Source organism: Petromyzon marinus, chromosome 65 (genome assembly GCF_048934315.1).
Source record: "Petromyzon marinus isolate PM22_M1 ecotype Great Lakes invasive population chromosome 65, UKy_Petmar_22M1.pri1.0, whole genome shotgun sequence".
NCBI lineage: Eukaryota > Metazoa > Chordata > Hyperoartia > Petromyzontiformes > Petromyzontidae > Petromyzon > Petromyzon marinus.
The window spans coordinates 6,227,954-6,468,083 of record NC_133731.1 but is presented as its reverse complement, the minus strand read 5'-3'; the positions used below and the strand labels follow the sequence as shown (position 1 = coordinate 6,468,083).

At 54.5% G+C, this 240,130-nt stretch overlaps 2 protein-coding genes across 11 annotated transcripts; both read right to left on the bottom strand.

Moving 5' to 3' along the window:
* Positions 1–19,252: 19,252 nt before the first annotated feature.
* LOC116956407 (SH3 and multiple ankyrin repeat domains protein 2-like) lies at positions 19,253–201,119 on the bottom strand. Of its 9 annotated transcripts, XM_076054306.1 has the most exons (31): positions 201,008–201,119; positions 159,661–159,778; positions 149,441–149,605; positions 119,550–119,806; positions 119,068–119,271; positions 98,592–98,663; positions 95,538–95,646; positions 95,033–95,184; positions 93,931–94,098; positions 93,079–93,195; positions 92,641–92,718; positions 89,056–89,122; positions 64,368–64,656; positions 56,251–56,378; positions 55,009–55,122; positions 54,090–54,165; positions 51,417–51,499; positions 49,632–49,759; positions 47,430–47,565; positions 43,791–43,871; positions 40,500–40,523; positions 34,338–34,465; positions 33,179–33,290; positions 30,642–31,022; positions 27,607–28,173; positions 26,302–27,395; positions 24,756–25,103; positions 23,431–23,610; positions 22,623–22,864; positions 20,835–21,002; positions 19,253–20,603 (listed from the first exon to the last, which is right to left on the bottom strand). In XM_076054306.1, exons 4-31 carry the CDS (start codon positions 119,772–119,774, stop codon positions 20,024–20,026), a joined length of 6,051 nt encoding a protein of 2,016 aa, XP_075910421.1. In that variant the 5' UTR covers positions 119,775–119,806; positions 149,441–149,605; positions 159,661–159,778; positions 201,008–201,119; the 3' UTR covers positions 19,253–20,023. The 9 variants fall into 9 exon arrangements, with proteins under 9 accessions (XP_075910421.1, XP_075910420.1, XP_075910422.1 ...); XM_076054305.1 differs by lacking the exon at positions 149,441–149,605; XM_076054307.1 differs by lacking the exon at positions 149,441–149,605 and having other exon boundaries at positions 49,632–49,756.
* Positions 201,120–211,955: 10,836 nt separating this feature from the next.
* Positions 211,956–224,975, bottom strand: RADX (RPA1 related single stranded DNA binding protein, X-linked). Of its 2 annotated transcripts, none has more exons than XM_076054304.1 (2): positions 224,198–224,975; positions 211,956–222,151 (listed from the first exon to the last, which is right to left on the bottom strand). In XM_076054304.1, exon 2 carries the CDS (start codon positions 221,804–221,806, stop codon positions 219,185–219,187), a length of 2,622 nt encoding a protein of 873 aa, XP_075910419.1. In that variant the 5' UTR covers positions 221,807–222,151; positions 224,198–224,975; the 3' UTR covers positions 211,956–219,184. The 2 variants fall into 2 exon arrangements, with proteins under 2 accessions (XP_075910419.1, XP_075910418.1); XM_076054303.1 differs by having other exon boundaries at positions 211,956–221,971; positions 224,198–224,974.
* Between the last annotated feature and the right edge of the window lie 15,155 nt (positions 224,976–240,130).

Genomic DNA, 240,130 nt, shown 5'->3' with positions numbered 1-240,130 from the left:
CACAGAGATCCACAGACTCGCACAGAGACCCACAGACTCACACCGAGACCGATAGACTCACACAGAGACCCATAGACTCACACAGACCGACAGACACAGAGACCCACAGACTCACACAGAGACCGATAGACTCACACAGAGACCCATAGACTCACACAGAGACCCACAGACTCACACAGAGACCCACATACTCACACAGAGACCCACAGACTCACACAGAGACCCACAGACTCAAACAGAGACCCACAGACTCACCCAGAGACCCACAGACTCACACAGACCCACAGATTCACACAGAGACCCACAGACGCACACCGAGACCCACAGATTCACACAGAGACCCACAGACGCACACCGAGACCCACAGGCTCACACAGAGACCCACAGGCTCACACAAGACCCACAGACTCACACAGAGACCCATAGACTCACACAGAGACCCACAGACTCACACAGAGACTCACAGACTCACACAGAGACCCACAGACTCACAGAGACCCATAGACTCACCCAGAGACCCACAGACTCACACAGAGACCCACAGACTCACACAGAGACCCACAGACTCACACAGACCCATACACTCACACAGAGACCCACAGACTCACACAGAGACCCACAGACTCCCACAGAGACCCACAGACTCGCACAGATACCCATAGACTCACACAGAGACCCACAGACTCAAACAGAGACCCACAGACTCACACAGACCCACAGATTCACACAGAGACCCACAGACGCACACCGAGACCCACAGGCTCACACAGAGACCCACAGGCTCACACAAGACCCACAGACTCACACAGAGACCCATAGACTCACACAGAGACCCACAGACTCACACAGAGACCCACAGACTCACACAGAGACCCACAGACTCACAGAGACCCATAGACTCACACAGACCCATAAACTCACACAGAGACCCACAGACTCACACAGAGACCCACAGACTCACACAGACCCATAAACTCACACAGAGACCCACAGACTCACACAGAGACCCATAGACTCACACAGAGACCCACAGACTCACACAGAGACCCACAGACTCAAACAGAGACCCACAGACTCACACAGAGACCCACAGACTCACACAGAGACCCACAGACTCACAGAGACCCATAGACTCACCCAGAGACCCACAGACTCACACAGAGACCCACAGACTCACACAGAGACCCACAGACTCACACAGACCCATAAACTCACACAGAGACCCACAGACTCACACAGAGACCCACAGACCCCCACAGAGACCCACAGACTCGCACAGATACCCATAGACTCACACAGAGACCCACAGACTCAAACAGAGACCCACAGACTCACACAGACCCACAGATTCACACAGAGACCCACAGACGCACACCGAGACCCACAGGCTCACACAGAGACCCACAGGCTCACACAAGACCCACAGACTCACACAGAGACCCATAGACTCACACAGAGACCCACAGACTCACACAGAGACCCACAGACTCACACAGAGACCCACAGACTCACAGAGACCCATAGACTCACACAGACCCATAAACTTACACAGAGACCCACAGACTCACACAGAGACCCACAGACTCACACAGACCCATAAACTCACACAGAGACCCACAGACTCACACAGAGACCCATAGACTCACACAGAGACCCACAGACTCACACAGAGACCCACAGACTCAAACAGAGACCCACAGACTCACACAGAGACCCATAAACTCACACAGAGAGCCACAGACTCACACAGAGACCCACAGACTCCCACAGAGACCCACAGACTCACACAGAGACCCACAGACTCACACCGAGACCCACAGACTCACAGAGACCCACAGACTCACACAGAGACCCACAGACTCACACAGAGACCGATGAGCGCGGTTGACCATGTACCGTGGTTGCTACATAAGTTCAACCACGCGGTAACATCACAGCACTAACCCCCAACAGTCTGTGAAGGCTTACACGGGATGAGAGGGTATGGGGGATCTTTGTGCATGCCAGGCACATGGCGTGATCGTGGTGGCGGTAGTGATGATGGTGGCGTCACTTTTATAACGTAAACACATGAGATTAATTTGTGCGTGGCTGAACAATGGGGGTGCTTGTTGCGTTGGGTGCATTGCGAAACTTTGTAAAGCCGGGGGAGTGGGGAGCGGCTTTTTGTTTTTTGTTAACTCACGGTTATTCAGCGCCGGCTAACACAAAAAAAGGTTAAATCTGAATATTTTGTCTTAACACGTAGGAACGAAACAGGAGGATTTCTCCACAAATCTGTCTGTCGCCTGATGAAGCTGGTTGTAATTACTCGCGAAACGTCGTACTCAGATTGTAAATGTTGTGGCGTTGCGCTCCAACAGACAACCGGTGTGGCTGTACTAGTACACCACACTATACACTACACTACAATACACTACACTATACACTACACTATACACTAATATACACTACACTATTATACACTACACTATTATACACTACACCATACACTACTATACACTACACTATTATACACTAAACTATACACTACACTATACACTACTATACATTACACTATACACTACTATATACTACACTATACACTACACTATACACTACTATACACTACACTATTCACTATACTACACACTATACTACACACTATACTATACACTATACTATACACTACACTATACACTACACTATACACTACTATACACTATACTACACACTATACTATACACTATACTATACACTACACTATACACTATACTATACACTACACACTACACTATACTATACACTACTATGCACTACACTATACACTATACTACACACTGTACTACTATACACTACACTACACACTACGCTACACACTACACTATACACTACACTATACACTAGTGCTGTAATAATAACGAATTAGCCAGGTTCTGTTTACGTGACAAACCTTACTAGTTGGCCGTGTCGGGTGGTGGCGGGTTTAATGACACATTTACGCGATCTAACCCAAAAAAACCCCTCTATTATGGCTGAATATTTATACTAGAGAAATCCGATGAGCTATAAAGCTCTTTTTTTCACAGACGTCCAAAAAAAATACGCTAAGCGGCCGGCAACAGCCAGCACTATTGCGTGGCGCAAATCGACGAGGGAGTTTACACATTCCTGCGGAGGGAGCTGGTAGGAACGTTGGGTTGCTCGGTCAATGGCCAGGGCCAACGGCGGCACCACCACGTGGTGTATTCCGCACAATATGCCCGACTGTGAGGGCGGGCACAAGCCGGCGTGAGTAGGTTAAACGTTGAGTTTTATAAGGGCACCACGGGGTGACCAGCCCCACCCCACCCTCCCCACCCCTCCCACCCCCCACCAAGTCCCACCCTCCCCACCCAGCCCCTCCCCACCCTCCCCACCCAGCCCCTCCCCTCCCATTTTTGGATGCACGACGGACAGACACAATAATCCCCTGTGGGCTGGTGCAACCAGGAGGTTCCTACCAGTAATACGCGTCTTGAATCGAGCAAGGTGTCTTATCACGAAAACTTCAAATCAAGAAGGTGTCTTATCGTAATAAGAGTTACTACCTTCTGAGGGAAGAGACGAGGATGTTAACTACCTCGCCTGGTATACAGGAAGTCGTGGGTTCGATCCCGACCCTGACACCTGCTGCTGTATATTTGGAGTTTGCGCGTCTCTCATTCCCCGTGGTCGCGTGGATTTTTCTCCGGGTCCTCCGTGTTTTTCCTCCACATTTAGAATCAACATCACTGCTATAAACTTCCACACGATGATGATTATCCACTCGGTTGAGCTGTAATTTGTGGCCGTGTCGCTTCTGAAAAAGGGGCTGCATAGCGCAGTGGAGCCTTAACTGGTAAAATAAAAATAATAGTTTATATTCTTGGTTCTTTCGGTAAAGTCACGTTGAAGGGAAACAATAAAATAAATATAAAACAATAAAATTCTCACGACGTTTCGACTGCAACACAAGCAGTCATCATCAGGTGTGAAAACCAACGGCAAGAAACATTTGAAAGAAGTAGCGGTTTGTATTTATTTATTTTTAAACGTTAGCACCACGGAGAGCGATTTGACAGTTTGTTTAGATGGACGAGTCCATCTATGTTCGGAAAAGAGGAGGGGGGAGACGAAAAATTAATGTATGCTGTCTGAAAGCCACCGTAAGCGTGAACAATCAATTAAGACCCGAAATGGTTTATCAAATCCTTCCAATGATTGCTAAGCCAGAATCCATCTTCTCGGTTGAAATTGTCTCTGTGTTTGTATATGTGGATAGCCTCATGAACGATCTTTAAAGGTGCATTGAAAAATGTTGATCTTACTGATACTCCTACTGTTATGGAGTGACTCAAGCTGCCAGCTATGGGCTGCAAAGTTTGGTTGTACATGTTACGTATATCATTTATTGTTAAATTTGAATCACAGTTCCTATGATCACTGTTACATTTATTTTAAAGCTTTATTTTGGTGATTTCGAAAACGTTTGGTTTAGCCATGTATGTTTGTTGTAGTACAGAGTTAGCCTGACAACTTTAATCTAAATTGTCTCATGGTTGTTATTGTTCGACTTGAATCCTACTGAAATTTTTGCACACAGCGTTGAAATACGGTGCTTTTTTCTGTAAGAATTTGCTGTTTTTTCCCGGATTTTTCTGTTGCGTGTAGTCACTTTAAGATGTTTTCTTGTTCACGTTTTTGTTTGTTGCGGTTGCACCCGAGTGAAGAGCCGCATGGCTCACAGGGCTATACCTAATAAATGAAACTGAAAAACTGAGTTGGAGGCAGTCGCCCTCCAGCTACGATGGAGGGCAGAGGAGCGACGCTCACAACAACGGGCGGAGCGCCGGGCGGATAAAACGCAGCGAGTTGGCACACTGTGGAGAGCACAGCTGGTGCGTGCACGTGCCAGCCATCTCAGTCAACCCGTGGCACCTGGGGGATCTGTCCCGTGACCTCCTGCCAGCATGGAGCCTTCGACACTCAACGTGACCCAGCCTCAACGTGCACCTAGCCTGGCACAAGCGCCGTAGTGATGATATCTGCTTTAAATTTTGATTTAAAGCTTTCGTGAATGCAGTGATTCATATTCTTGGTTCTTTCGGTAAAGTCACGTTGAAGGGAAACAATATATTTTATTATTTTATTGTTTCCCTTCAACGTGACTTTACCGAAAGAACCAAGAATATGATATCCGCTTTGTTGTTGATAGGGCGGTGTCGTGGTTAGCGCATTGCGCTGTGAACCTCAAGTGACGAACATCTGAGTGGGTTACTGGGGGTCTGTCTCTCACGATCGACTCAACCTTAAATGAGTACCTGGTGCGATGTGTCAAATGTCAGCAATGGGCAGACAAAGAGCTTCATAGCTTATCGGATTCCTCCGGCATTAGTCGATATTCCGATTCTGAAAGCAGGTCTGCGGAATCTTCCACGGGCCATTCTTCAAGGTGAGGTCGTCAGAATCAGAATACAAACACGATAGCAGTGCAAAGTACAAGACAGGCAAACACACAGGGGCGGAGCCACAGGGGGGGGCTGGGGGGGGGCTCGGCCCCCCCCCCCCTGAAATTTTGGGAAAGTCGGTAATCGGGATAACCGGATATCCGGCTGCTGCAAAATGCTGCAGGCTGCCACTTTGTGCTGCCCTGCAGGCTGCCACCTTGTGCTGCCCTGCAGGCTGCCACTTTGTGCTGCCCTGCAGGCTGCCACCTTGTGCTGCCCTGCAGGCTGCCACCTTGTGTGCTGCCCTGCAGGCTGCTACCTCGTGCTGCCCTGCAGGCTGCCACCTTGTGTGCTGCCCTGCAGGCTGCCACCTTGTGTGCTGCCCTGCAGGCTGCCACCTTGTGCTGCCCTGCAGGCTGCCACCTTGTGTGCTGCCCTGCAGGCTGCTACCTCGTGCTGCCCTGCAGGCTGCCACCTTGTGTGCTGCCCTGCAGGCTGCCACCTTGTGTGCTGCCCTGCAGGCTGCCACCTTGTGCTGCCCTGCAGGCTGCCACCTTGTGTGCTGCCCTGCAGGCTGCCACCTTGTGCTGCCACCTTGTGTGCTGCCCTGCAGGCTGCCACCTCGTGTGCTGCCTTGCAGGCTGCCACCTTGTGCTCCCTTGCAGGCTGCCACCTTGTGCTGCCCTGCAGGCTGCCACCTTGTGTGCTGCCCTGCAGGCTGCCACCTTGTGTGCTGCCCTGCAGGCTGCCACCTTGTGCTGCCCTGCAGGCTGCCACCTTGTGTGCTGCCCTGCAGGCTGCCACCTTGTGTGCTGCCCTGCAGGCTGCCACCTTGTGTGCTGCCCTGCAGGCTGCCACCTTGTGTGCTGCCCTGCAGGCTGCCACCTTGTGCTGCCCTGCAGGCTGCCACCTTGTGCTGCCCTGCAGGCTGCCACCTTGTGTGCTGCCCTGCAGGCTGCTACCTCGTGCTGCCCTGCAGGCTGCCACCTTGTGTGCTGCCCTGCAGGCTGCCACCTTGTGTGCTGCCCTGCAGGCTGCCACCTTGTGCTGCCCTGCAGGCTGCCACCTTGTGTGCTGCCCTGCAGGCTGCCACCTTGTGCTGCCACCTTGTGTGCTGCCCTGCAGGCTGCCACCTCGTGTGCTGCCTTGCAGGCTGCCACCTTGTGCTCCCTTGCAGGCTGCCACCTTGTGCTGCCCTGCAGGCTGCCACCTTGTGTGCTGCCCTGCAGGCTGCCACCTTGTGTGCTGCCCTGCAGGCTGCCACCTTGTGCTGCCCTGCAGGCTGCTTGAGCGGCGGCCTTTTGAACTTATCGAACTTATTAGCCACATCAGCGGCTCCGACCTATTAATAAACTCCGCGTTCAAATCCAATAAAATTTGTTTTATACATTTGTGGTGCCCATTGGAAAACATAAACACTGGATATCTCAGAATATTGAAGTCAGCCCCCCCAAAGTCAAAATCCTGGCTCCGCCCCTGTATAAAACACATCACCCAAAACGCAAACAAATACAACGCTAACCATCCCCCTCATCCTAGCAGGCAAAGCCCCCACTGAGGTTTTAAACTTATTTTTCAGAAGCCAACCTGGCCACAAAGGAACACTTCGCATGACACGAACGCAGACTTGCACACGACGGTTGGAATAAAAAATAAAAATTTGCAAACCGAAATTTAAATATATTAAGGGTTTTATTTTATTATGATGCTCTAAGCAGGCACACCGAAATCTGAATCAACGGCAATTTAAAACGCAACTGTTTAAACAAAGGGCAATATAATATATATAGCGGCGCTGTGTGTGTGTGGAACTTCCAAAACAAAAAAACGATATCGAGTTATAATTTACAAAGCGTGTGTCAAAATCGACGCAGCAAATCTTTGCACCGACCGCGCTTTTGCAACAAAAAGAGAGAGAGAAATAAATGGGAGTCATAAAAACATGATTTCCACCACCCCCCCCCCCCCCAAGCCGAGAAGCAGAATGCAAACACAACGAGGCCAAAACAGCGACCGCCACCACCGATCACCGTGAATGAAATACTGATCTCGGGATCCACAGAAGACAAGAGAGAGAGAGAGGAAAAACAAGTGTGAAAAAAATATCATTAGCTCAGTGCGGGGCCTTACCTGGTGAAATAAAACAAAATATCTTGACTTAAAGCTTTCGTGACTGCAGGAATTCATATGCTTTGCGTCTTTCGGTAAAGTCACGTCGATAGGTTCAAAGAAAATAACAAAAATAACAAACATTTTCCCAAAAAACTACCGTAGTTTTTTTGTTATTTTCTTTGAACCGATCGACGAGACTTAACCGAAAGACCAAAATAATAATAAAATATATAGTTTATTTAAATTTTGATTTAAAGCTTTCGTGACTGCAGGGATTCATATTCTTGGTTCTTTCGGTAAAGTCACCTGTTGATGATTGCTTGTGTTGCAGTCGAAACGTCGTGAGAATGTTATTGTTTTATATTTTTATTATTTTATTGTTTCCCTTCTACGTGACTTTGCCGAAAGAACCAAGAATATAACGTAATACAGGTTTGGTTTTTTTGGGGTGAGACCGCGTAAATGTAAATGTGTCGTCAAACTCGCCACCACCCAACACAGCCAACTAGTAAGGTTCGTCACGTAAACAAAACGTGGCCAATTCGTCACGAGTACGGCACACACTGGTGTGTGCGCGTGCGTGTTGGAGAGCAAATCCACAACATTTACAAACTTAAAGTACGACGTTTCGCCAGCAATTACAAGCCGGCTTCGTCAGGCGACAGCCAGATTTCGTGTCGGCAGACGGATCTCTAACGACGCGTTTATATCTACGCGATCTAAAACACAGAAAAAAAAACCCACCCCTACATTGTGGATGACATTGATCACGGAAGCCTACTGCGCGTTAAACCGATTATTATAATTAGAACAAAATCTTTAAGACGAAGGTCATACCAGGAGGCCCGCACAGCCAGAAATATTCGCGGTGGCAACGCCGAATTCGCCCGTGAGGGCCACGCCACCACCGCCGATGATGGTGATGTTGTTGATGATTCCCCCACGGCAAGCAAAGGCTCCGTCGGTCGGCTTCAATGCGAAATTATTTTGGCACTGCGGGGGGGGGGGGGTAAGACGGAACGGACAGGAATGGGGGAGCGGGGGACGGTGTGGGAAAACCCGCTGACGATGGTGAAACTCGTGCAGGCTGAGCAGCGTGGACTTAACCGTCTTAAGAGTGGTGGGGCGTATGATGGATTATATTTATACGCGTTCGTGAGAAATATTAAGTTTGTAACTATTAAATAAACGCCGCGATGTGTTCCCGCCCACGTGTTGCTCCGTTTTCTATACAAATATCAAAATATAAATGGCACGGATGATACATTTTTTCTCGTTGTTATTTTCTTATACCTATTTTTTTTCTCATTTTTTTCTTATATATTTGTTTTATTTTTTCTTGCAAGTTATAGTTATGTACAAAAAAATTACTCGTCTTTTAGTTTTGTACACAATCTGTGGAAAACATATACCCATCGTCGTTATTAAAGACACGAAGGCTTTGACATATATACTTTTTGTTCTTTTAGGAAATCCTTCTCGGAGGCGAACTGCGCATCGGTCACGTGACGTCTCAATCGCTCTCTCCTCTCTTCGCGACGTCTTCGCACACGCACGCACACGCACACACGGAGAGAGAACTCCACGTAGCGCCTGTGAGCGCTCGCTCTCTCCGTCAGACACCGCCTTTTTGCGCGTTCAGTTTCGTCGTGACCACCCCAACCCGCGCCTCCGATTAGCACGGTTGGCTACGTACGGCGCGAAAGAAGTTCAACGGGCGCGTGCGCACACGATGCAACGGCACTGCGACGGTTCACGTGGCGAGGAAATTACGGAACCGTGGGTTTTGTCCCGCAGCAATCCCGGGTTTTCTCACCGAGGCGAACGTTGTGCGTTTTTCATTTGACCGGTGAGAGTGAACCGGTCCCACGGTTATTCTATTTATTATGCTCAGGCCAATCGCTTTTCCGCTTTCCCCCGTGCGTTCCACCGAGTTGTTCCGGCGCGAAGCCGCGACCGTTCCCGCCCCGCTTTGCTGGTCGGGAGCTCGCTCGGGAAACTTGCCACGGCGAAGCCGCTCAAGTTTCCCGAAGTAGCTCCCGCGGAATTTGGAGCTGAGAGGCGAGCCGCAGCGGAGAACGCCGAAAACGCAGCGGGCGCAAGTGGGGGGAAAAAGCGCCGGTTGGGACGGGCCCTGGTGCGAGGATTGGAATTTAGGCCCCCATCCTCTCCCCCCCCCCCCCCGGTTCAATTTTGTCCTCCCATTCGCAGGCCCGATTATGTGTGCCCCCCCACAAGTGGCCGGTGGGCCGTATGCGGTTGCGTAGCCTGCACACTTGAAGGGCTAGCCACAACCGCCGGGCTCACGCCAACTCGGGCCATCCTCGCGGGCTTTTGGCTAAGACATCGAACAAAGCCGGCGGTCACCGCGTCGTCGCGCGGCACTTTCGGATGCGCTGCTTCCGCGGCCGTCTGGAACGCTCTTCCCTTCCGATGTTAGGGGACCACTGGGAGCTATGCAGCAGTCTTACATCACCGTCTAGATTGACAAACTCATATCTTTCTAACTGCTTTTGGGGTTTGGCTTGTCGTCCTTCCCGCCCGCCCGCCCACCCGGGCCTCCGATTAGCCACGGTTGGCTACGTACGGTGCGAAAGAAGTTCAACATACACGTGCGTTTAGCGTGAACACGTGACCGAATCCGGGCAGCCCCCGAGCGTCACGGTTCTCTTTCGAGAGAGAGGCGAGGGGGGGCAGGAGGCCTCAACTGGAAGTTTTTTTTAAACCAATTCCTTGTTTCAAAGGGCCTACCCTCCTCGCTCCCTCCCTGCACGGCGCTGTAACAGGATAAAATGAATCCGCGACAGAATGATAAATTATGCTCAATATTTTAGGCCCATGCACGGAGTAATTGGCCGTGGTTTTGGCCATGCAAGGGAAAATGGGACGGGAATCGACGTCATTTTTTACGATCCAATGCTCGATTAAAGGGGCCTCGTTCGAGCACGGATCGAGCATGGATCGAGCATGGATCGAGCATGGATCGAGGATGGATCGAACATGGATCAAGCTGTGATAATGAGAATGCACATTTAAAAAAAAATCATTCTAGTCAATCCTGTAACGTGCTTTCTGGATCTAAAGAGACGATTTGTGGATCGGAAAAAGCCCTCGCATTAAGGTCGCCCCTTCACGCCAATTGGCTTCCTTCCGCATAGACACACCACGTAAGGCCCGAGTGGCAGTGTGATATCTCTTGGTGTGTGTGTGTTGTGGCCTTTTTGTTGTAGTAGTTGTTAATGTTACCAGGTGAGGCCCACACTGAGTGTATAATCGCCCTTTTTTTGTTTAGAAACGATCTGGCCAAACAAATGAGAGCTCAACGAAGCGGCTTACCATCATCGCGTGGGAATTCATCACGGCCGAATACTCCAAAACGTGCCACGTCGGTTCTAAATGTGCCGCAAGACCCCGAGGAAAATCCACGCGACCACGGAGAGAGACGCAAACTCCAAATATACAGCAGCAGGCGTCAGGGTCTGGATCGAACCCACGACATCCTGTATACCAGGCGAGGTAGTTAACATCTCCTAGCCACCGTGATGATGATGAGAGACACAAACTCCAAATATACAGCAGCAGGTGTCAGGATCAGGATCGAACCCACGACCTCCTGGACACCAGGCGAGGTAGTTAACATCTCCCCATGGGGGAAGCGATAGAGACACGAAAACTAAAAATATACAGCAGGCGTCAAGGTCGGCATCGAACCCACGGCCTCCTGTATACCAAGCGAGGTAGTTAACATCTCATAGCCACCGCGGCGCCTTAGTAACCTAGGGGGGAGGCGGCAAGGAGGAGGGGGGCGGCAGTGATCTTGATTGGGCCGCAATGTCAAAGAGGGTGGCTTTAGAATGTTCAGGCATCACGATAGGTGTCACGTGCTCACCGAGGCACCGCCCGGAGGTCCCAAGGCGCCACGGGGTCAACGCATGCGTGGCCCCGCATCTGCGACTGCAGCTGCACACGTCACGGCGCAGAACTACTGCCCTTTACCCACGAGCCAATTACCCGCGGATTTCCCAGAATTCACTTCGGGGAAATCGACGCCACGACTCCCGATTGTCCGTAATGCTTTGAGGCACGAGCGGAGTTGGTGGCAAAAATTCTTCCAAATATCTGCGAAATGTTTTTGGGAGAGGGGGTGTGTGGAGGAAGGGGGAGGGGGCAGCGGCGGGTTTGTGGCCCTTAAATTTGCCACGTTTCGGAAATGCGAGGACGGCGTGGATTACGCGACGTTGGACTGCGATAATCGTACGACCTACGTGACTTTACCGAGAGAACCAATGAGTATGGATTCCTGCAGTCACAAAAGCTTCAAATCAAGATTGAGTGGTGGGAAGTTTAAATGTTACATCCATCTGAGCACCCGGCCGCCACATCATCCCATCGCGCAGGGCAACAGGGACACCTCCCATCAAATGTCGCTCTGTGGCACCGCTGACGTTAACCAATCACCGGGGGGGGGGGGGGGGGGTGAGGCAGGAGGGGCCAGAGTCGGTTTGCCAAGTCGCGGTCACGAACTCCGATTCACGCGTAGGGGAAGGGTCGTCGTTTTGTCGTCCAATTTTTTTTTGTTGGCAAAAATGAAAAAAAAGATTGCGACCCGGCATCTCCCTTAGCGACGAGTGTGGGCAGCCTGCCAAGGCGGACCGCACTTACGTAGAGGTGGCTAGGAGATGTTAACTACCTCGCCTGGTATACAGGAGGTCGTGGGTTCGATCCCGACCCTGACGCCTGCTGAATATTTAGAGTTTGCGTCTCTCTCTCATCATCATCACCATCACGGTGGCTAGGAGATGTTAACTACCTCGCCTGGTGTACAGGAGGTCGTCGCTTCGATCCCGACCCTGACGCCTGCTGAATATTTAGAGTTTACGTCTCTCTCTCTTATCATCACCATCACGGTGGCTAGGAGATGTTAACTACCTCGCCTGGTGTGCAAGAGGTCGTGGGTTCGATCCCGACCCTGACGCCTGCTGCTGCTGCTGCATATTTGGAGTTTGCGGCGTCTCGCTCACCCCGTGGCCACATGGACGTTTCTCCGGGTTCTCCGGTTTTTCCCTCCGCGTTTAGAATCAACGTCGGCACGAGCTTAAGAGCATTTGGGCTGCTCGAATTGCCCACACGACGATTATGACGACGATGATAAGCCACTTACGCTGAGGCTCTCATTTGTGATAGCCAGGTCGCTTCTGAAAAAGAGTTATTACAATAGCTCAGCGTGGGCCTTAACTGGTAAAATAAAATAAAAAGTTCTGTTTTGGTTTGATTACACCGCGATATGCACAGGGGTCAAAGTTCGCATTTGGGCCTCACGCAAAAGGGACTGCCCCCCCCCCACGTGGCATTCTGCAGCCGGGCCTCCAGCCGCAGGCCTTCGAAGGGAGCTCTGGGCGGCCCTGATCGTCGTCTGATTCGATTCGCGATAATTGTATCGTCCCGTTTTTGCAAAATATCGCGATCACCCGTGGGGTTCATTCCGCTTGTTGTTGGCCTCAACCCTTCCTGCTTCCCAACAAAATGTTTCCGAAATAACAGGGCAGGAATTTCATTATTTTTTCGCACAATAACCTTACGATCTGTTCTAGAGCCCCCCCCCGCCCCAAAAAAAAATGAAACCGCGGCAACCCTATCCCCCCTCCCATCACCGTTCAGTCAAGTCCGTAGGACACTTCACGTGAATGCGTTGTAACATTGATTTGAAGCTTTCGTGACTGCGGGAATCCAAACTCTTTGGTTCTTTCGGTAAAGTCCACGTAAGTTAGAAATGAAATCAAATAAAACAAAACACGACGTTTCGATCGCAACACGAGCGGTCGTCATCAGGCACATGAGTCAGCCGCTAAAGGCAAAATGTTTATAAGGTTTTTGAGGATGGGCGTAGCCCGAGTGTATCAACAACACCAGTTTGCCTTCAGAGGCCGACTCCCTTGCCCGATGACGACCGCTTGTGTTGCGATCGGAACGTCGCGATTTGTTTGATTTTGTTTCTAACTTACGTGACTTTACCGAAAGGACCACAGAGTATGGCTTTGTAACATGTTTTTTGCAGAGTAGCTAACGTTTTGCGCCATGCGCGCGCGCGCGCTCGAGATTGAGAGGTCGAATCGGCGGGAAGACGCCCGGCTTGGGCTGTGTGTCCGGAGAGCCGCAGTGGAAATAAAAACGACTCTCGCCTCGGGGTTCACCTCTGCGCGCGAAACGCGCCAAGACGAGACGAAAGCGTGAACACGCAAGTTGCATCTTACGCGGGAAAACTGAAGTCGCCCCATAATCGCCACAGCGTGAGATGCAACATCGCATCGGCGCGAGGAGATTGTGTCGCTGCAACCCCGCGCCAGGAAGGGCATGGAAACGGCATCCTCCTCCACCCCCTCCTCCTCCTCCACCCCCTCCTCCTCTACCTCCTCCACCCCCTCCTCCTCCTCCACCCCCTACTCCTCCTCCACCCCCTACTCCTCCACCCCCTCCACCCCCTCCTCCTCCACCCCCTCCACCCTCCTCCACCCTCCTCCACCCCCTCCTCCTCCACCTCCTCGCTACCCAGTTCTACACATCCTCCTCCTCGTCTTATTAAATCATTTGTTGGGTACCTCCTCCAAGAGGCCTGCTAGTACGGCCCGTAAGGATGATCGCAGCACAACAACTAAACAAAACTCAACAAAACAAAACTCAACAAAACTAAACTCAACAAAACAAAACTAAAACTCAACAAAACTCAACAAAAACAAAACTCAACAAAACTAAAACTCAACAAAAACAAAACTCAACAAAACAAAACTCAACAAAACTAAAACTCAACAAAACTAAACAAGACTCAACAAAACTAAAACTCAACAAAGCTAAAACTCAACAAAACTAAAACTCAACAAAACTCAACAAAACTAAAACTCAACAAAACTCAACAGACACCGCCGCACGCGGCGCACACGACCGCCGGTTTAGTGTCAGCCGCGTGAATCTCGGGGGGTTGTGCGTGCCGAACTGGCTTCACGTGCGTCAAGTCGTCGTGTCAGCACCGCACAAGTATTTCGAGCTTTCCAATGCCACCCCCCGTGGGGGGGGAGGGGGTCCGGGTTCGATCTATCTGCGCTGACGCGGTGTAGAGGGGGTATTTCTTTTTTTTTTGCGGGGGGGGAGGTCAACGTAACGACGAATTCATCGACAGCGAGCAGAGCGTGAACCGAGAAGCGTGAAATCGGCGAGCCTCGGCCTGACCGACCTGGGTGGGGGGTTCAGCCCCCGCCCGTCGAGAGAGAGAGAGAGGAGAGAGAGAGAAAGATAGCGACCCGAATCAAAGCGAGCATCAGGGAAGGGGCCTTTGTCGACAGATTAAGAAGAAAAAGTGGACGACTGCGGCCCGCTTAAATCGGCGGAAGGGTACGACACCTCTTTAAAGTATCGGTTAACAACAATCGCTCGTCGACGAGGTTTGACGAGGTTTGACCCATCCGGCTGGTGGACTCCAACGTACAGGGATGGCATTCTATATCTCTTTGGTGATCTCCACAATGAATTGCCTCTCTCCGCCCCCCCCCCCCCCCAAAAAAAAACACTTTTGTTCCTTTGCATATTCATTGATGTTTTAATTAAACCCTTACTTAATTTTTTCTTAGATAATTAAATGGGGGGAGGGCGGGTGGGGTCACGAGACCTCTGGACCACCCGCCCTGCACAGTTAACCTCGTTGTCAACGACGGCGCTGCGGAGTGCCATACACGCAGAGTTTACGAAGAGGTTTTGAAAGTCATAGTTGTGGAGATGAAGGCTGACAAGGCGATGAGTGAATCCGAACAAACGCTCTCTCTCTCTTAGATTTGTTTAGATTTAATAAACATTTTAACATAAGTATATATTTATTTATTTTTGAAGCACGGACAACGAATGTTTCTGTAGCTTGCCGATCCCGTGCCCCAATACTGGACGCGCGTGAAAAAAACAAAGAGCTTCACAGCTCATTGGATTTCTTCCCGCGGTCTAAATTTGGGATTCTGACTCCGAACTTCTCTACGGCATGGACGTTCTCTTTGCTCTCCGATCGACGATTGACTCTCGAGAGCTTCGTTGTCTCCACAGTGGAGAGATGTTAACCACCTCGCCTGGTACGCAGGAGGTCGTGGGTTCGATCCTGACAACGACGCCTGCCACTGCTGTATATTTGGAGATTGCATTTTCTCTCTCCACGTGGAGAGATGTTAACAACCTCGCCTGGTAAGCAGGAGGCCGTGGGTTCGATCCCGACCCTGACGATGCCTGTTGTATATTTGGAGTTTGCGTGTCTCTCTCATCATCATCAGGGTGGCTATGAGATGTTAACTACCTCGCCTGGTATACAGGCGGTCGTGGGTTCGACCCCGACGCCTGCTGTATATTTGGAGTCTGCGTGTCTCTCTCTCTCTGTCCCCGTGGTCGCGTGGATTTTTCTCCGGGTCCTCCAGATTTTCCCTCCGCATGTAGAATGAACGTCACCACGCGTTTAAGAGTATCTGGCCGCTGTAAATGTCCACGCGATGACGACGAGGCCACTTTGTTGGGCTACCATTTGTGACAGCCGGGTCCGCTTGTGAAATAAAATTGCTGCATAGCTCGGTAGGGCATTACCTCTCAAAATTAAAAAAAAGAAATGTTTATGGTTTTACAGTTAATAAGCACACGCGCGCACATACGTAGCGGGGCACAACCCGCGATCGCAATCGGAAGAGCTGCTTTACGGACAGCAGCAGCAGCAGCGGCAGCAGCGGCAGCGCAACCCGCGAAAAGCCTGCTCAGGACAGACTCGTTATCATTCACATCTGGGCCCACTCACTCGAGTCACCACCGTCCGTAGCAACGTGACTGACCGGGTGGGGGGAGGGGGGGGGGGATGAGGAATAGCGAAGAGTCGGTGAGAACGGGAGAACCTCAACCCGCCGTTTGTGACCAGCGGTTCTTCACCTGGGGTGCGAGGCATGGACACATTTTATCTTTTAAGGTAAATCATGGAAAACACAGAAATTACGCACGGGCAACGCGAGCAGCGACCCACTTTGTTTCATCAAACGATGGAGAACCAAAGGGGGGTCCAAAGGCTGCAGCGAAGGTGAAGAACCGCTGGTCTAGAAGCATCATCCAGCAGTATCCCACTGTCTTGTGTGACGACGACGACGACGATGCTGACGACGATGCATTTATGAACATTTTACCTTTTTTTACGATTGAGAACGAAAATGCGTGCGCCGCAGCAGCAAGGCTGCGGTAAAGGTTAAGAACCGTTGCCTTGTGACGAACGCTGTGTAGGGGCGGTGGTGTATGGTGGTGTGGGGGGGGGGGTGGGTAACGTGATCATGCGCGTTGTTGCGTGTTGCCGTGAGATTAACGATACAAATAATTTGATTTATTTCCGCCCCCCGCCCCCCCCCCCAACTGCCACATCCGTGCCGTGGCGGTGACGTCGTCGCCCAACGCCGTGGCTCCGGTTGCTTTTTCCACTGCCCGTTTTGCCGTGCCGAGCCGGCACCGGATCCGGAACCAAACTGGCGCTACGCGCGCTGGCTTTCCACGCGAGACATCCGCTGGTGTATGTTTGTGTTTTGCCTACCTGCTTGCCTGCTGCCTTGGCCCCATCTTGATCAATCCGACTCGTATAATAACACATTTATTATTGATGAAATTTTAACGCGTTCATATTTAGCAACTTGCTTCACCCGTTTTTCCCTATTTCGCACTGCCACCGTTTTTTTTGTTACTGTATTATTTGCTTACTCTTTGGTTCTTTCGGTAAAGTAACGTAGGTGAAAAAATGAATAAATTTTTTAAATAAAATTTGAAATAAATATTTTACTTTTTATTTTATTTTTCTACCTACGTGACTTTACCGAAAGAACCAAAGAGTATGGATCCTTGCAGTCACGAAAACTTCAAATCTAGAAAGTATTATTTGCTGTTTGTAACGTGCTGACCAGCTGCCCCCCCACCACTATTGGACGTCTTAATGAGCTCATTGGATTCCTCGGGCGAGGCCTAACGCTGGTCGGTAGGGCACAAGGGCACGGCATCACCGCGTCATCCTTACCCGCATCGCGGCTTGTACGGGTCTCTGCGCGAGTCTATGGGTCTCTGCGCGAGTCTATGGGTCTCTGTGTGAGTCGATGGGTCTATGCGCGAGTCTATGGGTCTCTGTGCGAGTCTATGGGTCTCTGTGTGAGTCTGTGGGTCTCTGTGCGAGTCTATGGGTCTCTGTGCGAGTCTATGGGTCTCTGTGTGAGTCGATGGGTCTATGCGCGAGTCTATGGGTCTCTGTGAGGGTCTATGGGTCTCTGTGTGAGTCTGTGGGTCTCTGTGTGAGTCTATGTGTCTCTGTGCGAGTCTATGGGTCTCTGCGCGAGTCTTTGGGTCTCTGTGCGAATCTATGGGTCTCTGTGCGAGTCTATGGGTCTCTGTGCGAGTCTATGGGTCTCTGCGCGAGTCTATGGGTCTCTGTGCGAGTCTACGGGTCTCTGTGTGAGTCTATGAGTCTCTGTGTGAGTCGATGTCTTTACGTTGAACTTCTTTCACACCGTACGTAGCCAACCGCGCTAATCGGAGGTGCGGGGGAAGTCGGTACTCAGCGAGGACAAGGGAGCTCGCCGCCGTCTCCTCCGTGCGTCTCCGCGATTCGTTCATTTGCGCGTCACCGGGCACGGCTCTGCTCCCGCAGTGGAAAAACAAAACCTGGCACCTCCCGAGCCACGCCGGGCTGGCTCGGCGTGGCTCGGCGTGGCAGGATTCGCGTCAGTGGGGAGGTGGGGGGGGGGGGGGGAGAAAAATAACTACGAGTGGAAGAACCGTGAACACATTGTGCCATCCAACGGTGATTCGCCGACACGCCGCGCGGAACCAAACCGGAATAGAAGCGTTACCAAACTGGAACGGAACCAAACCGGAACAGAACCAAACCGGAACGGAACCAAACCGGAACAGAACCAAACCGGAACAGAACCAAACCGGAACAGAACCAAACCGGAACGGAACCAAACCGGAACGGAACCAAACCGGAACGGAACCAAACCGGAACAGAACCAAAACCATACCGGAACGGAAGCAACCCGGTTTGGAACCAAAACCGAACGGGACCGGAATCGAATCGGAACAGAAACGGAACGGGAGCTCCAAAAGAAAAACCAAAAACAGAGAGAGGGGAACGTTCGCGCGTCGCGTGTCAGGGCCCCCCCGCGACAGCCCCCCGCAGCGCGTGTTACATTCAACGACCACGTGACATTCATGTATCTGTGAAGCACAACGATCCGCCGCGCGCCGCTCGCAGCCGTGCCGCCACCGCCGTTCGAGGGGTCTGGCCAAGTCACGGTTTCAAGAAAACCCGAAACAAACCTCAAGTTTGCCGAATGCTTAACACTTCTCTTCGGACCGAAAAATCAGCGGCGGCGGCGGCGGCGCCGGCGGCTTTTATCCTTTCCCGCGATACAAAAATAACCTGCAGGATTAGCGACTCGCCAACGCTTCCCCCCCCACACACCCACCCCTCCCACCCCCCGCCACGTTCCAGAAGTCCGCGCGTGCCGGAAACGCTCCCAGCGACCCCTGAAGCGGAACGTCCCAACGCCGACGCGAGATCGGTCAGCGCCTCGCTCTGCCCAACTCCTACAGGCACCACACGCGCATCCCCGTCCCTCGCCTCCTCCCCTCGCCACCTCCCCCTCCCTCCCTACCGCCCCCTCCTCCCCCCCCCCCCCATCTATGCGGTGCCGCCTCCCATCTCTACGCGATCCGCCAACTCCCGAGCGCCGTGGCCCCGCATCGCGCGTCAAGCGAACGGAAGCCGGGCGGACTCCTCTCGCTCGCTTACCGCTGCTAGAAGACTCGAGGGTGGGGGGGAGGGTGGGGGGGAGGGTGGGGGGTGCGGGGGGCGGGGTTAGCCCTGAGCCTGACCCTAACACTGACACCAAATCTCAGCCTCCCCTGCCATATACAACAACACTCTCCCCCAAGTCGACCCTACATGAGCTCCTCTCATTGTTTCAGGAGTCGCAAGGGGGGGGTGGGGGGGAGAGGGGGTGGAGTCACGAGGGCCACGAGGTTTAGGCCACGACCGGAGGCCAGTTGGGTTGAATCCGAGCGGCCAAATCGTCAGACGTGTGGACTCTGGGGTCAACGCCGCGCCGAACCGCGGTCGCCGGCCGGGAGCGGCATCGCCGACTTCGCGCTTGCGGCGATGCCGCGGGGAAGGGGAGGGACGCGGCGCCTCTCCCCTTGAAGGGCCGTGGCTCTAAATGCACTTGGATTTGATCGTCATCGAAACGAGTGGGGAAGGGGGGAGAGGGGGGAGCTGTAAACAAGAGTGGCGCGCCAGCCTCCCGCGCGGCGCTCTCACGAGCGGCGCGCCGTCGACGCGCCGCGGCCACCCGCTGCAGGAGGGGGGGGGGGGGAAACGTCCGATCTCCGAGAGGCGTCTTGGACCGCTCCCCCCCGCCCGTCCGCCGCCTCGGTCATCTCTCGAGCAGCCGCCGCAGCGCCCGCTCGATGTTCATGCGGTGGCCGACGCGCGTCACGCCCAGCTCCAGCAGGTCGTCCTTGCGTAGCGCCGGCAGGTGCGAGCCGTCGATCTCGTTGTGCAGGAAGCGCTCGCGGTGCTCGCCGAGGTTGAGCGCCTCGAGCCAGTCGGCGACGTCGTGCTTCGACCACAGGTGCAGCGGCTTGCCGGCGAGCGCCGGCCCGCGGGGCGGCGAGCCCGGCGAGGCCGGCGAGGCCGGCGAGGCCGGCGAGCGCGGCCGGGGGGAGCCGGGGCGGCCCTCGCCGCGGACGTCGAGGGGCGACAGCAGCGACGCCGGCCGCTCGTCCGACGGGAAGCCGGCGGGGGACGCGCGCCGGGAGCCGCCCGCCGACGCCGAGGCGCCGGCGCGGTCGTCGCCGGAGGAGAAGAGGCTCGGAGAGCGGCGCAGGAGCGGGCGGTCGGGGCCGTGCGGCGTCGAGGCCCCCGCGGGGCCCGGGCGGCCCTTGAGCGAGGCGTGCACCACCGGGCGGCTGGAGCCGGGCCGCACCGTGAAGGTGACGCCCTCGCCGCCAAACCTGCCGGGGGGAAGAGGGGGGGGAGGGGGGAGGGGTTTGGTCGTCGTCGATGGAAACCGAAGATTCGTCGGTTCATGCTCTCTACTACACCACCTCTGTCACCTCCCCGTGTCCCCCCCCCACCTCGCCCCGTGTCCCCCCCCCACCTCCCCACACCCCCCCCACCTCCCCACACTCCCCCACACCCCCCCACCTCCCCACACCCCACCTCCCCACACCCCCCCCCCTCACCTCCCCGTGTATCCCTGCGTGGGACCGTTGCGCTCCGTCATCTGCTGGAGCCGCGAGCTCAGCTCGTTGATGACGCTGGCGCGAGCGTCCGCGTGGCCGGGCGCCGGCAGCAGCCCCGGGGAGGACATCGCGGGCCCCGCCGTCGCCTCCACGCCCCACAGCCGGCTCCTGCGGCCGCCACCGCCAGCCGCCGGCGCCGGGACGGGGGCGGGCGGGCGGGCGGGCGGGCGGGCGGGTGAGGCACAGGAGGGGGAGGCACAGGAGGGTGAGGCACAGGAGGGGAGGCACAGGAGGCGAGGCACAGGAGGGGAGGCACAGGAGGAGAGGCACAGGAGGGCAGGCGGGGCACAGGAGGGGAGGCACAGGAGGGCGAGGCACAGGAGGGGAGGCACAGGAGGAGAGGCACAGGAGGGGAGGCACAGGAGGGCGAGGCACAGGAGGGGAGGCACAGGAGGAGAGGCACAGGAGGGGAGGCACAGGAGGGCGAGGCACAGGAGGGGGGGCACAGGAGGGGAGGCACAGGAGGGCGAGGCACAGGAGGGGAGGCACAGGAGGGGGGGCACAGGAGGGGGGGCACAGGAGGGCGTTAGGCGACGCGCAACGCTCGACCGCCACCGCACCAAATTCGATGAACTTGGCACCGTTCCGGAGCCGACGATTTGGGTTCCCGGCTGGGGCCATCAACTCGCCACATTCGAGAATCCAGTTTCATTCACAGCCGAAACTGTGGCTCTCTATGCGAGTCTGAGGTTCTCTATGCGAGTCTACGGGTCTCTGTGCGAGTCTATGGAACTCTATGCGTGTCTATGGGCCTCTGAGAGTTTATGGCACTCTGTGTGAGTCCAAGGCTATCCCTGTGAGTCTACGGCTCTCTATGCGAGTCTACGGGTCTCTATGCGAGTCTACAGGTCTCTATGCGAGTCTACGGCGCTCTCTGCGAGTCGATGGGTCTCTGCGTAAGTCGTCGGCGACCCGGCTCAGATCATCCGCTCGCCACACTCGAGAACGCCGTTTGATAATTACGGGCCAACGTTTCGGACCACAGCCCCTTTTCATGGCACGTAGAGAAAAGGCTCACTTACCACAACGTCACCCATCATCTATTTTCTTTCCCTCCCTATTAAACGATACTCGGCGGGCCACGTATGTCTGCAGACACGGCGGCGTTACGGTTTGTTTTTGCTGCTGTACGCTGTGCTTGTGTGCAACTCAGCAGCAGCAGCAGTGTTTAGCTTGTTGTCCTCCCCGGACCTCCAAACAGCACGGTTGGCTACGTCAAAGGATGCGCTTCTGCGGCCGTCTGGAACGCTCTTCCCTTCCGGTACTAGGAAGCCCGCCGGGAGCTGTGGGCGCTTGCGAATCATCGTTCTCGACAACTGCTTCTCTGGCACGTCGTTAGTGGTCCTTCCCCCACGCCTCCGGTTGGCGCGCTCTCGTCTGCCTTCCGACGATCACACTTTGGGATTTTCATCGCCCGCCCAGGCCGCCGCCGCCGCCGCTGCCCCTTTCCCGCACAAGCGATGGCCTCACATCGGCGACGACCGAATCGAGGGAAAAAGCTCCCGGAGAGAAGCTACCCACACCCCCACCCCCCCCCCCCGACCCGCCCCACCCCGGGGCGGCGCGCATGGCGAAACGTTGGACGGCCGCCAGCAGAGCCGGCCGCGATGGCGCGACCAATCAACATGAAAGGGGCGGGTAGAGAGAGAGAGAGAGAAGAGACAGAATTCAAGAACAAAAAGCAACAAAAAAAGCAAGCCGTGGCGATCCGCGGCGGCGGCGACGCACCTGGAGTTCGGAGCGAGCGGTGCGAGCACAGGGTCCCAGGGAGACCTGACGATGCCCGTGAACATGGGCGGAAGAGGTGGCGGAGGTGGCGGTGGAGGAGGAGGAGGAGGTGGCGGCGGCGGCGGCGGCGGCGGCGCTTGCTCCGTCTGCTGCTGCTGCTGGAAAGCCCCGGGGCTGGAGGGAGCGTCGTCCGCGCTCCTCCTGACGCCCACTTCCGCGTAGAGGCCGCCCGATGACGTCGCCTGCGATTGGTCGAAGCCACGCGGCGTGCCGGGTGACGGCCGAGCAGGAGGAGGGAGGGGGGGAGGGGCGTGTTACGACGGGGGTGACCGTCGTCCTCTAAGCGGGCGAGTGGACGAGCGAGCGAGCGGGCGAGCGAGTCATCGAGCGAGTTGGCGAATGAACGAATGAGTGAGCGAAATAGTAAGCAGACGGATGAGCGAGCGAGCGAATCGTTAAGGCGAGGAGTGACCAAAGTGAGTGAGCAAGCGAGGGGGCAAGGAGCGAGCATCTTGAGTGGGGGCGAACAGGCGGATGGGCGAGCAAGTGAGTGCACGAGCAAGGAGCGAGCGAGCGAACGAGCGCGAGCCGCACGGTTAGGTCGTGGCGAGGTCGCGGTGAGATCGCGGCGAGGTCACCGTGAGGGTCGCGGCGAGGTCACGGTGAGATCGCGGCGAGGTCACGTGGGGCCGCGGCAAGGTCACGTGAGGGTCGCGGCGAGGTCACGGTCAGGTCGCGGCGAGGTCAAGCGAGGCGACGGCGAGGGTCGCGGCGAGGCGGCGCCGAGGTCGCGGCGAGGGTCGCTCGCCTTGAGCTTGGGCTTGGGCGGCACGGGCGGCTTGTCCGCCAGGAGGGGCTGAGCGTCGGCGTGCGACGCGCAGCCGTCGGGCCCCTCGGAGACGCCGACGCCCTCCGACGAGACGGTGGAGATGCTCGACACGGTGGACACGGTGCTGGTCGTCTCCAGGTGGTGGTCGCTGCAGCTGCCCTGCGGCAGTCGCGGCGACGGGCAAAGGGGGCGGGGCGGTGGTCACTCGCACGCCCGCCCGCTCGCTCGCCCGCTGTCGCCCACTCGTTCACACACTCGCTCGCTGTCGCCCACTCGCTCGCTGTCGCCCACTCGTTAACACACTCGCTCGCACACTCGTTCACACACTCGCTCGCTATCGCCCACTCGCTCGCTGTCGCCCACTCGTTCACACACTCGCTCGCTGTCGCCCACTCGCTCGCTGTCGCCCACTCGTTCACACACTCGCTCGCACACTCGTTCACACACTCGCTTGCTGTCGCCCACTCGCTCGCTGTCGCCCACTCGTTCACACACTCGCTCGCTGTCGCCCACTCGCTCGCTGTCGCCCACTCGTTCACACACTCGCCTGCCCACTCGCTCACACACTCGCACGCTCGCCGTCGCCCACTCGTTCACACACTCGCTTGCACACTCGTTCACACACTCGCTTGCTGTCGCCCACTCGCTCGCTGTCGCCCACTCGTTCACACACTCGCCTGCCCACTCGCTCACACACTCGCACGCTCGCCGTCGCCCACTCATTGCTGGGCCCGCTCACTCAAAATGCCCGCCTCTGTCTCCCCGACTCGCTCAGCGACTCGCTCACTCACTCCGGTCAGTTGTTGACTCGCTACGCTGCTTCACTCTGTAGCTCGCCCACCTGCCCGCTCGCTTGTTCACTCACTCCGCGAGCCCTTCCTCCACGTAACCAGAAGGGGCTGTACTTGTGCCTTTAAGCACGCAGTGGTATTAGCCAGGGCCGCCAGCGGGAAAAGGGGGAGGTTTCAAACTCGAATCTCTGCAAATGAGCAGCAGCAAAACTATTAAAACAATCTTTGTTTGCTTAACCAGGTAAGACCCACTGAGCTATGTAGCGGCTCATCGTCACGTGGATATTTATAGCAGTAACCAAATGACTCTTGAACGTGCGATGTCGATTCTAATTGCGGAGGGGAGAAAACGGAGGACCCAGAGGAAAATCCACGCGACCACGGGGAGGGAGAGAGACGCGCAAACTTCAAATGTACAACAGGCGTCAGGGGTCGGGATCGAACCCACGACCTCTCGCATACCAGGCGAGGTAGTCAACATCCCACGGCCGCTGCGGCCGGCGAGCGACCCACCTCCACGCCCGAGTCCGTGTTGGCGTCGCCGGTTTCGCCCGCGCTCTGCGGGGCGGCTGCCGCGAGCTCCAGCTCGAGCTCTTTGGCCGCGGCGTCGCACGCCTCCTCCATCTTGTCGCCCCGCCCCTCCGCCATCTTGTCGCCCCGCCCCTCCGCCATCTTGTCGCCCCGCCCCTCCGCCATCTTGTCGCCCCGCCCCTCCTCCATCTTGTCGCCCAGCCACTCCTCCGTCTTGTCGCCCCGCCCCTCCGCCGGCGTGCCGCCGCCGCCGCCGTCCGGCGCCGCCGGCTCGGCCTCGTCGTCCGCCGCGATCGTCGCGTCATCGCCGACGTCGTCACCGGGTTTGTCCTGCGGATGCGAAATCGCACGCGGGAGTTGGCGAGGCCGACGGGCCCGGTGGGTAGCGGCCCGGCGGTCGGTCGGGGGGGGGGGGTGGGGGGGGTGGGGGGGGGCGCTCGCCGCTCGTTGCGGAGGCTCGCGCGGTTCGAGACCCGGCGGCCGCCCCGGTTCACGCCGTCGTTTTTTTGTTGTTGTCGTTTTGCCTCCGATACCCCGACATCGACGCCGCAGGGCTCGGCGAGGGTTGGGCTCAACTGCGCGGTGCGCGCGGGGAAGATCCCCGCGACGTCACTCGCAAGCGCAGCGCCGCCAGCCGCGTGCCGATCGGCGGTCACGGCCGACACTTTCGTCACGTACATGTAAACGTAAACGTACGCATGCGTACGTGTGCGGAACTTCTTTCGCGCCGCACGATCCTGACCGTGCCGTCGCACCGCGTACCGACGTCAGCCGGTAAGCGGCCTCTAACCGCTTAGGTTTCCCAATCGTTGAATAATTGTACAATGTTAACAACTGCGCAGGGTTTAACACGTAGGCTTTCAGTTTAACACGTAGGCTTTCGCGACCAATATTATTCTAATTAGAGAATCCATTGAAATTGAGAGGAACAAGAATAACTTTAATCGCTCTGACAGCTACCGGCTTAGTGCGGCCTGGAAGCGTATTATTAAATAATACACATTACATTTTGATTTAAAGAATTACTAATCTACAACTCATTACTAATCATAACCAATGACTGATTACTAATCGATTATATAATTACAATACCCCCCCCCTCCGCCTCTAATCACTGCACCTGATATGAGTTAAGTGATGACGTCACCCTGCTGCTCTATATAAAACCGGGAGCAAGCGAGGGCTTTACCATTCTGGCGAATTGCCCGATGATGCTGGATGTAATTACGAGCGAAACGTCACGGTACTCAAATTTTAAATTATGTTGATTCACTCTTCAACACACCGGTGGGCTAAAGTAGTGAACTATTTGTCCTTTGCTGTTTGGCCGTGTCGGGTGGTGGAGGGTTACGACACATTTATAAATAACGCGATCTAACCCAAAAACCTTTATTATGAACTACACAGGGTTTGATGAAACAAATAAAGTTGTGCTTTCGTTGCCCCGTGCCATGTCTGCTCTAGACGCACGCTCGCTGCACGTTCTCCCCGCTTAGCAAGAGGACGAGCGAGGCGGGAGGAGACCCACAGCGATCGTGGCCGGCGCCGCCGTGCCGCCCTCGTCCTCGGCCGTCCTCGCCGGCCCCTCCGGCACCAGCGTCTCCGTGCTGCCCTGGTCGTCCTCGGCGACGCCCGCCGCGTCGCCCTCGAAACCGAGCGGGGGCGGCAGGGGGTCGGTGAACACGAAGTCCTCCTCGCCGTCGCTCGGCACGCTCGGCAGGGACTCCAGCGGCGGCCCCGTGGGGCCCGGCGCGGCCCCGCCCGGCGCCCGTGGCTCCTCGTGTCGGGGCGACGCCGCACGGCCGCCGCCGACGGCGGCATCTTCCGGCTCCGCCGCGACGTCGCCCGTCTGGAAGCTCGTCTCGAGTACGGCGTTCTCCCGCTGCTGCTCCTGCTGCTGCTGCTGCGGTGTGAGCTTCTCCTCCTGCGAGGAATCCGAGGTCGTCATGCTCTCCAGCCGCTTGATCTTCTCGCGCACGCTACACTCCTCCGGCAGGGACGCGGCGTCTCCGTCGCCTTCGCCGCCGCCGCCCCGCCCCGCCACCGGCGACACCATGAGCAACCCGGCGACGGGAGGCGGTTCGTCGGCACGGCCGCCCGCCGCCCCGCACGAGCGGGCCTCGATCTCCCGCCGCAGCGTGCCGGGCGTCCCCCAGTTGCCGTCGGGCGCGGCCGACGGCACCCGGGCGTAGCCACCCTTGATGCCCGGCGAGAAGGCCGGCGGGGAGACGAAAGCGGCGTCGGCGCGCCGCGGCGCCGGCGCCGCCGCCGCGGACTCCCGTCCGGGCGTCTCGACAAAGAGCGGCGCCATCGGCGGCCCGGCCGCGACGGCGTCGCCGCCGTCCGGACGCGTCGCCACATCCGGCGCGCTGCCGCCGACGCCGGTCGCGGCGTGCAGCACCATCATCATCGTGGCCATCATGGCGCCCTCGTCGACCGAGCGCGACAGCCGCAGGCCGGCCGACGGCGGCACGAGGTGGCGGTCGTCGCCGCGGGCCTCCGTCGACGGGAAGCTGGCGGACGAGCGGCGTTCCTCCAGGAGGTGCGTGCGGTTCGGCCCAACGGGCGGCGGCTGCGGCGGCGGCGGCGGTGGGGGGCAAACGCCGGCGCCGTCCTGCGAGCCTGCGGGACCGACGCACGCCGCCAACCCCGCCGTCTGCCGTTAGCGTGCGGGCCAAGGACGGCCGGGCGGGCCGGCGGTCCAAGGCTCGTGCAAATTTTGGGGGGGTGGGTTTGGGGGTGGTTTGGGGGGGTTGGGGGGGTGGGTTGGGGGAGGGGGCACCTCGAGAACCCCTGCCCCACGTGGTGGATCCAATCCCAGCCGACCTCTCACCTCTGGCGCCGGCGGGCGAGGGCGGTGGCGGCGGCGGCGCCGGCGAGACGGAGCGCCGGTCGGGGCTGCCCGCGACGCGGCCCTGCTTCACCAGCGTGGCCTTGCGCCGTGCCGGCTTGGTGGGCGCCAGGTCGGCCGCGTTCACCAGCCCCACGTTGGCGTACGGGTTCTCCGGTGGCGCTTTACCCCGCCGACCACGCTGCTGCTGCTGCTGTGGTTGCTGCTGCTGCTGCTGCTGTGGTTGCTGCTGCTGCTGCTGCTCCCGCTGCTGCGTCGCCGGGCACCAGGAGGACGAGGAGGAGGACGAGGAGTTCGAAGAGGAGCCGGACGACGAGGTCGACGAGGCGGAGAAAACGGCGGCGCCGGCGGACGCGCAGGAGGCCGGCGCCGGCGGCGGCGGCGGCGGCGGCGAGGGCAGCAGCGGGCTGGGCGGGCTGGAGATGCCGGTGGGCACGACGGGCCGGTACGGGAGCTCCTGCAGGAGGATCATGGAGCGGGCCTTGGCGCGCCGCTCGCTCGGGGAGAGTGCCGGCGTGCCGAGGCCCGGGCCCTCCGACAGCTCCGACACTGGGGGAGGAGAAGTTGGGGGCGGTGACGGGGGGGGGGGGAGGGGGGGAGGTTGCGGCAGGGCAACAAAGTTTTCAAAGTTTTTTTTATTTGGTAAAAACAAAATTGCCGATTCTGTCCCCGTCGTCTGTGGCGTCAGCGACGTGATCTAGGAGCTAAGAGGTGCCAGGGTGGAGGTGCTGCTGCTGGCCATGACGAGAGACTTGGTGTCGTGTCGCTGTTCCTCCTCCGTTGAAGGAGCGCAGACCGCAGTGGGTTTACTTTTTGGCCCATCGACTAAAATTGCTCCTGCACTGCCCATAGACTTAACATTGCCCGTAGACTTAACATTGCCCATAGACTTAACATTGCCCATAGACTTAACATTGCCCATAGAGTTAACATTGCCCATAGACTTAACATTGCCCGTAGACTTAACATTGCCCATAGACTTAACATTGCCCATAGACTTAACATTGCCCATAGACTTAACATTGCCCATAGACTTAACATTGCCCATAGACTTAACATTGCCCGTAGACTTAACATTGCCCATAGACTTAACATTGCCCATAGACTTAACATTGCCCGTAGACTTAACATTGCCCATAGACTTAACATTGCCCATAGACTTAACATTGCACATAGACTTAACATTGCCCATAGACTTAACATTGCCCGTATAATCGACATTGCCCATAGACTTAACATTGCCCATAGACTGAACATTGCCCATAGACTTAACATTGCCCGTAGACTTAACATTGCCCATAGACTGAACATTGCTCATAGACTGAACATTGCCCATATACTGAACATTGCCCATAGACTGAACATTGCCCATAGACTTAACATTGCCCGTATAATCGACATTGCCCATAGACTTAACATTGCCCATAGACTGAACATTGCTCATAGACTTAACATTGCCCGTAGACTTAACATTGCCCATAGACTTAATATTGCCCATAGACTTACCATTGCCCATATACTGAACATTGCCCATAGCCTGAACATTGCCCATAGACATAACATTGCCCATAGACATAACATTGCCCATAGACTTAACATTGCCCATAGACTTAACATTGCCAATAGACTAACATTGCCAATAGACTTAACATTGCCCATAGACTTAACATGGCCCATAGACTTAACATTGCCAATAGACTAACATTGCCAAAAGACTTAACATTGCCCATAGACTTAACATTGCCCATAGACTACCATTGCCCATAGACTTAACATTGCCCATAGACTTAACATTGCCCATAGACTTAACATTGCCCATAGACTACCATTGCCCATAGACTTAACATTTCCTATTGACCTAACATTGCCCATAGACTTAACATTGCCCATATACTACCATTGCCCATAGACTTAACATTGCCCGTAGACTTAACATTGCCCATAGACTTAACATTGCCCATAGACCTAACATTGCCCATAGACTTAACATTGCCCATAGACTACCATTGCCCATAGACTTAACATTTCCTATTGACCTAACATTGCCCATAGACTTAACATTGCCCATAGACTACCATTGCCCATAGACTTAACATTGCCCGTAGACTTAACATTGCCCATAGACTTAACATTGCCCATAGACCTAACATTGCCCATAGACTTAACATTGCCCATATACTTAACATTGCCCATAGACTTAACATTGCCCATAGACTTAGCATTGCCCATAGACTATTCTCATTCTTGTGTATGGCCCAAGTGTTCAGGGGGATAAATTCCCAATGTCGAGGTCTGCTGCTGCTGCTGCCACGAGACAGAAAGACAGCGAGAGAGAGAGACAGCGAGACAGAGACAGAGAGAGCGAGACAGAGAGACACAGAGAGAGACAGCGAGAGAGACAGACAGAGACAGACAGTGAGAGAGACAGAGACAGAGAGAGACAGAGAGACAGCGAGACACAGAGAGACACAGAGATAGAGAGAGACAGACAGCGAGAGAGAGAGACAGAGAGACAGCGAGAGAGTCAGAGAGGGACAGCGAGAGACAGCGAGACAGAGAGAGACAGAGAGAGACAGAGAAAGACAGAGAGACAGAGAGAGACAGCGAGACAGACAATGAGAGACAGACAGAGACAGAAAGTGAGAGAGACAGAGACAGAGAGAGACAGAGAGACAGCGAGAGACAGAGAAAGACAGAGAGAGACAGCAAGAGAGAGACAGAGAGGGACAGCGAGAGACAGCGAGAGACAGCGAGACAGAGAGAGACAGCGAGACAGAGAGACAGAGAGAGACAGCGAGACAGAGAGAGACAGGGAGACAGAGAGAGACAGCGAGACAGACAGAGAGACAGACAGAGACAGACAGTGAGAGAGACAGAGACAGAGAGAGACAGCGAGACAGAGAGACAAACAGAGAGCGAGAGAGAGACAGAGAGACACAGAGAGACACAGAGAGACAGACAGCGAGAGACAGAGAGAAACGCCTCCCCTCCCCCCCCGCGATTGCCACGGTGCTCACCGGACGACGCGGCGCCAATGCCGCCGCCGCCGCCGCCGCCGCCGCCGCCCAGCCCGTGCAGCTTCGCCTCCGCGTTGGGGTTGAAGCTGGAGCGCACGCTGCCTTCCCCCCACGGCAGCGGCGGCCGGGCCACCACGGCGGCGTGCGCCGGCGGGGGCGGCGGCGGCGGCGGCGGCGTGAACGCCGGCGGGGGAGCGTTGCCCTCCGAGGGCGTGGGGGACGGCGGCTGCGGCGGCGGCGGCGGCGGGGGCGGCGGCACCGGCGAGGTCGGCGGGGCGGGAGGCGCCGCGCCCGGCTCGTCGGACGAGTCCGGCATGGAGACGCTGCGGGTGAAGCGCAGCGCCGGCGGCGCCAGGAGCCCCTTGCGGTCGTCGTAGTGGCCTGGGCGGGACGCGAGACGATCGGCCGACGCCGCAGCTTGGTCGGGCGAGCGGCGAGCGCGGCGGTCGGGGTGAGGGCGGCCGGGGTGAGGGTGGTCGGGGTGAGGGTGGTCGGGGTGAGGGTGGTCGGGGTGAAGGTGGTAGGGGTGAGGATGGTCGGGGTGAGGGCGGTCAGGGTGAGGATGGTCAGGGTGAGGGTGGTCGGGGTGAGGGTGGTCGGGGTGAGGGCGGTAGGGGTGAGGGCGGTCGGGGTGAGGGCGGCCGGGGTGAGGGTGGTAGGGGTGAGGGTGGTCGGGGTGAGGGCGGTAGGGGTGAGGATGGTCGGGGTGAGGGCGGTCAGGGTGAGGATGGTCAGGGTGAGGGTGGTCGGGGTGAGGGTGGTCGGGGTGAGGGCGGTCGGGGTGAGGGTGGTCGGGGTGAGGGCGGTCGGGGTGAGGGCGGTAGGGGTGAGGGTGGTCGGGGTGAGGGCGGTAGGGGTGAGGGCGGTCGGGGTGAGGGCGGTCGGGGTGAGGGCGGTCGGGGTGAGGGCGGTAGGGGTGAGGGTGGTCGGGGTGAGGGCGGTCGGGGTGAGGGTGGTCGGGGTGAGGGCGGTCGGGGTGAGGGCGGTAGGGGTGAGGGTGGTCGGGGTGAGGGCGGTAGGGGTGAGGGCGGTAGGGGTGAGGGCGGTCGGGGTGAGGGCGGTCGGGGTGAGGGCGGCGAGCGGTGAGGGGTGAGTGTGGTAGGGGTGAGGGTGGTCGGGGTGAGGGTGGTCGGGGTGAGGGCGGCCGGGGTGAGTGTGGTGAGCGGTGAGGGTGGTCGGGGTGAGTGCGGTGAGCGGTGAGGGGTGAGTGTGGTAGGGGTGAGGGTGGTCGGGGTGAGTGCGGCGAGCGGTGAGGGGTAAGTGTGGTAGGGGCGAGCGGGCGAGCGCGGCGGTGGGTCAATGAAAGCCGAGCGTGTGACGGGGGTGTTTGGTGAACGTTGCGGGGAGGAGAGAGGTGGTCAGCGTGGCGAGCGAGTGTGGCGAGAGAGCGAGTGAGCGCGGCAAGTGAGTGTGGTGAGCGAGTGTGGTGAGCGTGGCGAGTGAGCGAGTGTGTTGAGCGAGTGTGGTGAGCGAGTGTGGTGAGCGAGTGTGTTGAGCGAGTGTGGTGAGCGAGTGTGGTGAGCGTGGCGAGTGAGCGCGGCGAGTGTTGAGCGAGTGTGGTGAGCATGGCGAGTGAGCGCGGCGAGTGTTGAGCGAGTGTGGTGAGCGTGGCGAGTGAGCGAGTGTGGTGAGCGTGGCGAGTGAGCGAGTGTTGAGCGAGTGTGTTGAGCGAGTGTGGTGAGCGTGGCGAGTGAGCGAGTGTTGAGCGAGTGTGGTGAGCGTGGCGAGTGAGCGAGTGTGGTGAGCGTGGCGAGTGAGCGAGGCGAGTGTGTTGAGCGAGTGTGGTGAGCGTGGCGAGTGAGCGAGTGTTGAGCGAGTGTGGTGAGCGTGGCGAGTGAGCGAGGCGAGTGTGTTGAGCGAGTGTGGTGAGCGTGGCGAGTGAGCGAGTGTTGAGCGAGTGTGGTGAGCGTGGCGAGTGAGCGAGTGTTGAGCGAGTGTGGTGAGCGTGGCGAGTGAGCGAGTGTGGCGAGCGAGTGTGGTGAGCGTGGCGAGTGAGCGAGTGTGGTGAGCGTGGCGAGTGAGCGAGTGTTGAGCGAGTGTGGTGAGCGTGGCGAGTGAGCGAGTGTTGAGCGAGTGTGTTGAGCGTGGCGAGTGAGCGAGTGAGCGTGGCGAGTGAGCGCGGCGAGTGTTGAGCGAGTGTGTTGAGCGAGTGTGGTGAGCGTGGCGAGTGAGCGAGGCGAGTGTGTTGAGCGAGTGTGGTGAGCGTGGCGAGTGAGCGAGTGGCGAGCGAGTGTGGTGAGCGTGGCGAGTGAGCGAGTGTTGAGCGAGTGTGGTGAGCGTGGCGAGTGAGCGAGTGTTGAGCGAGTGTGGTGAGCGTGGCGAGTGAGCGAGTGTTGAGCGAGTGTGTTGAGCGTGGCGAGTGAGCGAGTGAGCGTGGCGAGTGAGCGCGGCGAGTGTTGAGCGAGTGTGTTGAGCGAGTGTGGTGAGCGTGGCGAGTGAGCGAGGCGAGTGTGTTGAGCGAGTGTGGTGAGCGTGGCGAGTGAGCGAGTGGCGAGCGAGTGTGGTGAGCGTGGCGAGTGAGCGAGTGCGGGCCTCACTGCTCGACTGCTGCCGTGAGAGGGGCCCGCGCTGGAGGGGGATCGTCGGCCGCTCCGCCAGCGAGGACGGGGACCGGGGCGCGGCCGCCACCCCCTGCCGCTCAAACAGGGCCTGGCGTGGGACAGAGGCAAAGGTCTCCCGTGTAGCCTCGGAGACAAGACCGTTGTGTCGCCGAGTGCTGTTGGCGTGCGCGGGGTTAAGGCGGGTCAAGGGCGGGTCAAGGGCGGGTCAAGGGCGGGTCAAGGGCGGGTCAAGGGCGGGTCAAGGGCGGGTCAAGGGCGGGTCAAGGCCGGGTCAAGGCCGGGCGCGCCGAGCGACGAGGAGGTCGCGTTAACGTCTCACCGCGATCTCGCTGTGTGTGTGTCTGTGTGTGTCTGTGTGTGTGTCTGTGTGTGTGTGTGTGTCTGTGTGTCTGTGTGTGTGTCTGTGTGTGTGTGTGTATCTGTGTGTGCGTGTGTCTGTGTGTGTGTGTCACTATGTGTGTGTGTGTATCTGTGTGTGTGTATCTGTGTGTGTGTGTGTCTGTGTGTGTGTGTCACTATGTGTGTGTCTGTGTGTGTGTGTATCTGTGTGTGTGTGTGTGTCTGTGTGTGTGTGTCACTATGTGTGTGTGTGTGTGTCTGTGTGTGTGTGTATCTGTGTGTGTGTGTGTCTGTGCGTGTGTGTCACTATGTGTGTGTGTGGGGAGCGGTGGTGTAGCGGTTAGCGAGCTGCTCTACGAACCTAGCGACCCGAGTTCGATTCCCGCTCACGGCCAACACCCAGTGACCGTTATCTGAACCGGTCCTGGGCCTCCCCTAGGTCGACTCAGCCTTAAATGAGTACCCGTGCGGTGTGCAGTAAACATCTCTGCGTGCGTGCGTGTAGGTGTGTGTGTGTGTGTACGTGCGTGTCTATGCATGTGTGCGTGTAGGTGTGTGCGTGCGTGTAGGTGTATGTGCGTGTGTGCGCGTGTCTACGCGTGCGTGTGTGCGCGTGTGTGCGCGTGTCTACGCGTGCGTGTGTGCGTGCGTGTCTACGTGTGCGTGCGTGTCTACGTGTGCGTGCGTGTCTACGTGTGCGTGCGTGTCTACGCGTGCGTGCGTGCGTGCGTGTCTACGCGTGCGTGCGTGTAGGTGCGTGTGCGTGTAGGTGCGTGTGCGTGCGTGCGTGTCTCACGGCGATCTCTGCGTGCGTGATCCGTCTGCTGGTGGGCCGCTGCCTCACGGTGGCGGCACGCGAGTCGGCCTCCGCATTCTCCGAGCCGATCGTCCGGTCCACGGCCGCCAGCATCTCATCCAGCTTCTCTGTGGGCCGGCGGTGGCGGTGGTGGTGGCAATGTTAGTGGGGGTAGTGGTGGTGGTAGTGGCAATGTTAGTGGTGTTGGCAATGTTAGTGGGGGTAGTGGTGGTGGTAGTGGCAATGTTAGTGGTGTTGGCAATGTTAGTGGGGGTAGTGGTGGTAGTGGCAATGTTAGTGGTGGTGGCAATGTTAGTAGGGGTAGTGGTGGTGGTAGTAGCAATGTTAGTGGTGGTGGCAATGTTAGTGGTGGTGGTAGTGGCAATGTTAGTGGTGGTGGCAATGTTAGTGGGGTAGTGGTGGTGGTAGTGGCAATGTTAGTGGTGGTGGCAATGTTAAGGAGGTGGTGGTGGTAGTGGCAATGTTAGTGGTGGTGGCAATGTTAGTGGGGGTAGTGGTGGTGGTAGTGGCAATGTTAGTGGTGGTGGCAAAGTTAGTGGTGGTGGCAATGTTAGTGGTGGTGGCAATGTTAGTGGTGGTAGTGGTGGTAGTGGCAATGTTAGTGGTGGTGGCAATGTTAGTGGGGGTAGTGGTGGTAGTGGAAATGTTAGTGGTGGTAGCAATGTTAAGGAGGTGGTGGTGGTAATGGCAATGTTAGTGGTGGTGGCAATGTTAGTGGGGTAGTGGTGGTAGTGGCAATGTTAGTGGTGGTAGCAATGTTAAGGAGGTGGTGGTGGTAGTGGCAATGTTAGTGGTGGTGGCAATGTTAAGGAGGTGGTGGTGGTAGTGGAAATGTTAGTGGTGGTAGCAATGTTAAGGGAGGTGGTGGTGGTAATGGCAATGTTAGTGGTGGTGGCAATGTTAGTGGGGGTAGTGGTGGTAGTGGCAATGTTAGTGGTGGTAGCAATGTTAAGGAGGTGGTGGTGGTAGTGGCAATGTTAGTGGTGGTGGCAATGTTAGTGGGGGTAGTGGTGGTAGTGGCAATGTTAGTGGTGGAAGCAATGTTAAGGAGGTGGTGGTGGTAGTGGCAATGTTAGTGGTGGTGGCAATGTTAAGGAGGTGGTGGTGGTAGTGGCAATGTTAGTGGTGGTGGCAATGTTAAGGAGGTGGTGGTGGTAGTGGAAATGTTAGTGGTGGTTGTGATGATGATTATGGTGGTGGTGGCAATGTTAGTGTGGGTGGTTGTGATGATGATTATGGTGGTGGTGGCAATGTTAGTGGTGGTGGTTGTGATAATGATTATGATGGTGGTGGCAATGTTAGTGTGGGTGGTTGTGATGATGATTATGGCGGTGGTGGTGGCAATGTTAGTGTGGGTGGTTGTTGTCATGATTATGGTGGTGGTGGTAGCAACCAAGATAATGGAAATGTTAGTGGTGGTGTTAGGTGGCAGCGGAAGAAGAGTTGGTGGTAGTGGTAGTGGTGGGGGGGTAGGTCAGGTGACAGCTGCAGTTTAACAGACGGAATCATTGACAACGGCAAAGATCCCCCGTATAGCCTTCACAGACTGTCGGGGCAAGTGCTGTTAAGCGAGCAGCACCTATTAAAAAAACGGCACACACAGCAAAAATAAAAACCCGTCACTTAGACCCACTTGTCAATCAACTCCCTTTCGGTGACATCGGGGCTATTTGACCATACTTCACCACACTGGTTAGTGCGAGTTGATAAAGGTTCTAGGATCGGGGGGTGGGGGAGGGGGGTCAGGGGTCGGAGGTCGAAGCAGTTCAGTTGCCCTCCTCCACCGATGGGTCGAGCCGTGCACCAAATTACAAACGGTGGTGGTAACCGGCGAAGTGTTAACCGGCGAAGTGTTAACCAGCGAAGTGTTAACCGGCGAAGTGTTAACCGGCGAGGAATCGCCCCCCCCCCCCCCCCCCCCACCACCACCCGAGTGAGTAGCTGGCGTCCGGCTCCAATTTTCCAAAACGGGCTCACATGGGCGGAGGGCGAAACAGACCGAGGAGAGTGTGCCGGTCTCTACGGATGTGAGACAGCGCTCTTGTTAAGGTGCTCTACTTAAGAATTACACATTGTACATTAGGTATTGGGTGTTGGGGAAGGGATGGGAAGGGATGGCAAGGGAGGGTGATGGTAGGGCAAGGGATGGGATTTGAGTGATGGGGTGGAATGGCAATGTAGGGTGATGGTAGGGCAAGGGATGGGATTTGAGTGATGGGGGTGGGATGGAAAGAAAGGGTGATGGTAGGGCAAGGGATGGGATTTGAGTGATGGGGGTGGGATGGCAAGGGAAGGTGATGGTAGGGCAAGGGATGGGATTTGAGTGATGGGGGTGGGATGGCAAGGGAGGGTGATGGTAGGGCAAGGGATGGGATTGAGTGATGGGGGTGGGAGGGCAAGGGAAAGTGATGGTAGGGCAAGGGATGGGATTTGAGTGATGGGGGTGGGATGGCAAGGGAGGGTGATGGTAGGGCAAGGGATGGGATTTGAGTGATGGGGGTGGGATGGCAAGGGAGGGTGATGGTAGGGCAAGGGATGGGATTTGAGTGATGGGGGTGGGATGGCAAGGGAAGGTGATGGTAGGGCAAGGGATGGGATTTGAGTGATGGGGGTGGGATGGCAAGGGAGGGTGATGGTAGGGCAAGGGATTTGAGTGATGGGGGAGGGATGGCAAGGGAGGGTGATGGTAGGGCAAGGGATGGGATTTGAGTGATGGGGGTGGGATGGCAAGGGAGAGTGATGGTAGGGCAAGGGATGGGATTTGAGTGATGGGGGTGGGATGGCAAGGGAGGGTGATGGTAGGGCAAGGGATGGGATTTGAGTGATGGGGGGTGGGATGGCAAGGGAGGGTGATGGTAGGGCAAGGGATGGGATTTGAGTGATGGGGGTGGGATGGCAAGGGAGGGTGATGGTAGGGCAAGGGATGGGATTTGAGTGATGGGGGTGGGATGGCAAGGGAGGGTGATGGTAGGGCAAGGGATGGGATTTGAGTGATGGGGGTGGGATGGCAAGGGAGGGTGATGGTAGGGCAAGGGATGGGATTTGAGTGATGGGGGAGGGATGGCAAGGGAGGGTGATGGTAGGACAAGGGAGGGCTGGCGAGGTGAGGAAAGGGAAGAGGGGAGGGAGGTTGGCGAAGGTTTTAAGGATGCGGACAGGAAGTTTGCTCGTCGTGGGAGTAGCAAACCACGTGGGTCAATCTCCCGAGGGAGCGTGCACCAGCCCACATTACGAAAGCCTCTGACACGTTAAGACGTTTTGGCCGTGTCGGGCGGTGGCGGGTTTTAACGACGCGTGAATATATTCACCCGATCTCACAACAACAACAACCAAATACGTAATATTTAAAAAAATACAAAAAAAAAACACGCTTTTAATGAAATGTACCGTACTCGTAATGACAGAACTCCACGACTCTAGGAAAGTGGCCCCGAAGCTTGGCCATAACGTCAAGGACCGTGACCAATTACAGCCAACGTCAGTTGAGCGTGGACAATTAGCCACGAGCCGAAACATAAACATATAGAAAATAATGTTTAAAAAACATGTTTTTTTTAATGTGTAATGATAGAATATGGTATTGTCATCAGTATGACATAAGTATACCAAGTTTCGATTTAAAGCTTTTCGTGACTGCAATGATTCATCTTCTTTGGTTCTTTCGGTAAAGTCACGTAGAATGAGAATAAAATAATAAATTGATAAAATAAAATAACACAATAAAATTCTCACGACGTTTCGGCCACAACACAAGCGGCCTTCATCAGGTGAAGGGACTTTCACCTGATGAAGGCCGCTTGTGTTGTGGCCGAAACATCGTGAGAATTTTATTGTGTTATTTTATTTTATCACCTGATGAAGGCCGCTTGTGTTGTGGCCGAAACGTCGTGAGAATATTTTTGTGTTATTTTATTTTATCAATTTATTATTTTATTCTCATTCTACGTGGTGACTTTACGAAAGAACCAAAGAAGATATACCAAGTTTGCAGTCGATACCACACTGGGAAGTGTGTTAAAATTGAGTTACAAGATTTGAGGATACAACAACAACGACAACAAAAACAGACAGAGTGAGTTAATAGAAAGCGTGCAATAATAATAATAATAAAACCCCCTCTATTACGGATCGACGGATCTGACCGACCCGTTTGCGCAGACGTGCAAGTGCGGCGACGGGACGGAGGAGCAAAACAAAAGGCACGGGGCTAAAGGTCGGACGGTCTAACACGGAGGAGTCGGAGTAGTCGCGACCAAGATCGTTCATGATCAAGGTTTTGCTGGGGTTAGATCGCGTAGGTATGAATGGTGCGTCGTCGTAACCCTCCACCACCCGACACAGCCAACTAGTAGGGAATTTGTCACGTAAACAAAACGCCAATTAGTTACGGTATAGTGTGTAGTGTAGTGTATGGTGTAGTGTAGTGTTGTAGCGTATAGTGTAGTGTATGGTGTAGTGTAGTGTGTAGTGTATGGTGTAGTGTATAGTGTAGTGTATAGTGTAGTGTATGGTGTAGTGTAGAGTGTAGTGTATAGTGTAGTGTAGTGTATTGTAGTGTAGTGTATGTGTAGCCTAGTGTGTAGTGTAGTGTGTTAGTGTAGTGTATGGTGTAGTGTAGAGTGTAGTGTATGGTGTAGTGTATAGTGTAGTGAATAGTGTAGTGTATGGTGTTAGTGTAGTATGTAGTGTATAGTGTAGTGTATAGTGTAGTGTATGGTGTAGTCCAGTGTGTAGTGTATAGTGTTGTGTATAGTGCAGTGTACAGTGTAGTGTATAGTGTATGGTGTAGTGTATGGTGTAGTGTATAGTGTAGTGTATAGTGTAGTGTATGGTGTAGTGTAGTGTGTAGTGTATAGTGTAGTGTATAGTGTAGTGTATGGTGTAGTCTAGTGTGCAGTGTATAGTGTAGTGTACAGTGTAGTGTATAGTGTAGTGTATGGTGTAGTGTATGGTGTAGTGTATAGTAGTGTGTAGTGTATAGTGTCGTGTATAGTGTAGTGTATAGTAGTGTGTAGTAGTGTAGTGTATAGTGTAGTGTATGGTGTAGTCTAGTGTGTAGTGTATAGTGTAGTGTATAGTGTAGTGTACAGTGTAGTGTACAGTGTAGTGTATAGTGGTCGTGTATAGTGTAGTGTATAGTGTAGTGTATAGTGTAGTGTACAGTGTCGTGTATAGTGTATAGTAGTGTAGTGTATAGTAGTGTGTAGTGTATAGTGTAGTGTATAGTGTAGTGTATAGTAGTGTGTAGTGTATAGTGTAGTGTATAGTGCAGTGTACTACTTCAGCCCACCGGTGTGTTTGGAGAGTAAATCCACAACATTCACAATTTGAGTACGACAATTACAATTCCTTTTCGAGGAAACACACACTAATGAACTGATTACTAATCTATTATATCATTACAATACCCCCCCTCCTCCATCTCTGATGGGTTCAGTGATGACGTTGTCTTGCTCTATTTAACACCGGAAGCAGGTGGCCAGCTTCACTCTTCTGGCAAATCGCCTGATGATGCTGGTTGTGGTAATTAGCAGTGAAACGGCGCGGAACTCGAAGTGTTGTGGATTTACTCTCCAACACACAGCGGTGGGCTGAGGTGGTACACTACACTATACACACTACACTACACACTATACACTACAATACACACTACACTACACACTACACTATACACTACACTATGCACCACACTATACACTACACTATACACTACACTATACACACTACACTACACACTATACACCACACTATACACCACACTATACACCACACTCTACACCACACTCCTCTACACCACACTCTACACTACAATACACACTACACTACACACTACACTATACACTACACTATGCACCACACTATACACTACACTATACACTACACTGCACGCTACACTCTACACTACTATACACTACACTGTACACTACACTATACAACCATACTATACACTGTACTGTAACTAATTGGCGTTTTGTTTACGTGACAAATCCCTTACCAGTTGGCTGTGTCGGGTGGTGGAGGGTTACGACGACACACCATTCATACCTACACGATCGAACCCCACAAAACCTTGATTATGAAACACGGACGGAGCGCTCGGCAGGGGGGGCGGTGGGGAGCGGGCGGGCGGTGTACACTCACCGGGCTCAATCATCCTCCTGTCGGCTGCGGCGTGAAACACACAACAAGGAAACAGAGGTAACGCAGAGCACGGGTGACGAACGGCCGCGGAGACTGTGGGTTTCCGTGGGTCTCTGTGGGGTCTCTGTGGGGTCTCTGTGGGGTCTTTGTGGGGCCTCTGTGAGGTCTTTGTGGGTCTCTGTGGGGTTTTGTGGGTTTATGTGGGTTTATGTGGGTCTCTGTGGGGGTTTTGTGGGCCTCTGTGAGGTTTTGTTGGTTCCTGTGGGTCTCTGTGGGGTTCTGTGGGTCTCTGTGGGGTTTTGTGGGTCTCCGTGGGGGTCTCTGTGGGGTTTTGTGGGTTTCTGTAGGGTTTCGTGGGTTTCTGTAGGGTTTTGTGGGTTTCTCTGGGTCTCTATGGGCCTCGATGGGTCTCTTTGGTTCTCTTCCAATATTCTGAAGCCACTTGGATCTGTGCACTTTTAAATCACCGTCTAGGCTGACAAACTCACTTCTTTAGAACTGCATTGAGTGTTTGGTTTGTCGTCCCTCCACCCCCCCCCCCCACCCCCGGGCACCTTGACGTACGCACTTATGTAAGTAACCATGGCCTCGCAACGAAGATGCACACTGTGCAACAACGCCTGTCGCCTCGCAGGACGTGCATTGAATCAAGTCTAGGAGATCGCTGGGCCCTTCCCGCTGAAATAAATAACACGATGAATAATGAATATACTTTACATTTTACGGACGGGGGGGGGGGGCGGGTCAAGTCTATTATTTTCACACGTTCAAACAAACATGCTTTTGGCGTTCTCCCGGTCTGACACTGGTGGCGAGACTGGGCCCTGAAGGACGCTGTAGCTGTCTCTGTTGTAGGTCGATCAGTGTCAAAGACAATGCCCATAAATTATTATCAGAGCCATGTGTGTTTGAATGTTCACCACAAGTACTGTGTGTGGTTAAAATGGAGTACTTGATTCCTTTGTAAAAAGGTTTTTATTTGGTGTTTATTAATACAAACATACTCTTTGGTTCTTTCGGTAAAGTCACGTAGGTAGAAAAAGTGAAATAAAACTAAAAAACATTTTTTTATTTTATTTTTCTACCCACGTGACTTTACCGAAAGAACCAAGGAGGATGGATTCCTGCAGTCACGGAAGCTTCAAATCTAAAATATTAACACAACTCCTGATTTATTTCCAGAAAGGGGTAAAAATCCCCCATTCTTATTTTTTAAACTTTGATCCTGGCAAAAAGCCTTAGGTGATAAACGTTTTTTTTTTAATTACCACAGCCAATCAGCCCCGCGGCCTTCTGGGAGGGCGCGAATCCAGCGGCGTTAAGTCGGCACAAGCCTGGAGAGAGAGCTGGATGGAGTTCAAAAGAACTCGCGACCAAACACCTCGTTGGGAGAGACCCAACGCAGAAGATCTCCACCACCCCCCCCCCCCCCTCCTGGGGTTTGATCTCCTGTGAAGCTGTTCACGGTCCACCCCCTAAAACCCGCAGCCGCTGCACAAACCATGGCAGCAGCGGCAGCAGATGTGGATGATACCCCCGGTGGATTGCCAGCAAGGGGTGAAACCCCATTCTTATTTTTCATACGTGCCGATGATGATGACGACGACCTTCGGGGCGATGACAAAATGCCCCCCCTCCCCCCGTCTCATCTCGCTTCTCTACCCCCCCACCCCCAGTCTCCAGCGGTCCCTCCCCACGCCTCCCTCGCCCAACCTGCTGCGCCCGATTCGCGCTCTGTCGCTCCCTCCTCCGATCTCGCTACCCTGCGCGCCTGGAGCCAACTCTCCCCACCGCAGCACACAAAGACGACCGTCTTCACTAATTTGACGACCCAACTATTTAAACCATTTTTGTTTTGTTTCGTTCGCCAGGCGAGGCCCCACTGAACTGCTGCAGCAGCGCAGCTCTATTTTCGGAAGCGACCCGGCCTACCGTCGTCACGTGGAATTGCACAGCGGGCAAATCCTCGAAGCGGAGAATAATGCCACGTGACCAACGTTGGGGAGAGAGAGAGAGAGAGACGCGCAAACTCCAAATTTACAGCAGGCATCAGGGTCAGGATCGAACCCACGACCTTCTGCGTTCCGGGCGAGGTGGTTAACATCTCCTAGCCACTGCTCCTCCTTTAAAAACAACCCACATCTCCTGCCTAGCCCATCCCGCTACCGCTACAAGCCACCGTTTAAAAAGTAAAAATTTGTATTTTTTATCATCGCTGAAAAGCGTGGGGCAGGCGTGTCGTGAAGGTGGAAACGAATCCTGACGAACAATCGTGCAGCAACACAAACGTCTCCCCCTACACCCACATCACTCACGCCTGTATATATACAACAACCGCCACTCGCCACAAAGTGGCGGTGACATCACCACGGCGCTTGTGCCAGGCCAGGTGCACGTTGAGGCCACGTGAAGCGTCGAACGCCCGCCGGCAGGAGGTCACGGGGCAGACCCAGCAGGTGCCGTGGGTCGACCGACTGAGATGACCCTACTGGCAGATGCACCACCTGTGCCCCCTACTGTGCCAACGTGTATATCATACACACACACGAACCTTATCACGCACGTAACGACTTGACATCCTCCCGTCCGTGAGCGAACAATTTCCATGCAACATCACCCCTGCATTTCGTGTGTTACACACGTACATGCATGCGTTCCAATGCACGTGGCTTTGGGCATGTGAAACCGCAATCGGTTTACTTGAAGCGTCGTTACAGCCCTAGATGGTAAAAATCACATCAAGGGGCATAAACCGTCGTGCGGAATCTCGGTCACCCCCGCGGCAGCGGCGGCATTTTGGCCGAGCCATTGAACAAATACGGCGGCGGTCACCGCATCGTCGCGCGCCGTCGGCTTGCGCTTCTCTTCAGCGGCCGTCTGGAACGCGCTCTTCCTCGGTCACGGCATCGGGAAGCCGCCGGAGCTGCGCGATTTTAAAAGTCATCCAATTTGAAAAACCGATTTTGTTTTGAAAAAAAAAAACTAAATGCTTCTTGTGCTCAGTTTGTCGTCCTTAACCCCGCACCTCCGATTAGCCGCGGCCGGCTACGTACGGTACGGAAGAAGTTCAACGCGTACGCAACGCAGAACGACGGTGACTCACCGGGAGGCGGCCTGGTGGCGAACCCTAAACGTCAATAGCCAAAAAAAATAATCCTGAACCCCCCCCCCCCAGGACCTGCACCCCCCCGCCCCCCTTGCTCCCCCCCCCCTCTCTCCCAGCATCTCCCCGACGCGTCCCCCACCCCCGCCCCCTTCCCCCCCCCTCCCCCACCCCCGTCGAGGCCTTACCCAGCTCCTCGAGCTCCGCCGTCATAGACTTGGAGCGCATGGAGAGCGCCGTGGTCGGGGCGCGCTTTGGAGGCGTGGGGGCTACGGGGAGCAGCACCGGGGCCGGATGCGGGCAGCGACGGGGGCCCGCGTCCGCGTGTGTCCGTGCGTGCGTGTCCGTGTGTGCGTGTGTGTGTGCGTGTGTGCGTGTGTACGTGTGTGTGTGTGCGTGTGTGTGTGTGTGTGCGCGTCCGCGTGTGAGTGTGTGCGTGTGTGTGTGCGTGTGTGTGTGCGTGTGTGTGTGCGTGTGTCCATGTGTGTGTGTGTGTGTGCGTGCGTGTTTGTGGCGCGTGTAAGGATTGAAAGGCGGTGGGGTGAGAAGCGAAGCATGGATCACGTTTGGTGTCGGGAGGAGGACGGGAGGAGGGGGGGGGGAGGTGGAACGTGGAATCGGGGGGGGGGGTGGGGGGGGGGTGGGGGGGGGGGAGAGGAGGATACGGAGGAGAGAGTTTGCGAAGTGAGAGGCAGGTCGTGATTGACGGTGGAGAGAGGCGAGGAGGAGAGAGTTTGCACGGGGAGAGTGGTAGGGGAGAGGAAACAGAATGGGGGAGGGGGGCGACGTGCGATGGGAGAGCGAGGAGACGGCAGAGCGGCGTGGAGAGACAGCGGGGTGGTGACGGAGCGTGACGGTGGACGTTGGCGCGGCGACGTTAACACGACAGGAGTAGTGCGGGCGGCGGTGGCGGCGGTGGCGGCGGTGGCGGTGGAGGCGGTGGAGGCGGAGGTGGTGGTGGTGGTGATGATCGAGCGGAGGTGATGTGCGAGGGCGGAACGGGAAAGCAAGGAGACAAACAGACAGACAGATGCAGAGAGACAGACAGATGCACTACGTTAGCTTCTTGGGGGGGGAGGGGTGGTGGTCCAGAACAGATGAAGCAAACACAGCAACATATTTTCGCTCGGCGCTCGGCACGGCTCGGCCAACGCTCGGCTGACGAGGGCCGCCGCGGTCCCCGCGCTGTCACGCACTCTCCCATTGTCGCACAAAATAAGCCGCGGCAAAGGCATAGATCCCCCGTGTGGCATTAACAGACGGTCAGGGCAAGTGCTGTTAGCGAGCCGCATTCACTCACTCGCGCTACGGTGGTGAGATGCTGACCACCTCGCCTGGTACGCAGGAGGTCGTGGGTTCGATCCTGACCCTGACGCCTGCTGCTGTATATTTAGAGTTTCGTCTCTCATTATCATCACGGTGGCTATGAGATGTTAACTACCTCGCCTGGTACGCAGGAGGTCGTGGGTTCGATCCCAACCCTGACGCCTGCTGCTGCTGCTGTATATTTGGAGTTTGCGTGTCTCTCTCCCCGTGGTCGTGTAGTTTTGTTTTTTCTCCGGGTCCTCCCCGTTTTTTCCCCTCCACATTTAGTAACATGGCATTGAGGTTATTTGGTGCAATAAATGACCAAATGATGGGGCCACTTTGTTGAGCGGCTATCATGCGTGGTGGCCAGGCCGCTTCTGAAAAACAAGTTAATAACCTCAGTGGGCCTTTGCCTGGTAGGATGGGGATGGTTTAGTTCTATTAGCATGTGTCTGGGCGAATGGTTTTCCCGTCTTGCGGTGGACTTCTCCACAAATCTGGCTGCCGCCTGATGAAGCCGGTTGTAATTACTGGCGAAACGTCGTTACTCAGTTTGTAAATGTCGTGGCTTGGCTCTCCAACACACAACCGGTGTTGCTGTACTCGTGACGAATTGGCCACGTTCTGTTCACGTGACAACCCTTACTAGGTGGCCGTGTCGGGTGGTGGCGGGTTTTAACGACACATTTATTTATTTACGCCATCTAACCCAAAAACCTCTATTATGGATGATTTTGGTCGCGAAATCCTCCTACGTGTTAAACTGGTTCTTACTACTTCCCCCCTTCCTGGATACGCGTGACAAAAAGAGTTTCATAGCTTATCGGATTCCTCCTGTGGTATAAATAAAGATTCTGATTCTGGTGGCATTGGCCAATTCGTTCCAAATCGCAGAGCCCCCTGGTGCACTGGGCACACCCGCACAGGGGCAGCTGCCACTGTGGGGGGCGAGGGGGTCCCCTAGGCTAGCAGCGAGCAGTGGAGATTATTTAGACGAGTATTTAGATGATTATTTAGATGATTATTTAGATGATTATTTACAATATTACCTAGATGATTATTTATATGATTATTCAGATGAGTATTTAGATGATTATGTAGATGATTATTTAGATGATTATTTAGATGATTATTTACAATAATATTTAGATGTTTATTTATATGATTATTTAGATGAGTATTTAGATGATTATTTAGAAGATTATTAAGATGATTATTTAGATGATTATTTATAAGATTATTTAGATGATTATTTAGACGATTATTTGGAAGATTATTTATAAGATTATTTAGATGATCATTTTGAAAATTATTTAGACGATTATTGAGATGCTTATTGAAATTATTATTTAGAAGATTACTTAGATGATTATTTACATTAATATTTAGAAGATTATTTAGATGATTATTTAGAAAAAAAATTAGAAGATTATTTAGATGTTTACTTAAATGATTATTTAGAAGATTACTTGGATGATTATTTAGATTATTATTTTGCTGCTACATATTTCCGCGTGATGACAAGCCACTTTTGTTGAGCTATCGCTTGTGGCCAGGTCGCGTCTGAAAAACAAGTTGAAACCTCCAGTGGACTATTACCTGCTAAGATTTTAAAAAAAATTCAGTTTAATCTGTATATTTTGTTCAGCGATGTGTTTACCTTTCATATACTTTGCGCCGTTAGCGTGTTTTTTGTTATTGTTTGTCGCCGTTGCGACTTTCTGTCCCCCGCGTACCCCTATACTGGGACATCCGTGAGAAACGAGAAGAGCTTTATAGCTCATCGGATTCCTCCTGCAGCATAAATAATCACGAAATAAAAAGAGCCTGTAACACCACGGACGGGCCACGTATCAGTTACGTACAACAATTATGCTAAATATACTAATCACAATTAAGTTTGAAATTTGCCCGTACAATCGGGAGACTTGCTTTACGATCAGGATCTGAGTTAGATGGCGGGGAGTGCCGCGGTGGGGGGGGGGGGGGGGCGTGGGGAGTCAGGCGTGGGGGGGGGGGCCCTTGCGCTACTTGGGGGGCGTTTATTCCTTGTTTTTGTTCGCCGAGCCTGCCCGTGCCTTCTCTTTGCGCCGGCTGGTTTGGCTTCTCGGCTTCCGACTGCTACACACAGCAAGGACGTCTCAAGAATACGCGGGGCTCACCCGGGGTACTCAGCGGGGGCCCCCGCTCAAACGCGATCATCCCCCGCCCCACCCACCGACCCCCCCCCCCCAACCCCCCCCCCAACCCCACCGATCCGCACTCGCGCTCTGTGCGGCTCGTGCTTTCGCAACACGCACGGAGCGGGAAGCGCGGGGGTACAAACCGCCCCTCCCCGCCGCCATCACGCGAGCGTTCGACGCGACGGCGTGCGACTCCAGCGGCCGCGCGAGAAACGAGTCACAAAATTTCGAGCGTTCTAGTGAGGCCCCCCCCCCCCTCCACACCCCACACACACACCGTGAGGGCCCCCCCCCCACCCGGGCCCCCCCCCCCCACCCCGCCGGTGTGGGCCGTACCTTTCCTGCGGGCGGCCTCGGCGTTGTCGGGCCTCCGGTTCACCGTCACCACTTTGAGCACCAGGCTGTTGCCTCCGTGCCGGATCATCTGCACCACGTGGCGGTGGCCGGCCTTCACCACGTTCTCCCCGTTCACCTGGCACGCAGGTGAGGCCGGCGGCACGCAGGTGAGGCCGGCGGTTACGGATTGGGGGGGGGGGGTGACCCTATTACATAGAACAACGAAGACAAAGATCCACCACCACCCCCCCCGCCCGCATAGCCTGTAACAGACTGTTGGGGCAAGTGCTCTGAGAGAGTAGCCGGCAGCTCTGAAGGCCGTCGGCACCGGCGTTGGCCGTGGGCGGGAATCGAACTCGGGTCGCTGGGTTCGTAAGCGCGGCGGCGCTGACCACTGCGCCACCGACCCCCGCAGAAATATGCGCACACACGCACACACACACACACACGCACACACACACGCACACATACGCACACACACACGCACACACACACACACACGCACACACACACACACACGCACACACACACGCACACACACACACACACGCACACACACACGCACACACACACGCACACACGCACACGCACACATGCTCGCACAAACACACACACGCACGCACACACGCACACGCACGCACACACACACACACGCACGCACACGCACACACACGCGCACACGCACACACGCACACACACTCGCACAAACACACACACGCACGCACACACGCTGGCACATACGCACGCATGCACGCACGCACACACGCTCGCACAAACACACGCTTGCACACACACGCATGCACAACAACAGCAACAACTGCCATTCGTCACTAAGTGGCGGTGACGTCACCACGACGCTTGTGCCAGGCCATGTGCACACGCACGCACGCACAAAACTCAAAAGCTCCCCAGCCAGCCGTGACAACCGAAAAGCTCGGTTGGCTACGTACAGTGCGCAAGACGTTCGAGTTAAGTAAGCACTGTTAGCGAGCGCCCATTAAGGCCAACGCGCCACACGCAAGCCAGAGATTTGTGTCTAGGCACCCCCCCCCCCATCGCCCCCCCCCCCCACCGTCGGCCACGAACCACCAAGGCAGTAAAAAATCCCCGCGCGCATTTCGCCGCCGCATTTTCGCGCTTCCGCGCTAAATTAATTGTACAACCAACGGCTCGTGACCGCTGGGAGCTCATCGAGGGCACGCTCGTTAGCGCGACGGTAATTGCTGACGAACCCCCCCCCCACCCCCCGTCCACCGCCACCGCGGTGCGACCAGAAACCCCTACGAGCGAGATAAAAATGCGACAGGAGTCGAGGGCGGACCAAGCGTAACTAACCCACCGCACCAGGTGGCTCATTTGAGGCCGAGTCGACCTAGGGGAGGCCCGGGGGAACTTTTTTCCGGGTCGGCGTTCGTCACCGGTGCTGGTGGCCGCGAGCGTGGGAATCGAACTCGGGTCGACGGGTTCGGAGCGCGCTAACCGGCGCACCACCACTCCCCACAGCACACAAGGACAAAGATCCCCCAGATAGCCTGCAACAGAGTGTCTGGGGCAAGTGCTCTTAGCGCTGCACCACAGCACACACACAAAGACAAAGATGCCCCAGATAGCCTGCAACAGAGTGTCTGGGGCAAGTGCTCTTAGTGCTGCACCAAAGCACACACACAAAGACAAAGATCCCCCGTGTAGCCTGCAAGAGTGTCTGGGGCAAGTGCTCTTAGCGCTGCACCACAGCACACACACACACACAAAGATCCCCCGTGTAGCCTGTAACAGAGTGTCTGGGGCAAGTGCTCTTAGCGCTGCACCACAGCATACACACAAAGACAAAGATCCCCCGTGTAGCCTGTAACAGAGTGTCGGGGCAAGTGCTCTTAGTGCTGCACCAAAGCACACACACAAAGACAAAGATCCCCCAGATAGCCTGCAACAGAGTGTCGGGGCAAGTGCAGCGCCTATGAGAGCCGGCACGGCGCACGAGGGGGGTGGGGTGGGTGGCCAGCGCCGCACTTTTATCTCACCGGTGACCCCTGCCCCAACCCCTCCCTCCCTCCCCGCCACCGGCGTCGCTCAGGATGGCCTACTACGGCCTACGACGGCCCACGACGGCCTACGACAAGACGAGGCCGGAGGACTCCGGGACGACGACCGCGACCCATCTCTCTTCCGCTCTCTCCTCTCTCCTCTCTCCGCATCTCTCACCTCCAGCAGGAAGTCGCCCATCTTGAGTCCGGAGCGGAAGGCGACGCCGTCCTCATCCACCGACTCGAGGTACTGCAGCGCCGGGAAGGCGACGCTCGGCGTGAAGTCCTCGATGGGCACGTCCGCTGCTCCAGGAGGGGGAATGCGTCAAATTAAACCGCCGCTCCCCGCCGTTCAAGGAGGAGCTGTTGCGAGAGCCGAGCCGGGATTTCGGAGGCGGACACGTGGGCTGTACAACTGTTTTTAATTTTTTTTCTATTTGTATAAAGTGCACGGGGGGTGTTGTCGTTGACGAGCACACGTGGAGTTTTACGATCGTCGTTTGCCGTAGGTGTTTAACGCATAGCAGGAGGCTTTCACGAACAATATCATCCATTTCGATTTGAAGCTTTCGTGACTGCAAGGATGCATCTTCTTTGGTTCTTTCGGTAAAGTCACGTAGAATGAGAATAAAATAATAAATTGATAAAATAAAATAACACAATAATATTCTCACGACGTTTCGGCCACAACACAAGCGGCCTTCATCAGGTGAAGGGACGAGACTGTCTGGAGGACAGCGCTGGAGCGAAAAAGCCACGCTCAGATCGCGACCTTTAAGCTGTGTGAGAAGAAACAAAGCGCCTTGACAAAGGAATTAGCATATAATTTAGCATTGAAATAGCTGAGTGATTAGCTTGTGACTGGTCACAGAAATGGCTTTGTCAAGGCGCTTTGTTTCTTCTCACACAGCTTAAAGGTCGCGATCTGAGCGTGGCTTTTTCGCTCCAGCGCTGTCCTCCAGACAGTCTCATCCCTTCAGAATCAGAAAGGGTTTTATTCGCCATGTAAGTTCACACCGACACGGAATTTACTTTGGCAGGATGGTGCATACATTCAACATATAGGAATCTAAAATCTTAAATAAGTTTTAAACAAGTCTTACTATAATAAGGGTTAAAAGTCTAACACCAAGGGGCTGAAGTATATAAAATTAAATAAATATCGAATATAAAATAGCTTTAAGATATAATTTAAAAATAAAAAATACAAATAGGGTAACATAGTTAATATCGGCAAGGTGTCGTTATGTAGATAAAATGTTAAAAACAGTGTTAGCCCTTGGCCTTCACCTGATGAAGGCCCGCTTGTGTTGTGGCCGAAACGTCGTGAGAATATTATTGTGTTAATTTATTTTATCAATTTATTATTTTATTCTCATTCTACGTGACTTTACCAAAAGAACCAAAGAATATCATCCATAACAGGTTTGTTTTCTTGGGTTACATCGCGTAAATATATAAATGTTGTGTCGTTAAACCCGCCACCACCCGACACAGCCAACTAGTAAGGGGTTGTCACGTGAACAGAACGTGGCCAATTCGTTACTAGTACAGCACTAGTGTATAGAGTAGTGTATAGTGTAGTATACTAGTACAGCACTACACCGGTTGTGTGTTTGAGAGCAAAGCCACGACATTTACAATCTGAAGTGCGACGTTTCGCCAGTAATTACAACCGGCTTCATCAGGCGACAATGGGGACGATGGGGACCACGGGGAACGATGGTGACGATGGGGACAATGGGAACGATGGGGACAATGGTGACCACGGGTGACGATGGTGACGACGGTGACGATGGTGACGATGGGGACCATGGTGACGATGGTGACGATGGTGACCACGGGTGACGACGGTGACGACGGTGACGATGGTGACGACGGTGATGACGGTGACGACGGTGACCACGGGTGACGATGGTGACGATGGTGACGACGGTGATGACGGTGACGACGGGGTGTCTACCTTTCGCGCCACGCAGCACGAATCCGAAGCCCTCGCTGTCGCGCTTCTGCAGCACCACGGTGCGCTCTTCGATCACAAACTCGCTGCGCAGACAACGGGGAGGAGGAGGAAGATTTCACAATCGGCCCCCCCATTGCCCCCCCCCGCACCCCACAATCCCACCCCCCCCCGACCCCCACTCCCCCGACACGCGCGTTAAGCCCGTGCCACGCGCCACAGACGCACGAATCTCCGGCTCCGGCCTCAAAACGCCGTTGAGCGTTCCCACGTCCCTGGGGCCGCCAGCGGCGCGTGGCCAAAAAGCTAGGGGGGGGGGGGGAGAAACTCACTTGGACGGCGGAGAAAGCTCGTGCAGCCGCGGTCGGTCGCTCGACACGACGTCCGACGTTTCGGCAGCCGAGCTACAGGTTCCCCCTCCCACACCGTGGTCTCAAACATTGACAAAGGACCCCCGCAACAGCCGCCGACGGACTGTCGGGGGGGCAGGTGCCGTTGGCGAGCAGCGCCCTATGAAGGCCGGCACGGCGCACGAGGTGGTGGTGGTGGGGGGGCGTGGTGGGTGGCCAGCACTGCGCCCGACCGCCTTTGTCTCCCCCAGTGCCGTTGGTTTAACGCATCGCACCAGGCACTCGTTTAAAGGCTGAGTCGACCTAGGGGAGGCGGCGCACGATCGATGCCGATAACCGTCGCCGGCGGGTTCGTAGCGCCGTGCGCCAACCCATCACTGTCCGCTTACCGGCACGCACGCAACAACAACAACCGCCATTCGCCACTAAGTGGCGGTGACGTCACCACGACGCTTGTGCCAGGCCATGTGCGCCTTGAGGCCACGTAAAGTGTCGAACGCCCGCGGGCAGGAGGTCACGGGGCAGACCCAGGTGCCACGGGTCGACTGACTGGTGCACCACCTGTGCCCCCTACTGTGCCAACCTGCTGTGCTTTAGCCACCCGGCGCTCCGCTCGTTGTTGTGAGCGTCGCTCCTCCGCCCTCCGTTGTTGTTGTTGGAGGGCGACTGCCTCCAACTGCCCAGTAGCGTCCTTCACGAGCCTCCTCCACAGAGGCCGATCTTGACACCGCTGGTACCAGTCATCGGCAAGTCCACTCAGCTCCACGTCCTCCTGTACCACATCACTCCATCTCTTCTCTAGCCCGTGCCGCGCCCGTTTAGCCCCCTCGATCCGGCCGAACAAAAGCTGTTTCGGCATGCGGTGGCTGGGCATGCGGGCTACATGACCCAGCCATCGCAGCCTTGCCCGCCGGAGGAGCTCACCGATGGGACCTTGCCCAGATCTTTCAAGGATTTGTGAGCTCCTCACACAATCCAGCCTGGTTAAACCCAGGATGGATCGTAGGCAGGCCAGCCTAAATGTTTCCAACCGGCGAAGATGCTCCATTAAGGGGGTCCACGTTTCGCAAGCGTAGAGAAGGGAGGGAATGACCGTGGCCGAGAAGACTTGAAGCTTAGGGCGGAGCGACAGACCAGGTAGCTTCTACACAGCATTACGCAACCGATGAAAAGATATTGCCACTCGACTGATTCGGAGTGAGACCTCTGCTGTTAAACTGGAGCCGGTCATAAGCACACTGCCCAGGTATGGGAAACTCTCCACTCTCTCTACAACTGCCCCATCACCGATTGGGAGTTGTGGGGGTGGAGTGTCCGATGGTACAAAATACCCAAGCATGTGCTTAGTTTTGGTGGGGCTGATGGTAAGGCCCCATCTCTTAGTGGCACGCTCCAGTCTCAGCAGCAGCGTCTCCAACTCCTCCTCTGAATGAGCAGCTATTACCAAATCATCAGCATACATAACGTGGTTGAGCAATAGGGAGCCATCCCTTGACCGCACCCGGGCATCGATCAGCCTCCCATTATATCTGTACCAAATGGAGATTCCTCCGGTACAGCTATTGAAGGCTTCACGAACTACGTGGTCAAAATAGATGTTAAATAATGTGGGAGCCAGAGGACATCCCTGTCGCACCCCAAGGTGTACAGGGAATGGCCCTGACTTCCGGCCATGTAGTTTTACCCGGGCCCGCTCACCATCATGAAGGTCCTTAATGATCGTGAGCAGAGGGTCAGGGACTCCAAAAGCACGAAGAACAACCCAGAGCCCAGGCCTACGATGGTATCATAGGCCTTGACCAGGTCAATAAAGCAGAGATGTAGGTCTTGTTGTAATTCCCTACACCTCTGCTGTATCAGACGCCCTTTCCTGAAACTTCATTGGGGCTCCGCATGCCTCTCCTCAGCGTGCCTGGCAAGACGGTGTTGAATAATCCTTGCCAGGACCTTTCCAGGCACACTGAGGAGTGAGATGCCCCTGTAGTTGTTACAGTCTGTGCGGTCCCCCTTCTTAAAGAGGGGGACCACGCACACACACACATACACGCGCGGGCACGCACACATACACACATACACGCGCGGGCACGGACACACATACACGCGGGGACACGCACACATACACACGCGGGCACGCACACACATACATACATACATACACGCGCACATACACGCACACATACACGCGCACATACACGCGCGGACACACGCACGCACGCGCACACAAGCACACACACACGCACACACACATACACGCGCGCATTTGCGCTCACATGGACGAACTTGCGCGCCAACGTGCGGATCACTTGCATGGCGGACACAGCCTCACCTGGAGGAGCTGACGCTGTTGTAGGAGCTGACCGTGTAGTGCCTGAAGAGTCTCTTCGACCTGTCCTCCCTTGTTTCTGCAAGGGGGCGAAGCACAAACACGCTGGCACCTGCCACACGAACGTAGAATGTCCGCTTCGCAACAAGGGGGGAGGGGGGGGACTTTAAAAGGACGTGGCGAAGTGCCCGCTGCCTGAAAAATCACCGATGACGTCTCTCTCGCTCTCTCGACGGGCTCAAGCCTCAAGTAAAGCACGTGACTCCCGTGTGGCCACGCCCACTCTGAACCCCTCCGCCCCTCTCCCCTCTGCCGCCGCCCACTCTGAAAACAGACTACTCCTCCTCCCACCTCCCACCTCCTCCCACCTCCTCCCTCCTCCTCCCCTCCCTCCCTCCCTCCGCCCTTCCTCCTCCCTCCTCTCCTCCCTCCCTCCCCTCCCCTCCCTCCCTCCCTCCTCCCACCTCCTCCCTCCCCCCTCCCGGATGGCGACCGCTGAGTGCCCACCTCCTAACTGCGGCCACACCCACCGCGCTTGGCAGCAGCAGCGTGCACGCGGCCCCCGGAGCGCTCGCTGACCCCGAGAGCTCTCGTTCTTGTGCGTCTGCACGTGTGTCTGCGCGCGTGTGTGCGCGCGTGTGTGCACGTGTGTGCGCACGTGCGTGCGCATGCGTGCACGTGCGTGTGTGCGCATGCGTGTGTGCACGTATGTGCGTGTGTGTGTGCGCGCGTGCGCGTGTGTGCACGTGTGTGCGTCCTTGTGGCGTGGTTGCTGGCCACCCTGCGGCCTCGTGCGCCGTGCTGGCCTTCGTAGGTGCTCGCTAACAGCACTTGCCCCTACAGTCTATGAAGGCTATACGGGGGATCTTTATCTTTGTGCACGTGAGCGTCTGCGTGCGTGCGTGCGTGCGTGCGCGCCCACCTGGGGGGGTTTCCGCCGTCCTCATCTGCACCTCCTGCACGCAGTCGGCCGGGAACCAGCCCGTGCGTCCGTGCACACAGCCCTCCCAGTACCCGGCCTCCCCCACGCTCAGCACTGCGCGCAGGAGACGGAGTCGGACGGGGACAAATCCTGAGCGCGCGCCGCTCGGGAGAGCCGGGAGAGCGACGCCGGCGACGGGAACCGCGGCGGGGCGGGCCTGGCGGTCGCAGGGGTTTCACGCTTCCAATTCCGGTGGCCGCCCCCGACCAACGCTGCGGTTGGTGCGAATTCACCGTGACGCTAGCAAGGCGCCCGGACGCGAGAGCCGCGGCGACGCCGTTGGCTAGGGGAGAGGCCCGAAGGGCGTCCCCGGTTATCACGGTCCAAAATTTTCCACAAATGTTCCGCAAAAATTACACCGCAAGCTACTCGAATTGGGATCATACACAAAGACAAAGACCACCCCCCCCCCCCGTGTAGTCTCAGCAGACTGTTGGGGCAAATGCTGTTAGCGAGCAGCACCTATGAAGGCCGGAACGGCACACGAGGGGGGTGGGTGGACCAGCACCACGCCCGGCCGCCTTTGTCTTCCCCAGTGACGATGTTTACTACACACCGCACCGGGTACTACTCATTTGAGGCCGAGCAGACCTAGGGGGAGGCCCAGGACCGGTTCAGATAATCGTCACTGGGTGTTGGTGGGCGCGAGCGGGAATCGAACTCGGGTCGCCGGGTTCGTGGTGCAGCGCTGCGCCACCGCTCCCCCGAATCGGGATCACGCGGAAATCCCCGGCACCGCCCCTTGGAGGACTGACGCCCCCAGGGCGCTCTTGCAAATGAAAAGCGCCGTGGTATCCTGAGCTCCCGTGGCGGGGCCTGCATTTGAATAAACTGCCTCGCAGGGTTGTGAGAATCTGGACGATCGCCGTAAACCGCCGTGCGGACGCGGGCGACGGCAGCGGCACGGTTCGGCTTCCGCGGTGGGAAAACAAAGCTGGCGCGGCCCTCGTGCGGCCCTGGTGCGGCTCCGGTGCGGCCCTGGTCTGGCGCTGGTGCGGCTTGGTTGTACCAGTGGAAAAATCCCTGTCATCCCCGTCACCTTGCTCACCCACCAACCCCCCACCACGCCCAACCACCCACCCACGCACCCACCACGCTCATGCACTCAACACGCTCACCCCACCCACCCACCCACCCCACCCACCCACCCACCAGGCCCGCCCGCTCGCCCGCCCACCGTACCTTGCACCTGCTCTCCAGCGGCGAGCGCGATCTCCCCGTGGGAGTGCGGCTGGTACGACCGCACGGCCACGAAGGTGCGCCCCGGCACGGCGCTGTACAGCCTCCGCTTGGCCGCCGCGGCCGCGGCACTGTGGGGACGCGGGCACCGAGACGGAGACAGAGAAACGGCACCGCGGTGATCCGTGCGGTGTCGGCTGCCGGTGGGGGGGGGAGGGGGGGGGGTGGGGCGGTTTGCCTCGCACGGATTTTCTCTGCAGAATAAACCGCAAAAGGTTGAATCCTTTCTGGCCACAAGACGGATTGCGTGTTAGGATGTTCAAACAACACACAGATAAACCTTTTTTTGGTGTAACACTTAGTAGGCTTTTGCGGGCAATATCATCCATGAGAGGTTTTTTTTTGGGGGGGGGGGGGATAGATCGCCACGTAAATATATAAATGTTGTGTCGTTAAAACCCGCCACCACCCGACACAGCCAGCTAGTAAGGGGTTTGTCACGTAAAGAGCACGTGGCCAATTCGTCACTAGTACAGTGCCACCGGTGTGTGTTGGAGGGCCAAGCCACACACAACTGTGTCAAAACACCAAACAAGGTTTGATTTAAAGCTTTCGTGACTGCAGGGATTCATATTCTTGGTTCTTTAGGTAAAGCCACGTAGAGGTGAAACAATAAAAATATTTGATTGTTTTATATTTTTATTATTTTATTGTTTGCCTCCTACGTGACTTTACCGAAAGAACCAAGAATACACCAAACACGGTTTACGCTTGGTGTTTGGACATCTCAACACACGACTGTGTCATTGCCAGGTAGGGTAAAACCTATTCTTGGATTTTGATACTCGCAACGCGGGTCGCATGATGAGCGGATGGGTCAGTTTCACTCGTAACATCATCGCATTGATCTCCTCGTTTATTTCGGACCGAAACAGGAGGAGGAGGAGGATTTCTCCACACAGCTTTCTGGCTCTCCGCCTGATGATGCTGCTGGCTGCTGTTGTTGTTGTGATTACCGGCGAACAGTTGCGGTACTCGAATTGTAAATGTTGTAGTGGGGTTTACTCTCCAACACACGACCGGCGTGGTGTTGTACTAGTATACTACACTGAACACTTCATTATACACTACACTATACACTACTACAGACTGCACTACTATACACTACACTATAAACTACTATACACTACACTATACACTACACTATACACTACTATAGACTGCACTACTATACACTACACTATACACTACTATAGACTTCACTACTATACTATACACTACTATACACTACACTATACTCTACACTATACACTACACTATCAATGTAAATGTTGTAGTGGGTTTACTCTCCAACACACAACCGGCGTAGTGATGTACTACTATACTACACTGAACACTTCACTATACACTACACTATACACTACTATAGACTGCACTACTATACACTACACTATAAACTACTATACACTACTATACACTACACTATACACTACACTACACACTACTATAGACTGCACTACTATACACTACACTATACACTACTATAGACTACACGACTATACTATACACTACACTATACACTACACTACACTATAAACTACTATACACTACACTATACACTTCACTATACACTACATTATACACTACTATAGACTGCACTACTATACACTATACACTACTATACTATACACTACTATACACTACACTATACTCTACACTATACACTACACTATCAATGTAAATGTTGTAGTGGGTTTACTCTCCAACACACAACCGGCGTAGTGATGTACTACTATACTACACTGAACACTTCACTATACACTACACTATACACTACTATAGACTGCACTACTATACACTACACTATAAACTACTATACACTACTATACACTACACTATACACTACACTACACACTACTATAGACTGCACTACTATACACTACACTATACACTACTATAGACTACACGACTATACTATACACTACACTATACACTACACTACACTATAAACTACTTACACTACACTATACACTTCACTATACACTACATTATACACTACTATAGACTGCACTACTATACACTATACACTACTATACTATACACTACTATACACTACACTATACTCTACACTATACACTACACTATTATTGTAAATGTTGTAGTGGGTTTACTCTCCAACACACGACCGGCGTGGTGATGTACTAGTATACTACACTGAACACTACACTATACACTACACTATACACTACTATAGACTGCACTACTATACACTACACTATACACTACTATACACTACTATAGACTGCACTACTATACACTACACTATACACTACACTATCATTGTAAATGTTGTAGTGGGTTTACTCTCCAACACACAACCGGCGTAGTGATGTACTAGTATGCTACACTGAACACTTCACTATACACTACACTATACACTACTATACACTACACTATACACTACACTATACACTACACTATACTATACACTACACTATACACTATTATAGACTGCACTACTATACACTTCACTATACACTACACTATACACTACTATACACTACACTATACACTATACTATAATTGTGAATGTTGTAGTGGGTTTTACTCTCCAACACACAACCGGTGTGGTGCTGGACCAGGAACGAATTGGCCACGTTCTGTTGACGGGTTTTCACGACACATTTATATTTAAGCGATTACGGCCGTTCCGCTGGTAACTACAACCTGCAGCAGCACCTGGCAGTTGCAGAATTTGCGACAATCGGGAATGTTTATTTAATGCCGGAGGCATCCAATGAGCTACGAAGCCCGTCGAGGAGACGCACAGCACGACGGAGCCGAGACACGTGGCGTGATCATCGGTACCCGACCCCCCGCTGACACGCAGCTGTCATAGATTTGTGGGTCAAGTGCTGTTAGCGAGCAGCACCTATGAAGACCGGCCTGACGCACGTGTGGGTGGGTGGCCAGCACCGCTCCCGGCCGCCTTTGTCTCCCCAGTGGCGATGTTCACACACCGCACCAGGTAGTCGTTTGAGGCTGAGTCGACCTAGGGGCGGCCGTGGACCGGTTCAGATAATCGTCACCGGTGTTGTGCCGTGAGCGGGAATCGAAAGTGGGTCGCCGGGTTTGACAGCGGCGCGTAGCGCTAACCGCTGCACCGCTGCACCGCCGCTCTCCATGCAAAGACTAACACACTCACAAAAGCACACGCACGCGCGCGCGAACACACGCACGCACGCACACACACACGCACGCACACGCACGCACACGCACGCACACACAAGCACACACGCACGCACACGCAGACACACGCAGGCGCACACATGCACACACACACACACGAAGAGACAAACACACACACACACGCACACACACGCACACACACACACACACGCACACAAACGCGCACACACACACGCACGCGCAGCAGCAGCCCTGCGCTGCCAGCCCGTGGTCCCCGGCGACACCGCGCCGTGCCACCGCCGCGCGCTAATTTGTCCGCGTGCTAATGTGCCGATCGCTGGCGGAGGAGAGAGGAGGGGGGTGTCGGCTCTGCCGGGAGCCGCCGTTCGCCCCCCGCCCCCCCCCCCCGCCCGCCCCCCGCCCCACCGGCTCTCCTCCACCGCGCTCGGCGCTCAATTATTTTGTCATCGCCAACCGCCGAGCCCGGCAGACGCCGCCGCCGCCGGCGGTGGCCTCGCTCCCGATCTCCCGGCGCGGCGGTCTGAAGCAAAATCCCAGCTCGGCCGCCTCGGTCGGCGCCAGCGGCGCGCAAAGCGGCGGCGGGCGCCGGTTAGCCGCGTGGCCCGGCGTGCGCGGTTTGGGGGGTGAAGTGCGGGCGACTCTTCCCGCCTCTTCTCGCGGGACGCGTGGAAGATCAGGCCAAAGTACCCTCGAGAAGGGGCCCGGGGGGGGGGGGGGAGGGGCGGGGTGGGGTTCTCCGTAGCTTCTCCGCCCACCCCCCCCACCTTCTGCAAGCGGCGGTAACGAGCAACAGGAGGCGTCTCGAAGCATGACACCGCTGGGGAGAAGTAATAATTATCAGCGGCACGGTACCCACACGCCCTCGCTACCCGGCACGTGCGCGCGCCAGCGTTCGCAGGCGCGCAGCCACCCCCCCCCCCCCCCCTGCTCCCCCCCCCTGCTCCCCCCCCCCTCCCCCCAAATCCCTTGCTTCCACACTCCGCTAATGAATTCCGCGGGAGGACCCTCGAAGAAACGTGACGGACGGAAATGTCGAACGCGGGAGACGGAGGAGCCGCGCGGCGCGCCCGCTGAATGACTTCGGCCCGCGGTGCAGGGTTGGCGGAGGGTCTCCTGGCCAGGTCGTCGTCGTCGTCGTCGTCGTCATCGTCGTCATCGCTACGACGACGACGTGAACCAACCCAAATCGTTTACGTCTGTAAGCGAACAAGCGGAGCGAGCGGTGGGCCAAACAGGACCGCAGGAGCTTGGGCAATTGTTGTCTGCCGACGCTGGCTGCATTTCTTACTTGGGAGCGCCACGGTGGCTGCGAGATGTTAACTCCCTCGCCTGGTGCGCAGGAGGTCGTGGGTTCGATCCCGACCCTGACGCATGCTGCTGCTGCTGTATATTTGGAGTTTGCGTCTCTCATCATCATCATCACGGTGGCTATGAGATGTTAACTACCTCGCCTGGTGTACAGGAGGTCGTGGGTTCGATCCCGACCCTGACGCCTGCTGCTGCTGCTGCTGTATATTTGGAGTTTGCGTCTCTCTCTCTCTCCCCGTGGTCGCGTGGACTTTTCTCCGGGTCCTCCGGTCTTCTTCCCCTCCGCCGCATTTACAAACAACGCAGAGCGTTCACAGAGTGTCCGGCTGCGGTGAATGTCCACGTGACGATGAGCCCGGAGCCGTCATTCGTGGCCAGGTCGCGTCTGAAAACGAGCCGCCGTGTCTCACCACGGCCGCACGACCGCCTCCTCCTGGCGCTCCTCCTCGACACCCCCCCAGCGGGCTGGGGGGGCGTTCCGCAGCACCTGTCGCCGCGGCGATCCGCCAACCCTCGCCGCTGCCTCCGACGGCGCCGGATGGTCGCAGGCAGACGCACGCGGCCACCGGCAACGGCCGTTCCCACGTCCGAGCGAGCCGTCCGAGAATCAACGGCGCTCTCCGTGCCGGCCGCCAGCCAGCCCCCCTCCCCCCCTCAAAACCTCCCCCCGGGCGGACAACTTTGACGAATCGCGAGGACTCCTCCCCCAGAGGGCCATCGGCCGAGAGCCCTGAGGGTCAGTGCCGTTCTCGGCAACCCAACCGCGCAGGCGGGGCCTCGCGAAACGAACCCATGCCCGGCAGCGGCGGGTCCGGCCGCGCGCCCGCCAACGCCCTGGCACGGCGCACACACCCGGGTAGGGGGAGGAGGTGGTGGGGCTGGCGGGCGACCGACGTTCTGAATGATCATTTGAAGCAATTGGCGGGACCCCGGGGGGGGGGGGGGGGGGGGTCCCATCACTGCCCCGGGGTGGGAAAAACCGCGTAGCGACACGAGTCTTGTTGCCTTACCGACAACAACAAAACTCTAGTGGTCGATCGATGTGCCTCGTCGAGAGCTACTCGGGCACACTAAGTTTTCGTGAAAAGTTGAAAAATTACGTGAACACGTTAAATTCACCGCCCTGCGGGGCGGGGCTCGCCTTGGCAAAGAAGCTGAGGATCGACAGCTGACCGGAGGGCGGCGGACGCCCCCCGGGGCTCGCGTTTGTCCGGTGGGGGTGGCGCCCCATCGTGTCGATCGCCGCCTGCTGCTGCTGCTGCTGGTGGCGCTTGTTGTTGGCGCGAGTCTGGGCGGGCGGCGCGTTGCTGTCGGGATCGCGAGTGGGCGGACTGAAAAATAATAATTATTATTATTGACCTGATTTTTGCGGGAACCCGCTGGGGTCCCGCCAAATGATTCATTTCTCCCCAGCAGCGTCACGCTTCGAGACGCCTTCTCGTCGGATCCTACTGGGCCACGAATGCTGTTGTTGTTTATTAATATTATTAATAGAGGTGGGTGTAAAGATAACAGGCGAAGGCGTAGACCCACCTCCCCCCCCGCCCCCCCTGCAGTTGCTTTGCTCGAAGGTGGGAGGGGGGTGGAGAACAAGAGAGCCCCCCTTCTCGAGGGTACTTTGGCCTGATCTTCCACGCGTCCCGCGAGAAGAGGTGGGAAGAGTCGCCCGCACTTCACCCCCCAAACCACGCACGCCGGGCCACGCGGCTAACCGGCGCCCGCCGCCGCTTTGCGCGCCGCTGCCGCCGACCGAGGCGGCCGAGCTGGGATTTTGCTTCAGACCGCCGCGCCGGGAGATCGGGAGCGAGGCCACCGCCGGCGGCGACGTTGCGGCAGCGTTGGGGAGGGGGGGGGGGGGGGGTGGTGTAGCGGCGGTCGGCGCCCCCGAACCTGGCAAAGCCTCAGCTCGATAGCCGGGGGGGGGGGGGGGGGGGTCACGGCGAACATCGGTGTGGCGACGCGATAAGTAATCCCGGCTGGCCCTGCGCCGACAATCGCGGTGAAGTACGGTCAAACAGCAGCGCCCCGGGGGCCCCCAGCGTGACCGGCACGGCATGGGCGGGTTTGGGGGTTGGCCTCGTGGCCGAATCAGAAGGAGGCGGTTCATTATTTCCGTGCAGATTTTCTTTGGGGTCCCCGCGCGATCATCGCCCTGGCGCGGCCGCACGCGATGCCAGCGGCGAAGGCTCCGCGAGGCGACGGGAAGTGAGAATGAGGCCGTGAAAGACTTTCGCGCACCGCCCAGGGCACCACCACAAGAATAACAACAAACAATAACGACCGTTGTTGTTGTTGTTGTTTTAGTTGTCGTCAACTTGTAACGCTACGCCACCGCCGCCAATGCACGGGATTCGCTTCTCGCTCTCGGAGAGACAGAGAGAGAGGACGATGATGATAACGTCGTTCAGAAATTACACCCAACACTTTCACAGCATTGATGGTGACGACAATGATGGTGACGATGATGATGACGTCGACGACGATGATGATGACATCGACGACGACTATGACGACGATTTTCTCGCTATTTCTGGCAACGTTTACCCCGGAATGCATCCGGACCTCACCACCAAATGAACATTGATGATGCCAACGACGACGACGATTTTCTTGCCATCGCTGGGCACGTTTGCCCAGCAAAGCACCGGTCAGGGTCTCGAGGCTCCGCCGGACGCTTTACGCCGACACAAAGACCGCCGGTGCCAATCTCGGCCAAAACGGACACCGCCGGCGACCACGGTCGCTAGTCACCACGTTGGGAAAAAAATTCGCCGCCGGCACTCATCGCCGCGCCCGCACGCCGCTGCCCCCACCGCCCCCCCCCCCCCCCGCCCACCCGCCTCCCTCCCCGAGACACTCCGTAACGAGCGCTCGCTCGGCAATCCGTGCGCACGCTTCCCTCTGTAGACGATCGCCACCACCATGATCACAGCAGCCACCACCACCAGCAGCACACGATCGCCCCCCCGCCGCTGCCACCGCCACCAACCACCATCGCCACCATCATCACCACCGCCACCACCAGCACCACCATCATCACCACCGCCATCACCACCGCCGCCACCACCATCATCATTATCATCATCATTACCACCGCCACCACCACCATCATCATCATTACCACCGCCATCACCACCGCCATCACCACCACGACGATCGCCCCCGACCGCCACCGTCATCAAGACCGCCATCACCACCACCAGCACCACCATCACCACAATCATCACCAACACCATCATCATCATTGCCGCCGCCAACCCGCACAATAATCACTACCACACGATCACCACCACCGTCAAACAACAAGCTCCGCCGTATAAGCCTTAACAGACCTCCGGTGACCACGGTTGGCTACGCACGGTGCTAAAGAAGTCCAACGTACGCACAGGCTGCCGGGCGCAAACGCTGTCAAGCGAGCACCCACGAAGGCTGGCACGGCAACACGAGGCGGAGAGAGGAGGCCGCCACCACACCGGGCCGCCGTTTCCACGCCGCGCCGGGCGCTCGTCCGGCGCCAAGTCGACCGCTTCGGAACGGGCCGTCGCCGACGCCGGCCGCGGAGCGGGGAATCGAACCCGTGCCCCTGCCGGCCGGGCACTCACTTGACGGCGATCGCCTGCACCTGCTGCAGGAGCTGCGGCGGCAGGCTGCGCAGCGACGGCGCGGGCGAGCGTCCCGCCGGCCCGTCGAAGTCGCCGCCGGAGCCGCCGCCGCCGCCGGAGCCGCCGCCGGAGCCGCCGCCGGAGCCGCCGCCGGAGCCCGCGGTGGCGCGGGAGCACGGGTGGAGGCCGCGGTCGCTGTTGGAGCGCGTGAGGCTGCGCGACGCAGCCGACAGGGTGGCCTGGCTGCAGCGCCGGCGGTTCGTGTACGACGGAGTCTCGGTGAACGGCGCTGCCGGGGAGGATCGGGGTTCGTCGGCGGAGGCGGTGGTTGGTGGGAGAGGGAGGAGGAGGAGGCGGTGGTGGTGGGGGGGGGAGCGAGGGGGGAGAGAGAGAGGGGTGGGAGGTGTGCAGGGAGAGGAGCAGAGAGAGAATTTTTTTTTTAAGATGAGACACAGAGGCGCGTGACTCACACGCGCACGCAAAGATAAAGACAAAGATCCCCCGTGCGGCCTTAACAGACTGTTGGGGCAAGTGCTGTTAGCGAGCAGCACCTACGAAGGCCGGCACGGCACACGAGGGGGTGGGTGGCCGGCACCACGCCCGGCCGCCTTTGTCTCCCCAGTGGCGATGTTCACACACCGCACCAGGTACTCATTTGAGGCTGAGTCGACCCAGGGGAGGCCCGGGACCGCGTTCAGATAATCGTCACCGGTGTTGGCCGTGAGCGGGAATCGAACTTGGGTGGCCGCTACACCACTGCACACGCAAACACGCACACGTGAGGACGCTCGCTCTCTCCTCTCGCTCGTTTGCCCGGGCGCTGGAGGCGGGAGGATTTTCATGTGGGCTGCCCACGCACACACACACGCACACACACGCACACACACGCACACACACACACACACGCGTGCAGGCACACACGCACACACACGCACACACACACACACACGCGCAGGCACACACGCACACACGCGCACACACACACACACACACGCGCGCAGGCACGCACACACACACACACACACGCGTGCAGGCACACACACACACACACGCACACACACACGCACACACACACACACGCACACTCACACACACACACGCGTGCAGGCACACGCACACACACGCACACACACACACACACGAGCGCCGCGCTCGCTTGAATAGCGGGAGCGGTGGCGGGCGGGGGGGGGCGACAGGGGAGGGGGCGGCGGGGGGAGGAGTGGGGGGGGGGCGAGCGTGAGTCACTTGCAAGAGGCGGCAGCAGCAGCAGCAGCACCGCTGTGAAACAGCGCTGCTCACCACGGCGGAAGTTTCATTTTTGCAAAATGTTAACTGCCTCGCCTGGTACGCAGGAGGGCGTAGGTTCGATCCCGACCCCGACGCCCGCTGCTGCTGCTGTCTATCTGGAGCTTGAGTCTCTCGGTCTCTGCTTTGCGTGGATTTGTCTCCCCCCCCCCACCCCGACCACCCACTGCCCCCTTCCTTGGCATTCAACTTCGGCGCTCGAGCGGCAAAAACCGCCGCTTCTCCGTCTCGCCGTATGACAAGTGACACGCTGGCCGCCGTTACCGTTCGCACGACGGTTGCCGCCGTTACCGTTCGCGGCACGCCGCTGGCTGCGGTCACCGTTTGCAGCGCGTGCGCAACGCACCAAAAATAAATAACTGCTGGACGGCAGCTGCGAATCATTTCCTCGGCCGTGATTTTATTTCACGGCAATTGGCGCACGACGAGGGCCACGACGACGACAGCGACGAGGAGGAGGAGGAGGTCGACGGAGAAAATGTGGGGCGGTGGTGTGTCAGAAGCGACCGTCGCCGGATGTTATTTTTATCGCGAGGAATAAAACCTCATGCTGCAGCCGATTTAGTCACGTCAACTTGGAACGCTGCGCCACCGTTGGCAACACCGCTGGCAACACCGCCATTACCACCACTGCCACCACCACCGCCACCACCACCGCTACCACCACCGCTGGGAACACCGCTGGCAACACCATTGGCACCACCGCTACCACCACCGCTACCACCACCACCGCTACCACCACCGCTATCCACCACCGCTACCACCACCGCCATTACCACCACCGCTACCACCACCGCTACCACCATCGCTGGCAACACCGCTGGCAACACCATTGGCACCACCGCTACCACCACCGCTACCACCACCACCGCTACCACCACCGCTATCCACCACCGCTACCACCACCGCCATTACCACCACCGCTACCATCACCGCTACCACCACCGCTGGCAACACCGCTACCACCACCGCTACCACCACCGCCATTACCACCACCGCTACCACCACCGCTACCACCACCGCTGGCAACACCGCTACCACCACCGTTGGCACCACCGCCATCACCACCGCTACCACCACCGCCATTACCACCACCGCTACCACCACCGCTGGCAACACCGCTACCACCACCGCTACCACCACCGCTACCACCACCGCTACCACCACCGCTGGCACCACCGCTGCCACCACCGCTACCACCACCGCCATTACCACCACCGCTACCACCACCGCTGGCAACACCGCTACCACCACCACTACCACCACCACTACCACCACCGCTACCACCACCGCTACCACCACCGCTAGCAACACCGCTACCACCACCGTTGGCACCACCGCTACCACCACCGCTACCACCACCGCCATTACCACCACCGCCATTACCACCACCACCACCGCTACCACCACCGCTACCACCACCGCTAGCAACACCGCTACCACCACCGTTGGCACCACCGCTACCACCACCGCTACCACCACCGCCATTACCACCACCGCTACCACCACCGCTACCACCACCACTACCACCACCACTACCACCACCACTACCACCACCGCCATTACCACCACCACCACTACCACCACCGCTGGCAACACCGTTGGCACCACCGCCATTACCACCACCGCTACCACCACCCGCTGGCAACACCGCTACCACCACCACTACCACCACTGCTACCACCACCGCTGGCAACACCGTTGGCAACACCGCTGGCACCACCGTTGGCACCACCGCTGGCAACACCGTTGGCACCACCGCTACAACCACCGCTGGCAACACCGCTGGCAACACCGCCGTTATCACCACCGTTACCACCACCGCTGCCAACACCATTGGCAGCACCGCTATCACCACCGCTACCACCAATTTCTGCCACCACCGCCGCCACCACTGGCACCACCGCTGCCACCAAGCGGGTGTGAGCTGGTGCCACCGATTCCCCAAGCTCTGCGGTCCACTATATATCGGGGCGTCATCGGACAATGAATGAGCGATGCGTAATGGCCGCGGCAGGGCCGTGCATACGAGCAGCATGAAGGTGGCGTGGGGTCGTGGTGACGGACACGCCTGGCCACGCATTGCGCACCAGTGCGTTGCTATTAATAGGCGCTCGCTAACTCGCAGCAATTTTCCCCAACGCGCTGTGAGGCTAAACGGGGAAGGGGGGGGGGTGGGGGTGGTCTTTGTATTTTTCAATTAAATCTTTCGGAGAAAAGGAATTTCAGTTCTGTCCCTCAACACCTCCGACAAAATAATCAAGCAGACGATCTTATGCGTGGTGTGTAAAAAGTTACGCAATGAATCCGACCCATCAGCCACGCGGCCCTCTGGGAGTAACGCAACTTCAGCAGCAATGGTTCAACACACAGGCAAACGAAAGCGGTTGACTTCAGTTAAAATTAATGCACAGAGTTATGGGATTAAATTATAGTCGCGCGGATGCGCCACGTACAGCGGAATTGTTGTTATTCTCTGCCGCCATCTCTATTTTACACAGCGGTTAGCGCCACGCTGCGCTATGAACCTGGCGACCCGGGTTCGATTCCCGCTCACGGCCAACACCAGTGACGATTATACGAACCGGTCCCGGGCCACCCCTAGGTCGACTCAGCCTCGAATGAGTACCTGGTGCAGTGTGTGTAAACGTCGCCACTGGGGAGACAAAGGCGGTCGGGCGTGGTGCTGGCCACCCACCCCCTCGTGTGCCGTTCCGGCCTTCATAGGTGCTCGCTAACGGCACTTGCCCCTACAGTCTGCTGAGGCTATACGGGGGACCTTTGTCTTTGTAGGCGTCTGTGCGAGTGAGTGCATGTGTGTTTGTGAGTCTATCGATGCGAACCTGCAAGCCAAACAAAAATAAACACACGCTCTGGCAGTATGTGCATTGTCTTTGAAACCGGATTGGTCCACGCCGGAGACAGCTTTGTTCAGAGCCTCGTCTCAAACAGCGTGAGACCAAAAGCGCCCTTTGGTCAATGGGACCTCCCCTTGCCAGTATCAAAATGCAGCAAAACCTCGGATTGCGAGTGACTTGGTCTGCGAGTGTTTTGCAAGACGACCAAAAACATTTGTAAATAAATATTAATTTGATAAACGAGCGAGGGCCTCGCAATACGAGCAGTGTACGTGTAGACGCTTTGTACTGCCGAGCGTCACGTGATCACAACTGATATACGAGTGCTTTGATATACGAGTGCTTTGGATTACAAGCACGTTTCCGGAACGAATTATGCTCCTTTGCCAGTATCAAAATACAAGAAGAGGTTTAACCCTTTCTGGCAATACAACAGCTGTGTTCAGATGCTTAAAACACCAAACTGAAACCTTTTTGCAAGGAATCGTGGTTGCTGCGTTAACCACACGCGGTACTTGCGGTGCAAACAAACAAACAAAAATAAACCACATGCTCCGGTGGTGTATGATGCATTGTCTTTAAAAACTGATTGGTCCACAGCAGAGACAGCATTTCTTTACAGCCTCGTCTCAATCAAATTTCCGCTCCGCACCGCCGTTCAGGGCCGAGCTGGACCTGCGAGAGATTTGTTTCGGGTGACCGTGGCCGGCTGTCGGTCGGGGATCGAACTCACGAGGTGGTGACCGTGGGAGAGGGAGTCGCGCGTAGGCGCCGCTCGAGATTTTTCTATTTTATTTTATATTATTTCAGGAACACCCCGCGCTGTCTCGGCTTTAGCAGCGCGCGCGCGAGAGAGAGAGAGAGAAAGAGAGAGAGAGGGGGCGGCGAGCGGATTGAGATTTTTTTGTTGCAGTGGCAACGATTTCGACGCTGAGTGCGCGGCAATGATTTCACAGCCAAGGCCACGCGATGCAAAAGCAAAAAAAAACGCGCACGTACGCACGCTCGCGCACACACGCACACACGCGCACACACGCGCACACACGCACGCACACACACACACACGCGCACACACACACGCACGCGCACACACGCACGCGCACACACGCACGCGCACGCACACACGCGCGGCCGCGAACAAAAAACGCGTGCACAAAGTCACGGAGAGGCACGGCCTACGCACGCCAACGCGCGCGTGCGCACGCGGACCCGCCGCACACGCTCGTGCACAATCTCGAACCGAACGCGCCGCAAATTTTCAAGCGTCGACGCACACTTGCACGGAGTCGCAAGCGAGGGCACGCGGACGCGTGCGTGCGTGCGTGCGTGAACGAGCAAAGGCAATGCACGCGCACGCACACACACACACATGTGCGTGTGTGTGTGTGTGCACCAACGCAAGCGAAGGCATCATCGCACGAACGAGCGAACGCCACACGCACGCGTGAAGGCACGGGCACGCACGCGCCGACACGAACACAAAGGCATGAACAGAAATGCGCGGACGTATTGACGAGACAAAGATCCCCCGTGTAGCCTTTAACAGACTGTAGGGGCAAATGCTGTGAGCGAGTAGCACCTGTGGAGGCCGGAACGGCACACGTGGGGGTGGGTGGCCAGCACCACGCCCGGCCGCCTTTGTCTCCCCAGTGGCTATGTTTACTACACACCGCACCAGGTACTCGTATTGACGCCGAGTCGACCTAGGGGAGGCCCAGGACCGGTTCAGATTATCGTGCACGAACACACACACACACACTCACCATGCACAAATAAACACACTCACGTGCACACACCTGTGAAGGAGCACACACGTATGCACGTACGTGCACGAACACACACACACACACGTGTACGTACACACACACGCACGTGTACGTACACACACACACGCACGCGTATGTATACACACACACATACGTGTACGTGCACGAACACACACACACACACACGCATACGTGATTGAACACACACACGCGTACGTGTACGAACACGCGTACGTGCACGAACACACGTGCACGCACGCACACGCGCGTGCACGAACTCACACACAGGAACACGCCAACAATCGAGCGCGCGGATGCTCACGCACGTACGCACCCACGTGCGGCGGCTGCGGCTGCTGCTGCTGCTGCAGCACGTGGCTGGCGTGAGTCATCGTGACGCACAAAGACAAAGGTACCCCCCCCCCCCCACCCCCAGCGTAGCCTTCACCAGACCGTCGGGGCAAGTGCTGTTCGCGAGGAGCGGCGCCTACGAAGCCCCGAGGCCGAGTCGACCTCGTGGAGGCCCGGGACCGGCTCGGATGGTCGTCACCGGCGCTGGCGGCCGTGAGCGGGAACGGAACTCGGCTTGCGGGGGGGGGGGGATTCGTAGCGTGGCGCGCTAACCGCTGCGCCACCGCTCCCCAGTAGACGTACACACACACACGCGCCCGGTCGCTCGCTCGCGTTGTATCGGCACCGCGTGCCGTTCACGCGCAGACCTTGAGCCAGAGTGAGGTCAGCTCCGAGCCACGTGCATCCTCCTCCACACAAGGTGGAGGATGTAGGAGGAGCAGGAGGGGGGGGGGGGCAGGTGAGAGAAGGTGGGAGGAGGAGGTGGAAGGAGGAGGAGGAGGTGGATGGAGGCGATGGGAGGAGGTGAGAGGAGGAGGAGGAGGACCGCTGGGGGATCCTGGTGAGGGGGGGGTCACCGCCCAGAACAGAACCATGGAACCTCCCAGCGCCCGCCGGTTTGCGACCACGAAAGAGGAGGCATCACTGTCCTCTTTGGCTCTTTCGGGAAAAGTCACGTGGGCAGGAAAATTAATAGATCACGACGTCTCGATGGCAACAACAAGCAATCGTCATCAGGTGGGACAACCGCAGCAGGAAAAAAAATAACTGCTGTGTTGCGATCGAAACGTCCGTGATCTATTAGTTTTCTTCTAGATTTGAAGCTTTCGTGACTGCAACAATAAGGCAAGTCGCCTTATTGTTAAGCAGCCGGGGGTTCGAGTGGAAGGCTGTGGTGGACTGCCAACACATGCAGAGGAAACATCTAAAGTTTGGTGTACCACCACTGAGACTTGTTGTACTATTAAAAGGCAGCTAACGTTTGACTTGATTTATAACATCTTTCCAATGGTTGCTTAATTTGAAACCATCCTCTCGGTTGAAGTTGTGTCTGTGTTTGTATATTTGGATGGCCTCGTGGACAAATCTCTGATAATAACCTCTGTCGTCCCGACAGTTCTGTACCTTTCACCTGAAGACGGCCGCTTGCGTTGTGGCTGAAACGTCGTGAGAATTTTATTGTGTTATTTTATTATTTTATTCTCATTCTACGTGACTTTACCGAAAGAACCAAAGAAGATGAATCCTTGCAGTCACGAAAGCTTCAAATCGAAAAAATAACCGGTAGGTTTGCAGAGTACCTTGGTATCGGAGGAAACAATATCATGATCGCCCACAGCGTTGTAACAGTGATCAGCCACGGCAGAAGAATTCGTTCTGCCGTGTTTCAAATCTGATTTGTGCTCGCGAATGCAAATTCGGTCAGAGATATGTCGCAGAACGAATTCTTCTTTCTCCTCCCTCCCCACCCCCTTAACCTCCGCATGTGTTGGCAGTCCACCACAGCCTTCCACTTTTGACTCAGCTCTCACACCCACTCACCCCTCCTTTCTGACTCCATCCCCCCCCCCCCCCCTTAACCTATATATAAACCCGATCGTCTCAGAGCTATGTACTCAACACAGATCTTCTGCTGTGACTACTCCACCTGAAGACGGAAACTTGTGTTGCCTCCGAAACGTCGTGATTGAATTATTTTCTTTTATTTTGTTTTATTTTATCTACGTGACTTTACCGAATAAAACCAAAGAGTATTATTTTTCTACCTACGTGACTTTACCGAAAGAACCACAGAGTATGGGATTCCTGCAGTCACGAAAGCTTCAAATCAAGGAGGCATCACCATCACCGCCGCCCTCGTCGCAGCAGGGATGACTCACCACTCCGGAGCGAATAATCGTCACGGGGCGCGCGCGCGTTTCAAACCCGTACACCCGGCCTCGCTCGCTCGCTCCGTCGTACGTAAAAACATACCACGCAAAATAAAAAAATCCTCCCAATTATAACGAGCAATAATCAGACTTCATTAGCCCCCACCGCTGACAAACTCCCAATCCACCCTTTCCCTGCCACCTCCCCCTGCCTCTGCCCCGCCTGTGAATGAATCGGCAAGGCCGCCACCGAGAAAGTGAAGGCGCAGCAGTCGCTCCCTCTTGCCGAGTTGGGGAGGGGCTGCACCCGAGGGGGTTGGGTGGGTGGGGGAATAATAACAACAACAACAATTTAAGTGTATAAAGCGACCTTAAGCAATCGTTCTCACTGCGCGCTGCCTGCAATTCCAGAAATGTGGAACGACGTAGCGGCGGCAGCGGCGAGGGTTCCGCCGGATCGCCGCACAGATGACAACAATTATTTTTTGCGAGGAGCAGCCTCTGCCAGCAGAACGCGATGCCATCCGGCGCCTTCTCCAAATATTTCGTGGTACCGCAGGGAATCAGAGGAACTGCGAGGCTCTTTCTGCCCCTCCCCCACACACTCCGAGAAGGATTCTTTTATCTGCACTTCTCCGGGTGAATCGGCTTCCTCCCACGCGCGGATAATGAACACCGCGCTGATTGTCTGAAAACGTCTTCATTTCGCACGTACTTTTTTCCCCAAAAAAATGTTTTTTTCAAAGCCGCACGCGGTCTTGCTTTTTGACGATTGCGTGAAGTTGTGGTTGTTGTTTGTTGTTGTTGTTGATGATGATGACATGCAATGTTGTTAATGAAAAAAAAACAAAATCGACCGCCCGTTGCAATGGCTCGAATAGCGGGTGCGTCGCTGCTGTGGCCGTCATATCGACGAGGATTTCTAAACTGAATAAACCATTTATATATATTTTTTACCAGGTAAGGGCCCTCAATGAGCTATGTAGCTCTTTTGTCAGAAGCGACCTGGCTATCACGAATGAGAGGTCAACAAAGTGGGCTCATCATCATCGCGTGGAAATGTATAGCAGGAGTCAAATGCTCTAAATGCGTGACGTTGATTCTAAATGTTAATGGTAAATCCCGGGGAGGACCCGGAGAATAATCCACGCAACCACGGGAAGGGAGAGAGAGAGACACCAGACTCCAAATATACAGCAGCAGCAGGCGTCAGGGTCGGGATCGCACCCACGACCTCCTGTATACCAGGCGAGGTAGTTAACATCTCCTAGCCACCGTGATGATGATGAGAGACGCACACTCCAAATATACAGCAGCAGCAGCAGGCATCAGGGTCGGGATCGCACCCACGACCTCCTGTATACCAGGCGAGGTAGTTAACATCTCCTAGCCACCGTGATGATGATGAGAGACGCACACACCAAATATATAGCAGGCGTCGTGATGGAACCCACGACCTCCTGCGTACAAGGCGAGGTAGTTAACATCTCCTAGCCACCGCGGCGACCCTTTGACCCCCACATGGGTCTCCTCGCCGACGATTAGTCGGGACTTGCTCGATTAATCGAGTCACCGCACTCACGCGACGCCAAGCGAAACGCCGAGCGAGTGAATGAGCACTGGTAAGAGATAAAACGACGTGCCGCAGCCCGGTAATTAAATGGCATGGGCCCTCTAATTAAACTGCCAGCGGTTGACAGGCCAACGCACCTTTACATTGTATGCCACAGTGCATTATGGATAATAGCGTGCACTGTCGCTGTGGGTTGGTGGGGGGGGGATGGGGGGGTTAGGGGTGAGTGGAGGCGGGGGGGTGATCCAGCACTGCTAAAATCCTGGGTTCAAGCTCTGGGTTTGGGTGTCTCTCTCTCTCTAAGGGGGCTCACAATGGCCGTGTCAGATACACTAACCTAGCACTGCCAAAATCCTGGGCTCAAGCCCTGGGTCTGGGTGTCTCTCTCTCTAAGCGGGCTCACAATGGCCGTGTCAGATACACTAACCCAGCACTGCCAAAATCCTGGGTTCAAGCCCTGGGCCTGGGTGTCTCTCTCTCGGTAAGGGGGCTCACAATGGCCATGTCAAAGACACTAAACCAGCACTGATAAAATCCTGGGTTCAAGCCCTGGGCCTGGGTGTCTCTCTCTCTCTAAGGGGGCTCACAAGGGCTATGTTGGAGACACTAACCCAGCACTGCCAAAATCCTGGGTTCAAGCCCTGGGTCTGGGTGTCTCTCTCTCTCTCTAAGGGGGCTCACAATGGCCGTGTCAATTACACTAACCCAGCACTGCCAAAATCCTGGGTTGAAGCCCTGGGTCTGGGTGTCTCTCTTTCACTAAGGAGGCTCACAATGGCCATGTCAAAGACACTAAACCAGCACTGATAAAATCCTGGGTTCAAGCCCTGGGTCTGGGTGTCTCTCTCGCTAAGGGGGTTCACAATGGCCGTGTCAGATACACTAAACCAGCACTGATAAAACCCTGGGTTCAAGCCCTGTGTCTGGGTGTCTCTCTCTCGCTAAGGGGGCTCACAATGGCCATGTCAAAGACACTAAACCAGCACTGATAAAACCCTGGGTTCAGGCCCTGGGTCTGGGTGTCTCTCTCTCTCTAACGGGGCTCACAATGGCTGTGTCAGAGACACTGAGAACTGCACTGCTGATGTACTGCGTGTGAGCCCTGGGGTTAGATGCATCTCTCAGGGGGTTCAGAGTGGCCGTACAAATCACGAAGTTGTAAGCACAGTATCCATGAGTATTTTCTGCTATTCTTTTTAGGTCAGGTTTAACTTTTTTTCATACTTTAGAATTTTAAAACGATTACGTTTTAAAGGCTTCAGTTGCTCGCGCGCTAAATAATTTTGTAAGCAAGCACGTTTGTAACCTTGATCATTGAAACGACGGTAAGGTGGACGCGTCATCAATTTTGGCGGGGAGGGCTAGTTGTCCGAAACGTCGCCTTTTTTATCATCAACTTTATTCTTCCAAGGCCAGTGTCATTGACGGGCGCATTGAGGTATTTTTTTTGTTTATTTAAGACTCAGCGATGCTCTCGTCAGTAAAGCACATCATCAAAATAATGAAACCAACAACAACACAAATCATTGCTACGAACGTTGTTACGGAGGTGGCCCGGTGGCACGCGGTGATTGGTCCACTTTTGGCGGGAAAAGCTGAGGAGACTGTCGTCTAACGCGAGTGACGTCAAGCTCATGACGTCATATTTGCGGATTGGGTAAAAGCCGTCGAGGCAAATGAAGGTTTTTTTTTTAAATCAAATAAATATAGAATTTGCAAATATATAGTTAGTAACAAAAAAAAGTTATGCTTTCGTGACCAACGTGGCCAGGTTTTTTTGACAACAATAAAAAAAAGACGAGACTCGCGTCTCCCTCACATTTATTTTAAAAAAAAAACAATGAAATAAAAGTTATTTTTGATGAAAAATCAGAATAGGCGTTTATTGACCCTTTCTGGCAATGAAACAGGTGTTGAGCGATGGTCAAACACCAAATCAAGGAATCACGTTTACTGCATTCACCACCTTTGCCAGTATCACAATATAAGAAGAGGTTTAACCCTTGCTGGCAATACAACAGCTGTGTTCAGATGCTTAAAACGCCAAACTGAAACCTTTTTGCAAGGAATCGTGGTGCTGCATTAACCACACACGGCACTTGCGGTGAACATGCAAACACACATGGCTCTGATAATAATAATAATAATCTGTGGGCATTGTCTTTGACGCCGATTGGCCTTACAGCAGAGACAGCAGCAAGCTTCTTTAGGGCCCGGTCTCACCAGCAGTGTCAGACCAGCGAGCAGTACCAGGGCAATGCACTCGGAACATTTATAGCTCGGGGTGAGCAGCTACAACATGGGACCTTTTTCTTTTGCCAGCATCAAAGTATGAAAAAACAAGGAGATGTTTTACGCTTTCTGGCAGTAAAACAGTTGTTATGTTTAAATGTTCAAACACCAAATAGATTAAACCTTCTTTAGGGCCTAGTCTCACCACCAGTGTCAGACCAGAGAACAAAGCCAAAAAGGCGTATGGGGGGGGGGTCAATGCAGACTTTTGACTCCTTGCAAAAGGTTTCTATTTGGTGTGGGAAAATATTAACACAACTCCTGATTTATTGCCAGAAAGGGGTAATAACCCCCCATTCTAAAAAAAAAAAATTTCACCACAGCCAATCAGCCCCGCGGCCTTCTGGGAGGGCGCGAATCCAGCGGCGTTGAGTCGGCACAAGCCTGGAGGGAGAGCTGGATGGAGTTTAAAAGAACTCGCGACCAAACACCTGGCTGGGAGAGACCCAACGCAGAAGATCTCCACCACCCCCCCCCCCCCCTCCTGGGGTTTGATCTCCTGTGAAGCTGTTCACGGTCCACCCCCTAAAACCCGCAGCCGCTGCACTAACCATGGCAGCAGCGGCAGCCGATGCGGACGATACCCCCGGTGGACAAGTGGAAAATTCAGAAGTCTCCGGTAGTCGCGTGTGGAGACTGCGGTGGCCGTCCAGAACGGAGCGCACAACGCGTAGCGCACGCAATGCCCCGATGCACAACCACGAAAGGGGACATCGCAGCGGCGGTGGTGCATCTCACTACGTGGTTGTTACGTGTGGCTTGACCACCAGATTGTGACATTGTTAGTTGTTGTCCTGCATCTACACCAGCAGCCGTACGAAAGGAGGAAAAAGAAGAAGAAGCATCAGCAGCACAAGCAAACTCTGGACCGCTTTCCAGTTTGTAGAGCGGGTAACTTTGGTTTTGCGAGCAACGTGGACAGTTTTCCCTCGGTCAAGTGTCTAATAGCAAGCGGAAATGAGAGCAAACTCTTGACCAGCGGTTGCACTTTAGTTTCAAACGCGTTACACCGCCTGCCCTCCGCTCCTTGCCCTGACCCCAACGTGGCTCTGAGAAAGGAATTGGATGAACGTCGATATCTTAACCCACTTGTCCATTTTGCGAGGTAAATGAGTTCAATGATGACGTCACCCTGCTGCTGTTCTATTTAAGACCGGGAGCAAGTGGAGAGGGCTTTACCAGTCTGGCGAATTGCCCGATGATGCTGGATGTATTTACCAGCGAAACGTCGTACTCAAACTGTAAATGTTGTGGATTCACTCTTCAACACACCGGTGGGCTAAAGTAGTGAATTATTTGTCTTTTGTCAACGCGACACTTTTTTGCCAATTGGCCGTGTCGGGTGGTGGAGGGTTACGACACATTTATAAATAACGCGATCTAACCCAAAAACCTTTATTACGAGGTAAACCTACCTAACCTCTTCTTGGGTCTTTCGGTAAAGTCACGTAGAAGGGAAATAATAAAATCATAAAACATAATAAAATAAAATTCTCACGACGTTTCGGCCACAACACAAGTAGCCTTCCTCAGGTGAAGGAACAGAACTGTCGGGACGACAGCGCTCCAATGAACACCGCTAAGCTTGGCAGCGTCTTTTAAGCTGGGTGGGAGGAGCAGAGCGCCTTGACAAAGGAATTTACATATCAACAGAGGAATTTAGATTAACAGGATGTTAAAGTCAGACTTTAGAATTTGAATTCTAGATTTGAAGCTTTCGTGACTGCAAGGATCCATACTCTTTGGTTCTATTCGGTAAAAGTCACGTAAAAGTATAAAACAACAAAAAAAGAAACCAAAGCGTTTAGAATTTAATTTTATTATGTTTGATTTTTATTATTTTATTATTTCCCTTCTACGTGGTGGTGGTGACTTTACCGAAAGAATCAAGAAGATGAATCCCTGCAGTCACGAAAGCTTTAAATCGAAATCTAACCAACCTCTTACGGTCACCGCAAGCAACAAAAACCAACAAAAAAACATCAAACGGACGCTCAGCACGCGTGAGGCAATCTAATCCGATTTAATCAAGTCGTTTGCAATTTCATTTTCATTGTATTTTTACCCACGTGACTTTTACCGAATGAAACCAAAAGGAATGGATTCCTGCAGTCGTGACAACTTCAAATCTAGAAGTGAGGAAAATCTGTTCCACTGCTTATATCATTAGAGGTTTCCATGTGGATTAAACGTGTCAACATGCATCGTTGGTGATTCTGTATTGGCAGAATCGTACGTGATTATCCGCTAAATGATTCTCACGCACGAGAATAATTTCACACGTTTATAAATCACTTCACGTAACCCCGCAGGGAACCAAAGTACCCTCAGGTCGAGAACCACTGGTGTAGTGTATAGTGTAGTGTGTAGTGTAGTGTATAGTGTAGTGTATAGTGTAGTGTATAGTTTAGTATATAGTTTAGTGTATAGTGTAGTGTGTAGTGTATAGTGTATGGTGTAGTCTAGTGTGTAGTGTATAGTGTCGTGTATAGTGTAGTGTACAGTGTAGTGTATAGTGTTGTGTATAGTGCAGTGTACAGTGTAGTGTATAGTGTGGTGTATAGTGTGGTGTATAGTGTAGTGTGTAGTGTAGTGTATAGTGTAGTGTATTGTGTAGTGTATAGTGTAGTGTATAGTGTAGTGTAGAGTGTAGTGTATAGTGTAGTGTATAGTAGTGTATAGTGTAGTGTATAGTGTAGTGTGTAGTGGATAGTGTAGTGTATAGTAGTGTAGTGTTTAGTGTGATGTATAGTGTAGTGTATAGTGTAGTGTGTAGTGTTTAGTGTGGTGTATAGTGTAGTGTATAGTGTAGTGTATAGTGGTGTAGTGTATAGTAGTGTAGTGTATAGTGTAGTGTATAGTGTAGTGTATAGTGTAGTGTAAAGTGTAGTGTATAGTGTAGTGTATAGTGTAGTGTATAGTGTAGTGTATAGTGTAGTGTAGTGTATAGTGTAGTGTATAGTGTAGTGTATAGTAGTGTATAGTGTAGTGTATAGTGTGGTGTATAGTGTAGTCTATAGTGTAGTGTATAGTGTAGTGTATAGTAGTGTAGTGTATAGTGTAGTGTATAGTGTATAGTGTAGTGTAACTAAGTAGTGGCAGGAGCAGCTGGCGCTGGGGACGGGAAGAGGGCGGGCGGGCGGGCGGGGGAGCGAGGAGGGAGCGCTCTGACACCTTCGCTTGGCACGTGGGGACCACCAGGGTCATGCTTCAAGTAGTGGGATGTCACTGTAGCTACGGTGGACACCACACACACACAACTCCTCTCCCCCCCCCCCACCAACCATCCAAAGACAAATATCCCCCGTACAGCCTCAAGTCTGTTGGGGCAAGTGCTGTTGGCGAGCACCGATGAAAGGCAGGCATGGGCGCACGAAGGGGTGAGGGTTTGCCAGCACCACGCCCGGCCGCCTTTGTCTCCCCCAATTTTCTGAAGGTTACTACTACACACCGCACCAGGCACTCGTCTGAGGCCGAGTCCAGGATCGGTTCATAATATTCGCCACTGTTACGCACGTAAGGATGCATCCTGACGTGCATGCACGCACGCGCACACACACACACACAAACTCACATACATACACATTGCAGTAGCACACATGCCCATGCACAAAAGCAAGCATGTTGCTTATATACGCACACACGTGCGCGGACACGCACGTGCAAAAGCACGCGTGTAAGCATATACGCACAACGAAGACAAAGATCCCCCACGTAGCCTGTAACAGACTGTCGGGGCAAGTGCTGTTAGCGAGCAGCAGCAGCAGCAGCAGCACCCTATGAAGGCCGGCACGGTGGCACACGAGGGGGTGGGTGGCCAGCAACCACGGCCCGGCCGCCTTTGTCTCCCCGGTGACGATGTTTACACACCGCACCAGGCGGCACTCGGTTCAAATAATCGTCACCGGCAGTGGCCGTGAGCGGGGTTCGTGGCGTGGCGCTAACCGCATCACTACCGCCCCCCCCACCCCAAACATACACGCGCACGCACACCTCCATGAGCACGCACACGCACGCACACCTACACATGCACACGCACACACGCACACCTACGCACGCACACCTACGCACGCACACCTACGCACGCACACCTACACACGCACGCACACCTACACACGCACACCTACGCATGCACACACACGCACACCTACGCACGCACACCTACACACGCACACCTACGCACGCACACCTACGCATGCACACACACGCACACCTACACGCACACCTACGTGCGCACACCTACACACGCACACCTACGCACGCACACCTACGCATGCACACACACGCACACCTACACACGCACACCTACGTGCGCACACCTACACACGCACACCTACGCACGCACGCACACCTCCGCGCACACACGCACACTTACGCACGCACACCTATGCGCGCACGCACACCTACGCATGCATACGCACACCTACGCACGCACACGCACGCACACCTACACACGCACGCACACCTACACACGCACTCACACCTACGCGGACACACGCACGCACACCTACGCACGCATGCCTACGCGCGCGCGTGCATCACCACCGGAACACGCTCTTCGAATGCTAATAAACGAGAGGCACCGAGCCGATTGTCACGTGAGTCTCCGGAGACGTGGAACTCAGCTGCGACTCCCTCCTCCCTCCCTCTCTCCCCATCTACTCACCGCTCGCTGCACTGGCGCGCTCGGAGCAGGGCTCGGCAATGGGGGGGGGGGGGGAGGTGGGTGGGGATGTGGAAGGAGGGAGACACGGTGAGGAGATGGAGAGAGAGAGAGAAGGGGCAATTGCAAGAGGACAAGGATGTGGAGTGAGGGAATGCGAGGACAGATTACAGAGAGGGGAGAAAGAGAGAGGGAGGGAGGGAGTGAGTGAGAGGCGGTAAGGAGAGGGAGATGATGCAGAGGGATAGAAGGAAGATGATGATGAGTGCAGCAGCAGCAGCAGGAGGGATCTGGAGAGAGAGAGAGAGATGCAGCGGAGGAGAGAGCGTGAAGGTGGAGTCTAAGGTGTTCGGGAGAGATCGTGACGACGGCGATGACGGCGGTGGTGGTGCATTTGTGAGTGACAGCGAATGAGGTTGAGTGGAGGAGGAGGAGGAGGAGGAAGAGATGGAGAAGAGGTGGGTTGGGGGGGCGCAGTGGACTGAATTCCAGAATAAAATCGCTCGCAGACGACCAAACGAGACGATCGAGCGAGCGACAGAGCGAGCTTCGAAAGCAACCACCCCCCCCCGCCAACCCCTCGCCACCACCACCGCCGCAAACGCGCCGAGCGAGAGCGGGAATCGAACCTGTGCGCTTGGTGGAGCAGGGACATCCCATGGTCGTGATCCCCGACGTAGGTGGCAACCTCACTCCCAGTGCGGCCTTGGCACAGACGCACGCGCACACGCACGTACACATGCGAGCGTGCGTGCACACAGCCCCGTGCCCTCCTCCTCCTCCTCCTCCCCTCCTCCTCCTCGGGCTGCCGCCGCTGCATGCAACGAGTGCACACGCGTGTTGGCCGAATTTTTTTCCACCTCTCCCCCTCTCTCTCTCCCCCCCCCCCCCGGTTCTCGATTTAATTTCTCGAAGCCGACATGTTTACGGCTACTGTCGCCGCGTCCACGGCGACGGCGGCTGCTCGCGAGACACTTGCCCGCCGCTGCTGCTCCCTCGCTGCTCTTCGTCCGAGCGATCGGCGTTGCATTTTAATTTTTAAAAAACATTGCCATCCTCTCCCCCCCCACTCTCTCGCTCTCTCTCTCGCTTGCTCGCTCGCTCCACGAATCTTTCCCTCCAGGAGCGGCCGATTCCCCGGCTCATAGCAGTCACCCGTCGAGCCTACCCATAATCCCTCACTGCTCGGGAGGGGGGCGGTGGTGGGGGCGGGGGGGCCGGTGGCTCACCGTTACGCGGACGGACAAACGGACGGACGAGTCCACGGACACGCGAGCACGTGCGCACGTGTGCACCACCGGTGTCGTGGCGCATACGACGTAAACAAAACCAGCGCGGGCACGCCAAACACGCCCCGCACACGTGCGACCAAGCGGGCGCAAGTGTGTACGCAGCCAGGAAACTGATCAGCTCATATCAGGGGAGGGTGTGGGGGGGGTGTGGTCGGTGGGAGTGGAAAGCGAAACGCTGGGAGATGAAAAGTTGCAAAACTAGCTGTGTGTGCTGGCCTGCAGTGACGCGCCAACTGGGACATTTCTTGCCAGGCAGATTTACTCAGTGGGTGAACACCCCCCCCGAAGCGAGACCCTGCTGAAAATGAATCTCGAGCCTCGGTGAAGGAGCAGCGAGCGAGCGAGCAACCTGCAAGATCTTGGAAATCCGTCCACGAGTGATGGGTTCCGTCCATCTCGAGATTCGTCCGACCATGAAATAAATTCCGCGAGTCGGAGCAGAGGTGCGAAATTTCGAAATGACCCGAAAAACGTTCCGTTTCGGATCGACCCGCAAATGTGGCGTCGCCGGAAGTGACGTCACTCCCTTATGACGTCAGATTCCGCGCTTTTCCCGCCGCGTGGCACTGGCTGACACACCACTTGTGCATACACGAAGAAACGTAAAAAAAAAAATCCTGCGCAACATAAATGATCCGATAATCATTTTACGCCGACACGCTCGTGATTTTCTGCGGCATCGAGCCCCGACCCTACGGCAACAAACAAGAGAGCGTGGCAACGACTTGCGTCGACTTGCCACCGCCACCACCGTGGCGCCTCCTCCTCTACTCTTGGCCGTCCGCCGCATCCTCTCCTTCGCTCCTGCCACCCTTCACCACAGCAGCAGAAGCGCCACTCACACAACATCCCCCTCCTCCTCTCCTACGCCACCGGCCGGCCATGGTCACTGCCGGGTGACATTTCTCTCTGCGGCAGCCCCCCGCCGTCTGGAATGCAGCAATCATTGTTCCACTGTTCGATCCACACCGGCTTTTAAGAGACACTTAAAGGCCCCATTTCTTTCCTAAAGGCCCATATCTTTGCTAAAGGCCCTTCTCTGCCTCAAAGGCCCATCTCTTTCTACAGGCCCATCTCTTTCCTACAGACCCATCTCTTTGCTAAAAGGCCCATCTCTTTGCTAAAAGGCCCATCTCTTTGCTAAAGGCCCTTCTCTGCCCCAAAGGCCCATCTCTTTGCTAAAGGCCCTTCTCTGCCCCAAAGGCCCATCTCTTTGCTAAAAGGCCCATCTCTTTGCTAAAGGCCCTTCTCTGCCCCAAAGGCCCATCTCTTTGCTAAAGGCCCTTCTCTGCCCCAAAGGCCCATCTCTTTGCTAAAAGGCCCATCTCTTTGCTAAAAGGCCCATCTCTTTGCTAAAGGCCCTTCTCTGCCCCAAAGGCCCATCTGTTTGCTAAAGGCCCATCTCTTTGCTAAAGGCCCTTCTCTGCCCCAAAGGCCCATCTCTGCCCTACAGGCCCATCTCTTTGCTAAAGGCCCATCTCTGCCCGAAAGGTTAATCTCTTTGCTAAAGGCCCATCTCTTTGCTAAAGGCCCTTCTCTGCCCCAAAGGCCCATCTCTTTCCTAAAGGCCCCACCTCCATCGCCTGGCTTTTGAGCGACACTGAGCTTGGCTCCGCGCCACAGAATCACGGCCATTTACATCCGTGAAATATCGTGAGTGTTAAAAACTACATTACTATTATTATTACAATAACACTGGGTTAATATTGTATCAGCAGAGGTGGTGCTTGGCATATGTTCAAGGTGATTTTGTTTGACTGGGTGAGAACTCCTCATGGGTCACCAAAATGGCAAAAAGCGAAAACAAATATAAGCAATCAACGACAAAAACGAAACCAACAAACACAAAAAAGGCACAAGCAAACTCTGCAAAAACGATAGCGCCCCAAGCAACGCAAGGCCCCCCCCCCCCCCGCCTTCCTGCGAGGCATCATGAACGAAACATGAAGGAACCAAATTTCGATTTAAAGCTTTCGTGACTGCAAGGATTCATCTTCTTTGGTTCTTTCGGTAAGGTCACGTAGAATGAGAATACAATAATAAATTGATAAAATAAAATAACACAATAATATTCTCACGACGTTTCGGCCACAACACAAGCGGCCTTCATCAGGTGAAGGGACAGTCTCGTCCCTTTTATCAATTTATTATTTTATTCTCATTCTACGTGACTTTACAGAAAGAACCAAAGAAGATGAGTGAACCAAATGCCAGATCTAACTCAGATCCCTATAATTAAAAACAAGTCTCCTAATTCTATTAACACTGTCGAACATAAATGTAATTAGTCAATTAAGTTTCATTATTTTACAAAAAAATATTACGTTGCTTGTCCATGGTATACAGAATCAGGATCTTAATTTGTCCTGGAGGAATCCGATGAGCTATGAAGCTCATTTTCACAGACGTTCAGTAGGGGCGGGTCAGAAAGTTACAACAATAATTCAAAACAATAGCAGTACAAAGTAAATCATGACAAAAAAAATTATATTACCAGGTAAAGCCCCACAGCGCCCACTGGGCTATTAGATTCTTTTTCAGAAGCGACCTGGCTACAAATGATAGCCCAACGAAGTGGCTTATCGCATGGATATTTATAACAGCCATTTGACACGCACAAAGGTAATGTATTCCGAGGGCCCACAGTGAGCCAACACCACCGCTGTGTGCATGAGAACCAGACAAACGAAATCATCCGGTGATGCTGCTGCATTGGCAATGCACGAACGTATGTTGAACTTCGTTCGCACCGTACGTAGCCAACCGTGCTAATCGGAGGTGCGGGGGAATGACAACAAACTACGGGTCTCTGTGTGAGTCTATGGGTCTCTGTGCAAGTCTATGCGTCTCTGTGTGAGTGCATGGGTCTCTGTGTGAGTCTAAGGGTCTCTGTGCGAGTCTATGGGTCTCTGTGTGAGTCTATGGGTCTCTGTGCGAGTCTATGGGTCTCTGTGCGAGTCTATGGGTCTCTGTGTGAGTCTATGGGTCTCTGTGTGAGTCTCTGTGTCTCTGTGTGAGTCTATGGGTCTCTGTGTGAGTCTATGGGTTTCTGTGCGAGTCTATGGGTCTCTCTGTGAGTCTATGAGTCTCTGTGTGAGTCTATGGGTCTCTGTGTGAGTCTATGGGTCTCTGTGTGAGTCTATGGGTCTCTGTGTGAGTCTATGGGTCTCTGTGTGAGTCTATGGGTCTCTGTGTGAGTCTACGTATGTATGTTAAACTTCTTTCACACCGTACGTAGCCAACCGTGCTAATCTGAGGTGCGGGGGGGGGGGGAGGAGGGACGACAAACTAAACGCAAAAATAAGTTATGAAGAAATGAGTTTTGTCAATCTTGAAGATGTTTTAAAAGTGCACAGCTCCCGGTCGCTTCCTCATATCGCACGGAAGAGCAATGGTGCACAAGCACAATAAGCGACAACAACAACTCAACAACTCAACAAAATCGTCGCTAATTACAACACCGCGTGTGTGGCGTTGTCAGCCCCTCTTCTTCACGCCATCAGCGTCACGCCAGAGCTCGGACAATGCAGGGGGATTACGAAGCCCCTCCCCCACCCCCCCCCGGGCAGGCGTGACGTCGCACACTTGCGTACGACGGCACGGTCAATTACCACATCGTGCGAATGACGCGCGGAAATCCACTCAAAGCTGCGGAAAATGTCCTTAAAATTTGGAAACCCCAAGTGTTGGAATCCTAAACCGTCATCCCAAAGACAAAGATCCCACCCCGTGTAGCCTTTATAGACTTTCGGGGCAAGTGCCCGGCACACGAGGGGGTGGGGTGGCCAGCACCACGCCCGGCCGCCTTTGTCGCCCCCAGTGGCGACGTTTACTACACACCGCGCCGGGTACTCATTTTAGGCTGCGTCGACCTAGGGGAGGCCCAGGACCGGTTCAGATAATCGTCACCGATATTGGCCCGTGAGCGGGAATCGAACTCGGGTCGCCGGGTTCGCAGCGCCGACCGCTGCTACACTACCGCTCCCCCACTATACCCATCCCTACCGCGCGCACACACACACACACATATATATGTAGATGTACCCACGAATACAAGCACCCCCCTCCCCACCCCTCCCTGATGGGATTCATTAATAAAATGCTCGTTGCGTTGGATTGGTGCCACAAGCGCAAATTGTTCCCCGTGGACCCGCACGGAGTTGCGGCCGTAGGTGCCGTTCGCGAGCACCACCCCCCCCCTCACCCCACCGCCCACCCTAGTAAAGGTTGGCACGATGTCAAATTCATCGCCGAGACAATGTCCAAAGTCACGATGTTGGCGGATTTCTATTGCTGCGCCCGATGCTCCCCCCTGACTTTGTGACTTTTTCTGTCACGTCGGTTTTTTTTGCTGCCGCCGCCGCCGCTTCCGCTTTGCGGTAACGTCCAGCGGCAAAAAAAACTATGCATATAAAGATTTTGCCGAAAAGCTCTCCAACTTCAATTCGCTCGACACGCGCCCTGCCGTGGGCTCGTCTCAAATCGATAGAATACCATCACCGATATTATTCCGCTTCTTCACCCACGTAAATCCTCGCCGAGCCTCGCGACTCGTATGTGTGCGATCCCAAATTACCGGGAAGCGATTCAGAATCAGAATATTCATTCATGCTGGAGGAATCCCCGATGAGCTAGGAAGGCCTTTTTTTTTCGCAGTAGACACAGATGTTCCAAATTAGACGCGAAGTCTTCCAAAATTTGGCAAATTTTTCATTTTTTTTATTTGTTGGGACCGTAACGCCTGCACGCAGAGGCCCAAGTCTCGTGAAACGACATCACCGGATTCCTCAACGTCCACGGTCGTTACGACTGTGCTCATCCAGGACAGGCCGCGTACAACGTGCATGAACTGCAAACTCGAGCAGGCACGGCCCCCACCGAGTGAGAGCTGGCCCCCACCGAATGGTAGCTCAACGAAGCGGCTTATCATCATCACCACGCGGAAATGTACGGCGGATAAATACCGCAGACACGCCGTGACGTTGATTCTAAATGTGGAGGGAAAAAAAACCGGAGGGCACGGAGAAAAATCCGCAAGACCACGGATAGAGAGACACCGCAAATTCCTAATATATACGGGCATTAGGGTTGGGATCGAACGCACGACCTCCTGCATACCAAGCGATGTAGTTAACATCTCCGAGCCACCGTGATTATGATGATGATGAGACACGCAAACTCCAAAGACAAAGCAGGCGTCACAGGGTGAGGATCGAACCCACGACCCACTGTAAACCAGGCGAGGTAGTTAACATCTTCTAGCCACCGTGATGATGAGAGAGAGAGAGAGAGACACGCAAACTCCCAATATAAATCAGGCGTCACAGGGTCGGGATCGAACCCACGACCCACTGTATACCAGGCGAGGTAGTTAACATCTCATAGCCACCGCGGAGCCCCAAACGACGCGCAACGCCCGAATCCACAAACGGCGAGGGGGACATCGCGCGAGGGTCCGCCGCTCCGCTACTCCCGACGCGCTTCACCCGGGCTCGACCGCCTGAATGTGTCACCGTTGTTGCTCCGCATCCACACCGGCCGTCTCGACGCACACCGCAGCGTTCACCGGGGCGGCCGCCGCATTCGCACCGCGGACCTCCGCGACGCGCCAGCGCCCGGGGCCACGCCTCCTCCTCCTCTCCCGCCCCCCCCCCCACCCCGCCCCCCCCCCCCCCCCGCCCCCCACCGCCGAGAACCGCCAAACTCCCACGACGAGCTCGTTATTTTTTGTTTGTTACATTGTACATTTTTTCCGCTTCGCAACGGCGAATCGCCTCCGTCTAGCAATCTCCAGGGGAATGGGGCAGAGCCAAACGATAATCCCCAGGGGAAATGCATTTTCTGCTGCCGTGAAGCGCGTGTCCATCACGCGGTCCCCCGCTTCTGCTGACCTGGTTCTCTTTCTCGGTCTCACTCTCACGCGCGCCCTCTCCCCCGGTGATTTATCCCTCTCTTTGAAGCGCTACCCCACCTCCACCCACCCGCTCCTCCGTACGTATCTCACGGTGTATCTGGCTGTCCCCCTCCCTACATACATCTACCCCGTGACACACGTGACACACGTGACACACGTGACACACGTGACACACGTGCCTCTCCTCTCGCTTCTGTCACTGCGCACATCTCCACGCCCGCCCGCTCCCTGCTGACCTCCCTCCCCCGCTCCCTCGCCCCACCCCTCCCTCCCTCGCCCCCACCCCTCCCTCCCCCGCTCCCTCGCCCCCTCCCTCCTTTCCTACCTCCCCCCTCCCTCCCCTACTCCCTCCCTCACCCCCTTCCCTACCTCCCCCCTCCCTCCTCCTTCCCTCCCCCCTCCCCTCCTTCTCCCTCCCTCACTCCCTCTCCCTCCCTCACCCCCTCCCTCTCCCTCCCTCACCCCCTCCCTCCCTCTCCCTCCCTCACCCCCTCCCTCCCTCTCCCTCCCTCACCCCCTCGCCCCCTCTCCCTCCCTCACTCCCTCCCACTCCCTCACCCCCTCACCCCCTCCCTCCCTCACCCCCTCCCTCTCCCTCCCTCACCCCCTCCCTCCCTCAGTTGTTGTTTTCCCAAGCGGCCTCTTTCCCTTCCCACAAAACGAGACCTGAGCTCTCGAAGAAGCCGCCGCCACCGCCCGGACGACCCCGCGGCGTGGACATCGCCCCGCCGGAGCCCCTTGACGTTCCGCGTCGGCGCCTCCGCCCCCCCTCCCCCCTACTCACCACTCCCCCCCCCACTCACCCACATCGGTGTCCTTGTGGCTCCTCACCAACTCGGCGAGGTCAAAGTTCCCGGCCACGATCGCCACCTGCGAGACCACGCGCACGACAGGACGACAGAGGCACTGACACACGAGCACGCCTGCGTAGATCCCCCGTGCGGCCTGTAACAGGCTGTCGGGGCGAGCGCTGTCAGCGAGTGGCAGCGCCTACGAAGGCCGGCATCGGCGCACGAGGGGGCGGGCGGCCAGCACCACGCCCGGCCGCCTTTGTCTCACCCCCAGTGGCGATGTTTACTGCACACCGCACCGGGTACTCGTTTGAGGCCGAGTCGACCTAGGGGAGGCCCAAGATCCGGTTAAGATAATCGTCACCGGTGTTGACCGCGAGCGGGAGTCGAACCCGGGTCGCCGGGTTCGTAGCGCAGCGCTGACCGCCATTGCCCCCGTCGAGATGTTAACTACCTCGCCTGCTACGCAGGAGGTTCGTGGGTTCGATCCCGATCCCGACGCCTGACCGCACGTTCTCCCCGTTGGCCGCGTAGATTTTTCCCCGGGTCCTCCGGGTTTTCCCCCTCCGCATTTAGAACGGACGTTGCTTCGTGGAGTGTTCGGCTGCCGGCGATGAATGTCCACGCGGCGATGATGGCGAGCCCGCTACGCCGAGCGATCATTCGTGATGGGAGGGTCGCTTCTGAAGAAGAGCTACACCGCTCAGTGGGGCCTTAACTGGTCAAACAGAAGTAGTCTGTGAGTTCAGTTTCATCTTGATTTGAAGCTTTCGTGATGGCAGGAATCCACACGCTTTGGTTCTTTTGGTAAAGTCACGTGAGGTAGAAAAATAAACTAAATCACGACGTTTCGGGCGCAACACAAGCCGTCCGTCCATCAGGTGGGAAAGGCTGAGTCGACCCAGGGGAGTCCCACACTGGGTCCTCGTTTCAGGCTGAGTGGCCCTAGAGGAGGCCCTCACTGGGTCCTCATTTCAGGCTGAGTCGACCTAAGGGAGTCCCTCACTGGGTCCTCATTTCAGGCTGAGTCGACCTAGGGGAGTCCCTCACTGGGTCCTCGTTTCAGGCTGAGTCGACCTAGGGGAGTCCCTCACTGGGTCCTCGTTTCAGGCTGAGTCGACCTAGGGGAGTCCCTTACAAGGTCCTCATTTCAGGCTGAGTCGCCCTAGGGGAGTCTCTCACTGGGCCCTCATTTCAGGCTGAGTCGACCTAAGGGAGTCTCTCACTGGGTCCTCATTTCAGGCTGAGTCGACCTAGGGGAGTCCCTCACTGGGTCCTCATTTCAGGCTGAGTCGACCTAGGGGAGTCCCTCACTGGGTCCTCGTTTCAGGCTGAGTCGACCTAGGGGAGTCCCTTACTGGGTCCTTATTTCAGGCTGAGTCGACCTAGGGGAGTCCCTCACTGGGCCCTCGTTTGAGGCTGAGTCGACCTAGGGGAGTCCTCATTTCATAGTTCATTGACGCAGGGGAGGCCTCAATTGAGGCCTAATTGAGATCCCTCCACTGGACACTCAGGCCAGGGATCCAACCCAGGTCACTAACCACTGCGGTTCCACCACAACCCCCCCCCATGCATTGATGTCTCGGCAGAGCAAGCAAGCGACACCTTCCGGCTCCGATTGTCGATCCGCTGCCTCGCTCTCGATGAATTATTTAACATCATCCCCCACATCACACGCCCTGGCCCATGCACGCTCGCTCACTTACACACAGCAAGGCCACAAATGAAAACAAGCTGGCGAGCCCAGCCACTTCAGGGAGCCTCTGATATCACTTCACAAATATTGATATGCAGTTAATTCTGGACGGATCTACGTGCGTGCTCAACTTCGTTCACAACGTACATAGCCAAGCAGTTAAGTTTCGTTTTAAAGCTTTCGTGACTGCAGGGATTCATATTCTTTGTTCTTTCGGTAAAGTCACATAGAAGGGAAATAATAAAACAATACAAATGTAACAATACAATTCTCACTACGTTTCGACTGCAACAGAAGCAATCATCATCAGGTGTGAAAACCACAGCAAGAAAATTTCAAGAAAATTTCTTGCTGTGGCAAGAAAATTTCTTGCTGTGGTTTTCACACCTGATGATGATTGCTTGTGTTGCAATCGAAACGTCGTGAGAATTGTTTTTTTATTTCCTTTCTACGTGACTTTACCGAAAGAACCATGCATGCAAAGAGCAGTTCTAAAGAAATGAGCTTGCAATCTAGATTATTTAAAAGTGCATAGGCTCGGTGGGAGGAAGAGCGTTCCAGACGGCCGCGGGAGCGCATCTGAAAGCGCCGTGCGATGCGCGGTGGACCACCGCCTTTGTTCGACGGCTTCGCCAAAAGCCGCCGCTGCTTACGAGGATGACCACCGGAGTTTACGTGAGGAGCGGAGTTCCCGTGATCAAGGTTTGCGGATTAGATCACGCTATGAAAAGCATACAAAACAACAAAACCATTTTAACCATCGGCCTCACCCGTCGAGGCGCCAGCGATCGCAGTCGCCTCCGGCGAGTCAACCGACCGACCGACCACTTTATTTATTTCTTAAATACCTTCTCATTAAATTTTTTGTTTCATGGCTGCGCACAACGACAAAGGCGTTGGACGCTGCAGAACGTTGGGCGACAACAACAACAACAACAACAACCGCACGCGACTATTATTCGCCAGGCCGCATGTACCCGGCGCGTTCTGGTTGATGGGCGGGGGAGGAGGGGGGGTGAGGCAAGACGACCCGGGGCAAACCGATCGACTGCTTTTTGAAAGGCAACGGCCACGTTTGGCTTGGGGGCCTGAGAGATAAAAGTGAAGGACTGTGGGTGGAGAGCATTGGCGTAATGAGGTGGTCCGGTGGTGGGTGGCCGAAGGGTAGGGAGCCCAAAAGCACACTCGGTAGGCCGCCGCCGCCGCCAGAGATCAATTCACCTCGCCGTCAACCAGGCCTCGTCATGCTGGTTTAGAGGCACAGTCGACGCTCGACTTCCAACCCGTCGATTGTACGCTGCCCCCCCCCCTCCGCACCACCCTCCCCCCGCTAACCGCCCGACGCCATCTGCCGAACGCTGCTGGATAAAAACGCTGGGACCGGAAGGCTCCATCCATTAGGCCGCTGGGGCCTAGGTTCGACAATTTCTGTTCCGTCGGCGAGACAAACCCTTGGGCCTAATGATTTGTCAAACGGGCGTAGAGCGAGCGAGCGAGAGAGAGAGCGTCGTGCGTTTACCTGGAAGGCCGTACAGCCAGCGAGCCAGTGAGCGAGAAACCGAGCGGACGAGCGAGACAGACAGAGAGCGAGCGCGGACGAGCGAGACAGAGAGAGAGAGCGAGCGAGCGGACGAGCATGCGTTCACCTGGAAGGCCGTACAGTCAGCGAGCCAGTGAGCGAGAAAGCGAGCGGACGAGCGAGACAGAGCGAGCGCGGACGAGCGAGACAGACAGAGAGCGAGCGGACGAGGGAGACGGCGAGAGAGCGAGCGAGCGGACGATCGAGACGGAGCGAGCGCGGACGATCGAGACGGCGTGCGGACGAGGGAGACAGACAGCGAGAGAGCGGACGAGCGAGACGGAGAGAGAGAGAGGGAGCGAGCGGACGAGCGTGCGTTCACCTGGAAGGCCGTCTGGCTGTTGAAGTTCTTGATTTCCTTGCTTGCACCGCGATAGAGCAACACCCGGGCACAGCTCTCCTGCGCGAGCACGGACACGCGGCGAGTGAGCTGTGGCCATTCGTCGCTTCTGCATTTAGAACCGCCGTGGATTTAGAGCATCTGGCTGCCACGATAAATTCCCACGTGATACGCCACTTCGCTGGCCTATCATTTGGTAACCAGGTTGCTTCTGAAAAAAAGAACCGTATATAACTCAGGAGGCTTTACCTAGTTAAGTAAAAAAATAGTTTAGTTCAGAACCCCGCCGATGGCTGACCTCAGGGCGGCCACGAGATTCATCGTCATCATCGGGCCTTGTGCGCTCAAGTTGGTCTTACCTGGTAAAAAAAACAAACATGTATTATTCTAATAATAATTCGATAAAAAAATTAGTTTCACCTGGTTGTAGAGGGCACAGATGTGCAATGCCGTGTTGCCGGACGCATTCTGCGTGCTCATGTCGGCCCCGTAGAACAAGAGGTGCTCCAGATGTTGCACAAGCCCGTGTCTGCAGGCCTGACGGAGACAAACGGACACCGTTGGGGCGAGAGCGGCTTAGCGAGCTCCTGTTGAGGCAGGCCAACGTCGCCCGGGGGGCAGGGCGGGCGGGCGGGCAGGCGGGCGGGCCCTCACCACGAGCCGGGCCGCTTTCGTCCCCCCCGGTGGCGATGTTTACGCACCGCACCAGGCTTTTGTTTAAGGCTGAGCCGACTTGAGGGTGGGGCCCAGGAACGGTTCAAATAATCGTCACTCGGTGTTGATGGCCGTGAGCGGGACTTTGTGTTACTGAAATGTATTGTTATTTACTCAGGTCGTGAGCGGGACTTTGTGTTACTGAAATGTATTGTTATTTACTCAGGTAAGGCCCACTGAGCTACGGAGCTCTCTTTCCGCAGCGACCTGGCTCTCACGAATGATAGCCTCAACGTGGAAATTCTCAGCAGCCAAATACCCCGAAACGCATTGTGTTTTTGACTGTGGAGTGGAAAAACCTGGAGGACCCGGAGAAAAATCCACGTGACCACAGGGAGAGAAATAGACACGCAAACTCCAAAAAAACGGCAGACGTCGGGGGTGGGGATGGAACCCCACGACCTCCTGTACACCAGGCGAGGTAGTTAACATCTCATGGCCACCGCGGCGCCCATCGTAACGCACGGTGGCGCCAACCGCCGCACCGCCCGCCACGGCCGTGCGGGCCGACCTTGCTTCACCCCCCCCACGCTCCCCCCACGGCCCCCCCCCCCCCACCTGGTGGAGCTCGTTCCAGCCGCTCTCATCGCTGCTGCCCACGGTGGCGTGGTCGTGCAGCAGTGTCTCGCAGCAGCGAGCGTCACCCCCCGCCAGCACCGTGTAGTAGAGCGGCGTGAGTCCGCGCGCGTCCCCGTAGTCCGGCGACGCGCCCAGGTCCAGCAACGTCTGGGGAGGGAAGGGGGTCAAGGGTCAAGAGAGGTCAGCCGGAGGTCAGCGGGTGAATGTGGCCGCACGAGGCGGAGCGGGGAGTGTGTGTGTGTGTGTGCTCGTGAAGGACGCTGCTGCTGCTGCTGGGCAGTTGGGAGGCGGTCGCCCCTCCAGCAACAACGGAGGGCCAGAGGAGCGGCGCTCACAACAACGAGCGGAGCGGAGGGCGGATCAAACGCAGCGAGTTGGCACAGTAGGGGGGGGGCACAGCTGGTGGTGCATGTGCCTCAGTCGGTCGACCCCGTGGCACATGCCGGGTCTGCCCGTGACCTGCTGCCAACGGGCGTTCGAAACTTCGTTCACATAGCCTGGCACAAGCGCCGTGGTGACGTCACCGCCACTTAGTGGCGAATGGCGGTCGCTGTTGTTGCTGTTAAATGGGAGAGCGGTGGTGTAGCGGTTAGCGCGCCGCGCTTACGAACCCAGTGAACCAAGTTCGATTCCCGCTCACGGCCAATATCGGTGACGAATATCTGAACCGGTCCTGGGCCTCCCCTAGGTCGACTCAGCCTCAAATGAGTACCCGGTTCGGTGTGTAAACATTGCCACTGGGGAGACAAAGGCCGCCGGGCGTGGTGCTGGCCACCCACCCCCTCGCTAACAGCACTTGCCCCTACAGTCTGTTATAGGCTACACGGGGGATCTTTGTCTTTGTATGTAAATGGAACTTCTTGTGTGTTTGTGCGAGCGTATTGCATTTGCGCGTGTACATGTGTAGCGTGTGTGTGTGTGTGCGTCTGCGTGCGTGCGTGTGTGCATGTGTACACGTGTGTGCATGTGTACACGTGTGTGCATGTGTACACGTGCGTGCGCGTGTACACGTGTGTGCACGTGTACACGTGTGTGCATGTGTACACGTGTGTGTGCACGTGCGTGCGCCTGCGTGCGTTACCGAGAGCGCTTCGAGGTTGCGGGCGCGCGTTGCCTTGTGCAGCGCCGTGAGTCCGTCGCGCGAGCGGAAGTCCAGGTGGGCGCCGCCGTTCTTCAGCGCCTTGATGAGCTCCGTGGCCCCGTCCACGCTCACCGCCGCCGTCAGAGGTGAATCTAGAGCACGGGGGGGGTGGTGGGGGTTTCTCCACAACTCTGGCTGTTGCCCGATGATGCCGGTTGCGATGCCCGGCGAGTCGCGTGAAATATCGCGGCATTGCTCTCCAACGCACGACCGGCGTGCCGGGCCAGCGACGAATCGGCTACGTTCTGTTTACGCGACGAACCCCTTGGCGATTGGCTGCGTCGGGCGGTGGCGGGTTTAACGACACATTCATTCATTGACGCGATCTGACAGCACAAATCGTGCGGTAGACAACGAACACGGCCGGGGCCAACGTTGAGGCCACGGCACCAAACCGCGCACCGACGTCAGGGGCATTCCCGGCGGCCGTTGGGACGTTCCTCACCTCCCGTGTCGGGGTCGTGGAAGTTGGGGTCGAGGCCTTTGTCCAGGAGCTTGGCGAGCTTCTCCACGGCGCGGTGCGCCACGTAGTCCATGCACCGCTTGAGGTTCGCCTGCACGCACGCGCGGCCGCATCAACACACAGCCCCCACCCCGACGGACGGTGCCAGGTACGCAGGAGGTCGTGGGTTCGATCCCGACCCCGACGCCTGGTGCTGTACAATTGGAGTTTGTGTCTCTCATCATCATCATCATCACGGTGGCTAGGAGATGTTGACTACCTCTCCAGGTACGCAGGAGGTCGTGGGTTCGATCCCGACCCCGACGCCTGGTGCTGTACATTTGGAGTTTGTGTCTCTCATCATCATCACGGTGGCTAGGAGATGTTAACTACCTCGCCTGGTATACAGGAGGTCGTGGGTTCCATCCCGACCCTGACGCCTGGTGCTGTACATTTGGAGTTTGTGTCTCTCATCATCATCACGGTGGCTAGGAGATGTTAACTACCTCGCCTGGTGTACAGGAGGTCGTGGGTTCGATCCCGACACTGACGATGCCCGTTGTATATATTTGGAGTTCACAATTGTATTGCAAATGTTGTGTGGGTTTGCAATTGTAAATGTTGTGGGTTTACTCTCCAACACACCGGTGTGCTGTACTCGTAACGAATTTACACGTTTTGTTCACGTGACAAACCTTTACTGATTGGCTGTGTCGGGTGGTGGCGGGTTTAACGTTCATATTTACGCGATCTAAAAAATAAAACCCCTGTTATGGATAATATTGGTCGCCAAAGCCTCCTACATGTTCAACTAAACGCCATCTTGATTTAAAGCTTTCGTGACTGCAGTAATTCATATTCTTAGCTCTTTCGGTAAAGTCACGTTGAAGGGAAACAATAAAATAATAAAGTATATTGTTTCATATATATATTTTATTATTTTATTGTTTCGCTTCAACGTGACTTTACCGAAAGAGCTAAGAATATAACCGCCATCTGTTCATTCTATCTGTACGGTGGGATAGAGCGTTTCCCCCTCGCACGAGGCTTGGGTTTTCTCCGGGTGCTCCGGTTTCCTCCCGCACGTGAATAATAATAATAATAATCGTAAACACGAGGCGGGATTGCTCCTGCAATAGAAGTAAATTATTATTTGTAATGATTATTTCTCATAATGCCCACCTTCTGCGTGTTGCTCGAAACCCACTGTCATTTGGCAGAATTAACCCCTTCGTTACATACTTGCACATTTTGTGCGTTCTAAAGTTTCACGTGGCAAGTGGCCACCTGATCACCTGGTCGTTCCTCCTTGTCATCGGCTTTCTATTTCGCTCAGATCGTATCTCGCCTTGCGAGTGCAGTTTCATTTTTAGCCACAGCGCTCTGAGATCCATCTGTTGAACACTTAGAAGATTGACAAACTCATTTCTTTAGCGATGCTTTTTTTAGTTTGTTGCACTGTACACCATTGGAAACCTCATTTGCCAGTAACAAAATATGATAATTGGTTTTTTACCCTTTTATCTGGCAACAAAACTGACACCTTTTTTTTACAAGGAGTCATGTTTACATTGACCACAATACCTGCGGTCGGAACGCAAACAAAAAAATAACAACTCTGATAATGTATGTGGCACTGTCCTTGAAATTGATTGGTCCATACCCGAGACAGCTTTCTTTAGAGCCTCGTCTCACATGGTGTTGGACCAGAAGACGCTAAAAGGCGCACAACTCAAAGGCAATGCACCATCAGAGTATGAGAGGACAGTGAATACATTATCAGAGTTGTTGTTTTTTTGTTTGCGTTCCGACCGCAGGTATTGTGGTCAATGTAAACATGACTCCTTGTAAAAAAAGGCGTCAGTTTTGTTGCCAGATAAAAGGGTAAAAAAACAATTATCATATTTTGTTACTGGCAAATGAAGTTTCCAATGGTGTATATGCTTACCCCGAGCTCTCATACTCTGATGGTGCATTACCTTTGAGTTGTGCGCCTTTTGGCGTCTTCTGGTCCAACACCATCTGAGACGAGGCTCTAAAGAAAGCTGTCTCGGGTGTGGACCAATCAATTTCAAGGACAGTGCCACATACATTATCAGAGTTGTTGTTTTTTGTTTGCGTTCCGACCGCAGGTATTGTGGTCAATGTAAACAGGACTCCTTGTAAAAAAAGGTGTCAGTTTTGTTGCCAGATAAAATGGTCAAAAAACAATTATCATTTGTTGCGCTGTCCCCGCAAACACCTCCGATTAGCCACGGTTTTGCCGACGTACGTACGGTGCGACAGAGGTTCAACGACATACGTACTTAAGTGTTCAAGGCGGTTCATAAAATCGAGGTTGTTGTTGTCATTATTATTACAAGTGTTGGCCCCTTCGTGTAAACGCGGTTTGCGTGCGGCGCGCAGAGGCGCCCTGCACGGGGTTTTCCAGTGAACACAAGGGTCTTGTGCGTTGTTATAAAGTTTACGTGCCAGCGACCACCTGATCACCTGATCGTTCCCCCCCCCCCCCCCCTTATTAATCGGCTTTCTGTATCTCCTCGATATTGTCTCCAGTTGGGAGTGCAGCTTTGTAGTTTCACGTCCAGGTGCTTCCATACGAAAAAGCGGTTTATTAAATCGAGGTTATTATTATTATTAACAACAACAACAATAATAACCTCGATTTAATAAACCGCCTTTCGCGCAGAGATGCCCTTCGCGGAGGCGAGAGGCTCCCCCCTGCGTAGATAAAGATTGACTGAATGTATTTAATCACCGTGTGGCCAGAATCGAGAATCTTTATTTAGACTGCAGGAGGAGAAATCCGATGAGCTACGAAGCTCTTTAGAGCACAGATCTCCAGAACAGGCCGAGGTTCTCACAATTAAATTATATATTTTTTTGTCGTAGCTAAAAAAAAATCTATATGAATAATACAATAACAACAATAACAACAACGTACAGCGTGACAGGTAGGGGGCACGGGATCAGCATAGCTTTAGTCAGGGGGGGGGGGGCACTGCACATGAATGGGGGGCAGAGTCGGGGGGGGGGGGGTGGGCGACGTTGAATCACCTTCGAGTGCAGCTTGGACAGCTGCTTGTCGTCCAAGTTGAGTTGCTTGTAAACTCGCTTCTTGTATCGGAACTGCCAATAACAGAGTCGCCCCCACCCCCGGGGGGTTAGAAACAACAACAACAACAACGCCAACGTCAGCGTCAACGACTGACAACAACAACAACAGCCGCCGCATCTGCGACGTCAACAGCGGCGGCAACAGCTCCCACGATAAACATCAACGGCGTCCATGATAGAGGTTTTTTTTTTGGGGTTGGATCGCGTAAATATATAAATGTTGTGTCGTTAAACCCGCCACCACCCGACACAGCCAACTAGTAAGAAGTTTGTCACGTAAGCAGAACGTGGCCAATTCGTCACCAGTACAGCATTAGTATATAGTGTAGTGTATAGTGTAGTGTATAGTAGTGCATAGTGTAGTGTATAGGGAGTGTATAGTAGTGTATAGTAGTGTAGTGTATAGTAGTGTATAGTGTAGTGTATAGTAGTGTACAGTGTAGTGTATAGTGTAGTGTATAGTAGTGTATAGTAGTGTAGTGTGTAGTGTATAGTAGTGTATAGTGTAGTGTATAGTAGTGTACAGTGTAGTGTATAGTAGTGTATAGTGTAGTGTATAATAGTGTAGTGTATAGTAGTGTATAGTGTAGTGTACAGTAGTGTATAGTAGTGTAGTGTATAGTGTACAGTAGTGTATCATGGAGTGTATAGTGTAGTGTATAGTAGTGTAGTGTATAGTAGTGTAGTGTATAGTAGTGTAGTTTATAGTGTAGTGTATAGTGTAGTGTATAGTAGTGTAGTGTATAGTAGTGTATAGTGTAGTGTATAGTAGTGTATAGTGTGTAGTGTAGTATATAGTGTAGTGTATAGTAGTGTATAGTGTAGTGTATAGTAGTGTATAGTGTAGTCTATAGTGTAGTGTACTAGTACAGCCACATCGGTTGTGTGTTGGAGAGCAAAGCCACAACATTTACAATCTGAGTACGACGTTTCGCCAGTAATCACAACCAGCTTCATCAGGCGGACAGCCAGATTTGTGGAGAAGTCCCCCTCTGTTTCGTTCCTTATACAGAAGCGTGGGGGTAGGAGGGGATTTTAACGCCACACGTATATATTTACGCGATCTAACCCAAAAAAACCCCTCTATTATGGATGATATTGGTCGCGAAAGCCTACATGTTAAATCATCACCATCATCATCACCATCATCATCATCGTCGTTGTCGTCGATGACAAGCGCCGTCGGATCTCTGACGTCCAATCCGCACGGAGGAAGGAGAAGTGGGGGGGGGGGGAGGAGGACGAGGAGGAGTGGCGGAGGTGGGAGGAGGAAGGAAATCAGTCGGCCACCTCCGCGGTCATCACCACCGCCAGAGCCGTCCCCCGGGGGTACACGGCTAACCGGGGCGACCTGCCCCAGGCCCCGCGCTTTGGGGGGGGGGGGAGGGGGGTTGCTGCCCCCCCCACCCCGCGTTTCCACGTCACGGCGTCAAGACGCGACGCACGGCCGGCGGTGCCGGACTCGAGTGCCGAGCCGACGCGCCCGTTGTGAGCGGCGCTTGTGACCCCAACCCCCCCCCGGACTGTTCCTCCTAGCCCGCGACGGGAGGATTCCCGCCATGCCCCTGTCCCGTGCGAGTGGAATGGCTCCCTAACCCTCCCCCCCCCCACCACTCTCGTCCCGAACGAAGCGGAGAAGTTAGTTATTCTATTCTTCTAGCGCATGCACGTGTGCCGGTGTGCGCGCGCGCGAGTGCGATCCCCGCTCACGGCCAACGCCGGTGACGATTATCTGAACCGGTCCTGGGCCTCCCCCTAGGTCGACTCGGCCCCGAACGACTACCCGGCGCGACGAGAGAGACAAAGGTGGCCCGGGCGTGGCGCCGGCCGCTCACCCCCTCGCGTGCCGCGCCGTGCCGGCCTTCACCGGCGCTGCCACTCTTTGGAGGGGCGGGGTAGCGGACGGCACGCTCGACGGACCGCTAACGGCGTTTGCTGAAGAGCCGAGCTGGCACAGGAAACGTCGCGTCCGGTGGCAGCGCCCGGGCGAGACGACCAAGACTGAGACGACCAAGACGACCAAGACGACCAAGACGACCAAGACGACCAAGACGACCAAGACGACCAAGACGACCAAGACTGAGACGACCAAGACGACCAAGACGACCAAGACGACCAAGACGACCAAGACGACCAAGACTGAGACGACCAAGACGACCAAGACGACCAAGACGACCAAGATGACCAAGACGACCAAGACTGAGACGACCAAGACGACCGACACAACCAAGACGACCAAGACGACCAAGACGACCGACACGACCAAGACGACCAAGACGACCGACACGACCGACACAACCAAGACGACCGACACGACCAAGACGACCGACACGACTGAGAGGACCGACACGACCAAGACGACCAAGACGACCAAGACGACCGACACGACCAAGACGACCAAGACGACCAAGACGACCGACACGACCAAGACGACCAAGACGACCGACACGACCGACACGACCAAGACGACCGACACGACCAAGACCAAGACGACTGAGAGGACCGACACGACCGACACGACCAAGACGACCGACACGACTGAGAGGACCGACACGACCGACACGACCAAGACGACCGACACGACCGAGACGACCGACACGACCAAGACGACCGAGAGGACCGACACGACCAAGACGATCTATATGACCGATGTGACTGATAAGACGACCAAGACGACTGAGACTGAGACGACCAAGACGCAGTTTGAAAGCACCGGTAACTGCGGGAGGGCTTCCGTCTTGGGGGGGGGGGGGGGTGGGTTCTCCGAGTGCGCCGAACTTCGTCTCTTCGTGTACAACGCGACCCCCCCCCTCGCCCCCCCGCCCCCAACCCCCCCGGCGGACTCAATGCAGGAGGCTCCGGTAACGTGAGTCTCGAGCCTCCGGGGGCGAGTGTAGTCCCGGCGTCAAGCGATGTGACACCAAGCGACGGGGCTCACCGCGGCGCGCCTCTCGGGGGGCGGGGGTGGGGGGGGGGCGAGGGGAGGGGCGGGGGGGGGGAAGGGGGAACCGGGGTTACCGCGCGTCGTTCAGCGCGATGTCCGACGTTTCGCTCCAGTGCCGCCGCCGGCTACCCTTTCCGAAGCTCCTCCCGCCCACTGAGTTTTGCTGGAAAAGCTCGCGCGGCGGGCGGGGGGAGGGGGGAGGAGGGCGGGGGGAGGAGGGAGGGGGAAGGGTGGAGGGGGGAGGGTGGAGGGTGGAGCGGGGGAATCGTCGGTGAAATCGCGAGGCAGAGCGCCGCCCGCCGGTCACGCCGCCGCGCCGCCACCGATTGGTGGCGGCGCGGCGGCGGGTGCAGGGCCGCCGCGTCTCGCCACCGCACCGGCAGAAGCTGCACCGGGAGAGGCATGGCCGGACGAGGGGCGACGGTCGAAGCCGGCCAACCCCCCCCCCACCTCTCCCCTCTCCTCTCACCGCCGCTCTCTCGCAGCCCCCGCGCGAGCCGCCCCCCTCTCAGCGGCCGTCGCCCCGGCGCCCGCGGTGAGAGACGCGCGCCGGGGCGCCGTTGCCGGGGCGCGAGCGCCGGCGGTGAATCGGGCGGGAAGAGCCGAGGAGATCTTTGACCATTCTAAATTTTTATTTTTTATTTTTTATTTTGTCATACTCGTTTGGTTTTTCTCATCAATCCATCGCCGCGGCTGACTTTGGGGGGGCTGCCGCGGGGAACAAAAAAAATTGTCAAGACTTTCACCGCTCGTTACGGCCGCGTTTTTTGTCGTATAAATATCCACCCCCCCTCCCGCCTCGCCTTCTTAGCCGCGGCTCACATTACGTCCCTCCCCTGCCTAGCCTGGAGCAGCACCGGCACAGGCGCGGGCTCCGTGCGTGGCAGTAAGCCTAGCGCACACGTGCACCACGAGCCGCCGCCTTCTCCCTCCTCGCTCGCTCGCTCCATCGTGGGGGGGGCGGTGGTGGAGTGGGTTGGGGTTGGAGGGGGAGGTGATGGCGGCGTCCGACCAGCGGGGGGGGGCAGTGCGATCTACCGGCTGAGCGGGGGACAGCCCCGCGTCGATCTCAGCCCCGTTCGGGGCTCCCACAAGCTTCGGCCGACGTGCGCACGCGCGCAAAGACAAAGGTCCCCGGATAGCCTCAGACAGGCTGTCGTCGGGGCAAGTGCTCTTGGCGAGCAACGGTGGAGGGTCAGAACGACAAACTCCCGTGGAGGGGTTGGTGGGCCAGCGCCAGACCCAGCCACCTTTGTCTCCCCCCGGTGCCGATGCCTCCACCGCCAATACCAGGGTGTGGAGGCATCGGCGCTCTAGGCGGCAAAAAGTGGACCTAAGGGGTGGCGGCCCCCCCAGGGACCGGTTCGGATAATCGCCACCGGCGTTGGCCGCGAGCGGACACCGAAGTCGGGGCTCGGGGCTCGGCGGGCGCCGTCGCCGCGGCGCCCGCGCCAGGCTCGGTGCGCGTCGAGGGCTCACGCGAGGGGAGGAAGGCTCGCTGCCGGCAGGAGGCCGTGGCACGGACCCCACGTGCCGTGGGTTGACCGACAGATGAGGATGGCAGACGCAACCACCTGTGCCCGCACCAAGAAAACAAAGATTCCCACCCCTCCCCCCACCCCGTATAGCCTCAACAGACTGTTGGGGGCAAGTGCCGGCAGGTGCTGATGGGGGGAGGGTGGTGGGGATTTAAGAATCTCGCAACTATTATTTGGTTCTTTCGGTGAAGCCACGGAGATAGAAAATGAAATTAAAATTAAAAAGCAAAAAAAAACCCACGAGGTTTCGATCGCAACACAAGCGGCCTGCCGCTGATACTGCTGTTGCTGCTGCTGTTGCTGCTGTTGCTGCTGCTGCTGTTGCTGCTGTTGCTGCTGCTGTTGCTGCTGCTGCTGTTGCTGCTGCTGCTGTTGCTGCTGCTGCTGCCACTGCTGCTGCTGCTGTTGCTGCTGTTGCTGCTGCTGCTGTTGCTGCTGTTGCTGCTGCTGCTGCCACTGCTGCTGCTGCTGTTGCTGCTGCTGCTGCCACTGCTGCTGCTGCCGCTGATACTGCTGTTGCTGCTACTGCTGTTGCTGCTGCTGTTGCTGCTGTTGCTGCTGCTGTTGCTGCTGTTGCTGCTGCTGCTGCTGTTGCTGCTGCTGCTGCCACTGCTGCTGCTGCCGCTGATACTGCTGTTGCTGCTACTGCTGTTGCTGCTGCTGTTGCTGCTGTTGCTGCTGCTGTTGCTGCTGTTGCTGCTGCTGCTGCTGTTGCTGATACTGCTGTTGCTGCTGCTGCTGCTGTTGCTGCTGCTGCTGTTGCTGTTGCTGCTGCTGCTGTTGCTGCTGCTGCTGTTGCTGCTGCTGCTGCTGTTGCTGCTGCTGTTGCTGCTACTGCTTCATGAAGACCGCTGTGCCGGGAGGGGAAAGTGTGGGGGCGACTCGTCCAAGACGTCTGGCGAGCGTGGAAAGAGAAGACCAAAACTACCCACGCTTGTCTTCAGGCACAAGTGAAAATTTCGCCTGCCAGCAATGAGCATGATTATTTTATTGATTGCTGGGGGGCTGCGGCGTCACCTCCTTCAGCGACCGTGGCGGTGACTCGTCGAGAGGGGGCTCCTCCCCACCCCTAGCCTCTCGCCTCCGCGCCCCGTTTCAAAATCTGGCGCAATCTTGGGACACGACGCCTCGTCTATAAATACAGAAATATGATAAAGCCACCGCCACCACCACCGCCACCACTACCCCCACCACCTTCCACCACCACCGCTACCTCCACCGCTACCGCCACCTCCACCGCCACCACTACCGCTACCTCCACCACTACCGCCACCACCGCCACCACCTTCCACCACCACCGCTACTTCCACCGCTACCACCACCACCGTCACCACCTCCACCACTACCGCCACCTCCACCACTACCGCCACCACCGCCACCACTACCTTTACTGCCACCGCCACCACCGCCACCACTACCGCCACCTCCACCACCACCGCCACCGTCACCACCTCCACCACTACCGCCACCGCCACCACTACCCCCACCACCGCCACCACCTTCCACCACCACCGCTACCTCCACCGCTACCACCACCGCCACCGTCACCACCTCCACCACTACCGCCACCACCGCCACCACCGCCACCACCGCCACCACCACCGCCACCACCGCCACCACCACCACCACCGCCACCACCACCACCACCACCACCGCCACCGCTTCTCCCCCGCGCACGCGTCGCCATGCAGGGCCACCTGGAGGGTGGCACCGAGTCTCATGACTCCTTCTCAGGAGGCTCCTGCCAAGCCGTTTTCTTTTGTGTGGTTTGGCAGCAGACGGCAAGGCTGCTGCTGCCGCTGCTTCTGCCGCTGCCGCTGCTGCTGCTGTTGTTGTTGCTGCTACTGCTGCTGGCACTGCTGTTGCTGCTGTTGCTGCTACTGCTGTTGCTGCTGCCACTGCTGTTGCTGCTGTTGCTGCTGTTGCTGCAGTTCTGTGTAATCGCAACTGAGTAATTTGCAGGTAAAAAATAATTGTCGGCTGTACGTTGATATGATTATATGTTCATAGATTTTTTAGCTACAGCAAAACAAAACGTGAGAACCCCGGCCCATACTGGAAATCTGTGCTAAAGAGCTTCATAGCTCATCGGATTTCTCCTCCTGGAGTCTAAATAAAGATTCTCTATTCTGGCCACGCAGTGTTTAAATACGTTCTGTCAATCTTTATTTACGCAGGGGGAGCCTCTCGCCTCCTTGAAGGGCGTCACTGTGCACCTTACGAGGTTGTTATTATTAACAACAACCTCGATTTTATAAACCGCCTTGAATATTTAAGTACGTATGTCATTGAACCTCTGTCGCACCGTACATACGAAGCCAACCGTGGCGAATCGGAGGTGCGGGGGAAAGACAACAAACTTTGGGTTTCTGTGTGAGTATATGGGTCTCTGTGTGAGTCTGTGGGTCTCTGTGTGAGTCTATGGGTCTCTGTGTGAGTCTATGGGTCTCTGTGTGAGTCTATGGGTCTCAGTGTGAGTCTATGGGTCTCTGTGTTAGTCTATGGGTCTCTGTGTTAGTCTATGGGTTTCTGTGTGAGTATATAGATCTATATGTAAGTCTATGGGTCTCTGTGTGAGTCTATTGGTCTCTGTGTGAGTCTATGGGTCTCTGTGTGAGTTTATGGGTCTCTGTTTGAGTCTATGGGTCTCTATGTAAGTCTATGGGTCTCTGTGCGAGTCTATGGGTCTCTGTGTGAGTCTATGGGTCTCAGTGTGAGTCTATGGGTCTCTGTGTTAGTCTATGGGTCTCTGTGTTAGTCTATGGGTCTCTGTGTTAGTCTATGGGTTTCTGTGTGAGCATATAGATATATATGTAAGTCTATGGGTCTCTGTGTTAGTCTATGGGTCTCTGCGTGAGTTTATGGGTCTCTGTGTGAGTCTGTGGGTCTCTGTGTGAGTCTATGGGTCTCTGTGTGAGTCATGGGTCTCTGTGTGAGTCTATGGAACTCTGTGTGAGTCTATGGGTCTCTGTGTTAGTCTATGGGTCTCTGTGTGAGTCATGGGTCTCTGTGTGAGTCTATGGGACTCTGTGTGAGTCTATGGGTCTCTGTGTGAGTCTATGGGTCTCTGTGTGAGTATATGGGTCTATGTGTGAGTCTATCGGTCTCTGTGTGAGTCTGTGTATGTGTGCTGAACTTCTTTTGCACCATCGTACGTATCCAAATGTGCTACTAGGAGGTGTGTGGGGGGGGAGGAAAGGACAACAAACTAATAACAACAACAATTATTAAAATGTAAAATGCGCATTCCATCCTAGGATCCCAGTGCGCAGGTGCATGGAAAGCGGTGAAACTAAAACGGAACCAGGGGCAACCGACCAAACCGGGGTTAGCACGAAGGCCACTTTTATAGAGACGGGGGTTCTCAAAGCAGACTTGAAATCGATAGACCCACTCCGACCGACTGATTCCAGGCGGAAAGGCATTCCATTTTGCTCGGCCCCGCCACGCTAACAAAAGCACCGGTCGCTACGCGGGCGCAACCTGGGACGAGGATTTGTTTCCTCTCCGGGTCCTCCGGTTTCCACCACCCCTACCACCCCCCCAACATTTAGAATGGGCACCAAGAGTTGAGGGCATTTGACCGCCGCTATCAAAATGTTCCAACGTGGTGAGCCAACTCGGGTTCGTGCGATCGTCCGTGGCCACGGTCGATTCTGAGAAGGAGCTGGTCACGGGGGCTCAGCAGGGGTTCATTCTTCTTTGGTTCTTTCGGTAAGGTCACGTAGAATGAGAATAAAATAATAAAATAACACGATAAAATTCTCACGACGTTTCGGCCACAACGCAAGCGGCCGTCTTCAGGTGAAAGGCACAGACCTGTCGGGACGACAGAGCTTCTATGGGTCTCTGTGTTAGCTCTGTCGTCCCGACAGGTCTGTACCTTTCACCTGAAGACGGCCGCTTGCGTTGTGGCCGAAACGTCGTGAGAATTTTATTGTGTTATTTTATTATTTTATTCTCATTCTACGTGACCTTGCCGAAAGAACCCAAGAAGATGAATCCTTGCAGTCACGAAAGCTTTAAGTCGAAACTCAGCAGGGGTGTTCGTCACCTGGTAAACGATTTAAAAAAAAAAGTTTGAGTTTAAAGTCTTTAGAGTGTCCTCGGGGGAACTCCAGAGCTTCCTCCAACAAAAAGCCAACTCGTAACCATCCAAGCCGCCCCTCTCAAAGCCGCAGGCGGGGGTAAATCCCGAAAGCGAGACTCGAAAGAGACACGGGGATCTCTCTCTCTCCCTCTCTCTCTCCGTCGCTCTCCCCTGGGCCGGTGGGACGTCAGCCGTCGCGTCACCAAAGCTCCCCGCGTGATTCGTCGTTGGGCGCTCGCCGCCGCTCGGAGTCGCCCGAGCGTCCGAGGGAGATCGGCGGCCAACGGAGCGGGGAGGGTGCGGGGAGGGTGGGGGAGCGGGGGAGCGGGGGGCGGGGCGGGGGAGGAGGGAGGGGGGGGAACTCAACCCAGAAACGCCCCCCGGCTCAAAGCGCTGGGCGACGGACCGCGGTGGACGTCGACGCAACGGCCTCGCGACGCCAACAACAACAACAAAGACAACAACAACAACGATAACAATAACAACAACAACAACGACGTCAACGACGACAACAACAACAACAACAACGACGACAACAACAACAACGACAACAACGACAACAACAACAAAACAACAACGACGTCAACGACGACAACAACGACAACAACGACGACAACAACAACGACAACAACAACGACAACAACAACGATAACAACAACAAAACAACAACGACGACAACAACAACAACGACGTCAACAACGACAACGACAACAACAACAAAGACGACAACGACGTCAACGACGACAACAACAACAACAACAACGACGACAACAACAACAACGACGACAACAACAACAACGACGACAACAACAACGACAACAACGACAACAACAACAACGACAACAACAACAACGACGACGACAACAACAACGACAACAACAACGACAACGACGTCAACGACAACAACAACAAAACAACAACGACGACAACGACGACAACAACAACAACGACAACAACGACAACAACAACAACGACAACAACAACAACGACGACAACGACAACAACGACAACGACAACAACGACGACAACGACAACAACAACGACAACAACAACAACAACGACAACAACGACGACAACAACAACAACGACAACAACGACGACAACAACAACAACAACGACAACAACAACAACGACAACAACGACGACAACAACGACAACAACAACAACGACGACAACAACGACAACAACAACAACGACGACAACAACAACAACAACGACAACAACAACGACAACAACAGCGACAACAACAACAACGACAACGACGACAACGACGACAACAACAACGACAACAACAACAACAACGACGACGACAACAACAACGACGACAACAACAACAACGACAACAACGACAACAACGACGACAACAACGACAACAACGACGACAACAACGACAACAACAACGACGACAACAACAACAACGACAACAACAGCAACAACAGTGACAACGACGTCAACGACAACAACAACAACAACAAAACAACAACGACGACAACGACAACAACAACATCAACAACAACGACAACAACAACAACAACGACGTCAACGACGACGACAACGACGACAACAACGACAACAACGACAACGACAACGACAACAACAACTACAACATCAACAACAACAACGACAACAACGACGTCAACGACGACAACAACGACAACGACGACAACGACGTCAACGACGACAACAACGACGACAACGACAACAACAACGACAACAACAACAACGACAACGACAACAACAACAACAACAACAACAACGACGACAACAACAACAATGACAACAACGACAACAACAACAAAACAACAACGACGTCAACGACGTCAACGACGACAACAACGACAACAACGACAACAACAACGACAACAACAACAACAACGACGACAACAACAACGACAACAACAACGACGTCAACGACAACAACAACAACAACAACGACGACAACAACAACAACGACGACAACAACGACAACAACAACGACAACAACGACAACAACAACGACGACGACAACAACAACGACGACAACAACAACAACAACAACGACAACAACAACAACAACAACAACGACAACAACAGCAACAACAACGACAACGACGTCAACGACAACAACAACAACAAAACAACAACGACGACAACGACAACAACAACATCAACAACAACGACAACAACGACGTCAACGACGACAACAACGACAACAACAACAACGACGACAACAACGACAACGACAACAACGACAACAACAACAACAACAACGACAACAACGACAACAACGACAACAACAACAACAACAACAACAACGACAACAACAACAACGACGACAACAACGACAATGACAACAACGACAACAACGACAACAACTACGACAACAACTACGACAACAACAACGACAACAACAACAACGACAACAACAACAACGACGACAACAACAACAACAACAACGACAACAACGACAACAACGACAACAACAACAACAACGACAACAACGGCAACGACGTCAACGACGTCAACAGACAAACAGACAACGACGGGTTCGGCCCGTTCGCCGCCGAGTGGCGGTGAAGCCCCCGCGGCGGTGCTCGTGCCAGGCTAGGTGCGCGTCGAGGCCGCCACGTGACACGTGCGGAAGGCTCTCGCCCGCGGGCAGGAGGAGCGTGGTCACGCGACAGACCCCGGCGGGTGCCATGGGTTGACCGACTGAGATGACTGGCAGATGCACCACCTGTGCTCCCCCGCTGTGCCAACTTGCACAAAAAAACAAAGATCCCCCGTGTAGCCTGTAACAGACTGTAGGGGGCAAGTGCTGTTAGCGAGCAGCACCTATGAAGGCCGGCACGGCACACGAGGGGGTGGGTGGCCAACACCACGCCCGGCCGCCTTTGTCTCCCCAGTGGCGATGTTTACTACACACCGCGCCGGGTACTCGTTTGAGGCTGAGTCGACCTAGGGGAGGCCCGGGACCGGTTCAGATAATCGTCACCGGTGTTGGCCGTGAGCGGGAATGGAAACCGGGACGCCGGGTTCGCAGCGCAGCCTCGCGCTAACCGCTGCACCACCGCTCCCCAACTGCCACGCACCACCACCACACACCCACACACGCGCTGAGTCATACACACACACACACAGGGAGCCAGACAGATACGTGAGACACGCACAAAGATCCCTCCCGTGTAGCCTACGTACAATTTTGCGGCAAGTGCTGTTAGCGAGGCCAGCCGCGGATCCGATGGGGGGGGGGGGGAAGGTATTTTATTGATACTTTCCTTAGAAAATATTGGGAATGTATTGATCTTAATTAATGTAGGGGGCCCTATTTAAGAGGCTTGGAATTTTGGGACCTCCCACCCATCCCCCGCCGCCTCCCCCCGGAAAGTTTCTACATCCGCCTGTGATGTAGGCTGCCTACCTCCCCGGCACCGATGGCGTTACGCACCGCATCAGCTCACCAGGCATTCGATCGTACGGTGCGTGCTTTGAAGTGCCCGCCGATGAAGGCCCTAGTCTCGCGAACGTGACGCCGAGGTCGATTTTGTGTCAACGCGCAAGCTTTTATTTAACTTGCCCTGTCGTCTGCTCAAATCCCTCCAAATCTACCGACGCTTTAATATCTTCGGATCGCCGAAGCCTTAACGAGCCGAAATGTTGCACGCACAGATTCGTCTACAGCGTGAGAATTCAAGATTTTTCATTTGAAGGACCGTCCAGGTCCCCCCGACTATCCTGGACCTGTCTCCGTGGTCAAGAATTTTTTTAACTATATTTTTTATTGCACTATATTTGAAATACATTGCTAGAATTATCCAGACGATAATGAACTCTTAACTAATGTCTGGATTGGGATCTTAGAATGAATAGGCACACGTGCAAATTAACATTAAAATAAATTAGGTGATAAACACGACGAGTTGTTTCAATGCGCATACCTTCGCGTGCACTCAAAAGCAGAAAATAAATTTGATCCCAGCATGAATCAAATTTTACGTGCCGAATAACAGCGGGTGGTTTCCTTTAGATACGTTCCAATTTTTCTTCACGCAAGCCACTCCACTTTTATTCGGCGGCAGAGGGGAGAGCTCTCCACAAATTCCAACCAGCGGCACCGTTTTGCGCGTTTTGTTTACGCAGGGAAATTGGAAATTGGTGGGAGGGGGGGGGGTCTACAGTCGCAGACGTTAGAATAAACAATCAGCCAATCAGCGCCTCGCAGTGCCACCACGTGGGTAAAAAATAAAAAGGGGGGGGGGCAAAGGCGCAGCCCTGCAATTGCCCGCCCGTCCGTGCTGCCACTGGCCCGAAGGTACCCCCCCCCCCCAACTCAGAGGACGAGCGCTCTGAGAGGGATATTTACTCAGCGGCCCTTCCACGCTTGGCCGGTACGTCTTGTAAGACGATGACGACGACGAAGACGATGATGGTGGCGATGATGATGACGATGATGATGACGATGATGATGATGATGACGATGACAAAGACGTTGATGGTGACGATGACGAAGACGATGATGGTGGCGATGATGATGACGATGACGATGACAAAGACGTTGATGGTGACGATGACGAAGACGATGATGGTGGCGGTGACGAAGACGATGACGATGACGAAGATGATGACGATGACGACGACGATGATGGTGACGATGGCGAAGACGACGAAGGGGTCGTGGCGTTCCATCACACGAGAAATATTAAAAGGTGCAGCCCCTGCAAGTGCTCGCCCCACCGCTTGCGGCAGGACGCGGCTCTAGAGCAGTGGTCGACTCTCTAGACTCTAGAGCAGGGGTCGACTCTCTAGACTCTAGAGCAGGGGTCGACTTTCTAGACTCTAGAGCAGGGATCGACTCTCTAGACTCTAGAGCAGGGGTCGACTCTCTAGACTCTAGAGCAGGGGTCGACTTTCTAGACTCTGGAGCAGTGGTCGACTCAACAGAGTAGGGGTCGACTCTCTATACTCTAGAGCAGCGGTCGACTCTCTAGACTCTAGAGCAGGGGTCGACTCTCTAGACTCTAGAGCAGGGGTCGACTCTCTAGACTCTAGAGCAGGGGTCGACTCTCTAGACTCTAGAGCAGGGGTCGACTCTCTAGACTCTAGAGCAGGGGTCGACTCTCTAGACTCTAGAGCAGGGGTCGACTCTCTAGACTCTAGAGCAGGGGTCGACTTTCTAGACTCTAGAGCAGTGGTCGACTCAACAGAGTAGGGGTCGACTCTCTATACTCTAGAGCAGCGGTCGACTCTCTAGACTCTAGAGCAGGGGTCGACTCTCGACTCTAGAGCAGGGGTCGACTCTCTAGACTCTAGAGCAGGGGTCGACTCTCTAGACTCTAGAGCAGGGGTCGACTCTCTAGACTCTAGAGCAGGGGTCGACTCTCTAGACTCTAGAGCAGGGGTCGACTCTCTAGACTCTAGAGCAGGGGTCGACTTTCTAGACTCTAGAGCAGTGGTCGACTCAAAAGAGTAGGGGTCGACTCTCTATACTCTAGAGCAGCGGTCGACTCTCTAGACTCTAGAGCAGGGGTCGACTCTCTAGACTCTAGAGCAGGGGTCGACTCTCTAGACTCTAGAGCAGGGGTCGACTCTCTAGACTCTAGAGCAGGGGTCGACTCTCTAGACTCTAGAGCAGGGGTCGACTCTCTAGACTCTAGAGCAGGGGTCGACTCTCTAGACTCTAAAGCAGGGGTCGACTCTCTAGACTCTAAAGCAGGGGTCGACTCTCTAGACTCTAGAGCAGGGGTCGACTCTCTAGACTCTAGAGCAGGGGTCGACTCTCTAGACTCTAGAGCAGGGATCGACTCTCTAGACTCTAGAGCAGTGGTCGACTCTCTAGACTCTAGAACAGTGGTCGACTCTCTAGACTCTAGATCAGTGGTCGACTCTCTAGAGAGCAGTGGTCGACTCTCTAGACTCTAGAGCAGTGGTCGACTCTCTAGACTCTAGAACAGGGGTCGACTCTCGACTCTAGAACAGGGGTCGACTCTCTAGACTCTAGATCAGTGGTCGACTCTCTAGACTCTAGAGCAAGGGTCGACTCTCTAGACTCTAGAGCAGGGGTCGACTCTCTAGACTCTAGAACAGTGGTCGACTCTCTAGACTCTAGAGCAGGGGTCGACTCTCTAGACTCTAGAGCAGGGGTCGACTCTCTGTAGAGCAGTGGTCGACTCTCTAGACTCTAGAGCAGGGGTCGACTCTCTAGACTCTAGAGCAGTGGTCGACTCTCTAGACTCTAGAACAGGGGTCGACTCTCTAGACTCTAGAGCAGTGGTCGACTCTCTAGACTCCAGAACAGTGGTCGACTCTCTAGACTCTAGAGCAGGGGTCGACTCTCTAGAGCAGTGGTCGACTCTCTAGATAACAGAGCAGGGGTCGACTTTCTAGACTCTAGAGCAGTGGTCGACTCTCAACAAAGTAGGGGTCGACTCTCTAGACTCTAGAGCAGGGGTCGACTCTCTAGACTCTAGAGCAGGGGTCGACTCTCTAGACTCTAGAGCAGGGGTCGACTCTCTAGACTCTAGAGCAGGGGTCGACTCTCTAGACTCTAGAGCAGGGGTCGACTCTCTAGACTCTAGAGCAGGGGTCGACTCTCTAGACTCTAGAGCAGGGGTCGACTCTCTAGACTCTAGAGCAGGGGTCGACTCTCTAGACTCTAGAGCAGGGGTCGACTCTCTAGACTCTAGAGCAGGGGTCGACTCTCTATAGAGTAGGGGTCGACTCTCTAGACTCTAGAGCAGGGGTCGACTCTCTAGACTCTAGAGCAGGGGTCGACTCTCTAGACTCTAGAGCAGGGGTCGACTCTCTAGACTCTAGAACAGTGGTCGACTCTCAACAGAGTAGGGGTCGACTCTCTAGATTCTAGATCAGTGGTCGACTCTCTAGACTCTAGAACAGTGGTCGACTCTCTAGACTCTAGAACAGTGGTCGACTCTCTAGACTCTAGAGTAGGGGTCGACTCTCTAGAGAGCAGTGGTCGACTCTCTAGACTCTAGAGCAGGGGTCGACTCTCTAGACTCTAGAGCAGGGGTCGACTCTCTAGACTCTAGAGCAGTGGTCGACTCTCTAGACTCTAGAACAGTGGTCGACTCTCTAGACTCTAGATCAGTGGTCGACTCTCTAGACTCTAGAGCAGGGGTCGACTCTCTAGACTCTAGAGCAGGGATCGACTCTCTAGACTCTAGAGCAGTGGTCGACTCTCTAGACTCTAGAACAGGGGTCGACTCTCGACTCTAGAACAGGGGTCGACTCTCTAGACTCTAGATCAGTGGTCGACTCTCTAGACTCTAGAGCAGGGGTCGACTCTCTAGACTCTAGAGCAGGGGTCGACTCTCTAGACTCTAGAACAGTGGTCGACTCTCTAGACTCTAGAGCAGGGGTCGACTCTCTAGACTCTAGAGCAGGGGTCGACTCTCTGTAGAGCAGTGGTCGACTCTCTAGACTCTAGAGCAGGGGTCGACTCTCTAGACTCTAGAGCAGTGGTCGACTCTCTAGACTCTAGAACAGGGGTCGACTCTCTAGACTCTAGAGCAGGGGTCGACTCTCTAGACTCTAGAGCAGGGGTCGACTCTCTAGACTCTAGAGCAGGAGTCGACTCTCTAGACTCTAGAGCAGGGGTCGACTCTCTATAGAGTAGGGGTCGACTCTCTAGATTCTAGAGCAGTGGTCGACTCTCTAGACTCTAGAGCAGGGGTCGACTCTCTAGACTCTAGAGCAGGGGTCGACTCTCTAGACTCTAGAGCAGTGGTCGACTCTCAACAGAGCAGGGGTCGACTCTCTAGACTCTAGAGCAGGGGTCGACTCTCTAGACTCTAGAGCAGGGGTCGACTCTCTAGACTCTAGAGCAGGGGTCGACTCTCTAGACTCTAGAGCAGGGGTCGACTCTCTAGACTCTAGAGCAGGGGTCGACTCTCTAGACTCTAGAGCAGGGGTCGACTCTCTATAGAGTAGGGGTCGACTCTCTAGACTCTAGAGCAGGGGTCGACTCTCTAGACTCTAGAGCAGGGGTCGACTCTCTAGACTCTAGAGCAGGGGTCGACTCTCTAGACTCTAGAGCAGTGGTCGACTCTCAACAGAGTAGGGGTCGACTCTCTAGATTCTAGATCAGTGGTCGACTCTCTAGACTCTAGAACAGTGGTCGACTCTCTAGACTCTAGAACAGTGGTCGACTCTCTAGACTCTAGAGTAGGGGTCGACTCTCTAGAGAGCAGTGGTCGACTCTCTAGACTCTAGAGCAGGGGTCGACTCTCTAGACTCTAGAGCAGGGGTCGACTCTCTAGACTCTAGAGCAGTGGTCGACTCTCTAGACTCTAGAACAGGGGTCGACTCTCGACTCTAGAACAGGGGTCGACTCTCTAGACTCTAGATCAGTGGTCGACTCTCTAGACTCTAGAGCAGGGGTCGACTCTCTAGACTCTAGAGCAGGGGTCGACTCTCTAGACTCTAGAACAGTGGTCGACTCTCTAGACTCTAGAGCAGGGGTCGACTCTCTAGACTCTAGAGCAGGGGTCGACTCTCTGTAGAGCAGTGGTCGACTCTCTAGACTCTAGAGCAGGGGTCGACTCTCTAGACTCTAGAGCAGTGGTCGACTCTCTAGACTCTAGAACAGGGGTCGACTCTCTAGACTCTAGAGCAGGGGTCGACTCTCTAGACTCTAGAGCAGGGGTCGATTCTCTAGACTCTAGAGCAGGAGTCGACTCTCTAGACTCTAGAGCAGGGGTCGACTCTTTATAGAGTAGGGGTCGACTCTCTAGATTCTAGAGCAGTGGTCGACTCTCTAGACTCTAGAGCAGGGGTCGACTCTCTAGACTCTAGAGCAGGGGTCGACTCTCTAGACTCTAGAGCAGGGGTCGACTCTCTAGACTCTAGAGCAGTGGTCGACTCTCTAGACTCTAGAACAGTGGTCGACTCTCTAGACTCTAGATCAGTGGTCGACTCTCTAGACTCTAGAGCAGGGGTCGACTCTCTAGACTCTAGAGCAGGGATCGACTCTCTAGACTCTAGAGCAGTGGTCGACTCTCTAGACTCTAGAACAGGGGTCGACTCTCGACTCTAGAACAGGGGTCGACTCTCTAGACTCTAGATCAGTGGTCGACTCTCTAGACTCTAGAGCAGGGGTCGACTCTCTAGACTCTAGAGCAGGGGTCGACTCTCTAGACTCTATAACAGTGGTCGACTCTCTAGACTCTAGAGCAGGGGTCGACTCTCTAGACTCTAGAGCAGGGGTCGACTCTCTGTAGAGCAGTGGTCGACTCTCTAGACTCTAGAGCAGGGGTCGACTCTCTAGACTCTAGAGCAGTGGTCGACTCTCTAGACTCTAGAACAGGGGTCGACTCTCTAGACTCTAGAGCAGGGGTCGACTCTCTAGACTCTAGAGCAGGGGTCGACTCTCTAGACTCTAGAGCAGGAGTCGACTCTCTAGACTCTAGAGCAGGGGTCGACTCTCTATAGAGTAGGGGTCGACTCTCTAGATTCTAGAGCAGTGGTCGACTCTCTAGACTCTAGAGCAGGGGTCGACTCTCTAGACTCTAGAGCAGGGGTCGACTCTCTAGACTCTAGAGCAGTGGTCGACTCTCAACAGAGTAGGGGTCGACTCTCTAGATTCTAGATCAGTGGTCGACTCTCTAGACTCCAGAACAGTGGTCGACTCTCTAGACTCTAGAACAGTGGTCGACTCTCTAGACTCTAGAGTAGGGGTCGACTCTCTAGAGAGCAGTGGTCGACTCTCTAGACTCTAGAGCAGCGGTCGACTCTCTAGACTCTAGAGCAGGGGTCGACTCTCTAGACTCTAGAGCAGTGGTCGACTCTCTAGACTCTAGAACAGTGGTCGACTCTCTAGACTCTAGATCAGTGGTCGACTCTCTAGAGAGCAATGGTCGACTCTCTAGACTCTAGAGCAGTGGTCGACTCTCTAGACTCTAGAACAGGGGTCGACTCTAGAACAGGGGTCGACTCTCTAGACTCTAGATTAGTGGTCGACTCTCTAGACTCTAGAGCAGGGGTCGACTCTCTATAGAGCAGTGGTCGACTCTCTAGACTCTAGATCAGTGGTCGACTCTCTAGACTCTAGAGCAGTGGTCGACTCTCTAGACTCTAAAGCAGGGGTCGACTCTCTAGACTCTAGAGCAGTGGTCGACTCTCTATAGAGCAGTGGTCGACTCTCTATAGAGCAGTGGTCGACTCTCTAGACTCTAGAGCAGTGGTCGACTCTCTAGACTCTAGAGCAGTGGTCGACTCTCTAGACTCTAGAGCAGGGGTCTACTCTCTAGACTCTAGAGCAGGGGTCGACTCTCTAGAGCAGTGGTCGACTCTCTAGACTCTAGAACAGTGGTCGACTCTCTAGAGTAGTGGTCGACTCTCTAGAGCAGTGGTCGACTCTCTAGACTCTAGATCAGTGGTCGACTCTATAGACTCTAGAGCAGGGGTCGACTCTCTAGACCCTAGAGCAGGGGTCGACTCTCTACACTCCAGAGCAGGGGTCGACTCTCTAGACTCTAGATCAGTGGTCGACTCTCTAGACTCTAGATCAGTGGTCGACTCTCTAGACTCTAGAGCAGTGGTCGACTCTCTAGACTCTAGAGCAGTGGTCGACTCTCTAGACTCTAGATCAGTGGTCGACTCTATAGACTCTAGAGCAGTGGTCGACTCTCTAGACTCTAGAGCAGTGGTCGACTCTCTAGACTCTAGAACAGTGGTCGACCCTCTGGACTCTAGATCAGTGGTCGACTCTCTATAGAGTAGAGGTCGACTCTTTAGGCTCTAGATCAGTGGTCGACTCTCTATAGAGCAGTGGTCGACTCTCTAGACTCTAGATCAGTGATCGACTCTCTAGACTCTAGAGCAGTGGTCGACTCTCTAGACTCTAGAGCAGTGGTCGACTCTCTAGACTCTAGAACAGTGGTCGACCCTCTGGACTCTAGATCAGTGGTCGACTCTCTATAGAGTAGAGGTCGACTCTCTAGGCTCTAGATCAGTGGTCGACTCTCTATAGAGCAGTGGTCGACTCTCTAGACTTTGGACCATTTTGGGTTGACCGACCCCTGACTGTGGGAGCCCAATTTAAAGTGGGGGTCCAGCTCACCACGGGAATCCACGCCCGGCGAACGTTCCCCTGTCAACGTCGCCACTCCCACGCCACTCCCACGCCACTCCCACGCCACTCCCACGCCACTCCCACGCCACTCCCACGCCACTCCCACGCCACTCCCACGCCACTCCCACACCACTCCCACGCCACTCCCATGCCACTCCCACGCCACTCCCACGCCACTCCCACGCCACTCCCACACCACTCCCACGCCACTCCCACGCCACTCCCACGCCACTCCCACGCCACTCCCATGCCACTCCCACGCCACTCCCGCTTTGGGCTTTTCGACGGGTCGGGCGGTCGGGGCAGCGGAGGTCGAAGTGAACCGAACTGAACCGGCGATCTCCGCGGATTCCCGTCGGCGCGCCCGCCACTAGCGCCCACCGTGTTTCGACACCGCGCGCGGAACGTCCGGCACGCCGCCGGGACCGCCCCGAGCCGGGAAGTCGATGGTCCCCCGTCGAGTTTCCTTCGCACCGTACGGTGAGCGAGCGACGGCGAGCGATCGCGGAGACCCCCGAAGCCGGAGAGCGGGCGCACTACACGAGGCCCGGGCCGCGGGGAAACTCCGCGCTCCGCTCAAAAACTGGGTCCGGTGCAGCCGCGAGGAAACGGCGTTCGGCGCGGCGAACATCCCCCCGGCGAGCTCGGGGAGCGAGCGGGCGCGTTGCCGCGGCGACGCGGCGAGGGACGCACCGCGGAGGGGGGTGGGGGGGGCGGGGGGGGGGGAGGGGAGGCGAGGGGGGGCAGGGCAGGGCAAGGTCAAGGCAGGGCAGCACCTCCAGGTAAGGCACGCCGGTGTTGGAGGGCTGCGGGTAGTCGCGCAGGGGCCGCTCCTCGTCGAAGAACTTGCCGGCGCGGCCGTTGCAGGCGGGCTGGAAGAGGCCGTAGTTGAGGGCGTCGCTGAGGCTCTGCGTGAGCGTCTGCAGGATGCGCTGCTTGGCCTCGCGCACCAGCGCATCCGGGTTGAAGCGCAGGCACTTCTGCTCGAACGGGAGCGCGCGAGAGAGCGAAACGCAGATCATCAGTTGACAGGCGCGGGCGCTTCGCGGCCAACGCCACGGTTCACTGCGAAGTCAGATGACGCTCTCATTTAACGCGGGAAAGCCTCCAACGGGCCTCAAGACTCAGGAGGGTCCTGGCCAAGCTTTCCCCTCTCCTTCGACCGGTGCCGCCCCCCCCTCACCGCGACCGGTGCCGCCCCGCCCCCCCCACCCTCCCCGCGACCGGCGCCGCCCCCCGCCCCCGTGACCGCCCTCACCGTCTGGTGCAGCTCGGGCACGCCGACGCGCACCACCATCGTGTTGAGGCCGGCGTCGTCGCCGGCTCCCGGCGCTCGCTCCGCTGTGGCGCGGATCGTGTCGTAGATGGTCTCCTCGCGCGCCGAGCCCTCGCCGTCAGACTCGCCGCCGCCGCCGCCGCCGCCGCTGCCCTCCGAGCCGCTGGCGACCGTCCCATCCTCGCTGGGAGGGGGGCTCACGGGCATGGCTGCCGCCACCGCCGCCACGCTTCACATCACTGCGGGGGCGGGGCGGCACGCGACGGCACGGTTAGGGGGGCGCGCTACGGACGCCGGCGACGCCGGCGACGCCGCCGCCGCCACCGGCGCAGTTGTGCTCAGAGGCGATTTCGGCGCGGTGCCCGACGTTTCGCGCCACGCGCTGGGAGCTCCTACCTTCTTCTTCCTCTTCAGGGTCGAGCTTGGTTCAGTTTATTGAGGAAGGCGCCCGGCAAAAGCGGAACGAGATGCCGGGCGCCAGACGCACGGCGTTTGGTTTTTCCCGTCCTTCCCACGCGCACCTCCGATTGGCGCGGGCTGGCTACGTACGGCGCGAAAGAAGTTCGACGTTCGAACAACGCGCGCATCCGCCCGGAGGTGATCCTGATTTAACTGCAAATCAAGCGATTGTTTGACGGACAGACAGGCGGATGGACGAGCACGCGCGTAGATGCAGGAAAAAAATGTACATACAGAACGGAGGAAGTGAAACTTGCACGACAACCACAACCGCTGTTCGCAAACAAAGTGGCGGTAACATCAACCTGGGCGATCGTGTCATGGCGAGGCGCTTGCGCCAGGTTAGGTGCGCTGCAGAGCCTCGACAGACTCGCCTCGCTCTCGTAGAGAGGCGACGATGATGACCACACGACTGCCGGAAGTCATCGCTCACCCGACCCGGATTCACAGAGCCCTCGGAAACTCACCAGCGCGCAACAGTTGCGAGCGGTGGCACGGCAGTTAGCTCACCTGCGCTACGTAATCTGACAAACTTGATTCGATTTTCTGGTCACGGCCAACATCCGAGGTCTGAGACTCACACAGAGACCCATAGACTCACACAGAGACCCATAGACTCACACAGAGACCCATACACTCGCACAGAGAACCATACACTCGCACAGAGACCCATAGACTCACACAGAGACCCATAGACTCGCACAGAGACCCATAGACTCACACAGAGACACATAAACTCACAAAGAGACCCATAGGCTCACACAGAGACCCATAGACTCACACAGATATCCATAGACTCACACAGAGACCCATAGACTCACACAGAGACCCATAGACTCACACAGAGACCCATAGACTCAACCAGAGACCCATAGACTCACACAGAGACCCATAGACTCGCACAGAGACGCATAGACTCACATAGAGACTCACAGACTCAGACAGAGACCCATAGACTCACACAGAGACCCATAGACTCGCACAGAGATCCACAGACTCACACAGAGATGCATAGACTCACATAGAGACTCACAGACTCACACAGAGACCCATAGACTCAAACAGAGACCCATAGACTCACACAGAGACCCATAGACTCGCACAGAGATCCACAGACTCACACAGAGACGCATACACTCACATAGAGACCCACAAACTCACACAGAGACCCATAGACTCACACAGTCACCCATAGACTCACACAGAGACCCATAGACTCACACAGAGACCCATAGACTCGCACAGAGACCGATAGACTTACACAGAGACCCATAGACCCACACAGAGACCCACAAACTCACACAGAGACCCATAGACTCACACAGAGCCCCATAGACTCGTAAAGAGACCCATAGACTCACACAGAGACCCATAGACCCACAAAGAGACCCACAGACTCACACAGAGACCCATAGACTCACACAGAGACCCACAGACTCGCACAGAGACCCACAGACTCACACAGAGACCCATAGACTCACACAGAGACCCATAGACTCACACGGAAACCCATAGACTCACACAGAGACCCATAGACTCACACAGAGACCCACAGACTCGCACAGAGACCCACAGACTCACACAGAGACCCATAGACTCACACAGAGACCAATAGACTAACACGGAGACCCACAGACTCACACAGAGACCCACAGACTCACACAGAGACCCATAGACTCACACAGAGACCCATAGACTCACACAGAGACCCATAGACTCACACAGAGACCCACAGACTCACACAGAGACCCATAGACTCGCACAGAGACCCATAGACTCACACAGAGACCCATAAACTCACAAAGAGACCCATAGGCTCACACAGAGACCCATAGACTCACACAGATATCCATAGACTCACACAGAGACCCATATACTCACACAGAGACCCATAGACTCACACAGTCACCCATAGACTCACACAGAGACCCATAGACTCGCACAGAGACCCATAGACTTACACAGAGACCCATATACCCACACAGAGACCCACAAACTCACACAGAGACCCATAGACTCACACAGAGACCTATAGACCCACACAGAGACCCACAGACTCACACAGAGACCCATAGACCCACACAGAGACCCACAGACTCACACAGAGACCCATAGACTCACACGGAGACCCACAGACTCACACAGATATCCATAGACTCACACAGAGACCCATAGACTCACACAGAGACCCATAGACTCACACAGTCACCCATAGACTCACACAGAGACCCATAGACTCGCACAGAGACCCATAGACTTACACAGAGACCCATATACCCACACAGAGACCCACAAACTCACACAGAGAACCATAGACTCACACAGAGACCTATAGACTCGCATAGAGACCCATAGACTCACACAGAGACCCATAGACCCACACAGAGACCCACAGACTCACACAGAGACCCATAGACTCACACGGAGACCCACAGACTCACACAGAGATCCCCAACACCTCGGATCAGCACTGCTGGCCACGTACGGTGCGAATGAATATATACACATGTTACTTTTATTATTCCCATGATCATCACCCTATTATATGTATTATTTGGTTTATATTTATAGCCACGGCGAGCCGATGAGTGCGAGCGAGCGAGAAAGGGGGAATTAATCAATGGCCCCTAAGTGACGTTCACTCTTCAAGGGCAGGGGGGGTGGGCGGTGGGGGGAGGTGGGGGGGGGGGTGGCAGTGGGAGCAGGAGGGGGTGGGGGGGTGGTAGTGGGAGCAGGAGGGGGGTGGTAGTGGGAGCAGGAGGGGGTGGTGGCTTCGTGTGGCTCTCGAGTCGCGTGACGCACCGCGGCGCGAGCGGGGGCGATCGACCGGCCCCACGAGCCGCCCCGGCGCTCGTGGGCGCCTTAAAATCGCCGCCGCAACCGCCGCCGCCGCCGCTGCCTTCAATTGCCTTCGCGACAGCCAGCCGCACGTGCGCCCACGCACGCACGAACACTCGGCGAGAGAGATTCATTCGTGGGGGGGGGTAACTCGGGGCCTATTCGTAGAAATAAATACAATTGGAGGGAATGAAACGTCAGCTCAAATTCAGACAGGAATAAACGTACCACGCGGTAATTATTGTAATGACGATGAAAACGATCATTTCAACGCGTGACGTGCCACTGCAGAGTCCTCGCGTGAGAATCTGTGGGTCTCTGTGTGAGTCTGTGGGTCTCTGTGTGAGTCTGTGGGTCTCTGTGTGAGTCTATGGGTCTCTGTGTGAGTCTATGGGTCTCTGTGTGAGTCTGTGGGTCTCTGTGTGAGTCTATGGATCTCTGTGCGAGTCTATGGGTCTCTGTGTGAGTCAATGGGTCTCTGCATGAGTCAATGGGTCTCTGTTTGAGTCTATGGGTCTCTGTTTGAGTCTATGGGTCTCTGTGCGAGTCTATGGGTCTCTGTGTGAGTCTATGGGTCTCTGCATGAGTCAATGGGTCTCTGTGTGAGTCTGTGGGTCTCTGTGTGAGTCTATGGATCTCTGTGTGAGTATATGGGTCTCTGTGTGAGTCTATGGGTCTCTGTGTGAGTCTATGGGTCTCTGTGTGAGTCTATGGGTCTCTGTGTGAGTCTATGGGTATCTGTGTGAGTCTATGGGTCTCTGTGTGAGTCTATGGGTCTCTGCATGAGTCAATGGGTCTCTGTGTGAGTCTATGGATCTCTGCATGAGTCAATGGGTCTCTGTGTGAGTCTGTGGGTCTCTGTGTGAGTCTGTGGGGCTCTGCATGAGTCAATGGGTCTCTGTGTGAGTCTATGGGTCTCTGCATGAGTCTATGGGTCTCTGTGCGAGTCTATGGGTCTCTGTGTGAGTCTATGGGTCTCTGCATGAGTCAATGGGTCTCTGTGTGAGTCTGTGGGTCTCTGTGTGAGTCTATGGATCTCTGTGCGAGTCTATGGGTCTCTGTGTGAGTATATGGGTCTCTGTGTGAGTCTATGGGTCTCTGTGTGAGTCTATGGGTCTCTGTGTGAGTCTATGGGTCTCTGTGTGAGTCTATGGGTATCTGTGTGAGTCTATGGGTCTCTGTGTGAGTCTATGGGTCTCTGCATGAGTCAATGGGTCTCTGTGTGAGTCTATGGATCTCTGCATGAGTCAATGGGTCTCTGTGTGAGTCTGTGGGTCTCTGTGTGAGTCTGTGGGGCTCTGCATGAGTCAATGGGTCTCTGTGTGAGTCTATGGGTCTCTGCATGAGTCAATGGGTCTCTGTGTGAGTCTGTGGGTCTCTGTGTGAGTCTGTGGGTCTCTGTGTGAGTCTGTGGGTCTCTGTGTGAGTCTATGGGTCTCTGTGTGAGTCAATGGGTCTCTGTGTGAGTCTGTGGGTCTCTGTGTGAGTCTGTGGGTCTCTGTGTGAGTCTATGGGTCTCTGTGTGAGTCTATGGGTCTCTGTGCGAGTCTATGGGTCTCTGCATGAGTCAATGGGTCTCTGTGTGAGTCTATGGATCTCTGCATGAGTCAATGGGTCTCTGCGTGAGTCTGTGGGTCTCTGTGTGAGTCTGTGGGTCTCTGCATGAGTCAATGGGTCTCTGTGTGAGTCTATGGGTCTCTGTTTGAGTCTATGGGTCTCTGTTTGAGTCTATGGGTCTCTGTGCGAGTCTATGGGTCTCTGTGTGAGTCTATGGGTCTCTGCATGAGTCAATGGGTCTCTGCGTGAGTCTGTGGGTCTCTGTGTGAGTCTATGGGTCTCTGTGTGAGTATATGGGTCTCTGTGTGAGTCTATGGGTCTCTGTGTGAGTCTATGGGTCTCTGTGTGAGTCTATGGGTCTCTGTGTGAGTCTATGGGTCTCTGTGTGAGTCTATGGGTCTCTGTGTGAGTCTATGGGTCTCTGCGTGAGTCTATGGGTCTCTGCATGAGTCAATGGATCTCTGCATGAGTCAATGGGTCTCTGCATGAGTCAATGGGTCTCTGTGTGAGTCTGTGGGTCTCTGTGTGAGTCTGTGGGTCTCTGCATGAGTCAATGGGTCTCTGTGTGAGTCTATGGGTCTCTGCATGAGTCAATGGGTCTCTGTGTGAGTCTGTGGGTCTCTGTGTGAGTCTGTGGGTCTCTGTGTGAGTCTATGGGTCTCTGTGTGAGTCAATGGGTCTCTGTGTGAGTCTGTGGGTCTCTGTGTGAGTCTATGGGTCTCTGTGCGAGTCTATGGGTCTCTGCATGAGTCAATGGGTCTCTGTGTGAGTCTATGGATCTCTGCATGAGTCAATGGGTTTCTGTGTGAGTCTGTGGGTCTCTGTGTGAGTCTGTGGGTCTCTGCATGAGTCTATGGGTATCTGTGTGAGTCTATGTATGTATGTTTAACTTCTATCGCACCACCGTACGTAGCCATGGCAAGACCAAATGTGTGAAAGTAAAATTAAGCTGGCAGCGCAGTCACTTTTTGGGAGCATCTGGCATCCCTAACAAATATTGATATCCAGTTACCTCTGGATTATCTGTGAGCGGATCTACGTATGCATGCAAGTTGAACTTCTCTCGCACCGCCCGACGTGGCCAACCGCGCTCATCGGGAGGTGCGCTTGGGGGGGAAGGACAAAACAAAAACCCAAACGCAAAGAAAGCAGCGCTGAATAAAAATTCGTTTCCAGCCCAGATTTAAAGGCGCACGGCTCCCAGCGGCTTCCGAATATATCGAGCGCCTTCTCCGCGCACGGTGAGGCGCGGCGAGCGACGGTGGGCGGCGGGCCAGTGACCGGCGGCGGTATTTTTCACTCCGCGCGCCGTCGCCAGAGCGCTCCCGTTCGCGGCGGCGGCGGCGGGGATATTTTGGCGAGCGAGCGAACCGGCGAGAAACTCGCCGCGTCGTCAACAACTTCCTAACGAGAAGCCCATGTGTTCGTCACTAAGTCCCGGCTCATTGTCGCCCCCCCCCCCCCCGACTGTACCCGGCAAGCGTCGCCTACTGTACCCGGCAAGCGTCGCTCACTGTACCCGGCAAGCGTCGCCCACTGTACCCGGCAAGCGTCGGCCACTGTACCCGGCAAGCGTTGCCCACTGTACCCGGCAAGCATCGCCCACTGTACCCGGCAAGCGTCGGCCACTGTACCCGGCAAGCGTCGCCCACTGTACCCGGCAAGCGTCGCCCACTGTACCCGGCAAGCGTCGCCCACTGTACCCGGCAAGCGTTGCCCACTGTACCCGGCAAGCGTCGCCCACTGTACCCGGCAAGCGTCGCCCACTGTACCCGGCAAGCGTCGCTCACTGTACCCGGCAAGCGTCGCCCACTGTACCCGGCAAGCGTCGCCCACTGTACCCGGCAAGCGTCGCCCACTGTACCCGGCAAGCGTCGCCCACTGTACCCGGCAAGCGTCGCCCACTGTACCCGGCAAGCGTCGCCCACTGTACCCGGCAAGCGTCGCTCACTGTACCCGGCAAGCGTCGCCCACTGTACCCGGCAAGCGTCGCCCACTGTACCCGGCAAGCGTCGGGCGGCCCTGCCCCGTGCTGATGGGGAGATGGGGGTGGGGGAGGGCGAGGACATTCAAAATCTCAGGGGGTCGAAGGCCATGACACAGTCAATGTTAAGCAAACTTCAAACATGTGTCAAAACATGGAATGGATGGGCGCATTCTGCTCCGGCTCTCACTCCCAGTGTCGCCACACTCTCGGGGTTGTAAGGTGCTCCCCAAAAAACCTCGAACGCCATCGTCATTAAAGTGTTATACAGATCTTGGTTACGCACAAAGATCACCCCTCTCCGCGCAGCCTTGCAACAGACGGTAGGGGCAAGTGCCGTTAGCGAGGAGCACCTATGAAGGCCGGCACGGCACACGAAGGGGTTGGGTGGCCAGCACCACGCCCGGCCGCCTTTGTCTCCCCAGTGGCGATGTTTACTGCACACCGCACCAGGTGCTCATTTGAGGCAGGGAGAGGCCTTCGCCTGCAACGTTAGGCCCCCGCCTCACGACAGACCTGACTAAACTAATCTATTTTTATTCATCTGTCTCGTATTGCTTTACCATGCATTCACACGGAAAACACACGCGCACGCAGCTATGCACACATACCCATGGTGCCCACGGTACCGACGATACCCATGGCACAGTACCCACGGCACCGACGGCACTCATGGCACCCACGGTACCCACGGCAACCCACGGCAACCCACGATACTCACCGTACCCGCGGCGCCTAACGGCACCCAGGGTCAAGCGAACAAAATGGTCGGACGACGCCGGCACCGAATTTCGTCGCACCAGAACTCGCCAGCAGTCCGCCGCGCACGCAAACCACCGTCGGGTCTCCTCGTCTCGTCGCCCAGCTCGCCCAGCTCGCTCGCGTCGCCCAGCTCGCCCGCCCGCCCGCCCGCCCGCTCACCCGCCCGCCTCGCCCCGCGGTTCCCTCTCAACGGGCGTGACGCCGCCCCCCCCCCTCTCTCTGCCAGCACGCCTCACCGTCCGGCAGCCGGCATTCCAGCCCCCCGAGGCTAAATTCGCCACGGCCATGTGGCCCCGCCGTTGGCGACGGTGGGTGCCGCGATCGGGCGCCGTCCGATCGCGGCACGGCGACTGATTTTTATTTTACCAGGTAAGCCCCCCCCCCCCCCCACCCCCATCACTGAGCTACTTAGCTCATTTTTGCAGAAGCGACCCTGGCCAACAAATGATAGCTCAACGAGGTGAGTGGGCTGATCGTCATCGCGTGCACATCTGTGGCAGACAGAAACGCACGTTGTTCATTCTAAATGCGGAGGGCAAAGCAAAAACAAAACAAAAAACGCGTGACCACTGGGGAAAGAGAGACACCGAAATCTCCAAATATACAGCAGCAGCAGCAGCAGCTGCAGGCATCGTCAGGGTCGGGATGGAACCCACGACCACCTGCATAGGCGAGGTAGTTAACATCTCCTAGCCACCGTGGCACCCCAAAGGGTGGAGCCTCTGCCATTGTTTGCCCGGGCCACTGCCAGCAGAAGAGGCCTCCACCAGAGGAAGCTCCCCGAGAGCCTCTCCAGGAGAAGAGGGAACCTGTTGGCCTACTCTTCCACGCCGGCCAGCAACGTCTCGTCGCAAGAGGCGCGAGGAGTTACCCCGCGCATTACCCCACCACACCCGATGAACTAACCTACACACCTCCGATTAGCAACGGCTGGCTACGTACGGTGTGAAAGAAGTTCAACATACATACGTGGACTCACACAGACACACGCAAGACATACACAGAGACCCATAGACTCACACCGAGACCCATAGACTCACACTTAGGCCCATAGACTCACACAGAGACCCATAGACTCACGCAGAGACCCACAGACTCACACAGACACCCACAGACTCACACAGAGACCCATAGACTCACACAGAGACCCATAGACTCACACAGAGACCCATAGACTCACACAGAGATCCATAGACTCACGCAGAGACCCATAGACTCACACAGAGACCCATAGACTCACGCAGAGACCACAGACCCACACAGAGTCCCATAGGCTCACACAGAGACACAGACACACACAGAGACCCATAGACTCACACAGAGTCCCATAGCCTCACACAGAGACCCATAGACTCACGTAGAGACCCATAGTTTGTTGTCCGTCCCCCGCACCTCCGATTAGCAACGGTTGGCTACGTACGGTGGGAAAGAAGTTCAACGAACGTACAAAACACAACCGTAGTGAACCCATTTACACCGCTGGGTCGACAGAAGCGTGGTTGACTGGGGGGGGTGGGGGGGGAGGCAGAGGGGGGACAGTTTCAGAAACTTTGCCGAGATAAAATGGAACAGGTGACCCACCACCCCCGCCACCGACCTGACCCTTACTAACCGCTGCCACACTGGCCCCAGAGGAGTCTCGACTGAACGGGTGGCAGCCGGCACCGGCGAGAGGAGCCCATGGGGCCACAGGTGACGACGGGCATGGCGAGGGGCAAACTGGATGCGGCGTGCCGGGGTTGCGCCGATATGATCCCATCTCCTTGGTTCTTTCGGTAAAGTCACCACGTAGAAGGGAAATAATAAAATAATACAAATATAAAACGTAATAACATGAAATTGTCACGACGTTTCGGCCACAACACAAGTAGCCTTCCTCAGGTGAAGAAACAGAACTGTCGGGAAGACAGCGCTCCGATGAGTTATGTTTCTTCACCTGAGGACGGCTACTTGTGTTGCGGATCCGAAACGTCGTGATAATTTTTATTTTATTATGTTTTATTTGTATTATTATTTTATTATTTCCCTTCTACATGGTGACTTTCCCGAAAGAACCAAGAAGATGAATCGCTGCAGTCACGAAAGCTTTAAATCGAAATTTAATATGACCCCGGTCGGTGAGCCAGATGGCACCGGCTGAAATTAAACCCGGCTCATGTAAAAAAAAAAATGTCCCCCCCCCCCCTCCCCTATGGCCTTCAGGAAGACGCTGGGAGCCATGCACTTTTAAATCATCTCGGTTGAAAGCTAATTTCTTTAGAACTGCTTCTTGTTCCGTGAAGTTGTGTCGTCCTTTCGCCCGCACCTCCTCCGAGCACGGGTGGCTACGTAGGGTGCGAAAGAAATTCAACGTACGGTACACACAACGGACTGCTATGAAGGCCGGCACGGCACACGACGCGGGTGGGTGGCCAGCACCTGGGTACTCATTTGAGGCTGAGTCGACCTAGGGGGAAGCCCAAGGACCGGTTCAGATAATCGTCACCGAGTGTTGGCCGTGAGCTGGAATCGAACTCGGGTCGCCAGGTTCGTAGCGCAGCAAAGCGCTGGCCGCTACACCACCGCTACACTAGCACTCCCGGAATACACACGCACGCACGCACGCACACACATACACGTACATTCTATGGGCAGCAGAGGGCATCGCAGATAAAGCCACTGAACTATCCACTCACATTGAAGCTTGCCACCTTCACCAACCCGCATCGACCGGCGTGGTGAAGTGTGATAAAAACAAACTCATCCAGCAGCAGATTGACCAGGGCCAAGGACGATGTAACGATGACGGCGATTTAACTTTTTGCAACAGAATCACACAACGCACGCAAGCGCGTTGAACTTCGTTCGCACCGCAATGTAGCCAACCGTGGCTAATTGGAAGTGCGGGGCGAAGGACGACAAACGACGGGTCTCTGTGTGAGTCTATGTGTCTCTGTGTGAGTCTATGGGTCTCTGTGTGAGTCTATGGGTCTCTGTGTGAGTCTATGGGTCTCTGTGTGAGTCTATGGGTCTCTGTGTGAGTCTATGGGTCTCTGTGTGAGTCTATGGGTCTCTGTGTGAGTCTATGGGTCTGTGTGTGAGTCTGTGGGTCTCTGTGCGAGTCTGTGGGTCTCTGTGTGAGTCTATGGGTCTCTGTGTGAGTCTATGGGTCTCTGTGTGAGTCTATGGGTCTCTGTGTGAGTCTATGGGTCTCTGTGTGAGTCTATGGGTCTCTGTGTGAGTCTATGGGTCTCTGTGTGATTCTATGGGTCTCTGTGTGAGTCTATGGGTCTCTGTGTGAGTCTATGGGTCTGTGTGTGAGTCTATGGGTCTCTGTGTGAGTCTGTGGGTCTCTGTGTGAGTCTATGGGTCTCTGTGTGAGTCTATGGGTCTCTGTGTGAGTCTATGGGTCTCTGTGTGAGTCTATGGGTCTCTGTGTGAGTCTATGGGTCTCTGTGTGAGTCTATGGGTCTCTGCGTGAGTCTATGGGTCTCTGTGTGAGTCTATGGGTCTCTGTGTGAGTCAATGGGTCTCTGTGTGTTTCTGTGTCTCTGTGTGAGTCTATGGGTCTCTGCATGAGTCTATGGGTCTCCGTGCGAGTCTGTGGGTCTCTGTGTGAGTCCATGGGTTTCTGTGTGAGTCTATGGGTGTCGGTGTGAGTCTATGGGGCTCTGCGTGAGTCTATGGGTCTCCGTGCGAGTCTATGGGTCTCTGTGTGAGTCTATGGGTCTCTGTGCGAGTCTACGTATGTGTGTTGAATTTCTTTCACAACGTAACGCAGCCAACCGTGGCTAATCCGAGGTGCGTCGCACGGCATCCAATCGCGACGGGGCCCAAAGCCTCCTCGGCGCGAGGCGGCCATCGCCCCCGCGGACCAATCCGCACGCTGCCCTACACACACGGGGGCCTCGCCGTTCAATTATTAAAACTGAAAATGAACCGGGGCTGGCGAGCGCGCGCTGAGGTTCGGGGTACGGCGTTTGTTTACGCCGTCGTCACGGCTACGGCGGGGGGGGGGGGGGGGGGTCACTTGGCCATCCATTATGGATGACGGGGGAGGGGGTGCGTTGGGGGAGGGGGTGCGTTGGGGGGGGGGGGGGTGGGTGGGGGGGGGGGGGTCGTGTAAGTGACCGGGCGACTCGCAACGACCCCCGCCAAGAAGACAAGGACCGGACGGCGACGGTGACGGTGACGTCCGAGTCGGCGGCGCGTCCCGTCCGGTCGTCGTGGGGATTCTCCACGGCCTGGTCGGAGTCCGCCGGCGAGCCGCCCGCAACGTCGCCGCCGCTACCGAGATGCTGCCGGCATGGAATCCGGCAAACTGGGCCACTCGCGGTCAGCCCCGGTGTTCTTCTGGTGTGGCGGGTTGATGGTTCCCGGTCCGGTCACGAGTGACTTACGGAGAGTCTCGTAGATTCACACAGAGACGCATGGACTCACACAGAGACCCATAGACTCACACACACACCCATAGACTCACACAGAGATCCATAGACTCACACAGAGATCCATAGACTCACACAGAGATCCATAGACTCACACAGAGATCCATAGACTCACACAGAGACCCATAGACTCACAAAGAGACCCATAGACCCAAACAGAGACCCATAGACCCAAACAGAGAGCCATAGACTCACACAGAGACCCATAGACCCACACAGAGACCCATAGACTCACACAGAGACCCATAGACTCACACAGAGACCCATAGACCCAAACAGAGACCCATAGACTCACACAGAGACCCATAGACTCACACAGAGACCCAGACCCACACATAGTACCATCGACTTACACGGAGACCCATAGACTCACACAGAGACCCACAGATTCACACCCATAGAGTCCAATAGATTCACATGCAGATGTGGGGGGGTGGGTGGTGGATAGGATTTAAGACCTCGGCGTGCTAACCACGGCAGCAAGCGCTGCGACTCTCGAGTTCAAGAAGCCTAAATAACTCAAATAAGACGGAATGGGGGTGGGGTGAGTGATGAATTGCCGCGTCTACCCCCACGGCGTGCCGGAGATGCCCTCCGCCCCTCAATTACCGTCAATCGAGGGCGCTTGCCCGGGTGTGTAATTGTTGCTCGGCGGAACGTCACCGCCGCTTCCCCGGGCAAAAACTGACGGGCCGGGCAACGGGGTCGTGGGGCGGTGCGGGATTTTTTGTTTGTTATCGCCGAGATCGTTTCAGCACCGCCGACGACGCAAAGACCCCCCCCATAGACTCACACAGAGACCCATAGACTCACACAGAGAACCATAGACTCACACAACGACCCATAGACTCACACAGAGACTCAGAGACTCACACAGACACCCATAGACTCACACAGAGACCCATAGACTCACACAGAGACCCATAGACTCACACAGAGACCCATAGACTCACACAGAGACCCATAGACTCACACAGAGACCCATAGACTCACACAGAGACCCATAGACTCACACAGAGACTTACACAGACACCCATAGACTCGCACAGAGACCCATAGACTCGCACAGAGACCCATAGACTCACACAGAGACCCATAGACTCACACAGAGACCCATAGACTCACAGAGAGACCCATAGACTCACACAGAGACCCATAGACTCACACAGAGACTCAGAGACTCACACAGACACCCATAGACTCACACAGAGACCCACAGACTGACACAGAGACCCACAGACTCACACAGAGACCCATAGACTCACACAGAGACCTACAGACTCACACAGAGACCTAAGAACTCACACAGAGTCCCATAGACTCGCACAGAGACCCATAGACTCGCACAGAGACCCATAGACTTACACAGAGACCCATAGACTCACACAGAGACCGATAGACACACACAGAGACCTATAGACTCACAGAGACCCATAGACTCACACAGAGACCCATAGACTCACACAGAGACCCATAGACTCACACAGAGACCCATAGACTGACACAGAGACCCATAGACTCACACAGAGACCCATAGACTCACACAGAGACCCATAGACTCACACAGAGACCCATAGACTCACACAGGGACCCATAGACTCACACAGAGACCCATAGACTCACACAGAGACCCATAGACTCACACAGAGACCCATAGACTCACACAGAGACCCATAGACTCACACAGAGACCCATAGACTCACACAGAGACCCATAGACTCACACAGAGACCCATAGACACACACAGAGACCCATAGACTCACACAGAGACCCAAAGACTCACACAGAGACCCATAGACACACACAGAGACCCATAGACACACACAGAGACCCATAGACTCACACAGAGACCCATAGACTGACACAGAGACCCATAGACTCACACAGAGACCCATAGACTCACACAGAGACCCATAGACTCACACAGAGACCCATAGACACACACAGAGACCCATAGACTCACACAGAGACCCAAAGACTCACACAGAGACCCATAGACACACACAGAGACCCATAGACACACACAGAGACCCATAGACTGACACAGAGACCCATAGACTCACACAGAGACCCATAGACTGACACAGAGACCCATAGACATAGAGACCCAGACTCACACAGACACCCATAGACTCACGTAGAGATGCATAGGCTCACAGAGACCCATAATTTGTTGTACGTACAGGTAAGGCCCACTCATAGCTATTTTAGCTCAACGAAGTGGCTTATCATCACGGGGAAATTTACAGCAGCCAAAGTTAATATATAAACACCACACACGTTGATTCTAAATGTGGAGGAGAAAATGAAACACAACGAAGGACCGGGAGAAAAGTCCACGCGGCCACGGGGAGAGAGAGAGAGACACACACAAACTTCAAATATACAGCAGGCATCGTCAGGGTCGGGATCGAACCCACGACCTCTTGTACACCAGGAAAGTTAGTTGACATCTCCTAGCCACCGTGATGATGATGAGAGACGCAAACTCCAAATATACAGCAGCAGGCGTCAGGGTCGGGATCGAACCCACGACCTCCTGGTTTTTCCCTGGCTCGCTCGTGCCGAGCCTGGCAGGCGCCTGGCACCATCACCGCGGGATGTCGTCGTTCGTCTTTTTATTCCGCCTTCGGTGCGCGGCGACGCTCGGCACCACGGGGGTCCCTCCCCCCCCCTCTTGGGCCCCCTTGGTGCCCCCGGTTTGCCGAGACTATTTGTCGCCGATGGATTTTCTCGTTACACGCGACTCACCGGATGGGAATCGTCATCGCCGAACGTGACGACGACTACGGCTAAGCACCGCCATCACCGCAAGCCCCTTCATCACTGTCCTCATCACCGCCGCCGCCACTACCACCACCACCACCACCACGATCGTCGTTATCATTACTGTCGCCACCACCGTCGTCCTCATGACCATTAATATCGTCATCGCCACCATCACCGCCCTTATCACCATCATCACTACCACCGCCACCATCATCGCTGCCGCCACCACCGCCGCCGCCGCCGCCGCCATCTCACCACCAAAGAACGAATTTGCCGACCGACTCTGACGAGTCTACACACGAACGGGCGTGAGCGAAGACGCACACAAAAGATCATTTGGTAAGTACTCTTTGGTTTTTTCGGTAAAGTCACGTAGAAATAATAAAAAATAAAATTATATAATAGCATACGACGTTTCGATCGCAACATAAGCAATCATCATCAGGTAGAGGAAACACATAAACGCAGATATATACACAGACCTTAAGTAGAGGGAATTAACACAGATGTACCAGGGGATATAGAGAGACGGAACATCACACTAAATCAAACAAGGTTTAGGAAAAATTTGGAAACTGTGTAAAGCAACACAGACGGTCGGTTAAAACACAATTAACGCATGGTTTGGTTTTAACCGACCGTCTGTGTTGCTTTACACAGTTTCCAAATTTTGCTAAACCCTGTTTGATTTAGTGTGATGCTCCGTCTCTCTGTATCCCCTGGTACATCTGTGTTAATTCCCCCTACTTAAGGTCTGTACATAAATCTGCGGTTATGTGTTTCCTCTACCCGATGACGACTGCTTGTGTTGCGATCGAAACGTCGTATGCTATTATGTAATTTTATTTTTTATTGTTTCTACGTGACTTTACCGACAAAACCAAAGAGTAATTCCTGCAGTCACGAAAGCACCTAATCAAGTTCGTCATTCGGTAAGGTTACTCGACACCGCGGTGAACAGGGGAAGACCAACACTGCTCGCTGGCTATAATGCATCCGCAATGTCCGCGTGCCGTGTATGTACGCGCACAAAAAATAAATGAAAATGCCGCTGTGACTGTCATGCAACGTTACTCGCTAATTGGCAGGGCTGCTGCGTGTCCCTCGAAGGAGAAGGAAGAGGAAGAAGAAGAAGAAGGGATCTCAGAGGTAGCTCTTTGAGATCCGCTTCCATTCGCCAACAACGGGAAGGGCCTGAGAGGGGGGTCTCGCGAGAGAGGGACTGCGGGCGGGGGGGGAGGGGGGGCGTCGGGGGGGGGGGGGAGGGGAGCACGCGCACAAGAGGCGCTTCCTCGGCCCGCGCCGCACCTCGAGGCCGTCACGCGAGGCGTCGACAAGGGGGCTCTGGGCCGCTGGCAAGGGGGTCACGGGGGGTGGGCAGACCCCAAGCGGGCGCCGTGGGTTGCCCGGCCGAGATGACCACTCCCGGCCGACGCACCCGGACCGGGAACCCCCCCACGGCCCCAACGCTCGCCGCCTTGAATCCGCCCCGGCGCTCCGCTCTCCGCTGTGAGCGTCGCTCCTCCGCCCCCCGCTGTCAGCCTCCAAACTGCCCGGTAGCGCCCTTTCGCCCGCGCGCGTGCGTGCCGAACTTCCTTCGCAACCGTACGTAGCCGGCAGTGCTGATTGGACAACGACGTGACCCCCCCCCGTCCGCCCCCCCCCCCGTCCCGCTCGCCGCTGCTCGTCCGCAGAGGCCGATCTTGACACCGCCGGTACCGGTCATCGGCAAGTCAACTCGGCACGGTCTGAAAAAAAGACACAGATGCCCCGTGCAGCAGCCTGAAACAGACTGTTGGGGCAAGCGCTGTCAGCGAGCAGCACCGACGAAGGCCGGCACGGACGGCACGCGACGGTGTGGGTGTGGCCAGCATCAACGCCCGGCCGCCTTTGTCTTCCCCAGTGGCGATTTGTTTTTGTTTTTTTCACATGCCGCACCGGCTGCTCATTTGAAGCCGAGTCGACCTAGGGGAGGCCCAGGACCGGTTCAGACAATGGTCACCGGGCAGCCGCGGAGACGGGGTTCGTAGCGCGGAGCAGCGGCGCTAACCGCTGCGCCACCGCTCCCCACGCGCGCGCTAAAAGGGGGCGGTGGGCGAGACTGGGTCATCGTGCCGGTCGGGGTAAAGCCGGGAAGTGTTCCATCACCCTCCACCACCGCCACCGCCACCACCCCCACCGCGCACCACCGTCCTCTCGTGCCAGCGGCCTCGGTAAAAATAGCCGGGGGTGGGGGGGGTGGGGGGGTAGGGGGGGTGGGGGGGTGGGGGGGGTGGGGGGGTAGGGGGGCGACGGCCGCGCGTCTCTCCGAAGCAACAACAAACGCCGCCGTTGACGCCGCCGTTGACGCCGCCGCCGCCCCCTCGGCCTCTCGGCCCCCCTCGGCCCCGACTCTCGAAGGCAACTTCAGCCGCCCGGGGGCCCCCCGTCCACGAAGGGACACGTGGTGGTGGTCTCAGCGTGCGTGGAGGGGCGGCTGATGACGACGATGATGACGACGACTGTGACGATGATTGACGTAATGGCAGCCCGGCTAGCTACATCTCTGCCTGACTACCCACTCACCTACCTGAGTACCTGGCGAACCACCCACTCACCTACCTGTGTACCTGGCTAACTTCCCACTCACCTACCTGTGTACCTGGCGAACCACCCACTCAACTACCTGTGTACCTGGCGAACCACCCACTCACCTACCTGTGTACCTGGCTAACTACCCACTCACCTAACTGTGTACCTGGCTAACCACCCACTCACCTACCTGTGTACCTGGGTAACTTACCACTCACCTAACTGTGTACCTGGCGAACCACCCACTCACCTAACTGTGTACCTGGCGAACCACCCACTCACCTACCTGTGTACCTGGCGAACCACCCACTCACCTACCTGTGTACCTGGCTAACCACCCACTCACCTACCTGTGTACCTGGCTAACCACCCACTCACCTACCTGTGTACCTGGCTAACCACCCACTCACCTACCTGTGTACCTGGCTAACCACCCACTCACCTACCTGTGTACCTGGCTAACCACCCACTCACCTACCTGTGTACCTGGCGAACCACCCACTCACCTACCTGTGTACCTGGCTAACTACCCACTCACCTAACTGTGTACCTGGCTAACCACCCACTCACCTACCTGTGTACCTGGGTAACTTACCACTCACCTAACTGTGTACCTGGCGAACCACCCACTCACCTAACTGTGTACCTGGCTAACCACCCACTCACCTAACTGTGTACCTGGCTAACCACCCACTCACCTACCTGTGTACCTGGGTAACTTACCACTCACCTACCTGTGTACCTGGCGAACCACCCACTCACCTAACTGTGTACCTGGCTAACTTCCCACTCACCTAACTGTGTACCTGGCGAACCACCCACTCACCTAACTGTGTACCTGGCGAACCACCCACTCACCTACCTGTGTACCTGACTAAACACTCACCTACCTGTGTAGCTGACTAAACACTCACCTACCTGTGTACCTGACTAAACACTCACCTACCTGTGTACCTGACTAAACACTCACCTATCTGTGTACCTGACTAAACACTCACCTACCTGTGTACCTGGCGAACCACCCACTCACCTACCTGTGTACCTGGCGAACCACCCACTCACCTACCTGTGTACCTGGCGAACCACCCACTCACCTACCTGTGTACCTGGCGAACCACCCACTCACCTACCTGTGTACCTGGCGAACCACCCACTCACCTACCTGTGTACCTGGCGAACCACCCACTCACCTAACTGTGTACCTGGCTAACTTCCCACTCACCTACCTGTGTACCTGGCAAACCACCCACTCACCTGTGTACCTGGCTAACTTCCCACTCACCTACCTGTGTACCTGGCAAACCACCCACTCACCTAACTGTGTACCTGGCGAACCACCCACTCACCTACCTGTGTACCTGGCTAACCACCCACTCACCTAACTGTGTACCTGGCTAACCACCCACTCACCTACCTGTGTACCTGGGTAACTTACCACTCACCTACCTGTGTACCTGGCGAACCACCCACTCACCTAACTGTGTACCTGGCTAACTTCCCACTCACCTAACTGTGTACCTGGCGAACCACCCACTCACCTAACTGTGTACCTGGCGAACCACCCACTCACCTACCTGTGTACCTGACTAAACACTCACCTACCTGTGTACCTGACTAAACACTCACCTACCTGTGTACCTGACTAAACACTCACCTACCTGTGTACCTGACTAAACACTCACCTATCTGTGTACCTGACTAAACACTCACCTACCTGTGTACCTGGCGAACCACCCACTCACCTACCTGTGTACCTGGCGAACCACCCACTCACCTACCTGTGTACCTGGCGAACCACCCACTCACCTACCTGTGTACCTGGCGAACCACCCACTCACCTACCTGTGTACCTGGCGAACCACCCACTCACCTACCTGTGTACCTGGCGAACCACCCACTCACCTAACTGTGTACCTGGCTAACTTCCCACTCACCTACCTGTGTACCTGGCAAACCACCCACTCACCTGTGTACCTGGCTAACTTCCCACTCACCTACCTGTGTACCTGGCAAACCACCCACTCACCTAACTGTGTACCTGGCGAACCACCCACTCACCTACCTGTGTACCTGGCTAACCACCCACTCACCTAACTGTGTACCTGGCGAACAGCCCACTCACCTACCTGTGTACCTGGCTAACTTCCCACTCACCTACCTGTGTACCTGGCTAACTACCCACTCACCTAACTGTGTACCTGGCTAACTTCCCACTCACCTACCTGTGTACCTGGCGAACCACCCACTCACCTAACTGTGTACCTGGCTAACCACCCACTCACCTACCTGTGTACCTGGCGAACCACCCACTCACCTAACTGTGTACCTGGCTAACTTACCACTCACCTACCTGTGTACCTGGCAAACCACCCACTCACCTAACTGTGTACCTGGCTAACTTCCCACTCACCTACCTGTGTACCTGGCTAACTTCCCACTCACCTACCTGTGTACCTGGCGAACCACCCACTCACCTAACTGTGTACCTGGCGAACCACCCACTCACCTACCTGTGTACCTGGCGAACCACCCACTCACCTACCTGTGTACCTGGCGAACCACCCACTCACCTACCTGTGTACCTGGCGAACCACCCACTCACCTACCTGTGTACCTGGCGAACCACCCACTCACCTACCTGTATACCCGGCGAACCACTCACTCACCTACCTGTGTACCTGGTGAACCACCTACTCACCTACCTGTGTACCTGGCTAACTACCCACTCACCTACCTGTGTACCTGGCTAACTACCCACTCACCTACCTGTGTACCTGGCGAATCACCCTCTCACCTACCTGAATACCTGGCGAACAGCCCACTCACCTACCTGTGTACCTGGCTAACTACCCACTCACCTACCTGTTTACCTGACGAACCACCCACTCACCTACCTGTATACCTGGCGAACCACACACTTACCTACCTGTATACCTTGCGAACCACCCACTCACCTACCTGTATACCTGGCGAACCACCCACTCACCTACATGTATACCTGGCGAACCACCCACTCACCTCCCTGTATACCAAGCTAACCACCCCCTCACCTACCTGAATGTCGAGCTCACCGGCTACTCACCTCCCTGTATACCAAGCTAACCACCCCCTCACCTCCCTGAATGTTGAGCTCAGCAGCTACTCACCTACCTCTATACCAAGCTAACCACCCACTCACCTACCTGAATGTCGAGCTCACCGGCTACTCACCTATCTGTATACCAAGCTAACCACCCCCTCACCTACCTGAATGTCTAGCCCAGCAGCTACTCACCCATTCCCCAATCTAACTATCCACCTAACCACCCACTCATCTACCTGCATGTCTAGCCCAGCAGCTACTCACCCATTCCCCAATCTAACTATCCACCTAACCACCCACTCATCTACCTGCATGTCTAGCCCAGCAGCTACTCACCCATTCCCCAATCTAACTATCCACCTAACCATCCACTCATCTACCTGCATGTCTAGCCCAGCAGCTACTCACCCATTCCTCAATCTAACTATCCACCTAACCACCCACTCATCTACCTGCATGTCTAGCCCAGCAGCTACTCACCCATTCCCCAATCTAACTATCCACCTAACCACCCACTCATCTACCTGCATGTCAAGCTAGCCAACGACTCACCTATCACCCGATATAACTATGCACCTAACCACCCACTCACCTACCACTATATCTTAGCTACCTGACCATTGCACTCACTTATCCCTTCCACCTAACAATCCACCTACCCACTCACCTACTCTCTCATCCACCCACGCACATAATTTCCTTTCAAAACACCCACCTACCTGCAAGCCCAAATACACAATCGCTTGATTACCCACCAGCCGAGCCAATCCATCAACCCACCTACTTGCCTTCATGTACTAAATACCGGTAGGTCAACACACCCCTACTTATCCCACGTATCCGACCAACTTTACAGCCCGATTCCTGTTGTTGGGAATCAGCAATTGATTACTGGTTTAACCGGTGATCGTTCAACAACCCTAGTGACTACTCAGCTACCTGCCTGTCTGTCCGCCTGGATACCTATCAACTTATATACAACTTACCTAACCAATTGACCCATTCCATCTCGATTGCCAATGACCTGTACATTTAACGATGTACACAATGTACATAAAATGTAGCCTGCCTGCTATTAGAGACGGCCCATTCCCAGAAACGTCACCAATTATATATTTGTCCTTTAAAGGCCACAAAGAGTTACTGACAAATGTGCTGAGTTTGCTTATTATTTTTTTCCAACGCAGCAGCAACATCGGTGGATAATTTGTCTAAAATGTAAAAGTTAGGCTCGGGCCTGCGCTAGGCCCAGATAACGGCTGTGCCACGTCTCGCGGGTCGGATAATTTCTGGATAACGGAGCGCTCGGCTCTGTGGATTATAACTTTTATTAATGCCCCAAAAACTCTCGAGTTGAGAATGGATTAGTGTAATCCATTCGTTATTAAACTATTTGATTTAATTTTGCCTCGAGCGTGGAGAGGTTTTTTTTCTTCTTTCCCCTCAGAGGAGTTACACGAAAATTTTTAATTCAACAAATTAATTGGCGACGCTTTTGCACGCCACCGCGTTGGTGAGCGAGCTAACAAAAACTTGGATTTTTATACGTGGCTCCATTCACACACACACACACACACGCGCGGGCATGGCCTCCCCGGCGCCTTACAGAATATAACCCGAAGCCTTAACACCTTAACCCTTAAGATATAGTACTGAATAGAACCCTTTACAAGTGTAGAGGTTCAACGAGCGCATATTCGAGAATGGCTGCATGTCCGCGCTAGGTAGCCAGAAGAGGCGGTTTGTGAGCATCACCGTGGGGATGTCGAGAGCAGCTAGGGTCAGGATGACCGCTGGGGTAATTCCGTCGGGGTAAACAATGGGGGAGGTGGACCGTAATTCAAAAGACCGGTATCTGCCAATCGGAGAGGGATCTCTGGAGAATGTTCTGGAAGGGGTCGCGAGGGACATATAAGACGGGCAAAACGAGCCCGAGCGGCAGTATGATGAAGACAGAAGACAAGAGAGGCTGAAGCCGGACCCGCCAAGCTAGTTAAGAGTATTCTAGGCGAGAGTAGTCCTGTGTGGACCTGGGTAGGCTAGGATAGGGTCGCTCGGGGTAAGCGAAGTCCGTACGTCGGCACGCTTGACCCCCGGGGCTACCGTGGTATCAACCTGCTGTGACAGCGAGACACGGGGTCCCGTATAGACCAGGAGTAGGACGCTAAAGGCGTGAGCGCAGTCCGTACGTCGGCACGCTAAACGCCGTGGCTGCCGTGGTGTCAACCCGCTGAGACAGCGAGACACAGCAGTTGGGAGGGGTGAAACAAGGAGAGTAGGGAATAGGATAGGGACGCGGCGAGTGAGGGAGCGAACGAGCGACGGGCGGCGGATCCTCGGCTATATCTAAAACAAGTGTTAAATGAACAAACTGTAATAACGTGGCCCGGACAGAAAACAAGAAAATCGTCCGCCTTCATTTGCAATACTACACAAGTAATAATTAACCCCTTACAAATAATACTAAATAAAACCTTTAACGAATACAACTCAAGAAACCCTTGAACAATTAACCTGGTACAGGGACTCCTCTCTACTTGCGAACATTCGACTTACGAACTTTCAGAGATAAGAACAAACCTATCTGTATGTCCAGTTGCCTGTTCGGACCGAGAGTCGTAAGTTCAACCGCCGCGCAATAGACGGCGGTGGTGGCATCTACGTCTGCAGAACGTAAAGCACCAGTGGCATCTACATCTACAGAAGGTGAAGAACCAGTGGCATATACATCTACAGAACGTGAAGAACCAGTGGCATCTACATCTCCAGAACGTGAAGAACCAGTGGCATCTACATCTACAGAACGTGAAGAACCAGTGGCATCTACATCTACAGAACGTGAAGAACCAGTGGCATCTACATCTACAGAATGTGAAGAACCAGTGGCATCTACATCTACAGAACGTGAAGAACCAGTGGCATCTACATCTACAGAACATGAAGAACCAGTGGCATCTACATCTGCAGAACGTGAAGAACCAGTGGCATCTACATCTACAGAATGTGAAGAACCAGTGGCATCTACATCTGCAGAATGTAAAAAAACAGTGGCATCTACATCTACAGAATGTGAAGAACCAGTGGAATCTACATCTGCAGAACGTGAAGAACCAGTGGCATCTACATCTGCAGAACGTGAAGAACCAGTGGCATCTATATCTGTAGAACATGAAGAACCGGTTGCATCTACATCTACAGAATGTGAAGAACCAGTGGCATCTACATCTGCAGAACGTGAAGAACCAGTGGCATCTACATCTGCAGAACATGAAGAACCGGTTGCATCTACAGAATGTGAAGAACCAGTGGCATCTACATCTGTAGAACGTGAAGAACCAGTGGTATCTACATCTACAGCATGTGAAAAACCAGTGGCATCTGCATCTGCAGAACGTGAAGAACCAGTGGCATCTACATCTACAGCATGTGAAAAACCAGTGGCATCTACATCTGCAGAATGTGAAGAACCAGTGGCATCTACATCTGCAGAATGTGAAGAAGCAGTGGAATCTACATCTGCAGAACATGAAGAACCAGTGGCATCTACATCTGCAGAACATTAAGAACCAGTGGCATTTATATCTGCAGAACGTGAAGAACCCGTGGCATCTACATCTGCAGAACATGAAGATCCAGTGGCATCTACATCTGCAAAACGTGAAAGAACCTGCGGTATCTACATCTGCAGAACGTGAAGAACCAGGGGCATCTACATCTGCAGAACATGAAGAACCAGTGGTCTCTACATCTACAGGAGATTATAACACCTTTAAAGGCTTCCCCTGTGTTTAGTGTACACGCTGTACAACGTGTTTGTAATCGACAGGAGTAAAGTTTGTACTTACGAACAAATCGACTTAAGAACAGACCTCTGGAACTTAACTCGTTCGTAATAAGGATTCCCTGTACACACCCTATCAGAATCTATATTTATCCTGGAGAAATTCGATGAGCCATGAAGCTATTTATCATAGATGTCCAGTGGGGGCAGTGTGCTTGTATCGGTATGCCCTCGTATGTGTCTACGTGCCCCGTGTCTGTGTGTCCATGAATCTGTGTGCCTTCGTGTGTCTGTGTGCTTGTATGGGCGTGGTGTTGCCCACCTACCCCCTCGTGTGCTGTTCTGGCCTTCATAGGTGCTCGCTAACAGCACTTGCCCCAACAGTGGTTTAAGGCGATAAGGGGGATCTTTGTCTTTGCATCGGTGTGGCATCGTATCTGTGTGCCGGTGTGCCCCCCACGTGTCCGCATGACCGAAGTGTCCGCGTGCCCGCGTACCCCCGTGTCTGCGTGTCTGCGTGTCTGCGTGTCTGCGGGTCTGCGGGTCCGCGTACCCCCGTGTCTGCGTGTCTGCGTGTCTGCGGGTCTGCGGGTCCGCGTGGCCCCGTGTCCGCGTGCGCGCTCGTGTCCGTCATTCAACAGGAGGTGTGTACCAATCAATTGCTCCTGTGGCAAATTCCACGTTGATCAGACAAGATGAATGATCAGCATGCGACTAAATGAATACCAACAAAATATTAAAAACTCACAAACACAACTGTCGGTAGTTGCAGAACACGCGTGCCAAACAGGACATTCAATTGATATTGATATTATCCATAAGAGTTTTTTTTAGGATTATATCGCCTAAATATACAATGTATTATTAAACCCGCCACCACCCGACACAGCCAAATAGTATGGTTTGTCACGTAAACAAAACGTGCCAATTCGTTTAAGTTCAGCAGACCGGTGTGTTGTAGGGTAATTCCACGACAACATTCACAATTTGAGTACCGTGAGATTTTGCCGGTACATTACAACCACCACCATCATCAGACTGTATCCAGACAAGGCCGGTTGTAATTAGCGAATTGTAAATGTTGAGGTTTTGTGTAAAACGAGTTACTACTGTCCAAGACTAATTAGATAATCTAAATGAAATTGAAAAAAACTATTTTAACGGCCCTGATAGCTACACAGGCTTAGTGCTGCTTGGAAGCGTATTAAGTAATACGCCGTTTAATTGCATGCTTTTGCGGGTCGTTCCACCGCATGTTGATCAACTGTGAGCAGCCAATAATAGATACTGCATATCCTCCCATCAATACAATGTACACACATTATGCACGTTGATCAACTGTGAAAAACCCAACCAATAATTAGTACTGGATTTTTCCAGATTCAACGCGATCCATAGGCCCACAGTGATGACATCACCTTCACCTCTCGATCTTTGACCGAAACGGGAGGAAGACTTCTTCACAATTCTCGCTAATCGCCCGATGAAGCTGGTTGTTGTTGTTGTAATCACCAGCAAAATGTCACGTTGCTCGCAAGAGTTGTGGGTTTACTCTGAACTACGACCTTGCCTCCCTCCTCCGGTTGCCAGAACATTGCTCCCTCCCGGGACAAAAGCTCCCTCCCTTCACTCTGCTGCTGTCCGGATAATGAAAACTGCCTCCACCAGATGAACGCACCGTCAGCGAAATCACCTTCGAATGCCGAGCGGCGCACACACACGCGCGGGACATCTCCTAACTTCACCGCACGCCTTGTAGGGGCGGGGGGGGGGGGAACTTGTGAGTCGTTGACCTAATGTCCGCTATGGCCGTTGTTTGCAACTGAACCCAATAGAAATCCCGACAAAAAAGAAACATCTAAAAACTGGCACGTTTCGTTCACGTGGCTGCCGGGTGGCGGCGGGTTTAACGACGCGTTGACGTTCACGCGACGCAACCCGGGGGAGAAAAACCTCGATGACGTACGAACACTGGGGAAGAGCAGGGGGCGGGAGTCGTCAAAGCGAAAAGAGCGCACGCCAGCGGCATACCCGTCGCCACGCTGGCGGCGACGAGGAGGGAGATCGAGTAAACGAGAGCCGGCAGCGAGGTCCCCGTTCCCAAGGAAATAGATCACTCATTGGACGTGACCCCCGCTTCGCCCCGAGGGCACAGGTCATCGCAACGGAGTCACGTGGCCACGTGCCCGCCCCTCCCCCCCCCGCCCCGGTGACTCTGGGACACGATGCCAACGTCAGGGCAGTGAACCTGTAACCACCTCCACCACCACCACCACCACCCCCCCGCTACATTCCTCGTGACCAACCGCGCAGCACGTCCTATCAAGTTTTCAACGAGCGACCCGGGGCTGTCGCAAAAAATGAGAGCTCAACGGAGTGGCCTCGTCCTCGTCAGCGTCGTGCGGAAATCCACAGCGGCCAAAGACTCGAAATGCGTGGTGACATCGATTCTAGATGTGGAGGGAGAAACCGGAGGGCCCGGAGAGAAATCCACGCGATCACGGAGAGAGAAACACCGCAAACTACAAATATACAGCAGCAGCAGGGTTTGTCAGGGTCGAGATCGAACCCACGACCTCCTGTACACCAGGCGAGATAGTTAACATCTCCGAGCCACCGTGATGATGATGATGATAGAGATACACCACCAACCCCAAATATACAGCAGGCATCGTCAGGGTCGGAATCAAACCGACGATGTCCTGTACACCAGGCAAGGTAGTCAACATCTCGCCACCAAGGCGCACGATGGCAGTAGCACTGTGTGGTTCACGATCTCGATGCCATAGCTAAGGTCTGCTGCTGATAATGCTGCGACGACGAGAGGGCTTCAGCAGAGAGAGAGTTCGTGTGGTGTCGCCGTTCCTCCTCCTCCTACGCTGAAGGAGCGCAGGCCACAGTCGGTTCACCGTGCTGTCCACAGCGTGGGTTGCATGGCCACAGTCGGAACGGAATCGGAAGAATAATCGCAAGAAAACGTAAAATAAAATAACTCCATCGGCACCGGGGCTCTCACAAGGCCATTGCGGGGAGGGACGTGCGGCAGAGTTTTGGCGCCCGGCTACCGTAGAGTGGCGGCGGTCGTGTCACCACGGTTCTCCGCGGTGAGCAACGACGTCTTTAAAAACAACGGTGGCGCGCCTACTACTACTACTACGACGACGACGCATCCTCCAAATAACATGAACGCCGAGCCGCTTTCACCTGCCCTGACATTCGGCGGTGAAAAGGGGACACCCACACACCCCAACACACACCCACACACACACACCCACACACACACACCCACACACACCCACACACACCCACACACACCCACACACACACACCCACACACACACACCCACCCACACACACACACCCACACACACACCCACACACCGACCCAACCCTGCAACTTGCAGGCGTCTCGGACACGGGAAAGAAGGTGGGGGTGGTGGTGGTGGTGGTTAGACGCGGCTCGCAGAAAAAGGCCGCCGTCAATTAGAATCTAGGCCGAGGTCGTTCCACACGTTGGGTGGGGGGGGGGGGGTCTCCCTCGCCGGGCCGGACTGCCAAGCGGGGTGTTCTCATGGCGACGAGGTTCCAAGGCACCGTGCCAAGGAGACAGGGCCGGCCCCCACGTCCTAAATCGCCTCGAAGTCGTCAACGAGGAAAAGTGGCCCTGCAACGGCGCTCGACTCCATTGTGAGCAGAAGCTGGGGGGCCGTAACTCTCCGCGCCCCCCCCCCCTGCCCCCCGGCCCCCCCACCCCGGGGCCGGCGCTCCTTTATACTCGCACGCTCTCACCCACGCAACTCTCTCACCCGCGCACATACACTCACACACACTCACACACACTCTCACCCACGCAACTCTCCCTCTCTCACGCACACACACACACTCACCCACACTCACTCTCACGCTCTCACCCACGCACACACACTCACCCACACGCACGCTCTCACGCGCACACACTCACCCACACGCACTCCCACGCTCTCACCCACGCACGCACCTTCTCACGCACACACACCCACACTCACACACTCTCACGCTCTCACCCACGCACACACACTCACCCACACGCACGCTCTCACCCACGCACGCACTCACTCTCTCACCCACGCACATACACTCACCCACACGCACGCTCTCACCCACGCACGCACTCACTCTCTCACGCACCCACACACTCTCGCGCTCTCACCCACAACAACAACAACACCCGCCATTCGCCACTAAGTGGAGGTGACGTCACCACGACGCTTGTGCCAGGCCACGTGCACCTTGAGGCCACGTAAAGTGTCGAACGCCCGCTGGCAGGAGGTCACGGGGCAGACCCAGGTGCCACGGGTCGACTGACTGAGATGACTGAGATGACTGGCTGATGCACCACCTGTGCCCCCTACCGTGCCAACCTGCTGTGATTTAGCCTCCCGGCGCTCCGCACACGCTCTCACCCACACCCACGCACTCTCACGCTCTCACCCACGCACGCACTCGCTCACGCACACAAACACGCGCTGATGCTCGGCGTGCTAACCGCTACACTACCGTCACACACACACACAAACACCCCGACAACTCCGCGAACAGCAAATCACGCCGCTGGGGCGGACGGTTGCGGCTGCGGTGGCTGCGGCGAAGGATTTATTCGAGAAACTTGCGCCGATATTTTAACTGTCGCGCCGTTGGGGGGGGAAGGGGGAGCGGGAGGGTTGAGACGGAGCCTGAAACGGCGAACGCCCGATTGCAATTCCGGCGTGCTGCTGCCTGCTACACCAGACACCGCCACCACGGCCATCCATGGGGGAAGGGAGTGTGGGGGGCGGGGGGGGGGGAGCAGAGCCGAGGCCCCCCCCCCTCCAAAGCGCGGGGCCCGGGGCTTTCGCCCGCGCGCCCACCCCCCCCCCCCACGCCCACCTCGTCACTCGCTGTGATCCTAGGGGGGCGGCTCTGATCGCGGTGGTGGTGCTGCGGCGGCGGCGGCACCCACCCACACCCATCGCGGTGGAGCTGGGTGTTGGGTCCCATCACGCTCGGTTCGATTCCCTCCGCTGTGCTTCCACCGGTCGGTCGCCGGGGGTGGGGAGGGGGGGGGGAGTTGCGAGGGGGGGTGGGGGGAGGGGCAAAGGGGGTCCCTGCCCGCCCCTGAAGGGGTAAAAGGGGATGGTATTGATTGCACTCAACTCGCATCAAAGGCGATCCCCCCCCCCCCCCCCCGGGGCCCTTAAGATGTAATTTCACAGCTTGGTGAGGCTCTCTGCAAGTCAACCCCACGAGCAAACAGCCCGGATGGTGTTGAAATACACAGAGGACGGGAGACACGGGGAGGTTCGCGCGTTGCGTGCGCGTGCGTGAGTGAGCGTGAACGAGCGTGTGTGAGCGTGCGTGAGCGTGAGCGAGCGTGAGCGTGAGCGAGCGTGAGCGAGCGTGAGCGTACGTGAGCATGATTGAGCGTGAGTGTGCGTGAGTGTGAGTGAGCGTGAGTGAGCGTGCGTGAGCGTGAGCGAGCGTGAGCGTGAGCGCTCCGACGGGGCCGTCACCCCCGCGGCCACGGGCCGGGCCGGGGTCGAGGAGCCCGACACACGAAGGGGGCCGTCCAAAAATGACGTCACGCGATTTTGCACGATTTACCTGCACGGCCGGGGGGGGGTTACACACCTATACGGGTCACGTGTCTCTACGAGCGCCGAAATTTCCTAGCCCCTGCCCGCCGCTGCGAAGCTGGCGGGGCCCCCAACGCGGGCCGAGACTCTCGAAGGCCCAAGAAGCCCGCGACGGACGTCCGCTGCTCACGGCACCGAGCCTCTCCCGCCGTTCAAGCGCCTGAAAGGGGGGGGGGGGCGGTGGTGGGGGTGGCGGGGGCGGGGGCGGGGGGGGGAGTCAAACCTCGCTCAGCTTCCGAGATCCGACGAGATCGCACGCGTCGGATTGTACGGCTGATTTGATGACGACGGATGATGGCGATGAGAGTAACGACGATCATCACGTTGATGATGATGATGAAAATGGCCATGATGATGGCAAAACGAGGATTACGATAACGACGATGACGATTTTAACGATGGCAACGACGACGACGATGACGACGACGATGACGATGACGACGACGATGACGATGATGAATACCGCGACGTTGACGATGATTGCAACGGCGACGACGATTCTGACGATGACAACGACGGAGGCCCGGCAGGACGCGTCGTCGCCGAGAAGGTAACCACGAGGCTGTGCGGCACCCCCCCCCACCACCCCCCACCACCCCCCCCACCCCCCACCCCCCCACCACACCGGGCGGGCGCGACCGTCGCCGTGAGACTTTGCCGACGGCCGCGCCGCCGGTCAACAACAGGAAGACGGTGGGAGGGGGGGGGGTGAAGGGGGGTGCGGTGGGGGGGGGGTAGCCATGATGAATGCCATTCCATTGTGTGGACAAAACAATGGGCGCGGGTGGGAGACGGGTGGAGAGGGGAGAGGGGTCAGAGCCACCCTCACCACGACCGCCGGCGACAACCACACGAGGTGGGGGGCGGTTGTCGGAGGGGGGTGGGGGGCGGTTGTCGGAGGGGGGTGGGGGGCGCGCACGGAGCTGAGCGGGCGGACGTATCGGTTGCATTCGAGGGTACGGGCGGACACACGCGGAGGAGCTCCGCTCCTGTGTCTGCACGCACGTGTAACACGCACGCACGTGCAACACGCACGCACGTGTAACACGCGCGCACGTGTAACATGCACGCACGTGTAACACGCACGCACGTGTAACACGCACGCACGTGTAACACGCACGCACGTGTAACACGCACGTGTAACACGCACGCACGTGTAACACGCACGCACGTGTAACACGCACGCACGTGTAACACGCACGCACGTGTAACACGCACGCACGTGTAACACGCACGCACGTGTAACACGCACGTGTAACACGCACGCACGTGTAACACGCACGCACGTGTAACACGCACGCACGTGTAACACGCACGCACGTGTAACACGCACGCACGTGTAACACGCACACGTGTAACACATGCACACGCGCACGCACGTGTAACACATGCACGTGTAACACGCACGCACGTGTAACACGCACGCACGTGTAACACGCACGCACGTGTAACACACACGTGTAACACACGCGTCGAGCTACGGCGTTACGTTGGCATTGCCGATTTGTTAACCTGTGGTGGTGTCTGACGGTGGTGGTGGTGATGCGGAGAGCCGGTGGTGCAGCGGCTATTGATTCCCGCTCACGGCCACCCGTGACAGATCATCCGAGCCGGTCCCGGGCCTCCCCGAGGTCGACTCAGCCTAAACAAAAACAGAACCTGCTGCTGGCCACCGGCCACTCGTGTACCACAGGTGCTCTCTCTCGAACAGCACTTGCCCCAAAAGTCCGTGAAGGCTATAGGGGGGATCTTTGTCTTGGTGGCGGTGGTGTGTGATAGTCGTCGTAGTGGCCGTGCTGTCTGATGGTGACGGTCGGGTGGATGGTGATGGTGACTGGATCTAGTATAGATGAGGATGGCTGTGATGGTAGTGATGGTCATAGCAGTGATGATGGTGGTGATGTTTGTAGAAGTTGATATTCATTGCGCGCTTTCAAATGCGCTTCTGCGGCCGTCTGGAACGCTCTTCCTTCCGCTATTCGGAAGCCACTGGGACCTGTGCACTTTTAAATCATCGTCACCGAGACCGACAAACTCATTTCTTTAGAACTGCTTGTTGTGTCTAGTCTGTTGTCCTTCGCCCGCACCTCCGATAAGCCACGGCCGGCTACGTACGGCGCAAAAGAAGTTCACCACGCACACATACTGCCGGTGACGATAGCTGTAGGAGTGATGGTGGTGGTGACGAGCGCTGCCAAGGCGACGATGGTGGCGGTGACGTCCGTAGAAGTGACGACGCCTAGCAGAAGCTATGGTGGTGGTGGTGGTGACTGCGGTTGAGGTGGTGGCTGCCGTGGTGACGTCGACGGGCGGTGCCGGTAATGGCGGCTGTATCGTCGCCCCGGGTGAATCTGGATGCTCACTCCCCACACGCCTCCTCCCCTTTCCCCTCCACCTTCTCCTCCCCGCGAAGCGTCGCCCCGCAGAGTTGATTGGCGGGCGTCAGGGCGCTCCGACCGGGCCTAACCGCGCGCACGTGCGGCGAGCGAGAGGGGCGCGTGGGAAGGCGTGGGAACACGCGTGAGGAATTCCGCTGGCAAGGCCCCGACACCTGCCCCCCCCGCCCCCCCCCCCCCGAGCCCCCGAGCCCCCGAGGTTAAACCTCTCGCTCCCTTGAAAAGTCATTCCGTCCGTCCGTCGGCATCCTTCGCCGTCATGGAGTGTCACGTACGGGGAGGCTCGATGTAATAAATAATTAATTTTAAAAGTTACATATAAATCAAGTGAACAAAAATAACAAGGCCTGCTGAGCTATAGAGCTCATGCCTGCAATTCTTTTGGGTATTCACAATGATGCCTTTTGCAAATGAGTCAAGTGACTGCACGAACCACGCACACAGTAATTGCGGTGAGCATGCAATCAACCACGGCTCTGCTAAGAACACGTGGCCATTGACCGGCACCAGAGACGGCCTTCCAAACTCCAAATATAAAGCAGCAGGCGTCGGAGTCGGGATCGAACCCACGATGTCCTGTATACCTCTCCCCGGCGAGCCAGGGGGTACAACGGGACCTTCCTTGACGCCCACCCACGGGTAGGAAGGGAGTTTACCAAGCCTCATCTGCGTGTGATCCGCCAACCCCCGCTGCTGCTGCCCGTGGCTGCCTGAAATCCAGCACTGTGGCGGCAGCAGCAGCAGCAGAGTAGCCACCGCCGCCGCCGCAGCCACCACCACCACCACCGCCGCAACTACCACCACCACCACAACCACCACCGCCGCCGCCGCAGCCACCACCACTACCGCAACCACCACTACCGCAACCACCGCAACCACCACCGCCACAACCACGACCGCCGCAACTACCACAACCGCCGCCACCAGCACCGCCACCACCACCACCGCCACCACCACCACCGCCACCACCGCCACCACCGCCACCACCGCCGCCACCGCCGCCGCCGCCGCCACCACCCCCACTACCCCCGACTTCCCCACCCCCCACTACCCCCCCACCCCGCCCACCACCAACCACGCTGCACGGCCGTCTCGGCAAAACGAGGTCAGAGCCCAGAACCCCGGCGCGGTGTCCCCCCGCATACCGCCTCAGCGGGCGGCAGAGGAACGGTGTCGGCACGGGCCCGGCATCAACCCCCTAGCGCAGCGACGCCAGGGCACCCCCCCCCACACACACAGACGCGCACACGTACACACACACACACACGCACACACACGCACACACACACGCACACACACGCGTGCACACACACACGCACGCGCACACACCCACGCATGCACACACACCCACACACGCACACAAGCACACACAACCACACGTGCACGCACACGCACACACGCACACACGCGCACACACGCACACACACCCACACACACACACCCACACACACACGCGCACACACGCGCGCATACGAACACACACGCGCGCACACAAAAAAAGACAAAGATCCCCCGTATAGCCTTAACAGACTGTAGGGGCAAGTGCTGTTAGCGAGCACCTATCACAATCACACACGCACGCGGGCACACGCACACGCGCGCGCACACACACACACACACCCACACGCACACACACACACACCGACACACACATACACATACACACGCACACGCACACACCGACACACACACACACGTGTGTGTCGGTGTGTGCGTGTGCGGGCTAACCATGGAGCCTGCGTCTTTCTTTTCGGGCGATAATACCGGGCGATCCGTTTACAGATACCCCACAGAATTCTCAATGACAGCCCACCCCCCGCGGTGATCGCGGTGACGGTGACGGTGGCGGTAACAACACGGAACCGGCAACGCCGGTCCCGTCGTCGTTGGCCCAGGGGGTTTATACGCCGAATACAAAACGTTGGTTGTGTTGGTAGCGGTGGTTGCTCGTGGTGGTGGCGCTGATAGTGGTGGTGGTGGTGCTGATGGTGGTGGCACTGGTGTTGGTGGCGCTGATAGTGGTGGTGGTGGCACAGGTGGCGCTGATAGTGGTGGCGGTGGTGGTGGGGACGGCGGTGCTGGTGGGTGACCGAGTGGGTGACCGAGTGGGTGATTGAGTGAGTGAGTGGGTGACTGAGTGGGTGATTGAGTGACCGAGTGGGTGACCGGGTGGGTGACTGAATGGGTGATTGAGTGAGTGAGTGGGTGACCGAGTGGGTGACCGGGTGGGTGACTGAATGGGTGATTGAGTGGGTGACTGGGTGACTGAGTGGGTGACCGGGTGGCTGAGTGAGCGAGTGGTTGACTGACTGAGTGAGTGGTAAGGTTGTTACTTGTCCCACTACAGACCAAAACTCCGGGGCATGCTTCTAAAGTCAGCGCCAGGTCCATCATCACACCGCGTGCAGCAGCAAACGGCAAAAACAAAGTTCAACGCAGCGACACGGAGTACCAAATCAATTCCCGCTGCCACCACCCGACACTCCCGGACGGGTCGGAGCAACCCTGCCCATCATCTTCGGTGACCGATCACGGTTAGGGATTTGGAATACGGCGACGGTGACGGGGATCGCGGTGACGGCGACGACGGCGATGAAGACCGTCACGGCGACGACGGCGGCGCGAGCGACGCGACACGCTGCCCACGCCGATGACGGCACCACGACGGTGCGTGCGGGATCGTCGATGACGACGTCGGTTTTCGTTTCGTTTGTTCGACGTTTCACTCCCTCCCCCCACCAAACGACTTCCAAGCCCCCCCCCCCTTCCGCGCACTCCCACGCTGAGAGGCGCCTTGGGGGGGGAGCCGCGTCGTGTTGCAGCCACGGGCACCGAAAGTTTCTCAAATCCCCCGACCCACGCCACCCACCAATGCCAAGAACCCGGCCATTCGCCGCCAAGCGACGGCGACGTCACCACGGCGCCTGCGCCAGGCTAGGTGCACTTCGAGGCTGCCACGTGAAGTGTCGAAGGCCTCGCTGCTGACGGGGGGGGGGGGGGGGGGTCACGGGGCAGACCCAGCAGGTGGCCGACTGAGATGACCGGCAGACACACCGCCAGCTGTGCCCCCCACTGTGCCAACTCGCTGCATTTTAACCAACCGCCCGGCGCTCCGCTCGTTGTTCTGAGCGTCGCTCCGCCGGCCTCCGTTGTTGCTGGAGGGCGACTGCCTCCAACTGCCCAGCAGCGTCCTTCACGAGCCTCCTCCACAGAGGCCGATCTTGACACCGCTGGTACCAGTCATCGGCAAAGTCCACCACCACCACCACCAAAGCGCCCTCCGTCCACCCAGCAGCACACACGCCTGTGCCCCCGCGGTGAGTCGATCGGTAGGTAGGTGGGTGGTGTGTGTGGCAGCATCGTGAGGAGAGGCTCACCACCAAGAAGGCCCGACCATCAACCACCACCACCAACCACCACGTGACCCTTGCCCAACGCTGCAGCAGAATCCCCCGAGTGATCAATGACGATGATGATGACGTGAGTGTGTACGTGTGTGTGTACGTGTGTGGTGTGGGGAGCGATAGTGTAGCGGTTAGCGCGCTGCGCTATGAACCTGGCGACCCGGGTTCGATTCCAACACCAGTGACGATTATCTGAACCGATCCTGGGCCTCCCCTATGTCGACTCAGCCTCAAATGAGTACCTGGTGCGGTGTGTAAACATCGCCACTGGGGAGACAAAGGCGGTCGGGCGTGGTGCTGGCCACCCACCCCCTCGTGTACCGTTCCGGCCTTCATAGGTGCTCGCTAACAGCACTTGCCCCAACAGTCTGTTAAGGCTATACGGGGGATCTTTGTCTTTGTGGTGGGGTAGTGCAGCGGTTAGCGCTACGCCGCGCTACGAACCCGGCGACCCGAGTTCGATTCCCGCTCACGGCCAACACCGGTGACCGATTATCGGAACCGGTCCTGGGCCTCCCCCCAGGTCGACTCGGCCTCAAATTAGTTCCCCGGTGCGGCGTGTGAGCATCGCCGCCCGGGTGCTGGCCACCCACCACCCCGTGCCGCTCGCTAACAGCGCTTGCCCCGACGGTCTGTCACAGGCTACACGGAGGGGAATCTTTGTCTCGTGTTTGCGGTCTCGGGTCACGTCCGGCCTGCACGCGCACGAGAGAGAGAGAGAGAGAAGGCCTGCTCCTCCTCCGCCTCCTCCTCCTCCTCCTCCACGGGGCTCTCTCGAGCGGAAGGCCTTCAACCCCCCGGGCAGCAGCGGCGAGGGCGGGGGGAGGGCGGGGAGGTGGGAAATTGCAGAGGCTGCGCCTCTAAGCGCCGCCACGCCACAACCCGCGGACGCAACAACGGGGGGCGAGGCGCTGGCGCTGCCCCCGGCACGCCCCGAGTGGCGGGAGGGGGGGTGGTCGTGGGAGGTGGGCACACCACTTAACCTGATTACGCCTCCTTCATCATCAGTCTCTCATCCGACGCCACTCTTCACTGCCAGCAGCCACCCCCCCAACCCCAACCCCACCTGCACGAACCGCCACCACCACCACCGCCACCACCACCACCACCGCCACCACCACCACCGCCACCGCCACCACCACCACCGCCACCACCACCGCCACCACCGCCACCACCACCGCCACCACCGCCACCACCACCGCCGCCACCGCCACCACCACCGCCACCACCACCACCACCACCGCCACCACCACCGCCACCACCACCGCCACCACCACCGCCACCACCACCGCCACCACCACCGCCACCGCCACCACCACCACCACCGCCGCCGCCACCACCACCACCACCACCGCCGCCACCACCACCACCACCGCCACCACCACCGCCGTCACCACCGCCACCACCACTGCCACCACCACCGCCGTCACCACCGCCGCCACCACCACCGCCACCACCACCGCCGTCACCACCGCCACCACCACCGCCACCACAACCGCCACCACCGCCGTCACCACCGCCACAACCGCCACAACCGCCACCGCCGCCATCGCCACCACCGTCACCACAACCGTCACCACCGCCACCACCGTCACCACCGCCACCACCGTCACCACCGCCACCACCGCCACCCCCCACGCTTGTCACTCGTCCTCCATCAGCCGGCTCAGCTGAGTGGAGCGAGAGATGGGCCGTGTGGGTGGGGTGTGTGGGTGGGGTGTGTGGGTGGGGTGTGTGGGTGGGGTGTGTGGGTGGGGGTGTGTAGGTGGAGTATGTGGGTGGGGGTGTGTGGGTGGGGGTGTGTGGGTGGGGTGTGTGGGTGGGGGTGTGTGGGTGGGGGTGTGTGGGTAGGGTGTGTGGGTGGGGTGTGTGGGTGGGTGGGGGTGTGTGGGTGAGGTGTGTGGGTTGGGGTGTGTGGCTGGGTGGGGGTGTGTGGGTGGGGTGTGTGGGTGGGGGTGTGTGGGTGGGGGTGTGTGGGTGGGGTGTGTGGGTGGGGTGTGTGGGTGGGGGTGTGTGGGTGGGGTGTGTGGGTGGGGTGTGTGGGTGGGGTGTGTGGGTGGGGGTGTGTGGGTGGGGGTGTGTGGGTGGGGGTGTGTGGCTGGGGGTGTGTGGGTTGGCGGGGGTCGTGGCCATTGGTGACGACGGCGAGTTGAACGACGATTCGCTGCGACCTCGGTTGGGCTTCTTTTCCGCGGACACGCCCGTCTCTCTTTCGTCGTCGTTTCGGGCGACGGCCTCCCGCAAACCAGGCGAGAGGTAGCTCGCATCTCGCCACCGACGGGATCGAACCCGGGGGCAGCCTCGAGAGCCCCCGGCTCATCGCGCCTGCGATCAGCACGGTTGGCTACGTACGACGCTAAAGAAGTTCAACGCACACACGGCGGCGGCCCCCGTTCATCCGAAAGTCCACGAGCAGGGCTAACCCCCCCCCCTCCCCCCCCAATCTTCCTCCCCCCCCCCCTCTCCTTCCGCCTATCGCGATGGATCGCCGCGCGTCTCCCAAACGTGCGTCAACGAGCGGGCCGACCTCTCGGCCGCCCGGGGGAAGCGATTGAGAAGGCGAAATGAAACAACAACAACAAAGGGGGAATGAAAAACACTAAACATTCCAAAGGTCCACCAGAGGCCACTTCTGCAGAGCCCTCGAGCCGGGCCGGCCGTTGTGATTCACCGCGTTTGCGTCGCTCGAATAAACTCCCACCGCCGCCGCTTTAGAATCGGCGCGCACGGTGGCTCGCAGATGTTAACTACCTCGCCTGGTGCGCGGGAGGTCGTGGGTTCCATCCCGACCCTGACGACGCCTGCTGCTGTATATTTGGAGTTTGCGTCTCTCTCTCATCATCATCATCACGGTGGCTAAGAGATGTTAACTACCTCGCCTGGTACGCAGGAGGGTCGTGGGTTCCATCCCGACCCTGACGACGCCTGCTGCTGTATATTTGGAGTTTGCGTAACTCTCTCATCATCATCACGGTGGCGAGGAGATGTTAACTACCTCGCCTGGTGTGCAGGAAGTCGTGGATTCGATCCTGAACCCTAACACCTGCTGCATATTCGGAGTTTGCTTCCTCCGGATCCTCCTCCGGTTTTCCCCCCTCCACGTTCAGGATCAACGTCACGCGTTTGAGCGTATTTGGCTGCCACCATGAATGTCCACGTGATGACGATGATGATGATGAGCCCGCTACGTTGCGCTATCATTTGTGACCGGGTTGCTTCTGAAATAAAGAGCTGCGTAGCTCAGTGGGGGCCTTGGCTGGTAACTTAAAAAAATAAACATCTATAAGAGTTTGTTTTTTTTGGGTTAGATCGCGTAAATATGTATGAAGGTTGTGTCGTTAAAACCCGCCACCACCCGACATAGCCAACTAGTAAGGGTTGTCACGGAAACGGAACGTGGGCAATTCGTCACCAGTACAGCTCTAGTGTATAGTGTAGTGTATAGTGTAGTGTATAGTGTAGTGTATAGTGTAGTGTAGTGTGTAGTGTATAGTGTAGTGTATAGTGTAGTGTATAGTGCAGTGTATAAGTGTAGTGTGTAGTGTAGTGTATAATGTAGTGTGTAGTGTATAAGTGTAGTGTATAGTGTAGTGTATAGTGTAGTGTATAGAGTAGTGTATAGTGTAGTGTATAGTGTAGTGTATAGTGCAGTGTATAGTGCAGTGTATAAGTGTAGTGTGTAGTGTAGTGTATAGTAGTGTAGTGTATAGTGTAGTGTATAGTGTAGTGTATAGTGTAGTGTATAGTGTAGTGTATAGTGTAGTGTAGTGTATAGTGTAGTGTATAGTGTAGTGTATAGTGTAGTGTATAGTGTAGTGTATAGTGTAGTGTGTAGTGTATAGTGTAGTGTATAGTGTAGTGTATAGTGTGTAGTGTAGTGTATAGTGTAGTGTGTAGTGTATAGTGTATAGTATAGTGTAGTGTACTAGTACAGCACCACCCGTTGTACGTTGGAGAGCCAAGCCACAACATTCACAATCGGAGTACGACGTTTCGCCAGGATAATTACAACCAGCTTCATCAGGCGACAACCCTTACTAGTTGGCTGTGTCGGGTGGTGCCGGGTTTTAACGACACAACATTTACATATTTACGCGATCCAACCCCAAAAATAAAAACCTCCGTTATGGATGACATTGGTCGCGAAAGCCTCCGACCACGTGTTAAACTAAAAAATATATAGTTTATAGCAGCAGCTTAGTTTGTTGATTTCCCCTCCGCTGTTTGCTCATCGTCACAAGGCTGAGGATGAACCAGAGTCTCTGGAGGCGTGGTGGGGGGGGGGGGTCCGTAGGGGGGGGCTCGGGGGGGGGGCTGTGGGGGGGGGGCGTGGTGGAGGGGGCGTGGTGGGGGGGGCCGTGAAGGGGGGTCTTGGAATGATGAACTCGACGCGAAACGCAGCGAGCGACTCTTACCCACAAGGATTCCGGTGTCGGCTGGGGCAGGGGGTGGCGGTCCACGGTGTTTTAGTTTCCCCGTTGAGCCGGCGGGCGATGCGGGCGATGCGATGCGACGTGAATCCCGCGAATGCCCCTGGCGAACGGACACACGTGATCGCGCGTTAAATAACACGCCGTCGGCATTTCCTGAAGAAGTGCATCATGGTTCCCCATCGCCTCAGGTAAACTGTGACCGACTCGCACCTACATACGGTGCGGAAAAAGCTCAACGTACGTACGTAGACTCACACAGAGACCCACAGACTCGCACAGAGACCCACAGACTCGCACAGAGACCCACAGACTCACACACAGAGACCCACAGACTCCCACAGAGACCCACAGACTCACACAGAGACCCACAGACTCAGAGACCCATAGACTCGCACAGAGACCTATAGACTCGCATAGAGACCCACAGACTCAGAGACCCACAGACTCGCACAGAGACCCACAGACTCAGAGACCCATAGACTCCCACAGAGACCCACAGACTCGCACAGAGACCCACAGACTCGCACAGAGACCCACAGACTCACACACAGAGACCCACAGACTCCCACAGAGACCCACAGACTCACACACAGAGACCCACAGACTCACACAGAGACCCATGGACTCGCATAGAGACCCACAGACTCAGAGACCCACAGACTCGCACAGAGACCCACAGACTCAAACAGTCCATGGTTCTTCTTTCGAACCGTACGTAGCCACGTCGTTTGCGGACATCGCGTACCCCGCCGCCGGCGCGCGCCGACGGTGGACGGCAAATCGATTATCCGCCCGGGGCAATCGACCTCAGCGGCGTCCGGCGGCGCTCGGCGATCGACGGCGAGCGCCCGACCTCCGACCTCCGGAGGGTTTCACTTCGCGGAGAAGCTCCGGGCAAACGTGGGGCCACGCGACGGACGACGCCGGCGGCGCGCTCGGGAGGGGGCGGCTCCCTCTCTCGGACGCTTCGGCGACGGTCAAATGTCTTACTTTGACTCTGCCCTGCCGCTACGGGCCGCTTCGTAAAACCTCGCGGTGGCGAAAGGGTTAAAGGGGCTGCCGGGCCAGAGATGTCGTGCCGATCTCACGGCATTCCCAGCTTCCTCTCAGCGAGCTGACTGCCCGCCAAGAGCCGCACAATGAGAGCCTCTGTGTGGCCGGCCAGGCGGGCGGGCGGGCTAGCGGGCAAGAGAGGGTGAGCGGGCAAGAGAGGGTGAGCGAGCAAGAGAGGGTGAGCGGGCAAGAGAGGGCGAGTGGGCAAGAGAGGGTGAGCGGGCAAGAGAGGGTGAGCGAGCAAGAGAGGGTGAGCGGGCAAGAGAGGGCGAGTGGGCAAGAGAGGGTGAGCGGGCAAGAGAGGGTGAGCGGGCAAGACAGGGTGAGCGGGCAAGAGAGGGCGAGTGGGCAAGAGAGGGCGAGTGGGCAAGAGAGGGTGAGCAGGCAAGAGAGGGTGAGCGGGCAAGAGAGGGCGAGCGGGCAAGAGAGGGTGAGTGGGCAAGAGAGGGCGAGTGGGCAAGAGAGGGCGAGTGGGCAAGAGAGGGCGAGTGGGCAAGAGAGGGCGAGTGGGCAAGAGAGGGTGAGCGGGCAAGAGAGGGCGAGTGGGCAAGAGAGGGTGAGCGGGCAAGACAGGGTGAGTGGGCAAGAGAGGGCGAGTGGGCAAGAGAGGGTGAGCGGGCAAGAGAGGGCGAGTGGGCAAGAGAGGGCGAGTGGGCAAGAGAGGGCGAGTGGGCAAGAGAGGGCGAGTGGGCAAGAGAGGGCGAGTGGGCAAGAGAGGGCGAGTGGGCAAGAGAGGGTGAGCGGGCAAGAGAGGGCGAGTGGGCAAGAGAGGGTGAGCGGGCAAGAGAGGGTGAGTGGGCAAGAGAGGGTGAGCGGGCAAGAGAGGGTGAGTGGGCAAGAGAGGGTGAGCGGGCAAGAGAGGGCGAGCGGGCAAGAGAGGGCGAGCGGGCAAGAGAGGGCGAGCGGGCAAGAGAGGGTGAGTGGGCAAACGAGCGAAGTGGGCATGCGTGTGAGACAGAGGGCGAGAGAACGAGCGAGGGGTAGAGGGAGGGAGGATGAGCGAGGGAGCGAGCGGAGGAGTGAAGGTGCACAAGAGCGAGCGGGCAGGGGAGGAGGATGAGGGTTTGAGCGAGCGGGCGGGCGAGCAGGTAAGATGGCGAGTTGGCAAGCGAGCGGTTTGGGCGAGCGAAAGGGCTAATGGTCCGCACGAGCGGGCGGGCCGGCGGTCGAGAGCTGGCGAGGGGGAGCGAGAGGCTGCAGGGTGCTAGCAAGCAGCAGAGCGTGCTGGCGAGCATGGAAGTATGAGGATGAGGAGGGGGGAAGGGGGGGTCACGGGTGCGAGTGGGCAGAGGGTGATCGCCGCGGGGTGGAGGGGCTAGGTGGACGTTCATTCGAATGATAGGGTGAGCATCGGAGAGCGAGAGCGGAGGGTGAGCGGGCAGATGTGTAAAACTTTAAATCGTTTTTTTTTTTTAACAGGTGAAGTCCACTGGAGCTGTACAGCTCTTTATCAGAAGCGGCCTGGCGATCGGAAATGATAGCTCAACGAGAAGTGGCTTATCATCATCACGTGGAAAGTGATATCAGCCAAATAACTCTGAAATGCGCCATCTCGATTCTAAACGCGGAGGGGAAAAAACCGGAGGACCCGAAGGAAAATCCACGCCACCACGGGGGAAAACACAAACTCCAAATCTACAGCAGCAGCAAGCGTCAGGGTCAGGATCGAACCCACGACCTCCTGCGTACCAGGCGAGGTAGTCAACATCTCCTAGCCAACGAGCACGCGAATAACTTGGGTGATTGAGACGGTAAAAATGCTTCCGGTGGAATTATCTTCTCACTGATCACGGATGTCCGTCGTGTTTAAAGTAAAAAAAAAAAATCTCGTAATTATCTGACACTTCAGATGATTTCACATCATTGCATTCAGTGCGTATACGACGCAAGTCACGAAATTGAAACTTTCGAATCCCAAGGGACGAAATAAAATGCCGAGACTGGGCCGATGTGACGAGCCATGCCGAAAAAAAGAGGTTCTCCAAAAGATGAAACCTCCTCTTTGTGATCGGCGCGGAGCGGAACGCCATTCGCTTTATAAAAAAAACGTTTCTTCCGAAGATCGCAAGGTTGGGAAAATGACATCAGGACGAATGAAGTAAATAACAGTCGCACACACGCCCCGCGCTTTGTTTTATTTACTCGAACAAGATAACAAAAAGGATGAAAAGCGGGAGCCGTTTTGTCAAGCCGCGGGTGATAAATCGGAGGTCGTTTTTAATCAGCTGCAGCGAGAGAGACGGGGGGTTTCATTTTTGCGAAGCCCAGCGGGCAACGGCGAGCCAGACACACACACGTCGTCCGCACTCGCCATCTCCCCAGGAAGCACGGAGCGTCGGGGCCAACGTCGGGGCCAACGTCGGACCAACGTCGGACCAACGTCGGGCCAACGTCGGGCCCCGACTTCAGAAAAAGCTTGGGGCCAAGTTTTTGGCCAAGTTTGCGGCCGCGTTCGGGGCAATTGTGGTCCAAAATGTCGGCCGAGCTTTGGGTCACTGCGAGGTTTCAGGCCCACGAACGAGTGCTCCCACGCGGCGTGTACGACGCCGAAGGGCCGTGAGTGAGGCCTATGGCTCCGCGTGAGAGATACTGCCACCCCCCCCCCTCCCCCACCAGCTGTTTTAAACGGCGGCAGACTGACGTGGGAAGGGACACCGCAACGTGCGGTCGCCCGAGTCGTCCGCCTTTCCAACGAAACATTCCAAAGGTGCCCGGGGGCCACTTCTGCAGAGCCCTCGAGCCGGGCGGCCGTCGTGATTCACCGCGTTTGCGCCGCTCGAATAAACTCGCGGTGCGCACGGTGGCTCGCAGATGTTAACTACCTCGCCTGGTGCGCGGGAGATCTTGGTGTCCATCCCGACCCTGACGACGCCTGCTGCTGCTGTATATTTGGAATTTGCGTCTCTCATCATCATCACGGTGGCTCGCAGATGTTAACTACCTCGCCTGGAGCGCGGGAGGTGGTGGGTTCCATCCCGACCCTGACGCCTGCTGCTGTATATTTGAAATTTGCGTCTCTCATCATCATCACGGTGGCTCGCAGATGTTAACTACCTCGCCTGGAGCGCGGGAGGTGGTGGGTTCCATCCCGACGCTGACGACGCCTGCTGCTGTATATTATAAGTTTGCGTCTCTCTCATCCGCACGGCCGGCTAGGAGATGTTAACCATCTCGCCTGGTACGCAGGAGGTCGTGGGTTCCATCTCGACCCTGACGACGACCTGCTGCTGTATATTTGGAGTTTGCCTTTCTCTCTCTCTCTCTCCCCGTGGCCGCGTAGATTTATTTCTCCACATTTAGAAGCATGGCATTGAGATTGTTCATTTCGATTTTCGTGGTGTTAAAAATGTCCAAACGATGGGGCCACTTTCGTTTGAGCGATCGTTTGTGTATGGCCAGGTCGCGTCTGAAAGATAAGTGAATAACCAGGTGGGGCTTTGCCTGGTAGGATGCTGACGGTTGAGTGTTGTATTTGTATGTGTCTGGGTGATTTGTTTACCTTTGCACTGCTGTCGTGACGTTTGTACGGTTTGTCACTGTAACGTTCTTACCCCGTGGCCCCCCTGACCGGACATCTGTGAGAAAGAGCTTCACAGCTCATCGGATTCCTCCTGCAGTCGAAATACAATGTTCTGATTCTGATGGGACAGATTTCCCCCAGGAAGCATTGCGGTTCTGTCCGAACACCGCGATATGTGCGTGGTGGAGGGGGTCACGGGTTCACGTTGACCTGATTTCAATTTTATTTCAGGGGAGGTGGGTGGGGGGGGGGACTGGGGGAGTGGGGGGGGGTCGGTGGGGGGAGGGGGGGCCGATGGGGGGAGGGATGGTGGGGGGAAGGGGGGGGTTATGGGCACGGGAGTTGAGTTCGCGAGTTCCTATTTGGCCCAACCGACCGCAGTGCCACCACTCCTCCTCCACTGCCCCTGCCCCCCACCCCCCCCACCCCCTCCGGACCCCCCCCCTACACTCCACCCCCCCCCCACACTCCACCCCCCCGAACCGCCCACGGTCCCAGATCGCCCCCCCTCCGGAAGTCGGCTCGGCTGTAGGGTCATGTGCCCGGCACGGCGCGTAAATATCCCCACTGGGAAGACAAAGGCGGCCGGGGCGTGGCGCTGGCTACATCAGCAAACTCCCCCCCCTTCCCCCCCCCCGCCTGCCCTTAATAGGTGCTCACCGACAGCAACTCGCCACCCCCCAGCCAGTACGGCTAAGCGGGAAGCTTCGTCTAAACAGACGTGAGAGACAAAGATCCCCCAGCCCCAACAGACCGCTGGCGCTAGTGCCGTTGGCGAGCGTGGCAGGCGACGGCGCGGGTGGCCGGCACCACGCCCGGCCACCTTTGTCTCCCTCGTGTCGATGTTTACCCGCCGCACCGGTCACGCAATCGAGGCCGAGTCGACCCGGGGGGAGGCCCCCCCGGGTCGACCGGCTCAGACAACCGTCAGCGGTGCCGGTGGGCGTGAGCGGGAATCGAACTCGGGACGCGGGGTCCGTAGCGCGGCGTGGCAACGATGAGAACCCGAATGCCGGAGTGGAGGGCACGTGTCCCCGAACGCAACAACGATGACCGCCTCGGAGCCGCAGAGCCGCGGCGACGTCACCATCGGGCGCTCGTGCCGGGCTAGGTGCACCTCGAGGCACCGCAAGCGGAGTTCCGAGGAGGGGCGGAACTCCCTCCTCCTCCCTCCTCCCTCCTCCTCCTCCCTCCTCCTCCCTCCCCTCCTCCTCCCCCTCCTCCTCCCCCCTCCTCCTCCTCCTCCGTTGAAGGAGCGCAGACCACGGTGGGGGCTCGCGATACGAGTCTCGATGCATCTCTGTGAGTCTCTGTGAGTCTCTGTGAGTCTCTATGTATCTGTGAGTCTCTATGAGTCTCTATGACTCTATATGTATCTGTGAGTCTCTATGAGTCTCTATGAGTCTCTATGTATCTGTGAGTCTCTATGAGTCTCTATGTATCTGTGAGTCTCTATGAGTCTGTGAGTCTCTATGAGTCTCTATGACTCTCTATGTATCTGTGAGTCTCTGTGAGTCTCTGTGAGTCTCTGTGAGTCTCTATGTATCTGTGAGTCTCTGTGAGTCTCTGTGAGTCTCTGTGAGTCTCTATGTATCTGTGAGTCTCTATGAGTCTCTATGAGTCTCTATGAGTCTCTATGTATCTGTGAGTCTCTATGAGTCTCTATGACTCTATATGTATCTGTGAGTCTCTATGAGTCTCTATGAGTCTCTATGAGTCTCTATGTATGTGAGTCTCTATGAGTCTCTATGACTCTATATGTATCTGTGAGTCTCTATGAGTCTCTGTGAGTCTCTGTGAGTCTCTATGTATCTGTGAGTCTCTATGAGTCTCTATGAGTCTCTATGAGTCTCTATGTATCTGTGAGTCTCTATGAGTCTCTATGACTCTATATGTATCTGTGAGTCTCTATGAGTCTCTATGAGTCTCTATGAGTCTCTATGTATGTGAGTCTCTATGAGTCTCTATGACTCTATATGTATCTGTGAGTCTCTATGAGTCTCTGTGAGTCTCTGTGAGTCTCTATGTATCTGTGAGTCTCTATGAGTCTCTATGACTCTATATGTATCTGTGAGTCTCTATGAGTCTCTGTGAGTCTCTGTGAGTCTCTATGTATCTGTGAGTCTCTATGAGTCTCTATGAGTCTCTATGAGTCTCTATGTATCTGTGAGTCTCTATGAGTCTCTATGACTCTATATGTATCTGTGAGTCTCTATGAGTCTCTATGAGTCTCTATGAGTCTCTATGTATGTGAGTCTCTATGAGTCTCTATGACTCTATATGTATCTGTGAGTCTCTATGAGTCTCTGTGAGTCTCTGTGAGTCTCTATGTATCTGTGAGTCTCTATGAGTCTCTATGAGTCTCTATGAGTCTCTATGTATCTGTGAGTCTCTATGAGTCTCTATGACTCTATATGTATCTGTGAGTCTCTATGAGTCTCTATGAGTCTCTATGTATGTGAGTCTCTATGAGTCTCTATGACTCTATATGTATCTGTGAGTCTCTATGAGTCTCTATGAGTCTCTATGACTCTATATGTATCTGTGAGTCTCTATGAGTCTCTATGAGTCTCTATGAGTCTCTATGTATCTGTGAGTCTCTGTGAGTCTCTATGACTCTCTATGTATCTGTGAGTCTCTATGAGTCTCTATGACTCTATGTATCTGTGAGTCTCTATGAGTCTCTATGAGTCTCTATGTATCTGTGAGTCTCTATGACTCTATATGTATCTGTGAGTCTCTATGAGTCTCTATGAGTCTCTATGTATCTGTGAGTCTCTATGAGTCTCTATGACTCTATATGTATCTGTGAGTCTCTATGAGTCTCTATGAGTCTCTATGTATCTGTGAGTCTCTATGAGTCTCTATGTATCTGTGAGTCTCTATGAGTCTGTGAGTCTCTATGAGTCTCTATGACTCTCTATGTATCTGTGAGTCTCTGTGAGTCTCTGTGAGTCTCTGTGAGTCTCTATGTATCTGTGAGTCTCTGTGAGTCTCTGTGAGTCTCTGTGAGTCTCTATGTATCTGTGAGTCTCTATGAGTCTCTATGAGTCTCTATGAGTCTCTATGTATCTGTGAGTCTCTATGAGTCTCTATGACTCTATATGTATCTGTGAGTCTCTATGAGTCTCTATGAGTCTCTATGAGTCTCTATGTATGTGAGTCTCTATGAGTCTCTATGACTCTATATGTATCTGTGAGTCTCTATGAGTCTCTGTGAGTCTCTGTGAGTCTCTATGTATCTGTGAGTCTCTATGAGTCTCTATGAGTCTCTATGAGTCTCTATGTATCTGTGAGTCTCTATGAGTCTCTATGACTCTATATGTATCTGTGAGTCTCTATGAGTCTCTATGAGTCTCTATGAGTCTCTATGTATGTGAGTCTCTATGAGTCTCTATGACTCTATATGTATCTGTGAGTCTCTATGAGTCTCTGTGAGTCTCTGTGAGTCTCTATGTATCTGTGAGTCTCTATGAGTCTCTATGACTCTATATGTATCTGTGAGTCTCTATGAGTCTCTGTGAGTCTCTGTGAGTCTCTATGTATCTGTGAGTCTCTATGAGTCTCTATGAGTCTCTATGAGTCTCTATGTATCTGTGAGTCTCTATGAGTCTCTATGACTCTATATGTATCTGTGAGTCTCTATGAGTCTCTATGAGTCTCTATGAGTCTCTATGTATGTGAGTCTCTATGAGTCTCTATGACTCTATATGTATCTGTGAGTCTCTATGAGTCTCTGTGAGTCTCTGTGAGTCTCTATGTATCTGTGAGTCTCTATGAGTCTCTATGAGTCTCTATGAGTCTCTATGTATCTGTGAGTCTCTATGAGTCTCTATGACTCTATATGTATCTGTGAGTCTCTATGAGTCTCTATGAGTCTCTATGAGTCTCTATGTATGTGAGTCTCTATGAGTCTCTATGACTCTATATGTATCTGTGAGTCTCTATGAGTCTCTATGAGTCTCTATGACTCTATATGTATCTGTGAGTCTCTATGAGTCTCTATGAGTCTCTATGAGTCTCTATGTATCTGTGAGTCTCTGTGAGTCTCTATGACTCTCTATGTATCTGTGAGTCTCTATGAGTCTCTATGACTCTATGTATCTGTGAGTCTCTATGAGTCTCTATGAGTCTCTATGTATCTGTGAGTCTCTATGACTCTATATGTATCTGTGAGTCTCTATGAGTCTCTATGAGTCTCTATGTATCTGTGAGTCTCTATGAGTCTCTATGACTCTATATGTATCTGTGAGTCTCTATGAGTCTCTATGAGTCTCTATGTATCTGTGAGTCTCTATGAGTCTCTATGTATCTGTGAGTCTCTATGAGTCTGTGAGTCTCTATGAGTCTCTATGACTCTCTATGTATCTGTGAGTCTCTGTGAGTCTCTGTGAGTCTCTGTGAGTCTCTATGTATCTGTGAGTCTCTGTGAGTCTCTGTGAGTCTCTGTGAGTCTCTATGTATCTGTGAGTCTCTATGAGTCTCTATGAGTCTCTATGAGTCTCTATGTATCTGTGAGTCTCTATGAGTCTCTATGACTCTATATGTATCTGTGAGTCTCTATGAGTCTCTATGAGTCTCTATGAGTCTCTATGTATGTGAGTCTCTATGAGTCTCTATGACTCTATATGTATCTGTGAGTCTCTATGAGTCTCTATGAGTCTCTATGACTCTATATGTATCTGTGAGTCTCTATGAGTCTCTATGAGTCTCTATGAGTCTCTATGTATCTGTGAGTCTCTGTGAGTCTCTATGACTCTCTATGTATCTGTGAGTCTCTATGAGTCTCTATGACTCTATGTATCTGTGAGTCTCTATGAGTCTCTATGTATCTGTGAGTCTCTATGACTCTATATGTATCTGTGAGTCTCTATGAGTCTCTATGAGTCTCTATGTATCTGTGAGTCTCTATGAGTCTCTATGACTCTATATGTATCTGTGAGTCTCTATGAGTCTCTATGAGTCTCTATGTATCTGTGAGTCTCTATGAGTCTCTATGTATCTGTGAGTCTCTATGAGTCTGTGAGTCTCTATGAGTCTCTATGACTCTCTATGTATCTGTGAGTCTCTGTGAGTCTCTGTGAGTCTCTGTGAGTCTCTATGTATCTGTGAGTCTCTATGAGTCTCTATGAGTCTCTATGAGTCTCTATGTATCTGTGAGTCTCTATGAGTCTCTATGACTCTATATGTATCTGTGAGTCTCTATGAGTCTCTATGAGTCTCTATGTATCTGTGAGTCTCTATGAGTCTCTATGACTCTATATGTATCTGTGAGTCTCTATGAGTCTCTATGAGTCTCTATGACTCTATATGTATCTGTGAGTCTCTATGAGTCTCTATGAGTCTCTATGAGTCTCTATGTATCTGTGAGTCTCTATGAGTCTCTATGAGTCTCTATGTATCTGTGAGTCTCTATGACTCTATATGTATCTGTGAGTCTCTATGAGTCTCTATGAGTCTCTATGTATCTGTGAGTCTCTATGAGTCTCTATGACTCTATATGTATCTGTGAGTCTCTATGAGTCTCTATGTATCTGTGAGTCTCTATGAGTCTCTATGTATCTGTGAGTCTCTATGAGTCTGTGAGTCTCTATGAGTCTCTATGACTCTCTATGTATCTGTGAGTCTCTGTGAGTCTCTGTGAGTCTCTGTGAGTCTCTATGTATCTGTGAGTCTCTGTGAGTCTCTATGACTCTCTATGTATCTGTGAGTCTCTGTGAGTCTCTATGACTCTCTATGTATCTGTGAGTCTCTGTGAGTCTCTATGACTCTCTATGACTCTCTATGTATCTGTGAGTCTCTATGAGTCTCTATGACTCTATGTATCTGTGAGTCTCTATGAGTCTCTATGAGTCTCTATGTATCTGTGAGTCTCTATGAGTCTCTATGACTCTATATGTATCTGTGAGTCTCTATGAGTCTCTATGTATCTGTGAGTCTCTATGAGTCTCTATGACTCTATATGTATCTGTGAGTCTCTATGAGTCTCTATGAGTCTCTATGTATCTGTGAGTCTCTGTGAGTCTCTATGACTCTCTATGTATCTGTGAGTCTCTATGAGTCTCTATGACTCTATGTATCTGTGAGTCTCTATGAGTCTCTATGAGTCTCTATGTATCTGTGAGTCTCTATGAGTCTCTATGACTCTATATGTATCTGTGAGTCTCTATGACTCTCTATGTATCTGTGAGTCTCTGTGAGTCTCTATGACTCTCTATGACTCTCTATGTATCTGTGAGTCTCTATGAGTCTCTATGACTCTATGTATCTGTGAGTCTCTATGAGTCTCTATGAGTCTCTATGTATCTGTGAGTCTCTATGAGTCTCTATGACTCTATATGTATCTGTGAGTCTCTATGAGTCTCTATGTATCTGTGAGTCTCTATGAGTCTCTATGACTCTATATGTATCTGTGAGTCTCTATGAGTCTCTATGAGTCTCTATGTATCTGTGAGTCTCTATGAGTCTCTATGACTCTATGTATCTGTGAGTCTCTATGAGTCTGTGAGTCTCTATGAGTCTCTATGACTCTCTATGTATCTGTGAGTCTCTGAGTCTCTGTGAGTCTCTATGTATCTGTGAGTCTCTGTGAGTCTCTATGACTCTCTATGTATCTGTGAGTCTCTGTGAGTCTCTATGACTCTCTATGACTCTCTATGTATCTGTGAGTCTCTGTGAGTCTCTATGACTCTCTATGACTCTCTATGTATCTGTGAGTCTCTATGAGTCTCTATGACTCTATGTATCTGTGAGTCTCTATGAGTCTCTATGAGTCTCTATGTATCTGTGAGTCTCTATGAGTCTCTATGACTCTATATGTATCTGTGAGTCTCTATGAGTCTCTATGAGTCTCTATGTATCTGTGAGTCTCTATGAGTCTCTATGACTCTATATGTATCTGTGAGTCTCTATGAGTCTCTATGTATCTGTGAGTCTCTATGAGTCTCTATGACTCTATGTATCTGTGAGTCTCTATGAGTCTGTGAGTCTCTATGAGTCTCTATGACTCTCTATGTATCTGTGAGTCTCTATGAGTCTCTATGTATCTGTGAGTCTCTATGAGTCTCTATGACTCTATATGTATCTGTGAGTCTCTATGAGTCTCTATGTATCTGTGAGTCTCTATGAGTCTCTATGACTCTATGTATCTGTGAGTCTCTATGAGTCTGTGAGTCTCTATGAGTCTCTATGAGTCTCTATGTATCTGTGAGTCTCTATGAGTCTCTATGAGTCTCTATGTATCTGTGAGTCTCTATGAGTCTCTATGAGCCTCTATGAGTCTATGTATCTGTGAGTCTCTATGCATCTCTATGAGTCTCTATGCATCTATAGGGAACTCTATGTATCTGTGAGTCTCTATGCATCTCTATGAGTCTGTATGTAGCTGTGAGTCTCTGTGTATCTCTATGAATCTGTGTATCTCCACGAGTCTGTGTATCTCTGTGAGTCTCTGTGTATCTTTGTGAGTCTCTGTGTATCTCCATGAGTCTCTGTGCATCTCCACGAGTCTCTGTGCATCTCCATGAGTCTCTGTGTATCTCCACGAGTCTCTGTGTATCTCCACGAGTCTCTGTGCATCTCCACGAGTCTCTGTGTATCTCCATGAGTCTCTGTGTATCTCTGTCTTCACAGGTTCACCGTGCGGTTCGAAGCGTGTACGTGTGGGCGTACGTGTGGGCACGGTGCAGTAGGGGGGTATCTCCATGAGTCTCTGTGTATCTCCACGAGTCTCTGTGTATCTCTCTGTCTTCACAGGTTCACCGTGCGGTTCGAAGCGTGTACGTGTGGGCGTACGTGTGGGCATGGTGCAGCAGGGCGGAGCGTCTACGTAGCGGTTGTCAGCGTGCTGCGCTACGAACCCATCGACCCGTTCGGCCCACGCCGAGTGACGATCATTCGAACCGGTCCTGGGCCTCCCCCTAGGTCGACTCAGCCTCAAATTAGTACCTGGTGCGATGACGTAACAACATCGCCACTGGGGAGACGAAGGCGGCACGGGCGTGGTGCTGGCCACCCACACCCCCACCACGTGCGCCGCGCCGACCTTCACACACCACAGGTGGTGCTGGTGCTGCTGCTCGCCGAGAGAGCACTTGCCCCAGCGGTCCGTGTGGGCTATACGATGACGAGTGAGGGATCTTTGCCTCTGTGTGTAAATATAGATGGCCCAAGTTCCTCCCGTGTCCTTCACAATTGATTTCCTGCACGAGTTGGTGAGTCTCACAGCGACGAGTCCCACGGGGATCCCCCCTCCCCGGCCCCCCCTGGGCCCCACGCCAGACAATCCACGGCCGTGCGCCCAGTGCCGGACTAACTGTGCGTTATACAGGGGCCCTGAACAAAGAAAAACACGTAAATTAAAACCAATTTTTTTTTTACTTGCACGGTGAAGTAATTGCATTTTTTTCATTTGCTATAGAGGCCCAGACAATACGACAAATCGCTAAGCTTAAACACCCGGTCGTTCATAAAAGTTGAAGGCGGTATAGTACTATAGTAATAGAGCAAGTGCAGAATCACTGAACCGGAATTGATAGCTTGAAAGCATTTAGAGCAGGGCCCTTGAAAGTGCGGGGCCCGTAGCTTCTCGCTGAGAGAGCGGGGCCAGTAGCTACATATGTAGTAGCTACTACATATGTAGTAGCTACTACATATGTAGCTACTACATACTTAAGTAGTAACTATGTACTAGCTACATATGTAGTAGCTATGTAGTAGCTACTACATATGTAGTAGTAGCTACTACATATGTAGTAGCTACTACTACATACATGAGCTACTACATAGCTACTACATATGTAGTAGCTACTACACGTGTAGTAGTAGCTACTACATATGTGTAGTAGCTACTACATATGTACTACTACACTACATATGTACTACTACACATGTGTAGTAGCTACTATGTAGTAGCTACTACACATGTGTAGTAGTACATATGTAACTACTACATACATAAGTAGTAACTATGTACTAGCTACATATGTAGTAGCTATGTAGTAGCTACTACATATGATGTAGTAGCTACTACATCATATGTAGTAGCTACTTTTGCGACTAGGATCATCCGGCACTGCGCGCGGCCAAGGCTTCCCGCTTGCCTCCTTCACAGACGGCACCGGCACCCTGAACGGCCGCTAACCGGCGGCCAACGCCACCACTGGGCGACGTCGCTCTTTCTTTCATCAGCGACCTGAGCGACTGCTCAATGGAGTGGGCTCCGTCGCCGCGTGGACATTTCTAGCGGGCAAACAACTCCGAACGCGTGACGTTGTTGATTCTCAATGTGGAGTGGGGGGGGGGAGAAAAAAAGTTCGGGGGGGACCCGGAGAAAAATCCACGCGGCCACGGGGAGAGACAGAGAGAGAGAGAGACACGCAAACTCCAAATATACAGCAGCAGCAGCAGCAGGCTTCGTCAGGGTCGGGGTCGAACCCACGACCTCCTCCATACCAGGCGAGGTAGTTAACATCTTGTCACAGGGAGAAACGGACAGAGAGAGACACGCAGACTCCAAATATACAGCAGCAGGCTTCGTCAGGGTCGAACCCACGACCTCCTGCATACCAGGTGAGGTAGTTAACATCTTCTAGCCCCCGTGGCCCCCTTTGTTAGTTCAAGCCAACACTATTCACTCTCACAGAGACCGGTTAAGCTTAAGTCACCTTGGAGAAATCCGCTCGTTCAAGTGACCTACATTCACCGTCATGAAAATGTTTCACGACAGTCACTCCCCCATGCCCCCAGCCTCCCCCACCCCCACGTGTGTGGGTTCCCCCCCCCCCCCCCCACCGGTTTTCTCAAAAAGAGCCAAAAAAAACATCCTCGGAAAGAACTGTCGGCCAAACATTCACTGAAATCTGGGCCCTCCCGACAACGTGTCTTGACAAGCAGCGAGGCTTCCGTGGGTAAATTATCGAAGGCGACAACGACGACGATGAACAATTATCCTGCAATTATAATACGGCGTGGCAATTCACCCACACCACTTACAATTCCGAGTACCGTGACACTTCGCTGGTGATTACAACAACCAGCTTCGTTTGTGAGGACGTTTGTAAGTGCGGACGTTCGTAATTGTGGACGTTCGTAAGTGTGGGGTGTTCGTAAGTGTGGGGTGTTCGTAAGTGTGGGGTGTTCGTAAGTGTAGGGTGTTCGTAAGTGTGGGGTGTTCGTAAGTGCGGGTGTTCGTAAGCGCGGGTGTTGATAAGCGCGGGTGTTGGTAAGTGTGGGGTGTTGATAAGCGCGGGTGTTGGTAAGTGTGGGGTGTTCGTAAGTGTGGGGTGTTCGTAAGTGTGGGGTGTTCGTAAGTGCGGGAGTTCGTAAGTGTGGGGTGTTCGTAAGCGCGGGTGTTGATAAGCGCGGGTGTTGGTAAGTGTGGGGTGTTCGTAAGTGTGGGGTGTTCGTAAGCGCGGGTGTTGATAAGCGCGGGTGTTGGTAAGTGTGGGGTGTTCGTAAGCGAGGGTGTTCGTAAGCGCGGGTGTTGATAAGCGCGGGTGTTCATAAGTGCGGGGTGTTCATAAGTGCGGGGTGTTCGTAAATGCGGGGTGTTCGTAAGTGTGGGTGTTGGTAAGTGTGGGTGTTCGTAAGTGCGGGGTGTTGGTAAGTGTGGGTGTTGGTAAGTGCGGGTGTTCATAAGTGTGGGGTGTTCGTAAGTGTGGGGTGTTCGTAAGTGCAGGGTGTTGGTAAGTGCGGGGTGTTGGTAAGTGTGGGTGTTGGTAAGTGCGGGTGTTCATAAGTGTGGGGTGTTCGTAAGTGTGGGGTGTTCGTAAGTGCAGGGTGTTGGTAAGTGTGGGGTGTTGGTAAGTGCAGGGTGTTGGTAAGCGAGGGTGTTGGTAAGTGCGGGGTGTTGGTAAGTGCGGGGTGTTGGTAAGCGAGGGTGTTGGTAAGCGAGGGTGTTCGTAAGTGTGGGGTGTTGGTAAGTGCGGGGTGTTCGTAAGTGCGGGGTGTTCGTAAGTGCAGGGTGTTGGTAAGCGAGGGTGTTGGTAAGTGTGGGGTGTTCGTAAGTGCGGGGTGTTGGTAAGTGCGGGGTGTTATCAGGTAAGGCCCCACTGAGCTCCATCGCTCTTTTTCAGAAGTGGCAATCACGAATGATAGCTCAACGGAGTGGCTTATCATCATCACACGGAAATTCATAGCTGCCAAATACTCGAAATGTTGAGGGGAAAAACCAGAGGACCCGGAGAAAAAGCCACACGACCATGGGAAGAGAGACTCGCACATTCTTAATATTCAGCAGGTGTCAGGATTGGGATCAAACCTAACAACCTCCTGCATACCAGGCGAGGTAGTTAACATCTCCTAGCCACCGTGATGATGACGAGAGACGCAAACTCCAAATATACAGCAGCAGCAGGCTTCAGGGTCGGGATCAAACCCATGACCTCCTGCATACCAGGCGAGGTAGTTAACATCTCCTAGCCACCATGATGATGATGAGAGATGCAAACTCCAAATATACAGCAGGCGTCAGGGTCGGGATCAAACCCATGACCTCCTGTACACCAGGCGAGGTAGTTAACATCTCATAGCCACCGTGATGATGACGAGAGACGCAAACTCCAAATATACAGCAGCAGCAGCAGGCGTCAGGGTCGGGATCAAACCCACGACCTCCTGCATACCGGGCGAGGGAGTTAACATCTCGTCACCACGGGCACCCGGAAAGCTAAAGCTAAGTGGGGTTTTGAGCCTGGCTAGCCCTTGTATGGGAGACTGGCTGGAAATACCAGGTGTCCTTAGTCCCGCACCGCCAGCAAGCGGCAGGACACAGCAATGGACTTGTGAATCCATCCGTGCTGAGCTTTGCAATGATATTCCCATCTCCGGGTGCCTCAGGACACTCTGGAGAGAGAGAGAAAGAAGCGATTCTTGAGACTCAAATGATGTTCTCGTGAGCAAAGGAGGTCAAGGAGTGTGGGGGGGGGGGCTTTATGAACACAGCGGCAATTTGGGCCACAACATTTTTATCCTGAAATCTGTTTGGGTTTTTGTTTATAATTTCATTGACGCAGAACTGTATTTTAATATATATTTTTTTGTTTTTATATTGATATCTTTTTTTTATATTTTTATTTTAAATATTTTTTTACGTACATTTTTGTATATTTAACATTTTAATATTGACAATAGTTTTACATTTTATAAAAATGTTTTGATATATATTTTTGTTTAAAATATATTTTTTTATTTTAATATATTTTAATATCTTTTTTTCTATATATAAAATAAAATCTTGAGCCACCCAACCGTACTTAACGGTACTCACAACAGCCCAGCCGCTCGCCCGCCGGTCTCTTAATTATTAACATCCCTTCCGGCGTGGGACCACGGCACACGCACGTGCACGTGCACACGAGCGTCACGCTCGCTCGTACACGCCTGCTCACGCAAGCAACGAAGCGTGCGCATTCTCATGACAAAGGCAAAGATTCCCCAGCACAGCCTTAACAGACCGTTTGCGGGGAGGGCAAGTGCTGTTAACGAGCGGCAGCTATTCACTCGCACAAAGACGAGCACAGGCAGACATCGACGAGCAAAAGCAGGCACGCGCGCACACACACACTCACACACACACACTCACACACACGCACACACACACACACTCACACACACTCACACACACTCACACACTCACACACACTCACACACACACTCACACACACACACTCACACACACACTACACACTCACACACTCACACACACACACTCACACACACTCACACACTCACACACACTCACACACACACACTCACACACACACTACACACTCACACACTCACACACACACACTCACACACACTCGGGCAAGCGCGCGCACACGCGCACGCACGCACGGACGCACGAACAGGCACGGACGCACGCTGGCATCCCGTCTCATCCTTACTACCGCGGGTTCTGCAGAGAGTCGGCATCGTCACGGTGAACACGCGCGAGCCGCGGCATTAACCGGGGCCGGCCGCTGGATTCGAAACCCGCGCAACCTCTGCGACGGGCGGGCAGGAAAAGAGGGGCGGCGCCGAAAGTTCCCCGCGGCCGCCGCCCCCCTCCGCCGCCCCGCCACCGCCGAACGCGACGACCTGCCCTGCCACGCGCCGGCGCCTCGTCGCACGCGCGGGTTGGAGAAAAATGGGCACCGTTGTTTCGGAATCGGGGGAGGCTTGGTTGCTTTTTTTTTTAAACTTCGATTCAAAGCTTTCGTGACTGCAAGGATGGGATGCATCTTCTTTGGTTCTTTCGGTAAAGTCACGCAGAGTGAGAATAAAATAATACATTGGCAAAGTAAAATAACGCAGGAAAATTCTCACGACGTTTCGGCCACAACGCAGGCGAAGACGGCCGCTTGCGTTGTGGCCGAAACGTCGTGAGAATTTTATCGTGTTATTTTATTATTTTAGTCTCGTTCTACGTGACCTTACCGAAAGAACCAAAGAAGATGCTTTTTTACTTTTACTTTTACTCAAACTGGAAGAATCTGGACGAGCCTAGGAAGATGAACACGCACGGAGGCTTTCGCGAACAATATCACCCATGATACAGGTTCATTGGGTTAGATCGCGTATAAATATATCAATGAGTCGTTAAACCGAAACGCAGGTGTTAAACCCAACACGGTGTGATGTACTGGTAACGAACTGGCCACGCTCTGTTCGCGTGACAAACCTTACTAATTGGCTGTGTCGGACGGTGGCGGGCTTAATGACACGCTTATTTATCGATTCATTTACGCAATCGAGCCCAACAAAAACCAGGCGGGTGGTCGTTTCGGCCTCCCGGTACCTGCGCATCGCAGGTACCGGGAGGCCGCTGACCGTCACCCGCCGCTGGCCGTCCCAGATGCCGTCGGGAAAATTCGCGTGGAAGACAAACCGAGGGGCAAAATTCCGGAACGCGCCACAGTCGGCCAAAAAGGGGGTTCTCCCCCCCAACTCATCATCGCCACCGCCGCTGGGCCGTCGATACGCCGCGCCGGCACCGCCCTGCGCGCGAAATCACCTGGCGGTCATTGCCCTTCTCCCGTCATGGGAACGTGGAATTTACGCGGCTGTCGCGGAGAGAAGCAGGGAGAGAGTGAGAGAGACGTGGGCGGAGACGAGACGCCGGCCGATCCCGGCAAGGACCCTGGCGCGCGCGATCGAGCGGGCGGGCGGGCGGCTGAGAGACGCCGTGACTTTTCGCTGACATTTAAACGACGCGCGTCAACGGCCGATCACCGAGACGCGGCGGGGGTAAGGCCTCGGACGGGGGGGGGGGGGGGACGACGACGACGGGCGACCAAAATAACAAGCGGGGGATTTCGGTAAGTAACAAGAAAAAAAGAGTATTCGATATTTCACGAAGCCGCGAGGGCGAATATGAGCCGCGGGTGGCTCCGGATCCACGGGTGGCTCCGGATCCACGGGTGGCTCCGGATCCACGGGTGGCTCCGGATCCGCGGGTGGCTCCGGATCCACGGGTGGCTCCGGATCCACGGGTGGCTCCGGATCCACGGGTGGCTCCGGATCCGCGGGTGGCTCCGGATCCACGGGTGGCTCCGGATCCGCGGGTGGCTCCGGATCCACGGGTGGCTCCGGATCCACGGGTGGCTCCGGATCCGCGCGTGGCTCCGGATCCGCGCGTGGCTCCGGATCCGCGCGTGGCTCCGGATCCACGGGTGGCTCCGGATCCACGGGTGGCTCCGGATCCGCGGGTGGCTCCGGATCCGCGGGTGGCTCCGGATCCGCGGGTGGCTCCGGATCCACGGGTTGCCCAAGCCCTGACCTGGCAGGAGATGTTAAATACATTTAGAGTGGGCGTTGGGGGGGGTCTCAAAGACAAAGACCCCCCGAAGGCCGGCACGGCACACGAGGGGGTGCGTGGCCAGCACCACGCCCGGCCGCCTTTGTCTCCCCAGCGGCGAAATTTACACACAGCGACCAGGTACTCATTTTGAGTCGACCTAGGGGAGGCCCAGAACCGGTTCAGATAATCGTCACCGGTGTTGGCCGTGAGCGGGAATCGAACCCGGGGCCTCCAGGTTCGTAGCGGTGGCGCGCTAACCGCTGCACCACCGCGCCCCACACGCACGCACGCAAGCTTGAGATTTTAAAAAATATATATATATTTTTTGTTTAGTAGCAGTAGTTTAGTAAGGACCGAGGATTTTAAAAATGCATGCTAAAAGGGTTCCGCGAAATTGTGATAAAAATGTGAAACGCGTCAGGCGGTATCCGAGGGCTAGCCGAGCTGAACGCCACGGAAGATCCACAGGGAATCGGGGGCCAAGGGGCCTAATGGGGCCACACGGCACGGCTTGGGGTGAGGAGGAGGGGTGAGGAGGAGGGGGGTGAGGAGGAGGGGTGAGGAGGAGGAGGGGGGGGGTGAGGTGAGGAGGCCGGGTGCACTCCGAACCACCAACACCGGTGACGATTATCTGCAGCGGTCCTGGGCCTCCCCCCACGTCGACTCGGCTGCTCAGCTGTTGCCTTGCTCAGGTGCACTGACACGCTGCTGCACTGCTGCACTGCTGCTGCACTGCTGCTGCACTGTAGCTGCACTGCTGCACTGTTGGACTGCTGCTGCACTACTGCTGCACTGCCCTCCGAACGGAAAAGGTGTGTGGGTGAGTGGGCTAGTGAGTGTGTGTGGGTGAGTGGGCTAGTGAGTGTGTGTGGGTGAGTGGGCTAGTGAGTGTGTGTGCGTGAGTGGGCTAGTGAGTGAGTGGGTGAGTGGGCTAGTGAGTGTGTGTGGGTGAGTGGGCTAGTGAGTGAGTGGGTGAGTGGGCTAGTGAGTGTGTGGGTGAGTGGGCTAGTGAGTTTGTGAGTGGGCTAGTGAGTGTGTGGGTGAGTGGGCTAGTGAGTGAGTGGGTGAGTGGGCTAGTAAGTGTGTGTGTGGGTGGGTGAGTGGGCTAGTGAGTGTGTGGGTGAGTGGACTAGTGAGTGTGTGTGGGTGAGTGGGCTAGTGAGTGAGTGGGTGAGTGGGCTAGTGAGTGTGTGGGTGAGTGGGCTAGTGAGTGAGTGGGTGAGTGGGCTAGTAAGTGTGTGTGTGGGTGGGTGAGTGGGCTAGTGAGTGTGTGGGTGAGTGGACTAGTGAGTGTGTGTGGGTGAGTGGGCTAGTGAGTGTGTGTGCGTGAGTGGGCTAGTGAGTGGGTGAGTGGGCTAGTGAGTGTGTGTGGGTGAGTGGGCTAGTGAGTGAGTGGGCTAGTGAGTGTGTGGGTGAGTGGGCTAGTGAGTGAGTGGGTGAGTGGGCTAGTAAGTGTGTGTGTGGGTGGGTGAGTGGGCTAGTGAGTGTGTGGGTGAGTGGACTAGTGAGTGTGTGTGGGTGAGTGGGCTAGTGGGTGAGTGGGCTAGTGTGTGTGTGGGTGGGTGAGTGGGCTAGTGAGTGTGTGTGTGGATGGGTGAGCGGGCGGGTGAGTGGGCGAGTGAGTGTGTGGGTGAGTGAGTGGACTAGTGAGTGTGTGGGTGGGTGAGTGGGCTAGTGAGTGTGTGGGTGGGTGGGTGAGTAGGTTATAAGTTGGTTGACTGGGTGGGTTGATATTTGAGTTGGTGGGTGAGTAGAGTGAGCAAGGTAAACCCGGTGGTGGTGGCTATGGTGGTGGCTATGGTGGTGACCTGTGGTTGTGATGGTGGCTGTCGTGGTGGCTATCGTGGTATGGCTATAGTGGTGGCTGTAGTGGTGGCTATATTGGTGGCTGTGATGGTGGTGGCTGTAGTGGTGGAGTCTGTGGCGGCGGTGCAGGAAACAGCTGCAGGAAGCAGATAACCGCGGTCCGGAATCAAAAGCAGCCATCGCTTTCCTCTCCGGGGATCTCCCCCTCAGTCCCCTCCCCTAGCGGAACTTTCTACGGCACGGCCGCAAAACCACGGACCGCCAAACCACCAAACCGCCGATCACCAAATTACCAAACCGCCAAACTGCCAAACCGCCAAACCACCAAATCACGGACCGCCAAACCGCCGATCACCAAATTGCCAAACCGCCAAATCACGGACCACCAAACCGCCGATCACCAAATTGCCAAACCGCCAAACTGCCAAACCGCCAAACCATGGACCACCAAACCGCCAAACCGCCGAGCTCAGCCTCGCGCGAGCGGGCCCGGCGTCCCGTCCAACCGGAGAGTTGGCTCGCCGTCGCTGCGTCGAGTCGGAGGAGCACCGTCGGGAATGGTGTCCGGGTTTTCTTGGAGAAGCTCCCGGCGCGCGGGGCGAAACGTCGGACACCGCGCCCAACCACGCGCGTCTACAACCCGAAGGACACATCAGAGATGCAAGGACAAATATCCCCCCCCCCTTTGTAGCCTGAATAGACTGTTGGGGCAAGTGCTGTTAGCGCGTAGCACCTAGGGTGGCACGGCACACGACAGAGTGGTTGTGGCTGGCAACACACGCCGGGCCGCCTTTGTCTCCCCTAGTGGCGATGTTTTTACCACACACCGCCCCAGGTACTCATTTTAGTGCTGAGTCGACCTAGAGGAGGCCCATGACCGGTTCAAAGAATCGTCACCAGTGTTGGCCCGCGAGTGGAAATCGAACCCGGGTGGCCGGGTTCGTAGCGCAGCGTAGCGCTAACCGCTACACTACCGCTCCCCACACACACACAAAGGCTATACCGGTTGATCTTTGTCTTTGGCTATACGGTTGATCTTTGTCTTTGTGCTTGCTAGCAGCACTTGCCCCAACAGTCTAGCTCGACCGTTGGGTCGAGCGCTGTTAGCGAGCACGCCTCGGCGGGCAAACGCAACCCGCCGAGGACGTGAAAGAGCGTAACGGGGAGCCGAGAAAGTGGGTCGCCTCAACTGGGGGCGAGCCGCTCAGCGCGCCGCTCAGCGCACCTCCACCGCTCCAGGCGCACGCCAGGAAGGAGGGGTGCCGCCCGGCCCACTTTCTCTGCCCTTCCTCATCGCCGTTCTCCCTCCGTCGGCGCAACCAAGGACTCTCGGCAACGTCGGGGCCCGCACGACGACAGCGGTGGTGATGAACGCGATGGCGATAGGGGGGGACATCGGTGGTGGTGATGGTGGTGGTGGTGGCGGCGACGATGATGATGCAGAGCGGAACAAGGAGGGCCACGGCGAACATGCTTTTAACGTCGGGCCAACGTCGGGACAACGTCGGGACAACGATGGGAGGTGAATGCGATGACGACAGAGGGGACGTTGATGGTGATGCTCCACGCACTCACCCAGGGTGCAAACCTCCACCCCCCCACACCTCCAGCCCCCCCCCCTCACCTCCCCCAGCCCCCTCCACCTCACCCTGGCCTCCCCCCCTCCCCCAACCCCTCCCCCCATACCCCATCCCCCCCGCACCCTTCCCCCTCCAATCTCACCCCAGGCCTCTCTCTTCTGCACCCCCCACCCCCGTCCCCCCCCACCTCACCCAGGCCCCCGCCCCTCCACATCCCCATTTCCTCCCTGGTGAAACAGGAATTGTCTGAAATGAGAGAATTGGCCACCCATCCCAGGCAGGAGGATCCTCCCGAGAAGTGAATAGAATAGAATGGAGCGTGCTGGGGGGGGGGGGGGGGAGCCGGGCCTGGGTAAATAGGGAACAATTATTTATTTATCTGAACCATTCCCACCCCCACTCACCCATCCACAGCACACACTTTAAACCTCAAAACGTTTATTTGTTTAACACTCAGCTCAGTCATTCGGATTCTTCTTTTGGTCAGTTTCGCGCTCCCCCCTCCCTCCTCTCCCCTCCCTCCATTCCCTTCCTCCCTCTCCTTTCCCCCTCCCTCCCTCCTCCCATTCCTCCCCTCCCTCCCTCCTTCCTCCCCTCCCTCCCCTCCCTCCCCTTCCTCCCCGCCCGCCCTCCCATTCCCTCCCCTCCCTCCTCCCCTCCCCAAACTTTTATTCGGACCACGGCTCGTGGAAGGAGACGTAACTGAACTACTTCCGAGATCGCTTCCCATAATCACGTAACACGTTGGGGGCCGGGCCGACGTTGGGAAGTTGACATAACAGAACTACTCCTGAGATCACTTCACGGTGAGCGCGGTAACGTTGGGACGTTGGGAAGTTGACATAACAGAACTACTCCTGAGATCACTTCACGGTGAGCGCGGTAACGTTGGGACGTTGGGAAGTTGACATCAAGGAACTACTCCTGAGATCACTTCACGGTGAGCGCGGTAACGTTGGGACAACGTTGGTCCAACGATTACAATCACACAGGAATACCTGTAATCATAGTTTCAACTTCTAACGCTGTGCCCGCCACCAACGCTCGGTATTCACTCGCTCTGGTAGAGAGACAGGACGACTTAGAGAGAGGACGACTTAGAGAGAGAGAGAGGACGACTTAGAGGGAGAGGCCGACTCAAGGAGAGAGAGAGAGGACTCAGAGAGAGAGAGAGGACGACTCAGGGAAAGAGACAGGTCGACTCAGGGAGAGAGAGAGGACTCAGAGAGAGAGAGAGACAGGTCGACTCAGGGAGAGAGACAGGTCGACTCAGGGAGAGAGATAGAGGACTCAGGGAGAAAGAGAGGACAACTCAGGGAGAGAGACAGGTCGACTCAGGGAGAGAGACAGGTCGACTCAGGGAGAGAGATAGAGGACTCAGAGAGAGAGAGACAGGTCGACTCAGGGAGAGAGACAGGTCAACTCAGGGAGAGAGAGAGAGGACTCAGGGAGAGAGACAGGTCGACTCAGGGAGAGAGACAGGTCGACTTAGGGAGAGAGACAGGTCGACTCAAGGAGAGAGAGAGGACAACTCAGGGAGAGAGAGAGGACGACTCTGAGACAGCATCAGGAGGAGGAGCCACAGACGAGGAGCAGCAGCAGCAGCATGCTGTGGGGCGAGGAGCCGGCACGACCGACGATTTCCCCGAGCTCTGCGGTCCTCTACATGTGAAGTTGTCTTCGGCCGATTAATGGGTCGTTGACGTTGGCCCAACGTTGGATGCGGGTTACTGGCGTGGGTCGAGTGGACCCCTCTTCCCCAACGCGCCAGGGTTGCCCCCGACTCGGCCCGATGCCCCGATGCGAGATGAATGTTGATTTGGTGACGGACGGTCGAAGCAAAAGCAACGAACATACAAACATCACTTCAAGTTTCAGAAATTTTGGAAACGTTGCCGAACGGAGAGCAGCAGCAGCAGCAAAAAAAAAACCCGACAACCCTCAAAGTTGACGACGATCGCTTTGGTTTATTCTTTTGGATGCAGTCCCTTGTGACCTGGGATGCGATCCGTAGACTCCCTGCACCGGACAATAAATCCGGTTTCGTCACGGGTTGCTGACATCCAGATTCAACCCCCGGAATCTAAACTGCAGGGTGTTTCAAATGTATGGACGCGATTTCAAATCGCGATATCTCTGCAACCGCGAACCACCCATTAACGAAACGCTTACCACTTGAAAGGGCGGGGCATAGAGAGGGCGGGGCATGTAGAGGGCGGGGCACAGAGTTTCAAATGATGACCGCTAGATACCTCTCCCAGCGCACAAACAGCCACTAGCCTCAGTCATTCTCTAGATGGTGACCCCAGTGAACAGAAACAGCCCCTAGCCTCAGTCACTCTCTAGATGGTGACCCCAGTGAACAAACAGCCCCTAGCCTCAGTCATTCTCTAGATGGTGACCCCACAACACAAACAGCCCCTAGCCTCAGTCATTCTCTAGATGGTGACCCCACAACACAAACAGCCCCTAGCCTCAGTCATTCTCTAGATGGTGACCCCACAACACAAACAGCCCCTAGCCTGAGTCATTCTCTAGATGGTGACCCCACAACACAAACAGCCCCTAGCCTCAGTCATTCTCTAGATGGTGACCCCACAACACAAACAGCCCCTAGCCTCAGTCATTCTCTAGATGGTGACCCCACAACACAAACAGCCCCTAGCCTCAGTCATTCTCTAGATGGTGACCCCACAACACAAACAGCCCCTAGCCTCAGTCATTCTCTAGATGGTGACCCCACAACACAAACAGCCCCTAGCCTCAGTCATTCGCAAGGTGGTGACCCCCGCAAACACAAGGGGCGTTTCGCGTTCTGCAGTTCGGCAAGACTGAATCCGTAACTGCGGTGCAGCGTGCGTTTCAACGGCGTTTTGGCATCGATACGCCACTGTCAAAGAGGAAACGGGCTGCTGTTGATGTAAGGGGAACAGCACAGGGCGACCACACACCTCGGAGGAAAACGTGAGAAGAGAGGCGTTTGGGACGAGTTCAACTATCGTCTCGATGTTGTCCGTACAGCAGGTGGAGGGCACATGGAGCGTTTATAAGATGCTTAGTAAAACTTGCTAACTTGTTTAAACCGTTTGTAACTTTTCGTGTAATTGTAACATGTTGCCATCGTGAAACGTACTGCTTTGAAATTGGGTCCATCTATAAAAACGCCCTGTATAGCAGGAGCCAAAATAAAAATGCGCGTGCTGTTAATTCTAAATTTGGGGGGGGGGGGTGGGGGGGGGGGTAAACCGGAGGACCCAGAAAAAATCCACGTGACCACGGCAAAAGAGAGCGAGATAGGCGACCTCCACATTTACAGCAGGCGTTAGGGTCCGGTCGAACCCACGACGTCCTGCACACCAAGCGAGGAAGTTAACATCTCACCACAACGCTTCGGCCCAGCTTGGTGAAGTATGGGTGAAGCAATGAGATTTTAGTTTGCTCTAAATGGAGCGTTCATAAAATGGTCAGTAAAACTTGCTGACCGCATTAAACCGTTTGTAGCTTTTCGTGTAATTGTAACATGTTGCCACCGTGAAACGTACTGCTTTGAAAGTGGGTCCATCGTTCTGAAGCACCCCTGCGCTCTTTACTTTACCAGGCCGGGCGCCCCCACTGGAGCTGTACGGCTCCTCTTTCCTTTAAGCAGGGACCTACACCATCACAAATGAGAGCCTCAACGAAGTGGCTCATCATCATCATCATCGCGTTGAAATGGCGAGCGGCCAAATGCTCTGAACGTGACGTCCGTTCTAAATGTGGAGGGAAAAAACCCGAGGACCTGGAGAAAAATCCACGCGACCACAGGGAGAGAGAGAGAGAGAGACACCGCAAACTCCCAATATACAGCAGCAGCAGGCGTCAGGGTCGGGATAGAACCCACGACCTCCTGCGTACCAGGCGAGATAGTTAACATCTCATAGCCAACGTGATGATGATGAGAGACACCGCAAACTCCCAATATACAGCAGCAGCAGGCGTCGGGGTCAGGATCGAACCCACGACCTCCTGCATACCAGGCGAGGTAGTTAACATCTCATAGCCACCGTGATGATGACGAGAGAGACGCAGACTACAAATATACAGCAGCAGCAGGCGTCAGGGTCGGGATAGAACCCACGACCCTATTGTGTACCAGGCGAGGTAGTTAACATCTCCTAGCCACCGTGATGATAATGAGAGAGACGCAAACTCCCAATATACAGCAGCAGCAGGCGTCAGGGTCGGGATCGAACCCACGACCTCCTGTACACCAGGCGAGGTAGTCAACATCTCATAGCCACCGTGATGATGATGATGATGAGAGAGAGAGACACGCAGACTCCAAATATACAGCAGCAGCAGCAGGCGTCGGGGTCGGGATCGAACCCACGACCTCCTGTACACCAGGCGAGGCAGTTAACATCTCATAGCCACCGTGTGTGGTTGGTTTCCAGCTCTGCCCCGGCCACTATAACCCCACCCCCCCCCACCCCCCACCGACGCCACGAGTGGCGGCAACCACCACAGCCAAGCATCTTTTTTTCGTGTTGTTTTTTTTTTTAAACTGCACGACGACGACGCCCAACAATTTCGTGGGTTTGTCCGGAAAGGAGCAGACGGGAAACAAAGGGGGGGGGACGCACGCACGGACAGACGGACGGACGGACGCACGGGCGTACGCGGAGACTGATGCACGGACGGACGCACGGACGGACGCGCGAAGCCACCAACTGAATCTGCGTTCGCCTAACGGACGCAACCGCTGGGCCACCCCAAACGCAAGGCACGAACTGCCTTGCAAAAGGACAAGGAAACACCTGGCTTAGAAAGCAAAGACAAAGATCCCACCCCATGTAGGTTTTGAATGTATATATTCGTGATTTTCTTTCGCACCACCGTACGTGGCCAACCGTGCTAATCGGAGATGCAGGGGAAAGAAAAACCCGCAGAGACCCATAGACTCACACAGAGACCCATAGACTCACACAGAGACCCATAGACTCACACAGAGACCCATAGACTCACACAGAGATCCACAGACTCACACGGAGAGCCACAGACTCACACAGAGACCCACACACTCACACAGAGACCCATAGACTCACACAGAGACCTATAGACTCACACAGAGACCCACACACTCACACAGAGACCAATAGACTCACACGAAGACCAATAGACTCACACGGAGACCGATAGTTTGTTATCCCTCCCCCCCGCACCTCCAGTTAGCTCGGTTGGCTACGTATGGTGCGAAAGAAGTTCAACGCACATCCATAGATACACACACACACAGAAAATACAGGCTGGTGATCCACTCATAGATACCCCAGTCTAATTATCCCTTGCACGTCCAACATCGATGTCAACACGCACATTAACTATTGTAACTGGATGAGACAACAAGCATAGGTACACACAGAGACAAAGGTCCCCCGTGTAGTCTTCAGCAGACTGTCGGGGCAAGTGCTGTTGGCGAGCAGCGCCTTTGAAGGCCGTCACGGCACACGAGGGGGTGGGTGGCCGGCACGACGCCCGGCCGCCTTTGTCTCCCCAGCGGCGATCTTTACTGCACACCGCACCAGGTAAACTTTCGTGACTGCAGGAATTCATATTCTTGGTTCTTTTGGTAAAAGGCACGTGACTTTACCGAAATAACCAAGAGTATGCCGCACCAGCTACTCATTTGAGGCTGAGTTTACCTAAGAGAGGGCCCAGGACCGGTTCAGATAATCGTCACCTGGTGTTGGTGGCAGTGATGGTGAATCGAACCCGGAGCGCTGGATTCATAGCGCCGAGCGCTAACCGCTGCACCACCGCTCCCCTACTTTACACAACAACAACACAAGCTCGCCCGAGCGCACACACAAACGGGGCCATACAGAGTGGCCGCTACCGCCAGCATAACCACCAGCACCAACAACACCGCCACCACCACCACCACCACCAAAACCACAACGCCACCACCGCCAACGCCACCGCCATCCACCAACCATCAACACCGCCACCGCCGCCGCCGCACGCGAAAACAAAGCCCCACAAGCGACAATTAAAGCGGCGGAGTGTAGGGATCTAAGCCCCTGTACTGTCAACGGCACAGCCATCCTCCTCCTCCTCCTCCACCGCGAGCTCCACCACCTCCTCCCCCGGCGCTTTCACTTCAAGCGTCCGGCTCTGATGGACACCATTGAGGCCGTGCATGAAAGGGCCCGATTCTTGCGGACGTTCGTTAGCATTCCGCGGTGCGCCCAGTCCCCAGGAAGTGTACCGGAGAGCGTTTCTGTGTGCCTCTCTGTCCACCCCCCCCCCAGCTCACAAAGGAGAGCCTTCTCTCTCGCTCTCTCGCTCGCAAGCCCTCGAGCCGGGCAGGAGAGGGGGAGGCGCGGCGAGTGTTTGCACGGCGCGCGTGAGACATCATCTCTCGTCGCGCTCTCTGTCCGTGCAGCGACACGCTCGTGATGACGACGACGATGATGATAGCAGCAACGGTTCAACACGCAGCAGGAGGATTTCCGCGACCAACACTACCCTTGATAGAGGAGGGGGCGGGCGGGGGGGGGGGGCGGGGGGTTTCTGGGTGATTACATCGCGTGAATGTATAAATGCGTCGTTGAACCCGCCACCACCCGACACGGCCTAATTAGTAACGTTTGTCAACGTAAACAAATCGTGACGTTTCGTAGACGTGACAGAACATTTTCACCAAGTGGCCCTGCCGGGCGGTGGCGGGTTTCGACGACGCGTCCACACCTCCGCGATCTAACCCCCCCCCAAAAAAAAACCTCTATCGTGGAATTTAAAATAATAATAATAATACAATAAAACCTTGGATTGCGAGTAACTTGGTCTGCGAGTGTTTTGCAAGAGAAACAAAATTCATAAACAAATATCAATTTGATAAACGAGCGAGGTTCTCGCAATACGAGCAGTAGCACGTGTCTACGCTTTGTTACTGCCGAGCGTCACGTGATCACAACCGATACGCGAGTGCTTTGGATTACAAGCACGTTTGCGGAACGAACCACGCTCGCAATCCGAGGTTTTACTGTGCTCCTATCGATGGCAACGCGAGTTGCGTTTCGGTGTCCGCTGGCAGCCCTTGTTTCAACGGGCGAGGCGACCGCCAATGGACGAGATGTTTCATGGATGGGTATAGTCCCGCTGGTAAGCAGGTGGGGGGTGGCTGCCCCACACCCCCCCCACACACGTATCCCACACGCGGTTTTTGTCGCCCACGATCCGGGTCCACTTGCGGGCGCTACCGACGACGTCGTGAAGGCTACGGGCGACCCTCCCACGTAGCCTCCCCGGGAACAGAAGATGTTGAATCTCTCACCGGGGGGGGGGGGGGGGGGAGGTTAGGGGGGCAGTCGCGTACCGTATGATTAATCGAGCAATTAATCAAGGAGCGTCGTTGCTGTGCGTGACAATCGTGTCGCTGCACGGCCGTCGAGGAGGAAGAGTCAAACGCGCTCCCTCGACAATGCAAACGACGTGGCCTTGAAATGGGGGGGGTGGGGGATGTGAATGTATAATAGGCGACGTTTCGGGTAACGGCCCTTCTTCATGGCAAATACGTACAGAGGCCAGTAGAGAGAGACGAGGAGACAGAGTGGATGGTTAGAGTTGGAGACTCGTTTTCAAATCTACATTGAAAACTCATTTGTTTAGAACTGCTTTTGTGTTTATTTTTGTGACCACCCCCCCCCGCCGCACCTCCTGTTAGCACGGTTGGCTGCGTACGGTGCGAAGGAAGTTCAAAACACACGCAGACTCACACGCAGAGACCCACAGACTCACACACAGAGACCCACAGACTCACACAGAGACCCACAGACCCACACAGAGACCCACAGACCCACACAGAGACCCATAGACTCACACACAGAGACCCATAGATTCCCGCAGAGACCCACAGACCCACACAGAGACCCATAGACTCACACAGAGACCCACAGACCCACACAAAGACCCATAGACTCACACAGATACCCATAGGCCAACACAGAAACCCAAAGACTCACACAGAGACCCACAGACCCACACAGAGACCCATAGGCCCACACAGAGACCCATAGGCCCACACAGAGACCCATAGGCCCACACAGAGACCCATAGACTCACACAGAAACCCATAGACTCACACAGAGACCCATAGACTCACACAGAGACCCATAGACTCCCGCAGAGACCCACACAGAGACCCATAGGCCCACACAGAGACCCATAGACTCACACAGAGACCCACAGACCCACATAGAAACCCACAGACCCACACAGAGACCCATAGTTTGATAACAAATTAAACACAAAGAGCAGTCCTTAAAAAAAACTGAGTTTTCGATTGGCAGAGTAATCGACAGCAACTGCAGGAGTCGGCGACGCTGTCGGGGGAGAACGCGAGCTGCCGACGAAGCCGCCGGCGCCAAACGGCAGTTTTTTTTTCTTGCTGTGGTTGTCCCACCTGATGACGATTGCTCGTGTTGCGAACTAAACGTCGTGACCTATTATTTTCTACCCACGTGACTTCACCGAAAAAACCAAAGAGTAGGTATGATGATGGAATGCCAGCCCCTCTCACATCTGGGAGGCCTGAAGCTTTAACCAATCACGTTGCATTGGCAAACCTCGGCGAGCACCCGCGTAAGGGGGGGGGGGGGTGCGGGTGGGTGTGCGACTGACGGCCGACAATCGCAACGCTTTCCATCGCGGCGCGCTCACACGCGCCGCGGTACGCAGCCAACAACAGGCAGGAGGAGAACATCCCCCTCACCTCCTCTCCCCCCCCCCAAGCAGCAGCTGCACACGGCGTCGGGGGCAAGCGGCGTTGGGCGAAGGCCCCGCCGGGGCCTTGCCGGGGCCTTGCCGGGGCCTTGCCGGGCTGGCGTGGCCGGCGCCGCGTCAGGACGCCTCACTGCGGGGGTGGAGGGGGGCGGCCGGCAGGAGAAACCAAAATCGCAAGGGTGGCCGTTTTTCCGTTTCTAATTCGGTAAAAACACGAAAAAAAATGTGCCGTGAACGCCGAGACATGGCGGCGGTTGTGGTGGTGGTGGCGGTCGTGGTGGCGGTGGCGGCGGCGGTGATGGCGGTGGTCGTGGCGGCGGTGGTGGCGGTGGTGGCGGTGGTCGTGGCGGTAACAGCGGCGGTGACGTCCGTCAAAAAATAACGGCCACGAATCAGAGCCCCTGAAGAGCCGAAAGGCGCAGCCGCAGGTTGCCAACCCCCTGACCCCGTTGCTGACACGTCGCCGGGTGCCGGGCCTGAGGCCGAGTGTGGACCTAGGCGAGGCCGTACATCGTCACCGCGGCCCGACGGGCCTCGCGGCGAGGGATTCAACCCAGGCTCAGATCGTCGGCCGTCAAACGCGAAGGCGCGGCGAGCGACACCACCGCCACCGTGTAGCCTGCGCATGGGGGCTACACGGGGGCAAGTGCCGTTAGCGAGCACCCATCAAGGCCGCCGCGGTGCCTGTGATAGGCTGGCACCGCACGCACCCTTTGCCACCTGATGTTTGTGCATACCCCGCCAGGTACCCACTTGACCTAGGAGAGACCCAGGATGGGTTCAGATATTAATCACTGCTCCCACTGGTCATGAGCGGGGGAACAGGCAAAGGTGCCCCGTATAGCCTTTTCACGAGATGTTGGGGCAAGTGCTGTTAGCGAGCACCAATGATAGATCGGCACGGCACCCGACGGGGGTGAGCCCACCCTACCCTCCCCCAATGGCGATATTTACCGCACACCGCAACCGCGTGCTCATTTAAGGCCGAGCCGACCTAGGAGAGGCCACGGCACCACCGCTAACGCCGCCCTCGCGGTGAGAGCCGTGCGCGCGAGCGCAACTGTAAATGCGCACCCCTGCCGTGGCTAAATGAGGTCGCGTGCGGGGAGGGGGGGGGCGGTGATGTTCCTCCAAACGCGGAGGGGAGGAGGGAGGAAGGAGAGGGAGACGTATAAAAAAAAGCTGGGGAGGGGAAATTAAATAAGGCACACGCGACCATCTTTGCCCATCGCCGAAATTCCTCGGGCGCTAAAACGCAGTGGCGGGCACCCTCTGGCCAGAGTCAGCCGCTTGTGCGCTGGCGCGTAATTAATTGGGTTTTGCTCGACTTCGTATGCCATTAGTGTGACGGCAGGGCAGAAAAAACGCAAAAAAAAATTTTCCTTGATTTTCTTAAAACAAGGAATGCCGAGCCGGGAGAGAGCGAGCCTCGGGCCAGCCCCCCCCCCCGCACACCACCCCTGATCACCCCCCCCCCTCCCACCCCGGGAGAGTGATGGGCGCATCTCGTCGAAGCTCCGTCTTGCGCTCTCTGCCTCGAGGTTGAGTGTCCAAAATGGAATTCCGCTTCGGATGAACAAGCAGCCGGGCCGAGTGGTCAGCACGAAAGCCCCCCCCCCCAACCTCCCCCTCCCCCCAACCTCCCCCACCCCCTCCCCCCATTCAGTAGGTCGCGAGTTCAAATCCGAACCTCTTGTTTACGTAAAATATATTTTTTATGAGGATGAGTAGACGTCGCGGGAAAGATGTTGTACAAACAACCACGTAACGGTAACTTTTCAAATTGTATCACAATTGGTTTTTACACTTTCTGGCAATAACACAGTCGTGTCGAGATTTTAAAACACCAAACAGAAACGTTTGCAAGGAATCATGTCTGCGATTAACCCCATTACTTGTAAACGAACTCTGGTAGTATATGATGATGATGCATTGTCTTTGAAACTGATCGGTCAACACCAGAGACAGCTTTCTTTAGAGCCGAGTCTCAAACAGCGTTAGAGGTCGTCCATAAAAGTCAGAACGCCCCCTCAAATATGACGTCACAAAGCTCTGCCCCCCCCCCCCCCCCCCAGAAAAAAATAATAAGTCATGCTTCAAATCGCTTTAAACAATTGTCATTGTAGTGCGTATTTAATGCGGCGCTGCACTCTGATGTTGTAGGAGAAAACATTTATATAAAAAAGTCTATTTAATTCAGTAGAACGTGTTGTTTATATTTATTTAAAGTTGCCGCATTTTGATGTGACGTCACATTTCTCAAACCACCCCCCACCCCCCTCGTCACACATCGTCACAAATGTCTGACCCCTCCCCCCCACCCCCCCCCCCCAGGTGCGTGACGTCATTTACGCACGGCCCCTTAGACCAGAGGACGCCAAAAGGCGATTTTTGTCGTCGCCATCATCATCATCACGATCATCGCCAGCCACATGGCCCAACCACACCTGGATGAATGCCTTTGACCCACGCAACCTCCACGCAGTGATCCGCCCAGCAAGCGGACAAACGGGGCCCGATGTCGTCCCTCCACGCGCCTCCTCGTCCAAATCGGAAGCACGTTTCATTACGTTCCTCGACTGCACATCAAACTAAATCACCTTTTTGTTTTTGTTTTCAAACAGGTCTAGGCCCTACTCTTTGGTTCTATTCGGTAAAGTCACGTAGGTAAAAAAATTAAAACAACAAAAAAAAGTCGTGATTTTTGTTGTTTTATTTTTTTTACCTACGTGACTTTACCGAACAGAACCAAAGAGTGTGGATCCTTGCAGTCACGAAAGCTTCAAATCTAGAAAGGTCAGGCCCCCTACCGAGCTACGTAGCTGTGTTTTTTCAGAAGCGACCCTGGATAACGCAAGCGATAGCTCGACAAAGCGGGCTTATCGTCATCGCGTGGAAATTCGAAGCGACGGGCAAATGCTCCGAACGCGTGATGTCGATTCTGAATGTGGAGGGAGAGGGGGGGAAAAAACGGGAGGACCCGGAGAAAAATCCTCGAGACGCAAACTCCAAATATGCAGCAGCGGGCGCCGGGAGTCGGGATCGGACCCACGACCTCCCGCATACCCGGCGAGGGAGTTAACATCTCCTAGCCACCGTGGCACCGATGATACATGCCCACCGGTAATCATTCCTGCAAACCACCGACACGTCCCCCACGTGAGAACCCAACCCTAACCGGCGCGCATTCTCCAATCCACGGCGTATCTCTCCCCTCTTCCTCGCTCCTCGCTCACCGTAATTCCAAGAATGCAATGCGTACTCCTCCCCCCCTCCGCTTTTGAAGTTAATGTTCCACATTCTCCAACGACCACGGTTCTGACGGCAGCAGCAGCAGCAGCAGGTCAGGTCGCGCGAGCCGACGGGAGAACGCCATGTCGCTGCTGCGCGGGGGGGGGGGTGGCGGCAGAGGCGTCAAACGATGAGCTCCAACCTCGCCGGCCCACCCAATGAATTTCGAGGATCAGAAAGTCTCAAACGTGCGAAGTCGCTAAGCCACCACCGGGAGCCCTTGCCCCCAAGTCAAACGATCCCTCGGTGGAAATTACACGGCTCCTATTCCGGGAGGCAAGCCTCCCCCCCACGCCGCCGCCCGCCGATCACGCCGGGCCAACGCCGGGCCAACGCCGGGCCAACGCCGGGCCAACGCCGGGCTTGTGGTTGGAACCGTCCGGGCCCGCTAACGTTGGCACCATCGCAACGCGACTCGAACTCACGACCTTCCAAAACTGCGAGCGAGCGGCCGCCGAGCCGAACATTTTTTTTCTCATTTCCCCACACCACACCCACACCCCCCCCACCCCCCCCCCCCCCCCCCCACTTTTCCCGTCGGCAGAAAGATACACAGACCTCTCTCCTGGCACTGCGCTGTGCACACACATTCCAGCGAAGCTTACACAAAGACAAAGACCCCCCCCCCACACACCGTATAGCCTTTAGCAGACTGTCGGGGTAAGTGCTGGCAGCGCCTACGAGACCAGCAATGCACACGTGGGCAGGTGGGCGGGGAGGGGGGTGTGCTCAGCACCACGCTCGGCCGCCTTTGTTTCCCCCGGGGCAGCGGTCGACCGAGACGGGTGCCCGGAGACTGGTTCAAATTTTCGCCGCCGCCGCTGTCGGTCGCGAGCGGGAGGGATGGAACTGGCATCGCCGGGCACGCAGGTGGCGCTCCCCCCCCCCCCCACCGCGCTCACAAACACCCCCGCGGCCCCGCACGGCCACGTTAACAGGCCGCTGTTGGGTCGGTCCGCTCCGACGCAAACCCACAAACGCGCACGCAACGCACGCGGGGGGCGAGGGCTCTCCCTTCGGTTCCAGCGCCAACCCACATATCCAGCGGGGGATTAATGCACGAGAGAGGTTTTTATTTTTTCTTCTCTCCTTTGGTTCTTTCGGTAAAAGTCACGTAGAATGAGAATGAAATAATAAAATAAACTAACGTAGAAATTGAGAATAAAACAATGAAATAACGCAAAAAAATTCTCACGACGTTTCGGCCACAACGCAAGCGGCCGTCTGTGGCCGAAACGTCGTGAGAATTTTATCGTGTTATTTTATTGTTTTATTCTCATTCTACGTGGTGGTGACTTTACCGAAAGAAACCAAGGAAGATGAATCCTTGCAGTCACGAAAGCTTTAAATCGAAAAATAAAATAAGACAATAAAATTCTCACGACGTTTGGGCCACAACACAAGCGGCCTTCTTCAGGTGAAAGAACAGAACTGTCGGGACGACAGAGCTTGAATGAACGCTGTTAAGATTCGTAGCGTCTTGTTTAAGCTCGGTGAGAGGCGTGCAGAGCTCTTGACAGAGGAGTTTACCTATCAAAGCAGGAGAATTTAGCATTGAAATAGCTGAGGGATTAGCTTGTGACAGAAATAGCTGTGTTACGAAAGCTTTATATCGAAAAAAGAGGTTTTCTTGGGGGGGGGGGGGGTGGGGTTAGATCGCGTAAATATATAAATGTTGTGTCGTTAAACCCACCACCACCCGACACAGCCGATTGGTAAGGTGTGGTCACGTAAAAACAAAACGTGGCCAATTCGTTACGGGCTACAGTACCACCGGTTGAGCGTTGGAGAGCAAAGATTGTCAAAGTTGTGGATTCGCTCTCCAACACGCCGGGATGTGGCCGCACGAGCAACGAATTGGCCACGTTTTGTTTGCGCGACAGACCTTGCCAATTAGTCGCGTCGTCGGGTGGTGGCGGGTTTAACGACACAACATTTACATATTTACGCGATCGAACCCAAAACAAACAAACAAACAAAAAACCCCTCTATCATGGATGATATCGGTGTCGACAGCCTCTGGGGGGGGGTGTTAAACAGGCTTAATGCGACACAATACAAACGAGCAGGCGGCGACGCGATCGTTCATCGCGTCAGCATTCGGCGTTTGAAGGGAAACACATTCGGCGATGAAATAAAACAACAGCAACAACAGCAGCAGCAGCGTCGCGCAAAGTACGGCGAAACCATTCGGGTCGCGGTTTCGCAATTTTGCGCTCACGAGCACGCGGAGGGCCATTGTGTCGGTCGCAGTTTGCGTCGTTCGCGAGCAAACGAGGAGACGACGTGGATTTTTCTTTTTCACCTCGTGGGATTTTCGGTAAACGCGAGGGCCGTTTTGGATCGCCCTTTGGGCATTTTTTTTTGTGACGTCGTACGTAACCGTGTTAGAATGCCGATAGCTCGCGCAGCTTAATTATTTGAAAAAAAAATTTAATTGCGCATTCTTGAGTTTCTTTCTTAAGTTCCGTCAATAAAATACTTGTTTTTTTTACAGAAACATTGCCGCATATATATTTTTTTGGGTACAATTTAAGCAACCGTTAAGTAACGCGTCACGTCGGAGCACCTTTTGGCGGGAAAAATCGCCGGAAGTGACGCCACAAACGTGATGTCACTTCCTGTGATGTCACATTTTCGGAACAATCTGAAATTTTTGTATTTTTAACAAATCATAACTAACATCCCATTTTGTTGTTGGATTAATCCAATATTTGGGAACACGCTTTAAATGCAAACATAAATATCCATGCCTGTCAACCCCTTATCAGTGCCCTACCTTATTAACAGACCAATTCATCCCTTATTGGTCACCCCGTGCCCCTTATAAATCTCAACGTTCATCCGACAAAGTCCCATCACAAGGGAGGAACACACGCAAATAGACAAACACATTTATTTTGCCCGTATTGAAACGGCTGTACGCCGTATGGACCTGCAAACTCAATTTCCCTGCACAAGAATACGGGGCAAACCGTGTGGGTTGGCAGCTATGAAGATCCATCTTATGGCCTACTATTGGTAGAAGTGTTGGTAAGTGAACGCACACAAATATGGACTTTGCCAAACAGACAACTGGAGGACCCGGAGAAAAATCCACACGACCACGGAGAGAGAGATACGAAAAACTCCAAATATCTAGCACGCGTCCGGGTCGGGATCGAACCAATGACCTCCTGCGTAGCAGGCGAGGTAGTTGTGACGGAGTGGCCACCAATGAATTGATAGGTGAACACACAAATATGGACTTGCCCAAACAGATAAGTGCTCACAGTGTGAGAAAATACTCTCGCAGAGCTGTTACGATGACAAAAAAAAATAGGGTGAAGAAAATATTCCCGACGACGGAATCACCCGCAGCGAGCCTGACCTCGTCAGATCTCAGAAGCCAAGCGGGGATTTGGAGCCCGAACATCGCTGGTACTGGTCACCTCCCTGCACAATGAGCAGCCACATGCGTTGAGTATAATCCATCTTAAACGTGGAGGGGAAAAATACGGAGGAACTGGAAAAAAAATCCACGCGACCGCATGGAAGAAAGACACCGCAAACTTCCAAATATACAGCAGCAGCAGCAGGCGTCAGGGTTGGGATCGAACTGACGACCTCCTGTAGACCTGGCGAGGTAGTTAACATCACCTCGCCACCGTGATAATGATGACGAGAGAGACACGCAAACTTCCAAATATACAGCAGCAGCAGCAGGCGTCAGGGTCGGGATCGAACTGACGACCTCCTGTAGACCAGGCGAGGTAGTTAACATCACCTAGCCACCGTGATAATGATGATGACAGAGACGCAAACTCCAAATATAGAGCAGCAGGAGCAGGCGTCACAGGGTCAGGATCGAACCGACGACCTCCTGTATACCAGGCGAGGTAGTTAACATCTCCTAGCCACCGTGATGATGATGACGAGAGACGCAAACTTCCAAATATACAGCAGCAGGCGTCAGGGTCGGGATCGAACTGACGACCTTCTGTAGACCAGGCGAGGTAGTTAACATTTCCTAGCCACCGTGATAATGATGACGAGAGAGACACGCAAACTTTCAAATATACAGCAGCAGCAGGCGTCAGGGTCGGGATCGAATTTACGACATCCTGTATACCAGGCGAGGTAGTCAACATCACCTAGCCACCGTGATGATGATGACGAGAGACGCAAACTTCCAAATATACAGCAGCAGGGGTCAGGGTCGGGATCGAACTGACGACCTCCTGTAGACCAGGCGAGGTAGTTAACATCACCTAGCCACCGTGATAATGATGACGAGAGACGCAAACTTCCAAATATACAGCAGCAGCAGCAGGCGTCACAGGGTCAGGATCGAACCGACGACCTCCTGCGTACCAGGCGAGGGAGTTAACATCTCCGAGCAATCGCGGGGTTGGGGGGAGGAGATGGAGCGATGAAATCCGCAAGGCGCTGCGACGGATCGTAATGTCGCAGGATCACGACGACTCCCTGGGGAGGCACCCTCGACCAGCAGTGGATCGAGCATGACCGATGGGCGCTTGACGGTGAAAATTATTTCCCTCGAAATGGGGCCGTCCATAAATGACGTCACGCGATTTTGGACGATTTTTTGAACCCCTCCCCCCTCAAATATGACGTCACAAGGCTCTGCCCCCCCCCCCCCCAAAACCATATTTACATTTTGAAAATAAAACACGCTTCAAATCGCTTTAAACTATTGTCATTGTAGTGCGTATTTAATGTGGCGCTGCACTCTGATGTTGTAGGTAGAAAACATTTATTAAAAAGTCTATTTAATTTATTTAAAGTCGCGCATTTTGATGTGACGTCACATTTCTCAAACCCCTCGCCCCCCTCGTCACACATCGTCACAATTGTCTGAAGCCCCCCCCCCCCCCCCCCAGGTGCGTGACGTCATTTACGGACGGCCCCAATTCCACGTTCTTATGACAAGGCCCAGTCCATCGCCGTCTTTGGCAAATGCTTTCTGCCGACGACGTAACTGCACCTGATGTTTGAGTCTCACTTTTTCACATTTTACCAACCCCGGATGGAGAGATGATGATTGGCCAGCATAGGGCAGTGCGGAAGAGCACACATTAAGTTGTACTCTACTCATATGCTCCCACGCATCCTGCAGATAATCTCCCTGCGTTCCCACCAACCCGCACTGCCCAACGTGGTGAAGTATGGTCATATAACACCAACGACCCATCCCCCCCCCCATCATCCAGCAGTGGATTGAACCAAGGGTATTTGCCACATGTATGTTACACGGTAAGGGTGTGGCACGTGCACATTTCGTATGGCACGTGAACACAAACACGTGTACACACGCAAAGACAAATATTCCCCGTGTAGCCTTTAACAGACTGTTGGGGCAAGTGCTGTTAGCGAGCACCTTTGATGGCCGGCACGGTACACGAGTGGGTGGGTGGCCAACACCACGCCCGGCCGCCTTTGTCTCCCCAGTGGCGATGTTTACACACCGCACCGGGTACTCATTTGAGGCCGAGTCGACCTAGGGGATGCCCAGGACCGGTTCAGATAATCGTCACCGGTGGTGGCCGTGAGCGGGAATCGAACTCGGGTCGCCGGGTTCGTAGCGGAGCGTGGCGCTAACTGCTGCACCACCGCTCCCCACCATATATATGTGTATACACAAAGATCCCCCGTATAGCCTTAACAGACTGTAGGGGCAAGTGCTGTTAGCGAACACACACACACGGGCATATATATACACGCGCGTACACAAATGTTGAATAGACCCACACACACGTGTACACACACACACGGGTACACAGGCAGACACACGCACCACACACACACGCGCGTACACAACGGTGAACACCCACACACACACGTGTACAGGCAGAAGGGGATACACACAGACACACACATAGCATGGTCAACATACCCACACACACACACGTGTACAGGCAGAAGGGGATACACACACAGACACACACACAGCATGGTCAACATACCCACATACACACGTGTACAGGCAGAAGGGGATACACACACAGACACACACACCACGGTCAACATACCCACACACGTGTACAGGCAGAAGGGGATATACACATCGATACACACACACCACGGTCAACATACCCACACACACACACGTGTACAGGCAGAAGGGGAGATACACAGACACACACCACGGTCAACATACCCACACACACACACGTGTACAGGCAGAAGGGGATACACACACAGACACACACACCACGGTCAACATACCCACACACACACACGTGTACAGACAGAAGGGGATACACACATCGATACACACACACCACGGTCAACATACCCACACACACACACGTGTACAGGCAGAAGGGGAGATACACAGACACACACACCACGGTCAACATACCCACACACACACACACACGTGTACAGGCAGAAGGGGATACACACACAGACACACACACACCATGGTCAACATACCCACACACACGTGTACAGGCAGAAGGGGAGATACACACACACACCACGGGGATATCTCCACACGCAGCACGCTACACTCACCACCCCTGCACTCACCACGCCGCTCCTGCACTCCCCACGCGGCTCCTGCACTCAGCACCTCGCCGCGTCTCTGCTGCTGTTGTTCGGCTCCACGCGATGCACGGGAGGGGCTCTACCGCTAGGGGGCGGGGCTTAATGGGAAGGGGCGGGGCTTCTCGGCGGGGTGGGGCGAGGCGGGGCGGGGCAAGATGGCCCCGTTTGGGGGGGAGGGGCGAGGTGGCACGGTGGGGGGGAGGGCGAGATAGCCCGAGTGGGGGGGGGGGGCGAGATGGCCCGAGTGGGGGGGGGGGCGAGATGGCCCGAGTGGGGGGGGGGCGAGATGGCTCGGGTGGGGGGGGGGCGAGATGGCCCGAGTGAGGGGGGGGGCGAGATGGGCCGAGTGAGGGGGGGGCGAGATGGCCCGAGTGGGGGGAGGCGAGATGGCTCGGGTGGAGGGGGGGGGGGCGAGATGGCCCGAGTGGGGGGGTGGGGGGTGGGGGCGAGATGGCCCGAGTGGGGGGGGCGAGATGGCCCGAGTGGGGGGGGGGGCGAGATGGCTCGGGTGGAGGGGGGGCGAGATGGCCCGAGTGGGGGGGGGCGAGATGGCTCGGGTGGGGGGGGGGCGAGATGGTCCGAGTGGGGGGGGCGAGATGGCCCGAGTGGGGGGGGCTAGGTGTGGCTCGGGTGGGGGGGGGGCGAGATGGTCCGAGTGGGGGGGGGGCGAGATGGCCCGAGTGAGGGGGGGGCGAGATGGCTCGGATGGGGGGGCTAGGTGTGGCACGGGTGGGGGGGGGCAAGATGGCCTGGGTGGGGGGGAGAGGCGAGGTGGCACGGGGGAGAACACGATGGCAAAGGTGGGGAGGAGGGGGGCGAGATGGCCCCGGGTGGGGGGCAGGGGGCGAGGTGGCACGGGTGGGGTGGAGGGGTGAGTTTCGCACGGGTGGGCGAGATGGCCCGGGTGGGGGGCGAGGTGGCAAGGGTGGGGGGTGGAGGCGTGGCCTGAGATTATTAGTGCCCGCCCATAGGCACGCCCCCAGCTCAACCCCCCAAGAGTGGTATCACAACCACGGTGCATTAATGACCTTCAAAATATTAACAGATTTTCGCTTGTGACGCTCACAACTATTATTTGATTACTAACTTGCTCTGCATTCATTTTTTTGTGTCAAATCACCTTCATAGAAACTTATTTTTTTCAATAACCACCTTGCTAATATTACATTCAGCATATTCTTGGTTCTTTCGGTAAAGTCACGTTGAAGGGAAACAATAACCAAGAATATGAATCACTGCAGTCACGAAAGCTTCAAATCAAAATTTTACATTCATCATGTTTGTGTGCGGAACAAATGATATTTCTGTTCCTTGCTTCCTCCACTCAACTCGTGTACATATTAAAAGTGTGTGTGTAAGTCGATGTGTGTCTGTCTTTTTCGCCCGGGCAACGCAGGGGTACTTACAGCTAGTGACCTCAAAGTTACATTTCGATTTAAAGTTTTCGTGACTGCAGGGATTCATCTTCTTGGTTCTTTCGGTGAAGTCACGTGGAAGGGAAATAATAAAATAATTTTAAAAAATAAACATAATACGATAAAATTCTCACGACGTTTCGGCCACAACGCAAGCAGCCGTCCTCAGGTGAAGAAACAGAGCTGTCGGAAAGCTAAAAGTTATTGGTTTCAAGCACCCCGACTCCGCTGCTGATGAGACACTGCGCGTCGAACCCGATCCTCTGCTTCATTGAAACCGGTCCTCTCCGCTTAGCGCGATTGCCTACGTACGGCACGAAAGAAATTCAAACGAATAATGACTCAACGCTGCTGAAACCATGCCGTATCTTACGGATTATGTAAGATACGGTAGAGCTTTATGTTATTTTATATGCGGAGAGACAGCGACATAAGGGAGACTCATTGTCTGCTTATCTATAATGTAGCAATTTAGAATGTCCATTGAGCTGACATCCATCATCGTTTGAATACGTTGCTCCGGTTAAAGGTGCAGCCCTACAATTGCTCGCACGCGCTACTGCTGCTGTAACGACATCCACTCAAGGAAACTCTACAAAGCCTCCCCCCCCCTCACACACACACACATTTGATGTTTTGGTATACTCTTCCACGCCGGCCAGACGTCATTGAAGAGGTGGGAGTACTCACACTTTGCCCCACCACACGCGAGCTGGCGGTCGACTTAACCGAGGTGAACCCATTGGTACCGCTGGCTGGACAGAGGCGGCGGGGGAGGATTTAAGGAACCTGTCACGGTGGCTAGGAGATGTTAACTCCCTCGCCTGGTATGCAGGGGGTCGTGGGTTCGATCCCGACCCTGACGCCTGCTGCTGCTGTATATTCGGAGTCTGCGTGTGTGTGTGTCTCTCTCATCATCATCACGGTGGCTAGGAGATGTTAACTCCCTCGCCTGGTATACAGGAGGTCGTGGGGTTTCGATGCTGACCCTGACACCTGCTGCTGTATATTTGGAGTCTGCGTGTCTCTCTCTCATCATCATCATCACGGTGGCTAGGAGATGTTAACTACCTCGCCTGGTGTACAGGAGGTCATGGGGGTTCGATGCTGACCCTGACGCCTGCTGCTGCTGTATATTTGGAGTCTGCGTGTGTGTCTCTATCTCATCATCATCACGGTGGCTAGGAGATGTTAACTACCTCGCCTGGTGTACAGGAGGTCGTGGGGGTTCGATGCTGACCCTGACGCCTGCTGCTGCTGTATATTTGGAGTCTGCGTGTGTCTCTCTCTCTCATCATCATCATCACGGTGGCTAGGAGATGTTAACTACCTCGCATGGTGTACAGGAGGTCGTGGGGGTTCGATGCTGACCCTGACGCCTGCTGCTGCTGTACATTTGGAGTCTGTGTGTGTGTCTCTCTCACCGTGGTCGCGTGGACTTTTCTCCAGGGTCCTCCGGCTGCTCCCCTCCACGTTTCGCATCAACGTCACCACGCGTTTAGAGTCTTTGTTCGCTGTACATTTCCACGTGATGAGCCTCGTCGCTTCTGAAAAAAAGAGTTGGAGAGCTCAGTGGGCCTTAGCTGGTAAAAAAAAAAAAAGTTCAACTGTTACATTTTGGTAAAATACAGGGTGTTTCACGAAGATGGACTCAGTTTCAAAGATAGAGCGATTTCAAATCGGGTCGATCTTGATGAAACAGCGTGTAGTTTTAACTGCCTCGCCAGGAAGATGGAATCGAACCGGCCACCTCTGGATTACACACCCAGTGCCCTGACCGACAAACACACCGCGATGGCAAATAAAATTCCAAGTTGCTTCGAGTAATTCTAAAACCGGACACCTTGGGCCTGGGTTTCCCTGTGAATGTGTTGCCTGGAATGGCATTGAGAGACGAAAAGAGGGGCTCGGCAATTAAAAGAACGCACACGCAGAAAGATCCCCCCGTGTAGCCTGTAACAGACTGTCGGGGCAAGTGCTGTTAGCGAGCAGCACCTGTGAAGGTCGGAACGGCACGCGAGGGGGGTGGGTGGCCAGCACCACGCCCGGCCGCCTTTGTCTCTCCCAGTGGCGATGTTTACTACACACCGCACCAGGTACTCATTTGAGGCTGAGTCGACCTAGGGGAGGCCCAGGGCCGGTTAGAATAATCGTCACTGGGCGTCACTTGGCGTTGGCCATAGCGCAGCGCTAACCGCTGCACTACCGCTCCGCATTGAGAGAAATAAAGAGGGACTCGGTAATTAAAGAACGCACACACACACACACGTGCACACACACACGTGCGCACATACACGTGCGCACACATACACACACGTGCACACACGTGCACACACACGTGCACACACACACGTGCACACACACACATGCACACACACGTGCACACACACACGCGTGCACACACACACGCGTGCACACACACGCACACATACACACACACACGAGTTTCCATTCGGTAAGGTCCAGTCCGTCCGAGACCATCCCTCTACCTGGCACACTGACATCGCATGCCCGGCCCTCACCCTTCGTCCTGCGGGTGGTGTGCCCACAGGACTTGGCCCGGTGGGCGAGCCTCAGATTCAAGAAGGACGGCGGAGGGTACCGACACGGTCGTGGAACAAGGGACCGGCTCTCTTCCCTCTCACAGATTTTTTTTTTTTTAGGGGCCATGGGGGTACGCCAGTGCCGGATGAAGCTAGTGCGGTGCCTGTTGCATATGTTATAAAAGGGGACCCAAAATTAAATAAAATGAAAACACGTAAATATTAAAAAAACACACGTTTGTAACCTTCATCGTAAAGTAATTGTATAATTGCATTTGTTATACGGCCAGATAATACGACAAATCGCTAACCTTAAACACCCAGTCGTTCATAAAAGTAATATAGTACTATAGTAATAGAGCAAGTGCAGAATAACTGAAGCGGAATTGATAGCTTGAAAGCATTTAGCGCGGGGCCTTTGAATGTGCGGGGCCAGTGTGTATCTACTTTTGCCACGAGGATTATCCGGCACGTGTGGTAGACTGCTTCTCCGGTCTACACGCGCGTACACACACATGTGCACACACACACACGTGCACACAAAGATCCCCCGTATAGCCTTAACAGACTGTAGGGGCAAGTGCTGTTAGCAAGCACCTATGAAGGCCGGAACGGTACACGAGTGGGTGGGTGGCCAGCACCACGCCCGGCAGCCTTAGTCTCCCCAGTGGCAATGTTTACACACCGCACCAGGTACTCATTTAAGGCTGAGTCGACCTACATACACACACGCACATACACTCCAATACAAAATACAAAGATCCCCCCTATAGCCTTAACAGACTGTAGGGGCAAGTGCTGTTTGCGAGCACCTATGAAGGCCGGAACGGTACACGAGGGGGTGGGTGGCCAGCACCACGCCCGACCGCCTTTGTCTCGACAGTGGCAATGCTTTTATCTACCGCACCGGGTACTCATTTGAGGCTGAGTCGACCTAGGGGACCGGTTCAGATAATCGTCACTGGTATTGGCCGTGAGTGGGAATCGAACCCGGGTCGCCAGGTTCAAAGGGCAGCGCGCTAACCGCTACACTACCGCTCCCCACAACACGTGCACACACACACGTGCACACACACACACACGTGCGCACACATACACACACACAGGTGCACACGCACGTGCACACACACACACGTACACACACACGTGCACATACACACGTGCACACACACGTGCACACACATACATGCACACACGCGCACACACACATGCGCACACGCGCGCACACACACACGTGCACACACACACACGCGCACACACACGTGCACACACACGTGCACATACACACACACGTGCACACACACGTGCACACACACACACGTGCACACACGTGCACACACACACGTGCGCACACACACACGTGCACACACACGTGCACACACTCGCGCACACACACGTGCACACACACGTGCACACACACACGTGCACACACACACACACGTGCACACACACGTGCACACACACGCGTACACACACGTGCACACACACGTGCACACACACGTGCACGCACACACACGTGCACACACATGTGCACACACACACGTGCACACACACACGTGCACACACACACGTGCACACACACGTGCACACACACACACACACGTGCACACACAGACAGTGCACACACACGTGCACACACACACACACGTGCACACACACACACACACACGTGCACACACAGACAGTGCACACACACGTGCACACATACACACACGTGCACACACACACACGTGCACACACACACACGTGCACACACACACACACGTGCCGCCATATTATTATTATAACCTCGGTCGGAAAAACGCCACCGCCGACGTTCGAGACCGATAACCGAACGGGCAGCCAAGGAATGGAACGCATCTGGAAATTTTTCGTCCAAAACCAAGGAGATGGAGCGATGCAATCGGCTCGCGTGGGTGAATAATTCTTACACCGCAGGACCGGGCGTGGGGAGGACTTCATCCAGCAGTGGATTGAGCGTGGCCGACGACGGTGATGGTGGAGTCGGTGCGCGATTTGAATCCGCGCCATTCTGAGAAGGCTGTCCGTTAGATTCAAAGTCAGTCTCGTTCCTAAATTCACAATTTGGGTTTCCCGCGCGTCCAATTGCTAGGCACCTTTCTCTTTGAAAATTGCATTCATTATTGAGCGTGTCCTTGCCAGCTGAGAACTCGCATAGATATGCGTCTCATTCCTATGCCACTCCAATGCCAGACGTATCAATCACCTTGCCTCCTCTTGCATTAAAGTCACCGACCCATTACGATGTCATAATGCGTCCAAGCAACCAGCCACGTGGCTCAGTGGCATAGCGAGAGGGCCGGAGGGAGGGGTGGGGGGGGGGGGGCTCAGCCCATCATCCATCAGGGGATCTATAAAATGGTTATCACTTTGTGGGACAGTTAACGGTGGATGTGCCATGGATGAGAATGCGACCCCTGTCATAGGAATGTGGAATTGTAACCCACTGCATCAGGGCTGTAAACACGAGCCACGTACGGTGCGAAATAAGTTCAACGGCAATGCGTTCGCGAGCGATGCCTCCGATACTCATCTGAGCAGGGAAATATTTTCGACCTTGAATGCATTAATCTCCGTGTTAAAAACCGGATTCGTTTCTTACATCACGCTGCAACGATGCACGGTACATGCCTTGGGGTAGGCGGAGGGGGAGCATTGTCCTACCCCAAACAGTCGAGCACTTTATTACTGGTAGGAACCTCCTGGTGACACCACCAGCCCACAGGGGATTATTGTGTCCGTCCGTCCGTCGTACATCCAAAAATGGGAGGGGTGGGGCTGGGTGGAGAGGGGAGAGTTGGGGAGGAAGGGGCTGGGTGGGGGGTGGGAGGGGTGTGGCTGGGTGGGGAGGGGCTGGTCACCCCGTGGTGCCCTTATAAAACTCAACGTTTAACCTACTCACGCCGGCTTGTGCCCGCCCTCACAGTCGGGCATATTGTGCTGCATACACCACGTGGTGGTGCCGCCTTGTGACCCTGGCCATTGACCGAGCAACCCAACGTTCCTACCAGCTCCCTCCGCAGGAGAATGTGTTTATTGCCCTTTGTTCATTCCAGTCAAGCCTGAGCGGCCGTGGGTTCGATGCCGACGCTGACGACGCCTGCTCTATATTTGGAGTTTGATTGTCTCTCTCTGTCTCCCCACGGTCCGGTGGATTTTTATCCAGGTCCTACAGTCCCCTCCCTCCCCCCCTTTACACATTTAGAGTCAACGTCACGCCTTCACGAGCACTGCATTTGTCTAGAGGGAGGTGACTAGTCCCAGCGCTTTGCAGGCTCAAGATTTGCCTGCTTGGCTTCCGAGATTCTGACGAGATCGGGACTCGCTGCGGGCGATTCGGTCGTCGTCAAATATTTTAATTCACCGTATTTTTTTTGTTTGTTGGTCATCGTCACAGCTCTGCAAAATTATTTTCTCACAGTGTGGGCAATTGTCTGTTTGGGGGAGTCCATATTTACCAATTCGTTGGCGACCACTCCGTCATAACGTGGTGGCGAGATGTTAACTACCTCGCCTAGTACGCAGGAATTCATGGGTTCGATCCCAACCTGGACGCCATCTGGATATTTGGAGTTTGCGTGTCTCTCTCTCTCTCCGTGGTCGCGTGGATTTTTCTCCGGGTCCTCCGGTTTTCCCCTCCACATTTAGAAACAACAACAACAACACGCGTTTAGAGTATTTGGCTGTTATAAATGTCCACACGATGGTGATAAGCCACTTCGTTGAGCTATCATTTGTGATAGCCAGGGCGCTCAAATTATTTTGGTAAAAACTCGCCCCCACTAAAGAGGGCATCGCAATACTTTACAATATAAATTAATCAAAGGTAGTAATCCTACCTATGAAATCAAGACACACCAATAAAAAAAAATATCAAAATGAGAGAGGACATACTTGAGGAAAAGCTAAAAGGAAAAAATGAGGTCTTGCAGACTTTCCTGAACTGTCTGCTGATCGGAGCCAATCGCAGGGCCGGTGGAAGGGAGTTCCAGACCTTTGGTTCCACACTTGAGTAGGCCCCACCGCTCAGTGGGGCCTTACCTGGTAAAATAAAACATTGTTGTAGTTTCAGGAGTCTTTCTCAAGATAGTCATGCTTAGGTTTCTGCAGTGGTGGGGGGGACGATGCTGATTTCCCACTGAATGATTTGCAGTGTCAATTTTTCAAATTCGGAACATTTTTTGGATCGTGGCGCACCGGCGTACACGTGGCTTATTTTACAATCACGCCACCAGATCTTTAAAGTCCGCCGTGAAGCAAACTGCACATCTTTTCGCATGGTTAGACATGGGTACGTCTGTTAACTTTTAACGACTGTTGGGGAAAGTGCTGTGAGCGGGCACCTATGAAGGCCGGCACGGCACACGAGGGGGTTGGTGGTCAATACCACGCCCGATCGCCTTTGTCTCCCCAGTGGCAATGTTTACACTATGCACCAGGTACTCATTTGATGCCGAGTTGACCTCAGGGAGGCCCAAGACCGGTTCAGATAATCGTCACTGAATTTGACCATGAGCAGGAATCAAACTCGGGTGCCCGGGTTCGCAACGCACACACACAGGTACACAGACATGAACTTATACGCGAAATACCGTGTTCATAATAAAGTACACACACGTGCACACTTACACACATTTACACAGGACAAGTCTACACGCGACCGCTCTATGGGCCGACCGAAACTGAATTTCTGGTTTCGGCCGAAACTGAAAGTAAATGTTTTTAAAAATTTCGGCCGAAACCTAAAAGTTAAAAATTTACTTGTTTGACTTGCATCCCACCGGGATTTTTTGTTGCACACAGCGTTGGTGTACGGTGCTTTTTTCAGGAATATTTTGCTGTGTTTTTTTGTCATGGATTTTCTGTTTGCACAGTCACATAGTCACTTTTAAGATGTTTTTCTTGTTCGTGTTTTTTTCATTTGTTTGTTGTGGTTGCACCCGATTCAAGAGCCGAATTGCTCACAGGGCTATACCAAAATAAACAAACTGAAACTTTCGGCCGAAACCGAAACTACGTCGAAAGAGGCCGTTTGCCAACTATCGTCGCCGAAAGCGAAACCGAATCTGTCGGCCTCTATCCCGCTCCCCATATTTTTATTTTATTATTTCCCTTCTACGTGACTTTACCGAAAGGTCCAAGAATTTCAAAAAAATACAACCAATCGCCCTTCGCCACCGAATGGCGGTAACGTCTACGTGACTTTACCGAAAGGTCCAAGAATTTCAAAAAAATACAACCAATCGCCCTTCGCCACCGAATGGCGGTAACGTCGCCGGGCTAGCTGCACTTTGAAGCCAAGTGAAGTGTCGAAGGCTCACTGGCAGGTCATGGAACAAACCCAGCATGTGCCATGGGTTGACCGACTGAGATGACTTGCAGATGCACCACCTGTGCTCCCCCCCCCCCCCACTGTGACATATCGCTGCGTTGTAGCCGCCCGGCACTCCACTCGTTATTGCGAGCGCCGCTCCTCCGCCCTCCGTTGTTGATTGAGGTCGTGTGCCTCCAATTGCCCAATTGCGTCCTTCGCGAGCCTCCTCCTCCACAGGGGCCGATCTTGACTTTTTGTAGATTTTGTTCTTTTTTTGGAAATTTTAGTTGAAAGCAAAACATAAACCCTGAGTTATAAGCATGTACTTGCGGGGAGCGGTGATGTAGGTAGAGATTAGGGCGCTGCGCTACGAACCCGGCCACCCGAGTTCGATTCCCGCTCGCGGCCAATACCATTGACGATCATCTTAAACGGTTCTGGGCCTACCCTAGGTCGACTCAGCCTCAAATGAGTACCTGGTGCGGCGTGTAAACATTGCCACTGGGGAGACAAAGGCGGTCGGGCGTGGTGCTGGCCACCCACCCCCCTTGTATGCCGTGCCGGCCTTCATAGTTGCTGCTACTCGCTAACACGGGGTTGGAGTCTTTGTTTGTTCGAGTGTTAACCCGCAACGCATTTGGAATTTGAGTTAACGACGCTTCGCTGGCGATTTACAGCAGCAGCAGCATCATCAGGCGATTGCCACGCATTGTCACGGTTTTTGATCACGTGAACACAACCCCCCCCACCTCATTAATTGGCCTCGTCACGGGGTGGGGGGGGGGGGGTGCACGACACAGTCACATTTACGCGATTGAACCCCAGCAACAACCCATACCCTATATTCTTGGTTCTTTCGGTAAAGTCACGTAGAAGGGAAAACAATAAAATAATAAAAATATAAAATTCTCACGACGTTTCGACTGCAACAAAAGCAATCATCATCAGGTGTGAAAACCACAGCAAGAAAATTTGAAAAAAGTGGCGGTTATTTTTAACGTCAGCACCACGGAGAGCGATTTGACAGTTTGTTCAGATGGACGAGTCCATCTATGTTCGACGAGTCCATCTATATTCATATTCTTGGTTCTTTCGGTAAAGTCACGTTGAAGGGAAAACACATCGTCACAAATGTCTGACCCCCCACCCACCCCCTAGGTGCGTGACGTCATTTATGGACGGCCCCTTTCCTGTCCGTAAAATTCACGCAAACATTCGGCAGCCTCGGATTTCGGCCGCCCTGATTGGAGCTCCGACTGCCGACTCAACAGTCGATACTTCTGACTCTATTGTATGTCGGGTGTGTAGGGCATATATGGCTCTATAGTAGATACTACTGACTCATCGTCACCGAGGGAGACAAAGGCGGCCGGGCGTGGTGCTGTCCACTCACCCCCTCGTGTGCCATGCCGGCCTTCATAGGTGCTCGCTAACAGCACTTGCCCCAACAGTCTGTTAAGGCTATACAGGGGATCTTTGTCTTTGCGTCCACAGATGTCACGAAACACAACGGAGCGAGTGTCTCATTTTAAATGTTTTTTAAAGGTCTCCTTGCATCGGGGGAAAAAAAACCCCTACATCTGCAGTACCGCGCTAATCTTTCATTTTAGAAACCATAAAACAAAGCAACGCCTGAATACGAAAACAAAATCCCTCTTTTTTTTATTTCGAAAACGGTGACAGTGTTTTCATTGAAAACGGGATAAGCAACGATGGACACAAAGGCGTGAATACAACACGGAAAAAAAACATCGATATCTCTCAACCACCCACACACTCTCTCTCTCTCTCTGCCCCTCTCATCCGACTCACACCACTCGCTCTCACTTCGCACTCGCGACAGGGACGGCGCAGAAGAACAGAGTTTGAGACGGGAAGAGAGGCCACTCCCGTGAACTTGCGTTGACCAAGCTGGTCACACGGATTCTGACTTCGCATTAACTTGAGGGTGGCCCTTTAGCCGGACATATATATAAAAAGGCACGTGCACGTTCATCAAATTCCGTAAAGAATTCATTACTTACGGTGTATGTACACGTGACGTTCAAGTCATACGCGCAGTTACACAGGCAAAACAGATTAGATTGGAAAAAAAAAGTTCGCTGATAGTGAGATCGTATGAACGAGTTAAGTAAAGATTTACAACTTGAATCAAATCGTTACACTAAATCGTGACAAGTTAATATTCTTATTTCGTATGGCTGACGCAGATGGCAGAGTAACAACAACAATTTCACATTCAGGTGGGCAAGCCAGACAACCACGTCAGGATCAGTGTAGTGCATCATCGCAGCAACAGAGTATTCACATTCCTGTAAACCCATACGGTTCATCTTCTTTGGTGGTTCTTTCGGTAAAGTCACGTAGAATGAGAATAAAATAATAAATTGATAAAATAAAATAACGCAGTAAAATTCTCACGACGTGACTTTACCGAAAGAACCAAAGAAGATGAATCCTTGCAGTCACGAAAGCTTTAAATCGAAATTTAACCCATACGGTTAACCACGTTTTTTGTGTACAGGGAAATTGAGATTTCAGGTCCATGCGGCGAACAGCCGTTTCAATACGAGCAACAAGCAAAAAAAAAGTGTCTATACTCTTTGGTTATTTCGGCAAAGTCACGTAGGTATAAGATAAAGCGGTCATCCGCAGGCGGAAAAAAAAAATCCAGCAGTGGAACTGCTGAACTAGCGAGAGAGCAGCTACCACCGCCTGAGGCCGACCCCCGCTTGTGTTGCGATCTAAACGTCGTGATATATTTTATTTTTCTACCGACGTGACTTTACCGAAAGAACCAAAGTGTATGGATTCCAGCAGTCACGAAAAGCTTCAAATTAAAAAATGTGTCTATTTGTTTGTGTTTCTCCCTTCTGATGAGACCTTTGTAGGATGAACGTTGAGATTTATAAGGGGCACGGGGGTGACCAATAAGGTCTAGAATTGGTCTGTAATAAGGTAGGGCGCTGATAATGGGTTGACAGCTATGGACTATCATCATCAGAGCTGCGATGTCTCATTCGTGTTTGTGGATTAGCGCAGTGCGTCGTTACACGTTGTACGGTCCCGTTCCGGATGAACACCACAGTCGCCACACGACTAACGGAGAGCTGTTGATTTTCCGTTTGTGCATCACGTATCATCCCCGCATCTGCTGCTGCCATAGTATGTGCAGTGGGTGCGGTTTAGGGTGGACCGTGAGCTTCGCGGAAGATCGAAACCAGTGATCCTCTGCGTTGGGTCTTTCACAACGAGGCGTTTGTTTGTGGTCGAGCAACACATTTCAATTGGTGTTTTGGACAAAGTTGCATGTTGCAGTCGAGTGCAACTTCACTTTGCACCACGAACAACAAACACTATTTACAAAACGGTGCTGAATTACAGTCGCAACGTTTAACTTCACCACGCTATTAAGCCCATAGAGGCCTGCATAAAATAAAATACCTTCAGAATTTTTTTTGAACCAAATTGGTGTCTTCTTGGTTCTTTCGGTAAAGTCACGTAGAATGAGAGTAAAACAATAAAACAAAATAAGACAATAAAATTCTCACGACGTTTCGGCCACAACACAAGTAGCCTCCTTCAGAATTTTATTGTCTTATTTTTTTATTCTCATTCTACGTGACTTTACCGAAAGAACCAATAAGATGAATCCTTGCAGTCACGAAAGCTTTAAATCGAAATCCAAATTGGTGTCGTTTTGGAAGACAATCTAAATGATGTCCTACGAGTTGGGAAGAAAGGCCAATTGCCCAAAACGTCACCTATCATATATTTTTCCATTCAAGGCCACAGTTTCATTGACATGAGGTTATATTTTTCGTTATATAAAGGATTTGCATTCATTGGGCGTTGGTTAAATACCAGGACGTCTCAAAGCACACATTACATCCCATATCAATCATTCCAAAGTCCAGCCGGAGCTTTATATTTTTTTTTATTTAGGCAAGGGAGACTCCTGACGACAGCAGTCTCTGTGTGACACGCATCACTGGCCCGAAAGTGGACGTAAGCCTGTCAGTAGGGGGCGACGCTGCTACTGGATATTTCATTTCACAAGCAAGTAAATCATAATAAAGGTTAAATTTTGATTTAAAGCTTTCGTGACTGCAGTAATTCATATTCTTAGTTCTTTCGGTAAAGTCACGTTGACCGTTTGTGTTATGGTCGAAACGTCGTGAGAATTTTTATTGTTTTATATATTTTATTATTTTGTTTCCCTTCAACGTGACTTTACCGAAAGAACTAAGAATATGAATACATAATAAAGGTTTTTGGGATAGATCGCGTTATTTATAAATGTGTCGTAACCCTCCACCACCCGACACGGCCGATCAGCAAAAAAAGTGTCATGTTGACAAAAGACAAATAATTCACTACTTTAGCACCACCGGTGTGTTGAAGAGTGAATCCACAACATTTACAGTTTGAATACGACGTTCGGCGAATTGCCCAATGATGCTGGATGTAATTACCAGCGAAACGTCGTACTCAAACTGTAAATGTTGTGGATTCACTCTTCAACACACCGGTGGGCTAAAGTAGTGAATTATTTGTCTTTTGTCAACGTGACACTTTTTTTTTTGCTGATTGGCCGTGTCGGGTGGTGGAGTGTTACGACACATTTATAAATAACGCGATCTAACCCAAAAACCTTTATTATGAATATTGGTCGCGAAAGCCTACGTGTTAAACTAAGCAAGTAAATGTTTGTCAAAAACAATTGGGACCACGACGCCGGACACACGCGGCTCAATAGGAGGCAATTCCAGTGACGGTGTCGTACGCAATGCAATAGGCCATCAGTCGTGACCCTAACATCAACAAACATAGCCCATAAACCTAAGCCTCACCCTATCTAATACTGTACAGCACCTCTGATTAGCACGCTCGGCTACGTACGGTGCGAAAGAAGTTCCACAAATGTACAGTGAATCCTTGGATTGCGAGTAACTTGGTCTGCGAGTGTTTTGCAAAACGAGCAATTTTTTAAAATAAATAAAACAAAATTTGATAAACGAGCGATGTCTTGCAATACGAGCAGTACGTACAGTATACGCTTTGTCTGCCTAGCGTCACGTGATCACAACTGAGCCAATGGTTCTTCTCTCTCTCGCTGCGGGATTGTGGGTAATCATCTCCCATGCTCGGTCTCAGTCGGCGTGCCTCACTCATGTTGTCAACATCCGTGCGAGCGTATACTGTTTACTACAGTACTATAGTGTTGTGACCACGTGTGACTGCGTAAAGCATGTTTTTATTTTGTGTCCAAGTGTAGTGACTGTTCTTTAGTAACTGTACTGCAAGTGAAAGTCGTCCTACGCAATAACCCTCCTCCTCCTCTCCTCTCTCTCGTCTCCCTCACACCAGCCACGATTAAATGTTATTTATAAAATTGATTACTTTATATTAAATTTAAATAATAATAAAAAAATAAAAAGGTATTTTGTATTAATCATTTTTATATGCATACAGTATTTTTAGGTTGTGGAACGAATCATCTGAGTTTCCATTATTTCTTACGGGGAAATTCGCTTTGATATACGAGTGCTTTGGATTACGAGCACGTTTCCAGAACGAATTATGCTCGCAATCCAAGGTTTCACTGCACGTCACAATAGCCCTTATTCCGACCCTGACATTGTAGCGCCAACTTTAACCAACTCAGCACATTCCCACTTACCCACCACGCGCATTAGGCTACAGATTACGACAGTCGAAGGCCTTGGGCATCCAATCGGATTTATTTCATTGATAAGTCCAATCACATTAGATTGGTTTTCACTAAGCCCTAAAGCTTGCTTACACCAGGGATCCTTCTCTTCCATCTTGTCAAAGCATCACAGCACCCTCTCACGGCGGAAGAGGGGAGTCATCAACAAGCGTCATAATTTTGAATGGAGGTCAAAAGACATCGCAATAAAACACCTCGTTGCGACAGACCCAACGCAGAAGATCCCCCCCCACCCCCCACCCCCTGGGGTTTGATCTCCAGTGAAGCTGCTCACGGTCGACCCCTAAACCCGCAATCCACTGCACAAGCCATGGCAGCAATGGATGCTGACGATACCCGATGCACAAATGGAAAATTCAAAAGTCTCCAGTAGTCGTGTGGCGACTGTGGGTCATCCGAAACAGACCGTAAACAACTAACGAGGCAACGCCCCGATCCACAAATACGAAGGGGACATCACGGCGATGAGACGCTCCTCCGCTGCTGTTGACGACGTTGTTCTGTGGCTTGACTACCTGAATGTGGGACAATTGTAGTAGTCGCTCGGCATCTGCATCAGCGGCCGTGCGAAAGAAGAGGTAAATTATTCGTGGAGGGTGACATTCAAAATGATGAAACTCGCGCACCGCTCGGCTGGAGAAAGTAGGAGATAAATAGCACTATCACTCGGTGCAATGTCCTAATGGACGGGGGGTGGGTGGGTGGGTGGGTGGCGGGGAGACAGGGTGCATACTTTATGCTTAAAGCTAAGTCAGCGTCCAGCACTGTTGACAGTTGTTGTTGTTTGGACGGGCGACTCCAACGAATCACGTGGCCTTGGTGCCGGTACATGTCACTTGACATTCCGCTGCCGGATCGAGAGACACGTAGGGGGCAGGGCATAAATGTTGACGAAGCTGATGAAACTCATAATATTGCCGATTTAAAAAAAAAACAATATCGCTCTCCTCCATCTTATTTGTCACGTGCCTAAAATACATATTTTTTTTGATTGTCAATGTAAATGACGGATATCTTTCTATTCAACATGTTTATACTCGTCAACCCATAAGGTTTACCCCGTATTCTTGTATAGGGAAATTAAGTTTTCAGGTCCATACTGCGTACAGCCATTTCAATACGGGCTTTGTAGGATGAACGTTGAGATTTACAAGGGGCACGGGGTGACGAATAAGGTCTGAATTGGTCTGTAATAAGGTAGGCAATGATAAGGGGTTGACAGGTATGTATGTTTTTCAAATTTTAAAAAACTTAATAACATTCAAATAAATATCACACTTCATCAATAGATCCAATGTGGAGACTCGGAGCTGATTGTGTCTGGCTCGCACAACTTGTGAATGCCATTCATACACGCATTTTGCGACTTAACTTGAGAAATGCCATTTTTGGCAAGTAATGCACGTGGAACTTACGCTGTTTAAATTCCAGTCTTAATGCCAGATGTGCGTCCCTCCCACAAGTGTCATGCGTTACGTTATTTTGAACCGCTGGCTACAATTCTACCGTAGATAGTTGCAGATGTTTTATTAGCCGTGCATATAACATTTCCCCGCTATTGTTCGATCTGTACAACCCCTGTAAGCCCTCCCTTTCTTACGTAACACGTACCACCCCCCCCCCCCGCCCCCCGCTACCGGCATCGGCCGTTCTGTCCGGATCGCCACTGAGAGACAGCTTCCGAGCTCGTCGGTCGTTGCCTGGAGCCACAAAGCCGCTCGCGAAATCTGCAAAACTTTGCAAACGTTCGGAGCAAATGAGCAATTGTAAATGCTTCCGGGAGAACGTTCGTGTAAAAACCAAAAAAAACCTTAACACAGGCACGCGCGGTACGTTATAATATTTGACATTCGTGGCCGAGTATAACCGCTGTGAATGGCTGTTCCCCCCCCCCCTTCCGCCCGCGCTTGAAAAGGATGTTAAATTAATTAGGCCACTATACCAGCGAAGGACACTAGCGACGTAAATAATAAAAAAAAAACAACCGCTAACATCTCGTGTGATTTGCCGGTCACGTTTCACGACGCACGGGAAGCCGTTTTATGTCCTGAAGGAGAGGGCGACCTTCCTTGCCGAGTCACTGCCCAGCGCCGCCGCAGACTCGGGCTTTGCAGATCTCCGGGAGCGCGACCGAAAATAACGATAAATAAAAACCACCGATAATCGTCACTTGGCCTCAAGCCCACGGAGGTTTTGGCAAACCGTCGTGCCGATGTCCGTGTTGAGCAAACTGCAAGGCACTTGGACAGGATTCAATCAATCTTGGGGGTGCGACCGGTGGAAATTTACATGAAGGTGAGGTTACATTTTCTCGCAGGCAGGTAAAAAAAATAAAATAAAGGTAAATGCGCGTGCACGATCGCAAGAACCTTCCGTTGTTCGGATGGCTACCGTTTACGAGTGGTACGAGCCCACACGCAGGCTTGGTCACAAGCGCTGTGAGGTTTAGATGCTGCATGGGTGCAATGCAAACGATGCTCCCAATTCACAGGTGGTAAATTAGGGTCTTTCCACTTTACCTGCATCCTGCCGTGGAGTGGGAATTCATCTTGGCAAGCGAATTGGTGAGATTTCCAGTCTTGGGAATTTTAAGGTGAAATATCCAGACAGGAACAACTGTGTGGAAATGGTCCCTGCCGTAACAATGTGGAATTTTCTTTACCGGTTGCTGTCAAATAAGTTAAGCGTCGCCCGTCACATTTTAATTTAACCCTCGAGTTGTAAAGCAACACCCAACTGCTACAAGGCAATATGGTAGAGGAATACTGATATCATAATAATGACACTGCAATTCATTTAATTGTTAAGAAAAGCTCGCAAACCCTTTGGTAAATGAGCCCGGCGTGTGTCCGACCAAATCCATTTTGAACCTAAGAAAACGGAATACATGAAAAACCCCGCTCAAGAGATGGATCAAAAACCTACTCGCTACGCTGGCCACCCTCCGTACCCTCGTGGGGAGGGGGGTCACAAACCCGGCGCCGCCCGAGGAGGAGACGTGGCAGCAAATTCCCGGCGCGTCCCAGCCGGCACGATCGGCCGCACGATTCCGGCCAACTCGGCACACGGGTGTGGACGAGACCCTCGTGCAATTCGGCGACCGAGAGCAGAACGACCGACGGGACGGCGGCGTCACATGCCCGGCGCCGGGTACGCCCGGTTCAGCGTCACCTCCACGCTATCGGCCCCCAGCCGGCACTGCTCCAGCACGAACAGCATCCTCTGGCCGGCGAGAGGCGATGCCGACTCCGTGACCTGCAGCGGCGAGACCCCGGGCGGCACGCTGCCGTGCGCCAGAATCTCCAGCAGGCCGGCCCGCTCCTCGGCCAACGCGCACGCCGCCCGGCGGTCCCCGCGGTCCCACACCGGCACGAACGGCACGTCCAGCGCCACCTTGCGGTCGAGCCCCAGCAGCGTCACCACGAAGTAGCCGACGCGATCGCACGCCGGGCGGAAGGCTTCGGCGGCGGGCGCGGCGCGCGGGGGCAGGCTGGCGCGGCGCGCCGGCTGCAGGTTGCAGAGCTCGCGCTGCGCGTCGCGCCGCTCGTGGTCGTAGCGCCGCATCACGGCCTCGGCCGGCAGCTCGCCCAGGCGCAGATGGTCGGCGAGGACGAGCTGAGAACCCGACCAGCCGTTCGTCTCCCACAGGGCCTCGGCGGAGTCGGGCCCGCGCGCCGCGGAACCCCGCGCCGGCGGGATCTCCTGCGACGTGGTCAGCATCGTCCGGCGCGACGGCTCGCGCTCGGGACCGGCCGACGTCTCCGCCGACGGCCCAAACAAGCCGGCGACGCTCCCTTGGCTCGCGTCCGCCGGGGCGCTGGGCGCCACGGGCTGTCGGCGGCCCCCCACGACGTCGTCGAGCCTCGGCTTCTTTTTCGCGGCGCCGCGTTTGCCGGCGACGGCCGCGCCCGGTCGGGTTTTTCCCGAGCGCAGGTCGTAGCTGCGCCACTCGACCACCTGCGCGGAGGTCAGCGGGAAGTCGTCCTCGTCCCCCGTCTCGTCCTCCGCCTGCGATGGCTGCGCCGGCGCCTCCGCCGCCGCCTCCGCGTCCCGGACGGGCGCCGAGGGCGGCGCGTCGTGCCCGCCGCCGTTCTCCTGCCCGCCCGCCCCCTCGCTCAGCTCCACGAAGCGCACCTCCGCGATGGTGCCCTGCACCACCAGGCGCTTCCGCTCGCGGTAATGCAGCCGGGCCATCTCCGAGCGCAGTTCCTCCAGCGGGGTGACGGCGAGCGCCGTCGGCAGTCCCTCGGCGAACTCCGCCAGCGTCGGCGGCAGCGGCGGGAAGACGTAGCACCCGCCGACCGCCGAGCGGGCGAAGAAGTCGTCGTCCGCGATGCCGCAGCACCACCGCGCCACCTCGAGCACGGCGGGCTCGGCGGCGTACGGTTTGTCGGCGTGCTGGCCCGTGACGAACACCTGGCTCTCGACGGACGTGGTGAGGTAGGGCCCACCGAGGCCGTGCCTGACGCGCATCTGCGTGCACACGACGAGCGTGGCGGGCCGCAGGAGCTCGTGCACGTCGGGCTGCGACGTGGCGAAGAGCTGCAGCACGAAGGGCTCCTCGCTGCTGGCGTCCACCGCGTGCACCCAGCGGCTCACCCAGAAGTCGTCGCGCGCCCGCCACGGCTCGTCCTTCTTACGGATGCGTTCCTGGCGCCCCACGTACGACACCAGGCCCACCACGTCGCACGCGCGGTCGGCCGGCAGCGAGCCGAGGTCGCGGCGGCGGGTGAAGCGGTAGCGCCCCTCGGGCAGGTGCCAGGCCGGGTCCACGTGGCGCGGGTGCACGACTCGGATGTCGGCGGCCGGGTGGCGCGAGTTCAGGTTGATCTCGAGCGTCTTGAACGTGGGCAGGCCCACGTCGTAGACGTCGGGCCAAGTGCGGCCCGCGAAGGCGCCCTTCAGCGTGTAGTCGCGCAGCACGAGCGCCTGGCCGGGCTGCAGGCAGCGGAACCACTCGGGGCACAGCTCGTTCCACAGGACGGCGGGCATCACGCCCGTGCCGTCGCACACCTCCAGGTAGACGCGGTAGGGCCACGGGCGCCGCCTGTCGACGCGGCCGAAGTGCAGCAGCCGCGACTTGTGCAGCAGCCGCACGACGAGCGGGGGGCCCCTCGCGCCTGCCGCGGCGACCTCCTCGAGGCTCCTGACGGTGGCGCGGCGCGCCAGCCGCACCGGCACGTCCTCGGCCGTCGCCTCCTCCCACCGCCGCCCGTAGTAGTCCTCGCCGTTCCACAGGGGCAGGTAGTAGTCGCGCGCCGCCCCCAGAGGCTTGTCCGCGCACGACGCCCCCAGGGCCCAGGGCAGGGCCTCGGCGTCGGCGCCCACCAGCAGGCGCGAGCGCTCCGCCACCACCTCGGCGTCGGCGATGACGGGGAAGCGGACGCCGACCACCAGCCGCTCGGCCGTTCCGACGTCGTAGCGGAGGACGAGCAGCTCGCAGCCCGCCTTCAGGCGGTTCGTGTGCACGAGGTGGCTCAGCCGGAGCGCCAGCGAGCACTTGAGCCGGCGCTCGCCGTCCGTCACCGTGACGTCGTAGGCGAAGCTGGGCTGCGGCGCCTGGTGCTCGCCGTGCTCCTGCGGCACCCTCAGATCGCGCAGGTAGCGCTCCACGGCCACCACGGCGACCGACGAGGGCTCCACGTTCACCTCCATGCTCTGCAAGTCGCCGAGCGTCGCGGTCAGGCGCGCCAACGGGGTGGGCCCCGGCGGGGTGGGCGCCGGCGGCGGCGATGCCGCGGGGGGTTCGGCCATCGCCGAACGCGACGGCAGCAGTTGCCAAGGGGCGGCTCGGCACCGAAGGGTTCAAGGCGCCGGTGCGGCCGCTGCCGTCTCACCGAACTGCCTTGCGCGCAGAGAAGCTTGCGACGACATCATCCCCCTCCCCCCCGCAGCCTTCGCCTGGCCTAAGCGCTGAGGCTGAGAAAAAAAAAGGGAATTTGTCCACACGGTGCCGCTGGTACGTTCCTGAAGAACGACTGAGACTAAGCATGTCCTTATTGGGGAAGGGCATAGATTGTTGTGAAGTTGAAATATAGGAGGGGTTATTATTACGCGGGTGCAGTCACACCACCGCGGGTTTACATCGGGGATGCGTTCCTGAAAGACACGACGGGGAAAATCGCGATGACGTAAATCCAAGCGTTGATTACCATATAAACACGTAGGTTTCGCGACCAATATCATCCATAAAACAGGTTTTTTTTAGGGTTAGATCGTGTAAAAATGTGTCTTTAAACTCACCTTTGTCACGTAAACAGAACATGCCAATTCGTTACTAGTACATCATACTGGTGTGTTGGAGAGCAAAGCCACAACATTTACAGGGTTATGTTTATGGATTTGTTTGATTAGGTTTAGGGCTATGAGTGAGGGTTATGAGGGTTATGGGTTAGGCTTGGAGTTTCTGGATATGGTTTGAAGTTAGGGGTTAGGGTTTTGGACTTAGGGGATAGGGTTAGGATGTAGGGTTTATGGGTAAATTCTGGGTTTGGAATTATGGTTAGGGGTTAGAGTTAGAGGGTACAGTTAAGGTTACCGGTTACGTATTATATAGGCTTTTCTTTACCACTAATCTGACAAGAGAGTCTCGGCCTAACACATCACAGCAGTGTCAACCCATTCGCTGGATCAATGCCTTCCCAATCTATATAGGTTCATCGTGGGGGGGGGGTGGTGGTGGGTGGGGTTCTGACCATACTTCACCACGCTGGTCTATGCAGGGGTTTGGATGTGGATTCTGACCATACTTCACCACGCTGGTCTATGCAGGGGTTGTGATGTGGATTCTGACCATACTTCACCACGCTGGTCTATGCAGGGGTTTGGATGTGGATTCTGACCATACTTCACCACGCTGGTCTATGCAGGGGTTGTGATGTGGATTCTGACCATACTTCACCACGCTGGTCTATGCAGGAGTTGTGATGTGGATTCTGACCATACTTCACCGCGCTGGTCTATGCAGGGGTTGTGTGGATTCTGACCATACTTCACCACGCTGGTCTACGCAGGGGTTGTGATGTGGATTCTGACCATACTTCACCGCTCTGGTCTATGCAGGGGTTGTGATGTGGATTCTGACCATACTTCACCACGCTGGTCTATGCAGGGGTTGTGATGTGGATTCTGACCATACGTCACCACGCTGGTCTATGCAGGGGTTGTGATGTGGATTCTGACCATACTTCACCGCTCTGGTCTATGCAGGGGTTTGGATGTGGATTCTGACCATACTTCACCACGCTGGTCTATGCAGGGGTTGTGATGTGGATTCTGACCATACTTCACCACGCTGGTCTATGCAGGGGTTGTGATGTGGATTCTGACCATACTTCACCACGCTGGTCTATGCAGGGGTTGTGATGTGGATTCTGACCATACTTCACCACGCTGGTCTATGCAGGGGTTGTGATGTGGATTCTGACCATACTTCACCACGCTGGTCTATGCAGGGGTTTGGATGTGGATTCTGACCATACTTCACCGCGCTGGTCTATGCAGGGGTTGTGATATGGATTCTGACCATACTTCACCGCTCTGGTCGATGCAGGGGTTGTGATGTGGATTCTGACCATACTTCACCGCTCTGGTCTATGCAGGGGTTTGGATGTGGATTCTGACCATACTTCACCGCGCTGGTCTATGCAGGGGTTGTGATGTGGATTCTGACCATACTTCACCACGCTGGTCTATGCAGGGGTTGTGATGTGGATTCTGACCATACTTCACCACGCTGGTCTATGCAGGGGTTTGGATGTGGATTCTGACCATACTTCACCGCGCTGGTCTATGCAGGGGTTGTGATGTGGATTCTGACCATACTTCACCGCGCTGGTCTATGCAGGGGTTGTGATGTGGATTCTGACCATACTTCACCACGCTGGTCTACGCAGGGGTTGGTTGACACCCCTCGCTTACCGATGCGAGCTCTCTTGTGTTTGTGTGTTGATAAGGGCAAGCAAGTCACCAAAAACCGCACTGCAGCACAATTAGCTATATTAAAAAAAACCCGCACTGCCGCTCGACAAAGTGAGGCGCTGTGGGTGTGCGTAAGCTTTACTGACGTCGAGTGTAGAGAGGAGGGAGACGTTCACTAACGTCGAGTGTAGAGAGAAGAGAAGGAGAGAGTACACGCAGCTTTACCCCACGACGGCGGTGGTGGTGGTGGTGATGATGGGTGAGGCGTCGTTATCCGTGGGCCGGAACGCATTCGCCTCACCGCCCGCGCGCGCGGCCCCCAGGTCGTGCGTTACACGAATACACACGCTCGAGTCATAATAATTGACAATAAAGTTCGCTGCGACGTTGATAATTAAGAGCGAGCAGTTTTGTTGTTGTTGTTACGAAAAAGGGATGTTAATGTGGAGCGCTTAACTCGGCCCAGAATTGCCTAAAAAACCCACAATTGAGCGAGCGACTTTTCTCGGCCACTTAATTTGCTTTAATCGTCTTTATACTGTATATCCTTACACTCGTATATATAAAAAACGGTGCTACGTTTAATTAACTTAATAATCGCGGTTCTGTGGACACCTGAGGGGGAGCTCAAAACCGCGGGTGAAAGCGCGCGGCCGCGTCTCGATTCAAACTATCCGAGCAGTGACGTCACCCCTACCACCCGTGACGCCACGTCACCTCTACCACCACCGTGACGTCACGCCAATCACTACCTACGGCCCGTGACGTCACGTGAACCCAACGACCGCCGGTGACGTCACGTCCCTACCGACCGTGGCGTCATGTCACCCCCCCCCCAACTCTCACACTCCGCAGACCAATGGCATTTGTAGCTCAATTAATCACGAATTACGTCAGAATCTGTATTGATGATCAAATAGAATAAGCATTGATAATCAATACGTCAGAATATTTATCGATTACCAATACCTCAGAATCAATATTGACGCTTCATACGTCATAATCTGTATTGACGATCAATACGTTATCATCTGTATTGCTGATCAGTACGTCATAATCTCTATTGATGATCAATACGTATGAATCTGTATTGGTGATTAATACATCAGAATATTGTATTCATACTGCAGGAGCAATGGGATGAGCAATAACGCTTTTTTTTTAAAACAAATGGATCAATATGACGGTCATTGATGATCAATAATGACCATGCAACGCCTCCTAGTGTGCATTATTATTATTGGTTTAACACGAAGGTTGTCGCGACCAATATAATCCATAATACTCTCTAACACACAACCGGCGTGCTGTACACACAACGACACAGCCAATTCGTAAAAAAATGTTCGTCGCGTGAACAAAACGTGGCCCTTAAATTTTGATTTAAAGCTTTCGTGACTGCAGTAATTCATATTCTTAGTTTTTTCGGTAAAGTCACGTTGAAGAGAAACAACAAAATAATAAAATATATATAAAACAATAAAAAATTCTCACGACGTTTCGACCATTTGGGTTATGGTCGAAACGTCGTTTCGACCATTTGAGTTATGGTCGAAACGTCGTGAGAATTTTTTATTGTTTTATATATATTTTATTATTTTGTTGTTTCTCTTCAACGTGACTTTACCGAAAAAACTAAGAATATAAAAAAACGTGGCCCATTAAGTTACTTGTACAGGGGGCTGGAGAGTAAAGCCACTGCGACATTTACAATTGGGTTAGCTGGTGACAATCACGTTTCGCCGGTACATCATTACAGCAACAACAACAACCACCAGCATCATCAGGTGGCAGCCAGAATTGGGGTGGGGTGGGTAAATGTGATGTCGTCACTTGTGAACCAATCAGGTGCGAAGACCAGAGGGAGGGGGGTGGGTTCATGTCGTCATACAAGTCACAAGAGATGTCCAATTATGAGACCTCCTTTGCCAGTAACAAGATATAGGAATAGGTTTTACCCTTTTAACTGCCATAAAAACTGACACCTTCATTCAAGGCAAATGTAAATGCTCACCCCGAGCCCTCAATACTCTGATAGTGCGCTGTTTTTGAGTTGTACGCCTTTTGGCGTCTTCTGGTCCAACACCAGTGGAGACTAGGCTCTAAGAAAAGCCGTCTCGGGTGTGGACCAATCAAATTCAAGGACAGTGCATATTATTATCAGAGTTGTCTTTTTTGTTTGCATTTTGACAGCTTGTGTTGTGGTTATTGGAAACATGATGCCTTGAATAAAGGTGTCAGTTTTTATGCCAGTTAAAAGGGTAAAACCTATTCCTATAAGAGATGTCCAATTATGAGTTGGGTCATTCAAAGTTAATCAACAAACAGAACTGCACTGCTGCCATCATACGGCAGAGGGCGATACAAGCCCATTGACTTTATTCGGCGTTAGCGGAGGGCCCTCGTTCTTGTATGTATGTTGAACTTCTTTCGCACCGTACGTAGCTAACCGTGCTTTCAATCATCCAAGTGGAAAACTCATTGAGTTAGAGCTGCGTTTTTTGTTTATTTGTGCTGTCCTTCCCCCGTGCCTTCGATGAGCACGGTTGGTTAGCGTACGGTGCGAAATAAGTTCAACTTACATGCATACATAGACTCACACAGAGTCGCATAGACTCACACAGAGACCCATAGACTCACACAGAGGCCCCTAGACTCACACAGAGACGCATAGACTCGCGCAGAGACCAATAGACTCACACTTAGACCCATAGACTCGCACATGGACCAATAGACTCACACAGAGACCCATAGACTCACACAGAGACCTATAGACTCGCACAGAGACAAATAGACTCACACAGAGACCCATAGACTCGCACAGAGACCCATAGACTCGCACAGAGACCCATAGACTCACACAGAGTCCCATAGAATCACACAAAGACCCATAGACTCTTATAGAGACCCATAAACTCACACATAGACTCACACAGAGACCCATAGACTCACACAGAGACCCATAGACTCACACAGAGTCACATAGACTCACACAAAGACCCATAGACTCTTATAGAGACCCATAGACTCACACAGAGACCCATAGACTCACACATAGACTCACACAGAGACCCATAGACTCACACAGAGACCCATAGACTCACACAGAGTCACATAGACTCACACAAAGACCCATAGACTCTTATATAGACCCATAGACTCACACAGAGACCCATAGACTCACACATAGACTCACACAGAGACCCATAGACTCACACAGAGACCCATAGACTCACACAGAGTCCCATAGACTCACACAAAGACCCATAGACTCTTATATAGACCCATAGACTCACACAGAGACCCATAGACTCACACATAGACTCACACAGAGACCCATAGACTCGCACAGAGACCCATAGACTCACACAGAGACCCATAGACTCACACAGAGACCAATAGACTCACACAGAGACCAATAGACTCACACAGAGACCCATAGACTCGCACAGAGACCAATAGACACACACAGAGACCCATAGACTCACACAGAGACCCATAGACTCGCACAGAGACCCATAGACTCACACAGAGACCCATAGACTCACACAGAGTCCCATAGACTCACACAGAGACCCATAGACTCGCACAGAGACCCATAGACTCGTGCAGAGACCCATAGACTCACACAGAGACCCATAGACACACAGAGACCCATAGACTCGCACAGAGTCCCATAGACTCACACAGAGACCCATAGACTCACACAGAGACCCATAGACTCACACAGAGTCCCATAGACTCACACAAAGACCCATAGACTCTTATATAGACCCATAGACTCACACAGAGACCCATAGACTCACACATAAACTCACACAGAGACCCATAGACTCGCACAGAGACCCATAGACTCACACAGAGACCCATAGACTCACACAGAGACCAATAGACTCACACAGAGACCAATAGACTCACACAGAGACCCATAGACTCGCACAGAGACCAATAGACACACACAGAGACCCATAGACTCACACAGAGACCCATAGACTCGCACAGAGACCCATAGACTCACACAGAGACCCATAGACTCACACAGAGACCCATAGACTCACACAGAGACCCATAGACTCGCACAGAGACCCATAGACTCGTGCAGAGACCCATAGACTCACACAGAGACCCATAGACACACAGAGACCCATAGACTCACACAGAGTCCCATAGACTCACACAGAGACCCATAGACACACACACAGAGACCCATAGACTCACACAGAGTCCCATAGACTCACACAGAGACCCACAGACTCACACAGAGACCCATCGACTCACACAGATGCCCATAGACTCACACATAGACTCACACAGAGACCCATAGACTCACACATAGACTCACACAGAGACCCATAGACTCACACATAGACTCGCACAGAGACCCATAGACTCGCGCAGAGACTCATAGACTCACACAGAGACCCACAGTTTGTTGTCCTTCCCCCGTGCCTTCGATTAACCACGCTTGGTTACCGGACGGTGCTATAGAAGTTCAACGCACGTTACATGCGCGTGCCACCACGAGTGAGGAACTTCTGATTTAGACCAACGGAGCAAGCACAACACAACGGCTGCACTAATGAGACGGTAGTTATTGCTCGTGATTTGCTTACATTTTCTATAGTTTGCATACATCTCGCGTTTTTGTGTATCGTTTGTTTGTCGAACTACAAGAGCTTCATAGCTCATCGGATTCCCTCCTCCGGTCTGAATAAAGATTCTCATTCCCAAGTGAGATCACAACAATGGGACCGATAGCGTCCCTGCAAAGTGTCGCGACCCAGAATGGTGAAGTATGACTTAATGAAATCGAGAAGTAAGGTTTGTCACAGGGAAGTGGTGGTGTAGTGGTTAGCGCTACGCTGTGTTACGAACCTGGCGACCCGAGTTCGATTCCCGCTCACGGCCAACACCGGTGACGATTATCTAAACTGGTCCAGGGCCTCCCCTAGGTCGACTCAGCCTCATATGAGTACCTGGTGAGGTGTGTAAAAACATTGCCACTGGGGAGACAAAGGCGGCCGGGTGTGGTGCTGGCCACCCACCCCCCTTGTATGCCGTGCCGGCCTTCATAGTTGCTGCTACTCGCTAACACGGGGTTGGGGTGTTTATTTGTTCGAGTGTAAACCCGCAAGGCATTTGGAATTTGAGTTAACGAGGCTTCGCTGGTGATTTACAGCAGCAGCAGCATCAGGCGATTGCCACGCATTGTCACGGTTTTTGATCACGTGAACACAACCCCCCCCACCTCACTAATTGGCCTCGTCACGGGGTGGGGGGGGGGGTGCACGACACAGTCACATTTACGCGATTGAACCCCAGCAACAACCCATACCCTATATTCTTGGTTCTTTCAGTAAAGTCACGTAGAAGGGAAAACAATAAAATAATAAAAATATAAAACAATAAAATTCTCACGACATTTCGACTGCAACACAAGCAATCATCATCAGGTGTGAAAACCAACGGCAAGAAATTTTGAAAAAAGTGGCGGTTTTTTTTAACGTTAGCACCACGGAGAGCGATTTGGCAGTTTGTTCAGATGGACGAGTCCATCTATGTTCGACGAGTCCATCTATGTTCCGAAAATAATAATAAAAAATATATATTTAGAATATAAAAATATATTTTATTATTTTATTGTTTCCCTTCCACGTGACTTTACCGAAAGAACCGATAATATGAATCCCTGCAGTCACGAAAGCTTTAAATCAAAACTTATTTTTCGTCTATTCGTTTGTGTGTCTCCCCTGTGATGGGACTCTATAGGATATGATGCACGTTGAGATTCATAAGGGGCACGGGGAGTGACCAACAATGTCTGAATTGGTCTCTAAAAAAGTAGGGCACTGATTGGGGGTTGACAGCTGTGACAACCCCGACAATACGCCCCCCCCCCTCCGCAACGCTATCGTGAACAATGCTGATCGCTTAAGCTCCGCTTGTTAAAACGGGAAACTTCGTGAGTCGCAAAAAAAAACAACTTAGGATGCCTTGAACCGGTTAGAAAATTCTAAATCTGCACCACTCCCCCCCCCACCCACCACACCACCCCCCACTCTGCCTTGGCGGGCCAGAGGGCAATTCGAGGGCTGTCCGAATTAGCGGTGGCCAGCGACAATGCCCGGTTCACGCGTGAGGCTCCCGCTAATTAAACTTTGGTCACGAACTCTCCCCCACTCTCTCTCTCGCTATCTTTCTCTCTCCAACTCTCTCAACCGAGAAAGCCTTTTTTTTTTTCTCACCTGAAGACGGACGCTCGTGTTGCGACCGAAACGTCGTGTTTTCTTTCATTATTTTTTCTACCCACGTGACTTTGCCAAAAGAACCAGAGAGTATGGATTCCTGCAGTCACGAAAGCTTCAAATCAAGATTATAAAGCCTTTGGGGCCGTCCATAAATGAGGTCACGCGATTTTGGACGATGTTTTACCCCCCCTCCTTCGTCACACGGCGTCACAAAAAGTCAGACCCCCCCCCCTCAAATATGACGTCACAAAGCTCTGCCCCCCCCCCCCCAAATATATAAAACATGCTTCAAATCGCTTTAAACTATTGTCATTGTAGTGCGTATTTAATGTGGCGCTGCACTCTTATGTTGTAGGAGAAAACATCAAAAAATCTAATTAAGTAGAACGTGTTGTCTATATTTATTTAAAGTTGCGCATTTTGATGTGACGTCACATTTCTCACCCCCCCCCCCCCTCGTCACACATCGTCACAAATGTCTGACCCCCCCCCCACCCCTTTGGCAGCCTCGGATTTCGGCCGCCCTGATTGGAGCTCCGACTGCCGACTCAACAGTCGATACTACTGACTCTATTGTATGTCGGGTGTGTAGGGCATATATGGCTCTATAGTAGATACTACTGACTCATCGTCACCGAGGGAGACAAAGGCGGCCGGGCGTGGTGCTGTCCACTCACCCCATCGTTTACCGTGCCAGACCTTCATAGGAGCTACTCACTAACAGCACTTGCCCCAACAGTCTGTTCAGGCTATACGGGGGATCTTTGTTTGTGTTTTTAAATATTTTTTTCCGCGATGATTTTTGTTTTCTTATTACGTGTAAATTTATTTATCTCGTTATTTTATATATATATTTTTTTATTTCCTAAGTAGTGATTTTTTTGTTGTTGTGTCATCTGTGTACGGAACCGGATAATTGATGCGGCAGCGTTGTGGGATTGGCGATTGCATGAATGACGCTATGCAAAACTAAAATTATCGTTAAACAAAAAAACATCTTAATATATAGAGGATCGCAGAGCTTGACCAATTGCTGCCTGCCCACTTCACCATTCCTCGGGGATTGTGAGATGCGATTTTGCATGGTACGACGTCCACTTTGTGTACTGAATTGACCAACAAATATACAAATACGTTCCTGAGTATTATTCACTAAGTACAGTGCCGGATTATCCTCGTAGCAAAAGTAGCTACAGATGCTACGAGGGCCGCACTTTCAAGGGCCCCGCGCTAAACGCTTTCAAGCTATCAATTCCGCTTCAGTGATTCTGCACTCACTCTATTACTATAGTACTACACCGCCTTCAACTTTTACGAACCACCAGGTGTTTACGGTTAGCGATTTATCGTATTATCTGGGCCGTATAGGAAATGAAAATATAAAATTACTTTACTATGCAAGTAAAAAAAAGTGTGTGTTTAATATTTACGTGTTTTTATTTTATTAAGGGCCCCTTTATAACAACATGTGCTACAGGCCTCGCACTAGCTTCATCCGGCACTACTGAGAACGTATGCACAACTTCTTTCGCACCGTACGTAGCCAAACCGTGCTGTCATCGTCAAAGGCTTCCTCCACTTTCCCGCCGACAATCCCGGCGACCTCGCAATGATTTATAAATACGAGTACTCACGGATAAATACTTAATTGGCTTTCGTCATGTTTATTCAGCAGACTTTACTCGTTAAGCAGCCTTTATCTGAGTGCCCTTTCGTTCGGTCAGCTCGTCGCTAAAAACAAAACCAATCAAATGAGAAGTCAGCAAAGGACTCGATTTAGATTAATCACGTTGCAAATCGTCGGGCCTTAAATTCGGACTAAGACCCCCCCCCCCCCACCCCGGGTCACTCTCGCACTCATGAACTCACTCGCTCACCCACTCACCCAGTCACTCACCCAGTCACCCAGACACCCACTCAGTCACCCACTCACCCAAGTCACTTACCCACTCACTCAGTCACACACTCACCCAGTCACCCACTCACTCAATCACTCACCCAGTCACCCACCCACACACCCAATCATTCACCCACTCACCCACTCATCCAGTCACTCACCCAATCACCCAGTCACCCACTCAGTCACCCACTCACCCAGTCACTCACCCACTCACCCAAGTCACTTACCCACTCAGTCATTTACCCACTCACCCAGTCACACACTCACCCAGTCACCCACCCACCCACTCACTCAATCACTCACCCAGTCACCCACCCACACACCCAGTCATTCACCCACTCAGTCACCCACCTACCCACCCACTCATCCAGTCACTCACCCAGTCACCCAGTCACTCACCCATTCATCCAGTCACTCACCCAGTCATTTACCCACTCAGCCAGTCACACACTCACCCAGTCACCCACCCACTCACCCACTCACTCACCCACTCACCCACTCACCCACTCGCCAACCCACCCACTCGCCCAGTCACCCACTCACTCACCCAGTCACTCACCCACCCACCCACTCCCCACCCACCCGCCCAGTCACTCACTCAGCCACTCACTCAGTCACCCACCCACTCACTCATTCACCTATACAGGTCACGCTTACAATTGAAATTCAATCCTGGCCACTCTTAAGAGTTTAGAATATTTGGCCCGCTCGGAGTATTTTTTACCGCTGCTACAAATGTCCAAGTGACTACGAGCCCCTTCGTTCGAGCAGTCATTCGTGACGGCCAGCGGGTTTCTAAAAAAAACAAGCTACGTAGCTCGGTGTGGGGGGCGGGGGGGGGGGTCTTACCTGGTTAAAAAATTAACAGTTTAGAGTTCTCACCCGGTTAAACAGAATCAAGTTGGGAACTAGAGGATGTAGTCAGGGCACAAGCACACAGTCTACAGTGGCGTTAGCGCCATCAGTAGCGCAGTAGATGAAGAGATGGGATCGACCGGTGATTGCTGGGCGCAGCGATGGGTGGCTTGGAGATGTTGACTACCTCGCCTGGTCTACAGGAGGTCGTGGTTTCGATCCTGACCCTGACGGCTGCTGCTGTATATTTAGAGTCTGCGTGTCTCCCTCTCTCTCATCATCATCACGGTGGCTAGGAGATATTAAATACCTCGCCAGGTGTACAGGAGGTCGTGGGTTCGATCCTGACCCTTTGACGCCTGCTGCTGTATATTTGGAGTTTGCTTCTCTCTCTCTCATGATCATCACGGTGGCTATGAGATGTTAACTACCTCGCCAGGTATACAGGAGGTCGTGGGTTCGATCCTGACCCTGACGGCTGCTGTATATTTAGAGTCTGCGTGTCTCTCTCTCCCCGTGGTCGCGTGGATTTTCCTCCAAGGGTTCCTCCTGGTCCATCCCTCCGCATTTAAGAATCATCGTCACGCTGCTGCTGTATATTTCCACCCACTTCGTCGGGCTGTCATTTGCGGCCACGTCGCTTTTGAAAAAGGATCTTCGTAGCGGCTCCGTGGTGGGCCTGACCTGGTAAAATTCATTTAAAACAATTCGTTTGGTTGTCATAGTTTGAGTGATTGGCCGTTAATTTGATTACCCCCCCCCCCCCTGGGAAATCTACCTCGAGTCCCGTGACACTTATCCGAGAGGTTCCTGCCACGTCTTCTCAGTCGGGGTCAATGACCAGTATATATACACACATACAGCAATCCCAAATGAATCGTCATTATTATCATCTGGGATCCCACGAGAATCCCAGATGACGATCCCTGGAGAATCCCAGATGATGATCCCTGGAGAATCCCAGATGATGATCCCTGTAGAATCCCAGATAATGATCCCTGGAGAATCCCAGATGATGATTCCTGGAGAATCCCAGATGACGATCCCTGGAGAATCCCAGATGATGATCCCTGGAGAATCCCAGATGATGATCCCTGTAGAATCCCAGATGATGATCCCTGGAGAATCCCAGATGATGATTCCTGGAGAATCCCAGATGATGATCCCTGGAGAATCCCAGATCACGATCCCTGGAGAATCCCAGATGATGATCCCTGGAGAATCCCAGATGACGATCCCTGGAGAATCCCAGATGATGATCCCTGGAGAATTCCAGATGATGATCCCTGGAGAATCCCAGATGACGATCCCTGGAGAATCCCAGATGACGATCCCTGGAGAATCCCAGATGATGATCCCTGGAGAATCCCAGATGATGATCCCTGGAGAATTCCAGATGATGATCCCTGGAGAATCCCAGATGACGATCCCTGGAGAATCCCAGATAACGATCCCTGGAGAATCCCAGATGATGATCCTTGGAGAATCCCAGATCACGATCCCTGGAGAATCCCAAATGATGATCCCTGGAGAATCCCAGATGATGATCCCTGGAGAATCCCAGATGATGATTTCTGAAGAATCCCAGATGATGATCCCTGGAGAATCCCAGATCACGATCCCTGGAGAATCCCAGATGATGATCCCTGGAGAATCCCAGATGATGATGATCCCTGGAGAATCCCAGATGATGATCCCTGGAGAATCCCAGATGATGATCCCTGGAGAATCCCAGATGATGATCCCTGGATAATCCCAGATGATGATTTCTGAAGAATCCCAGATGATGATCCCTGGAGAATCCCAGATCACGATCCCTGGAGAATCCCAGATGATGATCCCTGGAGAATCCCAGATGATGATCCCTGGAGAATCCCAGATGATGATGCCTGAAGAATACCAGATGATGATCCCTGGAGAATCCCAGATGATGATCCCTGGAGAATCCCAGATGATGATCCCTGGAGAATCCCAGATGATGATCCCTGGAGAATCCCAGATGATGATCCCTCAAGAATCCCAGATGATGATCTCTGGAGAATCCCAGAAGATGATCCCTGGAGAATCCCAGATGGCGATCCCTGGAGAATCCCAGATGATGATCCCTGGAGAATCCCAGATGACGATCCCTGGAGAATCCCAGATCACGATCCCTGGAGAATCCCAGATGATGATCACTGGAGAATCCCAGATGATGATCCCTCAAGAATCCCAGATGATGATCCCTGGAGAATTCCAGATGATGATCCCTGGAGAATCCCAGATGATGATCCCTGGAGAATTCCAGATGATGATCCCTGGAGAATCCCAGATCACGATCCCTGGAGAATCCCAGATGATGATCCCTGGAGAATCCCAGATGACAATCCCTGGAGAATCCCAGATGATGATCCCTGGAGAATCCCAGATGACGATCCCTGGAGAATCCCAGATGATGATCCCTGGAGATTCCCAGATGACAATCCCTGGAGAATCCCAGATGATGATCCCTGGAGAATTCCAGATGATGATCCTTGGAGAATCCCAGATGATGATTTCTTGAGAATCCCAGATGATGATCCCTGGAGAATCCCAGATCACGATCCCTGGAGAATCCCAGATGATGATCCCTGGAGAATCCCAGATCACGATCCCTGGAGAATCCCAGATGATGATCCCTGGAGAATCCCAGATGACGATCCCTGGAGAATCCCAGATGATGATTTCTGAAGAATCCCAGATGATGATCCCTGGAGAATCCCAGATCACGATCCCTGGAGAATGCCAGATGATGATCCCTGGAGAATCCCAGATGATGCTCCCTGGAGAATCCCAGATGATGATCCCTGGAGAATCCCAGATGATGATCCCTGGAGAATCCCAAATGATGATTTCTGAAGAATCCCAGATGATGATCCCTGGAGAATCCCAGATCACGATCCCTGGAGAATCCCAGATGATGATCCCTGGAGAATCCCAGATGATGATCCCTGGAGAATCCCAGATGATGATCCCTGGAGAATCCCAGATGATGATCCCTGGAGAATCCCAGATGATGATGCCTGGAGAATCCCAGATGATGATCCCTGGAGAATCCCAGATGATGATCCCTGGAGAATCCCAGATTATGATCCCTGGAGAATCCCAGATGATGATCCCTCAAGAATCCCAGATGATGATCCCTGGAGAATCCCAGATGATGATGATCCCTGGAGAATCCCAGATGATGATCCCTGGAGAATCCCAGATGATGATCCCTGGAGAATCCCAGATGATGATCCCTGGATAATCCCAGATGATGATTTCTGAAAAATCCCAGATGATGATCCCTGGAGAATCCCAGATCACGATCCCTGGAGAATCCCAGATGATGATCCCTGGAGAATCCCAGATGATGATCCCTGGAGAATCCCAGATGATGATGCCTGAAGAATACCAGATGATGATCCCTGGAGAATCCCAGATGATGATCCCTGGAGAATCCCAGATGATGATCCCTGGAGAATCCCAGATGATGATCCCTGGAGAATCCCAGATGATGATCCCTCAAGAATCCCAGATGATGATCTCTGGAGAATCCCAGAAGATGATCCCTGGAGAATCCCAGATGGCGATCCCTGGAGAATCCCAGATGATGATCCCTGGAGAATCCCAGATGACGATCCCTGGAGAATCCCAGATCACGATCCCTGGAGAATCCCAGATGATGATCACTGGAGAATCCCAGATGATGATCCCTCAAGAATCCCAGATGATGATCCCTGGAGAATTCCAGATGATGATCCCTGGAGAATCCCAGATGATGATCCCTGGAGAATCCCAGATGATGATCCCTGGAGAATCCCAGATCACGATCCCTGGAGAATCCCAGATGATGATCCCTGGAGAATCCCAGATGACAATCCCTGGAGAATCCCAGATGATGATCCCTGGAGATTCCCAGATGACAATCCCTGGAGAATCCCAGATGATGATCCCTGGAGAATTCCAGATGATGATCCTTGGAGAATCCCAGATGATGATTTCTTGAGAATCCCAGATGATGATCCCTGGAGAATCCCAGATCACGATCCCTGGAGAATCCCAGATGATGATCCCTGGAGAATCCCAGATCACGATCCCTGGAGAATCCCAGATGATGATCCCTGGAGAATCCCAGATGATGATCCCTGGAGAATCCCAGATGATGATTTCTGAAGAATCCCAGATGATGATCCCTGGAGAATCCCAGATCACGATCCCTGGAGAATGCCAGATGATGATCCCTGGAGAATCCCAGATGATGCTCCCTGGAGAATCCCAGATGATGATCCCTGGAGAATCCCAGATGATGATCCCTGGAGAATCCCAAATGATGATTTCTGAAGAATCCCAGATGATGATCCCTGGAGAATCCCAGATCACGATCCCTGGAGAATCCCAGATGATGATCCCTGGAGAATCCCAGATGATGATCCCTGGAGAATCCCAGATGATGATGCCTGGAGAATCCCAGATGATGATCCCTGGAGAATCCCAGATGATGATCCCTGGAGAATCCCAGATTATGATCCCTGGAGAATCCCAGATGATGATCCCTCAAGAATCCCAGATGATGATCTCTGGAGAATCCCAGAAGATGATCCCTGGAGAATCCCAGATCATGATCGCTGGAGAATCCCAGATCACGATCCCTGGAGAATCCCAAATGATGATCCCTGGAGAATCCCAGATGATGATCCCTGGAGAATCCCAGACGATGATCCCTGGATAATCCCAGACGATGATCCCTGGAGAATCCCAGATGATGATTCCTGGAGAATCCCAGATCACGATCCCTGGAGAATCCCAAATGATGATCCCTGGAGAATCCCAGATGATGATCCCTGGAGAATCCCAGACGATGATCCCTGGATAATCCCAGACGATGATCCCTGGAGAATCCCAGATGATGATTCCTGGAGAATCCCAGATGATGATCCCTCAAGAATCCCAGATGATGATCCCTGGAGAATCCCAGATGATGATCCCTGGAGAATCCCAGACGATGATCCCTGGATAATCCCAGACGATGATCCCTGGAGAATCCCAGATGATGATCCCTCAAGAATCCCAGATGATGATCCCTCAAGAATCCCAGATGATGATCCCTGGAGAATCCCAGATGATGATCCCTGGAGAATCCCAGATGATGATCCCTGGAGAATCCCAGATGATGACGATCCCTGGAGAATCCCAGATGATGAGCCCTGGAGAATCCCAGATGATGATCCCTGGAGAATCCCAGATGATGATCCCTGGAGAATCCCAGACGATGATCTCTGGAGAATCCCAGATGATGATCCCTGGAGAATCCCAGACGATGATCCCTCGAAAATCCCAGATGATGATCGTCCATGGACAGCGATGACGGTCGACGTTTCAGGAGACACGCTGGTGGCTGATAAAGGCCAATCCCGGAACTGCGCATTTTGTTACAGCGACGGCAAAACTCGTTGTCGTTGTTGATAGGTTTTTTTGGATCGTCGAATGTCCTGTCTGGCTGGCTGGCTGGCCTTTTGGTGCGTTCGCAAACGAGTAATATTTGCTGCGTAAATACACATTTTTATTTAAGCATTTTGTTGTTGTTGTTCAGACTAAGCACGTTGTTTCCCACCGTGACACCGGCTCACGTGGACACAATAACACGTGGCATCCTAACACAGCACGCACACACACACAAAGACAAAGATCCCCCGTGTAACCTTTAACAGACTGTAGGGGCAAGTTGCTATGAGCGAGTAGCACCTGTGGAGGTCGGCACGGCACACGAGGGGGTGGGTGGCCAGCACCATGCCCGGCCGCCTTTGTCTCTCCCCAGTAGCGATGTGTAACGTTTGAGGCTGAGTCGACCTAGGGGAGACCCCGGACCGGTTCAGATAATCGTCACTGGTGGTGTTGGCCGTGAGCGGGAATCGAACTCGGGTCACCGGGGTTCGTAGCGCTACAAAGACAAAGATCCCCCGTATAGCCTGAGCAGACTGTAGGGGCAAGTGCTGTTAGCGAGTACCTATAAAGGCCGGCACGGCACACGAGGGGGTGAGTGGGCCAACACCACGCCCGGCCGCCTTTGTCTCCCCGGTGGCGATGTTTACACATCGCACCACGTACACATTTGAGGCCGAGCCGAACTAGGGGGAGGCCCCGGACTGGTTCAGAAAATTGTCACCGGTGGTGTTGGCCGTGAGCGGGAATCGAACCGGGGTGGCCAGGTTCGTAGCGCAGCGTAGCGCTAACCGCTGCGCCACCGCTCCCCAAGATCTCTCGTAACGCCACACCCACACGCACGCGCGCAGTATTAACCCGGGGGGGGGGGGGGGGGTGGACGCAGGACATTCAACCTCTGCATGAACACCGACCAGCACGAGAAGTGTCCACTCCTGAACGTTCCCCTACACGGCAAAGGCAGGAGAGGGGCTGGGGGGCCGGGGGGAGGGGGAGGGGGTGTTGCTCAACTTCACTGACCGGTGCGCGGGTGCGAGAGGGAGAGAGAGGGAGCGATTGAGATGGAGAGAGATGGAGATAGAGAGGGAGATAGAGATGGAGGGGGTAGAGAGAGAGGGGGGGGGGCAGAGAGGGGGGTAGAGAGAGAGGGAAGGGGTAAGGAGTGCAGAGCGAGACATCTTTTGTTAAATCTTTCATTTAAAAAGGAGGGGGGGTTACATAAAGTAAAGCATTAAAAAACGAAATGATGAACGAAGCAAAGTGCCGACTACACCGAGCATCTTCTTGATTCCTCTGATCGTAAAAAGAGAGAGATGGAGAGAGATGGAGAGAGAGAGAGGAGGATTCAAGGCGGATTATCTCCGGCCAAATCTGCTTATGGCCTTTACGCCCCCACGACCACCACCACCCAGCACCACCATCCACGACCACCACCACCACCCAGCACCACCATCCACGACCACCACCACCACCCAGCACCACCACCCAGCACCACCACCCCTCACCACCACCACCATCCACGACCACCACCACCACCCAGCACCACCACCAGCACCCCTCACCACCACCACCACCACCCAGCACCACCACCCAGCACCACCACCCAGCACCACCACGCAGCACCACCACCCAGCACCACCACCAGCACCCCCCACCACCACCCCCACCACCACCACCCCCACCACCACCCAGCACCACCATCCACGACCACCA

Excerpts from the sequence above, each read along its gene's own strand:
- LOC116956407 (XM_076054306.1), bottom strand. The coding sequence starts at position 119,774 with ATGCCCGTGAGCCCCCCTCCCAGCGAGGATGGGACGGTCGCCAGCGGC. Across the intron at positions 98,664-119,067 it reads CCGGCGTGCCTTACCTGGAG|TTCCGATACAAGAAGCGAGT; the intron begins GTGCTGCCCTGC and ends TGTTATTGGCAG. Across the intron at positions 54,166-55,008 it reads GACGGCGGAAACCCCCCCAG|AAACAAGGGAGGACAGGTCG; the intron begins GTGGGCGCGCAC and ends GCCCCCTTGCAG.
- RADX (XM_076054304.1), bottom strand. The coding sequence starts at position 221,806 with ATGGCCGAACCCCCCGCGGCATCGCCGCCGCCGGCGCCCACCCCGCCG.